This window comes from Mya arenaria, chromosome 17, assembly GCF_026914265.1.
Source record: "Mya arenaria isolate MELC-2E11 chromosome 17, ASM2691426v1".
Taxonomy (NCBI): domain Eukaryota; kingdom Metazoa; phylum Mollusca; class Bivalvia; order Myida; family Myidae; genus Mya; species Mya arenaria.
In genome coordinates, this window is record NC_069138.1 from 41279507 (window position 1) to 41567864 (window position 288358).

Below are 288358 nucleotides of genomic sequence, written 5' to 3' on the forward strand. Positions count from 1 at the left end.
TATTTGCATGAGTTTGTAGAGTATTTAAAACAATTGAAGATAATAAGTACTAATAACTGTATTTAGCACTCGTTCACATTTCGACCCTGAAATGACCTTGGCCTCTGGTGACGTTAAATGGACGTACGTTAGAAAGCTTGACTTCTGTACATCACTTACTAAAACATTAAAGTAAATCAATGTTTCTGTTTTCCAAAAAACGCCCTGGACAAAAAAAGATGCACACAAATATCTGTAGGAATATTCACTACGTCTGCTGTGTACGCTATGCTACGCCGTAATTTGGTAGCGAGTATGTACTACGTCTGCTGTATACGCGTTGTAATGCCGTAATTTGGTGGCGAGTGCTCAATACGTCTGCTTTATACGCGTTGTTACGACGTAAGTTCGAAGCGAGTACGTACTACGTCTGCTGTATACGCCTTTTTAACGCCGTAATTTGGTAGCGAGTACTGACTTTGTCTGCTGTACACGAGCTGTTAGACCGTTATTTGGTAGCGAGTACGTACGCACTACGTCTGCTGTATACGCATTGTTACGCCATAATTTGGTAGCGAAAAACGTAAAATCTATCACATTTCAAGCCCATATATAAATTGTTTATTGCCTTCCGATAGTGGGTTTTGTTGCACACACAATAACATTTGTTTCTGGAAAAAAATAACCTTAATAAGTTTCTTTAAGCAAATAACATATTTATTTTGTAAAAATACGGTTTGTTGATCTGAATTTGACCCAATTTGGAGAAGTCTGCCCTGAATCAAATGTATTACAAAACAACCGAGTCTGACTTTAATGATTACGAAATATTAATATATTTAGCAGATGAGGCAACATTTCTTGACTACTTGTTTTTTTTGTTTGTTGTTTTTTTCTGCATGCACTAAACTTTTACAAAGCGAATCTAATTTCAAGACTGTTGCTTCATGAATTAAGTGTTGAAGTGTTTTGGAGGACCTAAGCGATTTAACTTACCCAGTTCTGGTTCAAACAAACAAGAGCGATGTAAAGAGATAACTTGTCTTTTTATAAATATAATACTGATGTCATTTGGTTTAGTTTAATATAAATTAAATATTTTCAGCGGACAGTATCTAAAATGATAAAAAAAATCTTAAGGTAGACCTGAATGTAAATCCAACTATTTTCCAAACTTATGCTCTACCGTGAAAAAAAACGTTGTTTTTTTCATCTATATTAAGAAAGTTACATCTTACACTAAAATTCAAATCATTTGTACACATGCTCATAGATCAAATTAACGCATTTTATTTCGAGATCTACAATGTCAACAAAGATATTTCAAATAAATTGACATTGAAAAACACTAATTCCAGAACCAGGGAAAAAGCTTTTACTTCAAAATCAAGTTAAAATCCAATGAAAGAAAACTCTAGCTAATTCTCAAGAATATTTTCACTCCTGTCATGGGTACGTGTGAGAGTGGGTAGACGGCCGGTAGAAGGCGGTAACGGGATCGGAAGGGTGGGAGCCGCACTGCTGCCAGTAGTATCGGGCCTGTTGGAGACACGCGCTCTCGTTCTCGTCTGAAATACAGACACCTGCCATGTAAGAGACCACATTATAAGTCGGTCAAGGGCGGTAACGGAATCGGCGGGATGGGAGCCGCTCTTCTGCCAATAGTAACGGGCCTGGTGGTGACACGCGCTCTCGTTCTCGTCTTGAACAATACATGTTTTGAAGACAATTTCCATTTTTATACGTGACACTTTGTTAGTCAATAAGTCAACTTTTGTGTCAACAAGCCCGAATTCTTACAGAACTTAACTGGCTGAAGAAATCCCAACATTCCTACAAATGTACCTGTGCTCGTCTATGTGAGAAACTGTTGATGTGTTTGTACATATTGTATACAACGTATACGTGACGATTATGTATTAAAGAAAAAAAAAATTATATATGATCTTAATTAAACACAAATCAGATTAAAGTTATTCTTGTTATACGGGGCTCTAAATAACTTTCAAAGCTTACCAACGTTAGTACTCTTTACAACATGAATAGATTTAAGTAAGTAATTTTAATCGAATGAACACACCTGTGTTGAGGTTTGCGGCTCCCCAGGCGTCGTAGAACATGGTGTGGTTTCCGGTCACGTGACTGCAGTTCTGCACGTGGATCCAGCAACCTGCGCCCGCTGTGCTTACCGCGCCTGAGGGGCAGATACATGGTATCGATATAGATCACGCCTCAAACATTAGTTCTGGACTGGTCAAGCGATCGCTCTATCTCTCTCTCTTCGCTCAGTATCTCCCATATCAAGTCACCAACTTACTTTCCAGCATAAATGTTCAGTCTTCTACGCATACATATTACTAATTCATATGTTTGTATATCCTTCCACGTGTACCAATACTTTACCGTGTACATCTGATCACGTATACGAACTACGTTACTGTGAACGGATTTACGATCATACATCCTTTTACACAAACAAACTACTTTACCGTATGTCTTTATATTCTATTTCGCTTACGAACTAATTGACCTTATTCATGATAAATCCTTCTATTCATACAAACTACTTTACCGTATGTCTCTATATTTTACTACGCTTACGCACTGCTTTACCTTATTCATGATACATCCTTCTATGCATACAAACTACTTTACCGCCTGTCTCTTTATTCTACTTCGCTTACGAACTACTTTACCTTATTCATGATACATCCTTCTATGCATACAAACTACTTCACCGTATGTCTTTATATTCTACTACGCTTACGAACTACTTTACCTTATTCATGATACATCCTTCTACGCAAACAAACTACTTAACCGTATGACTGTATATTCTACTACGCTTACGAACTACTTTACCTTATTAATGATATATCCGTATACGCAAACAAACTACTTAACCGTGTGTCTGTATATTAACAGGGACCTTTACTGGGCGATGTTATTTCCCGGTCTCTCATTGTATTATCCTGTCTCATCCGGTCTCCTAATTCCTCCACACCTCATAAACAAACACACACCCACAAAACTTTTTCATGTAAAACCTTACATTATTATTTGTTTTATTGATATTTCATATGTCGTTTTGTTTTCTTAACAACTTTAATCAATTGTAATCCTACTATACCCCTGTCATTCACACCTTCTCATTAAGGCCGATAGCTACTTTATGATTTTAAAAACGGAGATCGGATGAGACGGGGACCGGGGAATAGTATCGCCGACGTTTTCTTCTCCTTTACCGTACCTGTTAGCCTGAATATGGATGTCTCAAGGGTGGTTGGCGAACGCCACCGTAATGTATACATGTATAACCGTACTATATACCCGTACCTGTTGGCCTGAAAATGGATGTGACAGGGCGGTTGGCGTACGCCACAGAAGTGCATACCTAGGCTATATATCTGAACAACTTTACCGTACATGTTGGCCTGAATATGGATGTGTCAGAGTGGATAGCGACACCACAGTAATGTATACATGTATATCTGAACTACTTTACCGTACATGTTAGCCTGAATATGGATGTTATAGGGTGGATAGCGACACCACAGTAATGTATACATGTATATCTGAACTACTTTACCGTACATGTTAGCCTTAATATGGAATCTGTCAGGGTGGATAGCGACACCACAGTAATGTATACATGTATATCTGAACTACATTACCGTACATGTTAGCCTGAATATGGATGTGTCAGGGTGGATAGCGACACCACAGTAATGTATACATGTATAGCTGAACTACTTTACCGTACATGTTAGCCTTAATATGGATGTGTCAGGGTGGATAGCGACACCACAGTAATGTATACATGTATATCTGAACTACTTTACCGTACATGTTAGCCTTAATATGGAATCTGTCAGGGTGGATAGCGACACCACAGTAATGTATACATGTATAGCTGAACTACATTACCGTACATGTTAGCCTTAATATGGAATCTGTCAGGGTGGATAGCGACACCACAGTAATGTATACATGTATATCTGAACTACTTTACCGTACATGTTAGCCTTAATATGGAATCTGTCAGGGTGAATAGCGACACCACAGTAATGTATACATGTATATCTGAACTACTTTACCGTACATGTTAGCCTGAATATGGATGTGTCAGGGTGGATAGCGACACCACAGTAATGTATACATGTATATCTGAACTACTTTACCGTACATGTTAGCCTGAATATGGATGTGTCAGGGTGGATAGCGACACCACAGTAATGTATACATGTATATCTAAACCACTTTACCGTACATGTTAGCCTGAATATGGATGTGTCAGGGTGGATAGCGACACCACAGTAATGTATACATGTATATCTAAACCACTTTTCTGTACATGTTAGCCTGAATATGGATGTGTCAGGGTGGATAGCGACACCACAGTAATGTATAAATGTATATCTAAACCACTTTACCGTACATGTTAGCCTGAATATGGATGTGTCAGGGTGGATAGCGACACCACAGTAATGTATACATGTATATCTAAACTACTTTACCGTACATGTTAGCCTGAATATGGATGTGTCAGGGTGGATAGCGACACCACAGTAATGTATACATGTATATCTAAACCACTTTACCGTACATGTTAGCCTAAATATGGATGTGTCAGGGTGGATAGCAACACCACAGTTATGTATACATGTATATCTGAACTACTTTACAGTACATGTTAGCCTGAATATGGATGTGTCAGGGTGGAAAGCGACACCACAGTAATGTATACATGTATATCTAAACTACTGTACCGTACATGTTAGCCTTAAGCTGGATGTGTCAGGGTGGATAGCGACACCACAGTAATGTATACATGTATAACCGTACTACATAACCGTACCTGTCGGCCTGAAGATGGATGTGATATAGAAGTTTACGTACGCGCCACAGTTATATATACATGTACATGTATACGAAATATTTTCCGCAATTGTTTGCCTTAAGCTGGATGTTATAGGGTGGTTGGCGTTCGAGCCTCAGTTATATAGAAGATATTAATGAACTGTTTCACCGTACCTGTTGGCCTGAAGATAGATGTGACAGGGTGGTTGGCGGATGATCCAAAGTAGCGCCACTCGGCGATTGAGCGGCGTAGACACGCCTCTTCGTCCGTCGCCGCCCCTAGGTGCTGCTCCGCATACACATCACGGAAAACTCTTCCTGTAGCGATCGCGTGTCCGTCCGCCGGCCCGCCGTACTTCGGACAGTCGTACAGGGCCATGAAGCAACCGTCACCCGCAAAAGTGGTAGCTCCTGGAATGATAGAACTTGCCTTCTTTTAATCAATATTTGAATTACAAGTGTCTATTATTGTTACATTCATACAGTAATTGTATTATCTTACACATTCATTTTATAATGGTAAATATAATTTGCCAAAAATATAGTGCTAAAAGTATAATTAAAAACAAAAGTACTATACAGAACGATTTTATTTTCATTGTTTACCCATTAGGATTCTTTTTCAACGTTTAAAGTATGTTGAGTAATTTGGAGCAAAATCAAATAAAAAACAATAAAAAATTTTTTAAACAAGAGCTGTCACAGTATGTCTCCGAATGTGATATTGTCCTTGAACAATGTCAATACATAATCAAAGCACTGAAAGTGCTGATGGACGGTGACATTGTTTGGTCAGCAAGTATAGAACAAAGTCCTTTCTCTTATAAACACAGAAAATCATCGGGACCCAATCTTGAATATAGGAGCATAATTTGAACACTCTTAGGTGAGGACAATTAGACAATGCTTCAAACCAAATATCTAAGCTTGATATTTATTTTCCAAACATATTCATTTTAGACATTTTATTGCTGTAGCTTCGAAAAGTTAATGAAAAAGTCACCTGGCAATATCATTTTTAATATTTGTTTGCAGAACTACATCATTGTCCAAATTTCATTCCAGTTGCATAACAAATACGCCAAAAGGACACAATCAAGATCACCGAAGCATAACATTAACAAATGTTTTAAAAACTACATTATTTTAAATCGCCTCTCAACATAAAGAAATGCCACCCATATTTTACAACCTACAAAATTATATCCTTATATGCATCATTCCATATAAAACAAACACTTAGTGTGACCTTGACCTTAGAGGTAGACACACGGGTCTTGCACGCGACACGTCGTCTTGACATGTCGAACACATTTGGCAAGTTATTTTAAAATATGTTCGTGCATGAGAAAGTTATAAGCCGGACACGACCGCCTATATACTCTGTGTCCGTATATGCAGCATTCCATTAAAACACTACGCGCGGCGTTGACCTTCGGGGTATGGACAAGGGTCTTGCACGCGACACGTTGTCTTGGTATGTGCAACACATGTGGCTAGTTATTCTAAAATCTGCCCGTGCATGAGAAAGTTACAGCCCGCAGGGGGTCAAACGTATTTTCATGGTTTTCGTGATAAAATAGTATCAGACCGATAATGTTTGTATTCCATTTTCCGTATTGCTAGACGTTCGTGTTACATTAAGAGTTCCTACAATAATACAAAGAGTAATAATCTAATGAGCACATATATAGAATGGTAGAACAATATACAAGTATCTGGTAGGCAATTTTACTTAACAAATACGCAGGACGTGTTTATTGAGTAACATATTGCCTTCGGTAATTATTAAAATGTCTTACAGCTCGTGTCTTAAATTCACTAATTAATTTTTTTATTAATAACTTTTAATTATTGCACGCTTATTCTGATTCTGCATCGAACAAAAACTGCATGAAATGTCCACACCAGACATAAAAATGTGTTTAAACTTACAAAAATGCCAATATAGTGCCCTTGTTAAGTGCACAAGCCGTCGAAAATAAAAAAAGCAACTCCACTAAAATCGTTAAAATATAGAAACATAGGTTAAAACCCGAGAGAAGTTTGCACGTCTGGCCCCCTGACAGGCGTGTTTATATTGCGATAAATGTGATATAAACTTACTAACCAGGTCAAAATATCCTCCAAAAACACCAAAATATTTCCACAAACCGCCATTTTGTTCCGCATCTAACATTTCCGCAAAACAAATTACACTGGATACCCCCCTCCCCCCGCTCCTTATCTATATGGTCCCCAACTTAATAACTTGAGGCCACAAGTTAAGTCAACTTAGCCACAAGTTAGTAAATTGAGACCACAACCTAGTAACTTGTGACCACAACTTAGTAACTTGAGGTCACATCTTAAAAGCTTGTGGCCACAACTTATTAACTTGAGGCCACGATTTGGTTTAGCCAATCAAAACAGCCGTTTCATCATTGCCGCTTTATGATTATAACAGAGTTAGCTCCCCTGATGCTAAAACGCTATTTGTACCCAGCAAAAGTCAATAACATCTTTCAACAATGTATCAGACTAACGATTAACATTTATTGACCTTACACATAGTTAGCGTTTCAGTATGAATTTCTAAAGATATCTTTAAGGTCACAAAAGACAATTTGTAAGAAAGTGTTACCATTCTATGAGTGATTGACTTAGTGAATACCTGTACCATTTAACAAAATATTATGTTTGTTAAGTCTTACCGGAAGGGCCGTATATGGCGGCAACTTGTTCATCGTTGTGCCCTCCACATGACTTCCACGTGTCGACAGCACGCAGCAGGCACTCGGTCTCGTTCTGATCCGCGCGTACCTGCCGCTCTCCGAAAGTGTCCCTGTACAAACCGACGGCCACCGGGTGATCGCTGCATTTGGACACGCTCAGCCAGCAACCTTATATGTAAGATATCCAAAGGTAAGATATCCATTGAAAGAACCCAGAAGTTGTCTTATTTTTTAAAGTGTGTAATTCACGATGTTCATCAGGTATATATGCATATTACGCGACCTATATGTACGTTGTAACAAGAGAGTGCGAAGGAAAACGTGTACTTGCATTGGTACGGGCATCTACACGTCCATAATCTTGCAATTAGGTTTAATAGTCGTATGCCAAATTATTCTTTAAGCCCAAACATGTAGGTCTGCTGATACTCGCAAATAATCATGAATGTCATTCTAAACGCGTACAATGTAACCTACCTACCTCTATGACGTAGTTCACAAAAGGAAGTTCACAGATGCTCATACGAGCACCAGTAGTTTTTCGCTTCTCTTATGTTTGCCCCACGACAAAGATTTGGGTGGTGTAGCATGGACCACACTTGAAATTTAGACAAACTGCATCCATCCGGGGTCCGGGATTTCGCAAGACCCCAAAATACTCATGATCAAATATATACCAAATATCGAATGGTTGACTCGCCTGTCCGAAAATACTTACTGTCTGTAGTGCCGCCCGATATTGTTGAAACTGGCAGATAAATGAATATTGACTAACATATAATCAAATCTCTCACCCTGTGAAGTCACGTTATACAAGTTGATGGAGCCGGAGCCGTCCGGTAGGTAGGCGACAGCTGGCGATGCGGTTACAGGCGCTTGTGTGGTACATGGACCAGTCTTAGGCTGTGGTGTCAGATGATCTGCGCCTTGAACCAAACGTATATAAGCAGTGTATCATATACGTATATTCTATTAGGATTGTTATTAGGATTGGTTTATGAGATCGCACTGGAGACGGAAATGATTTGTTTTAGCCTTTGATTGTAAGTGAATGCACAGAAAAGTGTTGTGGAAAATTAAGAATTAGAGAATTATACTATTTTGACTACTGTTGGAGTGATTTCGATTTATCTTTTGTGAAAATGCTTTTTTTTTACCTAATTGGCAAAAGATGTAAAGAAATAGTGTAATTTGTCGATTTCGAGGCGTATAAACAAAGGCCCGGAGGTCAAAAACTCCTTTCAATTTTTGAGCATGCGCAAAGAATGGTTGGGTATAAAAGACTGTCTGTGCGCCTGTAAAAATGCATGTTTGTCTATATGTTTGTCTGTCTGTATGTATGTATGTCTGTCTTTATTAAAATTTCCATGTATCAGTACTGCGACTGCCCATTCGCCCCTTCACAAAACACTAACTGTACATTTCTATGGATCGATTGTGAGCGAGCCTTTTTGCTGTCTCCTACAGCAATTTTGTACTTGTATCATATTTTCCTGAAATAAGTTAACCAATCCTACTAACGCAAATGTAAACAAAAAGTACTTTCTCAGCGTTAAAAAAATAATTTTTCGTGGGTTTGACCCTATCATTGGCACCAATACCGTTCCCGATAGCTATTTACATCGCAAATTACCTGTTTATATTCTATTAATCTAAACCTCAATTACATTCAACATAAATTTGATGTACGTGAAGTTAGCGGCCTAGCGGTGTGAAGCTAGCAGCCTAGCAGCGTGAAGTTAGCGGCCTAGCGGCCTGGTGGCCTAGTGGCGTGAAGTTGTCGGCCTAGTGGCCTAGCGGCCTAAATTTTCCCTATTTCAAAGCAAGTGTTCATGCATTTATTTTTGGAAAACAATAATAAATCAACGTTTTTTATTCATATATAAACAGAGCGGCCATAAATTATTTTCTTTTCAGAGCATATCTACCATTATGACGTCACTTCCGTGTAAACAAGTTTTTCTCGACGTCTGAACAAATTTTATGAAATTAATTAATTATTAAGTCAAAGAAGTTCGATTTTATAGAAAAAGCATACCATTTTGAAGGAAATTTTATAACAATTGCATGCGTGTGCTTTTTATAAATCTACGATGGAAATTGCGGAAGTTACAGCGAAAAATAAACTTTCGCACAACGTAGACTCTAACCGTCATGTTTCAAAAACGGAAACAATGAGTTATGATTTAAATAAGAAGAAGGCGATCAGGAAGAAAATGGAGGCGACCGAAGTGAATGATGTGGAAATAATAAATACGGGCGGTGGAATAAAGATCATGCTGAATACTGGTGCGTACGAACTTTTAAAAGTGTCGGCGGAACATTTTTACGCATCTGAAAACGACACGTTCCAGTTTCAAAAGATTCCAGTGACAGATAAAAAAGGAAACATTGTGGAAACGAAGTTTAAAGTTAGCAGTGGTAAGTCTCATATCTATACCTTAAATATGTACCACACGAAGTCAAGTTGCCTTGTGAACGGTAAGCAGGTGGCTCAGTTCATAGATGCCGACTTCCCAAACCTGATTCAAGGAATAGAAAGCTGCTTAGAAGTTAGCAACTCGTCTATAGAAGATGTTAACTCACAATTGAAATCCCTCCTTCATCAGTATAAAGCGATCAGTGTCCCCGAAACCCCTACAGAAGACCTGTCTATACAAGTGCGTGATTCACTCCCATCGGCAACTGCAGCCAGTAATGTTATATTACTGTCCGATCACTCCAGTTTAGATTCACAAAATAATGAAGGCAGCTCTAATGAAAATGGCCCCGATCACTGTGACGCCAATTATGACAAGTACATCGGCCTACTCCAATCAATTGCCGAGTCCGTCAAAAATCTGCACCATAGCCTTGAAAGCCATATACAAATGACGGATATAAATTTTGGCCAGATCCGGGATGAGATCCAAAGTGTGAAAAAGCAGATTATTTGTGAAAACAAGCACAACGTGTTACAAATTGATGATGTAAATACCACAGCAAATGACATTAGACAAAATGTAGTCAAAAACTTCGACAGCCTAACTAAAAGACTGCAACAAATAACAGACTTGATTAAAACTATGCCGGTCAAAAATCTCTCTACTGCCGGAAAACCAACTTCACCTAACACAGTTCCAACAGAGCGACCAGCTCAGAGTTCAATTACTAAAATACCGGAAAGGACAAAGACTCTATTAATAGGTAGCTCAATTGTGAAAGGGATACAGCCCCCTGGTTTATCTACAAACGTAGAACTCGTCAAGATCAGCGGCGCGAAAATTAGGGACGTGGCTCAGAGGCTGAATGAAATTGACACACGTCACTATAACGACGTCATCATACACGTTGGCGGAAATGACGTCAGTGACGGAAAACAGCCCGACGCGTCTTACCGCGAAATTTTGAACGTCACACAGAAACTACAGGAGCAGCGTTGTAAAGTCCACCTCTGTACCGTCTGTCCACGCAGAGACGCCGACGTTTCGGAGTTTAACAGCAGGGTGCGACAAGTAAGCCGGGAAACAGGAGCCGATCTCATCGACTGCTACCAGGCGTTCGTCTACGGAAACGGAGATACAGTGATACCATACTTTACCCGCGACGGAATTCATCTCACTGAGCAGGGATCGAGAACACTAGTTGCGACTGTAAACAGTCGAGTTCATATTATTCGTGATAGAGACGGTAACCAGAAGACACACAGAACACAGAGACACTTTAACACACCTCCAACGCAGACGTGGGGCACGTTTCCCAGACAATCTAGGAATAACTTTCATTTCAGAATGGTAAAAAATGGAAGATATTCCCAATAGGATAAGCATGACAGACACTCTATTGATTTAACTCGTTCTTGCAATAGATATCATCTTTTAGCTAATATATGCCAGGAATGTAATGAGGTAATATGTTCATGCAGTTTTTTTAGGCAAGTTATGTGTGTTGACCAAATTGAAACGTGTAAAAACATCGAAAGTATACATTCTGAGTTAACATACGACGTCTGGCAAAATGAGAATAGATCTAGCACAAATTGTATCGAAAATAATGTTGCGTTATACGGTCACGTCAACTCGCTAGGAACCGATATTAAATCTGATAAAATTATTACCGATACCGATAACAACGTAAGCACCATAATAAGCCAAAAATGCTGTCAACTAAATTGCACGAGTGTGTTGGGCGGTAGTCATAATTCGCAGTGTATTAATACAAATATGGAAACAAATGGAAACACATATACTCCAGCAGCCTCTTCTCAAGGTGACACTGTGTTCATGTTTGATAAGAAGGGTGTTCGGTGTGCACACTTAAACGTATGTCATTTGCTTCCGAAACTTGAGGAAATTAAATACCACCTTTGTCAATCGTATTCGCCAAATATATTAGGTTTATGTGAAACTTTTTTACACGCAGATATCAATGACAATATGCTGCAAGTTAAGAATTACACGTTTGAAAGGAAAGACCGAGAACATAAAAAGGGAGGGGGTATTCTTGTTTACGTGAACAATAATATACAGTACCGTAGACGTCTAGATCTCGAGGTAAATGACATTGAATCGATTTGGCTTGAAATTAATGGTCTATATTGCAAATCGTTCTTAATCAATTTCATTTATCGACCTCCGAACTCCCAACAAAAATGGATTGACTTATATGATAAGCAGTTAGAAATAGCTGATAGTTCTAATATTGGGTTTCATTTAATTGGAGATTTTAATATCAATTATTCGCCGGAAAGTGGCAAATATAACAACACTAAATGGGCAGATCTTACCACGAAGTATGGCTTGGAACAATTAATCAAATCACCAACAAGAATTTCAAAAAATAACTCTACTATAATAGATCATTTATATACGAATATGAGTAATCATGTAACTGAATGGTGTGTGTCTCACTTATCACTAAGTGACCACTTTCCCGTTTGTTTCACACATTCTATTACAGACAAATTACCAAAATTGGCCCCTAATAGCCATACAGTTATACAATATAGATCTTTTAAGAAATTTGAAAAAGAAGCTTTTCAGGCAGAATTGATGTTTTCAGGACTGGATGAAATAGACTCATTGTCAAATTCCAATGATGCACTGAAAAGATTTTATGAAATTCTAAATGGCATTTTATCTAAACATGCCCCAGTCAAAGATAAACGTGTGAAACGCGAGAATCAGCCTGATTGGTTTACTGAGGAAATTATATCTATAATAAATCAAAGGGATAAATGCCGAAAAACTGGCAACATAGACCAGTATAAAATACTTAGAAATAAAGTAACTTCTATGATAAAGAAAAGTAAAAAGAACTTTTTCAACAATGCAATAAAAGACAATAAAAATCCGACATATTTATGGAAAAATCTAAAAGATATTTCACATTTGAATCAATCAACTGTGACAGCATTACCTCATAAAATGACATTTAATGAATTTCCGGTTGAAGATCCGTCAAATATTGTAAACGAATTAAACAGTCATTTTGTAAGCATTTCAAACATTATAAATAAAACAAAGTTTTTGAATACAAATTTTAGAAACTTAAAACATATTCTAGATACAAAACTAGGTACAAATAGGTTTGAGATTAAACATATTACCCCTTATGAAGTCCATACTATTATTGATAAATTAAATGTTGGAAAGGCCACAGGCATAGATGGAGTAGGCCCCAAAATTTTGAAGCAATGTGGTGATACTATTACACCTTGTATAGCATCAATTATCAACAGTAGTATAGCGCATGGAGTTTTCCCTGATAAACTGAAAGAAGCACGAGTAATACCAATTTTCAAGTCGGGCAACAAAGAGGACCCCAATAATTACCGCCCCATTTCAATACTCCCAACTATATCAAAAATCTTTGAAAGGCATATAGCGACACAGGTACAGTTGTACTTTGAGAAAACCGATGTCATACACAAAACACAATCTGGATTTAGAAAACACCATTCATGTAACACTGCTCTAATAAGACTTATAGATACTTGGCTTAAAGATGTTGACAGTGGTAAACTAGTTGGTGCGATATTTTTGGATTTGAGAAAAGCTTTCGATTTAGTTGATCATGAAATTCTTCTTTATAAATTGAAACTGTATCATTTTTCTGAAATAGCATTGAATTTGTTTAAATCATATCTTGAAAATAGAAACCAAATTGTAAAGATTGGCAAAATTAAATCGCAAAAACTCACTGTTACATCTGGGGTACCCCAGGGTTCCATACTGGGACCCTTGCTTTTTATTTTATACATAAATGATATTGCAGTTATGCATCCAACATTAAATATAGATCTATATGCAGATGACTCAACACTTTATGAATCTGGATATCAGTTGACGGATATTCAAAATAAATTACAACATCATTTAAATTATGTTAATAAGTGGTGTCAACTAAATAATATGTCATTGCATCCTTCCAAGACTAAATGCATGTTAATAGGGTCTGCAAATAAATTAAAAAACACTGGGAATCTTGAACTTTGTATTAATGATGTTCAAATAGTTAATGTTGTTGTGCAAAAGTTATTAGGGTTGTATATAGATAATACACTAAACTGACATGTGCAAATCGATTATGTTTGTAAAAATCTGAATAAGAAAATTGCACTTCTAAAAAATATAATATATTTCCTCACACCTGATACAAAACGAATGTTTTACAATGCATATATTCTGCCAAATTTTGATTACGGCTGCTTGGTCTGGGGCAAGGGAACCAATTCATATGTGAATAAAATAAATAACTTACAAAAACGAATTGCAAAAATCATACTTGGTAAATCTAAACGAGATTCATCAACAAATCTATTTAAAGAACTAAAATGGCTAAACTTCTCGGATAGATGTAAATACCACGCAGCAGTATTAGTTTACAAGACGTTGAATAGCATGGCTCCATCATATATGTCAGAATTAGTAACAGTTTCAGACAATAATGTATATATGCTAAGATCAATGGCACACAAAGATATTGTTTTACAAACTAGACCTCGTACTAATTATATGAAAGCATCGTTTACATATTACAGCAGAATTGTTTGGAATAATATACCTTTGGAAATACGAGAATCAAAAAACTTTAATACGTATAAAATAAAGGTCAAACAGTACCTCATAGTAAACTTGTGATTATACAAATTGTGATGTTTTATTCATAATTATATTTAACTGAGAGTATCTGTCTAATATTGATTCAACATCATCATCATGTCATCATATGCATCATTATCGTCAGCATCAACAGCATACTTATAATCATCATCATCATCGTCATCGTTGTTAGCATCGTCTTCATGTTTGTCTTATGATTATTTGCCATATTTTCATTCTGTTTCAGAGGGCCATATCGAAAATAAGATTCTGTAGTTTTGTACATGATCTTAATATGTCACCTTCTTAAACTAAAGATATTATTATTATTATTATTATTATTATATGCGTTTTCATCTAAAACAAGATGATAAATTAACTGTTTTAATGCACAAGTTATCAATCTCAAGCGATTATCAACATTTTTTTGAAAAAAATCGTTCAAGCAGTTCAGCGGCCTAGTGGTCTAAAATGGTTTCCTATTTCAAAGCATGAATACATGCCTTTTCTTCTTAAACAATGACATATTAACTGTTTTTATGCACAAAATATCATTTTGAAGCGATTTTCAACATTTTTAAAAAAAGTCAATAAAACATTTATCTATTTTAAAGCATGCAAACACCTGCTTTTCTAAAACAAAGATATATTCGCTGTTTTTATTCATAAAATATCAATCTAAAACGATTTTCAACATTTTTTTTTACAAAAAGTCGATCAAGCGATTCAGCAGCCTAGCGGCGTGAAGTAAGCGGCCTAATATGGCATCGAATTTCAAAGCATGAATACGTGCCTTTACTTCTTAAAAAATGATTTCTTTCATGCTTTACGATGAAATATGGGGTTTTAACAGTGAAATAACAACAGTGAAAATATCAATTTGATATTTTCACTGCAAAATAAGGAGTGAAAATATCATTTTTCAGAACTACTTTTAAAATCCTTTGTTATTACATGTACTTGCCTTGGTCAAAACAGAACACTGGACTTCAGTAAATTATGTCAAAAAATGTTAAAAAAATAAAGAAATATTTTATAAATTTAAATAAATATATAATTGGAAACTAACAACTTACCGTTTATTACCGGTTATCCCGTTTATCAAACATTTTACTGATCTTTGAAGCTGAATGTTCGAACATTTGCTTTCATTCCAAACAAATTACAGACAACAACAACTGTTCAAACATAAATAAAATTTTATAGCATCGTTCAAATGTATTTTGAACTGTTAACCGTTGTAGTACGTAAAATGAGCTTCCTGGAGAATTCACACAACAATTTACAGATAGATCCGATATTTTTTACCCCACCCACATCTCAAAATGTGTCAACAAACTAGTGTGGCATTTACTCTTCTGGAAAACAAACATTTTAAAGCGAAACAGACTGGTCTGTAAGATGACTGAATATTAACTTACTATAATAACACGCGTATATGCAGTCTTAAACTAAGAAGAATGGTTAAAATCCAATGAGTATCCACATTTGTTTTGCTAACACATTTGACCTTCCAAATTTTCATTCCATAAATAGCGGCGTAGTAATTTGGTTAAAATAAAGTGTTTTCATTATTTTTTGGAACATTTGTGCACTAATAATACTTCATTTTTTACTGTTCATAAAACTTTGCAATAAAAAAACGAGCGAATATTAAGCTATAAGAATGAATAGCAGAGAACTATTTCAAACCGATATTTGTTTATTTCAGTGTAAGATCGTATTTAATTTCACTCGTGATCATAAAAAAACTACATTTTCACTCGTGGCTTCGCCACTCGTGAAAATATGTTTTTCTATGACACTCGTGAAATAAAATACGATCTTACACTGAAATAAACAAATATCCTCTATATATTTACAGTTTTCATGCACAAAATATCAATTTGAAGCTATTTTCAACATTTTTATCAAAAAGTCGATCAAACATATATCTATTTAAAGCACGTAAACATGCCTGCTCTTTTAAAACAATGATATATTTGCTGCTTTTATTAATAAATTATCATTCAGAAACGATTTCAATATATTTTTTTCCAAAAAAGTCGATCCAACGATTCAGCGGCGTGAAGTTAGCGGCCTAGCGGCTAAGCGGCGTGAAGTAAGCGGCATAGCGGCCTAGCGGCTAAATATGGCATCCTATTTCAAAGCATGAATACATGCATTTTCTACTTCAACAATGATATATTAACTGTTTTTATGCACAAAATATCATTTTGAAGCGATTTTCAACATTTTTTACAAAAAAGTCGATCAGGCATTTATCTATTTTAAAGCATGCAAACATGCCTGCTCTCCTTAAACAAAGATATATTGCTGTTTTTATTCACAAATTATCAATCTGAAACGATTTTCATTTTTTTTCTTCAAAAAGTCGATCCAGCGATTCAGCGGCCTATCGGCGTGAAGTTAGCGGCATAGCGGCATAGCGGCCTAGCGGCCTAATATGGCATCCTATTTCAAAGCATGAATACATACCTTTTCTTCTTAAGCAATGATATATTAACTGTTTGTATGCACAAAATATCAATTTGAAGCTATTTTCAACATTTTTATCAAAAAGTCGATCAAACATTTATCTATTTTAAAGCACGCAAACATGCCTGCTCTTCTAAAACAATGATATATTTGCTATTTTTATTCATTAATTATCAATCTGAAACGATTACAATATTATTTCAAGTCGATCCAGCGATTCAGCGGCCTAGCGGCCTAGCGGCGTGAAGCTAGCGGCCTTGCGGCGTGAAGTTAGCGGCCTAGCCTAGCGGTTTAATATGGCATCCTATTTCAAAGCATGAATACATGCCTTTTCTTCTTAAACAATGATATATTTACTGTTTTCATGCACAAAATATCAATTTGAAGCGATTTTCAACATTTTTTCCTATTACAAAGCATGTATACATGCCGTCGGAAGGCAACATTTTTCTTAAAATGAAATCTTAAATCAAAGACAACTTTTCTTTTACAAAACCATTTTAAATGAAACAAAGGGCAGTCTATGCCGTTTGAATAGCCCCGCATTTGTTTTATTACCGAACTGTGATAAAGTCATTAGTTTTATCAAACACTTAGCCAAACCTGTTTCCTAAATAATGTTTTGACAGTGCTCCGTCAGACGGCCATATTGCGAAAAAGTTTGTCGAAGTGTGTAAAGAAACTTAACTCTCAATCAAAATCAGGTAAAAGACCGAAGGCAGGGCTCCGTAAGCTGCATAGACTGCGCTATGTTTCATTTAAAATTGTAAAGATATAGTGAAGATATCTTTGTTTAAAGGTTTTTTTTCAAAGCAAAATATTGCCTCTGACGTAGCATTTATGACGCAATTTATCACGTGGTATACACAGACTGAATAAGTTCGGCATATAGCAATTATAAGGCCACGGCAGCATTTTTACGGTCACCTCCTGTACACACATGTTAGGGTAGCCGCACGGCGTATTTTGTTTTTGTAAAGGATTTTGACAAACATATCATATGTATATACCTGCTTCAAGCACGGCACGGAGTGCCACGGGGCCGGACGGATGGCATGCGACCAGCGTAGGAGAGCCGTGCGTTGGCCTTGCGTTACCCGCAGGGTGTACCACACACCGCAAGGGTAAGGCCGCCTTAAGGCTGTCCTACAGTGTCCGTGGAATTTTTTGGGGGGTGGGTCTCAAAAGTCAAGTGTTATTCACAAGACTTTAGGAAAACTTACTCTCGACGTATGGTCGCCGTGGATCCGCCCTACGACATGGCTACGGCATCGGAAATTGTTCGCATTTACCGAAATGCAACGGAAGTTTACGTGTAAATATGAACTTAAAATTGTTTGCTCTTATATATCTCGATAATTTGACGAACATTGGCTATGATAACAAGTTTGAGTTACTGCTTGTGTGAGTATGGGAATATTGTCTAATGTATTTGAACTAAACACTAATAACAACGTTACTTCGGTTAAGGTGACTTGGACCGACCGTCTGCTGCGCACCGTACTGGTCTGGTGGAAGTGGCTGCCGGAAGTTCACCCGGTTCGCCCAGCCGATCAAGTGGCATCTAACTAGCAGGTCACCGTGAGCAGCATCGGAAAAGTCATCGTCGTTGAGCGCCTTCACAGAAATAAAGACTTTAGATCATCGTAGGCTTTAAAAATGAAGAATTATCGACTTTAAAGTATCCGTTTTCTTTAATTTTCCCTTCCATTGGATGAGATTTTCAACTTTTTATTTGATCCTGAGAATGAAATATAAACAAGTGTACTTGTCATCAAGATTTTGGATATTTGTAAAGTTTATTTTTTTAGATGGGTTGTCCGGTTCTTGCCTAGGCGACTCGGTTCGATTCCCGGCCTGGGCGCATGTGAGCTTGATGTGAGCTTGGTTGGTGGTCATCAAGCCGGACAAGTGGGTTACCTCCGACCACACTCACGCATAACACATTGCCAACGAGAATGATTAATATAATGTTATTTTAATCACTTGTTAAAACGTTGTAAAATAAATAAGTAAATTCTTTGGAAATTTCTGATCGCATTTCCAATTCTCAAATCAAGCAAGCCTACAAATCCCGTGTCTGTGACGTTGAAGAACCTCTCATTATCAAGCCATCCATGGAGTGTCGGTATAAATCGCACATGGCCGTTGTTGTACACGACATTCTTACTTATTTCATTTCCTGAAAACAATATTACAGTATATGATGCATGATGCATGAATTAAAGCGAAAATATACGATAGCCGATTCCTGACATGATTTACTGGTTGGTTGGCGCCCAACGGAAGGACAAAATGTCAGGAATTAGAAACCAAAGTATGAATATTAATGTAGTTGGTTTCATGATGTTCCATTTCATGTATATGAAAATGACTCAAGATCTTGATACAACTTTGTTAACATCATCTACTTGTTCGGAAAAAGAAACACTGACCTTCCGGGAGGCTGGCGTTATGAGCGTCTATGGCCGCCAGTTTCGGGTACCGCATGCTCCAAAGCGCTCCTGTGTACGGCATATTCTGAAGGCGTAAAGTACAGAGGCTTTTTCTTTTTTTCTAGTTTTGCGAAAATAGAGATCATGCTATTGTTTTATACGCATTGCGTCGTCATTAGTGGCGGTATATATTTCACCCCGTGATGCCCGGGGATCTGAAGAATCTCTGTAACAAGAGCTGTATCAGGATCGTGACAAATGCCCCCGGGGTTTGCCTTGTCAAAATGTAGCTTTTGATTTCTTAGTGTGACCTTGACCTATGTGATGTCACACCTCTTTCATGCAGCTGTGTATACATGTGAATTTAATTTAGCAAATAACAGCTGGTATATGATAGTAACGGACGGACGCACGGCTAACAGTGTGTCCATTCTGGGACATAAACCACGCATACGTATGTGTGTATGGACATGTGTGCATATAGTTTGCAATTTGTATATATGGTTAGCATTGTAAATTAAATCAGGATTTTCAGGCCTCTAACGCGTGTTTGACTTTGAAAACTGGCTAAGGGGTTAACAATGTTATTCACACGTACATGCAGTCTTTTGGCGATAACATCTTTGTAGTCATCTCTGCCAAGTCCCCTGCCGTCAACTTGCATGGAAGAACGTACTGCCCCGTACATGACGTTACCGGAGACAACGTTGTCACGTCCGCCACCGATGTTCACGTGCACGTCATTCTAGAGAAAGAGGAGAACAATGAAGAGGTAAAGGATTGTTTCCTGCACGACATTATGGCATCATTACACGAGCTTTAGCGGTTCTGGTATATGCAAACCTGCCCTCCTGCATAAATGCCAAGCTGCGATTGATTCATTATTTTATTCTTTTATGTACGATACTTTTAAGAACCTGTACGTACGTTGAAGAAAACGTTGTTGGTAATGTTTGTGCTGGAAGACTTGTCATCCAACATGATGCCCCGCACATCCGCGCCGGGCACCAGTCGAAAGTTGTCATGAATCAGGTTGTTCCGTATTACGTTCCCGCGCTGTAGGTTAAAAAAAGAGATATGTATGATTATTCAACTAATCACCAGTCGTAGATAGATAGATAGATAGATATCTTTCGGTAAAGGAATATTTTATTATTACGTAGCATGGATCATAGACGAACAATTAAAAAAGTTAAAACTTGACTCCGATTTTGTATTAAACGAACTAACGCCTTGTAATGTTTCCGTACGATCAATTTAAAAATCAATATCGACTGGGTTGAAAACAGCAGAGAGGACTCTACACTTCATAAATGTTGTCAGAAAGCATTTACTGCGGCTTTTTTAAGAAAACAACTTTTAGGCATCGTTGCGCGTTCTCAGAGAACAAGTTTACCGTTGTCCAATCAAGGCCCGTGTAGAACGCCCCACAGTCGGACGCGTTCATGCACGTGTGGTGCACGTGGTTGTTCTCCATCACGATGTCGTTTCCCTGAATAAGTTTTGATTCAAAATCAATAAAACGGCGACATTCTTGAAAATACCAGTCATTTTACCGTATGCTCGGATATATATTCTACATGCGGTAAGACTAACAACTCAGAGTTTCTTGTATTGTTTTTTTCTGCTTAAATACCAAACCATTCAATCGGTATGTACATGACACATCCCGGTTGCCTTTTAAATGATTTGAAGAAAACAAAATTAATAAAAATAACAAAAGCTTAGCGCTTTTTTGCGAACAGCAAGGGCGCATGCGCAAACCGTTGATTAATAGCCCACTATTACGGCTAAATGGAACAACAGCGCCTGTTTTTGATTGGTTAATTCAGAAATGCGTCAAGCGATCCAAATTCGAAGGCAAACACATTGACGCTTAGATTGGATAATCTCCCAACTCAGGTAAGTAGATCCAATAATTTAACCATACTAGAAATTCTCATCTTGCCCACGGGCGAAGATAAAATAGCTCCTTTTAAATGGTCGCCACATTATAATTACCTCCCTTGTTGAAGTCTGTTGAAGTTTTGTAGCATCATGGAAACCCTGTCTTGTGGCAATATTTAGAACGCTAATTAATTATTTCTCGTTTCAAATGTCACCATAAAACAGTTTTCATGCATCTTTCAGAAATAATGCTTCACTCTCCTCAGAACTATTTAAAGACCGATTTGACTATCAACATAATCTGAATCACTGCGCGAATATCCATGACAACCACGAATTATCGCATATCCATACCGCAATTATTTTCACTAAACACAAAAGAGTTCGAGCAAAAAAATCCATTGTTACTTATTTTGTTTAACTGAGGTTGGAGAAAAAGCATCTACCATAGCCGCTCGTGTAAGATAGGTTCATCGCGACCCTCGCGCAGGGTAAACCTCGTTTCCGCAAAACACACTTCCGCTCGGGTCGGAATGAACCTATCTTACAATCTCGGCCAGGGAAGATACTTATAATATAATTTTAGTTTCCAACAATAAACCTGTACGGCTTACGTAAAAGTTGATGCCAGTGTACTGGCCGTTATAGATGGAGTTATATCTAATAATATGGCCAACACCGTAGGCGTAAATGGCGTCAGAACCGATGGCCGCCACGCGTGAGTAGTCGTATATTTCATTGTGCTCCAGAACTACGCCGGACGACTCCAAGAGCTTCCGGTCTCCACCTTAAACAGAGAGCAATGCATAACTGCAGTCCAAGACAGTGTCAAGGACTTAATTGATATATATATATATATATAAATATATATATATATATATATATATATATATATATATATATATATATATATATATATATATATATATATATATATATATATATATTGATTTTCTTCAATAACACATTCAACGGTATAGATAAATAGCGCATATTCAAATATTTACAGTTTATGTATTGATTGATATGATGAGTCTTTGCTCCAGCTCACGGAAAGCCCACTTCCTCAGCCTCAGCTTTACACCATTTGTAATTCATCAAATGTGTTAAAGTTGCAAAGCAAATGCTGATTTAATTCGTTCGTTTTGCCGCAATATCTGACAACTTGAAGTCAGCTACATATCATGAAATTTAATCTATTGGTAAGTCTATACCGCAACATTATTCCCAAACAAGAGTTAAGCGTATAAATGTGAACAGCTGTCCCTGTATCCTCCTGTACCACAACGCAAAGCGCAACGCAGGAGTAAAGCGCATGGATGTGAAAAACCTTGATGTCCGTGTATCCTTTATCACAACCCGTTCATGCAGTATGAAAACTCGACCGCTGTTTTGCAAAATTTCCAGCGCGGTTCATGGATTTGGACAACGTAACGCAGTGGTACAGTGCACGGATGTGAACAGTACTGAAAATATTATATTTATGTTTTCTGTTTTATCTTACCGCTGATGGAGATTCCGCCGTCCACGTCGTGTATAAGACAATCATTCACTTCAACGTCTCGGCAGTCCCCAGAACAAGCTATAGCGTAAGACCCTGTTATCAGGAGAAACGGAACACAGTTAGATGCCGCCCAAGAGTATAAGCTTCATATAGGCAAACATGTCACCTTTTTAAGCTTTTATTTGACTTATTTCTAAATGAACTATTGGAAATCCAGGCACCTGATTTGACAATAACCAAGGACAAATCTAAGTGCAGATTAACTAGATTAGTAGCTTGATCTCCTCTTCGTTACCTTAATTATCATTGAGATAAGTCCTTTGGACGCCACACACTTTCCTGTGACATGACACTAGAGCCTGTTTGACCAGGCTCAGTCAATTTTGATAACATTTGAAGACATATAGGCAACACACGATATCATTCTACATTGTGTATTACAAAGATAGTAAATTAATTAATCAATACCCACCCGTGTTCCTGATTTCCATATTGTTAACATAAAAGGAGGACAAGTCTGTTCCTTTAATCCCATGTTCTCTACAAGCCTCCAGCGTTATGCCTGAGATGACGAATAGGCCGATGTGGCTACGCAACCTAAATGTGGCATTTATTATCATTTGCTGATATTAAATCTTACTAATTACTCATTTATCTAAATAATAATAATAATAATAATAATAATAATAATAATAATAATAATAATAATAATAATAATAATAATAATAAATATAACAATAATAATAATAATAATAATAATAATAATAATAATAATAATAATAATAATAATAATAATAGAAAACTATAAACACAAGATTCCATACTCTATACAATTGTTCAACAGTGAAACGTAAATGGTGTCCGACGTGTGTACGTTTCCATCCGCGTTTGGCATCCAAACGTACAAGTTCCCAGACTTCGCATCCATATAATATTCGCCCTGAAATGGACATACGTTCAATACCTCACTGAAAAATATTTGCCTAAGGATGAGTATAAATACATATCGGAATCATACTGAATCCAGAATGCAACACTTAAACTTAATGCTCTTATATTAAAACGGCGTTAGCCTACATTTAAGTCAGCCAGATTCATTATTTGTATTGTCTTATGACCACATTATTGGCTCACACGATTTCAACCAGCAGAAAGTGATGCTATGCTCGACAAACTCCATAATATATCACTAGGAAGAGAACGAACCGGAGAATCAAGCTCTTCTAGAACGTTAATGAAACGGAAGTAGCCGCCTTGTTTTTCAAAGCCTGTATCTGCTTCCCCAAAATGACCTGAAATATTGCAAATAAGGGTTGAGTGATAACAAGCCACGACTGTGTGATACAGTATGAGGGTTATCCGATACTGACATGATATTGGGCAAATACAAGAAAGGGTTGGATATTAGCAGCTAGGGTTGGTCGATAACAAACTATGGTTGGTCGATAACATACCAGGGTTGGTTAATAACAAACTAGGGTTGGTTGATAACAAGCTAAGGTTGGTTGGTCGTTAACAAGCTAGAGGTGGTTGATAACAAGCTAGGGTTGGTCGATTACAAGCTAGAGTTGGTCGATAACAAGCCAAGGTTGGTTGATAATAAGCTAGGGTTGGTTGATAACAAGCTAGGGTTGGTTGATAACAAGCTATGGTTGGTCGATAACAAGCTAGGGTTGGTTGATAACAAGCTAAGGTTGGTCGATAACAAGCCAAGGGTGGTCGACAACAAGCCAGGGTTGGTCGATAACAAGCCAAGGTTGGTCGATAACAAGCTAATGTTTGTTGATAACAAGCTAGGGAAGTTTGATAACCAGCTATGTGTGGTCGATAACAAGTCAAGGTTAGTCGATAGCAAGCCAAGATTGGTTGATAACAAGCCAAAGTTTGTTGATAACAAGCTAGGGTTGGTCGATAAAAAGCCAGGGTTGGTCGATAACAAGACAGGGTTGGTTGATAACAAACTAATGTTTATCGATAACAAGCTAGGGTTTGTTGACAACAAGCCAGGGTTGGTCGATAACAAGCTAGGGTTGGTTGATAACAAGCCAAGGGTGATCGATAACAAGCCTAGGGTTGGTCGATAACAAGCTGGGGTTGATTGATAACAAGCAGGATTGGTCGATAACAAGCTAGGGTTGGTTGATAACAAGCTAGGGTTGCTCGATAACAAGCTAGGGTTGGTTGATAACAAGCCAGAGTTGGTTGATAGCAAGCCAGGGTTGGTTGATAACAACCTAGGGTTGGTTGATTGCAAGCTAGGGTTGGTTGATAACAACCTAGGGTTGATGGATAACAAGCCAGGGTTGGTCGATAACAAGCTATGGTTGGTCGATAAAAAGCTAGGGTTGGTTGATAACAAACTTTGGTTGGTTGATAACAAGCCAAAGTTAGTTGGTTACAAGACAGGGTTGGTTGATAACAAGCCAGCGTTGGTTGATAACAAGTCAGCGTTGGTTGATAACAAGCCAGGGTTGGTTGATAACAAGCCAGCATTGGTCGATAACAAGCTAGGGTTGGTCGATAACAAGCTAAGAATAGTTGATAACAAGTAAGGGTTGGTTGATAACAAGCCAAAGGTGGTTGGTTACAAGCCAAGGGTGGTTGGTAACAAGACAGGGTTGGTTGATAACAAGCCAGCGTTGGTTGATAACAAGCCAGGCTTGGTTGATAACAAGCTAGTGTTGGTTGATAAAAAGCTAGGGTTGGTTGGTAACAAGCAAGGGTTGGTCGATGACAAGTCAGGGTTGGTCGATAACAAGCTAGGGTTGGTTGATAACAAGCTAGGGTTGGTCGATAACAAGCTAAGGTTGGTAAAATTCAGTTTGTGTACCTGTTCTCATTCCGTAGATTGGTGGTCGGGCCAGGGTGACTGTCCCCGTGGTGGTGTTAAGCTTGGCCACTTTCTGTGCCCCGTCATGCCAACTCCAGTACCTCGAAAATGTAACAATATCATTTATTGATCCTTGGTGATTACATAGAAATACGGCAAAAAGCTGCGTTTTGTTCGAAATATGTTTTGGACCGATTTGCACTATGTCTTTATTGACATTTTGTTCAGTTCAAATACTGTTTTTGTTGCAAATTACACGTTCTGGTCAGGAAACAAACCAATGTTAATTATAGCTCAATATCGTTCCCGTGCAAACAACCGAATGCACAGGCTTACATAAACAACATAATGATAATGGTGGCTGACGTCTGCCAATTTAGTCTTTTTGCTCGGTCACGGACACCACCACGAATTGACGGAGTTTTGAATGGCACACCATAAAATTTCATGGCGATAGAGAAAAAAGCGACATTTGAAAACCACCGTTAATAGTGATTCAAATCATTAAAGTCATCGTTTGTTTGTCAATCGTTACGTCGCAAAAAACATACAAAACAACGACACTACGCAAAATGGAGTCTTAATTTGCTGTTGCCCATGCAACAAGGTCAAATCGAAATGAGGTGAAAACACCCAATGTCGTATTTTCTAACAGTTGATTGTACCACAAGGTAAAAAAAGTGAAGAGAGGCCAAAATACCAAATGTGCGTGTTCAAAATAAGACTGGCAGAAACTAGCCACCACACAAACATGTCCATTCTTACCAGAATCCGTACACCCAGATGTCGTCCTGGGAGGACCAGGTCCGGGGAACAGATGAGTTGTACCGAAACCGGGAACCGTTTATTCCGTCTGGTACGTCCACAATGTTTAGGTAACCCTAGAAAGGGTTCACAAATGACTCTAAAACAAGGACATGGCTGAACTCAAAGCTCCAGTTATCATGTCATGATTGTAATAAGTTAAGATAATGATGTGCAAGATCCAATCTAATCGACTAAGGTTTCGGTTGAGGTGCCATGCTGGGAGAAAGAAAGAATGCAGCGAGGGTTCTTGTTGTGACTGATAAAACTCGGCCTCTCGTAAAGTCGAATTGAAGAGGTTTGCAGCATTATAATTGATACCAAATAAGGAGCTAAAGGAGGCTTATCATTGTATACTTTTAACGATTCCAAACACAAACATAATTGAAATTCTAACTTTGAAATTACTTGACGTGCATTTCAAAAATTCCATTTGCTTTTAAACCGGCTTCGGCTTTCAATATGAACGGAGTGTTTATAAGCAAGATTATAAACAATGTCAAAACCGACCTCGTTTGGCCACTGCGCTAGCCTGAGGGGTTTGGAGTTGTAGAATACTTCAAGAGGCGCCACGCGGTGACTGTGTCCACCGTAGTTCCCAAGCGTCCCGTAGTCCGTCACTCCGACGTCCGGCAGGTGCACCACCCGTACCTGCGGTTGGAGGCTCACATTTTATTAAAAAACATATTTTATATCGGTGTTTAAAGTATTCACGGGCATCAAACCGTTTTTGTACAACATATTTGAAGAAAATTTGAAAAAAAAATGAGTTAATGATAAGTATATACTTTTCTTACTATATAAAATGTATCCTTTGATACTCGCCTTTTGAAAGTTGTCAACATGTATACCTTCGGGCGGCATTTAATGATAAGCCCTTTCTTTCCAACCTCAAGGAAATGTGATGCCAAAACGTGTTCTCTGCAGGATTATGTTAAGAAACTACAATGTACATTGCCAGCAGTTGTCAATTGCAATTTGTTCATAATCAAATAATTATTCACGTACATGTTGTCTGGCTTGTGCCGATAGTTTGGAGATGACGGAATGGTTGATCACGGGTTTGAAGAGGCCACTCGGAACCTGTCGACCGCCTGTCTGTCAAAATCCAAACTTGAGAATTATATGACGGAAAATCCGGCTTTTAGCACCGTTTTTTTCCCGTGATATGTGTAACAAAACCATGCCACCGTGAATTTAGTGAAAAAACATTGGCCCTGTTTATTTGAGATTTTATACACTGCGCTGTTCAGTGTAAAAAGTCTGAAATAAACAGGGCCAATGTTTTTCCCTAATATGGATAACCTATAACATATGTTGGTATGTTTTGGTAAAATTATAATTTTTAGACAACATTTAAAGGCATTTCGAGCGAATGCAGGCTATGATAACCACATATATTCTTAAGTGTACAAGCTTTAAATTACCTTTTAAGCCAATAAAAAAGGGGGGTCAAGTTATTCCTAAAAAAAAATCACTCCACTTGAAAAACAAACTCTAAAAATTGCACCGTCCGCCATGACAGTTCTTCCAAAATGACCTTTCAACTATAGGGCAGCGGTTTATGCTTTAATCTCTACTCTAAATGATAAATCAAGCAAGAATAGATACTTAAGGTATAAAAGTTTCAGGAATAATGATATTTTTGATTTACAGTGTATTGAGCATGTGAAAACATGTCTATCAATCATAAGAAAACAAATTTTATTGAGAATTTTCCAACAACGGAAGTACATATGACGTAATGGTGACGTCATTCCTTTTGGTGTGTGAAAACATATCACAAACAAAACAATGAAATTCAAATTGTTTTAATGTTTAGTTTTTTCTCTTGAGCTGTAGAAAAACGGGTCGGTTTGACTCTGACACATACCACATAGACCGGCCCGTCCGAGTATCCACCTAGAACCACGTTGCCCACGCGTACTTGCAAGGTGGCGTTCAAATCATAGCGACCTGCCATCAGATAGATGTGAGCCGCTGAAAAGAATCAGACTCTTGTTGATTCCAAATGCCTCAGAGTTTTTTTTAAAACTTTTCTTTAAAACTATTATGAAATTATCGAATATCCTTATATGACCTCCTAGATGTTGCAGAAAGTACCATTTCAAGTAATTATATTTTCATTTTAAGAGCAACTATATTTCTTAATGACTTCAATGTTAAGATGGGTTTGATTTTTGTTTATAGTAAAGAATGTTCTTGTGGTTGACTCACGGGTCTGATAGCTCATAGTCTGCAGCATGTCAAAGACGTGTTGAATACTGCGAAGAGGGTAATCTGGTTTGGTGCTGTGGAGAGACTCAACAAATGCAAGTGTTTTAATATAAGGCTGCCTGCGCCCATTGGCCTACTTGAGTACACCAACGATGTGTAGGCACGACTTTAAGTCAACTATAATGACATGAGTGACATGAGTTAGAATTAATTTTAATTTCAAGTCACATCTAGATATCAGTAGAATTGAAAAGATAGAGTGAGTTACAGGGACATTCGTGGGAGATACTCTAGCTCTACAGCGTGCCGGAGGTAAATCCTGGATACACCGGCTACAGGTTTCGCGGGATATCTAACAGCAATTTGAACATCGCACTTCCCATCACGACCATTTTAAGCTAGAGCATTGGAGCTAGAGTTTACTAGTTCCACATATTAAGGTATGTCGGTGTGACATAATTGGTTAATCTGTTATTGTTGTACAGCTAAGAAAGAGCAATAAATGGCAGTTCTTACCAAAAAATTATCGTAAAATATCGCGAAAATAAGATGGTTAACACGGATCAGTTCGCGAGCGTTATCAAGTTATCTTACGGTAGTAATTTGACATCATATTAGTGTAATTAATTATTATATTAATAGTGTGTGTATTTGAAGCATTTTATTAAATAATTGTCCTAAGATTCTTTACAGAAAAAAAACTTGTTTGGTGCCAATCTGGTGTACAGTCCCTATAAGAGTATCGATACCTTCAGCTGAAAATCCGTTTCCGATTACCATATGAATCAAATTGCTGAAAGCACTGATGGACTAGGGCTTCATTCAGGGGAATGTTGACAACCATATTCTAAGCATTGAAAAAATCGGCTCACATCACAAGGGGTCACTGTTTAATTGGCTAGCTTAAACTTTAGACTAAAACTGCTTGCAAGCTGCAAAGGAAATTTGAAAAATCTAGTTAAGTGTGTGTAGAGTGAGGGGGGGGGGGGTAGGTGGGGGGGGGGGGGGGCACACATAATTCTTTAATTTGATCAAATCCTTTTATATCAAAGGTCTGTTATGTGCAGTTTCAGAGAAGTTTTTCAATGATGTAATTATATACTATATAGAAGACCTGTCACCTCTTTTTCAGGGGAGCTTTAAACCACAGGGCCATACTTTGAACAATCTTTGTAAAAGACATCTACATTGTACACCTATGTCAGACTGCATACACAATGCTATTAGGAAGTAGTTTTTATTTAAAAAGAGAAGAATTATTTTCTCCCTCTTAATTTGTGCTTGGTATTCAATTCATATAACATGTTACCATGATAACTTAGTACTGTTGATAAATATTAGGCACTGCCTTCTGTCTATTGCTATTCATATTACTGCTGCAGACTTTTGTACATAGCAAAGCAAGTTGAGTAGACTAAGATGAGATGAATATCGTTTTTAAAGTATGAAATATTGAAATGTCTTTTAAATACTTTGACCATCAAATTTCATAACATGGTGTCAGCTGTTCATCACACTGCTCTTGTGACGTCACGTCATAACAAGTATGTTGCGCAATATTAAATTGACGTCATTAAACCAATGAATGCATCCTTAAAATGCAATTTATTATGCAAAGATGTGGCTTCTAAGTAATCTTATCAGTAATGTATGTAATAAAAGGATTATTAGTACTGCGTTTTGATCCGAATCTTCAAAAATCTACTTGAGTCGAATACAACCTCCTGGATCAAAACGCAGTACTTATAACCCTATTATGTACAAAACCTGTTACCCCATGGACAGAGCATCTTTAACCCACAGGGCCATTGTAACTTTGAACAATCATTGTATGCAGTACTTATAACCCTATGATGTACAAAACCTGTTACCCCATGGACAGAGCATCTTTAACCCACAGGGCCATTGTAACTTTGAACAATCATTGTAAAAGACAACTACATGTCAGACTACATACAAGATGCCAAGGAAGTAGTTTGGAAAAATGAGAATTATTTTCTCCGTCTTAATTTGTATGCATTAGCTAACTCAATAAATGCAGCAGTTGACCATTCTTGTATTGTCCTCTGTCACTGTCCTGATAGCTCCCTATCTCAATAGTTGCAAAAGGTTGTAGGTTCATGATTCCCTGGTCCAATATGTCATACAGAAAGAAGATGTTGAATGTAGAATCAAGAAGCGTTCTTTTCAGACACTTCGAATTGAATAGTACTGTAACATTTGGAGGGCCTAGAATTTGTTGGATTCGTAGGCAACATGTATCAGGTGTTGCAGTACTTTTGGCAAATCCTTTTCACCCGTCCTTGTAAATCTAAAAGAGCTTTCATTTTGCAAAAGTAGTTAATATAACTATATTAAGGTTGCTAAATCAGAGTTTGAATAATTCTGAAAACTATATGTGCCTTTAATTGCAGCAATTTGAACTCCAACTCATAATGTCAATTAAGCTGGTTAAGCAATACTGCAGTTCCTTGGTATGGGGATTGCTTTATTTACTTGAATAAACAAACATTTCCTGCGTTGGATAGTACAATGTATCTTTGATTTGGATTGTAAAGTATAACTTAAATAAATATATATTCTTATCTTTTAATATGTAATTAGACAATTAGTTAATTTTTCAACTGCGCACCAAATCCCTGAATCTGAATACACAAGCTAATGCATCAGTCAATTGTAACCATGACCCCCCCCCCCCCCCGGTCCCGGAATAGTGGGGACTTTTATTTTCGGTCCAGCCAACCCCAGCTAAATTCCCCGCCCTGCGGAGATAATCTGGTGGTTAAGTCCCCACCAAATGCACCCGCACCTAAGGGACATTAGGTTAAGCCCCATCCACACTGTATTTTCCGGGCAGACCCGGCACTGCGGGGCCTACTGAAAGGTAAAAACATGGCCCATTTCGACGGCTATCCCCGGTATACCCCTGGATGTGGGAGCCGTGGTTTCAATTGACTGGTGCATAATGATCCTTGTGATCCAATCTCATGCCAAGACGATTTCTGTTCTAACATTGCCGGGTTAGTTATTCTTAAGCATAAAAAAGCCTGGACAGTATTTGAGAAAGATTGTTGTGAGGTTAAATCTTCATTACTTCACTGTTCCACAACATTGGGTGATAATGGAACTTTATCGAATATTTTGATTTTAATTTTGTTCCCTAAACACCAAAAGTCAACTGATAAATACAAATTAATTCAATTCTATCTCCACAATATTCGGCACTGCATTGTTAAATAAAACTCAAAAGTTACACTTGTAAATTATATAACCAAATACCTTTCCCTCAAATATTTCACAAATTCATATTGATATATCAACAACAATGCATCACCATACTGTATCTCTGACTGATTATTGATTTTCATTCTTGGCTAGAAAACAAAAAGTGAGCACAAAGCGTCTTCAGAAAAAGAACTTGTAAAGTATGCACCAGTCAATTGTAACCACGCCCCCCCCCCCGGGAATAGCAGGTACTTCTTTGACTTTCGGTCCAGCCAGTCCCCGGTAAAATCCCTGCCCTGCGGGAACGAACTGGTGGTAAAATCCCGTGAATAACCCCGCACCCCGGGGATCTAAGATAAGAGCAATCCCCTGATATAATTTGTGGGAAGACAAAACCACCGCAATCTTCCGGCATTGCGAGGACACTAGTTCTGGCTTCCATAACTTTAATGTTGATATTTATTTTTTTATGTTTATAACACATTGAACAAGTCCAAAAACGTCCAAACGAACTTGTATTGCTTGAAAATTTACGTGTCAAATTAAAAATTCTACCCACGGTATGATGAAAATAAATCCGTTTGATGGTGGTAAGCATTCAATGGCGGCTTTATTGATAAATTTCTTCAATAAAACACGTATGAAATTCACATCATCAGCATCCGGAAGTAGTGATAACATACATGTCTGAATCATTCGGCCGCTCTGATCGGAGTAAATGAGGTCAATACAGTAGACTGGTACCCTGATTTACTTTTCCTAAAAAATATAACGTTATACAGGTACGCGGCATATGGGTTTTAGTTAACATTAATAGTATTTGAACAATAAATACCAAAAATCATGTTGTGTTTGAAAAAGTGCTAAGTGCCATGCAATGATTAGTTAAAAAATAAACTTTGTATCGAAAAGAAAATATCACGGAAATATGCAAATTATGTCGAAAAAGAACAGGGACCGACTTCGGATTTTTTTATTAACAATGGATTTCGTTTTTATAAATAAATACCAACATTCTATACAAAGGATATTAACAATACTTTTTTTAAACAAACTTTCCTGGTTGTTTTCTACTTAGACCGCACACTTTAGTCGCTTTACGTATGAATTCACAAGACATTTCGAATGCGCGATGGGCACGGCAGTTATCTGATACTGGTTTCTTTTCGGATAAAAGAGAAAGAGGGTACCAGTCTATCAATACAGAGCATTGAACGGGAAAATTTCGATGCGTACTTTTCCAATATGTTCATATTCTTATTGCATGTAATCTGACCGTATGCAAGAACATTCATGTAGTTAACCCGATTTACTCACTCGCTACGTATGAATTTCTTTTGCTTCATTAAAAGAACATACAGTTAGCTTGAATTGTTAGGAGAACTATTTTTATTAGATTTTTTCATTGTAATCAGTTCTGGTACTACTTTGATTATTCAAATTCGCTAATGGCAATCCAATCAAAATACAGCGTATGAATACATAACGTCAGTGAACCCCCAGATGCGGCTTGAGAATGCAGATATCGTGAGTATCGCTATGAACTAGGCCACAAGTGCCCTAGTCCAAAAAGGCAATGAGTTACGTAAACATCACACTGTACTAATTTAAAGTTTAATATTAATAAGTTGACAGATTGTTTTGGACGTTTGTTTGCTTATTAGTAAACGCTGTCAATCTCTGGATGAATACTAGCCAGTAAATAAACTTACCTTTGTCGACTTAAGTGACCATAAGCAATGATTTAATACAAGTAACACGATTGTCATTTTGTACAAACAAATTCCGAAACGGTAACATATGGCGTCGCAGCTGGAATGTCAGTAGGCGTATGAGTATTCAAAGACGAGACGGGATAAGAGGAGAAAAGCATTTTATAGCACTCATATCAATATTAGACCACTTTGTTTAGTATGGCGCACTTGAGTTTACTCCGTTCCATAAGTCGACATACATAGAAATACATACCCATTATTGGCATCGCTGCCATTAGGGCTGACGTAAAGATCGGGTCCGTACACAGGTCCGTACCCGTAGGTCTTCATCATAGCTCCTGAAGGCTGGATACCCCACACTATACATACTACGAACAAGACACTAAACACCATCTTGCTTCTAGAGATACTAGTATATCATTGACAATTTCTAGATGATCAATTAATGACCTTCGTGTAGATATACGTGGAAAGATAAGGGACTCTTATCTATAGTGCATGGCTATATGAAATGCATCAGATGTGCATGCATATCTTAATTTCTCACAGGGCGTAATTTTTTTTCAGGTAACCCGACCCTCCCTAAAACGTGCCGACCCTTACGAGTTGTTTCCCATTTCCATAACATTGCTTTATTCGTCCGCGAATTATTTAATTCCTCCGCGAAAAAAATAGAGCTTCAAAGGGAAATGCGGACGATTGATTTGTTTGTAACGCCGTATTTGATTGGTTCTGGATACCCCGCTATATAAATCGACAATGCGCTTTCGAACTCATCCTTTTTTTACAAGTTATTTTTCTTTTCTATATACTTACAACAAATCGAAATTATAAACCATATTAACATATTAACTGATTATTTATTACTTGTGTTTTATAAAAGAAAGTGTTGTTATTGAAAAAGCAACAAACGGGTCTTGAAAGATTTTTTTATATCTTCATGTTTAGAATAATAAGTGGGTCAGTGTTTAAGTTTAAAAGCTTGTGGTTTGTAAACAAAACATATGTATTAAACACGATTTGGTAAACAGCTGTATACCATTGCCAGAAGTGAACTCAAGACCTTATGCAAGTACTTCTATACAGATGGTCGGGAGTTCGTACCCCTGCTTGGTTACATAAATTTTCTATAAATCTAACCCTCTCCAAAATGAGCTATCAACATATATGTCAATATAAGATATTTGTGTTAAAATAAAGTCGACAGTTCAGAGGCAAAACATTTTTTGTATTATACTACATTGGTTAAATATGTCGATATTAAATTCATGAAACTTCTCAAAAAGTTTATTTCAGGTTTGTTTCCCCAATAAACATGAACTTGTTTAGAATATCTGACTGTCTATCATCAATACTTGACAGAAGGAAGCTCCATATCTAAACAACAGCAGTTAATTTATGGAAGTGATTTTACAAGACAGTCTCATTTGCACGAAAACAACTTTTATGACTTACTTTCTGTTGGAAAAAAATCAATAGAAATATCAAAATAATCCCTACCTAGAAGACTGGGAATGTTACTCTACGCAAAAAAATGTTTTCAGGACAAGGTAATCAGTTTATAGATAAGGCTGAACGTTAAAAAACCCTGTTTGTACTACTGGTTAAGTACACCTACCACCAAGTTTCATAATCATGTAAAGGTCCGCTGTAGGCGGATGTGCGTTCATAGTGTAACATTCCGTAATAGACGGAAGTACGCTGATGTACTTGTTTGGTAATATGCAAATTACCAAAGCCCGGGCTCCGTGTGGATTGAGTATTTACTGAATATAAAGACCAGTGGACCCCTTCAGGAGCGAGCATGCTTTTCGACGGCGGGATCTGTTGGCCTTGTAGGTGTTACACGTTACAGTCCTACGTCAGTGTTTTGGGGGCATTAGGACAATATTTTCTAAACAAAACATCGGTCGTGACCTTGACCTCAAATATTTTTTTCGCGCAAATAATACAATAACGATTTGCCATACAGAACACTCTTGATTTCCTGATCGCGAAACGATTTGGGTCATTTTCTGGCAAGATTCAGTCTTCTTCTCAATTCATTAAAAATCGTATATTAAACACTGTCTGCCGTGGTATTGACCTTTGGTCTATGTTACACCCACAACTGAATTGTAGGGGTAATCTGCTGTTCAATGTTTACAGCCTTACCGTCACAGTCTTTGATTCAACCATTCATGACTGTGTGTTTTAAGCACTGATGCTCATTAGCCAGAAAATGACATACTCACCTAATTTAAAAGGTTTCTCTACGGCCATGGGCAAATAAAACTCGATGTCGTTGCTATTGTTGTTGTTCTTGTTGTTGTTGTTGTTGGTGGTGGTGGTGGTTTCTTATGGTATTTTTCTCCGTTCTATACTGAGTACTTCTCTTTTCACAGAGTCCAAGTTCCTTTGAACTATCTGGAATTTACACTTGGACAGGTGCCTCTTGTAAATGCACAATATACAAGTAATTGAGAATTATATAAGATGTCACACTGTACATATTTAATCCTTTGTCTGAACGGTAAAAGGAAACTGTTTATTTAAACTTCGGTATCTAAAACATAAATCGAACACATAAAATACGCGTTTTGGCACCATTTTACTAAGGTGTAACGATTTGATACATGCATTTAACATTTGTTTCACAGTGGCAGGTGCTGATTTCGCATGGACGTTGGCCTGGCAGATATTGGGATCGTTGCCTGCAGGTAGGGATTTACCCAATCATAGGAGCAACCATGTCTTTGTTCATTACTGTTTCTGATAACGTCAGCAAAAATAAAGTAGTACTTTTAATAACATAATAGATTAGGTATCTTCTCTAAGCAATACTTTCCGAAGACTTTTCTAGCAAGCCATAGTAAACAATAAAATAATTACATGTTTTATTTTTCAATGCATTTACTATTTTACAGTGGTATATCAACTGGCGGAACCGTATGTGTGTAGACTTGTATAACCGTGAAACTAGTTGATGTTAACAATGATTTCAATGCTCTTATCCAGCTTTTGTAAATATTCTTTCTCATGTCTATCGTATTAAAAACTGCTTTATTTTCAGGTCACCAAGTGGTTTGTATTGTTATGTTAGGTAGGTTTAGTAACTTATGTAGGAAAAACAATTGTTAACTGTTAACTGTTATCTGATACAGTTGTAGGTCTACAAAAACAACTAAATGCGTTAAACTTATTTTGTGCTGATACTAATTAAGTTGCAAGTTAATATTAGTAAAACAAAAATTGTTGTCTTTAGAAGAGGTGGGCAGCTGGCAAGTAGAGAAAAATGGAAATATAATAATGAAAACATAGATGTTGTATCAGGGTTTACTTATGTTGGTTTATATTTTAGCTGTATATTGTCATTGTATAAGATGGCAGAGAATTCTTTAGAAAGCTTTACATTGTCATTTTAAAGGCATTGCATCATTACCTTTTGTGAAGTATTTTGTGTTTTTTAACATGTTTGATACAAAAATATCACCTACAATGTTATATGGTGCTGAACTTTGGGGAATGACGTCAATGAATGTTATAGAAAATGTCCAAATATATGCATGTAAAAAGTATTTAAATGTATCTTTTAAAGCTTGTAATGATACTGTTTTGGGTGACCTTACATATATATGCTTCAAACGTTGTTTTATATATTGGTTAAAAATTTGAAACTTCCTGATGATAGATATGTAAAGTTGTGTTACAATATGTTAACATTGTATGATAGTCTAGGTAATGTAAACTGGGTTAGTGTATTGCGTATGAATCTGTTCAGAAAAGGTTTTGATATATTTGGGAGACACAGCATGTAGTTAATGAAAGTGCTTTTCTTACAGAATATAACGAGATTAAAATATCAACATCTACAATTATGGAGTCAAACTTGTTCTTAGAATATGAAACTTAATAAATTTTACATATAAATAAAGTCGTGTTTAAAAGCAGAATTATATGTGAACTGTGTTACAGTTGATAAATTTCGTAAACGTTTAGCAAATTTTAGATGTTCATCGCATCGCCTTGCTATTGAAATAGACAGGCATACCGGAATTGATAGGGACCATATATTTTGTTTATATTGTAAAAATGTTGTTGAGGAAGAATATCATTTTGTTATCAAATGTCCATTGTATAAAGATATAAGGGAAGTGAATATACCATCTAAGTATTATGTCTACCATAGTCGTCACAAGTTCTTTCTTTTAATATCTACAAAAAATGAAGAAGTTTTGCAAAAATTAGCTATGTATTTGTAAGATGCACAAACTTAAAGACAATTTATCAATAGTTGATTAACATGTATGATGCCATATTGGCAGATAATATTTTGTGAATCCTATGCTTAGTCAACTCCACGTTGTTTAAATGTATTTATGTATGTATATCTGTAAATGGGCCGGAGGCCTTCATACAACATATATTTGAACTTGAACTTGTTATCATATTCCCGACTTTAAATGCGAGTATGGTATCTTGAAAGTCTTGTATCTTGTAACTAAGTACATGTGTACTAGTTGTTAATTTTATGTTAGGCCAAACAGCCCTAAATTATTAAATAAATGTTCAAGTCAATCCAGTGTTTTACCGATACAGTCTGTAAATATTTAAGTACCAAGACTGATATGTTGCTTGCAAAACGTTGTTCAAATAACCCCCCAAAAAACCTTGACGTTGGGCTATGAAACTTCAGTGGTAAGATGTACGTAACCAGTAGTACAACTTATGCTATTGTTTGGTAATGATACTTCCAGCGAACGTCGGCTGGATGGTAGGCTTTGTCAAACAAGTTTTAGGACAGCTATTTATTCATTTATTTATTTATTTATTTATTTGTTTATTTATTTGTTTACTTTCATTTAGTTGTATATTATTCAAGCTTCCAACTTCAAATGGTAGTCGATTATTTCTTGTTTCAAACTTTCCAAAAAAATGCAGGTGTTTTTACTAAATATTCTTCAAATTGGAAGCTTTTTTAAACAGTCTATAGCTATAGCTACAGCAATTTTTCTTGATGTATTTAAATTAGAATACCATTAATTTATGAATAAATCATAAAGTTTCATTTGACCGGACCTTTTAATATTTATGTTAAAAACTACAGAAACAAGCTCAGTAGCCAAACGTTTAAACATAAACCCTGTTTAATAGCGTAATGTGTTTTGGAATTCATGATTATCCCAAATATAAATCATACAACAGTTTACAGATGTATTTTATATATGTTTTACCATTGTCTTTTTATCAGCATATATCTACTAAGCATACCAAAACATATAGACAGGGGATTATCATGCCAAACATTCCTCAAACTGTGCCTTTAAGCTTTACAAAAAGAGCCAGTTCTGGCAAACAACACTTCTAGGTACTTATAATCAGACACTATCAATGTTAAAAATAGCATTACAAGAGTAAGTTCGTGTCGAGGAAATCTCCCTCTGGTAAACACAACAATCGTGGTTTTAGAGGTAATAACAGTGATTCTATTGTTGATATCGTTGCGGGGGCCTTTCATATAAGTCTCTTCAAGGGTTTGAATATATCTGAAAAGCGGTTTGTTTCTCACTGGGACGTCACTTACATTTGCAGTGTTGCATATTTGTTGGGCGTCGTGAAATCATGGTCCCTCCGTGTGTTATGTGGGAGGGGTCGAAACTATCCTTCGTTACGACAGTGCTATAATCGGTTGCAAATGGTCGTTGTTGTTGTTGGTGGTGATGTTGTTGTTGTATTCTATTATGCAACACGAGTCATTCCGTTTATTCCCAACATATAGATTATAGCGGACTATTTTGCATTTTTCTTTCCGATTTGGATTCAATTAGAAGCATTTCATGACGGAGAATAAATATCTTCGACGTTCCTCTATTTCTGGAAGATACTTCTCGTTAATGTACATTCCTATTTGACGTTGATTGAGTCTTACTCCTGCTTTAGCCACCACCTCACGATCACTACTGTATCGCTTTAACTTTTCAATAATGTGTCTCGGATTTCCCTGTCCAAAACAAGACTGAGGAATGTAAAAAATAATTTGTTTAAAAGTACAATGTGTTAGTTATAATAATGAGTGACCGATGAGATTAAAGATTATTGTACGTTAATAAACATGGTGGTTTGTATGTAATGTGTCGGTCACAGGGGAGTTGATTGAAGGTTGTGAGTTTGCTAGTGTGTAAGCTAGAAATCAGTAGATTCACAAATCAATCACATGGCATAGTAGCAAGTCAGAAAGGGATTCACATGGCAGTAGTCGCTTAATACAAGTGAATTTTAAATGGATCAAATGGTCTTTGACAAACATATTGAAAACTACTAATTCGTGTGCATTCTTAGTAATGAGGATAATAATAAAGAAAATGCCACAAAGAGACTTATATCAGTTATTTAAATGATCATTTATTTGGGTATGAAACAGTCTTATGGGGGATGGGGTCTCGGACAAGGACACTGATAATAAAAAATGGAAAAATTGTGTCCGCCTGCGTGAAAAGCTAGCTTGGAACTGCTTTTGAGGGGCTTAATGTCAAGGTCACTGGTACTGACATTAGTTTCCGTCCAATAGTTTAAGTGTGTATTGATGGATAGTGGTTTAAGTTGGTGTGCATGTAGCTTATGTGTTAAGCTAGCTTGGGATTGCTATTGAGGAGCGGGGGTGAGGTCAAACTGAAGGACATTGTAAAAAAATATAAAAAGGTTTCCGCCTGGATCTTAAGTGAGAATTGTTGGATAGTCTTAAAAGTTTGTGTGTAGGTAGATAATGTAAATAGCTAGCTTAAAAATGTTTTGAGGGGATACAGATCAAGGTCACTGTTACTGAAATAAGTTTCCATCTAATTACTTTAATAAGAATTGATGGATAGTTACGAAAGTTGTAGTGTAAGTAGATATGTTAAGAGCTAGTTTGGGATTGTTGAGTGGTGGAAGTGTACAGGTCACTGTTACTAAAATAGAAAATAAATCCGCCCAAATAACTTAAGTAAGAGGATGATAGATAATAATGAAAATGATGTGTAGATAGTTTATGGGTTGAGCTAGTTTTGGGTCTTTCAAGAGGGCGAGGTTAAGGTGAAGGTATTTGTAACTAAAAATGGTTTCCGCTTCAAAACATAATTAAGAAATTATGGATAGTTATTAAAAAGTTATTTATGTGACGAAGGTTGATGTGTCGGTACAGAATGTGACAAGCTAGCTTAGGATTGCTTTTGACGGGGTGGGGTCAGGGTCAGGTTCAAAGACAGTGTAACTTAAGTTAGTAAATGGTTTTCGCCCGATTGCTTTAGGCTACTACGTTTTGTTAATTCACACAAGAATTTAAATGGCTATAAATTCTGATCGCCGATATTAAAATCCTGGTTTTGCAATGCGGCGTTTTAAGTTCAATATTAACATTTGAATTTAAAAAACATTCTGGTTGGCGAACTTAACAAAAATATTTGTATTAAATTATTTTTGTTTGTGAAATATTTTCGAACTGTTGTTTCTTATCAATGGATGTGCAATAAGAAACATGATGACAGACATACGCTATGAACGGTTAGGAAATGACGTTTAGCGTTCATTGATGTCATATCCCGGATTTCAACACTGATTTGTGATATAAACACATATCTATATATATCCATGTATAACGAAAGACGTAATGTATGTATGCATATAAGTGTCAGAGGCTTTGAAATATCTGGGACTACAGTGTTGATCTTTAGCGATCCATAATGTCATATCCCTGATTACAATGCTGATTTGTGATACATACATATGAATATACTTGATGTAAGCTTATTAATGAGAGAGGCTTTGATAATTACCGCTTCAAATGGCAACTTTCGGGAAATGATACTTACACATTCATATCTTTGCAAAATATTAATCTAGTTCTTAAATATAATTTAATAAAAAAAATCACATATCTGTAACACTAGTTTATAAACATGAACATAAAGGCTATGTTAGCTCATTCAAACTAAAAGTAAATATATTCGATATTCAACAATACTACTTAACGAAAACCCTTCTGTTCCCCTCAAAGTTACCACTTTTTACTATACGGTACCTCTTATCCTACCCTAAATGTTACCCCTGTGTAGCCTCCATTGATACGGACGTCTGCTAGCAGTCAATAATTTGGTCCTAGTTAGATGCTAATTGGGGATCATTAGATGCGATTTGGGGATCCCAAATTTCTGTCTTAAAAGCATTTGCGATAAATTTAGGGATTTTCTGTTTCTGAAAAATATATTATGCGACTTTTTCTGCTAAACTCTTTTACTACTATTTTGGGCAATTTTTATTCAAAACTGGTGGACACACCTTTAAATTCAAATCTGCGCCTAGGCTTCAAACCTGTTGTCTGTTACTCACGTTTTCGTGCGTAAACAATTATTCACTTATCAAAATTGTTCCTGACACCAAATTAAGACAACAAGACAAAGCTAGGAATAAGGTTTGTTTTTGGTAGCAAATTTCACATTGTAAGATAAATAGATTGAGTCTGCCTCGTTTGTTCGTCTTTGCCATATAGGTATCTGTAACGTATTGGAACGTCAGAACGGAAGGATGACGAATACGCTCCGCACAAGCATTATATACTGAACCTAATATTCTCGTGCTCGGAAAATCGTACGCGCGAACAATATTCCCGCTAACAAGAACCGGTTTCTAGCGCAAACAACTGTAATGTAATAGGCAACAATTTAGAACCGCGAATAATTCAATCTAGCCGGTGGTATTCGAACTCCTACGCAGTATTCCCACTTAACAAGCAGATTGGATATTTGCATATAGCTGTAATACAGCGATATACACTCTTTAAATGCTTTTTCTTCCTTCCTCCTTTGGAAGTTTTGACCAAATTGCAATAAACCAAAGGAATTAGTTAAACTACAAATAAAAGAACAGTATTCATAAATAATTTACATTTCATTTACTGAAATAATAATCTATTTCTTGTCCTTGATCACTGGATTTGCATGGTGTATGCTCAAACACTATAGCATTGCATAAAGGAATGAGAATATTATGTTTATTGTGGTCAAACCAAACTTTTCCCAGCACAATGGCCAATGTGTGATTGAAGAGATTTCAAATGCCTACCAACCTCGCAAAGTGGCATTGCCAATCATTGTTTAACGTGTACGTGTCAATGGTTCGGCTACTCAAAAATAAGCTCCAGCGATCACATTGCCTCCTTCTGGTCGTAACAGCCGCCAAAAGTAGGCCAATGTGCTTGTTTTACCCAAATAGAGGGTCCTGGACGCTGGGGGTCGATTTTGGTCAAGCTCACCCAAAGATGGAAGTTATTGGGCGGCGCTAGGGGATAGCCCCGGAATGCCCCTACATGCCAGTACCTGGTCTTGGGGCGTCACATCGCCTCCTTCTGGTCGTAAAAGCCGCCCTAGTTCCTTGATGTTTGGTGTGAATTGGTTAGGCTGTGGTGGCCTGTACGTCAAAGCAGAGTTTGATCATATTTATTTATCTATTTTTTCATTAATATTCATTTAATATTACATTAATTGCATAATACAGAACGACCAGTCCTTCTTTCAGCGGTTACAAATACATTTGTTACAGCGATCGATGTTCCTGATATCAAACTAGACTTATTGTCTTATTATTTATTTAATCGATATTCTTTCATCATTATATTGATTGCATTAAACTGAATTACGTCCAATTTTTATTCAGTGTTCACCAATAAATGTGTTTTATGTTTCCTTGTACTTCCACAATCTGGTGCATTTCAAGAATTTTCAGCGCAAAATTTATTACGAATATGATTAAATTCCTTATTGGCTGCTGAGTTAATGTATTTGGTTGTTTTCTCTATTTCGTCGTATCTATTTCCGTAAGTCAACGCAAACACTTGTTGACTGCTAGCTATTGGCTGCTGACTTGGCGTTATTCCCATGACATTTCCAGACTACACAACGATTCGGCAATTTCCGGATTGGTCCGTAAATTTTGGCCCTATTGACTTGTTGGACGAACAAAATTTATGGACGGACAGGAATGTAAGTAAACAGAGAAGATTTTCATGACAGATTTGAAGTGTTATCATTGAAATTTTTTATAAGCTGCACTCTCCCAGATTGAACGTTTTGACAACTTTTTTTATTTTTTGTCTTGGAACGAGCCATTTTTGTGAAAATCCAAGGAAACCGGTTATATAAGACTGCTGACAAAAATAAGATCGCAGATTTTTATATTTAAGTTCAAAAATAGATGTTTGATGCACTTCAAAACTGTGAATTAACAGGACAGTAGTTGAAATTGGATCTGATAAAAGATTTAAAGATAACAAGCTCAAGTAGTAAATTTTCTTAGTCTTTTCAGTTAATTAACTATTTCTATTATTTTATAAATCTGGACATCAAAATTTAATAAATTATTTACCTCAACGCCTAAAGTTTTAAATTGCTCTTCTCAAAAAAGTGTGCTAAAGTATATTGAATTGCTGTACTGATAAGTTTTAGAATGGTATAAGACGGATGAACCATAATTATAACATAAACTGTGATTTTGATAATGTTAAGACGTTTGTTGTTGTTGTTTTTTCAAATGAAATCCAATCCAACACAAAGAAGTTATATTTGCATTTCGAAATGCAAGTGATCATTTTGACCTTGATATTGAAAAGCTTAGTTTTGTAAACCACTAAGAAATACATTGTTAAACTTTCAACCCATACTGAAGTATTCATTGGGTACATATTTTAATGTGAAACATAGTTACAATCAACAATTGAAGATAATAAGTACTAATAACTCTATTTAGCAGTCGTTCACATTTCGACCCTGAAATGACCTTGGCCTCTGGTGACTTTAAATGGAGGTACGTTAGAAAGCTTGACTTCTGTACATCACTTACTAAAACATTAAAGTAAATCAATGTTTGTGTTTTCCAAGAAACGCCCTGGATAAAAAAGATGCACTCAAATATCTGTAGCGAATATTCACTACGGTCTGCTGTGTACGCTATGCTACGCCGTAATTTGGTAGCGAGTACGTACTACGTCTGCTTTATACGCGTTGTTAAGACGTAAGTTCGTAGCGAGTACGTACTACGTCTGCTGTATACGCCTTTTTAACGCCGTAATTTGGTAGCGAGTACTGACTACGTCTGCTGTACACGCGCTGTTACGCCGTAATTTGGTAGCGAGTACGTACTACGTCTGCTGTATATGCGCTGTTAGGCCGTAATTTGGTAGCGAGTACTGACTACGTCTGCTGTACACGCATTGTTACGCCGTAATTTGTTAGCGAGTACTCACTACGTCTGCTGTACACGCGCTGTTTTCCGTAATTGGTAAGCGAGTACGTACTACGTCTGCTGTACTCGCATTGTTACGCCAAAATTTGGTAGCGAGTACTCGCTACGTCTACTGTACACGCGCTGTTTCCGCGGCCGTAATTTGGTAGCGAGTACGTACTACGTCTGCTGTATACGCATTGTTACGCCATAATTTGGTAGCAAGTACTCTCTACGTCTGCTGTACACGCGCTGTTACGCCGTAATTTGGTAGCGAGTACGTAAAATCTATCACATTTCAAGCCCAGATACAAATTGTTTATTGCCTTCCGATAGTGGGTTTGGTTGCACACACAACAACATTTGTTTCTGGAAAAAAATAACCTTAATAAGTTTCTTTAAGCAAATAACATATTTATTTTGTAAAAATACGGTTCGTAGATCTGAATTTGACCCAATTTGGAGAAGTCTGCTCTGAATCAAATGTATTACAAAACAACCGAGTCTGACTTTAATGATTACAAAATTTTAATATATTCAGCACATGAGGCAAAATTTCTTGACAACTTGTTTTTGTTTTTGTTTTTTTTTTCTGCATTCACTAAACATTTAAAAGGCGAATCTAATTTCAAGACTGTTGCTTCATGAATTAAGTGTTGAAGTGTTTTGGAAGACCTAAGCGATTTAACTTACCCAGTTCTGGTTCAAACGAATAAGAGATAACTTGTCTTTTTATAAATATAATCCTGATGTCCTTTGGTTTAGTTTAATTTAGATTAAATATTTTCAGCGGACAGTATCTAAAATAATCATTTTTTTTTAAGGTAGACCTGAATCTTAATCAAACTTTTTTTCAAAACTTATGCTCTACCGTGAAAAAAATAACGTTTTTTTCACTATCTTAAGAAAGTTACATCTTACACTAAAATTCAAATCATTTGTACACAGACTCATAGATCAAATTAACGCATTTTATTTCGAGATCTATAATGTCAACAAAGAGATTCCAAATAAATTTACATTGAAAAACACTAATTCCAGAACCAGGGAAAAAGCTTTTACTTCAATATTAAGTTAAAATCCAATGAAAGAAAACTCTAGCGAATTCTCAAGAATATTTTCACTCCTGTCATGGGTACGTGTGAGAGTGGGCAGACGGCCGGTAGAAGGCGGTAACGGGATGTGCGGGGTGGGAGCCGCACTGTTGCCAGTAGTAACGGGCCTGGTGGAGACACGCGCTCACATTCTCATCTGAAATGAAGACAGCTGCCATGTTAGGGACCACTTAATTAGACGGTCAAGGGCGGTAACGGGATTGGTGGGGTGGGAGCCGCACTGCTGCCAGTAGTAACGGGCCTTGCGGTGACACGCGCTCTCGTTCTCGTCTGAAATACAGACATGTGACATGTTGGAGACCACGTAATTGTTCGGTCAAAGGAGATAAAAGAATGGGTTGGTCGGGAACCGCACTGTTGTCATCAGTAACGCCCAAACGTTCTAAGTGAACTTTTGTGTCAACAAGCCCGAATTCTTACAGAACTACTGGTTGAAGAATTCCAACATTCCTACCTGTGTCGTATATGTGAGAAACTGTAGATGTGTATGTATACTGTATACAACGTGTACGTGACGATTATATATTAAAGGAACACAAAAATATTATAATTATATATCTTAAGTAAAGTCAGATTAAAGTTATTCTTGTTATACGGGGCTCTAAATAACTTTCAACGCTTATCAACGTTATACTTTTACAACATGAATCGATTTAAGTACATGTAAGTAATTTTAATCGAATGAACACACCTGTGTGGAGGTTTGCGGCTCCCCAGGCGTCATAGAACATGGTGTGGTTTCCGGTCACGTGATTGCAGTTTTGCACGTGGATCCAGCAACCTGCGCCCGCCGTGCGTACCGCGCCTGAGGGGCAGATACATGGTATCGATATAGATCACGCCTCAAACATTGGTTCAGGACTGGTCAAGCGATCGCTCTCTCTCTCTCTCTTCGCTCAGTATATCCCATATCAAGTCAACTACTAACCCCGTAACTTACTTTCCATCATACATGTTCAGTCTTCTACGCATACTACTACTAATTCGTATGTCTGTATATTCTTCCACGTGTACCGTGTACATCCGATCACGTATACGAACTACGTTACTGTGAACGGTATACGATCATAAATCCTTTTACACAAACAAACAACTTAACCGCATGTCTGTATATTCTTGTACGCTTACGCACTACTTTACCGTATTCATGATACATCCTTCTATCCATACAAAAAAGCGTATGTCTCTATATTCTACTTCGCTTACGAACTACTTTAATTATCCTATTCATGATACATCTTTCTATGCATACAAACTACTTAAGCGTATGTTTGTATATTCTACTTCGCTTACGAACTACTATACCCTATTCATGATACATCTTTCTATGCGAACAAACTACTTAAGCGTATGTTTGTATATTCTACTTCGCTTACGAACTACTATACCCTATTCATGATACATCTTTCTATGCAAACAAACTACTTAAGCGTATGTTTGTATATTCTAATACGCTAACGAACTGCTTTACCTTATTCATGATAAATCCTTCTATTTATACAAATTACTTTACCGTATGTCTCTATATTCTACTACGCTTACGACCTACTTTACCTTGTCAATGATACATCCGTTTATATCCGATATTAGGGCCGATAGCTACTTTATGATTTTAAAAACGGAGATCGGATGAGACGGGGACCGGGGAATAGTATCGCCCAAGTTTACTTCTCCTTTACTGTATTCAGGACACATCCTACGCATACGAAATAGAAGACCATATATTCTACTACGTATACGACCTTGTTTGTATGTAAATCATACTAGTAAGTACATATGAACTACTCCACCACACCACCTACTGTATATATTGTTATGTTCCTACGAGTACATACATTTTACCATACACATGCATACGGGTTCATCATACTTCGTAAACGAATTACATGTACTTCACTGTATACATGTACACTTACAACTAAAAAAACAAATTATGTGTTATGAGCCACATCTATACGTCTTCTTACTTATTTGTTACCGTACCTGTTGGCCTAATGATGGATGTGACCGGGTGGTTGGCGTACGCCACCGTAATGTATACATGTATATCTGAACTACTTTACCGTACCTGTTGGCCTAATGATGGATGTGTCAGGGTGGTTGGCGTACGCCACCGTAATGTATACATGAATATCTGAACTACTTTACCGTACCTGTTGGCCTAATGATGGATGTGTCAGGGTGGTTGGCGTACGCCACCGTAATGTATACATGAATATCTGAACTACTTTACCGTACCTGTTGGCCTAATGATGGATGTGACCGGGTGGTTGGCGTACGCCACCGTAATGTATACATGAATATCTGAACTACTTTACCGTACCTGTTGGCCTAATGATGGATGTGTCAGGGTGGTTGGCGTACGCCACCGTAATGTATACATGAATATCTGAACTACTTTACCGTACCTGTTGGCCTAATGATGGATGTGACCGGGTGGTTGGCGTACGCCACCGTAATGTATACATGAATATCTGAACTACTTTACCGTACCTGTTGGCCTAATGATGGATGTGTCAGGGTGGTTGGCGTACGCCACCGTAATGTATACATGAATATCTGAACTACTTTACCGTACCTGTTGGCCTAATGATGGATGTGTCAGGGTGGTTGGCGTACGCCACCGTAATGTATACATGAATATCTGAACTACTTTACCGTACCTGTTGGCCTAATGATGGATATGACAGGGTGGTTGGCGTACGCCACCGTAATGTATACATGAATATCTGAACTACTTTACCGTACCTGTTGGCCTAATGATGGATATGACAGGGTGGTTGGCGTACGCCACCGTAATGTATACATGAATATCTGAACTACTTTACCGTACCTGTTGGCCTAATGATGGATATGACAGGGTGGTTGGCGTACGCCACCGTAATGTATACATGAATATCTGAACTACTTTACCGTACCTGTTGGCCTAATGATGGATGTGACAGGGTGGTTTGCGTACGCCACCGTAATGTATACATGCATATCTGAACTTCTTTACCGTACCTGTTGGCCTAATGATGGATATGACAGGGTGGTTAGAGTACGCCACCGTAATGTATACATGTATATCTGAACTACTTTACCGCACCTGTTGGCCTGATGATGGATGTGACAGGGTGGTTGGCGTACACCACAGTAATGTATACATGTATATCTGAACTACTTTACCGTGCCTGTTGGCCTGACGATGGCTGTGATAGAGTGGTTGGCGTACGCCACCATAATGTATACATGTATATCTGAACTACTTTACCTACCTGTTGGCCTGACGATGGCTGTGACAGGGCGGTTGGCGTACGCCACCATAATGTATATCTGAACTACTTTACCGCACCTGTTGACCTGATTATGGATGTGACAGGGTGGTTGGCGTACACTACCGTAATGAATACATGTATATCTGAACTACTTTACCTACCTGTTGGCCTGACGATGGCTGTGATAGAGTGGTTGGCGTACGCCACCATAATGTATACATGTATATCTGAACCACTTTACCTACCTGTTGACCTGATGATGGATGTGACAGGGCGGTTGGCGTACGCCACCATAATGTGTACATGTATATCTGAACTACTTTACCGTACCTGTTGGCCTGACGATGGCTGTGATAGGGTGGTTGGCGCCACCGTAATGTATACATATATATCTGAACTACTTTACCGTAACTGTTGGCCTGACGATGGCTGCGATAGGGTGGTTGGCGTACGCCACCGTAATGTGTACATGTATATCTGAACTGCTTTACCGTACCTGTTGGCCCGAAGATAGCTGTGATAGTATGGTTGGCGTACGCCACCGTAATGTAAACATGTATATCTGAACTACTTTACCGTACCTGTTGGCCCGAAGATGGCTGTGATAGGCTGGTTGGCGTACGCCATCGTAATGTATATATGTACATGTATATCTAAACTACTTTACCGTACCTGTTAGCCTGAATATGGATGTCTCAAGGTGGATAACGACACTACCGTAACGTATACATGTATAGCCGTACTACATAACCGTACCTGTTGGCCTTAAGATGGATGTGACAGGGCGGTTGGCGTACGCCACAGAAGTGTATACCTATATATCTGAACTACTTTACCGTACCTGTTGGCCTGATGATGGATGTTATAGGCTGGTTAGAGTACGCCACCGTAATGTTTACATGTATATCTGAACTACTTTACCGTACATGTTGGCCTGAATATGGATGTGATATAGAAGTTCACGTACGCGCCACAGTTATATATACATGTACATGTATACGAACTATCTTCCGCAATTGTTTGCCTTAAGCTAGATGTTACTCAGTATATGGTTGTTGGCGTTCGAGCCGCAGTTATATAGAACTTTATTAAAGCACTGCTTCACCGTACCTGTTGGCCTAAAGATAGATGTGACAGGGTGGTTGGCGGATGATCCAAAGAAACGCCACTCGGCAATTGAGCGGCTGAGGCATGCCTCCTCGTCCGTCGCCGCCCGTTGGTGCTGCTCCGCATACACATCACGGAAAACTCTTCCGGTAGCGATCGCTTGTCCGTCCGCCGGCCCGCCGTACTTCGGATTGTCGTAAACGGCCATGAAGCATCCGTCACCCGCTAAAGTGGTAGCTCCTGGAATGACAGGACTTGCCTTCTTTAAATCAATATTATGTCGATATTTGTTACATTCATACAGTAATTGTATTATCTTACACATTCATTTTATAATGGTAAATATAATTTGCCAAAAGTATAGTGTTAAAAGTATAATTATAAAACATACTATACATACTAACGATTTTATTTTCATTGCTTACTCATTAGGATTCTTTTTAGATGTATGCTGAGTAATTTGGAGCAAAATTAAATAAAACAAAAACAAACAAAATCTTTAAACAAGAACTGTCACAGTATGTCTCCGAAATGTGATATTGTCCATTGAACAATTTCAATACATAAAAAGTGAAGAACGTCTCAATTAAAAGTCAACTACATTATTTTAAATCGCCTCTCAACATAAAGAAATGCCACCCATATTTGACAACCTACAAAATTATGTCCTTATATGCAGCATTCCATATTAAACAAACACTTAGTGTGACTTTGACCTTAGAGGTAGACACACGGGTCTTGCACGCGACACGTCGTCTTGACATGTCGAAAACATGTGAAAAGTTATTTAATATCTGTCCATACAATAGCAAGTTACAGCCAATACATGACAAACTATACTCTGTGTCCTTATATTGTAACGGTCCGCTGTAGGCGGCGGATGTGCGTTCATCGTGTAACGTGGGATAATGACAACTGCCGGAACAGAGTTGCTTTACCCTTAAGATTCCCAGATCAAGACTCGGACGAGTCTTCTCGGAGGGGAAAGTAATATAAAGGTCCGCTGTAGGCGGCGGATGTGCGTTCATAATGTAACGGTCCGCTTCAGGCGGCGGATGTGCGTTCATAATAATATTCCGTTATAAACGGAAGTACGTTTGTAGTACGTATGTTAACTTTGTAAAATGCAAATTAGCAAAGCCCGGGGTCTGTGTGAATAGAGAAGTTAGTGTATATAAAGACCAGCAGACCCCTTCAGGGTCGAGCATGTTTTTCTCTGAAGGGATATGTTGGTGTTTGCTGGTCTCGCACGTTACAATATGCCGCAATCCATAGTAAACAAACACTAAGTGAGAGTTTGAACCTAGAGGTAGGAACACGTCGTCTTGCTATGAAGAAGTTATTGGCAAGTTATTTTAAAATATGTCCGTGCATGAGAAAGTTATAAGCCGGACACGACCGCCTATACTCGGTGTCCGTATATGCAGCATTCCATTAAAACACTAAGCGCGGCGTTGACCTTAGGGGTATGGACACGGGTCTTGCACGCGGCATGTTGTCTTGGTATGTGAAACACATGTCGCTAGCTATGTCCATACATTAGAAAGTTACAGCCCGCAGGGGGTCAAACGTGTTTTCATGGTTTTCGTGGTAAAATAGTATCCGACTGATAATGTTTGTATTTCATTTGCCGTATTGCGAGACGTCAGTGTTACATTAAGAGTTCTTACAATAATATAAAGAGTAATAATCTAATGAGCACATATATGTAATGGTTGAATAATATACAAGCGTATCTGGTAGGCAATTTTACCTAACAAATACGCAGGATGTGTTTATTTAGTAACATATTGCCATTGGTAATTATTAACATGTCTTACAGCTCGTGTCTTAAATTCACTTATAATTATGAACTTTTCATTATTGCACGCTTATTCTGATTCTGCATCGAACAAAAACTGCATGAAATGTCCACACCAGACATAATAATGTGTTTAAACTTACAAAAATGTTCATATAGTGCCCTTGTTAGGAACAAGCCATCGAAAAAAGCAACTCCACTAAAATCGCTAAAATATGTACAAATTATGATACACTTCGACTAAAAACACACCTTTAAGTCACGCAATTTTCGATTTCCACTTTGTAAACAAGCAATCGTCCAGCTTAAACTTTCAATAACTTTTTGTAAAGGCCTCTAGAAACATAGGTTAAAAACCGAGAGAAGTTTGGACGTCTTGCCCCCGGACAGGCGTATTTATATTGCTATAAATGTGATAAACTTTTTAACCAGGTCAAAATATTCTCCAAAAACACCAAAATACTTCCACAAACCGCCATTTTGTTCCGCATCTAACATTTCCGCAAAACAAATTATGTTGACCCCCCCCCCTCCGCTCCTTATTTATATGGTCAAAAATTGGACAGTAGTATCTCTTTATTTCGATATCGTCAGCTAATTGGTCATCACTTAAGCACGACCCGAAATGATGATTTGTTAATTAGGTCTCAACGCAAAAAGGACCGTATAACACGAATTATAATCAAGTCCGAAAACAATGTGTATACTATTTTTAGCGTTTTACTAGTTCTTTTTACCCTTTATAAATGATCATCGCGGGGAATTAAAAATCTTCAATTATAAAACAATCAGAGCGGGCCGGCAAGTATTGTTTTTAGGGGGCACATCTTTATTGATTTAACTGTACAAATAAGTTGTTTGGTTACAATTTAAATTTTATATAAGCATTTGAGCAAATAATCAACCTGATTATCGAGTATAATATAGGATACGAAACGAAAAAGTCTTGAAAAATGACATCGGGGCCCGAACATTGGAATTAAAAAAATGCGGCGCTGCATTTTACACAGACAGCTGATCAAAAGTAGACAAATATATGGCTGCAGTTATACGCGTAAGTTTACTGTTTTCAGAATAAATCATATACCAGATATATAAGTTGTTTTAAACTGTTAAAATGTGCACATTATATGTTCGTCATTACTTTTAATAATGTCATTGTGTGCCAACAAGATGTTTGTGCATGACGTGCATTTAACAAAAGTTTAAATTCAAAACGTTGCCGCCTTGAAACTTTCCATTTCGGCCTTTATTATCCTCTAGTTCTCGGAATTATACTAGAGCCTTTGTAAAATAATACATATTAATTTATTTGAAACCCTTTTTAGAGATCCGAAGTACCTACAGTGTCGTAAAGTGCAATCAATATACTGTAGGTTTATATAGCATTTATTCTACGGCTGTATGTGTGTGTCTCAGGATCATCTGTTTATTTGCTCAAATGCTTATAAAAAAATAAATTGTGACAAAACAACTTACTTGTACAGTTAAATCAATAAAGATGTGCCCCAAAAAACATTATGTGCCGGTCCGCTGGGGGGGGGGGGGCGTGGGCCCTCTGTGCCCCCGGTAGATCCGCCATTGCTTCTATGAGTAATTGAAAAGTGAATACCTGTACCATTTAACAATAATATTCTGTTTGTTAAGTCTTACCGGAAGGGCCGTATATGGCGGCAACTTGTTCATCGTTGTGCCCTCCACATGACTTCCACGTGTCGACAGCACGCAACAGGCACTCGGTCTCGTTCTGATCCGCGCGTACCTGCCGCTCTCCGAAAATGTCCCTGTACAAACCGACGGCCGCCGGCTGGTCGCTGCATTTGGACACGCTCAGCCAGCAACCTAAGGTAAGAGATCCATATTGAAAGAACCCAGAAATTATCTAATTTTCTTAGTGTGTAATTTACGATGTGCATCAGGTATATATGCATATTACGCGACCTATATGTACGTAACAAGAGAGTGCGAAGGAAAACGTGTATCGTAACGTTGCAATTAGGTTTAATAGCCGTATGCGAAATTATTCTTTAAACCCCAACATGTAGACCTGCAGATACTCGCAAATAATCGTGCATGTCATTCTAAACGCGTACAATGTAGACCTACCTACCTGGATGACATAGTTCACAAAAAGAAGTTCACAGATGCACATACTCACTGTCTAAAGTGCCTGCCGCCCAGGATTGTTGAAACTGGCTGATAAATGAATATTGACTGACATATACTAAAATCCCTCACCCTGTGAAGTCACGTTATACAAGTGAATGGAGCCGGAGCCGTCCGGGAGGTAAGCGACAGCTGGTGACGAGGTTAAAGGCGCTTGTGTGGTACATGGACCAGTCTTAGGCTGTGGTGTCAGGTGATCTGTCCCTTGAACAGAACGTAGAGCAGTGGTGTATCATTTACTTATATTTAATATTATATATTGCTGAAATAAATTAACGAATTCTACGAACGCAAATGTAGACAAAAACTATCTTCTCAGCGTTAAAAAAAGATAATTTTTCGGGGGTTTTACCCCATTATTGTCATCAATACCGTTCCCGATAGCTATTTACATCGCAAATAACCTGTTTATATTCTATTAATTTAAACCTCAATTACGTTCAACGTAAAATTATTACTGGCGAAATAAAACAAAAACTCACCTCCAGGCCAAATATTCTGCTTGGTCAACCAACATACAATTATGACCATACTCACCCTATAAATTCCTCCCCCTTGCACCATAAATTCCCTCCATCCACTGCACTTACCTAGTATTCTCTATTTACTTAGTCATTAGGGATCGTCTTCAGCAATAGTTAACGATTCTTCACAAATAAGAAACCGTTTGAAAAAAACAGGCGCCCCTGATTGGCTGACAATGTAGGGCATACACTAAGAATAAAAGACCGATATTTAAACTAGAGTGTGCGTGGAATTCCTTCGGCCGCCGTATTATTATTATTATTTTTGTTTTTATCTTATTTTATTATTATTATTTATTATTATTATTATTATTATTATTATTATTATTATTATTATTATTATTATTATTTCTTTTTTTTTGGGGGGGGGTCTCAAAATTGTAATTCATAAGACCTTAGATGAAAACGCAAGGCCATCGTACGCTCGACGTATGGTCGCCGTGGATCCGCCATACGGCATTGCTACGGCATCGGACAGTTATCGCAATTGCCGATATGCAACGGAAGTTTACGTGTAAATATTAACTTACAAATGTAAAACTGTTTTCACTTGTATATCTTGATAATTGGATGATCATTGGCAATGGAAACAAGTATGATTTACTGTTTGTGTGAGCATGGCATAATGTCTAATGTATTTGAACTTAACTTTAATAACAACTATACTTCTGTTAAGGTGAATTGGACCGACCGTCGTCTGTGCACCGTACGCTCGAGGTGAATCTGGCTGCCGGAAGTTCACCCGGTTCGCCCAGTCGATCAAGAAGCATCTCACTCGCAGGAAACCGTGAGCCGCATCGTAAAAATCATCATCGTTGAGCGCCTTCACATAATTAAAGGCTTAAACTGTCCCACTTTTCAAACTCAATCATTTTTTTTAAAAATAATAAAAATAATAATAGTATAATAAACAGTACAATGTGCATTATTTAAAAACAATATTTTTGCAATATTTTTTCACATTTTCGGTATAATAATTTTTAGTTTGGAATTATAAGATTTTTTGATATTTTTTTTTTTAGTTTGAAAATCCGGCGCCAGTGGATATAAACACCAGAAATTGTATTTAAGATTTTGGTTATTCGGTAAGTTTATTTTTCGGATGGGCTGTACGGCTAGCGCACTCTCACCTAGGCGACGCGAGTTCGATTCCCGGCCTAGGCGCATGGTCATCAAGCTGGATTACCTCCGACCACTCTCTCGCGTAACATCGTGCCATCGAGAATGATTAATATAATGTTATTGTAATTATTGTTAAAACGTTATAAAATAAATAAGTAAATTCTTTGGAAATTTCCGATCGCACTTCCATTTCACAAATCAAGCAAGCTTACAAATCCCGTGTCTGTGACGTTGAAGAATCTCTCATTATCAATCCATCCATGGAGTGTCGGCATAAAACCCACGCCGCCGCTATTGTACACAACATTCTTACTTATTTCATTACCTGAAAACAATACAACAGTATATGTCAGTGAAATACAACCTGAATTCATTGACATCCTGCGGCTCCCTTTGCCTTTAAATGACCTATGCTTGTTGGCGCTCAAAGGAAGGACGAGATGACAGAAATCAGCCACGAAAGTATGAATATTACCATTGTATGAAGTTGGTTTTATGACGTGTCATATCATGTCTTTCAAAATGACTCAAGAATTCAGGATTTTGATACAAATGACAGCATATACTTATTCGGGAAAAAACCACACGGACCTTCCGGGAGGCTGGCGTTATAAGCGTCTATGGCCGCCAGTTTCGGGAACCGCATGCTCCAAAGCGCTCCCGTGTACGGCATGTTCTGAAAGTGTTTTCTTGTTTTTACGACAATAAATGTATGCTTTTGTCGCATACGTATTTGCGTCGTCATTAGTGGCGTGATGCTCGTGGAGCTGAAGAATCTCTGTAACAAGAGCTGCACCTGGATCGTGACAAATGCCCCCGAGGTTTGTCATGTATGAGTGAAGCACTTGATTTCTTATTGATTTCTTATTGTGACACATCCTATCATGCTGCCGTATATTAATATAATTTAGCAAGTAACAGCTGGTATATGATAGTAACGGACGAACGCACGGACGAACAGTGCGTGTACGAAATGTCTCCATCCGGGGACATAAATTACGCATACGTATGCGTGTATGTACATGTATGCATATGCTATGCAATTTGTTTTATGCAAACGTTTAATAAACTTGTGTATGGTAGCGTTGTGGTTAACGCACTTGCTTCTCACCAAGGTGACCCGGGTTCGATTACCGACCTGGGCGCATGTGCTTGGTTTGTGGTCACCAAACTGGACAAATAGATTTCCACCGGTGACTCTGATTTCCCCAAAAAACACAAAACCTTCATCGTGCCAACGAGAGTGATTTATATAGTACTTTTATAACTTGTTTTAAAATTAATCAGTTTTTTAACGCGTATTTGACTTTGAAAACTGGCTCACGTGTTTACAATGTTATTTACACGTACATGTAGTCTTTGGGCGATAACATCTTTGTAGTCATTTCTGCCGAGTCCCCTGCCGTCAACTTGCATGGAAGAACGTACTGCCCCGTACATGACGTTACCTGAAACCACATTGTCACGTCCGCCACCGATCTTCACGTGCACGTCGTTCTAGGGATAGGGTAGAATATCGTAGAGGTAAAGGATTGGTTCCTGCACGACATTATGGGATCATTGCACGAAAATGATGGAGGTTTGACGCTAGCCTATAGCGCTCCTTGTTAATGCGAGCCTGTCCTGCATAAATGCCAAAATTGCTATTGATTCTAAACTTTATACGTTTATGTCCGAATAAATTAAGAATCTGTACGTACGTTGAAGAAGACGTTATTGGAAATATCAGTGCTGGAAGACTGGTCATCCAACATGACGCCCCGCACATCTGCGCCGGGCACCAGTCGTAAGTTGTCATGAACCAGGTTGTTCCGTATTACGTTCCCGCGCTGTAGGTTAACAGAAAATCTATATAATCATATAAATTATTAAGCAAGGCATCAATCGTAGCCGTTAGGTGAACATTGTTTACTACGTAGCAATGGTCAACTCGTTTGCAAACGAAAAAGTTGAAATGTGTCTCGTTTTACTGAACGTATTAACGTCTTGTTATAATGCATTTACTGTGGGATTTTTTTATTAAGAAAACTTTGAGACATTGCGCGTTCTCAGAAGACGAGTTTACCGTTGTCCAATCCCGGCCCGTGTTGAACGCCCCGCAATCGGACGCGTTCATACAGGTATGGTGCACGTCGTTAAACTCCATCACGATGTCGTTACCCTGAAACAGTAATGGTTTAAAATGAATTAAACGACCTCCGATATGTATGCAGCTAATGCTTAACTACACACGGTAAGACCAACAAGTAAGATTTACTAGTATTTTTGTTTTGTTTTGTTAAAATACTAAACCATTCATCAGTTTTTACATGGCACATCTCGGTTGCGGTTTAAATGATTTCGTAAAGCAGAAACAAAACAAAGCTTTGTGTTTTGTACGAATGTCTCTACAACAGCAATTGAGGGCGCATGCGCGAACCATGGAACGAACCACTAAATTAATCAACTTGCGTCTTAATGGAACTACGTTGCGCACCGTGGAACGGCCCACTAAATTAATCAACTTGCGTCTTAATGGAACTACGTTGCGCACCGTGGAACGGCCCACTAAATTAATCAACTTGCGTCTTAATGGAACTACGGCGCCAGTTTTCGTCGGAAGCTTTCTAATTGGTTTATTATGAATCCGTTTTGTGACCCCATTGACGGAGACGTATGCATTAAGACTAAGATTGGGTAAGCTTATGTTTGTTTATAACAATGAGATTGAAGGGCTTACGTAATAGTTGACGCCTGTGTACTGGCCGTTGTAGATGGAGTTATATTGAACAATATGGCCAACACCGTAAGCGTAAATGGCGTCAGAACCGACGGCCGCCACGCGTGAGTAGTCGTATATCTCATTGTGTTCTAGAATCGCGCCGGACGACTCCAAGAGCTTCCGGTCTCCACCTTAAAAGAGAGAGTATTGCATAGCACCATTCACAGACTGTGTCAATGACGTTTTTAAACATTGTCCTACATGGTGGTGTAAAGGGACTTCCACAGTTCAAACGTTAGTGGGGAAGGCTAGAAGTCAAAACATTTCAAGTCTTACAATCTATTAATTTTTTAAGAAACATTATTTTTCAGTTAAACAGTTAAACATACATCCTATGCAACATGTTTTGGTGTAAAGGGGAGTTGAGTCAATTTGATCAAGGAATACTTTCAATACCAAAGATTTGTTGAAATTCCCGTTTTACAATTTTACGGAAATGCATATATTTTTGTTTCAAAAGGGTTCAGTCTATCAAATCAGCAGTGTATTGTGCCACATACAGCTAAAATGCAAAAAATAAGTCAACATCTGTATCCCATTCCGTTAAAGAATGCATGTGTTAAGATAGCCAATGGTGATTTGATTAGTTAGTTTTGCCGCATTTTCTGACAACTAAAACAACTACATATCATGAACCTTAATCAATTGGGATATTTCTCGAGTGAGTTTTGCGACTAGTAGAGGAAATGATAGGAAATACTAAAAAGGTTTTGTGGGAGTCTTTTGCAATTCTCCTATACCGCAACATAAATCGCAAAGCAGGAGTTCAACGCATGGCTGTTCACAGAACTGCTGCCGTGTATCCTCATATACCATAACGCAAAGTGCATCGCAGGAGTGTGCATGGACGTGAATATCACTGCTGTTCGTGTATCCTCCTATACCATAACGCAAAGCGCATCGCAGGAGTAAAGCGCATGGACGTGAATAGCACTGCTGTTCGTGTATCCTCCTGTACCATAACGCAAAGCGCATCGCAGGAGTAAAGCGCATGGATGTGAATAGCACTGCTGTCCGTGTATCCTCCTATACCACAACGCAAAGCGCATCGCAGGAGTAAAGCGCATGGATGTGAATAGCACTGCTGTCATTGTATCCTCCTATACCATAACGCAAAGCGCATCGCAGGAGTAAAGGCCATGGGTGCGAATATCACTGCTGTCCATGTATCCTCCTATACCATAACGCAATGCGCATCGCAGGAGTAAAGCGCATCGATGTGAACAGCACTGCTGTCCGTGTATCCTCCTATACCATAACGCAAAGCGCATCGCAGGAGTAAAGCGCATTTATGTGAACAGCATTGTTGTTCGTGTATCCTCTTATACCACAACCCAAAGCGCAACGCAGGAGTTAAGTGCATCGATAGGAATAACACTGCTATCCGTGTTTCCTCCTGTACCATAACGCGAAGAGAAAAGCAGGGGTTAAGCGAATGGGTGAGAATAGCACTGATGTCTGTGTATCCATCTTTACCATAACGCAAAGCGCAACGAATGAGTAAAGCGCGTTGATGCGAATAGCTCTCCTGTCCATAAATCCTCCTATAACACAACGCGAAGGGCAAAGTTGGAGTGAAGCGCATGGATGTGAATAGCACTGCTGTCCGTGCGTCCTCTTATATCACAACGCAACGGGCAACGCAGGAGTAAAGCACATGTATATGAATAGCACTGCTGTCCGTGTATCCTACTTTACCAAAACGTAAAGCAGGAGTAAAAGAACATGGATATATCATTACTGTCCGTGCATCCTCTTATACCACAACGCAAAGGGCAACGCAGGAGTAAAGTACATGGATATGAATAGCACTGCTGTCCGTGTATCCTACTTTACCAAAACGTAAAGCAGGAGTAAAGCACATGGATATGAATAGCAGTGCTGTCCGTGTATCCTCTTATACCACAACGCAAAGGGCAACGCAGGAGTAAAGTGCATTGGTGTGAATAGCAGTGCTGTCCGTGTATCCTCCTATACCACCACGCAAAGCAGGAGTAAAGCGCATGGATATGAATAACACTGCTGTTCGTGTATCCTCCTATACCACAACGCAAAGCTGGAGAAAAGCGCATGTATATGCATAGCACTGCTGTTCGTGTATGCTCCTAAACCACAACGCGATGGGCAACGCTGTTCGTGTATCCTCCTATTCTACCACGCCAAGCGCAACGCAGGAGTAAAGCACATTGATGTGAATAGCTTTGCTGTCCGTGTATCCTCCTATATCACAACGCAAAAGGCCAAGCAGGAGTACAGCGCATTGTCGAGAACAGCTTTGCTGTCCGTATATCCTCCTATACCATAACGCAAAGGGCCAAGAAGGAGTACAGCGCATTGTTGGGAACAGCTTTGCTGTCCGTGTGTTCTTTTATATCACAACGCAAAGGGCCAAGCAGGAGTACAGCGCATTATTGTAAAAAAGCACTGCTGTCTGTGTATCCTCCTATACCACAACGCAAAAGGCAACGCAGGAGTTAAGCTAATGGTTGTTCACATCACTGCTGTCCGTGTATCCTCATATACCATAACGCAAAGGGCAACACAGGAGTAAAGCGCTTTGATGTGAATAGCACTGCTGTCCGTGTATTCTCCTTTACCACAACACAGAGTGCATCCGAGAGTACTGTACGACTGCTGTCCGTGTATCAGCTGGATGTGAACAGCTTTGCTGTGCGTGTATCCTCCTATAACACAACTGAAAGGGCAACGCAGGAGTAAGGCACATGAATGTGAAAAGCTTTGCTATACGTGTATCCTCCAATGACAAATCGCAAAGGGCAACGCCAGAGTAACGCAAAGCGCAACGCAGGAGTAAAGCGCAATGATTTGAACAGCACTTCAGTCCATTTATCCCCACACAACCACAATGCAACGCAGAGGTACAGTGCACGGATGTAAACAGCACTGACAGTATTATATTGACGTTTTCTGTTTTATCTTACCGCTGATGGAGAGTCCGCCGTCCACGTCGTGTATAAGACATTGCGTCACTTGGACGTTTCGGCAGTCGCCAGAACAAACCAAAGCGTGAGACCCTGTACTCAGGAGAAACTGAACACAATTAGATGTCGCCCAAGAGTATTATTTTCATATAGGCAAAAATGTCACCTTTTTAGCTTTCATTTGACTAATTTTTAAATTAACTACATTTTATTTCTTTAAATGTAGTAGAAACGGCGAAGAACGCGTGTTATTTTTTCGAAATACTCGAATATTTCATCCTTTAAGTACATCCAAATTATTATATGGGATAGAATATAACACAGTCGATGAAAACAGTGTGCTTTTTCTTGAAGTTCTCAAGTACATAAAATTAACGAAACGTTTCTTTTGATATCACCCTCACTCACGATATAAACGGTCTGGGATGTTATAACATTGTATTTTCTTTTGGGGGCAACCAATTCTTTTTTTTCAAAAGTAATTAACGTTTTCCCATTTTTCTAGTTACGTTTAATCATAGATTTAAACGACATTGACGCTATATTGACGCCAGGGAAGGGCTGAAACTAATGTTGTAATAACCCATTTGTTCTTTTCGATATATTTGATTGTAAGTGTACGTGTAAATTGTATGCAAATTAATTCTGTTTACAAAAGAGCAATAAAATATGATTAAACTAATCTGTTTGACACGGCTCAGCCAATTTTGATAACATTTGAAAACATATAGGCAACAAAAGATATAATTCTATTACAAAGATAGCAAATTAATTAAACCCACCCGTGTTCCTGATTTCCATATTTTGAACGTAGAAGTTGTGCACGTTTGATCCTTTAATCCCGTACTCTCTACACACCTCCAGTGTTATGTCTGAGACGACAAAATCGTGGACGTTGTCATGCACCCTAAATGTGGTGAATATAATCATTTGTTGCCATAAAAGGTTTCTGAAAACGCCTCGTTTTCGTTAAAAAAATATGCGTTTAAAAGTATCGACATGCGAGTATAAAAATAAACGAGGATATGGTTTGTTTATATTTGCTTTCTTGGTGTAATTAGATATTTAGTCTAACTGATTACTTATTCAAATAATAATAATAATAATAATAATAATAATAATAATAATAATAATAATAATAATAATAATAATAATAATAATAATATCATAATAGCAAATTAGTAACACAAAATTCCATACTCTATACAATTGTTCACCACTGAAACGTAAACGGAATCCGACGTGTGTACGTTTCCATCCGCGTTTGGCATCCAAACGTACAAGTTCCCAGACTTCGCATCCATATAATACTCGCCCTGAAACGGACAATACCTTACTGGAAAATAGTTGTCTAAGGATGATATAATAAACATCGCAATTATACTGAATACTGCATGCAAAACCTCATCTTCCTCTATTAAAGGGGTCTAAACGTACATGTTAGTCAGCCATGTCCAATACTATTTTATATTGTCTATTGACCACGTTATTGGCTCCAAAGAAGCGTTCACATGACCTTAAACAGCAGATAGAGATGGTATGTCCGATGGACTCCATTATATATTCCAAAAAAAAGTACAAACCGGAGAATCAAGCTCTTCAAGAACGTTAATGAAGCGGAAGTACCCGCCTTGTTTTTGAAAGCCTGTATCTGCTTCCCCAAAATGACCTGAAATATCGCAAATTAGGGTTTAATAATAACAAGCTACGGTTGATAAGATCAGGATTATCCAATACTAACATGATATTGAGTAGGGTTGGTTGATACACGCAAAAAACGCGTTGCCACCGCAGGCGAGATTGCGTCAAAACAAGCGTGGGCTGGTCGATAAAAGGCGAAGTTTTGTCCATAAAAACGAGGTTTGGGAAATAACAAGCGAGGGTTGGTCGATAATAAATAATGGTTACAAGCAGTGGATGGACGATAGCAGTCACAGTTGAGTGACAACATGCAATGGTTATAATGGGGGAATACAAGCGGGTGTTTGGCCAACACATTCAAGTGTTGGTTGGAAATAAGCTATAACAACCAAATTTTGAGCGATATCAAGCAGTTACTATGTAATAACAAAGGAGGGTTGGGCGATATCATGATGGCGTTTATTGATAACAAGCGAAGGTTCAGTAATAAATAGGTAATGCTTGGTGATAACAAGCGAGGGTGAGTTGTAACAAGCGTGGTTTGGGTGACAACAATATAGATTTAGGTGATAACAGGCGGGATTTGGGTGATAACAAGCTTGTGTTTGTTGATGACAACAAGCAAAGGTATGGTCATAATAAGCCATTGTTTGGGAACAACAAGCGAGGGCGGGTTATTACAAGCGAGGATTATGTGATTAAAAGATAGTGCTGGATGGTAGCAAGCGAGGGTTAAGTTATAACAAGCCAGTATGTTGTGATAACACGCGTGGGAATTTAAGGACAAGCCAGTGTTAGACGTACAAAGCAATGGTTGTCTTATAACACAACGAGGGTCGGGCGATAGCAAGCTGGTGTTTGGTGATAGCAAGCGATGATGGGTTGTACCAAGCGAGGTTTAGGTGATAACAAGCCTGTGTTCGGTGATTAAAAGCGACATGTTAGTGTTCTAACAAACAATGGTTGGGTAATAACAAACTACTATTGGAACTTGGGCGATAACATGCGATAACAAGCAATGTTTGTGTTCTAACAAACAACGGTTGGGCAAGAGCAAACTACTATTGGAACTTGGGCGATAACATGCGATTGTTGGGCGATAACAAGCAATGTTTGTGTTCTAACTGCGATTGTTGGACGATAACAAGTAGTGTTTGTGTTCTAACAAACAGCGGTTGGACAATAGCACACTACTATTCGAACTTGGGCGATAACAAGCGATTGTTGGGCGATAACAAGCAATGTTTGTGTTCTAACAAACAGCGGTTGGGCAATAGCAAACTACTATTGGAACTTGGGCGTTAACAAGCGATTGTTGGGCGATAACAAGCAATGTTTGTGTTCTAACAAACAACGGTTGGGCAATAGCAAACTACTATTTAATCTTGGGCGATAACATGCGATTGTTGGGCGATAACAAGCAATGTTTGTGTTCTAACAAACAACGGTTGAGCAATAGCAAACTACTATTGTACTTGGGCGATAACAAGCGATTGTTGGGCGATAACAAGCAATGTTTGTGTTCTAACAAACAACGGTTGGGCAATAACAAACTACTAATGGAACTTGGGCGTTAACAAGCGATTGTTGGGCGATAACAAGCAATGTTTGTGTTCTAACAAACAACGGTTGGGCAATAGCAAACTACTATTGGAACTTGGGCGATAACATGCGATTGTTGGGCGATAACAAGCAATGTTTGTGTTCTAACAAACAACGGTTGGTCAATAGCAAACTACTATTGGAACTTGGGCGATAACAAGCGATTTTTGGGTGATAACAAGCAATGCTTGTGTTCTAGCAAACAACGGTTGGGCAATAGCAAACTACTATTGAAACTTGGGCGTTAACAAGCGATTGTTGGGCGATAACAAGCAATGTTTGTGTTCTAACAAACAACGGTTGGGCAATAGCAAACTTCTTTTGAAACTTGGGCAATAACATGCGATTGTTGGGCGATAACAAGCAATGTTTGTGTTCTAACAAACAACGGTTGGGCAATAGCAAACTACTATTGGAACTTGGGCGTTAACAAGCGATTGTTGGGCCATAACAAGCAATGTTTGTGTTCTAACAAACAACGGTTGGGCAATAGCAAACTACTTTTAGAACTTGGGCGATAACAAGCGATATTTGGGCGATAACAATCCACTGTTTAAACTTACACGATCACAAGCAATGGTTGCACGATACCATTTTAAAGGATAGTTTGCAGGCAATCAATCGTAATTCGAGTGGAAATTCCATCTACAAGTTCTTTATGGAGTTAACTTAAATTCAAATTGAATACTGATCTTTTAAGAAAGAACAACACTATAAAATGCTGAACTACAATCTTCAACATCACACATCATTCTTAAAATATATTCTTATGCGTTAAATGCAGTGTGTATACCTGTTCTCATTCCGTAAGTTGGTGGTCGGGCCAGGGTGACTGTCCCCGTGGTGGTGTTAAGCTTGGCCACCTTCTGTGCCCCATCATGCCAGCTCCAGTACCTCGAAAATGTAATAATATCATTGATTGATCCTTAATGATTACCTGGAAATACGGCAAAAAGCTGCGTTTTGTTCAAAATGTCGTTTATTTTGACCGATTTGCACTATGTCTTTATTGACATTATGTTCAGTTCATATTATTCTGGTTTTGATGCAAACTGCACGTTTTGGGCAGGAAACAAACCAGTGTTAATTATAGCGCAATATCGTTCTTGTGCAAACAGCCGAATGAACAGGGTCACATAAACAACATAATGGTAACAGTGGCTGATGTCTGCCATTTTCGTCTTTTTGCTCTGTCACGGATATACCACCACGAATTGACGGCATTTTGAATGACACTATAATAAACACGGCGACAGAGAAAAACGGCGATATATGAAAATCACCGTTAATAGTGATTCAAATCATTAAAGTCAAAGTCTATTTGTTATTCAGTCTGTCGCAAAAACGATACAAAACAAAGACAAAACGCAAAATGGAGTTTTATCTTGCTGTTGACAGTACCACAAGGTCAGAATCAAAAGAGGCACAAAAATACAAAATGTGAGTGGTAAAAGATACGACTGACAGAAACCAGTCACCATACAAATATGTTCAGTCCTACCAGAATCCGTACACCCAGATGTCGTCCTGGGAGGACCAAGTCCCGGGAACCGATGAGTTGTACCGAAACCGGGAACCGTTTATTCCGTCCGGTACGTCCACAATGTTTAGGTAACCCTAAAAAGAGTTAACAAATTACTCTAAACTATAAAAAAAAACGACATGGCTGAAATCAAAGCTCCAGTTATCATGTTATGATTGTAATATGTTAAGATAACGATTTGCAAGATCCAATCTTATCGACTAAGTTCTTCGGGTTGGTTGGGGTGCCAAGCTGGGAGGAAGGAATAATTCAGCGGGAGCTCTTGTTGTAACTGATGTTATTCGGCCACTCGTTAAGTCGAGTTGAAGAGGTTTGCAGCTTTATAATTGATACCGAACAAAAAGATAAAGGAAGCTTATCATTGTATAATTCTTACGATTCCAAACACAAATAAAACAATTGATATTCTACATGTGGAAACACTTGACGTGCATTTCAAAGATTCCATTTGCATTTAAACCGTCATCGACGGCTTTCAGTATAAACGGGGTGTTTATAAGCAAGATTATATAAAATGTCAACAACCGACCTCGTTTGGCCACTGCGCTAGTCTTAGAGGTTTGGAGTTGTAGAAGACTTCGAGAGGCGCCACGCGGTGACTGTGTCCGCCGTAGTTCCCAAGCGTCCCGTAGTCCGTCACTCCGGCGTCCGGCAGGTGCACCACCCGTACCTACGGTTGGACGGTTAGCCTACTTAACCTCGATAATAACGAATACTAGCTGCTTTTCAAGTTTCACATTCGAGTCCGTATAAATAGTCAAATCTTATGAGAATGTGCGCTGGGGTGGCTCGAAACCACTACTACCTACAGAGTGATAAAAATAAGCGGCAGTTTAGGAGATACGTGGAAAATATTCCATACACATGATGTTGATATCAGGTGCGTACTTGCCCACAGTGGCTTGATGATATGAGCTTTTGAAGATAAAATGAAATTTGACAAAATTCAAAAGTACCATATACTGTAATCAGAAGCAATTGCCAGGTTCATTGCTAGTTGCTTACAAGGATTTTATAACTTTCAACGAGGATTGGTATTTGTTTACAATTTCATCACTTGATTCTGATAGAGTACTTTTGAAAATTGTCAAATCTCAACTTAAGTTTATGACAATGCATTATAATGATGATATACAGTATGTGTAAAATATTTTTTTGGCTAGTTGAACTGATTAATTATGAATAGATAGACGAATATAAGCTTCTGTCATCAAGCCACTGTGTACCCGCCTAATGGCTGCCTATTTCAGGAATCTGAGCATTACGTACGCTAAGCGCTATACGTGTGCACCCTGTGACACGTATCGTTAAAACTACGACAGCAGGGGGTCGAACGTGTTTTTTGTTTGCCGAATTTTAAGTGAGGGATATGTGTGATACGGAATAAAAAGGCGGTGCTCGAAGGGATTTTGGTGTTTTGGGAGGATATTTTCACCTGGTAAGTATGCTATATCACTTTTCTCGCAATATGAATACGCCTACCCGAAGGTCACAAGTGTAACCTTCTCTCATTTTTTTACCTATGTTTCTACAGGCTTTAACAAAAAAGTAATTGAATGTTTTAGCTGAACGATTGCTTGTTTACAAAGTGAAAATAGAAAATTGCGTGACTTAAAACTATGTTTTAGGCAACGTGTACCATTCATTTTTTTACATATTTTTCATCGAATTTTCTTTTCGTATGTTTGTGCACTTGCATTGGCACTATACGGCCGATGTTTTATGTTTAAACACCTTTTTTGTTGGGAGAGGAAGTTTTATGCAGTTTTTGTGTGATGCAGAATCAGAATAAGCCTGCGTAAATAAAAGTGTTATTAAGCCACGACCTGTAAGATATGTTAATATTTATAACAAAAGGCAATTTGTTACCCAATAAGAACGTACCGCGTATTTTTTATGCAAAATTACCTACCAGATACACTTGTATACTTTTCTAGCAATTCATATATGTGTTCATTAAATTTTTACTCTTCATATATCAATGTAAGAACTCTTGATGTAGCACGAACGTAATGCAATGCAGCAAAAATGAATGCAAACATTATCAGTCTGATTCTATTCTACCATGAACATCACGAAAATACGTTTTAAAACAGTGGTAGTTTACACATCACACATTTCCCTCACTTAAAAATTCGGCAAACACAAAACACGTTGGACCCCCTGGATAGGTATGCCCGTGACTATGAAGCGATTTTCAATCACAGAGACTTCCCTTGACAAAGGTAAATCACTCCTGCGTTTGACTGCCGACCAGTCACAATCAAAAGGAAGCGAATAAGTTTGTTATTTTTCGCTATAGCCGTCTCGCTCACATTGGTTTAAAAACATTTTTTATCGGTGTTTAGAGTATTCACGGACACCAAAAAGGTTTTTCAAAACATATTTGCAGAAAAGTTGAAAGAAAAGTGTTATTGATAAGTATTTACTTTTCTTTCAATGTAAAAGGTATCCATTGACACTTGCCTATTGGAAGTTATTAACATGTATACCTTCGGGCTGCGTCTAATGATAAGCCCCGTCTTTCCAACCTCAAGAAAATGTGATGCCAAAACGTGTTCTCTGCAGGATTATGTTAAGAAACTACATTGCCAGCAGTTGTCAATTGCAATATGTTCATAATCAAATAATTATTCACGTACATGTTGCCTGGCTTGTGCCGATAGTCTGGTGATGACGGAGTGATCGGTCACGTGTTTGAAGAGGCCACTCGGAACCCGTCGACCGCCTGTCTGTCAAAACCAAACAAGAGTATTATACGACGGAAAATCCGGCTTTTAGCATCGTTTTTCCCCGTAATATGTGTAACAAAACCATGTCTGATTGCCACTTTCTTCGCTATCACCGCTGTTCAGTGTATAAAGTCTCAAATAAACAGGGCCAATGTTTTTTTTCACTAAATATGGGTAACCTATAACATCTTTTGGTAGAAATACGTAGAACACATATCACAATCAAAACAATAGAATTAAAATTGTTTAGTTTTTTTTGAGCTGTTAAAAAAGGGTCGGTTTGACTCTGACACGTACCAAAAAGACGGGCTGGTTCTGGTATGAATGTAGTTGCACACTGTTAACGTTTACGTGCAGGGTAGCGTTCATATCATAGTGACCGGCCATAAGCTGGATGTGGGCGACTGAAAATAATCAGACGCTAGTTTATACCAAATGTTTAAAACATCTTGAAAACTATTATGAAATGATAAAATACTCTTATATGATCCACTAGCGATTTCAGAAAGTGCCATTTCAAGTAATTACATGTAATATTTTATTTTAAGAGCAACTAGATTTCTTAATGGCTTAAATGTTACAATATTACGATGGGTTTGTTTAAACTTAATAATGTTGTATGTGGTAAAGAATGTTCGTTTGGTTGACTCACAGTCGTGGTGCAGACTCTGCAGCATGTAAAGGGCGTATTGAATACTGCGAACAGGGTAATCTGGGCTGGTGCTGTAGAGAGACTCAACGAATGCGAGTGTTTTTATATAAGGCTGCCTGCGCCCATTGGCCTACTTGTACACCATCAACATCACATATAGTAATATAATTTATTATAAATATATATACATTACGATCCAGTGGCGGGTGGCTCACCCCCCCCCCCCCACCTCCGATTGTCAAAGTGAACTTTTCATATCAATATGGTCTGGAACCACTCCCGGATAATGAGATATGGTCGAATTATGGACCTTCAGGGTCAATGTCGTGGTAACCTTTAGAGTACCTTTAGCTGAAAATCGGTTTCCGAACAATATATAAAAATCGCTTAGGACTAGAAACCTGGAACTTGGAAGACATCACTCAAACATGACTAGTACCCTATACTAACTATGGTTATGTCAGTTGGTCAAAGGTCAAGGTCGTGGTGACCTTAAGCTGAAAATCCGATTTCGTACCATAACTGAAGAAAGCTTATATCCGTGCACCTCAAACTTGGTATCCTGATTTCTTTTAGTCATGTTTCAAAAACATTTGTGACGTCTTTGATGCTTTGCATCAAAATTATTCTTGTTAAGCCTATTACATGCCACATTAACCATATGGTGGCATATACGTAATGCTATATCCAACGCCTTGCCAATCAATCGGGTTGTGTTCTCAGTAATAATGTCAGTTTTTACTTTTTACAAAGGCTAGCAGGCAAAGTTTATGATGAAACTGTACAACGTCAATGCGTTACGTAAACATTATATTATACTAAAGTTAAATTATGATGAGTTGACAGGATGTTTTGGAACTTTGGTTAATTATTATTAAACGCTGACACGCTCCGGGTGCATTTTATCCTGTAACTGTAATCTAACCTTAAGTGACCATAAGCAATGATTTATTACTACATGTAGTAACACGATTGTCACTTTGTACAAACAAATTCAGAAACGTCGCAGCTTGGATGTCAGTAGGCGTATGTGAAATCGTATATAAACTGAGTGTTCCTAGACGAGGCGGGAAGAGAGGAGTTGAAAATCATTTTATAGCACATTAAAATGTCGAAGAACTATTTCTATTACAAATATTAATCTTAGACTTCTTAGTTTGGTATGGCGCATTTAGTTCACCCCGTTACATAAAGCGACATACATAGAAATACATACCCATTATTGGCATCGCTGCCATTGGGGCTGACGTAAAAATAGCGGAATACAGGTCCGTACGGCCCGGAGCTCCACATAGCTCCTGAGGGTTGGATACTCCACACTATACATACTAGGAACAAGACGCCAAACACCATCTTGCTTCTAGAGATACTAGTATATCATTGACAATTTCTACACGCTCAATTAATGAACTTCATGTAGGTATACGTGAAATGATAAGAGACTCTTATCTATAGTACATGGCTATTAAATGAAATGCATCAGATATGAATACATAACTTATTTTCTCACTGGGCGTCAAACATTGTTTCAGGTAACCTGACATTACCTAGAAAAAGTGCCGACCCCAACGATTTGTTTCCCATTCCCATAAAAAAATATTCATCCGCGAATTATTTTATTCCTCCACGAAAAAATTGAGCTTCAAAGGGTATTAACGCGGATGATTGATTTGTTTGTAACGCCGTATTTGATTCATTCTTGACATACCGCTATACCAATCGACAATGCGCTTTCGAACTCAGACTTTTTTGCAAGGTCATTTTCTTTTCTATATATAACCAACAAATCAAAATTATTAACCATATTAACATAAATGATTATACATTATTAGGCTCGCTCCACAGAGCGAGCCTTTTTTAGTGATTGGATCATGAGATCGCAATGGAGATGGAAATTAATGATTTTAGCCTTTCGATTGTAAGTGTATGCACAGAAGAGTGTTGTTGAAAATTTAGAATTAGAGAATGATATTATTTTGACTGTTCGAGTTATTTCTATTGATCTTTTTTTTTCTTTTACCTAATTGGCAAAAAGTGTAACGAAATAATGTAATTTGTCTATTTTGAGTTGTATAAACAAGGACCCTGAGGTCAATAACTTCTTTCAATTCTTGAGCATGCGCAAAGTAATTCTACGCATGCGGAGCGGGGTGATACAGAAATCCAGTGGATTTCGTGAAATCACTCAAAACGTGAAATCCATTAATAACTCATTTAATCCAATTAATAAATTATTTTTGTTGTATTTATTTTGGATAGTGCCCCATGAAGGGTATATGTTTCAAATTGTATTGAAATCTGTCAAAATATGAAGAAGTTAGAGCAATTTTTCGATTTTGTTCGAAAATAGCATGGATCTATAAACCATGGATTTGCAACTCTCATCTGTGTTAATGCGATAATCTCAAACTCACGCGTGCAGCGGGATTTCATTTTCACTGGTTTATAGGTCCGTGGAAAATAGATAGGAAATCGAGGTGAAATCCAGAGATATTCTAATTAATAATTTTACTTTTTTTGTAAATATTTTGGAAAGTGCCTCATAAAGGGTTTATATTTTAAATTCTATTGAAATTGTTAAAAAAATAAAGAAGTTAGAGCCATTTTTCATAAAAAGATCGGAAATCGAGGTGAAATCCAGATTTCGAGAAGTGAAATCCACTTATAAAATTAACTCATTTATTTTAATTAATAGTTTTTATTTTTTGTATATATATTGGAAAGTGCCTCATAAAGGGTTTATATTTCAAATTTTATCGAAATTGGTCAAAATATGAAGAAGTTAGAGCAATTTTCACAGGTGCAAATCACTTCTTACGGCTATATATTGACATTGCAGCTTTTGCAAACCGTATTATTTGAACTTTCGCTTTTTGTTTACAAATACTTCCCACAGGTGCAAATCACCAAATTTTGCACACCTAAGTATTTGAACGTTCGTTTTTTGCTAAGAATTACTCTGCATAAGTGCAAATCCCTCATAATGGCTATTGACTCAACCACTTTTGCACAACTTTGTATTTGAAGTTTCGATTTTTGCTAACAAATAATTTGCACAGGAGCTAATCACTCTTTAAATAATGACTATTGACACATCAACTTTTGCTCATTTTAGTATTTTAACTTTCGAACATGTTAAACAAACTTTGAACATGTGCATTTTAATCTACTTTGTCAACCATTGACACAACAACTTTTGCACTCCTCATATTTAAACTTTCTGCATGTTCACACACATATTAACACGATGTGCACATTAATACACAGATTGCTTTTAAATACATGTTATTTAATGGACATTATCTTAACTTTGTAATTGTGAATTTAAACACAATCAGTAAATATGTAGCTAACTATGTACAATTATGTTTCATTTCCTTTTGTAAAAATGCAGTATCATTAGAAAGATCATTTGAAATGTTCAATTGATATACATGCTATTGTTGCTGATTTCTTAATATTGATCACCAGTAAAATTTTGCCAAATTGTTGTCCAGTCTTGACAGTTAAAGGCAGCAGTTCAATTTACATGATATTGTTAACTGATAATTTGGCCACACTTATACTTGTATAATGTATGACGGTTGAAGGCCGCAGTTTGATTTACATGCTGTTGTTAACTACTTTTCGGTATTGATATTTTACAGTAATTTGGCCACACTGTTGTATTATCACTGACGGGTGAAGGCCGCAGTTTGATTTACATGCTATTGTTAACTACTCTTCAGTATTGATCTCCCGCAGTTATTTGGCCACACTGTTGTATAATGTTTGACGGTTGAAGGCCGCAGTTTGATTTACATGCTGTTGTCAACTACGTTTCAGTATTGATCTCTTACAGTAATTTGGCCAAACTGTTGTATTATGTCTGACGGTTGAAGGCCGCAGTTTAAATATCATGCTGTTGTTAACTACTCTTCAGTATTGATCTCTTACAGTAATTTGGCCAAACTGTTGTATAATCACTGACGATTGAAGGCCGAAGTTTATTTACATGCTGTTGTTAACTACTTTTCAGAATTGATCTCTTACAGTTATTTGGCCAAACTGTTGTATAATGTCTGACGGTTGAAGGCCGCAGTTTGATTTACATGCTGTTGTTACCTGCTTTTCTGAATTGATCTCTTACAGTTATTTGGCCAAACTGTTGTATAATGTCTGACGGTTGAAGGACGCAATTTGATTTACATGCTGTTGTTACCTGCTTTTCAGTATTGATCCATGTTATTGTAAATTACTCTTCAGTATTGATCTCCCACAGTAATTTGGCCACATTTATACTTGTATGATGTCAGATGGTTATAGGCCGCAGTTTAATTTACATGCTTTTGTTAACTACTTTTCAGTATTGATATTTTACAGTAATTTGACCAAACTGTTGTATTATCACTGACTGTTGAAGGCCGTAGTTTGATTTACCTGCTATTGTTAACTACTCTTCAGTATTGATCTCCCACAGTTATTTGGCCACACTATTGTATAATGTCTGACGATTGAAGGCCGAAGTTTGATTTACATGCTTTTGTTAATTACTCTTCAGTATTGATCTCCCACAGTAATTTGGCCACACTTATACTTGTATGATGTCAGACGGTTGAAGGCCGCAGTTTGATTTACATGCTTTTGTTAACTACTTTTCAGTATTGATATTTTACAGTAATTTGACCAAACTGTTGTATTATCACTGACTGTTGAAGGCCGCAGTTTGATTTACCTGCTATTGTTAACTGCTCTTCAGTATTGATCTCCCACAGTTATTTGGCCACACTGTTGTATAATGTCCGACGGTTGAAGGCCGCAGTTTGATTTACCTGCTATTGTTAACTACTCTTCAGTATTGATCTCCCACAGTTATTTGGCCAAACTGTTGTATAATATCTGACGGTTGAAGGCCGTATTTTGATTTACATGCTGTTTTTAACTACGTTTCAGTATTGATCTCTTACAGTAATTTGGCCAAACTGTTGAATAATGTCTGACGGTTGAAGGCCAAAGTTTATTTAAATGCTGTTGTTAACTACTTTTCAGTATTGATCTCTTACAGTTATTTGGCCAAACTGTTGAATAATGTCTGACGGTTGAAGGCCGTAGTTTGATTAACATGCTGTTGTTAACTGCTTTTCAGTATTGATCTCTTACAGTAATTTGGCCAAACTGTTGTATAATGTCTGACGATTGAATGCCGCAGTTTGATTTACATGTTGTTGTCAAATACTTTTTAGTATTGATCTCTTACAGTTATTTGGCCAAACTGTCGTAAAATGTCTGACGGTTGAAGGCCGCATATTGATTTACACGCTGTTGTTAACTGCTTTTCAGTATTGATCTCCAACAGCACTTTGGCCAAACTGTTGTATAATCTCTGACAGTTTAAGGCCGCAGTTTGATTTACATGCTTTTGTTAATTACTCTTCAGTTTTGATCTCCCACAGTAATTTGGCCACACTTATACTTGTATAATGTCTGACGGTTGAAGGCCGCAGTTTGATTTAAATGATGCTGTTAACTACTTTTCAGTATTGATCTTTTACAGTATTTTGGCCAAACTGTTGTATTATCACTGACGGTTGAAGGCCGCAGTTTGATTTACATGCTGTTGTTAACTACTCTTCAGTATTTATCTCCCACAGTTATTTGGCCACACTCTTGTATAATGTCTGAGGGTTAAAGGCCGCAGTTTGAATTACATGCTATTGTTAACTACGTTTCAGTATTGATCTCTTACAGTAATTTGGCCAAACTGTTGTATAATGTCTGACCCTTGAAGGCCGCAGTTTAAATTACATGATGTTGTTAACTACTCTTCAGTATTGATCTCTTACAGTAATTTGGCCAAACTGTTGAATAATGTCTGACGGTTGAAGGCCGTAGTTTGATTAACATGCTGTTGTTAACTGCTTTTCAGTATTGATCTCTTACAGTAATTTGGCCAAACTGTTGTATAATGTCTGACGATTGAATGCCGCAGTTTGATTTACATGTTGTTGTCAAATACTTTTTAGTATTGATCTCTTACAGTTATTTGGCCAAACTGTCGTAAAATGTCTGACGGTTGAAGGCCGCATATTGATTTACACGCTGTTGTTAACTGCTTTTCAGTATTGATCTCCAACAGCACTTTGGCCAAACTGTTGTATAATCTCTGACAGTTTAAGGCCGCAGTTTGATTTACATGCTTTTGTTAATTACTCTTCAGTTTTGATCTCCCACAGTAATTTGGCCACACTTATACTTGTATAATGTCTGACGGTTGAAGGCCGCAGTTTGATTTAAATGATGCTGTTAACTACTTTTCAGTATTGATCTTTTACAGTATTTTGGCCAAACTGTTGTATTATCACTGACGGTTGAAGGCCGCAGTTTGATTTACATGCTGTTGTTAACTACTCTTCAGTATTTATCTCCCACAGTTATTTGGCCACACTCTTGTATAATGTCTGAGGGTTAAAGGCCGCAGTTTGAATTACATGCTATTGTTAACTACGTTTCAGTATTGATCTCTTACAGTAATTTGGCCAAACTGTTGTATAATGTCTGACCCTTGAAGGCCGCAGTTTAAATTACATGATGTTGTTAACTACTCTTCAGTATTGATCTCTTACAGTAATTTGGCCAAACTGTTGTATAATCACTGACGATTGAAGGCCAAAGATTATTTACATGCTATTGTTAACTACTTTTCAGTATTGATCTCTTACAGTTATTTGGCCAAACTGTTGTATAATGTCTGACGGTTAAAGGTCGCAGTTTGATTTACATGCTGTTGTTAACCGATTTTCAATATTGATCTTCAACAGCACTTTGGACAAACTGTTGTATAATCACTGACGATTGAATGCCGCAGTTTGCTTAACATGCTTTTGTTAACTAATTTTCAGTATTGATCTCTTACAGTTATTTGGCCAAACTGTTGTATAATGTTTGGCGGTTGAAGGCTGCAGTTTGATTTACATGCTGTTTTTACTGCTTTTCAGTATGGATCTCCAACAGCACTTTGGCCAAACTGTTGTATAATATCTGACGATTGAAGGCCGCAGTTTGATTTACATGCTATTAATTCCTGTTTCTGTATACAGCAGAAGCAATTTTACCCTTTTAAGGTCAAATTACCGAACAAACACACACATTCATGAACTATTATAATAATTGTTTTTTTCCCCTGTGAGATATATGTTTTACTGTAATAGCTGTTGCATGTTTCTTCGTGTTCTTCGAATATGATCATTTCACACATTCATTTTCTTACATGACCTTTTTTAAACATTTCCTTTAATTTTCAAAAACTATTTGCCAATGTATTAAACTGTGTATAAAGTTGCTTTTTTGTTCTCTTAATGAATGCTCATAATGTCACTCTATTGTATACCAACCTTTCCGTTGAACTTTTGTTACACAATGATAACATTCATTTATGGAAACAACTAAATTTATTCCATTTATAAGACTTTTCAATAATCCTTTCCTATTGCTTTAAAAATTCTGACATGATCATTCCCATTCGTTATCATCGAACAGCTAGAATGAAATGTAAATACCTTGCACATTTGCAACAAATGTTCATTTCATAAAACTGTTCCTACGAACTGTTCTGCTTCTTTACCCTTTGAAAGCTTTCATTTGTATGTTAATGTTATTCACATTAAAAAAAATACCAACATTTGTTTTGCATTTCTTTTTAAATTTTTAAATCATCCATTTGTATGTTGTTGTTAAAATTCTTCATCTTAAAAACAAATGTACTTTAATCTTTATTTCTCAAAACCAATCCTGCCTTTTGTATTGGACTTTTCTAAAGACTGCTTCACTGTGTTGTGCTTTGTTTTATATAAGTATGTATATATGTTAACATCCATTTATCCTATTTCAAACTATTCATTTGAAGGGACTGTACACAAGATTGGCACCAAAAAGGGTGTTTTATTTTGTAGCAAATCGCAGGACAATTATTAAACAGAAGGTGTTACGCTTTGATATCATAATTGTAAAAAAGTACCAAAATGATAAAAAAAAATGTGTCGGAGATCGGGTCCGAACCTGCGTCGCCAAAATTGCAGTCGAGCGTCTTACCCACTGAGCTTAGTCCAAATAATTGTACGTTGACAGATTTTTTTACGATTTTTGATATGGCAAATCCTTCATGTACAAATTGTTTGGTACCAGAAGTGGGTAGATGTTCCAATCGGGATTCCGGGTTAAAGCATATTGCGTCCATAAAATATCATAAAAACTTAAGAAATATTACTAGATAATGTTATTTTATATTAGTTCCGTACACAAACAATGAATATCCAACGAATAATTATGAGTTTGATGTGGTTTTCTTCATTTCATTCTGTCAAAACATAACGCAAAGCTGCAGTTCACAGTTTTACAACAATCTGTCTTAAAGTAAAATAAAGCTTGAAAGATGTCCTGCATTACTTGAATACGATTTGTAAACTCATCCATGTTTGCATTGTATATATGTTATAAGACGAACCTAGGCTGATTAAAATTTCCATGTGCCAGTACTGAAACCGCCCATTTCACAAAACACTATCTGTACATTGCTAGGAATCGTTTTAGAGCGAGCCTTTTTTGCTGTCTCCTACAGCAATTTTTTACTTGTTTTATAAAAGTAATTGTTGTAAAAGCAACAAACGGGTCTTGAAAGATTCCTTAATGTCTTAATTTTTAGGATTATAAGTAGGTCAGTTTTTAAGTTTAAAAGCCCGTTTTTTATAAACAAAATATATGTATTAAACACGATTGGGTAAAAAAATGGTTACCCTTGCCAGAATTGAACTCAAGACCTTCTGTAAGTACTTCTACACAGAAGGTCGTGAGTTCAAACCCCTGCTTGGCTACATACATTTTCTATACCTCTAACCCTCTCCAAAATGAGCTATTTACTTTATATAAATACTATGTATTTGTGTTAAAATTAAGTTGACAGTTCAGAAGCAAAACTTTTTGCATTATACTGCATTTGTTTTAATATGTCGTTATTAAACTCATTCAACTACTGAACACGTTTATTTCATGTTTGTATTCCCCAATGCACATGAACTTGTTAAAACATCTTTCTGCCTGACATCAATATTTGACAAGTTCAAGTTCAAGTTTTATTTATCAAGGCATATAATATGCATGTGACATAACAAAACAATGAAACACATATCAATTAACATCCAATAAAACAGTGAACAAACATGTCAAACACAAAAAAGAAGAAACTGTACTAAACAACATCAGTGAAAATATGAAGTAATAAGGCACAATGGAATAGTATTGTAATTATCAATAGATCTTTGGTTAATCGGAGTATGGAGAGTGAGTCATCTGAATTTCAGTAAGATGATTTTACAGAACAATGTCAACTTAATTAACTTAGGTCTATTGTTACAGTTCACAAGTTCATCTAATTTAAAAGAGTTTGGGTGACGAATGTAATAAGGAACAATACGTTTTTTACGTATGATTGAAAAATGGTTACATTCAAGTAAGTAGTGAAATTCATCACCAATAACATTCTTAGTACATAACTGACATAATCTTTGATTTCTCTCCATGTTCAAATGCCTGCCTTTTTCAATTGGCAAAGAATGGTTTGTGGTCCTAAACTTACAAAGTATTTTACAAAGGTTACTAGGTAACAAGTCAAGATAATCTTCAAAACAATGATTACTTTTAAACATTCTATATACAAGACATTTGGAAGAGCTATCAACAGTACTAGTCCAGTTTTGTAAGAATTGGTCATACAGTCTACTTTTAACAATTGACTTAAAATTAACAGGACTAATGACTGTATGACTTCTAAAATAATCAAACAAACCAAGTTCGTTTAAGGTATTGTTAACGAAAGATAACCATGGAGAAACAATAACATTACTATTATGTAGTTTTAGAACCGTATTATATAATAACTTAGATATTTTGCAATCTTTTTCGTTCACTATCTTACTCCAATAACATAAAACTCTCGATTTAATTTGTAAAGCTATGGGTTTTACACCAAGTTCACTATACACCATGCAGTTAGGGGTGAAAGCCTTGAGATTGTGTATCAATTTGCAATATTTCAGCTGAAACTGTTCAATTATTCTGATATTTTCAAAACCGCATACTTCGCTAGAGTATAACAAATTTGGAGCAATTATAGAATCAAACAAATGTAACTGAACTGAAATGGGAAGATTGAGTTTTCGGGACTTTTGAATAAGTGAGAACATAGCTCTTCTAGCTTGTTCCACTAATCTTTTCTTAGCTTTACAAAAACAACCATTATAATTAAAAAGTATTCCCAGATAAGAGAATTCTTCAACACACTGTAGTATTTTATTGTTATAGAAAAATACTACATTATTTTTAACTTTTGATTTACTAAACAGAACAACTTTTGTTTTATCCTCATTGACTTGCAAATCCCATAACGTACAGTAATCAAACATAGCATTTAAAGCATTTTGTAAGTCATGATTACTTTCAGCAAATAATACCGTGTCATCTGCATATACCAATATAGAAATTCTAAGATAAACTTAAACATCATCATCACTAAGGCATTCAAAAGTAACCTTAGACATATTGGCCAATCCTTCAAACTTTGTAGACATAAATTGGGATAAATCATTCAAAAATATAGAGAACAAAATTGGAGACAAATTCTCACCCTGACGTACTCCAGTATGACTACTAAAAAAGTTAGACAATGTATTATTCACCTTAACACATGATATTGCCTTAGCATACATATTACGAATGATTCTAATACATTTCCCATCAATATTATGTGCAAGGAGTTTTTGCCACAAATAAATGCGATTCACAGAATCGAATGCCTTTCTATAGTCAACAAAAGCACAGTATAACTTTTTCCCTGTACCTAGGTAAAAGTCAATGAGTAATATTAATGAAAAGATGATCTACTGTGCTATACTTTTTACGAAACCCAGCTTGTTCCTCACAAAGAAAATTATGACTTCTAAATAAGAATTTAATATTTCATTATTTTTCCTAAAACAACTTAAAATAGTAATACCTCTATAGTTATTTGGATCTTTAACATCTCCCTTATTCTTATATATAGGTAATATAACTCCGCGGCTTTAGACATCGGGAAAAATACCAGAATCCAAAATAACATTAAAAAGTTGATAAATAATAGATAAAATGTCATCTCTGTCTGCATGTTTTATAAACTCATTCAGAACATTATCAAATAAAGAAGGGCATTTGTTATTTTTCAACAGTCTAACAACTTTTTTTACAGCATTTAAAAACTCATTGCTATATTCAACTGAAGTATCATCAAAGTCTTGGGATGCAACATCATTACCATCAACAACAGACTGGTTTAATTTGATAAAATGTTCTTAAAATACCTGGCTAGAAATCCTTGAAACGGTATCTTTCCTATCACCAGAATACTTGTTTAGCAAATTCCAGAATGCTTGAGGATCATTAGAGCGTAAATTAATAAGTTTATTTACATCATTATTTAATAATCTTACTTTCTTGTTAATTGTCTTTTTATAACATTTACTACTATTAACCATTATATTATAACTATCCACAGTTTTAACCCTTCTATAATAATTCTTATCATGTAAATATCTTTTCCTAGCAGTATCACAGTCAGCATCAAACCAAGGTTTCATCTTAGAAGTATGTGTATTGAACATAGAGGTTTTCTTAGCAACAATTAGATTACTGTTATCAGCAGCATTAACAAAGAGTTCAGATATTTTATTTGTTAAACTATTAATACTATCTTCAGAATACTTTTTATTGTTAAAAATAGGATCAACTTCTGACTGTAAATTTAATAAGGTATCTTCATCAAAGCTAGACAAAAATCTCTCAGTGTTATCCCAGATCGTTTTTTTAACTTCATCTTCTATACAGTCAACATCAAAGTCATTATCTTGACTATCAGTAATATCTGATACATTATGACAACAAAACTTTAAAGAAATAGACGAGTGTACATCCGATAAGATAGGATCAAAGTCATTTACAACAAAGTTATTAACATTTGGGAAATTACAATGTGACAATAACAAAAAGTCAACTAAACTCGTGTTTTTACATGTACATTTACCCAAGTACATATCGTTTCCACATCTACCATTACCAATACAGAGACCAGTAGATTTGCACAGATCCAACAGGCGATAACCATAGTTATATATTACTCTGATCCAATGAAAATCTTTCTAATGGAATACCCAGATCCAAAAGATTCTTAATTGACATTTGTCTAGTAGCAACATCATCTAAATTATTATCTGCTACATAAGGGTCAAATTCAACATAATCTAACAGCTTGCCGCAGTGTGCATTAAAATCACCAAAAATAGTAAATGATGCATTGTTATATTGTGTAAGTAAATCAACAATGTCACTTTCAATGCTATCAAAAATCTCTAATGAGCTATAGGGTGAACCCTCGGAAGGGAGGAATATAGACAACTGCAAAAATATTGTCAGCATTATTAAACTTATACCATAAAGTATTCTCATTACTAACATTGAGTACAGATAAATGCTTAAGTAAATTATTTTTTATCAAAATACCAACACCTCCAGATTTCCTTTTAAATACTTCACGATTTTTGCCAAAAAATGTATATCCATCAACTGAAGGACTGTCAAAACAGTCTAACTTAGTTTCAGCAAAATGAACAATGTCAAACTGCTTAACAAATGCAATAAAATCTGGATTGTTCAATTTTGAGCATAAACCACAAACATTTACATATGCAAGACTAATAACATTATTATTTGACAAATGACAATAGTTATTTTCTAAAACAATATTAGAATAATGACTAGAAGCAACATCAATATCATTATTTAAATTAAAATTTTGACTAGTAAGATTATTAGATTCAACAAGTTGAACATTAACACTATTATTGTGAACATTAAAGTCAGTACAAAAAGTAGTGATGCAGCACTCTGTTGGCTGAAAATGTCCGACAACCTCTTTCACAACCGTGGCACTATCACTCTCCGACCCATCCTAGACATACTTATCAAGGTCAAGGTCACGCAGCATACCGTCCGTCATCTCCACACCTAACTTTTTGAAAATGTCATCGGGCGAACTAAGCTTAAAATGTTTCTTTTTTGGAAATACAATGCACGTTTCCATCTCTAAAGAAAGTTTTGTACACACCTGGAATCTGGGTGACCACGTTCTTCATCCTGTGCCGCAGAGGGGTGATATCATCAGTAATAAATACTGATTTATACGCCGGGATGGGAGAATCACGCAGCTTCCTCTTGTGCCGATACACAGTTCTAACACACAAAACGAACGATCACCTGTTTCTTCTTACCACTTTTGGGATTCGTGAAATGGCAATCACTAATGTCCACTCTTGAAAAAGGACTATCTACCGAAGGAGACCCAGTGTCCAAACTCTTATCAAGCGATAAATCGGCCTGGCTATTAAACAAAGACTGAGAGCTTTGGACAGCTTCATTGTTCTTACCAGGTTGGGAGCCAGCAGTCTTTTCCTACAAGCCAACCATATCATTGAGTAAATTAACAACCTCATCAACGAGATCACCACTTGGCATGAAATTGCCAATTCTGATATTTTCCCTCTTCTTATACTGATCATTATTGTCAATTTTGTACACATTTACTAAAATGTTTGATTTAGCTTTTGTCAAATCGGACGACTTCGCACACTCATCAATCATAGACTCCAATGTATCAAATCTTGAATCCAAAAGCAACCTCGTGGCTTGGGCAACCTGGTCAAGATCTTCCTTTGAGAATTTAGAACCTTTCGGGAGCTCATGATAGTTTAAATTTGCTTATACAATGAAGAAAAGTTTATACTTCATACTGCATATAATCACTGATAGTTATTTCAAACAGAAAGTTAATAATATTCAAGTTTTTGACGACCAAGTTTTTTGATGTTACAAGATCTCCACCGGACAGAAGGAAGCTCCATATCTAAATCAAATTATCAATCAAATCAAATTATGTAAGTGATTTTATAAGAAAGTCACATCTTTTATGACATACTTGTATTTAAAAAAAACAATAAAATAATAAAAAAAATCCCTACCTACCCTACCCAGAAGATTTTTTAGGAGTAAGTTAACCAGTTTGTAGATAAGGCTCAACGTTAAATCAAGCCCTGGTTGTACTATTGGTTAAGTACACCTACCACTGAAGTTTCATAGTCTTACGTCAGTGTTTTGGGGGCAATAGGACAACGTTTTGTAAACAAAACATCGGTCGTGACCTTGACCTCAAGTTATTTTTTCGGGCAAATAATTCAATAACAATTTGCCATACACCCTTGATTTCCTGATCGCGAAACCATTCGGGTCATTTTCTGACAAAATCCAGTCTTCTTCTGAATTCGTCCAAGAAAACGTATGTTTAACACTGTCGGCCGTGGAATTGGTTGGTCTATGTTACACCTACAACTGAACATGTAATTTTAATGCCAGATATGTTGACTGTGTAGATGTGCCATCAGAAAGAACAAATATGGGAATATTTTTCCGCTTTGAAGTCACTCAGGTGTGAAAAAGCTTTCCAGCGGAAATAAGGTGCCTTTAAACTATCTGGAATTTAGAAGGCTGATCCGCACCTGGACAGGTCCCTCATGTAAATGGTCAATGTACAAGTAATTGAGATGTGTCGCCGTACATATTTAATCCTTTCACTTAACGGAAAAGGAAACCTGGTTTCAGTGGGATGGCTTACACCCACTGGACCAGATGTGATCTTCAAAAAGACAGAGAATATTTTGAATATTAATTATGTAACCTTATCTTAAGGGCTACTATTTATTAAAAAATCAGTATCTTAAACATCTATCGAACACATAAAACTACGCGTTTTTGGCAACATTTTATGTGTTATGACTTGATATATTCATTTAACACTGTTACACAGTGGTAGGTGCTGATTTGGCAAGGACGGTGGCCTGGCAGATATTTGGATTGTTGCCTCTAGGTAGGGCTTGACCCAATCATAGGAGCATCCATGTCTTTGTACATAAGTGTTTCTGATAGCGTTAGCAGAAATAAAGTAGTACTTTAAAGAACATAATAGATTAAGTATCTTCTCTTAGCAATACTTTCCGAAGACTTTCTAGTAAACAATAACATAATTACATGTCTTATATGCCTGAAAGCACTAACTATTTTACAGTGGTATATCAACTGGCGGAACCGTACGTGTGTAGCCCTGTACAACCGGGAAACTAGTTGATGTTATCACTGATTTCAGCGCTCTAATCCAGCTTTTGTAAATATTCTTTCTCATGTGTATCGTATTTAAAACTGCTTTATTTCCAGGTCACCAAGTCATTGGTTTGTATTGTTATGTTAGGTATGTTTTGTTATTTATGTAGAAAAAAACAATTGTTAACTTTTAACTGTTATCTGATACAGTTGTAGGTCTACAAAAACAACTAAATGCGTTAAACTTATTTTGTGCTGATACTAATTAAGTTGCAAGTTAATATTAGTAAAACAAAAATTGTTGTCTTTAGAAGGGGTGGGCAGCTGGCAAGTAGAGAAAAATGGAAATATAATAATGAAAACATAGATGTTGTATCAGGGTTTACTTATGTTGGTTTATATTTTAGCTGTACATTGTCATGGTATACGATGGCAGAGAATTCTGGCCTAAAAGCTAAGAAAGCTTTACATTGTCTTTTTAAAGGCATTGCATCATTACCTTTTGTTAAGTCTTCAGTGTTTTTTAAAATGTTTGATACAAAAATATCACCTATAATGTTATATGGTGCTGAAATAAATTTGGGGAATGACTTCACTGAATGCTATAGAAAATGTCCAATTATATGCATGTAAAAGGTATTTAAATGTATCTTTTTAAGCTTGGAATGATGCTGTTTTAGGTGATCTAGGTCGTTTACCTTTACATATATATGCTTCGAAACGTTGTGTTAAATATTGGTTAAAATTTTTGAAACTTCCCGATGATAGATATGTAAAATTGTGTTACAATATGTTAAAATTGTATGATAGTCTAGGTCATGAAAATTGTGTTAGTGTATTGCGTATGAATTTGTTTAGGAATGGTTTTGATATATTTGGAATTCACAGCATGTAGTAAATGAAAGTGCCTTTCTTAAAGAATATGTAACGAGATTAAAATATCAACATCTACAATAATGGAGTCAAACTTGTTCTGAGAATATAAAACTTAATAAATTTTACATATATATAAAATAGTGTTTAAAAGCAGAATTATATGTGAATTGTGTTACAGTTGATAAATTTCGTAATGGTTTAGCAAATTTTTGATGTTCATCGCATCGCCTTGCTATTGAAACAGGCAGGCATACCGGAATTGATGGGGACCATAAATTTTGTTTATATTGTAAAAATGTTGTTGAGGAAGAATATCATTTTGTTATCAAATGTCCATTGTATAGAGATATAAGAGAAGTGTATATACCATCTAAGTATTATGTCTACCCTAGTCTTCACAAGTTCTTTCTATTAATAGCTACAAAAAATAAAGAAGTTTTGCCAAAAATAGCTTTGTATTTGCATTATGCAGACAAACTTAAAGACAATTTATCAATAGTTGATTAACTTGTATGATGTCATATTAACAATTAATATTTTGTCAACTCCACGTTGTTTGTATGTATTTAAATATGTTTATCTGTATATGGACCGGAGGCCTTCATACAATATATATTTGAACTTGAATTTGTTATCTCGTTCTCTACTTTAAATAAAGAGTATTGTATCTTGAAAGTTGTGTATCTTGTAACTTAGTACATGTGTACTAGTTGTGTTAATTCTATGTTAGCCTAATCAGCCCTAAATTAATAAATGTCCAAGTCAATCCAGTGTTTTTCGACCCAGTCTGTAAATGTTTAAGTACCAAGACTGATATGTTGCTTGCAAAACGTTGTCCCAACAACCCCCAAAATTCTTTGACGTAGGGCTATGAAACTTCAGTGGTAAGATGTACATAACCAGTAGTACAACATTGTTTGGTAATGATACTTCCGGCGAACGTCGGCTGGATGGTGGGCTTTATCAAACAAACTTTAGGACTGCTAAGCTAATTCTTATGCTCATTTATTCATTCATTCATTCATTCATTCATTCATTCATTCATTCATTCATTCATTCATTCATTCATTCATTCATTCATTCATTCATTCATTCATTCATTCATTTATTCATTCATTCATTTATTCATTCATTTATTTTTTTATTTATTTATTTATTTATTTATTTATTTATTTATTTCATGGTGTCTTTCTAAGTCCAATCATATTACCGATTAATTTGGTCCCCATATTTGAAAATTTAGATTGCATTCACTTCTGACACATCTTATTTAAATACCAAATACTATAGTAGTTCCTTATCATATCCCTTTTATCTACATTAAGGTCAATTAACCACGTCTAGTACATTGCCAATTATAAACCAGTGTCTCTACAAGTACAACATGGTGGTGTTTCGCTTCACCTTCCTTGTAGGTATGATGTGGAGTTTCCAACCCACAGGAGCTGCGGATGTCCATATTTACGTCAGCCCTGCTGGAAACGATGCCAATAATGGGTATGCATTTGTACTATTAGCAGAGCGTCCGCTTCGGTTGTATCCCGAGTATCGGTGAATATAGACCATGGTTAAGAGCTCGGGAATCGCCCGCGGATATGCTTGTATCAAACTGTTTCTTCATCTCTACTGATAATATTTAGATGCGACTGGAAATTGCAGTTATTCCTGACTCAGGTCACTCATGGCATTTTAATCGTGATTGCACATCGATAGGTCAAGCTATAATGCAACCAATGGATTCGGGCAGACCTTCATGAAAAAGAGCCTCTAACATTATTTGAGTCTCTCCACAGCACCAGCCCTGACCACCCCGTCCACAGTATTCAACACGCCCTTGACACACTGAAGAGTGTACACTATGACAGTGAGTCAAATAGAAGAAACATTCTGTACACAATTTCATACATTTAGAAATCTAATTGATTTTAGTATTTTTAAATGAAAATAAAAAAATGCATTGGCCTTAACTGTCATAACTAGAGCTCTCTGAAAACACTATATCTAGTGCATTTTGAATCGTTTTTTTATCAATATGTAAACTGATGATGTCGTATAGCTACACATGGGTATTCGATCATTTGATAATATTTTTCAATTAATCATTTTGAATCAACCAGATCCTGATTCTTTTCAGATGCGTACGTGGAGCTTATGGCCGGTCACTATGATATAAACGCCACCCTGCACGTTTACGTGAACAACGTGCATCTACGGTCATACCAGCACCAGCCCGTCTATGTGGTACGTTTCAGAACTGAGAAGGCCCATTTTTTTCTAACATTTAATGATGGAAAATAAACAAACTTAATCTTATTGTTAAATTCGTCGTTGGTGAACAGTTCTCTATGCATTTACACCAAACACATGTTTTTGGTATTTTAATGCCCACATTTAGTGTAGAAAGTTTAACATGACCCGACTTTTTCACATTTTAAAACAGTTGTTAAAGATGAGTCCTGTATACTGTATGCAGACCTTATTCACTCAAATTGCAGCTAGACGAACGCTGGTGGGGAATGCGATTATACATATTATTGTAACACATATTAGTATCAGGCGCTATAGGCCCGTTTCTCCATCACATTATGCTCACGTTTGGCTTTGACAGACGGGCGGCCGGCGTGTTCCGAGTGGCCTCTTTAAACACGTGACCGACCACTCCGCCATCAGCAAACTTCCGGCTCAAGCCAGACAACACGTACGTACGTGAATAATTCTTAACCAAACTCAAACCCTGCTACCCTCCTCCCACTCCCCTTCTTATATTGCAACCGTATTGAAATAATTATAGCTGGTATGTAAGTAGTTTGGTTCAGTATATTTCCGATCGACGTATTACTGTATACCATTTGTTGCCAGAAAATTTCAAAATAAGAATATGAATGGTTGGGTATAGTCAATGTTATTTTACGAATACTTGTTTATACATTCAATATTCACTGAAAATACTATTTTGTTCATATGTGCACGTTTTCATATAACACAAATGATTTGAGCGAAAAACCTTAGTTTAAACTCGTTCAATGTACTATTAGATAACGAAACATGAGCTCCCATACACAACAAACCAAGTGAGGTGAGCGTGGTTGAGTGATATAGGCCACCTCTCGCCGAACAAGTCGTGGGTCGGTTGGTACTTATTTATTTTAGCTCGAAATAACGCTGATATTTATCAGTCTCGAGTACGTTTCCTAGGAAACCAGTGTTGTGTCCTTTACGAGAGGCAATGAAAAGTACCAAGTGGGTATCGAACCCACAACCTCTTGGGTGAGGGTTGGACACCGATAAAACTAAACCACTCTCACTTTGTGGTTAGTAGTTGTTTCGAGCCACGCTAGTGCATACTTTTATTAATTTGTACCAGTTATACGGACTCGCGTGTGAATCTGCCAGTTTTCGTCATAATTGTGGTAAAGAAGGCTAACCGTCACACCGCAGGTACGGGTGGTGCACCTGCCGGACGCCGGAGTGACGGACTACGGGACGTTTGGGAACTACGGCGGACACAGTCACCGCGTGGCGCCTCTTGAAGTATTCTTCAACTCCAAACCCCTCAGACTAGCGCAGTGGCCAAACGAGGTCGGTTTCTGACATTGTATATATTCTTCCTTATAAACACCCCGTTAATACTGAAAGCCGTCGATGACGGTTTAAATGCAAATGGAATCTTCAAAAATGAACGTGTTTCCAAATGAAGAAATTCAATATTTTTTGTGTGTGTTTGGAATCGTAAGGAGTATACAATGACAAACCTCCTTAAGCGTCTTGTTTTGTATTAATAATAATCAGCTGCAAACCTCTTCAACTCAACAAGAACCCCTCGCTGCATTATTCCTTCTTCCCAGCATGGCACCCAACGACATCGAAGACCCTAATCTCAAGAAGCATCAAGTCGACTGAATCGGACTTTGCTTATCTTTTGTCATTTCCCATTATCTTAACATATTACAATTGACGTCCATTTGACCTGAAAGCTCGAGTTAACCGATGTTTCGAGTAACTCAGAATATTTTGAGTTCCGCCCCATCCTTGCTTTTTTATCGTTTTAGAGTCAAACACTCTATATATAAATATAATAATAATTATAACGAGTACAATGTGTTTGACGTTCTTATGAACATTGTTTAGGGCTACCTAAACATTGTGGAAGTACCGGACGGCTCAAACGGTTCCCGGTTCCGGTATAACTCCTCGGTTCCCCGGACCTGGTCAACCCAGGACGACGTCTTGGTGCACGGATACTGGTAGGAATGGACATGTTTGTATTGTGACTCTTTCTGCCAGTTTGGTCTTTTTTGACGATTCATATTTGATGTGTTGGCCTCTTTTCGTTCTGAAAATGTTGCACGTGCAACAGCAAGAACAGACGAAAATTGACGTTTTGGCCTCTTTTCGTTCTGAAAATGTTGCACGTGCAACAGCAAGAACAGACGAAAATTGACGTTTTGGCCTCTTTTCGTTCTGAAAATGTTGCACGTGCAACAGCAAGAACAGACGAAAATTGACGTTTTGGCCTCTTTTCGTTCTGAAAATGTTGCACGTGCAACAGCAAGAACAGACGAAAATTGACGTTTTGGCCTCTTTTCGTTCTGAAAATGTTGCACGTGCAACAGCAAGAACAGACGACAATTGGCGTTTTGGGTTCTTTTCATTCTGACCTTGTTGCGCGGGCAACACCAAGAACAGAAGACATTTGGCGTTATGCACTCTTTTCGTTCTGATCATGTTGAGCGAGCAACTACAAGAACAAACGAAATTGGATGCTTTGGCCGATTTTCGTGATATCCTTGGTGCGCGGGCAACTCCAAGAAAAGACGACGTTTGACGTTCGTCCGAATTTCCGTATTTTTTTTGCGAGAACGAATAGCAAACTTTGATTCACCATTAAAGGCTAAATTCAAATGTTGTCTTTTTACTCTGATGCCGAGTTATGCCGTGTTTTTTTATGGTATGTCATTCAAAATGTCATGTCGTGCTGGTATCCATGACAATGCAAAAAGACGAAATTTGCATATATCAGCCACCATAATTATTTTGGATTTTATTGGAGCTTGATTATTCGGTTGTTTTCATAGGAACGATATTGGGCTTTAATGACACTGGTTCGTTTCCAGCCCTGAATGTAATGTCAATAAAGAAATTGTACAATTCGGTCCAAACAACATATTTCCGACATAAGACTGTTTGCGGCCACATTTCCATGTATAAATTAAGGATCAATTCATGGTATTATTATATTTTCGAGGTACTGGAGCTGGCATGACGGGGTACAGGAGGTGGCCAAGCTTAACACAACCACGGGGACAGTCACCCTGGCCCGACCCCCAACCTACGGGCTAAGAATAGGTATATACACTGCAGTTTACATATAAGGATATATTTGATTAAGCAGGTGAGCTGTTGAAGATTACATTTCATTTAAGCGTTTTATTCTTTCTTCCAACTATTCCTTGTTATCGCGATTATCGCGTGTTAATGTTTGTTAACTTGCAACCACTTCTTGTTATCGCCCAAGTTCTAACAGTGGATTGCTATCGCCCGACCATCGCTTGTTAGAACATAAACTTGTTATCACTCAACCAACTATAACTTGTTACCACCCAACTATAACTTGTTACCACCCAACTATAACTTGCTACTACCAACTATAACTTGCTACCACCAACTATAACTTGTAACCACCAACTATAACTTGTTACCACCAACTATAACTTGTAACCACCAACTATAACTTGTTACCACCAACTATAACTTGTTACCACCCAACTATAACTTGCTACCACCCAACTATAACTTGTAACCACCAACTATAACTTGTAACCACCAACTATAACTTGCTACCACCAACTATAACTTGTAACCACCAACTATAACTTGTTACCACCAACTATAACTTGTAACCACCAACTATAACTTGTTACCACCCAACTATAACTTGCTACCACCAACTATAACTTGTAACCACCAACTATAACTTGTAACCACCAACTATAACTTGTTACCACCAACTATAACTTGTAACCACCAACTATTACTTGTTACCACCAACTATAACTTGCTACCACCAACTATAACTTGTTACCACCCAACAATAACTTGTTACCACCAACTATAAATTGTTATCACCCAACTCTAACTTGTTACCACCCAACTATAACTTGTAACCACCAACTATAACTTGTTACCACCAACTCTAACTTGTTACCACCAACTATAACTTGATACCACCAACTATAACTTGTTATCACCCAACTATAACTTGTAACCACCCAACTATAACTTGTTACCACCAACTCTAACTTGTTACCACCAACTATAACTTGTCACCACCCAACTCTAACTTGTTACCACCAAACTATAACTTGTTACCACCAAACTATAACTTGTAACCACCCAACTATAACTTGTTACCTCCAACTATAACTTGTTACCACCAACTATAACTTGTCACCACCCAACTCTAACTTGTTACCACCAACTATAACTTGTTACCACCAACTATAACTTGTTACCACCAACTATAACTTGTAACCACCCAACTCTAACTTGTTACCACCAACTCTAACTTGTTACCACCAACTATAACTTGTTACCACCAACTATAACTTGTTACCACCAACTATAACTTGTTACCACCAACTATAACTTGCTACCACCAACAATAACTTGTTACCACCAACTATAACTTGTAACCACCCAACTATAACTTGTAACCACCAACTATAACTTGTTACCACCACCAACTATAACTTGTAACAACCAATTCTAACTTGTTACCACCAACTATAACTTGTTACCACCAACTATAACTTGTTACCACCAACTATAACTTGTAATCACCCAACTATAACTTGTAACCACCCAACTATAACTTGTTACCACCCAACTCTAACTTGTTACCACCAACTCTTACTTGTTACCACCAACTCTAACTTGTTACCACCAACTATAACTTGTTACCACCCAACTCTAACTTGTAACCACCCAACTATAACTTGTTACCACCCAACTCTAACTTGTTACCACCAACTCTTACTTGTTACAACCAACTCTAACTTGTTACCACCAACTATAACTTGTTACCACCCAACTCTAACTTGTTACCACCAACTCTAACTTGTTACCACCAACTATAACTTGTTACCACCCAACTCTAACTTGTAACCACCCAACTATAACTTGTTACCACCCAACTCTAACTTGTTACCACCAACTCTTACTTGTTACAACCAACTCTAACTTGTTACCACCAACTATAACTTGTTACCACCAACTCTTACTTGTTACAACCAACTCTAACTTGTTACCACCAACTATAACTTGTAACCATTCAACTATAACTTGTAACCACCCAACTATAACTTGTTACCACCAACTATAGCTTGTTACCACCAACTAAAACTTGTCACCACCCAACTCTAACTTGCTACCAGCAACTATAATTTGTTACCACCCAACTCTAACTTGTTAACACCAACTCTTACTTGTTACCACCCAACTCTAACTTGTTTCCACCAAACTCTAACGTGTTACCACCAACTATAACTTGTTACCAACCAACTCTATCTTTGTTACCAACCAACTCTAACTTGTTACCAACCAACTCTATCTTTGTTACCAACCAACTCTAACTTGTTACCACCAACTCTATCTTTGTTACCAACCAACTCTAACTTGTTACCACCCAACTCTAACTTGTTACCACCAACTATAACTTGTTACCATCAACTCTTACTTGTTACCACCTAACTATAACGTGTTATCACCCAACTCTAACTTGTTACCACAAACTATAACTTGTTACCACTAACTATAACTTGTTACCGACCAACTCTTACTTGTTACCCCCAACTATAACTTGTTACAACCAAACTCTAACTTGTTACCACCAACTATAACTTGTTACCACCCAACACTTACTTGTTACCACAAACTATAACAACTATAACTTGTTACCACCCAACTTTAACTTGTTACCCCCAACTCTAACTTGTTACCAACCAACTCTAACTTGTTACCACCAACTCTAACTTGTTACCACCAACTCTAACTTGTTACCACCAACTATAACCTGTTACCACAAACTCTCACTTTACCACCAACTCTAACTTGTTACCACCAACTATAACTTGTTTCCACCAACTCTAACTTGTTACCACAAACTCTAACTTGTAACCACCAACTTTAACTTGTCACCACCCAACTCTAACTTGTTACCACCAACTCTTACTTGTTACCACCAACTCTTACTTGTTACCACCAACTATAACTTGTGACCAACCAACTCTAACTTGTTACCACCAACTCTTACTTGTTACCACCAACTCTAACTTGTTCCACCCAACTTTAACCTGTTACCGCCCAATTCTAACTTGTTACCACCCAATTATAACTTGTAACCACCCAACTCTAACTTGTCACCACCAACTATAACTTGTAACCACCCAACTCTAACTTGTAACCACCCAACTCTAACTTGTAACCACCAAACTCTAACTTGTTACCACCCAACTCTAACTTGCTACCACCCAACTCTAACTTGTTACCACCAACTATAACTTGTTACCCCCAACTCTAACTTGTTACCACCAACTATAACTTGTTACCCCCAACTCTAACTTGTAACCACCAACTATAACTTGCTACCACCAACTATAACTTGTTACCACCAAACTATAACTTGTAACCACCCAACTATAACTTGTTACCACCAACTATAACTTGTTACCTCCAACTATAACTTGTAACCACCAACTATAACTTGCTACCACCAACTATAACTTGTTACCCCCAACTCTAACTTGTAACCACCAACTATAACTTGTAACCACCAACTATAACTTGTTACCACCAACTATAACTTGTTACCACCAACTCTAACTTGTTACCACCAACTATAACTTGTTACCACCAACTATAACTTGTTACCCCAAACTATACCTTGTTACCGCCAACTATACCTTGTTACCCCAAACTATACCTTGTTACCGCCAACTATACCTTGTTACCACCAATCTATATCTTGTAACCACCCAACTATAACTTGTTACCACCCAACTATAACTTGTTACCACCAACTCTAACTTGTTACCACCCAACTATAACTTGTCACCACCAACTCTAACTTGTTACCACCACCAACTATAATTTGTTACCACCAACTCTAACTTGTTACCACCTAACTCTAACTTGTTACCAACCAACTTTTACAACGATAACTTGTTACGAACCAACTATTACTTGTTACCACCAAACTATAACTTGTTACCACCCAACTGTAACTTGTTACCACCCAACTCTAACTTGTTTCCATCCAACTCTAACTTGTAACCACCAACGCTAACTTGTGACCACCCAATTCTAACTTGTAACCACCCAACTCTAACTTGTAACCACCAACTCTAACTTGTAACCACCAACTCTAACTTCTTACCACCAACTATAACTTGTTACCACGCAGCTATAACTTGTTACCACCTAACTCTAACTTGTAACCACCCAATTCTAAATTGTAACCACCAACTATAACTTGTTACCACCTAACTCTTACTTGTTACCACCCAATTCTAACTTGTAACCACCAACTATAACTTGTAACCACCAACTATAACTTGTTACCACGCAACTATAACTTGCTACCACCAACTATAACTTGTTACCACCAACTATAACTTGTAGCCACCAACTATAACTTGTTACCACGCAACTATAACTTGTTACCACCCAACTATAACTTATTACCACCAACTATAACTTGTTACCACGCAGCTATAACTTGTTACCACCTAACTCTAACTTGTAACCACCAACTCTAACTTGTTACCACCTAACTCTAAGTTGTAATCACCCAATTCTAACTTGTAACCACCAACTATAACTTGTTATCACCTAACTCTAACTTGTAACCACCCAATTCTAACTTGTTACCACCAACTATAACTTGCTACCACCTAACTCTTACTTGTTGCCACCCAATTCTAACTTGTAACCACCAACTCTAACTTGTTACCACGCAACTATAACTTGTTACCACCTAACTGTTACTTGTAACCACCAACTCTTACTTGTTACCACCCAATTCTAACTTGTTACCACCCAACTCTAACTTGTTACCACTTAACTATAACTTATTACCAACCAACTTTAACAACTATTACTTGTTACGAACCAACAATTACTTATTACCACCACTAGTTCGTTACCTATTTACCATAGCTTGATTCGCCTAACCTCTTGTGTTATCAACTAACACTCACTTATGAACACCCAACACTCGCTTGTTTTCATTCAGCATTACCTTTGTATCTTTCTACCGTCGCACTTATCACGCCATAACACTTCCTTGTTATCAACTACATTGTTAAAGCCTGTTTGTTCACCTAACCCTCGCTTGTTATCATCCAACATTACCTTGTTAACAAACAACCTTACATTGTTACTATCACACTTTAAATTGTTATCGACTTAACCTGGCTTGCTATCAAGCAGCCCTCCTATTTCGACCGACCCTCAATTATAACCACCAACCCTTGCTTATTACCGTCCGTCCTAGCTAGTTATCGACCAACACTCGGTTGTTATCGGTCAACACTCGGTTGTTATCGGTCAACACTAGCTTGCTATAGACTAACCCTCGCTTGTATTCGCCTAACATCATGTTCATATCCACATAACCCTAAAATTTTGTCACACAACCGTAGCTTGTTATCATTCAGCGGTATTTTGCGATACTTCAGGCCATTTCGGGGAGGCAGATGCGAGCTATCAAAAGCAAGGCGGCTACTTCCGTTTTATCAACGTTCTGGAAGAGCTTGATTCTCCGGTACGTACTAGACTTAAGAATATATCATGGAATCCGGTGGACATACCAACTGTTAGCAACTCTGCTGTTATGGTTAATCGTCTTGAGTAAACGTTTCTTTTGAGGGTGAAAGTTGTTCATGCATTCTACGTGTATCACAGTAGCTACTGACCATTGGACAAGCAAAGTATTGGACCTGGCTGACTTAATATAAGTTTGGCCCTTTTAATATAAGAAGTAATAGTTAGATGACATGATGTAACATTTTAATGAATGGTTGGAGTGAGCGTAGAGATTACTTTAGATCACCTAACTGCCGTGTACTACCTTACTGACGCAGGGAGTGTGTATCGGATGAGTGGGAGCAGGCGGACGTTTAAATACCCGAGAAAGATGAAATTCTTAATGATTAAGACTAGTACTTAATGATTGCCTATCTTCAATTTTATTGGCTGAAAATGTACGTTGTATTTTAACACTAAGTTAAAGGTTTGCATGCAAGATTCAGTATTATTCCGATATTAAAACCATCCTTAGACAACTACTTTTCAGTGAGGTATTGTACGTGTGTCCGTTTCAGGGCGAGTATTATATGGATGCGAAATCTGGGAACTTGTACGTTTGGATGCCAAACGCGGATGGAAACCTCCACACATCGGATTCCATTTACGTTTCAGTGGTGAACAACTGTATAGAGTATGGAATATTGTGCTATTAGATTGCTTATCACTTATGTCGAATATTGCAAATGCACCAAAAGAGCAAATATAAACAAATCATTGATTTTAAATCGTGTTTCGACACTGACAAATCATGTATTTTTGTTTTCAAAATGAAAACAAGGCGTTTTTACAAACTTATTTTTGCATCAAACGATTCTTTTCGACTAATTTAGGGTGCGGGCCAACGGCAATGACATTTCCTTCTCAGACTTTACACTGGAGGTTTGCAGAGAGTATGGGATTAAAGGACCAAAGTTGAACAACTTCCAGCTTCTAAATATGGAAATCAGGAACACTGGTGAGTTATGATAAATGCGCTTGCCATATTTGCATATATTGGCTTTATGTTTACACCTTCTTAAAAAACCAAGATTGTTGGTTATCTTTTTTTCCGTTAAAAAGTTATCAAAATTGCTGATTTCGCTTCATATGATAGGTTTAAGAAATAAATTAGATTATCCCTATTGTAAATATAGCCCTTCTTCAAAATGGATTGACCAAATGTCTTAGGACTTATAGAGTGTCTTAGGACTTTTGACAATCAGTTGTTTCATTTTTATTGAAACTGCATATTTCTTCCAAATGTCACTGTACAAGTTACAATAGTAAAGGAGAAATTCAGAAAAAAACCTTGGAGCATTTATCAACTCCCGTTCCTCGCGGTCATTTTGTACACATGCGCAGTGTCACATCCCGAACTTATCTGGGCCGGTATTCATAAAATTGTAACTTATTTCACGTGTTTTCATTAAAGGCAGTGCAAAGTATTGCAGGTAATATTCAATTATTATATGCTATGATACCAACTATAAGAAAATGACTAAGATAGAAAACACTGCTAAAGGACAGCACGTTGATGTAATACTGCTAGCCTTCGCCAAGGCCTTCGACAAGGTTCCTCATTTACGCCTTCTGCATAAACTGGACCATTACATGTTGAAGGAAATTTCAACACCTGGATACACTCATTCCTCTCCAACCGAACATAATAAGTCGTTCTTGACGGTGAAAAATCTGAGACAGCCAGCGTTCTCTCCCGCGTACCACAGGGTACAGTTATTGGCCCATTGCCATTTTAGCCTACATCGATGACCTCCCTGAGGTGTTACAATCCTCAATGGCGAAGCTATTCGCTGACGACAGTATGCTCTTTAAAGTCATCACCAGTGAACAAGACAGATGGAGACTTCAAGAAGACCTGTCTGCATTAGAGAATCGGGAAGAAACTTGGCAGATGAGTTTCAACCCCTTAAAATGAGGATAGCACCTCGACGCACAAGATCCTTTACACTCAGTACCTCCTCCATGGACACATTCTTGAAGTAGTTGGCGCCAGCTAGTACATATGAGTAACACTGACAAGGAACCTCGCCTGGGACAAACACATAGGTGATATAACAGGCAAGGCAAATTGGACACTCGGATTTCTACGTAGGGATATCAAGTAATGCACGCCACCAGTTAAGGAAGCTTCCTATAAAGCCATGGTCCGACCAATCCTAGAAAATGCCTCAACTGTCTGGGAATCTTACAAAGTGGCCCTCATTTAAACTATTGAGCAGATACAGCGCAGATCAGCACGCTTCGTTCTGTTCACAGCGACGTTAACTCAGGATGCGTCTCCAAGATGATCAAAGACCTCAAATGGATGACTCTTGAGCAGCGACGTAGACACAGCAGGCTGCATATGATATACAAGATCAACGAAAACTGTGTATACATCAACGCCGACATTTACCTCCGCAAGGGCGACGCACGCACCACAGGCTATCACAGACTGTACCAAGAGCGTATCACAGACCAGACATTGGCCAACACCTTCTTTTCAAGAACTGTGAATGACTGAAACCTCCTGCCAACTACAGTGGTATCAGCTCCTACGCCGGATGCCTTCAACGCTCTCTTAAGTGAGCAGCCTGCCACCTAAACACCAGTGATCACACATTTGTATATCATTTTATAAGCTTTAAACATTTTTTGAGACATCAAGTTCGCTACCGCCACGCAGCCTTGTTGAGCGCTAAGTATGCCCTATTAAGAGCCTAGCTCAGTATATGGAAGAAGAAGTAGAGGAATAAGAAGAAAGGAAATCACGTAAGATGTTTTATGAATACCGACCCAGGTATCAGGTTTGTATTGAGTACGTCAGTTTCATCTTTTGGAAAGTCCTTTTAAATAATCACTTTCTCAACCTATAAAACAAAAACAGAGTACACTTTAATTGGTCATAGAATTAACAACAAATTGAAGTTTCACCTCGTAAGTTTTAACTTGGTATGAACTGCTGTACATACTATAGATGCAAAAATGGCAAAAAATGACTGAACCTGTGTGAACTTAATACATACTCTTGGACAACATCCTAATGGGTTCATTTTCTCCTGTGTACAGGGTCTTACGCCGCGCTTTGTTCTGATTGCCGAAACGTCCAAGTGTCACAATGTCTTATACACGACGTGGACGGGGGACTCTTCATCAGCGGTAAGATTACAGGGCAAATTACACCAATTCAGAAGTGATTACCCAGTGTTATTTTTTGTTACAGTGATTGCCCCTTTTCTTCAACTAACACAATTCATGTCAATGATTTGAAGCCTCCTTATATCATCTCAGACCATTGGCTTCATTACATCTTTATAGGTTTTGAAGCTAAATGGTTTGTGATTTCAAAATAGGCCGTACATGCTGGATCTACTTGATATTCTTTTTGTTTATTTTAGGGATGCAAACGAATGGCAAAATTGATATTTGAATATTCGGTAATTCTTTCGATTGAAGTTTCGAATATTCGATTACCGAAATACATATTTTGGAAGATGTAGTAAACTACTACTATTATTCGCTTAAGTAATAGCCGGGGCAATTTGAAATTCGCAATTTTCATGAAGAAAAAAAACAATTCATTATAAACAGACAAACAACAAATTCGAATAATTTCAATTCCGCTGTGTAAACAATGTGAAATTAGATGGATTCCTAGTCAAATAGCGTTTTGCGCCAACGGAGGGTATTTCCGTAGGACAAGCAGCCTCGTTCTGAGATTGACCTCTAAATTGACTAAATATAACTATGGAAAACCCAAAACAACTCGGGAACTAGTAAAATAATAAAACGAAAACATATCTGGATTTGAATCATCCAGTGTTCAACACTAGAAATATATCCTAAAACGCTATACTATACATTTACATTTCAAAGCACCAACATTGTATCGAAACATGGAAAACAATTTAAAGCACATATATGTAACAACATTATTGTAGCACATGGCGTTCATATCATCACGGCGATTTGAGCTCCTTACATAACTTAATTTGTAGCCAAGACAAAACATTGGTGTTAAGGCCGATTCCTAGTCAGTTATTGTAAAACTAAGGGGACTTTTTACAGTACCCGACGATATGTCCCTAAATGACATATGACACGTGTTTAGTTTTCATCACATTCACACCTCTGGCATTAGGGGCCAGTCGTTGTAAAACAAAACAAACGAACTTTATAAACAACAACAGTGTTGTAGGCAAAATGTGTTTTTTTCTCTTTATTGAGGATTAGTATCATTACTCTTTTTTGCGAATATTCGAATACCGATATTGACATTCGAATACCAAACGTTTGATCGAATATTCGAATATTCGTTTGCACCCCTAGTTTATTTACATTTAATCGCATTGTTTGTACTCGTACAGCTAATATGGTCAATTTTAGAATACACAATGGTTACGTTCAACCAATTTTTTTTTCATTAGAAACGTTACTTTTTTCTAACGTTGTTTAATGTTTAGTATACAAGCGGAACTTTCTTCCCATAAATGGTATTGGGGTCGAGAAGCACTAGAAATCAGTATAATCTCGCGTGCAGATTGGTCAGTAACTTTAGAACATATAGGAAATTCATTTAATGTGGCGTCTGACCTTAAACAGAAAAGGTACAGATAACATGGCCATCAGTTCTTTTTACATATATGCGCTGTATCCCTGCGTTGCGCTTTGCATTGCGGTTTGGCGGGGGGGGGGGGGGTGCAGTCGAAACTCCTCTGTCCTCTACCATCGAAAACAACCTCGGATGTATATGAACGCTTACAATGTCAGAAATCTTTACATTTAACCACGCTGCAAGTAGATCGCGTGGTAATTTTAATTTAGCTGAGTTAAACTTAATGATTTTACTCGTTGAATTTTCCCCTTAAATTGAAAACCGGGAATTTTAACAAATCTATGGTCAAATTCCCTGATAACGTTTGCTCAACTCCCTTTTACACCAAAACATGGCTTGTAAAATACCACTCATTGATACAATATACGTCATTAAGACTGTCTTGGACTGTCGTGCATTGCTGTCTATTTAAGGTGGCGACCGGAAGCTCTTGGAGTCGTCCGGCGCAGTTCTGGAGCACAATGAGATATACAACTTTTCACGCGTGGTGGCCGTCGGTTCTGACGCCATTTACGCCAACGGTGTTGGCCATATTGTTCGACATAACTCCATCTATAACGGCCAGTACAGGGGCGTCAACTATTTTGTAAGCGATGGTTGTGTGTAAGCTTATTTATACTCGTACTCGGGCATTGCCCATTCGGCGAGTGTTCCGATAAAATTGTTAGTCATTTTGTGTTTTTGGAGCATAGTGCGCAGACATAATGTAACCCGGGTTAGAGCTACGCTGGTTCCTTAACGTGCACCAGTGTCAGTGGCGGCACCAGGACTATCTTAATTGGGGGGGGGGGCACAACTAATTATAAACATAATAAAGATAAACAGATTAACAAATTGTTTTATATCATGCCGATTAGAAGAATCGATCTCGGGTCGCCGGAATTGAAACCAAAGTCGTTAACCACTCGGCAACCTAAGAAACATATACTGTATTGTATATTAAGTAGAATAAATACTATATAAACCTACAGTAACTGAAGTATAAATTGGTTGCACTCAACGATACCGTACTTCGAATGTGATTTAAGTTAACTGAAGTAAAAACAACTTGACAACAAAGAAAGGGTTTCAAATGAATTATTCTGTTTTAATTTACAAGGGCTCTAGCATGAATCCGAGAACTGGACGTTAATAAAGGCCGAAATGGAAAGTTTCAAGGCGGCAACGTTTTGAATTTTAAACTTTTGTTAAATCATGTACGTCATGCACACACATACCTTGTTGACACACAATGACATCATTAAAAGCAATGACGAACATAAACTGTGCACATGTTAACTGTTTAAAACAACTTATATTTCTGGTATAGGATATATTCTGAAAACAGTAGACTTACCCGTATAACTTCAGCCATATTTGTTTACTTTTGATCAGCTGACTGTGTAAAATACGGCGCCGATTTATCATTATCGAATGTTCGTGCCCCGATGTCATTTTCAAGAGTCTTTTTCGTGTTGCATACTATACAATATTATACTTTGAAATTGGCATACCATTTTAATGGAACACGCGATTCAGGTTCAATTGTTTACTTGCTCAAATAATGAGATAAACTTTAAATTGTGTCAAAACAACCTATTTGTACAGTTAAATCAATAAAGATTTGACATAAAAAAACATAACTTGTCGCCCCCCCCCCCTGGTAGAACCGCCACTGAGTGTATAGCACTGTGTATAGACCCCTGGGTTGACAGTCAATTGGTTACCACTAGACCACGGATCCGCCACATATTGTGTAAGCCTTACAAGCTGATTGTTATATACATGTAAAAACATAAGCTTATCCAATCTTAGTGTTAATGCATATGTCTCCGCAAATGGGATCGCACGACGGATTCTGAGTGAACCAATCAGAAAGCTTCAGACGAAAACGGGCGCCGTAGTTCCATTTAGTCGTAGATTGATGTATCTAGAGGGCTATACAATGTACATGGTTCGCGCTAACGCTCTAACTAGTATAGAGACATTCGTATAAAACACTAAGGTAGTTATTTTTGTTTATTCGTTCTTTACTAACGCACTGAAACGTCAGCCGCAACTGTGAACGGTTAATACTGATTGCATGGTTTTGTATTTTAGCAAAACAACAAAAACTCTTACTTGGGAGTCTCAACTCCTATTCAGCTGAGCTAGGTTTAACTACAAATCCACGCATATGGTTTGGAAAAACAATATGATTGTTCATGTCGATTAATTGAATTACTGTAAAATATACAATAGACATTGACTTGAAGCATTGCTATTCTAGGGTAACGACATCGTGATGGAGTTCAACCACGTGCACCATACGTGCATGAACGCGTCTGACTGTGGGGCGTTCCACACAGGCCGAGATTGGACAACGGTAAACTCGTCTACGGAATAAGTAGTCTACTTAACTTAAAAAAAACGCAACAATCACAATTTGTGACCTTTCACGTTATGTTTAGTCCAATTTGATGCTTGCAGTCAATTTGATATTGATTTTCAAATCGGATCGTACGGAAACATTACAATACGTTAATACGTTATGTACACACTCAAAGGTAAATCATATTTATCGTCTGCATACAACAGTATCAATGATACATTCTACATGATAAATTCTACACGATACATTCTACATGATCCATCCTCATGATCCATTCTACATGATCCATTTTCCTGATCCATTCTACATGATACATTCTACATGATCAATTATTCATGATACATTTTACATGATCAATTAATATGATACATTCTACATGATCAATTATTCATGATACATTCTACATGATCAATTATTCATGATACATTCTAAAAGATCAATTATTCATGATACATTCTACATGATACATTCTACATGATCAATTATTCATGATACATTCTACATGAACAATTATTTATGATACATTCTACATGATCAATTATTTATGATCCATTCTACATGATCCATTCTTTATGATACATTCTACATGATCAATTCTTTATGATCCATTCTACATGAATAATCGTCCTGATCCATGCTACACAACCCACAATGTCGTATGTTTTGCCAGCTTCACACTTCCGTTATATATCTAGATTTTTGTTTACCTCCAGCGCGGGAACGTAATACGGAACAACCTGGTTCATGACAACTTACGACTGGTGCCCGGTGCAGATGTGCGGGGCGTCATGTTGGATGATCAGTCCTCCAGCACACACATTACCAACAACGTCTTCTTCAACGTACGTACAGATTCTTAATGATTTCATACATAAGCGAATGCCAAGAGTCAATCGGAATGTTAGCATAAGTGCAGAAGGGCTTTCTTGCAAAACCATGCAGCGCTACTGTTTAGCTCCGACACTCGTGTCACTATCAACATTTAGCAATTAGCAGTAACACATAATGGCTTGCAGGAACCAATCATTTACCTCTACATTATTCTGCCATATCCCTAGAATGACGTGCACGTGAACATCGGTGGCGGTCGTGACAACGTTGTTTCCGGTAACGTCATGTACGGGGCAGAACGTTTCTCCATGCAAGTTGACGGCAGGGGACTTGGCAGAGATGACTACAAGGATTTTATCAACCACAGACTACATGTAAGTGTAACTACACTTGTTAAAACACACGAGCACAGGAATGTTGAGCTACTGTCGATGTTAAATTTCGTGCGCCAATTTTCGAAGTCAGAGTAGAGACATATGTATTTTACAACAAGATATAATATCATTATATTAATCACACTCGTTGCCACGCTCTGGGACCAATCCTACTCTCAGCCACGATGTAAACCCGAGAGTGTGGTATTTTGCTGTTGGAGTACCAGGAGGGAATCTACTTGCACGGTGACCACAAACCAAACTCACATACACCCGAGCCGAGAATCGAACCCGGGACGCCCTAGTCAGAAGCGATGCGCTTACCACGAGTTAAAACTTTGCTTCAAACAAAACATCACATTGTATGTATGCATACATGTACATGCATACGTATTCGTATTGTTATGTACATGTCCGAAGGAAAGCATTGAAAAGACGCCCTGTCCGCCCGTCCGTTACTATCATGTATCAGCTTTAACTTACTCATTTAATTTCCAAACATTTGAAGGTGTTTCGCATACCGTTCGAGCTATCTCTCCGACAGGCAGTTGAAACGTTCCTGTTACAGCTCTTGTAACAGAGATACTGCATTATCCCGGGGTGAAATATATTACACCACCAATGACAACGCAAATGCGTACTATGCTTTGCCCCGTGACTTGCGCCCCTCCCTCAGAACAGAAATTTGATATGGTTAAAAGTGTTGGAAGGGGGGGTATTCCCCAAAAGAAAGTTCAACAATTGCGTATACTATTCCTTTTTTTGTCCCATACCAAAAAGAAAAGGAATAAAAGAACTTTGTTGAACTCTGTCGATTTCAGGGGGTGCCGGGTGCCCTCCCCTCTCTCTAGGTCCGCTAGTGCGCTTGACCAGAATCATGATATAGTTATATTTGTTTTAAAAAAACAACAACAACAAAGCTTAATTAACTGTTTCCGGCTTCAGAATATGCCGTACACGGGAGCGCTTTGGAGCATGCGGTACCCAAAATTGGCGGCCATAGACGCTCATAACGCCAGCCTCCCGGAAGGTCCGTGTTTTTTTTCCGAACAAGTTGATGTCATTTTTATTAAGAACTGAACTCTTTGGTCTTTTTGAAAGACATAATATGAAACGTTATAAACCAATTACATGCAATGGTAATCAACGAACTCGATCTGGTGGATAATTCCTGTCATTTCGTCTTGGCGTTTGGCGCCAACGTGCATAAAGGACATGACAGAAATCACCTATCATATTCCCGTTTTATTTCACGTGTATTATGTTCGAAGAATAAAATATTCACATTGTAACGCATAGTAAGGTTGTATATTTCACTGACAAATACAGAAGATTATTTCAAGTATTATTTTCAGGGAATGAGATAAGTAAGAATGTCGTGTACAATAGCGGCCACGTGGGTTTTATACCGACACTCCATGGATGGATTGACAATAAAAGGTTCTTCAACGTCACAGACACGGGCTTTGTAAGTTTGCTTGATTGGTGAAATGGAATCGCGATCCGAAAATTCCGAAGAATCTACTTAGTTTTAGTTAAAACTCCTTTTTACAACGATTTAAAAAAGTTATAAGGACATATTATACTTTCCCGGAGGAACCCACTGGTCCGGCTTGGTGACCACAAACAAAAATCACAAATGCAGGCTAGGAATCGAACTCGAAGGTGAAAGTCAGTGCACTAACCTGACAACCCATCCAAATAACATACTAAACGAATTACAAAAAAAAACTTGACAACAATATCAAGTGTTTATATCCAATTCCCAAGATAAAGTTACAATGTTTGAATCAGTGTACTTAAGGTCAAATGTATTTTGTGACCCCATATCATTCTGGTATCTTTAGGAAGGTTTTAATGCGTAGTGGAAGAAAATGTAGATATAATGTTTGTAAAAATATTTCACGTTGTTTTGACAAGGAATTAAAGATTCGGTCATTTGATTTTCGATTTCAGTTAAAATGAAAAATAAAAATACGAACTGCCATGCCTTTATGTATTTTCCGTTATTTCAGTAATTTAGTGTGTGTATACCACGTGACAAATTACGTCATATAATTATGCTACGTCGGAAGGCAACATTTTGCCTAAAATGAATACTTAAAACAAAGATCACTTTTCATTTCCTACACTTAGTATTTTAAATAAAATAAAGGTCAGTCTATGGCGCTTAAAGAGCTCCGCCTTCGTTTTATTACCGGAGTTTAATTAGATGATAAGTTTCCTCAAACACTTCGACAAACCTGTCTCCAAAATAATGTTTTGTCAGTGCTCCGTCAGACGGCCATTTTGTGAAAAGGTATCTCGAAGTGTTTAAAGGAACTAAACTCTCGATCAAACTCTGGTAAAAAAGGCGGGGCTCCGTAAGCGGCGTAGACTGCGCTATGTTTCATTTAAAATAGTAAAGAAATAGTGAAGTTATCTTTGTCTAAAGTCTTCATTCAATGCAAAATATTGCCTTCCGACGTAGCATCTATGATCAATTTATCAAGTGGTATAAACACACTGTAATTAGTAAACAATGCCCTTTCAAATGAAACCAACAATAAGTGAGGTTACTTGGCGACAAAAAAATAATATGTTCAATGAAAGGAAAAAACGAATTTCTTCTTATCTTGCCCACGGGCGAATATAAAATGCCCGTATGGAATTTCTTTTAATGGTCACCACATTGTAATCACCTCTCTTGTTGAAGACTGTCGTCTGTAGCGCATCATGGAAACCTTGTCTGGTGGCAATATTTAGAACGCGAGTTAATTATTTCTCGCTTCAAATATCACCAGAAAACAGTTTTCACGCACCTTTCACGAAATAATGCTTCACTCTTCTTAGAACTATTTAAAGACCGATCAGATCATTTACATACTCTGAATCACTGCGCGAATATCCATGACAACCACGAATTGCATATCCGTACGCACTTATTTTCACTAAGCACAAAAGAGTTCCGGCAAAAAAACATTTTTACTTAATTTTGTTTAACTGAGGTTGGAGAAAAAGCATCTATCATAGCCGCTCGTGCAAGATAAGTTCATCCCGACCCTCGCGCACGGTGTTTTGCGGAAACTCGGTAAACCTCGTTTCCGCAAAACACCCTACGCGAGGGTCGGAATGAACCTATTACACTCTCGGCCATGGAAGATACTTATAATCTGAGCATCGCATACTCTAAAGTCGATAATTGTTCATTTGAAAGCCTACGATGATATAAAGTCTAAAAATCTGCTAAGGCGATCAACGAAGGTGATTTTTACGATGCGGCCCACGGCGACTTTCGAGTGAGATGCTACATGGCCGACTGGGCGAACCGGGTGAACTTCCTTCAGCCACTTTCACCAGACCAGTACGGCGCGCAGAAGACGGTCGGTCCAATTCACCTCCACAGAAGTAAAGTTGATATTAGAGTTGATTTCAAATACATTAGTTAATATGCCCATGCATACCCAAGCAGTAAATAATTTTCATAATCTATGGTCATCAAAATATCAAGTTATGTATTGTCAAAATCTAACAATTGTAAATTAATAAAACAATACAAAACATCAAAGAGCGTGAAGAGAGTGTAAAGGCAGTAAACTTATTTATCCGTAATAATTTTAATATATTTTCTTAAATATATAGCCTTAAATGCAGACATCGTTAGTTTTCTATTTACAATGACGTTTTCAGAAGTGAATAACTTACAAATTGTATCAGATTTAGTCGTACTATAGTAAATCTTATTTATGCATATTTTTCTAAGAACAATCTGAAACTCATCTTCGAGCGCATTACACGTATAACAGTCTCTCTGTACACGTATGAAAGTCTCTCTGTACACATATGACAGTCTCTCTCTGTACACATATGACAGTTTCTCTGTACACATATGACAGTTTCTCTGTACACATATTACAGTCTCTCTGTACAAACATGAAAGTCTCTCTGTACACATATGAAAGTCTCTCTGTGTACATATGACAGTCTCTCTGTACACATATGACAGTCTCTCTGTACAAATATGACAGTTTCTCTGTACACATATGACAGTCTCTCTGTACATATATGGAAGTCTCTCTGTACACATATTACAGTCTCTCTGTACACATATGAACGTATCTCTGTACACACATGACAGTCTCTCTGTACACAAATGACAGTTTCTCTGTACACATATGACCGTCTCTCTGTACAAAGATGACAGTCTCTCTGTACACATATGAGAGTCTCTCTGTACATATATGGAAGTCTCTCTGTACACATATGACAGTCTTTCTATACACATATGAAAGTCTCTCTGTGTACATATGACAGTCTCCCTGTACACATACGACAATCTCTCTGTACACATAAGAGAGTCTCTCTGTACACATACGTCATTCCTTATGCCATATACATACCCCTACCATTAATCACTGTTACCTGGTATTTGAACTGCATTTTTGGCCAGTCGAGCTATCTGATTCGAGAAATTCGCTCCCTGGGGTGATCTCTTGGTTTGAGAATTATAGCAAAATGAGTTATTGTACTCTATGCTACACATAATAAACAAATAATCCACTTTTGGTCCTATATTTATAGATATTTAATCGAATCGCTCGAATCAGATAGCACGACTGGCTAAAACTGCAGTCACAATACCAGGTAACTGTGCAATTAATCTGTATGCAGACAATCTTATTCTGATCTACTTTTCTATAATTATTTAGAAATTTTAACATTAAAACTTATGATTTTATTTAGCCTCATTGAAATAGCTACCGGGAACTGATGCCACTGATCGGATCGAACCCAGGCAAATATATTCTGTTCTTTAGCGTTGAAAAAGAAGTTTTTATTCACATTTGCGTCAGTTGAATTGGTAGTTATTTCAGCAGTACATGCATTTGATATCTATCTATACGTATCTGATAATTTGCACTACGTTTTGTTCCAGTGCCGGCTCACCTGACGTCACAGCCTCATTCTGGTCCATGTACCACACAGGCGCCCGTAACGTCCTCACCAGCGGTCGCCTACCTCCCGGACGGCTCCGGATCCAACCACTTGTATAACGTGACGTCACAAGGTAATGTATCATCATGTACACTCATCTACATGTTGCTCCATGTCCACTTATCTGCCAGTTTCCACAATCACGGAGTAATGCACCTATCAATGGGGAAGCGAGGGGGTGGTGGCGCTCTATACAACGAGTGTGTTCCAACATGCGGGGAATGGCGGCAGGTCAGGTGATACCGCCACATAGGATTTAGGCTTGAGAAGGCTTTTGGAACATTCCTTATCCACGAGATTTTGACAAATTAACCTGCTTCATAGACATATGCAGTCTGTCTAAATTTCCAGTGTGTACTATACTCCGCCATTTCTATTGTTGGTTGTGGGGCAAACATAAGAGAAGTTGCGAATCACTAATTGTGCGGGAATGTGTATCTGTGGACTTCTTTTTGTGCTCTACGTCATCCAGTTATGTATACATTGAATGCGTATAGAATGTCGTGCACGATAATATCAGCAGACCTACATGTACAAGTTTACTCTTACATTAGGTTGCTGGCTGATTGTGTCAAAATGCAGCGCCCACCCGGCGGCCGTCGGTATGTACAGGGACACTGTCGGAGAGCGGCAGGTACGCGCGGACCAGAACGAGACCGCGTGCATGGAACGAGCTGTCCACACATGGAAGTCATGTGGAGGGCACAAAGATGAACAAGTCGCCGCCATATACGGCCCTTCCGGTAAACTTCTGTAAATTAGAATAATATGTTTAATCATACAGGCAATAAGGGCAATAATTTCTCACAATTTGTTTTCTTCGACCTTAAGGATGGAACTTTTACGATATGTGTAAGGTCAAGTTCAAGAAAAGTCAATCTTTAGTTTTTTCTTGTACAGAGGAATGTAATCAAATTATTCTCATTATTTTATTTTTGATTTTGTTTCATGTTACTCAACATACTTTTTATTTCCAAACTGTATTTTAATTAATGGGTAAACAACAATTTCATGCTGGAACGCATTTCCAATCGCTACATTTATCATATTTATTGCAGAACATCAAAATCGTCACATATAAGTTTTAATGTGTGTTTTGGCAAATAATAGTTTGCATTTAAAAAAAGGAATGCAGCAGGCATAAGAAGCTCAACAATATGTTTAAAATTTAATGTCATATAGTAACTGAAACAAAAACAAAATGATAATATTCAGAAGGCAAATACTAATGTTGTAGGAGCCACAACTTTGGCAGGTGATGGTTGCTACATGGCTATGTACGGCTGTCCGCAGCACGGCGGGCCCGCGGACGGACACGCAGTCGCTACCGGAAAGATTTACCGGGATGGGTATGCGGAGCAGCACCAAGGGGCGGCGACGGACGAAGGGGCGTGCCTCAGCCGCTCAATCGCCCAGTGGCGCTACTGTGGATCATACGCCAACCACCCCATAACATCCATATTCAGGCCAACAGGTACGGTCAGGTATTTCAGATATACATGTATACATTACTGTGGGGTACGCCAACCACCCCATAACATCCATATTCAGGCCAACAGGTACGGTCAGGTATTTCAGATATACATATATACATTACTGTGGGGTACGCCAACCACCCTATAACATCCATATTCAGGCCAACAGGTACGGTCAGGTATTTCAGATATACATGTATACATTACTGTGGGGTATCCAAACCAGCCTATAACATCCATCTTCAGGCCAACAGGTACGGTCAGGTATTTCAGATATACATGTATACATTACTGTGGCGTACGCCAACCACCCTATAACATCCATCTTCAGGCCAACAGGTACGGTCAGGTATTTCAGATATACATGTATACATTACTGTGGCGTACGCCAACCTGCCTATAACATCCATCTTCAGGCCAACAGGTACGGTCAGGTATTTCAGATATACATGTATACATTACTGTGGCGTACGCCAACCACCCTATAACATCCATATTCAGGCCAACAGGTACGGTCAGGTATTTCAGATATACATGTATACATTACTGTGGGGTACGCCAACCACCCTATAACATCCATATTCAGGCCAACAGGTACGGTCAGGTATTTCAGATATACATGTATACATTACTGTGGGGTACGCCAACCACCCTATAACATCCATCTTCAGGCCAACAGGTACGGTCAGGTATTTCAGATATACATGTATACATTACTGTGGCGTACGCCAACCACCCTATAACATCCATCTTCAGGCCAACAGGTACGGTCAGGTATTTCAGATATACATGTATACATTACTGTGGCGTACGCCAACCTGCCTATAACATCCATCTTCAGGCCAACAGGTACGGTCAGGTATTTCAGATATACATGTATACATTACTGTGGGGTACGCCAACCTGCCTATAACATCCATCTTCAGGCCAACAGGTACGGTCAGGTATTTCAGATATACATGTATACATTACTGTGGGGTACGCCAACCTGCCTATAACATCCATCTTCAGGCCAACAGGTACGGTCAGGTATTTCAGATATACATGTATACATTACTGTGGGGTACGCCAACCACCCTATAACATCCATCTTCAGGCCAACAGGTACGGTCAGGTATTTCAGATATACATGTATACATTACTGTGGCGTACGCCAACCTGCCTATAACATCCATCTTCAGGCCAACAGGTACGGTCAGGTATCTCAGATATACATGTATACATTACTGTGGGGTACGCCAACCACCCTATAACATCCATCTTCAGGCACACAGGTACGGTCAGGTATTTCAGATATACATGTATACATTACTGTGGGGTACGCCAACCAGCCTATAACATCCATCTTCAGGCCAACAGGTACGGTCAGGTTTTTCAGATATACATGTATACATTACTGTGGGGTACGCCAACCTGCCTATAACATCCATCTTCAGGCCAACAGGTACGGTCAGGTATTTCAGATATACATGTATACATTAGTGTGGCGTACGCCAACCACCCTATAACATCCATCTTCAGGCCAACAGGTACGGTCAGGTATTTCAGATATACATGTATACATTACTGTGGCGTACGCCAACCTGCCTATCACAGCCATCTTCAGGCCAACAGGTACGGTCAGGTATTTCAGATATACATGTATACATTACTGTGGCGTACGCCAACCTGCCTATCACAGCCATCTTCAGGCCAACAGGTACGGTCAGGTATTTCAGATATACATGTATACATTAGTGTGGCGTACGCCAACCTGCCTATAACATCCATCTTCAGGCCAACAGGTACGGTCAGGTATTTCAGATATACATGTATTCATTAGTGTGGCGTACGCCAACCACCCTATAACATCCATCTTCAGGCCAACAGGTACGGTCAGGTATTTCAGATATACATGTATACATTACTGTGGCGTACGCCAACCACCCTATAACATCCATATTCAGGCCAACAGGTACGGTCAGGTATTTCAGATATACATGTATTCATTACTGTGGCGTACGCCAACCACCCTATAACATCCATATTCAGGCCAACAGGTACGGTCAGGTATTTCAGATATACATGTATACATTACTGTGGGGTACGCCAACCACCCTATAACATCCATATTCAGGCCAACAGGTACGGTCAGGTATTTCAGATATACAGGTATACATTACTGTGGCGTACGCCAACCACCCTATAACATCCATATTCAGGCCAACAGGTACGGTCAGGTATTTCAGATATACAGGTATACATTACTGTGGCGTACGCCAACCACCCTATAACATCCATATTCAGGCCAACAGGTACGGTCAGGTATTTCAGATATACAGGTATACATTACTGTGGGGTACGCCAACCACCCTATAACATCCATATTCAGGCCAACAGGTACGGTCAAGTATTTCAGATATAACTGTATACATTAGTGTGGCGTACGCCAACCACCCTATAACATCCATCTTCAGGCCAACAGGTACAGTCAGGTATTTCAGATATACATGTATACATTACTGTGGCGTACGCCAACCACCCTATAACATCCATCTTCAGGCCAACAGGTACGGTCAGGTATTTCAGATATACATGTATACATTACTGTGGCGTACGCCAACCACCCTATAACATCCATCTTCAGGCCAACAGGTACGGTCAGGTATTTCAGATATACATGTATACATTACTGTGGCATACGCCAACCACCCTATAACATCCATCTTCAGGCCAACAGGTACGGTCAGGTATTTCAGATATACATGTATACATTACGGTGGCGTACGCCAACCAGCCTATCACATCCATATTCAGGTCAACAGGTACGGTCAGGTATTTCAGATATACATGTATACATTACTGTGGCGTACGCCAACCACCCTATAACATCCATCTTCAGGCCAACAGGTACGGTCAGGTATTTCAGATATACATGTATACATTACTGTGGGGTACGCCAACCACCCTATAACATCCATCTTCAGGCACACAGGTACGGTCAGGTATTTCAGATATACAGGTATACATTACTGTGGGGTACGCCAACCACCCTATAACATCCATATTCAGGCCAACAGGTACGGTCAAGTATTTCAGATATAACTGTATACATTACTGTGGGGTACGCCAACCACCCTATAACATCCATCTTCAGGCCAACAGGTACGGTCAGGTATTTCAGATATACATGTATACATTACTGTGGCGTACGCCAACCACCCTATAACATCCATCTTCAGGCCAACAGGTACGGTCAGGTATTTCAGATATACATGTATACATTACTGTGGCGTACGCCAACCACCCTATAACATCCATCTTCAGGCCAACAGGTACGGTCAGGTATTTCAGATATACATGTATACATTACGGTGGCGTACGCCAACCAGCCTATCACATCCATATTCAGGCCAACAGGTACGGTCAGGTATTTCAGATATACATGTATACATTACTGTGGCATACGCCAACCACCCTATAACATCCATATTCAGGCCAATAGGTACGGTCAGGTATTTCAGATATACATGTATACATTACGGTGGCGTACGCCAACCAGCCTATCACATCCATATTCAGGCCAACAGGTACGGTCAGGTATTTCAGATATACATGTATACATTACGGTGGCGTACGCCAACCAGCCTATCACATCCATATTCAGGCCAACAGGTACGGTCAGGTATTTCAGATATACATGTATACATTACTGTGGCGTACGCCAACCAGCCTATAACATCCATCTTCAGGCCAACAGGTACGGTCAGGTATTTCAGATATACATGTATACATTACGGTGGCGTACGCCAACCAGCCTATCACATCCATCTTCAGGCCAACAGGTACGGTCAAGTATTTCAGATATACATGTATACATTACTGTGGCGTACGCCAACCAGCCTATCACATCCATCTTCAGGCCAACAGGTACGGTCAGGTATTTCAGATATACATGTATACATTACTGTGGCGTACGCCAACCACCCTATAACATCCATCTTCAGGCCAACAGGTACGGTCAGGTATTTCAGATATACATGTATACATTACTGTGGCGTACGCCAACCAGCCTATCACATCCATATTCAGGCCAACAGGTACGGTCAGGTATTTCAGATATACATGTATACATTACTGTGGCGTACGCCAACCACCCTATAACATCCATCTTCAGGCCAACAGGTACGGTCAGGTATTTCAGATATACATGTATACATTACTGTGGCATACGCCAACCACCCTATAACATCCATATTCAGGCCAACAGGTACGGTCAGGTATTTCAGATATACATGTATACATTACTGTGGCATACGCCAACCACCCTATAACATCCATATTCAGGCCAACAGGTACGGTCAGGTATTTCAGATATACATGTATACATTACTGTGGCGTACGCCAACCACCCTATCACAGCCATCTTCAGGCCAACAGGTACGGTCAGGTATTTCAGATATACATGTATACATTACGGTGGCGTACGCCAACCAGCCTATCACATCCATATTCAGGCCAACAGGTACGGTCAGGTATTTCAGATATACATGTATACATTACTGTGGCATACGCCAACCACCCTATAACATCCATATTCAGGCCAACAGGTACGGTCAGGTATTTCAGATATACATGTATACATTACTGTGGGGTACGCCAACCACCCTATAACATCCATCTTCAGGCCAACAGGTACGGTCAGGTATTTCAGATATACATGTATACATTACTGTGGCGTACGCCAACCACCCTATAACAGCCATCTTCAGGCCAACAGGTACGGTCAAGTATTTCAGATATACATGTATACATTACTGTGGCGTACGCCAACCACCCTATAACATCCATATTCAGGTCAACAGGTACGGTCAGGTATTTCAGATATACATGTATACATTACTGTGGGGTACGCCAACCACCCTATAACATCCATATTCAGGCCAACAGGTACGGTCAGGTATTTCAGATATACATGTATACATTACTGTGGCGTACGCCAACCACCCTATAACATCCATATTCAGGTCAACAGGTACGGTCAGGTATTTCAGATATACATGTATACATTACTGTGGCGTACGCCAACCACCCTATAACATCCATATTCAGGCCAACAGGTACGGTCAGGTATTTCAGATATACATGTATACATTACTGTGGCATACGCCAACCACCCTATAACATCCATATTCAGGCCAACAGGTACGGTCAGGTATTTCAGATATACATGTATACATTACTGTGGGGTACGCCAACCACCCTATAACATCCATCTTCAGGCCAATAGGTACGGTCAGGTATTTCAGATATACATGTATACATTACTGTGGGGTACGCCAACCACCCTATAACATCCATCTTCAGGCCAACAGGTACGGTCAGGTATTTCAGATATACATGTATACATTAGTGTGGCATACGCCAACCACCCTATAACATCCATCTTCAGGCCAATAGGTACGGTCATGTATTTCAGATATACATGTATACATTACTGTGGCATACGCCAACCACCCTATAACATCCATATTCAGGCCAACAGGTACGGTCAGGTATTTCAGATATACATGTATACATTACTGTGGCGTACGCCAACCACCCTATAACATCCATCTTCAGGCCAACAGGTACGGTCAGGTATTTCAGATATACATGTATATATTACTGTGGGGTACGCCAACCACCCTATAACATCCATCTTCAGGCCAACAGGTACGGTCAGGTATTTCAGATATACATGTATACATTACTGTGGCGTACGCCAACCACCCTATAACATCCATATTCAGGCCAACAGGTACGGTCAGGTATTTCAGATATACATGTATACATTACTGTGGCGTACGCCAACCACCCCATAACATCCATCTTCAGGCCAACAGGTACGGTCAGGTATCTCAGATATACATGTATACATTAGTGTGGCGTACGCCAACCACCCTATAACATCCATCTTCAGGCACACAGGTACGGTCAGGTATCTCAGATATACATGTATACATTACTGTGGGGTACGCCAACCTGCCTATCACAGCCATCTTCAGGCCAACAGGTACGGTCAGGTATTTCAGATATACATGTATACATTACTGTGGGGTACGCCAACCTGCCTATCACAGCCATCTTCAGGCCAACAGGTACGGTCAGGTATCTCAGATATACATGTATACATTACTGTGGGGTACGCCAACCTGCCTATCACATCCATATTCAGGTCAACAGGTACGGTCAGGTATTTCAGATATACATGTATACATTACTGTGGCGTACGCCAACCTGCCTATAACATCCATATTCAGGCCAACAGGTACGGTCAGGTATTTCAGATATACATGTATACATTACTGTGGGGTACGCCAACCACCCCATAACATCCATCTTCAGGCCAACAGGTACGGTCAGGTATTTCAGATATACATGTATACATTACTGTGGCGTACGCCAACCACCCCATAACATCCATCTTCAGGCCAACAGGTACGGTCAAGTATTTCAGATATAACTGTATACATTAGTGTGGCGTACGCCAACCACCCTATAACATCCATCTTCAGGCCAACAGGTACGGTCAGGTATTTCAGATATACATGTATACATTACTGTGGCGTACGCCAACCAGCCTATCACATCCATCTTCAGGCCAACAGGTACGGTCAAGTATTTCAGATATAACTGTATACATTAGTGTGGGGTACGCCAACCACCCTATAACATCCATATTCAGGCCAACAGGTACGGTCAGGTATTTCAGATATACATGTATACATTACTGTGGGGTACGCCAACCACCCCATAACATCCATCTTCAGGCATACAGGTAAGGTCAGGTATTTCAGATATACATGTATACATTACTGTGGGGTACGCCAACCACCCCATAACATCCATCTTCAGGCATACAGGTACGGTCAGGTATTTCAGATATACATGTATACATTACTGTGGCGTACGCCAACCACCCCATAACATCCATCTTCAGGCATACAGGTACGGTCAGGTATTTCAGATATACATGTATACATTACTGTGGGGTACGCCAACCACCCCATAACATCCATATTCAGGCCAACAGGTACGGTCAGGTATTTCAGATATACATGTATACATTACTGTGGCGTACGCCAACCTGCCTATCACAGCCATCTTCAGGCATACAGGTACGGTCAGGTATTTCAGATATACATGTATACATTACTGTGGCGTACGCCAACCTGCCTATAACATCCATCTTCAGGCCAACAGGTACGGTCAGGTATTTCAGATATACATGTATACATTACTGTGGCGTACGCCAACCACCCTATAACATCCATCTTCAGGCCAACAGGTACGGTCAGGTATTTCAGATATACATGTATACATTACTGTGGCGTACGCCAACCTGCCTATCACAGCCATCTTCAGGCATACAGGTACGGTCAGGTATTTCAGATATACATGTATACATTACTGTGGCGTACGCCAACCTGCCTATAACATCCATCTTCAGGCCAACAGGTACGGTCAGGTATTTCAGATATACATGTATACATTACTGTGGCGTACGCCAACCACCCTATAACATCCATCTTCAGGCCAACAGGTACGGTCAGGTATTTCAGATATACATGTATACATTACTGTGGCGTACGCCAACCTGCCTATCACAGCCATCTTCAGGCATACAGGTACGGTTTAAGAATTTTGGCCGCAAATCAAATGCCTGTTATTAAGTGGTCACCAAACCGGACAAATGTGATCCCTCCGTGACCTCGGGTTCCCTCAACATGATACGACCCCCCTCTCACATTGTGCCAAAGAAGGCAGTTAATATAATGTTTAATAATACCGTGTTGTACTATAATTTAAAATGAATAGGTTTTTACAATGAATGAAAAAACATGTTTAAAAATGTATTTTTGGATCACCCCCAAGAATTGTATACATGTACTTTACCGTTCATATGTACATCATGCAAGCATAAAACACTTACACGTGTACATGTGGATCCTTCTACGTATACGAACTACTTTAACGTGTACATGTGTATTCGTCTATGTATACGAACTTCTTGAACGTGTACATGTGGATCCTTCTACGTATACGAACTGACCGTTTACTCGTGTTTGCTTCTACGTAAACGAACTACTTGACCGTGTACTTGTCTATCCTTCTACGTTTACGAGCTACTTGACCGTGTTTATGTGCATCCTTCTGCGTAAACGAACTACTCCAGATTGGCGTGGTTGTTTTAAAAACACATTTTTAAGAATGGCGTTGGTTTACATACAACAACGCCAAGTTTTGACTGCGGATTTAACTCATATTAAGGACAATGATGCAGCGGTTTTTGCCAAAGTTGATGCCGTACTTTACGTGCATATATATAACAATACCATGTACCTGTCCCCCAGGCGCGGTACGCACGGCGGGCGCAGGTTGCTGGATACATGTACAGAGCTGCAATCACGTGACCGGAAACCACACCATGTTCTACGACGCCTGGGGAGCGGCTAATCTCCACACAGGTACTTTCATCTTATTTAAATAAGTATACTTGAATCCGTTCATATTGTGACCAATACAACGTTGATTAGATTTAAGAGTAATTAAAAGCCCCGTATAACTATAACAAGAATTGTTTACCTTCAGGCTTCAATCTGATTTTGTTTTCCCATTAGATATATTTGAATATTGTGTACTACTTTTAATACATTAGCTTACACCATAAGCTATTTTTTCTGAGATGGCAAGGGAATGCTTGTTTATTTAGATGATTGACTGTAAAATACCTTTTCTTGCAAATTTTGAGCTACGGAGTGATTTTTTTTCTCGAATGAAAAATAAGAAACCATACTCACTGTTTACATCCATATTCCACTCATTGGCACTATAACGGAAGACGCGTTGGAGCATTTTCAACACATAACAAAATGTTATGGCTCCAATGATTACCCGGCGTGGTTACGTCGTCTCTAGCATCTCTCGCGTCTGAATTTCAGACGAGAACGAGAGCGCTTGTCACCACCAGGCCCTCCAGGCCCGTTTCTACTGACAGCAGTGCGGCTCCCACTCCGCCAATATTGTTACCGCCTTTGACCGACTTGTATCACGTGGTTTCTAACTTATCACGTGTCTGCATTTCAGACGAGAACGAAAGCGCATGTCACCGCCAGGCCCGTTACTACTTGCAGCAGTGCGGCTCCCACCCCGCCGATCCCATTACCGCCCTTGACCGACTACTTAAGTGGTATCTAATATGTCAGGTGTCTGCATTTTCAGACGAGAACGAGAGCGCGTGTCTCCACCAGGCCCGGTACTACTGGCAGCAGTGCGGCTCCCACCCCGCACATCCCGTTACCGCCTTCTATCGGCCGTCTACCCACTCTCGCACGTACCCATGACAGGAGAAAAAAAATTCTTCAGACTTCCAAAAAAAAAATCAAAAAAAAAATCATTGGATATTTTCAAGTGCAAGCTATTTTCCTGGTTCTGAAAATAATGTTTTTACATGTCAATTTATTTTGAAACTCCAAATTAATTTGAAAGTCTTCGTTGACATCGCTGATCTCGAAATGAAATGTTTAAATTTGATCTATGATTCTGATGATGACAAATTGTTTTAAACAAACAAACCGTTCATTGCAATGACAATAGACTCCGTATTTAAGTGTAAGATGTAATTTTCTTAATAAAGTTGAAAAAAAAATGTTTTTTTCCAGAAGAGCATAAGTTTAGAAACTAGTTGGAATTTCATTCAGGTCTACGGTTAAGAATTTTTGATTAGCTTAGATACTGCCCCCTGAAACTTATTAATCATAATTAAACTGAACTAAAGGACATCCGGATTATGTTAATGAAAGGACCACTCATACAATTTATCTCTTTCCGCCTTTCATATATGTTTGAACAAGAGCTGAGTAATTCAAATCGCCAAAGTCCTCCCATGTATACCAAAGCTTAGTTTTTAAAGGAACATTTTTGAAATTGTCTTCGCCTTTTAAACCTTTGGTACTTAAAGAAAAATTAAAAACAAGTTGTCACGAATTTTGGTCCGACTGTTATTAATTAAGGTGCTAAATATATTAATATTTCGCCCTGTCAGAATCGGTTATTTTCATTTAACAGATCCACAATAGGTTTGACCAAGGGCAGACTACTCAAAAATAAATATGTTATCAGTAAAGATGCTATTTGACTTAAATTATTTTACGAGGAAATGATATTTTGGCTGCAACAAAGCCAACGTGACAATGAGGCGGTTATTTAACATCTGGGCTTGAAACGCCAAATAAAACTTGATATTTTTTTAATATACGAGTAGAGGAGAGTTGTTTGTTTCAGTGAAAGATCGCAATTCATTTCACTAAGTGAGCTCCAAAGTCATATTTCAACCAGGGAGCGCAGTATATCAATATTTACGACAATGAAAACAGAACTTCTTTTAATAAATATGCACTTCCTTTTGCCGAAATAAACAGCACCAAAATGGCATTTTATAAAGAAGAAGGTATTTTTTATTAAACTTATAAAATGTCCAAACTCGTGAAGAGACGACTTACGCGATGTGTTTCGAAATATCGGCAATATTTGTTAAACATGTTACGAAATTAATTTGGTAAGTTTTGAAAACGTCATTATGTTTAGCTCCATCAATATGATCATCGTCAGCTTGATTTGACGTTATAATCATTATTTATTTTTTTATTTGTGTGAATGCTTGCTCTATATATATATACAAGGGATGCAAACGATTGGGAACATTGATATTCGAATATTCGTTTTTGTTTCGATCGAATAGTGTATGTTATTTTAATACACACACAATTGCTATGACCAACATATTTTGGTCAGTTTGTGTTTTGGTAATAAAAACCAACATTCGTAGGGTATTACAAGTTTTAGTAGTGGGTATGTGTTACCAAAGTACGACGTATGCATTAGACATGGCGCATCTGGTCATCAGTTTTATCAATTTCTCGCTATGACATGTAATTATTAATGTCAAATTCCTCTGTACCCGTAATTTGTTTGTTTGTTCAACAAATGAAATATGATGATGATATTTTAATGACAATGAGACACAAGCTATGAAAGGGGCCTTAAGATGAGTCTTTTGTGGTTGTATAATATTATTTGTCGTATGTTTTATCGATAATATATAATAAACCACAACCCATGGAATACACTGAACACCACCATCATTTTAATTAAAATATGCAACAATACAACTGTTGTACAAACAAATTGAATAAGTTAATATGGTATTACAAGAAGCCATTGGGCGATCGTTAACGCTCGTCTGTTTTCAATATCAATCGAATAAGAGACATAACTTGAATATGTTTTGTTTATGTCTGCCCACGCCTATTGGCTGCATTATGGATTGTTCCCGCCGTGACGCCATCACGACTTAGATACAATTTAATTGTCATAAGTGACCGGAGATTGGAATAACTGGTATTCACAGTTAATCTAGGTATGAGGAGATTTGAAGAAACACATTGAGATGCAATGGGGTTTGATACCATAGCTCTTTGGTACCATATAACTCTTGGTATTTTAACGTGCTCTGTGTTAAACATGGGATACAACTTTCATGGGTTAAAAAACAAGTGCTGAGCACCCTGTTTGAAAGTATTTCAGTATAACGCGGCCGAGGTTTGGCCCGCGAGCTTTCCGCACTCAAAGTGTATGCTAGGCTATCGAGGCGGTATAAACTGACAATGAGTATATCTAGAGTTATTTACCCTTTACACATGTGCGCATTGTCACTGTTAATACAGCTAAATTAAATAGAACAGTTAAAATGTCATGGTTATGTAAAAGGTTTCATTCGAAATTCCAACTAACAATGGACATAAAATTGCAATTATTAAACACATTGCTACACATTTCTCGTTGTCACCAGTAACATGCTGTATACAGTACAACCGTCCATGGACATATCTTGGTGGATAATTTAGTTATGGCCTTGTTAAAGACTATCCAGAAACATGACTTTGAACTTATAAAAAAAATGATTGCACAACTTGCTTAGTGTACACACTTTTCTTCCCAGTTAAGGTATTTAAAACATACAAAAAGTATCTGATGAACATTTTGAAAGGCGTGTACTCAAAAAATCAGCGTGTACAGAACTGGGTCACGAATGTGTGGAGTTTCAAAGAGCATCACTCTTACAGTATAAGCTACAATGAGCGAAGGAGAGGCTGAAAAACTCGGACTAGGGTTTTATTTGGTTTGTTGTAAATATCTACTAATGTAGTGCTTGTTCTCGGACTTGTTTAAATACATAATTAGCTTAAGTTTAAACTTCTCCTATTATATAAATGGGAAAAACGTTCTGCAAAAGCATCATACTAATCACTCTTGTTGGTACAATACTAGACACACGAGAGCGTTGTCTGATGTAATGGGTGAAACCGGTGTACCCAGAGAAAATCAGCTGACTCGACCTGGTGACCACCAACCGGACACGCACCTTGCTGCTTTAAGGGAGTTTTTTTTTTAAATATAAAAATCTATATACGTACTACGAAGCTAAATATATACTTCGCTGAAGCGCTCGCCAAATATGCCTAAAATAAACAAAAGTGGACGTTTAGTCACGTCGCAGCTCGGCTGTCCCTCCCACATAAGGGTGTTTTCTCGCTGCCCAAACGACCACTATCAGAGGCTGACTCCAGGGTTTATCTGGTGTACAATCATCCTCAGTTTCAGTTCTGCCACGCAAGGGGGTGGAGACGATACATGGAGTTGTGATATACAGATATTTGTAAACAATTAATATTGCCCGGATACGTTACCGTCAGTTCCTCCTCTACGACATCAGGATGTTACTGGCAACAGTAGCATCCGTGCTGGTGATTTTCGCGTTAGGTTTGTTACATTAGATTTGTATGCCAATGTCATAATTATAATTGCATATTTTTTACTACTTAATAATTGTTAATTGTAACTGATTTCAAAGGTATTATCAAGCGTGTTAGAAATATATAAGTTCGGATATTTTTCTTCTTTTGTAACCGTTTTCGAATTTTGTGGTCAGTACGTTTCGCTATTGCTTATTTCAAAATACTTGTATACCTAGAAATACATTTTATACAACAATCAGCTATTTTGTTTATTGGCATACTTGTAACAAAAAAGTCACGTGATGTTTGCAGGCTCACGTGGCAGCCCGACCCCGCTCGGAGATAGTCAGACCTGCCTCACCTGCCACAACCTGCCCCTCGGGGAGAGATGTAACCATACCCAAACATGTGGGCCCAGACAGGTATGTCGTTTATCTTATATCGTATATTAATATTATGATTATCCCAACTCATTCAACGTTCTTGTTCCTCTATGCCGCCTTTGATTTTAAAGCTGCATTCTAACAGATTGACCTTTTTGACAACTTTTTCATTTATTTTTGTCTTGGAATGAGCCATTTTTTTGCGTAAATGTCTGAACAAAAACAGTGACATAAGACTGCTATTTAGATAGCAGTTTTTCATGTAAACGTTCGAAAATTTATGTTCTATGGCTAAAAGCGTTACTAACGCTTTCAGATAAAAAGGTTTTTGGCAGTTTACCGAACAATTAAGGTCTGTTCTATTGTGAGTGATCTTATATGACTTAATTAAAGGGATTGATGCCAAAATCAGCTGAATCTGTGAGAGTGCAAGTTTAAGTAAAAGAGTTGTTGTGTTTGTTTTTGCTTTACTAAACCATCAAATCAGTATAAGCTCGGCGCAGCGCGGGCGCCGATCGGTGTGTAAAGCAACAAAATAATATATAGCATCTTAATTTTGGTGCAGACCGTTGAATAGTACAATGTTTATTATTGTGTAACCTCTGTCAATTAAATACCAGTCATATGTACCCTAATTTCTATCCCATATGCCAGTCGCCGGACAGGAAGCTATTTAACTAGCTGCTGGGTCGGTTACCGGCCATATCAGAACAACCCCCGCCTGAGTCTCGAACCATCGACCTCCCGCTCCGAAGGAGAGCGCCTTAACCTTTCGTCTAAATAAGACCGTGAATAACACAAGTCAGTTAATGACTTGATGTCAGTTAGGCGGTATTTCGTTAGAAGCATTCTGAATGATACAACCAGAATCCGGACAGATACCATTGGCGAAGACAACAGCGAAAACACTTAAATCTCATTTAAGCTGTTATTGACCTGTATTTTCCTTAAAATTCGGTGTTTTTTTCATGTTTTTATAACTACCAAATTTCACATTCAGTCACGTTTCCATCTCTTTCACATCTTTGCTCGCTATTCGTCCTTACGCTCATTTCACCATTCCCACATGTCCTCTACATTTGAGCCTAGCCATTCTCGCCGCGCGGCCATTTCCTTCACAACCATCTTTTCATTCATCTTTTTCGCGCGTGTTTTTTTCTAAACTCATTAACACATGTAATGTAAGTGCAGATTCCTCTGTAACCTACCACTTGTCCTCCTTCCTAATGCATTTCATTTCTTAAACTTATTATATATAAGTTTATTATATATGAGTTTACTTCTCAATACATAAGACAATATGTCCATGAATAACACATTATATAACGTACAGTGTTATACAAATAAGTCATAGGTCGTAAGACATGATGTATTAACAGCGAAAAGAGGATATGTTTTCTACTCATAATACATATGAAAAGTTTTTTCTATTAACAACAGCTTTCATATCTTTTGATATAAATTTCTCTTAGTTCAGCATATAATTGACATATTATATGAATCAATCTTTATCTCCCATCTACATCGAACCGCCCGGTTAGCTCAATCGGTAGAGCGTTGGACTCTGAATCGGACAACCCGGGTTCGATTCCCGGGCGGACCAGGTCACTTCTGTTGTGATTGGTTATGAAATCCTTTCTACGGCCATTCGCACTGTACCACTGCCCCTGGCATGTACAGAAGTTGTCAGTTCCTTGCAGAGGTGAAGGCACCCAGTACTGGTTCTGCCCAGGATAGGTGTGCGATGGTTGAACTGTCACTCTGGGACCCTTCAATGTGCTCACGCCGGGACCCGGAGTATAAACTACTAACACCTCCACCACCATCTACATCGTTGCTCCTCAGTTTTTTGTTTGTTTCATTAGCTCGCCATGTAAATCGGGTGGACGACACGGGTATATAATGCTATAATTTATGCATATTTTTCAGAAGCGTTCGGTCACTTAAACCATTTAATATTTTTTAACGGTTTGTATTTGTTTTTTCCCTGTTAAAGAATCAATGTATTATATATGTCCCCATATATTTTCAGGGGTCATGCATTACACAGATCTCATACACAGAGGACGATGTCTGGGTGACCCGCGCATGCGCAAGGCTTACAGTAAGTTCCTCTGTTTTGCTTTTATATATTTCCATCGTATTTATATACAAATACAAACACGGACGATAAACATCCTACGACTCTGTCATATCATGCATTGTCGCTGCCACCAGTGACGTCGCCGTGACTGTACGTTTTGTGTATATACGTTTGATTTTAACCCACTAAGGCATTGTTCTTTAAATTTGACGAGTTTTGGCCTTTGTCAACACTATTTCTTGGACGTAGTGATTCACTTGTTTATTTTAATATTTATGGAATCTGTTAGTTAATCAGCTACGGATGCCCCCGATACACTACTGTGATGGCGGGATTTAGGAGGATGTCGTCAAGACAGGAAATGTGAAATAATTGCTCGGTTGTCTGGGTCAAATGGTCAAACACATTCCACGTTGACCAGCACTTTGGGTGGCTACGAACAATTAAAATTCAGTTAGATGTGAGAGGTCACTATATAATGATGTGTCTTAGCTTAAATTCATGTTTGTCTTTAATGATTGTATCTTGTATAAAAGCAACATTGTGAACGTACTAGAAAGCAATTTTGATTTCATGTATTTTGAATGAGTTTCCTAACCATACAACGGACACTTCAAGGCCACGCCCAGTAGCCTAACATTGAACTATGACCATGTCGTAAAACATATCAAGCACATTGTGTTCGACCATATCCTACTATCATATAACGCACACATGATTTTTTTTTACTTCGAAAAGGCATTTCATTCTTGGGCGATTGATAAAACTGCGTAGCTCCACGTTCTCCTATTCCGGTCCATATTCTCCTGTTTATGTCCACAGCTTTGTGCCAACTCAGAAGAGAACAACGCGGACGAGTGTTACTGGGACCTCCCGGCCTCCTACGGGTTTGAGGGCAAGTGCTCCTTCTGTTGCAGTGGAAATGACTGCAACAACCGCCTGCCGCCCAACTTCCTCGCCGCCTATGACGAAGCCAGTGAAATTGAAGGTAAGTTAATAGTTCATGATTTGACTAACTATTAGCATACCAACAGGTGTAAGTATATTGGATCATGAGAGATTGTGTGTCTCTTAAATTCAACCATATTGCTATGTTCTTGCAGGCGAACAAGATGACGATTGTAACATTTGCAACAATCCACCAAGGCCCGGCGGAACTACACAACCTAAGCCGGGAAGGCCGGGCGGAACTACAAAGCCTAAACCGGGACGGCCCGGCGGAACAACAAAGCCTAAACCGGGACGGCCTGGCGGAACAACAAAACCTACTCCGGGACGGCCAGGCGGAACTACTAAGCCTAAACCGGGAAGGCCAGGCGGAACTACAAAGCCTACACCGGGACGGCCAGGCGGAACTACAAAGCCTAAGCCGGGAAGGCCAGGCGGAACTACAAAACCTACACCGGGACGGCCAGGCGGAACTACAAAGCCTAAGCCGGGACGGCCAGGCGGAACTACAAAGCCTACACCGGGACGGCCAGGCGGAACTACGAAGCCAAAGCCAAGTAGGCCTGGCGGAACGACAAAACCTAGGCCAGGTGGTACTACTAAACCTAGACCAGGTGGAAGTACAAAACCAACAACCAGACAACCAAGACCTCCAGTGACTACTCCAGCCAAGGTTCCCGCCACGCGACCCCCAAACCCACCAGCAACTAACCCGCCTGCAACCAACCCGCCAAACCCGCCTGCAACCAACCCGCCAAACCCGCCCGCAACCAACCCGCCGAACCCACCTGCATCAAACCCACCAAATAAACCGACCAACCCGCCTTCAACGAGCAAGCCAGGCGGCGGAAATGGAGGCGATAGCTCCAGCGAGGAACTTGGCGGGAACGGAGGGACTGGCGGGAACAATGGCGGATCCTGCCATGTTCACGGTGGAAGCCCTTGCTGCATGAATCATGTCGGTATGTCCTATGATATCGACGTTAAAATCCACATCGGGAGAAACCAGCAGAAGTCGGGTGGCGGCGACAGTTCTAGCGAGTCGAAGGAAAGGGTGACTGGAGCTCAAGCGAAAACGACAAGCAAGTGATTTATATTCTAGTTTATATATACTAACAGCTAATTTTTCAAGATGTGGCTCATAATTTTATAAAATACCAAATAATTGATCTGCAATTAAAAGCAGTAGTATCATAACGGGCAACGAATTGGACGTCCTAAAAATGTTTCAACATATTCACGTAACACATAGCTGTCAATTTTTCACAACAACCGCTGGATGACGGTTTTATGAATAACTGAAAATGGCAACACGGTTGTTGTTTATAATTATTATAGTTATTTTACAGGCAAACCAATAGCAGCAGCTACCACATTAGCGCCGACGGCCGGGATGAAGACAAATCCGCCCACCACCCAGGCGCCCATAACCGCCAAAAAGTCGACCACCAAACAACAGCCAACCGCTACCACCGCCAGTACAGCCGCACCCACTACGCCTAGTACCACGCAGACCACAGCCACAACAGCAACAGCCACAACAACAGCAAGCACTAGCACTGCTACAACTACAACAACAACAACCGTCCCTAAAACTACCACCACGGTCATGAAGACAACAGCCCCATGTAAGTTGACATTAATAGTGTCTTCATGAGCATCCAAACATGCACGCGACGTAAATGACCATGATCCACACTAATGTACCAGTCGATTGTAACCACGCCCCTCCCCCTCCCATGTCCGGAGGTATACCGGGGATTTCGGGGGAAATGGTCCGTGTTTTTACCTTTCAGTTGGCCCGCAGTGCCGGTTGAATGCGGTGATTTGGTCTGCGCACCAAAATATCCTTATGGTCCTTACTTAGGGTTCCTGGGATGAGGGGGTATTTGGCGGGGGGTTTACCACAACAGTTCGTCTCCGCAATGTGGAGAATTTACCTGGGCTTGGCTGGACCGAAAGTCAAAGACCCCGATATTCTTCGGACCTGGGTGGGGGCGTGGTTACAATTGACAGGTGCATAACGGCTTCGAAGAAAGTAAACACATTCTGCGGAATCCTCTATATGCGCGATGATTTGCCCTAGATATATTTGGTCTACGCGATCTGTTAAGTGCGCAGAGTACATTCTGTTTCACATTTCCCGCCATTTTCCCTCAGCGTTCCAGTGTTACACGTGTATAGACAGCACGTGTCAGAACCAGACGGCTGTCACGTGTGATCAGGACGCGCAGTTTTGCCTTACCACCGTGCAACAGAAGTCAGACGGTTCTCGGATATTTACCAAGGGGTAGGCACCACGTTTCAGTTCCGGCATGTGCATTTCTGTGCAGCGTTTTCCTTATCCAAACTGAGTAACGGTGATTAATTATAAGCAAGAAGTACAACGCATGCATCAGTCTGTCTATAATATTTCAGGAGACAAATAGAAATTCATAATTTGCTTTAATAGTGACGTACATTTATTCCTGCCTGCAGGTGTGTGAAGGAACCGATGTGCAACAATCAGTGGTGGCTAAAGACGGCTGGGCGGACCGAGTGTCTGTCGGGGATGAACGACGTCGCTTCCGGTCCCGCTAACACGCCGATGACGTGCAGCTTCTGCTGTGTCCACCCACTGTGTAACGAGCACACCAAGCCACGTGACCCGGGATCCTACTATATCGGCCATCAGTTGCCACCAATGTCCACCGTGCCGTAAGTTGTGTGCAGTTTCCATATACAACCGAACCCCGTGGGCTCGAACTCCCAAGGACTGGCGAAAATACATGGAGCCTTGGGAAATTCGAGCCAAGCGGGAGTGCTTACCTTCAGTAAATAGAAATCGGTCCTTTACATCCAGATCGAGCTAACGAGTTCGAGCCAACGGGGTTTGACTGTATCTTACTGTTATTTTTATGTAGAATAATCAAAAGGAATAATAATTATAAGATTAAACTGAAATATTTCACTCTATGCGTAATATCAATAAGTCAAATAATGCCCCTTTATGATAACGTTTAGACATTATGGCAGCTATGATTTCCTTCAAATAATTTATACTGCCTCTTTTACAAACTGGAGTGTAAGTCAACAGCTTTCACTTGGCCATTTATTTAATGCTCGCCTTCTTATAGGACCCAGAAAGCAGCAACCACCACCATCGCTCCGAAGCCTACGTCCACACAGGCTCCAGTGACAGCAAAGCCCGCCACACAGTCCCCTACACTTCCACCAGTCACCGCATCCTCTACGCCCAGACCTACCACAAGCTCAATGAAACCATCTACCACACGGGCTATTACTACAAAGCCGACAACAATGCCAACAACGACAAAAGTGCCGACGATAACAACAACGACAACCCCAAAACCGACGACAACAACAACGACAACCCCAAAACCGACGACAACAACGACAACCCCAAAACCGACGACTACAACAACGACAACAGCGAAACCGACAACTACAACAACGACAACAGCGAAACCAACGACTACAACAACGACAACAGCGAAACCGACGACAACAACGACAAAAGCTTCGACAACAACAACGAAGCCGACGACGACTACAACTACAAAAGCGCCAACAACAACTGTGACGAAGACAACCACAACTTCAACACAGGGCACCACAGTACCACGTAAGTGTGAACACTTTGAATTTTGTTTAAAAAACGGAGATAGTAGTCGTCTTTATACCTACACACAGCTATGGGAATAAAGACCTATACACAGGGAAACATAGACCTACACACATGGGAATAAATCCCTACACACAGCTAGGGGAATAAAGACCTATGTACAGGAGAACATAGACCTACACATAATGGACCATAGACCTGCACACAGGAAAACACAATAATACACACAGGGGAACAAAAATCTAGATACAATGGACCAAAGACCTATTAAGGAATGAATTGCGGGGTTGATGTCATTATCGGACTCCACACACATTGACCAACCCAATTGCGTTCATACCCCGATAATGACATCAACCCCGCAATTCATTCCTTATATTTACAGCAATAGTCCATTATTTTATTCAAGAAACGTTAAAAAAACACTTCATTTCATTTAAGAAAACCTTTCAGTAATCAGTTTTACCCATTCTGTAAATAGAACGACCCGACTATAACCGGAAACTTTTTTTCAAATGACGTCACAATAACGCGGGAAAAGATCAACCACTTGAAATCACTTTAAAACGTAAAATTGAAACACTTCTAGTACAAATATATCTAAAATATAATAAACTAACACTTTTAAAAATGTTGATCTATGTTTTACGGTAATTTGCATTCAAAACTCAAGCATGATTGTCTGAAATAATATTGACGTGTACAAAAACGAATGGGGGCAAATTCAATCAAACGCGCTACTTTTAACCGGTGCACAAGATGTTTATCGGGTAAGCTTTTTCTACATTTTCAATTAAATTTAAATGCAGGATGAATTATTTATGAAAGCTTATTGATAATTTGATTTGTTCTTATTCAAACAGCTTTCATATTTCTAATTTACAAGTAAGATTGAACACTGTTTTGCGTTTCAATTGAACTAGTCCCCATTCAGCGCTGACGCACATTCCCCTGTAACCACTTCCGTTTCCTCTCCCAGTTCGAGCGACGTTTGGCTCTCCATGTGACGGCGATGGCGGACGGCCGGCCTCCAACCGCGGTGCAATCAACTGCACGGACTGGCCGCGTCTCAAGTGTCAGCTGGTCCCTGGAACCGGAAAGCGAATCAAACAGTGTCTATGTAACGAGCCGTTCGGCTATTATGACGTTGCCGGCGTCTGTCAGTGTGACCTCACCAAGAATAGAAACTGCAAGAACTAGAAACGAGATGAAAACAAAGATTTATGTTTTATTATGACATTTTGCTCAATACAAACTCGTCAAATATCCCCGAATGCGTTCTTGTCGTTCATAAGCATTGCTCTTACAATTTTATTGACAATATGCACAGTAGTAGGACCTTAATCTTGAACCTTTCTTCTTGTTATTTATATTTTCATGTCTAACAAGTATCAGTATTTGATTATACAATATTTGCCTCCTACTGCCACAGAACTACCTCAACGGAACCAGTCAGACTAGCTTTAATTGTTTTGTGACGTGTGTTACTCCTGCTATTAAGTGTTGTTTAAGTGTTGTTTAAATTTGAATGCATAAATAATCAGTTTGTTTAACCTCGATCTGTGGATGTTATATGTATAATGATTTGAAATATATTGGATATTTTTTATATGTGTTCGTTTTGCATATTTTGCTTTTTTTAACCTATTAGAAAACTGTATGCCAACCAAAACCAACGAATTTCATTCATAAGAATCATTTTCGTACATCAAATAAAGTTTCTGCTTAAGAAATTGGGAACAAACAAGTGTTTGTTTTGCAGGATTCTTATGGATATCTTTTTTTGAATATATAGTCAAAAAGTCGTCGATTTTTCAGACTTAAATGTATACAAATCTAATGCAGCATTTATAATAGCTACTTCATATGCTATAACCAAATGGTTTAACACTTTTACAGCTAAAAGAGTTTTATCGTCACGTGTCATTTCAGCATTCCAGTGTTACACGTGCAGTGACGTCACCTGCACGACACAATCGCTGACGTCATGCAGTACTGACCAGCAGCAGTGCTTAACCACCGTCGAACAGAAGGCAGATGGGTCCAAGATCTTCACAAAAGGGTAAACAAGTAAACTTACAACACAAACAACACACTTATCTTGGTATTGAAATTAAAGCCGCTCTCTCACAGATATATCATTTTTACAACTTTTTTTTATTTTTTTTTGTCTTGGAAAGAGCAAATTTTTGCATAAATATCTGCCAACCAATGATATAAGATTGCTGACAAAAAATCAGATCGTAGATTTTCATATTTCCATTCGAAAATTAATGTTTTACGGCTTACTGACGGTTTAAGAAAAATGCATGATAAAACATCAGATTTGGAACTTAAATATAAAACCATTTTTGTCAGCAGTCTTATATAAATGGTTTCCATGGATTTTCGCAAAAATTGGCGCGATTCAAGACAAAAAATAAAAAAAAGGTTTTCAAAACATTCAGTCTGTGAGAGTGCAGCTTAAAAAACAGACAAAACAAACTCAAACGAAAATACTTGTATTTAAAACGTATATGCATTAAAATAGTATATGAACACTTTTTGTTTTATTTCTTTTGGTGAAATGTGATAAGACTGTACCTTAAACTTTTCAGTTTCTAAGATGGTGACTCACATGGCATATTAGTGTTGGGTTTATAAGTGAGATTATAAAACCGCAGGTATCATCGACCTTGTAAGATGAATTTATAATCTCCCTTTTCGTCGTTTTTCAATCCCATCCTCTCCATGGTAGGTGCGCGCCGAAGGCGACGTGCGAGGACTTATGGTGGACGAAGACGGCCGGACGGTCAGAGTGTCTCGCCAACATGGATGACTCCCCTTCCGGCGCTCCCAACATGGCAATGACGTGTAGTTTCTGTTGCACGGAGGCCGGATGTAACGAGCACGTGAAACCGGACAACCCCGCCGCCTACTATATCGGCAAAAGTCTACCGGCCATGCCGGGGAGATAAACTGTGGGATAAAGTGTAGAAAGTGAATGAGATACGTGTAACTGATAGTTTTCGTGTACTCAAACTGTGTTCATAGTTTCATAACTATAGTAGCCCCGCTTCAAGACATTTCGATATTATTTCAGATCTTTTTTGTGTCGTGTAAGATGAATTTTCCTGATCATGCTTCGATTTCATACTTTTCCATTGTATTTTTTATAAAAAAAGAAAGCGTGTCTGTTAAAAAAATCCGATTGGACCGATGCGTCACATTTCAAGCTCGTGCTCTCATTTTCGATGTCATGGTCACACTTAAAGGTCAGTGCAGCCAATTAAGATTTCATAGCAATAGTTTGATTATCAGCCGTGACATGTCACTATTAATGGAATTTTGATAAAACAAATCATATGATTGAAGATCACCCTGGCATAACTTTCGTTCTGTCAACTCAAATGTCAAGGTCACATTACCTTCATACTGTCAGCTTAATGCATCAAGGTCACACAGAGAGGTCAATGCAATTAAATCATTGTGGGATTAATATTTTCTTTGCTAACCAGATAAGAGAGGCTGATGTGAATTGATTTAGAAATCGCATTATTTGTATTGAACAATGCAGAAGACAATTGTTACACTCATGCAGATTTTTGATTCATTTTTTTTACACACGCATACTTACTATAATAGGATGTTATAACATTCCAACCATAAGCTCCAGAAAGTAAGTCTAATAATAAACAATTATAATTTATAATAATAATAAAATGTTTACTTTTTCCATTCATTGATTTATTTGTTTACATGCTATGAACATTGTATAATGTTTTATAAAATAAACATATCGTATCGTATAATATACCAACACTTGTTAGTATGTGTGGGATTTCAATAAAACTGTTGACCTCACAGGAGCGTAGCTAGGCCTAAAACACTTGTACGCCCGATGGTTCTATGTGAGTTTGGGGACTTCTATATGTCAGTGACACACACTTAATTATATTTGCAATGATTATCAATAAAACAATAAAATCAAGCAATACACACTGTACGTAGTTTCAATAAACAACAACTTTTAGTTAAAAACACTAAAAAGTTGTAGGCCTAGGCCTACAAGGCCTATATGTAGCTACGCCACTGCCTCACATATATGTATTCTATACATGTTAGGTCACTGGATGGCATGTATGTACATTGGCGTATTCACTTTATAGAATAAGAGAGCTGTAATGTTCAGAAAAAAGCCGATTTCGGATCAATTAAGACCAATATCAAATACCTGATCAATCAACGATACGCTGACATGATTATGAGTTATGACTGATTAGATATGATTAATCTATCCGATTTGTAAATTTAGGTGAAAAAGAAATAGAAAGAGTTACATTGATGTACCGATTTTAGATAAAATAAATCATTCCACCTTTGTTATTTTTTTATGAAACCCCAGTCAAAGTGTATCATGATTTAAATGAAATGATTTTGTAATCATCGATTCATGGATAACCGAAACAATCTTATTGCTGGCATAGGAAGATCCAATCAGGCCGTTAATGAAAAAACAATATTTGTATTCAATCGCTATACGGACTGTATTACAAGAACTACATGTATACTACTAGTACAGTCACAGAAAGTTATTAAAATATGTGTGAAACGTCGACTCCAACTATCTTCAGTACTTACGTGACTTCAGCTAATTATGCTACCGTATTACCGAAATACTTATTTTTCTGTTTTATGTTAATGAAAAAGTTGTGTTCTTTTAACAACTATAACATGCTACTTAAAAACGTTCATTTAAATACGCTGTAAGCCAGATTATCTCGATTTAAAGCTTAAAAACAAAATAAAACCAGCTCTCTAGCCTTAAATCTCTTCAATGATCAATACAAATAAATATTTTGTTTCGCTAGTAATTATTAGAAAAGTGTGATTGAGTATTTATGGATATGTTAACTTAAGGTAAGTTTGATTATTTACGTTTTAATGTCAATTTAATTTTGAAGCGACATGAATGGTTTGAGAACTAATAACTTAATTAAAGATTATTTTTGATCGGAATATGAATAAATTTAGTTATATAAGCCTCTTTGTTTTAAACAAATATATATTTCAATGTACAGATTCAAGTTATATTTGTCTTAGAGACTAGCGAACCAATGAGTTTCGAAATACATAATTAATTAATTATAAATGATCAGAAATTGCTGGTACCATACGTTAGTAAATATGACGGAAGTTATAGAAATGCATTTTACCCATCTTTATGGCATTTGAAACAAAACAACCTTTATTTCTAAATCCCTTTATTTATTTATGTAAACATTAGTTTTCAGAATTTACTAAATGTGACTCAGTTGGTTTCTTTGTAGCAAGCTAAAAATGTTCGACTGATTTACAAACCTTGATATAATTAAAATATACATAAATATAAATGGTGACAATGCCACTTTCCATGTCCATGGACATTTCCTTGTCCTCATCAGCAAGAACATAGTACACGTGTATTTCATTCTTCGTTTCTTTTCTGACTTAATATGACCATGCACTCACTTAAATACCCTTTATACGTGAAGGGATTTAAGACAAAGTTAAGCTATGTCCAGTGAGCGGGATGACCGCTGGTCAAGCTTCAAGACGGCCCTGGTGCAGCAGAAGCTGCTACAGGAAATGCGGGACAAGAACGCCCAGGATGTCACCACCTTGGACGACTGTCTGAGGCGAATACTTATGATGAAGGCACAGCGTAAACAACAGGAAAACGCATGCAAGGTAGCTAAATGAGTGAGTGAGTGGGCAAGTGAGTGAGCGAGTGAGTCGGTGAGTGAGCGAATGCGTCAGTGAGTTAGTGTGTGGGTAAACAAATGAGTGAGTGAGTCGATGGGGAATTTAGTTAGTGGATGGGCCGGTAGGGGATTAAATAGGTCGGTGCGTGAGTTGGTGGGTGAGTTTGAGTGAACGGGGTTTGGATGATTGAGCGAATGAGCGAATCATTGATTGATTGCTTGATTGATCGCTTGATTAATTGATTGATTTATTGATTGAGTTATTGAATGAGTGATCGATTAATTGACCGACCGACCGACCGACCGAACGAACGACCAACGAATGGATGAACGATAGAAATAACGAATGAACGATGTAACATGGCGTATAAATATAAACGAAGCTAGAAATAAACCAAATACAGATAATATTGTGTTATTGCTGTTGATTTTTTTTTACAGGCAGCCAATAGCTTAGTAAAACAGATAACAGGCTTTGCGCATGCGCTGAACCCGGAGTGGAAGACATACATTCCGGCAGGAAGTGACGGTGGAGTGAACACGGTGCCGCTAAGGTCACTTGCCAAGGACGCGTATGAGTGTATGGTGCCGCTCGTACGACCCATGAGGCTTGATGGATTTCAGGTGAGTTCATGGCCGCTCGTACGACCAATAAGGCTTCATAGTTTTCGTGTGAGTTTATAGTCACTCGTACGACTCGCATGAGACAAGATGGGTTTCATGAGTGATCATGACCGCTCGTACGACCGATGAGGCTGGATGAGTTTTTAAATAATTTTGTTTCATTATTTCATTATTATTGTCTCCCTTGACGAGATGGCTTATCCAGCTAAAAGTTAACATTCAATGACTTATCAAAAACATATGCACCTTTAAAAATGGTGTTTAAGGAACTTTTCTTAACCAGGTTGTCCAGCGGCCCCTTGACGAGATGGCCCAGCATCGGTGCCTCATTCAGCTAAACGATAATCTATCACGCCAGGAGCGGAATCTGGTAGCCAGCCAATGGGAGGACTTCATTGACGTAAGCGGCTGTCTGGGGCCAAGGGCCATTCTCAAGTGGTTCAACAAAGGTAAAACGGCTTTAACTTTACTGAGACCATGAATGTGAAATTCGTATTTCTAATTCAAATTTTGGAAACTGATGACAAGAAAATGACTTCAAAGTCTGAGACAGATGAAATTACGAAAAGTGGATCAGAGTTGTGAAAAAGATGGCAGCCAGCTTGAAATAAGATAAGTTAAGCAACTAGTTGTGAAAAAGGGGCCATTTCAAAGTATGAGCCAGCTGGAAATAAAATATATTGAGCAAGGAATTGTGAAACAGGGGGCATTTCATAGTATGAGCCAGCTGGAAATAAGATATATTGAGCAAGGAGTTGTGAAACAGGGCGCATTTCAAAGTATGAGCCAGCTGGAACCACGATAAGTGAAGCAGAGTTTTGAATCAGGGGGCACTTCTAAGAGCCAGATGGATTTATGATAAGTGGAGCAAAGAGTTATGAGCTGTGTGGGTCAGCTGTATATAGCATAAGTTGAACAATGAGTTATAAAACAGGGGGCATTGCAAAATCTGTACGAGCTGTAAATAAGATAACTCGAATAAAAAGTTGTAAAACAGGGAGCAATTTATCAAGAATCCTATAGAACTTTGTACATAGGAAGGATTTGAAACAGTGCAATAATACTGTTGAAAATGTGTCCAGGGCCCGAAATCGTTCCTAGGATAATGTTTGTCAATAATGCAATGCTCAATGTATGTACTTGTAAGAGGGAAATATTACTTTCGTAAAACCAGTCATCTGGAATCAGTTTCACGTAAAACTTGGGAAAAATTTAATCCGATTAGACAGTATTAAGTTTAATCAGGCGACCGAAGTCTTTGCTTTGTTGTGTGACTTAGGTTTTCTTCGTGAAATCAGACCCTGATCTCTCTCTCTATAAATAAATATTCTCTTGTTTCTCATAACTCCGCATGCGTGTTGCAGGCTTGGCGGACACGGTTCCGGTTGTGTTGTCGGAGAACCATAACGTTGACAAACTGGCGTGCGCGGTGGGGGATGACGGCACGGCGACGTTAAACGCTACCGTCACCGAGTTCAACGGTGAACAGCTGCACGTGTGGTGGGTAGTCGTATGGCATACCAGCTACATTAACATTTCAGTTACATGTATATCTACGCGTAGGTTCACCGCCACTAATAATCAGTGGCTGCAGGTCTTTGAAAATGGCTTATTGATAATTGAATACGTTTCAGTTCTAACATTGAACCCTTAACATGCATGGCTAAACAGTTTTTAAGTACACTGCGTAAAATACCAGTTTCAATGTAAAAGAAAATATAAATATGAATTTATTCACTGACATGAGTAACTGTTGACAATACCGTCCTTTTAATGTTTTTGATGTGTAATTGTAATTGTTTTAATAACACATGTATAATTCTCTATGCCTGCCGATATCACAACACTGAGCCCTGTTGTTTCCAGCGTGTTATCAATCAACATCTACCCAGTATACGTGATGGACAGGCTGCCCACGTCCCTCAAGTTGGCGGCCCCTATCCCGTGTTTCGGGGGCTACATCCAGGGCCAGAAGCGCTTCCGGCAACTAGTGCACGAGGACATGGAAAACGGAAAGCACGTCGCTTTCCTCGACCCAAAGGTCAGATGGGATTTTGGTCTTGCATGTAAAGCAAAACACTGTTTAAAGTTCAGAAAACTAAAAGAACTATTGCAGTCAATTTGTCACCGTTGTTTTTCGGATAAAATGAGCCTTTTTGTTACAGATTGAACAGAACAACAGCCCCATCACTCGCTGTATGCCCAAGGACGGCCTATCATGGAAAATGAATCTGAGCTTCACCGAGTATCACGTGTACGCCATTATCGACAAGTACTGCCGGGGCCTCGATTTCCGTCACGTGCTCGTGCTCGTCAGCCTGCTGCGCGAGGAGAACCCGGAGCTGAGCGTCCTTAACAACGACATCCTCGTGAGCACGCTCTTCTCTGTCTCCCAGAAACACATTGATGTCATGCGCACCAAAGACCAATGGATGTTCACCACTATGCAGACTCTCTGTGAGGGGCTCAAACACAATTTCTTGCCTTGCTTTTACCTGCCACGTCAAAATCTGCTGGATACCTACCATATTTCTAAGACAAAGCAAGGAAGGGCGCTTGAGAAACTTGGGCATATTTTGACGTCAATTAAATGCAACCCGAAAGCGGTTTATAAATTCACTGGATATACCTCGCTGGAAAGCAGAAATGGCAGTGGTAAACCCAGGATTTTCCGAGCGAAGAAAAATGGGTCAGCGCATGCTAAAAATGATAATGAAAACCCATCAAGTGACGTCGCAGATGGCCAGTTAGGTGTCAATGATATCGTCAGAGATTCTGCAAAGATATGGCGTTCTCATAACAAGAGCGCAGCTAAAGATGACGTCACTGAGATAAGTAGAGTAACAAGGGGAGAACGAAGCGACATTTATTAATTTTTAGTGTTTTTGACTCTACGTATTGCCAATGTTTTGAATTGATAACGTTTAATAAAATTTGGAAGAAAAACACACCATTATAACGTGTTTAGTACGATCACTTTATACATATATAATAATGTCAATGACAGACAGTCGCCTTAATTCCGAAAATTAAGCCAAGAATGAAGATGGATAATAAAATATGTAAATAAAATAAATTTTGAATACAGGTTTGACCGAAATCCCTGCTATAAGGCTGTAGCTGTGACAAAAAATATTGCTATGAACTCATTATTGGGCAACACTGTATTTCAAGTTTTACCTTGACCTTTGAAATGGGAGCTATAATTTTACTCAGACCATATCCTCCAATGGTACTCTACACTTATGTTCTTCAGTTTGACTGAAATATTATATAAGCTACCAAGATCTGGCGAGAAATGAAACACTGCTGATTGTGCGCAATTTTGACTTTGAAGTTGACCTTGAGCTTTGCCATCGAGACTTAGATATTATGCGGTAATATTATACAAGTTTGTGAATTTTTAATGAAATCTAATAAACAGCAACATAGTTATGACCGGAACATAGAGCTTCTATAAAATGCAAATTAAGCGACACTAGCCTCCCCAGTATGACATTGACCTTTGAGCTGAGTGAATAGATTGTACACACCTTTCCATGATAAGAAATTCATTCGGAGTCGGTAAGGCTGGGCCTATAACCAGCTATGCATCGCACGCTGCGATTCCTTGAATTGTTATCGACATTCCGGTAATAGTTACAGGCAATATTGACCCCTAACTGTGACCTTGACCTTCGAGATGACAGCACAATTTACATGCACAACACATTCACATCAAGCCCTACAATGCTGTCAAGTATTAAGTAAGGACTGACTAAGAGACCGACAGTGCAATTTCTACACGAATATAATAATTATTCCATCAAGCATAACATTCCTGGGTTCCAGTTAGTAAAACACAATATACAGACTACAAGAGTTCATTTATTTTCAAAATATTGCACACTTATAAAATGTTATGTGGCTTATGGAAAAAAGAACTGTAATAAATATAATCATTTAAACAAATTTGGAATGAAAATACAGTAATAATGGATAAGTTGAACTTCAAAATAATGCCATACGCATTTTCCAAGATGGTCAGCATTTAGCCATATTGACAGACACAAACTAGTTCTTGGTCAACAAATGTTTACGATTGGTCTAATTACATGTGTTCCAAGTGTCATGCTTTTCCCAATGTCTGATGCATTCTTGTGACGATCTGACTGGACTATTACTGTTCATACAAGATAAAATATTTCTAATACACTAAATATCATTCACAAGTAATTAAAAAAATCACCAACAACATAGAAAATAATAAAGTTTGATCAAAAGTGCACAACAGCATCATTTTTTTAAACACATAAACGATTCTATAAAGATAATATGTCTATGTATTATAACGCATAAAGTAAGGCAATCTGTCACATATCAGGTGTTTTTTTCATAACAATTAGCTACCGGTAGAAATAAAGAAACAAAATGGTTCTCAACTATGACATATCATTGTCCAACGCATGAATCAATTTTAATTCTCAGTATCTGTTATCAAGACAGAAGAGATTCCCTTGGTTTTAGGTGCAAAATCATTATTAAAATCATTAACATACTAAAGCACCTTACTCCGGGCCATAAATTCTGTGAAGCGTCACAACAAATGGGAAATTACATGCACTGACAATGATCCTCAATAATGTATTTTGATTTTACTATAAGAATTTGTGACAAAGCCAGAGACCAAACATACGATTTTGAGCACATGGTTTACCATAATCCGACCATATAAATAATAAATCTTAACTCTCAATCTGGAGCCAATTATAAAAAAATGAATAAGTTGTTCACATGTTATCTTTAGGCTTGTTTGCAATATTATTTTCAGATAATTTAATAATTGACCAATCAGTAAATACTTTGGCCAACTTTAACCAAACCAAAGACTTAAGCAGTTTTATACAAAAAGCTGTTGTCCTCTACCAGGTAACATAATGCGGACATTGTGAAGTATAACTCCGGTCCATCTGTTCATGTATAGTATTTTAAGAACATTTAATTTTAAGCACATGAGAGAACGCACAGTTTGAGCTTGTCATTGGATTACACCATCTGATTAAAATCTAAAGTAAAGTGGTCCTGTGGACATCAGGTGGGCATCGGGAACTGTTCCGCGTACTTGAGGGGTCGGCTGGACTCTTGATTGGCTTGGGATCCACAGCTTTCTTTGCTAGATGGGTGAAAACAGAAATATATACATGAACATGGGGAACTTACGGAGAACACAAACATTGATAAGAAATGCACTTAGATCAAGTTTTGAAGTAAAAAGCGATGTTGTGATGGAAAAAAATCTTCCTGAATCCAAATAATACCGTCTTACAGTCAATCACATCATAAAATTTTACTTAATGCAGAAAACTTAAACTTGAATGAGCTGAAATAAGCAACATATCCACAGATAATTCAGGACAATTGTACAGAAACATGAAAAACTTAAGATTACCAGTCAGTATTACCTGGTAAAGGAAAGACATCTCTAAACAAATAAATATACATAATGATAATCTAAAATCCCAACAATTTCCCTACCTGCAAGTCTGTGGCATTGTGACATTGCTGAAGTCCATGGTTTCTGTAAGTAGTTCCACATTTCTCACACTTCCAAAGAAGTCTGTAAGAAGGACTTTCGACGGGTCACGGCGGAATAGATCGGTACGATATGACACGGTTGATACACACTGGCTCTTGGGGCACACTTGTAGCTAGAATGAAACACACAAGTTAGTAAAATATCTAAATTTAAATACATACTCATTCTTGTTTTATTGGGACAGACATCGAAATTAATAATTTTGTCTGTAATGTGTACAAAAGGCTCATTTTAATGACATTGACATACCACAAACAGACAATAAATACTGAAAAAATCACAAATCAAGCTCTACAAAGCATTAGTTACATTATTGAAAATTGAATAATTAAAGGCTGGGGTTTACAAAACTCTGTTGTACTGTGTATCTATTGTTAATAAGAGAAAGCAAAAGAATATTTTTTAATTTTATTATTGCCAACAAATTCTTGAATCCCCTTAGGGCTATTCCAGTAAAACATACAACCCACGGGGGAAGGCAATTATCTTCATATAATATGGGTGGGTGTCTTTTTAGGTAATATGAACTCCAAAATTGTAAATTTTCTTAAATGCATTCCCCCGTAGGTTATATGTTTAACTGGAATAGCCCTTAACTAATCCATGATTGTCCTTAACCTACTTACAAATTGTCCCATGGTTTTCTTACTGTTTGGTTCAACCCTCTCCAGGAACTCAAGGGCGTAGTATGTGTACCTGTCTATCACGTACACTCCGATTGAAGGGTCAACATGGTGCTGAAAACACAAAAATACAATATAATGAGTGATTAGAAAATGACTTGATCAGAGCATGGCGGTGGTTGAAATAACCACAAGCCTGAAAATTCCCCGTTTTCTAAAGGTGGAGTAAATTTACTGAAATAAGGCTCCATAAGAATTCAGTTCTGCAAACAGCTCATAATAGGATCTAACTGACTCCACATGACTACCTTAATGCATGTTTCAGAAGATGAAATATACAGCCCTCTTCCACTCTGCTGCTAGACATGGCCTGGATGTTGGGAAAGCATGTTAACCTTTCACCTCCCCTCTTTCAACTGTTTATACTAGTGCATTAATCACTTACCGATTAAGTCCCCTCAAACACTGCCACAGAACACAGTAGGAGAGTTTAGCTAACAAAAGCCCAGTGTATCCCTAGCAATACAATAATCCCCTACCAGTTTTGTTGTTGCCAGACTAACAACGATTTATATGTGCATAATTGTCTTATGGCCTTCTTTCTTCATACCAAGTTTCACCGATAGGGAAACCTCCCTGACCCTACTACATTGACCACATACCGAAAGGGATATTCCCCTCACCTACTACATTCACCACACACAGACAGGGAATCCTCCCATACCCTGCTACATTGACCACATACTGATAGGGAATCCTCCCCGACCCTGCTTCATTGACCACATACTGATAGGGAATGCTCCCCGACCCTATTACATTGACCACATACTGATAGGGAATCCTCCCCGACCCTGCTACATTGACCACATACCGATAGGGAATCCTCCTCAACCCTGCTACATTGACCACATACTGATAGGCAATCCTCCCCGACCCTGCTACATTGACCACATACAGATAGGGAATCCTCCCCAACCCTACTACATTGACCACATACTGATAGGGAATCCTCCCGACCCTGCTCTAGTGACCACATACTGAAAGGGAATCCTCCCCGACCCTGCTATAGTGACCATATACTGATAGGGAATCCTCCCCGACCCTGCTACATTGACCACATACTGATAGGGAATCCTCCCCGACCCTACTACATTAACAACATACTGATAGGGAATCCTCCCCGACCCTGCTACATTGACCACATACTGATAGGGAATCCTCCCTGACCCTACTACATTGACCACAAACTGATAGGGAATCCTCCCCGACCCTACTACATCGACCACATACAGATAGGGAATCTTCCCCAACCCTGCTACATTGACCACATACTGATAGGGAATCCTCCCTGACCCTACTACATCGACCACATACAGATAGGGAATCTTCCCCAACCCTGCTACATTGACCACATACTGATAGGGAATCCTCCCCAACCCTACTACATTGAACACGTACCAATAGGGAATCCTCCCCGACCCTACTACATTGACCACATACTGATAGGGAATCCTCCCTGACCCTGCTACATTGACCACATACTGATAGGGAATCCTCCCTGACCCTACTACATTGACCTCAAACTGATAGGGAATCCTCCCGAACTCTACTACATTGACCACATACTGATAGGGAATCCTCCCATACCCTGCTACATTGACCACATACTGATAGGGAATCCTCCCCGACCCTACTACATTGACCACATACTGATAGGGAATCCTCCCATACCCTGCTACATTGACCACATACTGATAGGGAATCCTCCCCGACCCTGCTACATTGACCACATACTGATAGGGAATCCTCCCCGACCCTGCTACATTGACCACATACTGATAGGGAATCCTCCCCAACCCTGCTACATTGACCACATACTGATAGGGAATCCTCCCCAACCCTGCTACATTGACCACATACTGATAGGGAATCCTCCCCAACCCTGCTACATTGAACACATACCAATAGGGAATCCTCCCATACCCTGCTACATTGACCACATACTGATAGGGAATCCTCCCGGACCCTGCTACATTGACCACATACTGATAGGGAATCCTCCCCAACCCTGCTACATTGACCACATACTGATAGGGAATCCTCCCCAACCCTGCTACATTGACCACATACTGATAGGGAATCCTCCCCAACCCTGCTACATTGACCACATACTGATAGGGAATCCTCCCATACCCTGCTACATTGAACACATACCAATAGGGAATCCTCCCCGACCCTACTACATTGACCACATACAGATAGGGAATCCTCCCCGACCCTGCTACATTGACCACATACTGATAGGGAATCCTCCCTGACCCTACTACATTGACCACATACTGATAGGGAATCCTCCCTGACCCTACTACATCGACCACATACAGATAGGGAATCTTCCCCAACCCTGCTACATTGACCACATACTGATAGGGAATCCTCCCTGACCCTACTACATTGACCACATACAGATAGGGAATCCTCCCCAACCCTACTACAGTGACCACATACAGATAGGAAATCCTCCCCGACCCTGCTACATTGAACACATACAGATACGGAATCCTCCCTGACCCTACTACATCGACCACATACAGATAGGGAATCTTCCCCAACCATGCTACATTGACCACATACTGATAGGGAATCCTCCCTGACCCTACTACATTGACCACATACAGATAGGGAATCCTCCCCAACCCTACTACATTGACCACATACAGAGAGGGAATCTTCCCCAACCCTGCTACATTGACCACATACTGATAGGTAATCCTCCCCGACCCTACTACATCGACCACATATAGAAAGGGAATCTTCCCCAACCCTGCTACATTGACCACATACAGATAGGGAATCCTCCCTGACCCTACTACATTGACCACATACTGACAGGGAATCCTCCCCGACCCTGCTACATTGACCACATACTGATAGGGAATCCTCCCCGACCCTAATACATTAACCACATACTGATAGGGAATCCTCCCCAACCCTGCTACATTGACCACATACTGATAGGGAATCCTCCCTGACCATACTACATTGACCACAAACTGATAGGGAATCCTCCCCGACCCTACTACATCGACCACATACAGATAGGGAATCTTCCCCAACCCTGCTACATTGACCACATACTGATAGGGAATCCTCCCTGACCCTACTACATTGACCACATACAGATAGGGAATCCTCCCCAACCCTACTACATTGACCACATACAGAAAGGGAATCTTCCCCAACCCTGCTACATTGACCACATACTGATAGGTAATCCTCCCCGACCCTACTACATCGACCACATACAGAAAGGGAATCTTCCCCAACCCTGCTACATTGACCACATACAGATAGGGAATCCTCCCTGACCCTACTACATTGACCACATACTGATAGGGAATCCTCCCCAACCCTGCTACATTGACCACATACTGATAGGGAATCCTCCCTGACCCTACTACATCGACCACATACTGATAGGGAATCCTCCCCAACCCTGCTACATTGACCACATACTGATAGGGAATCCTCAGCTCACCTACTACATTGACCACATACTGATAGGGAATCCTCCCCGACCCTACTACATTGACCACATACCAATAGGGAATCCTCCCCGACCCTGCTACATTGACCACATACCAATAGGGAATCCTCCCCAACCCTACTACATTGACCACATACTGATAGGGAATCCTCCCCGACCCTGCTACATTGACCACATACCGATAGGGAATCCTCCCCAACCCTGCTACATTGACCACATACTGATAGGCAATCCTCCCCGACCCTGCTACATTGACCACATACAGATAGGGAATCCTCCCCAACCCTACTACATTGACCACATACTGATAGGGAATCCTCCCGACCCTGCTCTAGTGACCACATACTGAAAGGGAATCCTCCCCGACCCTGCTATAGTGACCATATACTGATAGGGAATCCTCCCCGACCCTGCTACATTGACCACATACTGATAGGGAATCCTCCCCGACCCTACTACATTAACAACATACTGATAGGGAATCCTCCCCGACCCTGCTACATTGACCACATACTGATAGGGAATCCTCCCCTACCCTACTACATTGACCACAAACTGATAGGGAATCCTCCCCGACCCTACTACATCGACCACATACAGATAGGGAATCTTCCCCAACCCTGCTACATTGACCACATACTGATAGGGAATCCTCCCTGACCCTACTACATCGACCACATACAGATAGGGAATCTTCCCCAACCCTGCTACATTGACCACATACTGATAGGGAATCCTCCCCAACCCTACTACATTGAACACGTACCAATAGGGAATCCTCCCCGACCCTACTACATTGACCACATACTGATAGGGAATCCTCCCTGACCCTGCTACATTGACCACATACTGATAGGGAATCCTCCCTGACCCTACTACATTGACCTCAAACTGATAGGGAATCCTCCCGAACTCTACTACATTGACCACATACTGATAGGGAATCCTCCCATACCCTGCTACATTGACCACATACTGATAGGGAATCCTCCCCGACCCTACTACATTGACCACATACTGATAGGGAATCCTCCCATACCCTGCTACATTGACCACATACTGATAGGGAATCCTCCCCGACCCTGCTACATTGACCACATACTGATAGGGAATCCTCCTCAACCCTGCTACATTGACCACATACTGATAGGGAATCCTCCCCAACCCTGCTACATTGACCACATACTGATAGGGAATCCTCCCCAACCCTGCTACATTGACCACATACTGATAGGGAATCCTCCCCAACCCTGCTACATTGAACACATACCAATAGGAAATCCTCCCATACCCTGCTACATTGACCACATACTGATAGGGAATCCTCCCGGACCCTGCTACATTGACCACATACTGATAGGGAATCCTCCCCAACCCTGCTACATTGACCACATACTGATAGGGAATCCTCCCCAACCCTGCTACATTGACCACATACTGATAGGGAATCCTCCCCAACCCTGCTACATTGACCACATACTGATAGGGAATCCTCCCATACCCTGCTACATTGAACACATACCAATAGGGAATCCTCCCCGACCCTACTACATTGACCACATACAGATAGGGAATCCTCCCCGACCCTGCTACATTGACCACATACTGATAGGGAATCCTCCCTGACCCTACTACATCGACCACATACTGATAGGGAATCCTCCCTGACCCTACTACATCGACCACATACAGATAGGGAATCTTCCCCAACCCTGCTACATTGACCACATACTGATAGGGAATCCTCCCTGACCCTACTACATTGACCACATACAGATAGGGAATCCTCCCCAACCCTACTACAGTGACCACATACAGATAGGAAATCCTCCCCGACCCTGCTACATTGACCACATACAGATACGGAATCCTCCCTGACCCTACTACATCGACCACATACAGATAGGGAATCTTCCCCAACCATGCTACATTGACCACATACTGATAGGGAATCCTCCCTGACCGTACTACATTGACCACATACAGATAGGGAATCCTCCCCAACCCTACTACATTGACCACATACAGAGAGGGAATCTTCCCCAACCCTGCTACATTGACCACATACTGATAGGTAATCCTCCCCGACCCTACTACATCGACCACATATAGAAAGGGAATCTTCCCCAACCCTGCTACATTGACCACATACAGATAGGGAATCCTCCCTGACCCTACTACATTGACCACATACTGACAGGGAATCCTCCCCGACCCTGCTACATTGACCACATACTGATAGGGAATCCTCCACGACCCTAATACATTAACCACATACTGATAGGGAATCCTCCCCAACCCTGCTACATTGACCACATACTGATAGGGAATCCTCCCTGACCATACTACATTGACCACAAACTGATAGGGAATCCTCCCCGACCCTACTACATCGACCACATACAGATAGGGAATCTTCCCCAACCCTGCTACATTGACCACATACTGATAGGGAATCCTCCCTGACCCTACTACATTGACCACATACAGATAGGGAATCCTCCCCAACCCTACTACATTGACCACATACAGAAAGGGAATCTTCCCCAACCCTGCTACATTGACCACATACTGATAGGTAATCCTCCCCGACCCTACTACATCGACCACATACAGAAAGGGAATCTTCCCTAACCCTGCTACATTGACCACATACAGATAGGGAATCCTCCCTGACCCTACTACATTGACCACATACTGATAGGGAATCCTCCCCAACCCTGCTACATTGACCACATACTGATAGGGAATCCTCCCTGACCCTACTACATCGACCACATACTGATAGGGAATCCTCCCCAACCCTGCTACATTGACCACATACTGATAGGGAATCCTCCGCTCACCTACTACATTGACCACATACTGATAGGGAATCCTCCCCGACCCTACTACATTGACCACATACCAATAGGGAATCCTCCCCGACCCTGCTACATTGACCACATACCAATAGGGAATCCTCCCCAACCCTACTACATTGACCACATACCAATAGGGAATCCTCCCCGACCCTGCTACATTGACCACATACTGATAGGGAATCCTCCCTGACCCTACTACATTGACCACATACCAATAGGGAATCCTCCCTGACCCTACTACATTGACCACATACCAATAAGGAATCCTCCCCGACCCTGCTACATTGACCACATACCAATAGGGAATCCTCCCCGACCCTGCTACATTGACCACATACAAATAGGGAATCCTCCCCGACCCTGCTACATTGACCACATACTGATAGGGAATCCTCCCTGACCCTACTACATTGACCACATACCAATAGGGAATCCTCCCCAACCCTGCTACATTGACCACATACTGATAGGGAATCCTCCCTGACCCTACTACATTGACCACATACCAATAGGGAATCCTCCCCAACCCTGCTACATTGACCACATACTGATAGGGAATCCTCCCCGACCCTACTACATTGACCACATACCAATAGGGAATCCTCCCTGACCCTGCTACATTGACCACATACCAATAGGGAATCCTCCCCGACCCTGCTACATTGACCACATACTGATAGGGAATCCTCCCTGACTCTTCTACATTGACCACATACCAATAGGGAATCCTCCCCGACCCTGCTACATTGACCACATACTGATAGGGAATCCTCCCCGACCCTACTACATTGACCACATACCAATAGGGAATCCTCCCTGACCCTGCTACATTGACCACATACCAATAGGGAATCCTCCCCGACCCTGCTACATTGACCACATACCAATAGGGAATCCTCCCCAACCCTACTACATTGACCACATACTGATAGGGAATCCTCCCCAACCCTGCTACATTGACCACATACCAATAGGGAATCCTCCCCAACCCTACTACATTGACCACATACAGATAGGGAATCCTCCCCGACCCTGCTACATTGACCACATACCAATAGGGAATCTTCCCCGACCCTACTACATTGACCACATACCAATAGGGAATCCTCCCCAACCCTACTACATTGACCACATACCAATAGGGAATCCTCCCCGACCCTACTACATTGACCACATACCAATAGGGAATCCTCCCCGACCCTGCTACATTGACCACATACCAATCGGGAATCCTCCCCAACCCTACTACATTTACCACATACCAATAGGGAATCCTCCCCGACCCTGCTACATTGACCACATACCAATAGGGAATCCTCCCTGACCCTGCTACATTGACCACATACCAATAGGGAATCCTCCCATACCCTGCTACATTGAACACATACCAATAGGGAATCCTCCCCAACCCTACTACATGGACCATATACTGATAGGGAATCCTCCCCAACCCTGCTACATTGACCACATACCAATAGGGAATCCTCCCCAACCCTACTACATTGACCACATACAGATAGGGAATCCTCCCCGACCCTGCTACATTGACCACATACCAATAGGGAATCTTCCCCGACCCTACTACATTGACCACATACCAATAGGGAATCCTCCCCGACCCTACTACATTGACCACATACCAATAAGGAATCCTCCCCAACCCTACTACATTGACCACATACCAATAGGGAATCCTCCCCGACCCTACTACATTGACCACATACCAATAGGGAATCCTCCCCGACCCTGCTACATTGACCACATACCAATCGGGAATCCTCCCCAACCCTACTACATTTACCACATACCAATAGGGAATCCTCCCCGACCCTGCTACATTGACCACATACCAATAGGGAATCCTCCCTGACCCTGCTACATTGACCACATACCAATAGGGAATCCTCCCATACCCTGCTACATTGAACACATACCAATAGGGAATCCTCCCCGACCCTACTACATGGACCATATACTGATAGGGAATCCTCCCCGACCCTACTACATTGACCATATACTGATAGGGAATCCTCCCCCACCCTACTACATTGACCATATACTGATAGGGAATCCTCCCCGACCCTGCTACATTGACCACATACTAATAGGGAATCCTCCCTGACCCTACTACATTGACCTCATACCGATAGGGAAACCTCCCCGACCCTACTACATTGACCACATACTGATAGGGAATCCTCCCTGACCCTACTACATTGACCTCATACCGATAGGGAAACCTCCCCAACCCTGCTACATTGACCACATTCTGATAGGGAATCCTCCCCGACCCTGCTATAGTGACCAAATCCCCATAGGGAATCCTCCCCAATCCTACTACAGTGACCACATACTGATAGGGAATCCTCCCCGACCCTACTACATTGACCACATACTGATAGGGAATCCTCCCCGACCCTGCTACATTGACCACATACTGATAGGGAATCTTCCCCGACCCTGCTACATTGACCACATACCAACAGGGAATCCTCCCTGACCCTGCTACATTGACCACATACTGATAGGGAATCCTCCCCGACCCTGCTACATTGACCACATACCAATAGGGAACTCTCCCTGACCCTGCTATAGTGACCACATACTGATAGGGAATCTTCCCCAACCCTGCTACATTGAACACATACTGATAGGGAATCCTCCCCGACCCTACTACATTGAACACATACAGATAGGGAATCCTCCCCAACCCTACTTCATTGACCACATACTGATAGGGAATCCTCCCTGACCCTACTACATTGACCACATACCAATAGGGAATCCTCCCTGACCCTGCTACATTGACCACATACCAATAGGGAATCCTCCCCGACCCTGCTACATTGACCACATACCAATAGGGAATCCTCCCCAACCCTACTACATTGACCACATACTGATAGGGAATCCTCCCCAACCCTGCTACATTGACCACATACAGATAGGGAATCCTCCCCAACCCTACTACATTGACCACATATACAGATAGGGAATCCTCCCCGACCCTGCTACATTGACCACATACCAATAGGGAATCCTCCCCGACCCTACTACATTGACCACATACCAATAGGGAATCCTCCCCGACCCTACTACATTGACCACATACCAATAGGGAATCCTCCCCGACCCTACTACATTGACCACATACCAATAGGGAATCCTCCCCGACCCTGCTACATTGACCACATACCAATAGGGAATCCTCCCCAACCCTACTACATTGACCACATACCAATAGGGAATCCTCCCCGACCCTACTACATTGACCACATACCAATAGGGAATCCTCCCCGACCCTGCTACATTGACCACATACCAATAGGGAATCCTCCCCAACCCTACTACATTGACCACATACCAATAGGGAATCCTCCCCGACCCTGCTACATTGACCACATACCAATAGGGAATCCTCCCTGACCCTGCTACATTGACCACATACCAATAGGGAATCCTCCCATACCCTGCTACATTGAACACATACCAATAGGGAATCCTCCCCGACCCTACTACATGGACCATATACTGATAGGGAATCCTCCCCGACCCTACTACATTGACCATATACTGATAGGGAATCCTCCCTGACCCTACTACATTGACCATATACTGATAGGGAATCCTCCCCGACCCTGCTACATTGACCACATACTGATAGGGAATCCTCCCTGACCCTACTACATTGACCTCATACCGATAGGGAAACCTCCCCGACCCTACTACATTGACCACATACTGATAGGGAATCCTCCCTGACCCTACTACATTGACCTCATACCGATAGGGAAACCTCCCCGACCCTGCTACATTGACCACATTCTGATAGGGAATCCTCCCCGACCCTGCTATAGTGACCAAATCCCCATAGGGAATCCTCCCCAATCCTACTACAGTGACCACATACTGATAGGGAATCCTCCCCGACCCTACTACATTGACCACATACTGATAGGGAATCCTCCCCGACCCTGCTACATTGACCACATACTGATAGGGAATCTTCCCCGACCCTGCTACATTGACCACATACCAACAGGGAATCCTCCCTGACCCTGCTACATTGACCACATACTGATAGGGAATCCTCCCCGACCCTGCTACATTGACCACATACCAATAGGGAACTCTCCCTGACCCTGCTATAGTGACCACATACTGATAGGGAATCTTCCCCAACCCTGCTACATTGAACACATACTGATAGGGAATCCTCCCCGACCCTACTACATTGAACACATACAGATAGGGAATCCTCCCCAACCCTACTTCATTGACCACATACTGATAGGGAATCCTCCCGGACCCTACTACATTGAACACATACCGTAAATGACTGGGTATTAGACGCACTTTTTTCCCTCAGATTTTGATGCAAAAAAATGCCTGCGTATAATACCCAGTAACAATTTTTTGAACTTTTTTTCTAGCCGAGAGTTTGTTTAGATTCATGTAGAAAGGGATGTTACTCGCGTCATATTGATCGAGTATATACGGGTTAAAACGGCACTTGAAGATCGGGATACGGTATATCGTAAGACGTTTATAATTTCAACAAAAACATTTTTCGATTAAAGTTACGATAATTCACCTAAGAGTTCGTACACTCTAAATATTTGGACACCCATAATTATTTCCCAAATACATCAATCATAACTTTCATAGTTACCAAGTTTCACAGACGAAGATTATTGATTTTTATCTTTACAATGCCTGGCTAGATTACCTAACCGTATACACCACTGTGACAATTTAATTAGTTACTACCCATCCTAAACGATTTATTGCCTGTTGAAAAGGAAGTGTGATATATTTATTTGAGGATTAAACAAACAACAAGGGCAATCAAGGGATTAAGAAAACATCGACATGGCATGTTTGTAAAATGATCTGCCAATAAGCTTTCAGACTTGTACCACACTTGCATAGCAATGTCCATGCTACCCATGAGATCCTCGTGGGTATAACTGTAAGTTATGTGACGTCACACAGTGTGACTCTTTAATCTGAAGCCAATAGAATGTGTTTATTCAGTTCAGTGCATGTATAAAATGGTGTTTTAATTAACTTCATGAAGGATTTACACTTATAGGCGTAATAAATAAGTTTATGACCATTGATTACTACGGATAAATTAATAAGTGGTAAAAACCAAACATGAAGAAAAAAGGCAGGTTAAACAAACATGTAAATAAAATGTAAAAATGATAATTTTCTATGTATTCGGAGAGCGAAAAAAATAATTAATTTATGGTGTCCAAACTCTTGTGAATTACGGTATTCAATATTATTTTGAATAATAAATTGAATTAAACAATAATCAAACTTACATATAAAAAAACAAAGTTGGGCACTGTCAAAATATTTTTTGCATCACATAACTTTTCATTCTCGACAGTATGGTTGTATGGTTTTAAAGATAACCATCGCCATTTTCACGAATTTTTTTTTTTTGTCACTGTCAACAAACATGGTGGCTGAAAATGCCGGACGATTTTGACATTTTTTCTATGCGTCTTTTAACCAAAAACATAGATTAAAAGTTTTTTTCTCGGATTTTTCACAGATTTTTTTCCCTGCGTCTAATACCCCATATCGTCTTATACCCAGTCATTTACGGTACTGATAGGGAATCATCCCCGACCCTACTACATTGACCACATACTGATAGGGAATCCTCCCCGACCCTACTACATTGACCACATATTGATAGGGAATCCTCCCCAACCCTGCTACATTGACCACATACTGATAGGGAATCCTCCCCAACCCTGCTACATTGACCACATACTGATAGGGAATCCTCCGCTCACCTACTACATTGACCACATACTGATAGGGAATCCTCCCCGACCCTACTACATCGACCACATACTGATAGGGAATCATCCCCGACCCTACTACATTGACCACATACCGATAGGGAAACCTCCCCAACCCTGCTACATTGACCACATTCTGATAGGGAATCCTCCCCGACCCTGCTATAGTGACCACATCCCCATAGGGAATCCTCCCCAATCCTACTACATTGACCACATACCGATAGGGAATCCTCCCCGACCCTGCTACATTGACCACATACAGATAGGGTATCCTCCCTGACCCTACTACATTGACCACATACAGATAGGGAATCCTCCCTGACCCTACTACATTGACCACATACAGATAGGGAATCCTCCCCTACCCTACTACATTGAACACATACCGATAGGGAATCCTCCCCGACCCTGCTGCTAGCCACGGCAAGGATATTAGGAGAGTAGAACTTCTGGAACATTGACTCGGCCTGGCATGTGTCAATCATGAAGAATGCCTCATGGTACCTACAGTAAAAAAACAAACATGTAGTCATAGTTATAATGTTGGCCTTGTTACCACATTCCATGTGTAATGAAGTTGGCCTGTTACCATATTCTACATATGTCATAATGTTGGCCTCATTATCATATTCTACATGATGTTTGCCTCATTACCATATTCTACATGCAATAATATTGGTAGCTACCATATTCTACATAAAATAATGGTGTTATGATATTGCTGTTATTCTACATGAAATAATATTAGCCTTGTTGCAATATCAAGTCTGGATACTTTTTTTTAAGAATACATCTTTTATCTTCAAAAACTTTGTCTCATATAATACATTCTGCAGTGCATGATAGTCACCATGCAGAAATGTAGAAAGTTATCCAGTAAGTTCAACAATAAAAAGAATATAGTACCTTCTTTTCTGCCACATCTGCTCGAAGGCGTCGGCCAGTTCCACACTGGAAATCTCTTCTGCGTCTTGGAACTTGAGAAACCCGTCCCCACCATGACCTGCAACAGCAAATAGTGTTAAGAATGCCCTTGAACCATCAACTGTTATCATATTATTCATATAATATTAATGTTTCTTCAGTAGAGGGGTGTATCCGTGGTCTAAAGGTAAGATACCGTAGTGTCAACCAAGGGTCATAGGTTCAATCCCTCCCCTCATCACTAAGGTACTAACTGTAGTCCAAGAAGAGACTTTAAGCTGGGCTCGTATGTGACAATGCTTTACACTGGCACATGTTAATGATTCAAGGTAGCTCTTACCAGGGTTACATTCTGTCTGTATACTACTGTGAAATCATTAATGTTCGTGGGCATGAAATTTCGTGGATTGCCGAAAAAAAATAAATTCGTGGGTACTTGAATTCGTGGATTTTCATTTTTTTAAAAAAAAAATCGAAGATGCGATCGTCCTAGATCGTCTGCATAATATCCACGCGCTGGCCCGTGATTTCCGTCTTCTACGTCACTCGGTTTATGACACTCGCTAATGTGGTACAACATGCCAATTAGTGCATATACCCATGTCACTTATCGATTTAATTGGGAATAAAGGTAATAAAAGAAGATGTACTCTGATCATAAATACAGATAGGGAAAGCCATTGAATGCCAATCAAGAATCTTGCAAACTGTGAAAACACCGAAAAGGTGCATATATTGTCACCTTCGGTGCTTAGTAACCTTCAATGTACTAGTAATCGATTAATTATTTGATTAAATAAAAAAAATCGAGTATGGACACTCATCACGCACATCTTGTAAACTTGGAGATTTTCATTAACAGCACACGTTTAAACACGTGCTTATAACTGTCATTTGCTGCATAAAACACATTTAATTGATTTGGTTCATTATTTGTTAAAGGCAGTTATAATATATTAACAGAATAATGATCGTAAGTTATACAGTGAGACAGGTTTTAACACTGTATACTGCGACCTCTGTAAATAATATACTAGAGTATGTACGTAACAAGGCAATTGAAAAAGTGAATAAAGGGTTTATATTTCGTGGGATCTTGAATTCGTGGATCACCCAACCCACGAAAACCACGAACATTAATGCCCCACGAACATTAATGATTTCACAGTAATTCCTGTAAAATAACCTTGACCCTTCACCTTTTATAATATAACCCTAATGCCTCTTCTGTAGACTACCAGTTCTGTTGTATCAAGTTATTTCTGATATTGCATAAATAGTTTTGATGGATGTACAGTGTAGAGAGATATTGTTGCCATTATTATTTTTGTCCATTTGTAAGTGCTAAGAAACCACCCGAGCATCCAATTGTATAAAACCTTGATTAGTAGTTCACAGTTTATAATTCTGTTACAAATGTAGTTTGCCAATTTAAGTACTTCAATTGGTTAATAGTCAAGATTTGAATAAATATTGACCAATTATTAAATATTTCAGCTAAGTTTGACCAAACCAAAGAATTAACCAGTTTTATACATGTTGTGTACAAATAGCTTCTGAAACACAACAATTACCGGTATGTTTATAAAATTGACACTTTAGTTAACAGAGTTCAGTAAAAACCTTACCAGTCATGTACACCAAGATGTTGCTATTTTCATCAGACAGGAGTCGTTTAGACCGTGGGGTGCTGGGAGGAAGTCGCCCAGTTAGAACACGGATAATGTTCTCGACAGTGACCTCGTAACCACGGTAATCCACTTCCACATCGTCTCCATACACATTGATCTGCTCGTTGGCATTGTTGAAAACAGTGGCTGAAAAGTTTCGTTGATTGAATGTTGATAAGAAGTCCATCAATCCATGTGTATAAGAAAAGTTTTGTAAATTTCATTATGCCATGGATCAGTTCTAAGAATTAAAGTTTCTAGATAAAATTATCAAAAATATTTATATATAATAATGATATTTAAAGAATATTTTTATTGTTGTTACCAGGTCTTGGATTTCTTGGATTGCAGGCCATATCGTCAGCTACCATCAATATAATGTGACTGTAAAACAAACACTATTATTACTAAAACATATGTCGTTTGATGCATCAAATTCAATAGTTATAAACATCATATAACAAAGAACTTACTGTTTTACTTCCATGCATCTAAATTTTTATGTATATTAAGTTAAAAATAGTTGGAATTAAAATAATTTCAGCAACTTAACTTATCGTACTGACAAAAAATGTTTTTTTAAGATGAATTTAGCCAATGTCAATGAGTTAAACATTCTGCTTATACACATGTACCCTACCTGTCAGGAATACCGAGTCTCTTCACACTTCTGTAGATGGAGAGGACATTTGCCACATGTCGGTAGTTGAACCAGAACCTCGACGTGTCAACAAGCACAGCCCAGTTGTTAGTATGCTCACTAGTGAAAAAATCTTCCATGTCCACTGCCTGGAAATAGGGTATTGAAAGATATTGAGATTCTGGCATCATGTATCAAAACATATGTAAGTTTTCTTAGCTCATTTTTTAAATTCTGATTGCTATAAATAAGGCATATTATTTGGAGGATCAGGCCTTGATCCATCTGTTTGTGGCTACGGAGATCCCGTAGGGCTGTAACTTGTATAGAAGTCGTCATGGTGTCGAAGGCCTTACTAAAGTCAAGTATCAGGAGGTCAGTTGTCTGTGTTTAGAGGGTGTTAAAATCTATCAACGTTGTCAGTGATAAAATCAAATGACAACAGCATATTCTGGCTGATATATGATATTTATTGCTTTGTATTTACCTTTATAATACTTTAAATTCCCAAGTTGGTCAACTTGATTTCCTGCCAAAGAATGCACACAGGCTTTAATGTAATGTTTCATTGAATATTACAATATTTCTAGCGTAAAAATAACACTTGAGTATTACGGAAACAACAAATTCAAACCAAAGGAAAACTCCAAACTACCAAGACAAATAAGGAATGTTGATTCAGAAATAATACCCCACCCACCTAATTCACAAAGCAACAGGTGCCCGCCGGAAAAGAATATTTGGATTTTTTGTCTTTTTTGTGAAATAAGTGATGTTATCTTATCTCAATGATATATGTCATAAAGAATTACCTTGGAAAATGAGGTTGCCATAAGAATAGACAACCATCCTATCGCAATAATTTTAAAAGCATTCATATTTTTCTTGACGGCCATGGGCGCAGCCATTTTAAAAAGTAGGACGTGCTGCTGGCGCAATAATTCACATTTTCCCATGTAAAAGCTCTTTTGATTAAGTCCAGTCTAATAATATTATTAAAAATGAAATTTCATAGAAAGTATCTCTGATGTTTTAGTTTATAAAACTCATCTAATAAAAATCGTATAAGTTTGAAATGGTTCATTTTGGAACTATTTGTTCGACCTGATATTGGGAAGTTCATGCGCTTGTTTGTTGTCCTTAACTACAAAAGTTGTCAGACTGCAGGGTCAACTATTTTGTGGCACGTTTTTTAGCAATCAAGCAAAATTCCAGCCCAGGAACAGGTATTCGTTAGGTGCCGTAGTGGCAAGATGACGACGGAAGACGCTAAAACGTATCTTTCAAGGCGAGAGATCCCTCGCCTTTTTGAGGTGAGATTTCCGGTGTTGTTTTTTTCCCTGAAGTTGATAAGTAGTTCAACTCATGCATGTTTAATATAGTGGGAAATCAATTTATGACAACAACATTACTGTAGGTCGTTACCACAAATGTGACTTAGGATTGAAAGTTTTCTTAGAAAAATAGATAATATTAAATAAGGGAAGCCAGTTCGATTTAGATGCTCTATTATGTAATGGAATCTTATAGCAATGTTTCAAATTAAGTGCTATCTCATGTTTAATTCATTAAAGAAATTGAATTATTTATGAATGTTCAGTTTACCGGTAAATGCCATATAAAAAATCTTTATATGTCCAAATAAGTAAAGTGCAATATTGTATATAATGAAACAGCTACATGTACTTCGCAATATTTGATTCTTTGATTAAAAAGTTGATCATTGGCGATTTGTAAAATCAGTTTTTCTTGTTGTGTTATTCCTAGTGGACACATTTTTCAGAACAGTTAAAAAATCAATTAAAAAATAATGACTTGATGAGTGTTTCAGAATTGTCAGGTACATGCAGTTAAGTTTAATTATTTACAGCTTTTGTTTAATTATTTCCATGTGAAATAATGAATGAGAGAGTTAACAAAGTGTTTCATGGTTTACATGGTACTTTCAGAGTCTTATGACTGGCTTGATGTACCACAGACCCACAGATCACATCAAGTACCTGATTGACTGCCTGCAGAAAGTACATGACAAAGGCCAGGAAAACATTACATGGAGTTCTTTTGTGGACATCCGACGTACCAAAACTCCCCTGCCCCCAATCTCAAATGGCCAAGTTAGGCCTGGCTCAAAGGGTGGATCCAGACCATCATCCAAAACCAGGGCAAAAGGTAATTGTCTAAAACTGACCTCTGCTACGTCTAAGATATAGAGTTCAGTGCAACCATATTTATATTACCTCTTTGTACATGTATGAATTGATTATGTTGATAATTAATGTATATTTAACTTTTAAATGTAATTAATTCCTTATGTGTACCTATATATCGAAAACTTGTATTGTTTTTTCATAATGTATTTTTCGGACTTGAATTATTAGGGGAAGGAAAGCATGTTAGAATTACCTCGTTTGTTCGGTCACTTGAAGGTAGAAGTTGTGCCAAATTAACATATTCACATAGGTTTCCGCATGATCAAATGTGTGTCTGTCTCAACTTAACTTTATCATAATTAATTAATGATTTCAAATTGATGTAAATGTTTATTAATTTTAAATCTTGATTTCTGAAAACAAATGTTTTTCCCATATTTGAATTTAAAACAAAATTAAAAGCTTCGGGTCCATCTTATGAAAGCGCATATTGTATGGTCACTTTTTTGAATTAATATGTCTGAGTAGTTTTACCCTCTAGGCAAAGTGTATATGTTTTTGCAAGTAAATCTTCCCAGTTGTATTGTGTCACTGATTAAAAATGAAACAGAAATTCTTGATATAACAATATTTTGGCAGACAATTGTTTTTAATATGACCCAAATATTTATGTGTTATTAAATAAACTGTTACTATATATGAAAAAGTATTTAATATTTGAGGGAAGAGCAAAGTACTATGATAACTCATTTGATTTCATCTCTTGCATGTTATAACTCACATTTTCTATTTAACTGTAACATAATCCCTCTAACATTGAATCAATTGAATGCAATTCATTGATACACATAATTTCACCTTTCAAACGTAAAAAGTTCAGATATTGAACTGCTTTTGATTTTGAAATATGGCACTTGTGGATGACCTAAAAATTACCTACTTGTTATAATGACCTTGTTTTGAGTTTGGAATAATAATAAACATTATAATTAATGCATATTGATTTTTTTATAGAAAGGTTCAATAAAAGCTTGAAAGTATTGTTATTAATAAAACAGTAGGCATTTCGTTTGATGCTGGTTACACTTAACTGAACATAATGTTAAAAATATGGGCAAGTGTTTGGGTAAAATTTTGCCTTGGAAACATGATGCCAAATAGTAATACTTTGTAATACTTTTTAATGTTCATTTAGTTTTGGTTTTAAACTTCTGACCTTAGATGATGATTTCATTGATACTAAATTGTTTAAAATTGCTAAGTTGCAATATTAAATAATTTCATTAGTCTTGCTTAGAACTTCTTTCTATGATAAAGTGTTTTTAACCATCACAACCTACATGACTTTTCATATAAAAACCATAATAACAGTGTGTCTAACACCTTCTACTATACTTTATGAAGCTTTAATGCCCATACACTAATTAAGGATGATCAGCATGATAATCAAGAGAAAATAATACAGGTATTGATTTCCTCGGAACTCTCCTGATGCCTGGAACTGTTAACAAATGATGGAATTGTTGATTGCATAAAGCCACATTAGAAACCATTCAATGATGTATCACCACAGATGATTGAAAGATTTAGTGATAGAACATGTCTGTAATGAAGTCCAAATTGGTATTATACGATGTGAATTCATAACACAATGGCACATGCATTTAATTTTATTTTTTCTCTCATTTTAAAAGCATTGACTGTATTTTTTAATCGCGAGACCAAATAAATAATCTGAACAAAATCAACAAGTACCCGATCCTCCTCTATACAACATTACACATTTTCTTTACAACAAAACTAATAAGCCCCTTTAACAGTGTTACAAAATGACTTTTACAAAAACAAATTACAATTTATAACTAGAAATTAAAAAACAAATAACAATTTATAACTACAACAATTTATAACTAGAAATTACCGCCCCCCCCCCCCACACACCCCTTTATGACATAACATAATTAATTATCTTTATAATTACAATTTTACCCCCTTTACATCATGAAAAAATGACTTAACCTTTATAACTACAAATATTAAAAATGTCTTATCTTTTCAACTACAAATTATCCCCCTTTACAACATTACAAAATGTCTTATCTTTACAACTACAAATTATCCCCCTTTTACAACATTACAAATTGATTTATCTTTACAACTACAAATTATCCCCCTTTTACAACATTACAAAATAATGACTTCTCTTTATAACTTCAAATTACCCCCTTCACAACATTACAAAATGACTTCTCTTTATAACTACAAATTACCCCCCCCTTCACAACGTTACCAGATGACTTCTCTTATAACTAGAAATTACCCCCAAAATGACTCATTGTTTCATTGAAACAGTTCACCAGGTAGAGTATGTTTTGCTGGAAACATGATTATTATGTTTTGGCTCATTTCTTTACAATTCCACAAGAAACTCCTTTAACAACATTCAAGCTTACATATCTTGACAATGCAGAGAAAAATATCTTATCATACTATTAGAATTGATGTTTCTTGACAATGTATCAGGCAAAACAAACATAATTTGGTTATATCCATTTTATAGCATATTTATTATTGCAAATCATTAGAGAGAGGAGAAAGCCCCACTGATGTTTCTTCAGGTGATTTAACAAATGGTCGAACAAGTCCCAAGAGAAAAACCCCCTCCCCTGTCGACAAGGGGAAGGATAAAAAACGAGCCCAGCATGGGCATGTGAAAGGTTTGCCACAATGTTGTATAAGTACTCAGTAGTCCCTTTAGAGCCAGTCATCGAAATTAGACTTTTGGATGAACAAGCTGAAATCCATATGCTTTCGCTTGGCATCAAATTTTAAACAAGCCCTGCTTTATAAAACCCTTATTTGAACAAGACTGGAAAGTATTTAACCAGTGCAGGGCTTGCGGGCTTGTGCTAATTTCGACCACTGCTTAGAGTGCTTGACTGCATATCACTATGAGCACCCTGCGTTTTTATTTTTTAGTTTATTTACCGTAAATAAAGTTTTTCTTTTTCTTTTCTGAAGCAATGTTGTAACCAGCTCCTCACTTGGCAACTTTGGTTTATTGACAAAACCTTATCCTCATTATCAGCATGCATTTGACTTTGTGTGCACATTTTGTCAATCTCTATGCTCTCTACATTTTTGGAAGCTTAAAATCTATTTCTTTAGCTTTGCTTTTGTATAAGGTAGCATGACTCGTCAGAAGCACATAAGTACACAGAATTTGGGTTTCATTTATTTGATTAAGTGTTTATTTTGTGTGTTATGTCAACAGCTTATGCACTTTTCCCCACATTTATGCTTTGTTTGAATTTACTTTATTTTTTTGTTTCCCATTGAAATATTTTGTTAATGTTTCTTATTTATTATACTATAAATGGTCATAAATTGAATAGTAAACATAGTTATATATCTGTTCAAAGACAGTGTGACTTTGATACTGTCAGATAAAACTATAATCATTAAGTATTCTGTTTAAATATCACAAAATTGAGGAGGAGATATTCATAATTCAACCTAACCTCTCTATGCTTTGCTTTTGCGTATAGTTTGTTTATGGGTAAATATCAATAATATAATGCTTCGAATAATGTCTTTGTCCGTGCCTGTCTGATTTTTGTGGATTTTATATTGTGCCTTTTTTGTTCATATTTGTATGCTTGATTACAGAAGACAAACCAGCAGGTACAACGACGTCTCCACTTCCGGACATTCCCCGCTCCAGCGAGAAAATCTCCCTGCCCGACATTCCAATCGTCCTTGTGTTGGGTAGGTGAATTTACCAGTATCTTGTTTAACATTTAAATGTTTCAAAGAATAATTATGAGCACTTGTAGGCTGTAGCACCGTTAAAGTAAACAATGGTTTTAACGTAATTGTTGTTAATTTTCAAATTGCTACTGCTCTGGAAGTTTAATGGATACACTTGTGATCTGCTGGGTTTCTAAAAAAGTGTGAGACAATAGTTTCAACTCTACTTGTTTATATTCAAATTTCTGAGCACATCATCAAGTATCATTTCAAATATTTCACATTTACAAGCAGTGATTTTTTTTTTTTGACATTTCGAAAAATACAGAATCAGGCCAAAATAGCTTATATAATGGATCTGCATTTATCAAATTGGGAAAAAATTATTAATTTTTTGAGAAAATGGACATTTTCTCGCAAGGGGAAACAGCCTTTATAAGGCAGTAAATTGCACCCTCCCAAAAAATCACTGATAAGTGAACAACAATGAGGTTAACACCATTGTTAACTTCAACAAATTTCTGAACAGTCAACCCATGTTGTTCAAGAATGTAATGTTGGCCATTGCACTAGTACCTATCAACTTTGTATGAAACTTGGTCGAAATGTTCACAATGGTCATATGAAATAATGGGTACATTTGTTATAATGCCTTTACTACGTTCACATGTAGTGTTAATGCTTTAGATGCTTTCAGAAAAAAAAAGACTTTTGCTCCCACCTGCTTTGCTGTTGTCTTAAACATCACATCATACCCTTGTGTAACTTATAGGTGCCCCGGGGTCAGAAAAAGACAAGCATGTGGATGAGCTGCTCAAGCGTTACTCCGGCTGGAAGCACCTGAACATGGGTTCAATGATACGGGAGGAGATTGCCCGGCGTGGGGATGCTCACGCCAAGTGGAAACTGACCCGCGACCTCATGAGTCGCGGGGAGGCTGCACCCGAGGTATGCAGTAGATTGCTTGAATTTTGCAAGGTTTCATTTTTGCTAATATTTGAGATTTGATCCGTTCCAAATTCAAAACTTTGGGAAATGGTTATCATATGGAAAACCTACAGAGTATAAGAGCAGAATTTAAGTAATAGAACATTGTCTAAAAATATATATTTATATCAGGAAGCGGCTCATAGCATCATTGTTTTCAAATACTAGACATTCCTGAAAGGAAAAAAGTTATGGCAAAGGAAAGATCTTTGAATTTAAAATCATCAATTCAATTCTATAGTATGCATGGCTGTTTTTATTATGCAACATAAATGATGATCTACCTGGCAACCTGTTAGTCTAAAGATATTGTTATATTAACAATACAGTGTCACTGCGGCTCTATTTATAAAGACACAAGGGATTAATGTAATGAATAAAGAACAGAAGAGACAAAAATGTCAAGTTTTTACCATAAACATTTATCACCAATAAACAAACTAATGGTCTCTGCCATGTTTTCAACAGAAATCCTGCAATCTTAACAAAGACATTAAGGTAAAAAAGCTGTTTTTTGTTATGGAGATATTTCATTCTATCATTAATGAGTATCATCATTATGATAATTGTTATCCATTTTACAGGACATCACAATAGAGACCCTGCTGTCCACGTTGAAGTCGTGCAGCTCGGCGAAGGGTGTGGTCATCACAGGGTTTCCCCGCTCCATGAAACAGTCCGAGGAGTACAGCAGGGCGGTAAGTGGTGAACTTTTACATGAACACTATAATAAAAACATTCCTCATTTTTGTTATTCATTTTTTTCAAGCATAAGATGACCCATAAATTGTTGTTGTTTTTTAATTTGAGACTGCAATATACTGTGAACCAAAGGTACAAAAGTATCCTTTTTTCTTTCTTTTTTTACTCATAAAAGTTTTGTTCAGTTAGTAAATATTTGTCTATTTTTGAAATGTTGTTAATTTTTCTTATGATTAGCACTGTAGGAAACTGTAAATATTTGTTGCTATGGTTTCTTCTCTGTTTTGACTTGTTAAAAAGGCTGGTTTGAAGATTGCGATTTAATCAAGCAATACTGAGCATTTTTAAGGATGCTTACAGACAGCTTACACAAGGGTTAAATAACTATTGATCTGACTGTCTTGTGAAGTGCCCATTTACTGCATTATGGCTTGCCATGCCACAACTTAAATTATGTTCAAATGCCATATTAGTGACATGAGATTAAAATGACTGCAATACTCAATCAAGTCCAGATATTAGAAGAATTAACGAAACAGAGAGAGATACAAAAAGTCCTGGTGTGATACACTAGCTCTTGGTCAAGAGACCTCTTGGTTCTTTAACATGCTTGGTTTAAAGCACCAATACATGAGTTTCAACTTTCCTGGGTTTAACCAGTACTGAGTACAGAATTTTCCCAGAGCTACCCTTTTAAATCCAAGCGCTAGGCAGGATAGCTACTGGTACCACATTTGAATGTCTTTCGGTGTAACATGACCAGGGTTTTAACCCACGATCTTTCTCACCTAAAATGTAGCTCTACCACTGAGCAATCGGGGCACTGCTACAGTTATATCATCTTTGCTTTAAGTATAAAAAGGGAGAACACTCTGGTACTGTCTTCAATATTTAGGAAGACTGCTGTCCCTTTATGATTCTCAAGGAATTTATCTGAATAATCAGGCAGCTTATCTTCAACATATCACATTTAAGAAAAGTCATCCATCCTTATTGTTGACTTTTAACACTTTGGTATTCCCTAAATCTTCTACAAACTTTAACAATCCTGTGTTGAATGTCTCACTTCTAGATGAACAAGCCATTAAATTCTTTGTGTTAAGAAATTAAAGCAAGCTGTTTTATTTAAAATTTTGAACAACCAGTGTCAGGCTTTAAGGCGTTATGCTAATTTTGACCACTTATTTCACCTTTCTATCGGACAGGTGTCCCGTGTGGATTGTGTGTTCATGATTGACTGTGATGAGAAAGCAGCGCTGGATCGACTGTTACTCCGTGGACGAAACTCCAACAAACCAGAGGACTCGATGTCTGCAGTCACAGCAAGACTCAACTACTTCAAAGGTTGGGACAATGCCTCATAAGATTTAAATGACTTATGCGTGTTATGTTATATAAAAAAGTACAAAACTATACTTCACTAGTTTTGATATAGTACCATATATTTGTAATTCTATTATTCATGATATTTGTTTAATTACTTGCAGACCTTTTTCATTTAAGTCAACTACTCAGTGCATTTGCTTTTTTATTAACCATTTAAACCCTATGACATAACCTCCTATAACTCCAGTGATATTTCAACTATTTGATTTACCCATAATTTATAGTGATTTTAATGAGATCTTATATCCCCTTCCCAGCACACACTTTGCCTGCGGCCAAGGTCTATGATGACCAGGGCAAGCTGGTTGTGATCGACGGTGATGGCGGAAGTGACATGGTCAAATATGAGTTTGGGAAGGCATTTGACAACCTCTTCTTCACAAAATACGGTACCACAGAGTTAGGTAGGTTTGTGTGATGCGTTTGGTGTATAAAAGGCAATATGTCTCTTAATGAAAACAAATGTTGATGATAAATGATTTATAATTTTTTGTTAACAAGAAGTTATCAAAAATAAGCTCGGTGCATCCTGTGCTTCAGTTTAAGAGGAAAACCAAAAAGGTTCTTAGTGACATGAGAAAATTTCTTCCTCTCGATTACTGTTACAAAAAAATGTATTACAACAATAAAGAGTGTAATTGCACTTTTTTTCTAAAAAAATTGACGCCTTATTTTATGTTAATTTATTTCATTTATCTGTCATATTGTCAATTAAATTATGCTTAAAAAAGTGTGAAACTGCTATCCATTGACCAGATGATTTCTTGTTATTTTTCAGGACTCCGTCCTGTGGCCTCTCGGGAATCTAATCTACCAGATGCAGCCTCATACAAGAAAGCATTTGAGGAGGACAAGACTGACTCGCTGGCCAGGGAGGACAGCAGCATGGGTGAGGGGACAGCTTTTATTCTGATGGTCATTCAAGTAAAATGACTAACTGTTCTGTAATTTAAATGACTCTGTAGTGCATACATAAAGCAGGTACCGTAAATGTTCTTTACATATGCATGCCCTAATAGATGGGTTCTTTTGGTGGGTCTATATTTCAATTCTTGGACTTATCAACACTAACCTTTACTGTGTGAGGCGATGGGTAATTGTGATGAGCATAGTTGGTTTTAAAAACTTCTGATTCTGTACATGATTCTCAAATTAAATGGAATTAAGGAAGTTTGCTTTTAAATGAAATTGTTTTTATTTAGTGTTTATTGTTCTTAAAAAGACACACATCCTTTGCATCTGAAAGGGCATAAAGGGTAAATGTTTTTCCCATCCAGGAAGCATGTTTGTTCGTGTTGTATTTAAATGAGACTTAGTACACATGTATCCAGAAACAACACAAACTTATATATAATGGCTTATAGCTGTATAACTTTAATAATTAGAATTTAATAAATGATTTGACAAAAATTATAAGCGAATGGACATGAAAGCATCAGCACTACACTCCATGCCACTATCTTTAACCACTGATGCAGTTGTTTTATGATTTACCAATTGCATTCTGTTTTTGTTTGTTTGTTTTTCTTAACAGAAAGCCACATTGTAAATATGATGTTGTTATGGTTGAACCCAACTATGTCATAATTTGTATATACCTTTTCTAAATAAAGATATCATTACTATTATACTGGTGCTCCTTCACCTGTTCATGAATTTTAGTTTAAAACAACCACTGCTTTAATAAGAAAATTCTTCCCTTATTTTTTTTTCAGAAATACCAAGTCAAGTTTGGTATGAATTTTGTTTATATGTCTTATTTTTGAATTACCAGATGCTGACAAGCCCTTGTTCGTGGGACAAGTGCCAGAGCCACCCACAGACGTCGTACCTGACACCGGCAGGAAACCCGGGCTTCCAGACAGTCCCATCATTTTTGTGGCAGGTAGGGGCCTTCTTATAGTCCATAGATAATCATATAACCAGTATCCATGGGCACTGTACCTCTTCCCAATAGACATCACATTTGACATGTGGAAAAATGTCTGGTGCAAATACAGTCTCATCATCTTTGTGGCAGCTAATTCAATCTAATGCTCTTTGCTCTGTCTGCACAATTTTGTATGTATCTGTTGACTGTCTATGAGAGATTCTTAATATGTTCCTTGGCGTAATATATTTTAGACAAGTCCCACAGTCATTATGTAGATAGCAAAAGATATGTTACTTTATCTTGCATATGCCTCTTTCAATGACATGGAACATAATGGTATAATACATGTTGATTATATACCACCAAGCAAGTATCAAGTATAACCCTTCTGTCGAAACATTTGTTATGCCCCTTACTTGGATAAACTGAGTAAATGGGTTTAATGGTGTACATGTAGCTACTCACACCAGAAGTCATGGGTTCTATTCCCACCAGGGGAACATTCTCATGGCACAGCACTGGGTCTGTGCCCACTTACATCTTGAGCCTGAGTTGAGTTTCAGCCTAAGTCAGAAAACTGAATTCTTAAATTCTTATTGTAGAAGTCAGATTATTTGTAAACACATGCATTATTCTTTTATCTTTGGTCCTATAAATGCATTTTTGCAACATAATTTAAATTTAGCTTCTCTTAGTTTGAGCCAGACTCTTGACGCTAATGAATACAGGCCCTGCATGGTTTCTACCTAAGAAACAGACTTGAGGCGGATTCATATCAGGGATCAGCTCCCTCCACAATCAAGCTAAAATAAGTTAGTCTAAACCAAATTGAGTAAAGCAGTTAAGCAAACTTTGCATGTTGTGAATTGTCAGCGCTTTTCAAAAACAAATAATTTTCATGTGTTTATTCTTTGATTAGGGAAAAGATCATGCATATTTAAACTCTTCAAGCTTGCAATTTATTCATGCTAAGAGAAGATGAACAAACAGTTAAAAGCAAAGCCACCTATAACATTAGCATAAACAATGATGCCATGAATTATTTTCAATTTTAAAAATATTTTTTTGGAAATATATACTTTTTTCAATTGAGAAGTAGGGGAATTTTGACCCCTGCTCAAAAGGTGAGAAAAGCCCTGATTGTAGTGCTTTACACATTGAAGGTACGATAAACTTTCTCCATTCAGGTGGTCCCGGCAGTGGTAAGGGCACCCAGTGTGCAAGAATCATCAAACGTTACCCAGGCTTCGTACACATCTCCATTGGCGACCTTCTACGGCAGGAAATCTCAAATAAGGGCACAGCCGATGAGAAATGGACCATGATCTCCAGTCTTGTGTCCAAGGGAGAAATGGCACCTGAGGTAAATGCAGCTCCCTGGGATTTGTTACACTAAAAAGTCTCAGATGGCGCAAATGGCGCAAAAGAATCTTAATCAAATATCTTAAATCTGTATTAACGTCACTATTAGCAACACATGGTTTTGTCAGCTTAATGTTTATTTTTAACACTGGCTTAATTTCTTATAATGTGGAAAAACAATGAATATATGACACTAGGAGGAGAGCAATTTATGACTAAGCATGTGAGTTTGGTGTGTGGTCACCAAGCCGGACAAGTGGGTTTAGTTTAAACACTATATATTTTACAATGATTGTGAAGAAAGCTATGATAGCTTATACTAAGTCACTCTCGTTGGCACAATGTTACGCGAGAGTGTGGTATCGTGTTGTGGGGTAAAATGGAGTACTCGGAGACTTGTCCAGCTGGGTGACAACTAACCAAACTCACATATGGGTTTCCTGTGGATACTTAGGTTTCCCGCACAACCAGGACCTCACACTCGTGTGACATTGTGCCAATAAGAGCGATTAATATAATGTTGTAATATCTTGTTTCACAATCGTTTAAAATAAACTAGTTTAATTGAGATATTTATTCCAACAGACCCAGAGAGTTACAATACTTATTGAATAATTAGATACAATAACAGAAATTGACTTAACAAACTAACAGAACAATCAATTGTGTTTAAAAAGAATTTAAACAAAATGAGATGGCATACTATAAGACGACTTGATTTGTATGCATGTCCCATCCGGGTAAATCTCATTCTGTGTATACTTCATAAACCTAAGGAAAACTACAAATATGAGTTAAAGAGTTTCATAAATTTTCATATAAATGCCTTAAAATGGTCCTATTTTACATTACAGGAGGAAACAGTGGAACTATTGAAGGCTCAACTCATCAAACACAAGGACGCAAAAGCATTTGTGGTCGAGGGTTTTCCCAGGGACAAAGGTCAGGTGGACGCTTTCAACAAACAGGTAATGAAGCTCATTAAATGCCAAATACTGTTTTAAGGTCATATATTTCATATCTAAATTGATTTTGTGTGTTTGGGTATTGGAAAACAGTTGCTCATATTCTGAACTTCAGTAATTCTGAATATATCTAAAAGTGTAATAAGAACCTACAGCATTGCGGATAATTGTTTGTTTTGTGCTCCAGTTATTCATTTAGTGAGCACAAATACCGGTAATGATATTTTAACAGTGGCTTAGGCATGAGTGAAATGTTAACTTTTGGTAATGAGGTGAAAAATTTTCCAATGGTAAAAAGCATTTTTTCTTTTTATTTCAAGCATATAATTCATTAAAGGGATGTTAAATTGAGAAACTGTGCCTCAAGTTTGGTATAATGAGGGCATATTGGAAGCAAAGTTTTTTTTCTTCGTAGAACTCAAACAGTTAGGTTCATTTCATTGTTCATTTCTTAAATTGATTCCTGCTCAAATGTCCAAAATAGTGAAATATTTTATTTTGAAAACTTCCAGTAAGGTTATCGTCTTTTTTATAGTCCACCATTGTTTTAATAAACAGTCAAAAACAACATGATCACAGGAAAAATAAAATCATTTATTGCAAATAAAAATTGTTAAATTTTCTTCAGCTGAGTATTATTAAGAAAAGGTTATCAATTACACACATTGGTAAAATAGAAGGGCAGAGAATGTTATGTTGTGTATGATTGATTAAATGATTTAGTGCTTCTCCAATCAGAGCACACTATTAAAACACAATATAACGACACCATAACCATCGTTCTGACTTATATAACAGTTACGTAAATATACTTTTCTCTGTGCTAGGCAAATGTAAATATTCATGAATGCTCTTTTGTCTTTCCAGATTGGTGGTCTAAACTTTGCCATTCTATTTGACTGTGAAGAATTTTACATGCAGAACAGGTTATTAAACCGTGGGCGGGCCAGCGGCAGAATTGACGACAACGCCACAGCCGTAGCAAACAGACTTAACTTCTATAAATATAACACACTACCCATCCTCAAATATTTTGATGATGCTGGAAAACTTGTTGTGGTGAGTTGAACATACATTTTCATTTCCAAAAATGTTTATGGTAAATGTTTTTCAATATCACCGTTTTATTACTACAGTATTTTCCATAGTAAAATGTGTCTTTACTTTTCATGAATTCTATATTCTTTTGATATAATATGCACAGGGTTATATGCATAGGTAGATATCAATTTATTGTATTGTCATTAATAGCAAAGAATTCATTGCTTCTTACGAATGTCTCATATGATTTGGCACAAGTAAAATATTCAGACTATTTTTCCAGAAAAACATTACGGATGTACGTATCTTGAAATTGTTCATTAAAGCTGTTATGTTTGTTTTGTTTTGTTATAAGGCTTCATGCAAAATAAAACGTTTTAACTCCAATTTTAACTAATTACAAAGCAGAAGTTTCTTTTATTCACTGGATATGTTATGAACAAAATTTGCTATTTTCCTGCTAAAGTACATGTACAGTCAAACCCTGTTGGCTTGAACTGTCAGGGACTGGCCAAACTACTTCGAGCCTGGGAAAATTTGACCCAAGCAGGAATGCAAGCATTCAATAAAAAAAAAATCGGTCCTTACATCTGATTCGAGTCGACGAGGAAATCGAGCCAAGCAAGTTTGAGCCAATAGGTTTAGACTGTATAATACAATACTAAGTTACAAGCTATTTTCAAATTTGTTGTTGTTTTGTATGAGGCCTGAATGTCCTGTAATTGTGTTGGTGTTCGTATGAACGCAGCCTTGGCTTAGCAAGTTTATGTGCAATTTGTTGACATATAGTGAAGCTTCATTAACCTGCAAGTATAGCGGCCATCTTATCAACATTAAAATATAGTAAAATAAAGAATTTCAGTTAAAATCAAGTGCCTGTCACACATTTAAACGGAAATTATAATGGCAAAATTAAAATAACTTTGCCAAAATTAACCAATAAAGTTATTAATTTTTTATAAATCAATATTTATCTGCTCAGAAATATCTCTTCCAAAAAACGAGCGTGTATTTGATATGATGGCGCCATTGAATAAATGTATTTGTTGCATTTGCTTAGCTAATCAACAAACAAATGACTGATATGTAGTATTGCTTTTGGTTTTCTTTCGAAATATAATATATACACATGCAATTAAATGCAGGTGTGGTAAAAATTAAATGCAGGTGTGGTAAAAATTAAATGCAGGTGTGGTAAAAATTGTTTGTTGTCAACAGATTGAGTTCCGATTTAGTGCTGAAGTCATTATTCATCCTGATTACTTTCTGTAAAAGTACATAATAAATGGTGTCGACAGAAAAGAAAACTATCATGCTTTCACAGTCATTTCTTAGAATATTCTTTTCATAAATGCTAGGCTTAGATTAAAAGGATTCAATTAAATTTTATTTTTATTATTTTGAAATATGACAGAAAGTTCTCCCTTTGTCTGAAAAGCGTTAGTAACACTATTGAAAAATGAACTGTGTAAGGCTTAGATTAACCACTTTCTGTTCAAATAAGTATTTGCCGGCTGCTTTTTGGTGTCAGTAAAATAACTCCATACCAACTAAGTTTAGAAGGAAATGAACGCTGCTAACATAAGACCTTTGAGTGAGGCTCTTTTAAAGAAATTTATTTAGTGCTTATCCTTTGTATGCTTTCTTTCAATGTGCTTGTTACCAAGATAGACATGGTCAATGAACATTTCATTATGATATTCTTATTAATCAATTGATTTTCTTGTATCTCTTTAGTATGATAGTAAGATAGAGCTGTATGGTATTTTTAATTGGAGCAAGTTATTCAGATATAGAGAAAAGATACGTACATGCCTGCATGTTTTAAAGCGTAGTTTGCATGTTGTTTTGTTTGGTAAATAAAAATGTTATATATTTACCATATTAGCTGAATTAGTTATGGTTGAGTAAAAGGTAGAACTTTTCTGTTCAACTATACCCCAGAAATGTATATATTGCAAAAATATGTTGTGATATCATTTCAAACATCATCAGTTGAATGTTTGGTGTGATATCGATATATTGTTTTATGCTTTATTTTCAAAAAAGAAGATCAAATATACCATATTAAAGTTTAGAAACATTGCTGTAAGAAATTAAATTTTTCCTATTACTTTTTAATCAATAAAACCAAATTATCATTCAATCATTTTGTTAAAAAATGCATGAGTTATTATGATTACATATCTATATTTTTTTCATTCGTTAAATAAACAATTTAATGGTTATTTAGGTTATGAACTCACAGTAAAGACACACATACTGGTTTCTACCAGGGAAACCATACTTTTTACAACTTTCCATTCTGAACTGCCTGATGTCAATTTGCATAGACACCCATGATATGTAAGGAATTCCTAAAAATGTCCCCTGTTATTTTTTTCAGCTGGATGGGGATAGAGACAGCGATGAGATGTTCTATGATATCAGTCAGATGTTTGACTTCGCCTTCTTTGGCAAACAAGCAGAAGCGGTAAGAATTTATTTTATGTTTTAAAAATCTGTCTTGGTTTGTGAGTTAGAGTGGTAACTGTGTGTGTTATTTACATTATTACCCAAAGGAGTGTCTCATTAATTGGTTTACTTTGATCTCTTTTGTGTTACAGAAAGAAGAAATATAGATAATAAGTTGACTTAGGCCAATATTCATACTGGTTTAAGTTGAAATTTGAGATTCAGACTCAGAAAGCGAATTATAAAATGTTACATATTATCTTAAAATTTTGTGCAAGTTATTGTAAAATATATTATTTTAAACATATGCAGCAATATATGCAACATCCCTATAGATCTTCATATAGCAATGTTACAATGGAATCAGAGTTTGCTTTTCTGATTCTCAAACTCAGACACAAGACATTTATTGAATATGCTGGTATGGTTGAGATGATAATTTACATGTATCATATGTAGAAATCTTCTTATTCCAATTATTTACTTTTTTTCAAATGAATTGATTGTACTATTAAATGTCAGTTTTCCAATTTATTGCTTGCACAATTAGTAGCATGAAGTTTCTGCTCTCATTGGCAATATTCACTGCTCCAATATTTGTAGATATGATACAGCCATCATATTAGCGCTTTAGAGTATTTAACAAGTGCTTTATAATGATATAAATACAAGTTACTATTGGCAGAAAATAATTTAGTTTTGAAATTAAGAAACAGTACTCAAAATGTTTTATACTAGGTTTTGTAAACGTTTTATTAATGTTGATATTTCCTATAGTTGTAGGTAGCAAGAAATGCGTATTTATAAACACATTTTATGTAAGTTAGAATGCATGAAACATCTTTATATGTTGTATGTAGCATGGTATATATCATAAGTGTATGCCTGCTTTTAGTCAAGCAATTCCTCAAGTTTTATGACTGAAACACCAAGACAAAAATCACAAGCCATTAAGAGTGAAGATGACGCCAATGCCATGGCAGTCATTGCAGCCGGTATACAAGCCAGCTTTGTACGCCACAAGCATGTCCTAAAGCGGCCTGCCAGCTACATAAGCAAATCAGGACAATCTTCAGGCCCCATTACCAATGCATCTAAATCTGAACGTGGCTCATCAAAATCCAGAAAGCAGGTACCACTTCCAAACACTGGGTGTGCGATAGCAAGGATAGACAATGCACTTTATATATCATGGCTGGTTTCTGTACATGTTCATTGGTCGTGCCCAAGACTCTGGTTAATAAAATAAAAGGCATAAGTGTGTCTTTGAACCTGGTTTGGTGAAGATAAAACTGATTTGTACAATCTAAACCACAATACCAACATGAGTTTTGTTATGGAAATTGGTCAGTATCTTAGGAAAGTATTAAACTAAAATTCAATACCAAGAAAGCAGTTAAAACTGGTAATTTAACTGGTGGCACACAGAAGATGTCTGCGAAAACACCAAGTCATTAGTGTGAGGGTGCACTGGGACAGGTACACACAACCACAAAGGGTGTTTAATAGATTGCACAGATGAAGAACAGCAGTCAAATGATGATTGACAGCATGCAAGGAGTGTTGAGAATGGACTTAATACTGGTCCACTCTTAGGGTGTTTGGTCAGCACATAAAACTGTAATGTTGAGAGCGCACCAACACTTGTCCACTGAGGGTTTTTGACAGCACACAAGAAGAACAGCAGTGCACTATCGCTTGTCCTCTGAGGGGTTTGACAGCTCACAAGAAGAACAGCAGTGCACTATCGCTTGTCCACTGAGGGGTTTGACAGCTCACAAGAAGAACAGCAGTGCACTATCGCTTGTCCACTGAGGGGTTTGACAGCTCACAAGAAGAACAGCAGTGCACTATAGCTTGTCCACTGAGGGGTTTGACAGCTCACAAGAAGAACAGCAGTGCACTATCGCTTGTCCACTGAGGGGTTTGACAGCTCACAAGAAGAACAGCAGTGCACTATCGCTTGTCCACTGAGGGGTTTGACAGCTCACAAGAAGAACAGCAGTGCACTATCGCTTGTCCACTGAGGGGTTTGACAGCTCACAAGAAGAACAGCAGTGCTCTATCACTTGTCCACTGAGAGTGTTAGATAACACACAAGAACAGAACAGATTGGTGGTTTGACTCTTGGCAGCAAATGACAAGCTTTTTATCGAAAGGTTTTAATGATGCAAGTTTGTCAAGCGATGTTTGAAAACCAGTTAAGGGTGATGGCTTGGTTTTAAATTTGAGGCAAGATAAATTAATTGAAGTTGATTGGTGATGGGTTTGATCATGTGAGGTAATAGAACAATGTTGTTACTTGATGGTGAAACTAGAAGTTATATTGCAGAGGAACATTGATAGCAATTCATCTGATGCAGTACTATAGTTTCAGATATGTACAAATACTGCTAAGCTTATGCTGTCTAATGCTGATTTTACTTGTAGCTGCAGGTTTAAAAGCAATTTGAGTTTCGTGACACAATTAACAATTTGATGTTTTTATTTACTAGAACTGCACTCATACATGCACATATTGACACACCATATGTATATATATATATATATATATATATATATATATATATATATATATATATATATATATATATATATATATACACAGCCAAACCTCGTTGGCTGGAACGCCCAGGGACCGGCGAAAATATCCCGAGCTTTGGAAAATTTGAACGAGCGTTCTTACCTTCAGTATAAAGAAATGGGTCCTTTACATCCATTTCAAGACAAAGAGTAATTCAAGCAAATTCGAGCCAACGGTGTTTGACTGCATCTACATATTGACACTGCACATATAACTACATTTTAAGACCACATATATAATACATCATGTGGAGAATTCACATATAAGTCTACAAATTATGACTACAAATATACATCTGCATATTAAGACTGAGACATATACATTTCCATATTGTGAATATAAATTTACATATTCAGGTTTGCTTTTAGCTCATTGCTTAGGTCTAAAATTAGAAGCACCCGTTTGTTAAGCATGCATGTTTATGCCTACAAAATAATGGTCTCTGTCATGACCATACGTTGTGTTAATATAACAGTCTAACAGCGATAGGGTAGTTTTGAAATATCGTAATTCAATCATAAATTTACAACCTTATTTGATGTTTATTTGGTTTGGATTTTTTTATTCATGTTAGGCCACATAAAACTTTATTGTTTTAAAAAAAGATTGTTCCGTTTTTGCACCAATTACCTACGATACATGTTCGTCTGTTCAATACTAACATAACTGTATTAGTTTCGTAAGCTTTTGTTAGAAGTAGTTAATATACTGCTTTGTTTTATTAAATGAATATATTTGCTTTTTCCTAGGTCTGCTTGCAGCTTGCACATAACCTGAGTAATCTTTTTAATCTCATTACTGAACTTTTTTGTTTTACAAATATGTAGCAAAGTTCCAGCGAGGAGAGGGAACTAACTGATGAAGAGCTGAAAGCAGCGCTCTGTATACAGGCTGGTTACCGTGGTTACGTTGCTAGGCAACAATATTCGTCCATGAGGGAAAAGGTGGGCTGAGCCAGAAAACACAACATATTTTGAATATTTTATCAATGTTGTCAGTCACTCAGTCATCATTTGGCTTTTAATGTCTTAGAAATTGTTTAATGCATGTTATGTATGTTGTTACGAGTCTTGTACATGTGTACCTAACACTCGGTAACTCTCCTGGTGATATGCTGTGTTATTGTTGATACACAAGAACACCTTTACTGTATGTAGTACTGCAAATTTATAGAAATCCCGAGACATAGACCACCAACAAATGTTGCGTGTGGGATTATAGTTTAATTTGTTGACATTGTTGTTATGTAGACGAGTTTGATCTCTTTAACATGTTCGGAAATCAATAAAAACGAACGAATATTATTTATGTTAGGAAGTAAAACAGGACTCTGAATCCACGGAGAAGAAGGGTATGTCGGAAGAGGAGGAAGCTGCCATCCGAATCCAGGCTGGTTTCCAGGGATACAAAGTTAGAAAAGAAATAGAAGCCAAGAAACAGGTGCTCAACGCACTCCGCACCTTGCATCCTGCATCCCCTTTGTTATATTATACCCATCTTTTATAGTCCATAGCCATGCATATATTGTAATCATTAACTGTTGTAGGTAGAAGGGTCCCCTTATATCTTGCTTCAGCGCTGCCTGATACTTTTTGGTTCTGCATGTTGTTTCAGAACTCAAATCCCTTTTAATTCTGTTGTCGAAACCTTTTCTTAAAATGCTTTCAGACCTAAAATCGTATTTTTCTATGATGAAGTGTTTACAGTTCGCTGAAATCAACCATTTGAAGAAAATGTTCTAAAATATATGTTTTAATAAGCTAAATATCTATTTTGATATGCATGTAGGATGACATAAGTGTTTATTAAACAAAACATAGTATTAACAGTCTTTTCTAGTTAGTATACGAACTCTTTTGTTCTATGGTTGGTAGCATTCAGTATGTTGTCAATTATTTCTATTTCCACTAATTGTTGTTAGAATACCTATGTAAGATGGCATGCTAATTGTTGGTAAAAAAAATCATATAAGACGCCAAGCTAATTATTATTAGGAAAATGTAAGATGTCCAGCTAATTATTATTTGAAAAATGTAAGATGATGAGCTAATTACAGTGGTAGACATGTAACATGTCCAGCAAATTGATGTTAGAAAACAAAAGCAAGACTTCCAACAGTATTGGATACTGATTAATCCCGCTATTTATATAAATTATGACAATGATAACTTTTTATATCAATAATACAATGAAAACGACGACGACAAGCCCAATAGTTAAGTAAAACCCTCGTTTCGAGACACTAGTCTAGGGCCCAAAAGACACTACAAAATGTCAGATTATTTTGCAAACCAATGTTAAGGGTTTTATCTCTTAATCAGTTGAATAGCAGGAGGATATACATGTACTTGGTTAGTCCAGCTGAGTTGCAAAGGGTCCAACATAGCTATTATTAAATGCATACATATCAGACCCCCTTAGTAAGTAATTGATTGATATGATTCGTTTCTCTGCCTCCTCTCGGCACCAGCCATGTTTTCTCCAGGCTCTTCATCATCCACGACTGCTGGACAATACTAGGCGACATTATTGGCTTTATTAAGAGGCTAAATCGCTCTGCTTTATACACTTAAACACTTACATTAAACAAGTTCTGCTCTGCCCACTTGATGCTAAATTAAAGTCAAATACAATTAAGCTTATTACCTTCTGTAAGAAGTAATGACACCATTTAAATTAAGAGAATAACAATTAGGAAAGTCGGTATAACTTTAAGGTTGTCCTACTGTTTGGTCTTAGATAATTCTTGCAGTATAATACTTGAAAATAACCTACACATGTTCAAATCCATTATCATGATTATGTGCAAATCTCCGGAAATCACAGTCGGAAACAAGCGATTCTTTTGCCGCAAAGCATTGTTATAATTCCATCTGACATCTAAATGCTTCAGCTTATTCGTTATGTATAGCTGGCAGATTCATTCTGATTATTGTACCTGGAAAAACACACTTCTAGGATTCAAACTGTATTACTTACTGCTGCAGTATATTATCAACATGAGTCCTGACATAGGACATACATACACAACTATGCTACTAATGTAATAATGTCTTCTATATGACGATCTCTAACCACAAATGGAGCTTAGATAAAGTACAATTAACGTTCTGCTAATTTTTGCTCATTTTTTCATCATCATATATCTCTCCTACCTGAACACTATAATCGACTGATAGTATGCCCTTTGCTGTCAATGTAAGGGCAGATTATTGGGGTTAGCGCCAGTAGGCACTAACACATTTGAGATGTGAATGTTACTTAGTACGTTATGGCAGCAATCCAACAGATTGTGTGTGGGTGATCACGGGCAATATCTGTACAAGCTCGCTAACCAGTCTCAACCTCTCGTCCTTCTCGGAAGGTGGCCTTGTACTAACAAGCCTTGTATACATTTAGTTAGAACTATATTTTTTTATATTTTTCTTTATTATCGGACGTTATAGTGCAAGTGTTAGTGTGTATAATTTCAAGGATTACAATATAATTGAATTATATATATTAGGATATTTTTATTATTTTAACTATCAATAGTATGGTAAGATTTTTACTTACAGTTATTGGATGCGATATACAAATATGTTTTAGTTAATTGTTATGTTTAATTGGTAAAATTACGACATGTATACATGTGTTATGTATAAATATATTCGAAACCGACATTGATGGTTGTGCTGATACTAGTAAATGGTTTTAATTTTGTGTTTGGACATATTCTTGGCACTCTTTTGAAACCTTTTATTTGTTTGTTTCAGGCGAAACAGGAGTCGACTGGTGAGTAATAAAAATATATTAATTATTTTAATCCAAATAACCATTTCTGAAAGTTAGGCAATTTCATGTATAACATGCTACGAGATCAATCCATTCGTCTATGTAGGAGGATGTGGATATTTAAATGAATCATGGAGTACTATCATTAAACGCCCAATTTTAAACGGATTAGATAAACTGAGTTTCATATTAAGGCAAACAATAGGAATAGCTTAAAGTGCTAGGCGGTACTCTGGCAGAAACTGGCGATGGTCATCTTGTACTAGCCGCTTGTACAATACATCTTGTACTGGTTACTAGTACTTGCCGTTGAAATGCTTACCAGTAATTACAAATTATCTTTTGTGTACTAGGTACTAGATATGTAGTCGGATAGTAATCATCTGTTCTCATTGTCTGTATTTCATATAAAGTATTAAGCATAATTGACCTTGGTCTTGGAGGTTTTGCTTTCGCAAAGAGTTACTTTAGTAAAAACTTTTGAAGCAAAGTCAATAAATTAAAAAAAAAATATGTTTGGCATGGATTCAATAAGCTAGTTAATAATCTAATAGCAACGTCGAACATTATTTTATGAGTTCAAAGCCAACTTAATGAATTGTCGAAAATTGATGCACGTTAATATTAACTCAGGATATGATTTGAAATTAACATTTAAACAACGGAAATCGCATATTAAGCTTAAGTATAGATATTAGCTCTAGTGTGCATGGTGTGTAAAAGTCACCTCCCTTCACATAACATCACAGTGATCATATGCTCAACATAACCAAATCTGTACCGGCGCTGTAGCAGGAAGCATGCAAAGAACCATGTCCGTCGATCATCAAACTCTGTGGCTTTTCATTCAAACGTCGGAGAAATTGCTCATGCATATATATGTTCCTTATTATCATAACCTGACTTTAAATGAAGATTCGTGTATCTTGTATCGTGTATCTTGTATATTCGGTAATACTTACTCAATTGTAGAAGACATCTTTACCTGAAAGATTAATTTTATATGAAATATCATATTTAATGTACACTTGTATCAGCGTAAAACTATACCATAACTCTTGTATTTTCTTTTCAATATTTTATCTTCTCTATTCCTTTTAGCCAGTTAAATACGGAAGTGAGTAGACTTGCTAGTTCTTGTAGATGGATCAATCTTGGTGTTGCTAACTATCTCATGCCATCGGAGTGTGTTGTTGTGCAGTTTCACAAACTTCTGATTTAGATATCACAATTCTATAACACACTTAATAATGAATTTCACAGTTTTATCAGGATGAATTACTAATTTATTTTCTAATGGGGTGTTTGTATATAATGTAATAGTGTAATTAAAATGCTAATTTCAAGATAACAACTCATTTGGATTGTAGCTTAATGAATGACGACGGAATATAATTTTTTTTTGTAATTAAAATAAAAATCTTTAATTTACATCAATTAGTTGGTTTTCATAACAAATTTGAGTCCAACGTATAATGTAAACATGAATGTGGTTTTGTCATGTTAATGAAATGAGCTTCTTTTTATATTATAAAATATTATATATTAAAATAAATCAATAAATTTGGTTGGATTGGGATAATTTTCATTGCTTCAAGTTTGCAAATTTCTCACTTCATTAGTGCACAATTGGGACATAAGTCAAGTCAGATGCCAATATAAAGTGACTTCCTTAAATATGGTTTTAAGTTTAAATAACTAGGCAATCAAAACTCTTCTATGGTCTTTTTCAATGACGACAAATGGGTCAAAAACCAACCAAAATACGCACATGTCAACAATTACATGTAACATTAAAATTCCAGTCAGTGAAAACAGAATTTACTGGGTTGCCAAACAAGTTTTCGAGTGTTTCATCTTTCATTCGTCTCAACATTTATCAAAACACACTAGCCTTGTCACAGCGACCATCAACACATGCGTCTTTCATATCTAAATATTCAAGCTTGGTGACTTCGTTTTAACCTTGCACGTATCTATTCTTTTTCTCGTAAATCGAGTGGAATTGAAGCACTCACATGATCTTAATGTTCATATTATTACATTGACTCCGTAATGTTTGAAACAAAGCACATAATGAGAAATATTGATTCGTCTATAAATCGATAACGAACAAGATGGCCTGGATATTATCATGTTAATTGTGCGTTATTCTTTGTTTTCCTTTATTTACTTTTCATATATTAATTTGAATCATGAGATTTATTTCAAAATTTAAAAAAAATATTAAAACCGTATTAAAATAAAATTAAAGAAATTGACGCCCTTTTTATCTATTAATGTGAAACACTTACAAAACTACCTTCCATGCCATGGTAACGGAATGTGTTCTAATCCTGCATGCTTCAGTGCCGGTACAAGAGGAGGTGGTTGAAGATACGATCACAGCACAGGGGGCAACATCAACGGGGGAAAATACCGCCAACCCCGCGCACTCAAAGACTCTTGATGAATCAGCCCAGTGAACATATTCCATATCTGTTATTTAATGACATCTGTAAATGTAAATGTTATGCTTTTGAAGTTTGGGGCTCTTGTAGAGCTGAACATATTTAAAGCGTTCATATAAGATTATTCAAAAGGTTTAAGTGCTTGTACAGAGTTTGGGAAGTTTGAGCACAGCATGTTTTGCGTGAGTTGTACCTGATGTTTTATTATTTAATGATATTTCTAGAGAATGTGCCAAACGTATTACGAGAAGGTACATTTTGAATTCCTGCATGTAAACACCAGGGATTATGGCCAAAATTTGAATCATGTGCGACCAAATACTATTTGATTAAAAGATCCCAATCTGTGTTACAGTGCAAATAACCTTACGCATTTAAATAATATATTTATTTTATTTTAAAAGTTTATTTCATACTTAATGATTTAATATATGAACTTCCTTTAAAATGATGATATAATTGACGGTATGGACTGCATAATGGCAATACAATAAAGTTTATTTTTAGATACTATTTTTAAACAAATTATACAAATCCAACTTTCCTGATGAAATACTATTGGTGTTGTTTTATCTGTGATATATGCTCTATTTCAGTCTTATTTTGTTAAGTTTTAAAACTGTGTCTGTGATATAATTTGAACGATATTTTTGTGAACAGTTTAAATTCCCTCACGGTTAAATGATACATTTTGACAATTTCTGACTATAAAGAACTTTTAGGGGGATACTTTTTTTTAGGTTTTGTGTTTATTGTCAACAATGTCAAACATTCCATTGGCAAATAGTATTTGTAAATTTCTCGTTTTGTTTAATTTAGTATAATTTATCTCACAAAATGGAAGTTTCCATCGAATTTTTGTGTAATATGACGTTTCTGATTTACATCAAGCTAACCATGACGCTTCGGCATTACAAATTACTACATTTTACACGACGAATCACCGTTTATTTTTGTTAACTTTCTTTAATTGTGAAATATTCATTCCATTTTGCTTGATTAATACACGCAGTCTTGTTCATGTTCATGGATGTAATTATCATGTCAGTAGCATTTTTTAGATTTGTTCTTTGCATCTTAAGATAATAATAAACTGAAAATGGATATACTTACCTGTAAGGCTTTTATAGTGGTTTCTTTTATCGAAGTATTCCAGAGTGAGGATACTTACCTGTAAGGCTTTTATAGTGGTTTCTTTTATCGAAGTATTCCAGAGTGAGGATACTTACCCGTGAGGCTTTTATAGTGGTTTCTTTTATCGAAGTATTCCAGTGTGAGGATACTTACCTGTAAGGCTTTTATAGTGGTTTCTTTTATCGAAGTATTACAGAGTGAGGACACTTACCTGTAAGGCTTTTATAGTGGTTTCTTTTATCGAAGTATTCCAGAGTGAGGATACTTACCTGTAAGGCTTTTATAGTGGTTTCTTTTATCGAAGTATTCCAGTGTGAGGATACTTACCTGTAAGGCTTTTATAGTGGTTTCTTTTATCGAAGTATTCCAGTGTGAGGATACTTACCCGTGAGGCTTTTATAGTGGTTTCTTTTATCGAAGTATTCCAGAGTGAGGATACTTACCTGTAAGGCTTTTATAGTGGTTTCTTTTATCGAAGTATTCCAGAGTGAGGATACTTACCTGTAAGGCTTTTATAGTGGTTTCTTTTATCGAAGTATTCCAGTGTGAGGATACTTACCCGTGAGGCTTTTATAGTGGTTTCTTTTATCAAGTATTCCAGTGTGAGGAATCTCGTGATTTTAAAGGGGTTCTGACATTGGTCACCACGGGTCACAACCGGTGTAAACGAGCGAGTAAATGACGTAGATTTCTATAAAACTTTTTTGACAGAAAAGATATGAACAATAATAATTTTTAATAATATAAAACACTAATCTTTTTTCTGTTTCTACAATTGCGAAATATTTTAGATTTGCTTGTATTTTGATAATGCAATCCTTGGCTAAAAATTCAACTAGACGGAAATTTGAAGAATGATTCATTGGTAAAATTTTGTCCATGAATTGTGTCATTCAAATACAAACAAACCTATAAATGTTTCATTTATCTTTTATAGGCTAAGAACTACTCTTATATCTTTCTGTCAAAAAGATAATTTAGAAAATAATACTGACTGGTTTGTTTACATAGGTTGTGACCCGTTGTGACCCAGGTGAGAATCTCTTGAAGTCACGTGATTCCTAACCCTGTATGCGTAGGCAATTTTATTATTTACTCCTCATATATCCACACACAACTCAATTCTGAAAATACGGTTGTCCGTATTCAACGTGAATGCGATACGGCCGCATTTCGATCTGTTAAGGACACATCATAACAAGTATCATTGCGCGATGTTAGAACTACGTCTTAAAACAAAAAAATGCGTAAATAAAATGACTTTTATTATAAATCATGTTTCTTTTTAAGTACTTTGAACCAGTAATATTAATATGTAATAAAAAGGGGTATTATACTGTGTTTTGATCCGGAATGTCGTATTCTACTCCCGTAGATTTTTGCAGTTTTTGATTTTACTCGGCTTGCGCCTCATGAGATTCGAATCTGAAAACAAAGACTCCAGTCGAATGTAACCTTCCGGATATAAACACCATATTTTATTACATGATAAATCAATGGCAAAATCAGGGACTAGCTAGCCATTGACGACGACCGTATTTAGAGACAAAACCTCAACAGGGACTAGTTAACATTTGACGACGACCCTATTCAGAGACAAAACATCAACAGGGACTAGCTAACCTTTGACGACGACCCTATTCAGAGAAAAAAACATCAACAGGGACTAGCTAACCTTTGACGACGACCCTATTCAGAGACAAAACATCAACAGGGACTAGCTAACCTTTGACGACGACCCTATTCAGAGACAAAACATCAACAGGGACTAGCTAACTTTTGACGACGACCCTATTCAGAGACAAAACATCAACAGGGACTAGCTAACCTTTGACGACGACCCTATTCAGAGACAAAACATCAACAGGGACTAGCTAACCTTTGACGACGACCCTATTTAGAGACAAAACATCAACAGGGACTAGCTAACCTTTGACGACGACCCTATTCAGAGACAAAACATCAACAGGGACTAGCTAACCTTTGACGACGACCCTATTCAGAGAAAAAAACCTCAACAGGGACTAGCTAACCTTTGACGACGACCCTATTCAGAGACAAAACCTCAACAGGGACTAGCTAACTTTTGACGACGACCCTATTCAGAGACAAAACCTCAACAGGGACTAGCTAACCTTTGACGAGGACCCTATTTTGAGACAAAACATCAACAGGGACTAGCTAACCTTTGACGAGGACCCTATTTAGAGACAAAACATCAACAGGGACTAGCTAACCTTTGACGACGACCCTATTCAGAGACAAAACATCAACAGGGACTAGCTAACCTTTGACGACGACCCTATTCAGAGACAAAACATCAACAGGGACTAGCTAACCTTTGACGACGACCCTATTCAGAGACAAAACATCAACAGGGACTAGCTAACCTTTGACGACGACCCTATTTAGAGACAAAACATCAACAGGGACTAGCTAACCTTTGACGACGACCCTATTCAGAGACAAAACATCAAAAGGGACTAGCTAACCTTTGACGACGACCCTATTCAGAGACAAAACATCATCAGGGACTAGCTAACCTTTGACGACGACCCTATTTAGAGACAAAACATCAACAGGGACTAGCTAACCTTTGACGACGACCCTATTCGGAGACAGAACCTCAACAGGGACTAGTTAACATTTGACGACGACCCTATTCGGAGACAAAACATCAACAGGGACTAGCTAACCTTTGACGACGACCCTATTCGGAGACAAAACCTCAACAGGGACTAGTTAACCTTTGACGACGACCCTATTTAGAGACAAAACATCATCAGGGACTAGCTAACCTTTGACGACGACCCTATTCAGAGACCAAACATCATCAGGGACTAGCTAACCTTTGACGACGACCCTATTCAGAGACCAAACATCATCAGGGACTAGCTAACCTTTGACGACGACCCTATTCAGAGACAAAACATCAACAGGGACTAGCTAACCTTTGACGACGACCCTATTCAGAGAAAAAACCTCAACAGGGACTAGCTAACCTTTGAAGACGACCCTAGAGACAAAACCTCAACAGGGACTAGTTAACATTTGACGACGACCCTATTCAGAGACAAAACATCAACAGGGACTAGCTAACCTTTGACGACGACCCTATTCAGAGAAAAAAACATCAACAGGGACTAGCTAACCTTTGACGACGACCCTATTCAGAGACAAAACATCAACAGGGACTAGCTAACCTTTGACGACGACCCTATTCAGAGACAAAACATCAACAGGGACTAGCTAACTTTTGACGACGACCCTATTCAGAGACAAAACATCAACAGGGACTAGCTAACCTTTGACGACGACCCTATTCAGAGACAAAACATCAACAGGGACTAGCTAACCTTTGACGACGACCCTATTTAGAGACAAAACATCAACAGGGACTAGCTAACCTTTGACGACGACCCTATTCAGAGACAAAACATCAACAGGGACTAGCTAACCTTTGACGACGACCCTATTCAGAGAAAAAAACCTCAACAGGGACTAGCTAACCTTTGACGACGACCCTATTCAGAGACAAAACCTCAACAGGGACTAGCTAACTTTTGACGACGACCCTATTCAGAGACAAAACATCAACAGGGACTAGCTAACCTTTGACGAGGACCCTATTTTGAGACAAAACATCAACAGGGACTAGCTAACCTTTGACGAGGACCCTATTTAGAGACAAAACATCAACAGGGACTAGCTAACCTTTGACGACGACCCTATTCAGAGACAAAACATCAACAGGGACTAGCTAACCTTTGACGACGACCCTATTCAGAGACAAAACATCAACAGGGACTAGCTAACCTTTGACGACGACCCTATTCAGAGACAAAACATCAACAGGGACTAGCTAACCTTTGACGACGACCCTATTTAGAGACAAAACATCAAAAGGGACTAGCTAACCTTTGACGACGACCCTATTCAGAGACAAAACATCAAAAGGGACTAGCTAACCTTTGACGACGACCCTATTCAGAGACAAAACATCATCAGGGACTAGCTAACCTTTGACGACGACCCTATTTAGAGACAAAACATCAACAGGGACTAGCTAACCTTTGACGACGACCCTATTCGGAGACAGAACCTCAACAGGGACTAGTTAACATTTGACGACGACCCTATTCGGAGACAAAACATCAACAGGGACTAGCTAACCTTTGACGACGACCCTATTCGGAGACAAAACATCAACAGGGACTAGTTAACCTTTGACGACGACCCTATTCAGAGACAAAACATCATCAGGGACTAGCTAACCTTTGACGACGACCCTATTCAGAGACCAAACATCATCAGGGACTAGCTAACCTTTGACGACGACCCTATTCAGAGACCAAACATCATCAGGGACTAGCTAACCTTTGACGACGACCCTATTCAGAGACAAAACATCAACAGGGACTAGCTAACCTTTGACGACGACCCTATTCAGAGACAAAACCTCAACAGGGACTAGCTAACCTTTGACGACGACCCTATTCGGAGACAAAACATCAACAGGGACTAGCTAACCTTTGACGACGACCCTATTCGGAGACAAAACATCAACAGGGACTAGCTAACCTTTGACGACGACCCTATTCGGAGACAAAACATCAACAGGGACTAGCTAACCTTTGACGACGACCCTATTCGGAGACAAAACATCAACAGGGACTAGCTAACCTTTGACGACGACCCTATTCGGAGACAAAACATCAACAGGGACTAGCTAACCTTTGACGACGACCCTATTCAGAGACAAAACATCAACAGGGACTAGCTAACCTTTGACGACGACCCTATTCAGAGACAAAACATCAACAGGGACTAGCTAACCTTTGACGACGACCCTAGAGACAAAATCTCAACAGGGACTAGCTAACCTTTGAAGACGACCCTAGAGACAAAACCTCAACAGGGACTAGCTAACCTTTGAAGACGACCCTAGAGACAAAACCTCAACAGGGACTAGCTAACCTTTGACGACGACCCTAGAGACAAAACCTCAACAGGGACTAGCTAACCTTTGACGACAACCCTATTTAGAGACAAAACCTCAACAGGGACTAGCTAACCTTTGACGTCGACCCTATTTATAGGCATACCATCAAGAGAGACTAGCTTGCCTTTTACGACTGCCATATATAAAGGCATAACATTCAGCACAACGTTACAAAAAACCACGGACGGGCTACTCGTGCAACAGAATATTGTTATTAATAACCTTTTTAAAGTGGCACTCTTATTCAAAATCACTACATACACATGTATAACAAGCATCAATTTTGACTGATAAACCTTTTACTACTTACTAAATCATGAAATAATGGAAAAAATAATTACTGATAAGAAGATTGTAACCGTGTATTTAGTAGCAGGCAGCGCAAAAATATTAATTGATTGGTGAATGCTAAAATATTTATTGTGATCTACTTTAGTCTCAAAAGGTAGAAATACCGTGTTTTATGCTCATTTCCTTCAAATTAAACTCGGTATCCTTCATATGGACCATTATTTTCGACATTTCGTTATTCATCATTTTTGGAATATTAACACAATGTAATTAAATGTGGTCAATCCTATTAGGGAATAAGAATGCATCTTTAAATTAAATGGAGATACTGTCATAGAGAATCAAAAAGTAGACAATCAATTAATCGAGTACGGTATCAAATACGGTATTGATATTAATAAAACACATTATGCATGTTCTTGGATCGTATTCAAAGACTATGAGATCGAGACTACATGAGCAGAGATTCTGATAATTGTGTGGTGTGTGTATGTGTTAGAGGGAGCGTAACTTAGGGGCGTAACCTTGATTTGCGCCCCTCCCACAGGACCGAAATTTATTTGGTTTAAAGTGTTGGCAAAGGGGGGTTGGGGAACTCATATTTGATTTCACAATTTATAGTCCGAAATAGTGCATAACGTGCGACGAATAATATTACTTTTTCTCCTGAATTGAAATAAAAAGACAATGGACGCTTTTTTAGGGTGGGTGGGGTGGGACATGGGCGTCGCATGCGCCCCGTCCATAAAACCGCATAGTCATAGAGGCATCAACTTTGAGTTTCATGTTGTGTAGACTTGTGCTTAATTGAAGTAAAGCGAAATGTATGCTATATCATCTAAATCAAAACCTTCTGTAGTGTGTTAATTGTGATGTCGAGCAGGAAAATAATGATTACACGGTATACTGAACATTTATACGCAGTGAAAAGGTGCGTGTTTATCTCGTATACCACAATGATTTATGCTAGGACTGAAATGTAAGCCTCATTGTTACTCACCCATTAAATGAATAAAATGAAACTTGCGGTCGTACTTAATTCGTATACAGCGATAAAGTTCGTGTAATTTGTGTTATATGGTGCATTGTATCTATAGGGATATTTGTTGCATCGAATTGGTTGAAAGGTGAATACAGGTAGTTTGAGTTATATCGCTTAATAAGGTATATTTTTAAGGATGAATGTATATAGGTTCTACGTGACATTTAATAGGGAAGAAAATAGTAGCTTTTCGCTTTAACCCATCGATTCAGAAATGCAGTCGTTTTGTAGGTAGCATGTGATACACCGTAGAAAGCTATAGTGACATACTTAGTTGCGACTGTTTTCAATATTTTGCGTTCTTCCTGTACAATTAAGCGTTACACCACCGTATTAAGCGTATGTATAACCAATATCTAACATATAAATTATCGATTTGGTGGCGAGAACATGCTGCGAGAACATGCTGAATTATCGATTGGGTGGTGAGAACATGCTAAATTATCGATTCGGTGGCGAGAACATGCTAAATTATCGATTTGGTGGCGAGAACATGCTGCGAGAACATGCTGAATTATCGATTTGGTGGCTAGAACATGCTAAATTATCGATTTGGTGGCGAGAACATGCTGAATTATCGATTTGGTGGCGAGAACATGCTGAATTAGCGATTCGATGGTGAAAACATGCTAAATTATCGAATCGGTGGCGAGAACATGCTAAATTATCGAATCGATGGCGAGAACATCCTAAATTATCGATTCGGTGACGAGAACATGCTAAATTATCGAATCAGTGGTGAGAACATGCTGATAGATTCAAAACGGTGAACTATATGAATTGTATGAACAGTGAAAGAGCATCGTTGTCACCCGACTCAATCAAATGTTCAGTGAATTCATCAGATGCATGCCGACTGCTTTACAATTTCTGGGGATTTTGGTCAATATAGCTTGAATGAGTCACAATGTAGCACGCTAGATTGATATCAATATGTTTTGGTCGTTTCTTTGGAACATGCGTTCTTTGTAGAGTGTTTTGCAAGATGTAGTGCATGAGAGAAATATGGACAAGACTCATGAACAGGTCACAATGTAGCACGTTAAATCAAGATCAATAGTTTTGCAGACCTATTAATGATGTTGGAATAATGCAGAAATGGGTGATATGAAAAAGGCGTACATTGAAGATGTTTTTGTTAGATAGGGCCATATTCACGTTATAGCAGCAAACTATTCAGGTTCTCAATTATGCAAACTATACATCTTCAGCGTCAGGTGAATCGTCTATTAGTCTCAATTCGCGGCCAAAAAATAGGCAACGATTAGTCATGATAACTCGATAAATAAATTTGAATCAATGAATATGTTCCTAATAGTTGTATTTGAAATTGCTTGTTTTTAATTTATTATAATTCGATCGAATGAAACTAAACTTATTGCAAACGGTTAAAATCGATACTGAACATTTGTTGGATTTTGACGCGTGTTATTGCCTTGAGGTCTTCAATTTTACAATGAAATATTACCAAGCAGACCAGTATCGTGGAATTTACGGTGTGTGGATGAAACGATATATTTGCTGCATGGTTTTATTCAATACACGTATGTGCAAGGGATGAACAATTCCAGGATTAAGAATATATAACCTGTATACTGCAGCTTACACGTAGCTGTGGTAAAGAAATTGAAATAGACGTTGTCTCGTCATATGATTGAACTTCAATACATCTTGCAATATCCGGGATTTATGCAATATCCGGGATTTATGTTACAAGTGTTTTAGTGTTTTAAGAAATTCGATCAAATGAGAAGTTTATATTAGGCCATCACGGTAACAAAGATTTTGTGCATAATTTTGGCATGCATATAGTTGTTTACAATTGGAGACACAATATAATGTAAACTGAAACTCGTTCAGATAATCAAAATCGTTTGTCATCGACATAAAGTCTAACGGAACAGAATATTTGATTATGGCCGGTTTTTTAATTGAACTGCGAATTATTCGCAAATTAACTCCGAGTTAATTCGCATTTGTGTTTTTCTCAAGGCAAATAATCATGCCATGAGGAAACTTACCCGTCAGCGAATTATTCGAGTGTAGACTTTTTGGCCATTTTTCTTAATAACTCGAGGATTATTCGAGGGAAGTTTTTTTATTGTTTAAATCATCCTGGGGTATAGCTGTATTATTTGAATGGTGTGCATGTAAAAACATGGCTGCTTACTTGGTCGCAAGACTGGATGACGATCGACGTGGACGTGCAGGTAGACGTCGTCTGAGAGGAAAGGGACCGGATAAATAATACAATCATACCGCTGACCCCCTATTCGCGCTAATCTGCTTAATTAGTTCGGGTGACGTCTAGAATGTAATTAATGTAAGGAGATAAATTAAACTATAACTAAACACGGTTTTAATTGACTGAATTTTAACTTTGTTATTCAAGTTATCTGTCAAATAACATACTATATCGAATGACCAAGCTCATATAAAAATAAAACAAAATATGATATTTAATTAATTCATCTTTCAATACTTGAAGTAATGATGTAAAAAAAAATATATATATTTCATATCTGTCTTGACAATATAAAAGAAAACAATTTATATGTGATGTTCCTGCTAATGGCAAATCAATTGATATAATTATGAACATTCAATCATGTTATCTTAGGTTTGTTTGAATTTAACTGTTTCAAATCTCTCTCACTTTATTTTCTTGAGTACGAGCTCTTCAGTTTTAAGTTTTACATTATATTTCCTACTCCTTAAGGGCCAGGCTTTATGAATTATTATTAACGCCCTTAAATGATATTTTCATAGGGTGCATGCATACTTTTTTGAACCTACATACATACTATATATGTGAATTACATATTTTTTATTCACGAGACAGGTACACTTACGTATAAAAATCCTTATGGTTGGTTTAGCTAACATTCATTAGATTTGTAAGCACGGCCTGATACACCTCGAACATTGGTACCAAATGGTTTGAGGAGCTCACCCATCCATTTATGTTTACAGCATATATACTTACAAGCATTGCATTGCCAACATCATCGACCTAAGTCAGTATTAGAGTGTCACAAGAGCATGAAGTGGTATTGAAAGGTATATATAAGTGAATTTTCTGGTTTATGATTTTATTGGATATTATAAAATCCAAAATTATACTTTACCATGTTTTAAACTCTTTCGTTACCTGTGTCCAACCCTCTTCTTTTTTCGAAACGGTTACGGCATCTGTTTTTGATTCGTTATACAATTTTAATATTCATCAACGATTTATATTTTTTTCTTCTCAAATTGAGAGAAATATTTTACCTTTCTGCTCCATATTAATATTAAACCCGTCATGTATCTAGATGTAGCGCAAATGATACCGCTTACTCGTGCAATGTAACACTTGTTAAGGTTTAATGCTCTGATGAACCTAACCCAGTGTAAATCTCGGTTTTGTGAATATTTCATGAACAAACGCACTGCAAATCATTCCGGATTACGAATTACCCTCGAATAATTCGCGAGTTTACAAACCTCGTATTTACTTTGAGTTAATTCGCCGCCATAAGAGTTGTAACTGTTGAAATGATTAATGATTCGAGTATGATTTAATTCGATCGATTGTTCAGTTGAAACTGTTGTTATGATACGATTCAAGTATAATTTAATTCGATCGATGGTTTAGCTGTAACTATTATGATAAATGATTCGGGGATCACTTAATTCAATCGATTGTTCCGTGGAATAATCAAACAGTTGAAAAATGTCTGAAAATCAATTCACGCGGAATCTGATTTGCTTTTAGCTTGAACAAGTCACAATGTAGCACGCTAGATCGATATCAATATTTTCGGCCGTTTCTATGCATGACACGAGCCTGCTTTGAAGAGTGTTTTGCCAGATGTTGTGCATGAGAGGAATATGTGCTAGACTCATGGTAACCGAAACATGTGAATTGTACTCGAGTGATGTTCTGAATAATTCATACTTATAATCATTGCGTTGATGTGCGAATAAAGCCGACCACGGTCAACTGCTTGCGGCGGATACAAACTAATCGCTATTTGTAGACAGCTTTTCTTTGTATTCATTGCATTTATGGGAATGGACAGATTATTTTAATTGGGCTAGAGCTAAGTTACCTATCCATTTAATTACCGGTTAATGAAAATAAAAGGATATAAATGTACATGTGTTCAAAGTCATTATTTTACCATGCAACGTTAAATAGTAACATCTTATTCTTGATTGGAGCTCTGCAGCTTTAGAGACATTACGGTATATCTGTGACTTGCGGTTTTTGTGAAGACGAGCATTCCTTACAACAGACTGTATCTGCTATTATAGTTTTCAAAGTCTCGAATATCGTTCGTGTTTCCCGACATTTCCCGGAAAACTTACCTGTGTGATTAGCCTCCAGTGTTAACCGGTTGTGCACTCTGTTGTAATTGGATTGTTTAATTCTGAGCAAACATGGGGAATTTGTGTACTAAAAAGCAGAAAGTGGCCAAGACTACGACTTCGGAAGAAGGTTTGTAGAATTGTTACTTTTTATTCGTGAGAAAAGTTTTCATTTACACTTTCATAGCAGACATTTAATAGTACCATGCCGTTTCGGTCCGCTTCGTACATTTCCGTTTACACTCGCTTATTAAAACCGTAAAGACTGCGTCAAAGCCACGGAAGATATTCGTGAGGTCCCGTTGATATCACGGAAACTCACGAAGGCAATATTTTCCAAGGAATTTGTGAAGACGCCTCAGTTTGTTAATATTGCGATGCTTTTGACTGGATGCCAGACAGAACGCCAGAGTACGGATACACTGCACGTCTCACGGGAAAATATGCTTTATGTGATTGACGGTTGAAGTTCCTGCCTTTATGTATAAAGATAATATGATGAAAGAAAAATCATTTTGAAGAGTATATTTATGCTGTAACAAAGTAAATCTTATTGTTTGACAAACATGTAGTGTAGTGAAACTATTATCAGGTTCAGACTGGTTTTACTGCTAATTTTTTAATATGTATATTTATCACCTCGAATGATACTCACATAAAAATAGTTTGAATTCCAGATAAGCTGTGTTACTGTTAACTACTTCTTGAATTATTCATAATGCGTAAATTACGTGTAATTTGAATGTCAGCCTTCCTGATCTGTACGCCTGGAATGTGTTTTAGTTAATAAAATTAATGTGTATGCAAACCGTCCAAATCAAATAGATGTGAATGAAAATACAGCTGCAAATTTATGTCATCAATGCTTCGTTATGAATACATATTTATTGGCAAACTTGTTTTTACATGTAAATACTACAAAACCGTGTACTGATCAAAATGTTCGTATCCCGATGGTCCACACTACTACAATTTATCCTTACATGTATACCAATCTCTCCCTTCACTTTCCCTTACAGATTTAAAGAACATCAAGGTGGTGTTCGTGGTTGGTGGGCCAGGCAGCGGCAAGGGGACGCAGTGTGAGCGGATCGTAAGCAAATATGGCTTCACCCATCTCTCTACCGGCGACCTGCTCCGGGCGGAAGTGGCGTCAGGCTCTGCCAGGGGAAAGGAACTCACTGCCATCATGGAGAAAGGGGACCTCGTACCCCTGGTAAGGGAAACATTATTTAGACGTTCATTTGACTGTAGCTTTTTCGTTCACGTTAATCTGCCAATGTTTGAAGAAGCGAATGTTTTTCAACATTTAAGTCTTTACGAAGACCAATTGGTATGTCTACTGTGATGTAACGGAAGCCATGTTCTTAGTTTGCCTGCCAAAGTAACGTTTGTTCTTGAAATGATTCAGCCGAAAAAAATAACTGAAATAAAATTGCAAAACAAACAACCGTGTATGAAGTGTAGAGTGTTAGACGAAGTGCATATTACTAATGTTAATAAACCTTTCGCAAACGCAAGGTATTTTAAAGACATGGTTCTGCACTGGTAAAAGAAGCCATGCGTCCACCATGTCTTTGATATAAGAGCACCACTATGTAAAATACTATTGGTCATTTCATCAGGAATCCTATAGAGCGATATTTTTTTCTTAGGAGATATTTTCAATTGTGTACAGACATAATGACAGAATGGAAACTAGATTTAACCCCAGTAGCCCTCAAATTAACATAGTATAAATAAAACAAGATTGTATTAAAATCATCTTAAACTTTTACCTTTTTAAATGAATATGGTAATAGTATTTATACCTGATTGTCCCTCTCCTTTAGGACACGGTTCTGCTACTGTTAAAAGAGGCAATGATGGCGAAGGCAGCTGACAGCAAGGGTTTCCTGATTGACGGATATCCGCGGGAGATGGAGCAGGGAACTCGCTTTGAGAAGGAGGTATTGATCACTTGGCTGTACATTTTACATAATTTGGTACAATATGAAACTTGCATATAGCAATATGAAACTTAGGAACACGTCATATAGCAATATGAAACTAGGGTACACGTCATATAACAATATGAAACTTGCGTACACGTCAAATAGCAATATGAAACTTGGGTTCACGTCAAATAGCAATATGAAACTTGGGTACACGTCATATAGCATTATGCAACTTGGGTACACGTCATATATCAAAATGAAACTTGGGTACACGTCATATAGCAATATGAAACTTTGATAGACGTCCTAAAGCAATATGAAACTTGGGTACACGTCATATAGCATTATGAAACTTGGGTACACGTCATATAGCATTATGAAACTTAGGTACACGTCATATAGCATTATGAAACTTGGATACACGTCATAAAGTAATATGAAACTTAGGTACACGTCATATAGCAATATGAAACTTGGGTACACGTCATATAGCAATGTGCATCTTGGGTACACGTCATATAGCATTATGAAACTTGAGTACACGTCATAAAGCAATATGAAACTTTCGTTTACGTCATATAGCAATTTAAAACTTGGGTACACGTCATATAGCAATATGAATATTGGGTACAAGTCATATAAAAATATGAAACTTGAGTACACGTCATATAGCATTATGAAACTTGGGTTCACGTCATATATCATTATGAAACTTGGGTAGACATCATATATCAATATGAAACTTGGGCACACGTCATATAGCGGTATGAAACTGGGGTTCACGTCATATAGCAATATGAAACTTGGATACACATCATATAGCATTATGAAACTCGGGTACACGTCATATAGCAATATGAAACTTGGGGTCGTTTCATATAGCAATATGAAACTTGGGTACACGTCATGAAGCAATATGAAACTTGGGTAAGCCAATTAACCAAGGTGGATACTTGACTCGTCACTATAGGTTTAGGTTTTCCTAGATATAAGGTTTTTAACCAGAATGGTTATTAGAATGAGTTATGTCGTTGTTTGGGCAAAAAGTCGTGCGGGTGGGCGTTTCGGTGTCAAACTAACCTATGAACGTTATTACTTTTAGTAAGGGTTGGCACATTGTGACCAAACTTGGTATATAGGAAGTGTTTATGGATACTTATCATGGGATTTCTTTTGGGGTTCCTAGGGTCAAGGTCATAGTCACTTTTCCTAAGAATACAAAAACGGTTGGTACTGAATAACTGTAGTTAAGGTTGACATATCATGACACAACTTGGTATATAGGAAAAGTTTATGGGTACCTTTCATGGGATTGCGTTTTGGGTCCTTATGGTCAAGGTCAAGGCCACTGTTACTAATACAGAAAATAAAACTGTTGATACTAAATAACTTTAGTAAGGGTTGGCATATTGCGACCAAATTTGGTATATTGCAAACATGGTCTTGGCGCAAAGCGGCGTTTCTTGTTTTATTTTCCCAACGATCAAACTACACGGGTTTATGAACATAAAACAATAAAAAAGTCAACAAATTACTAAGACCAAAGTGATTTTCAATGAGGACTTTTTAGTTTTTGTGGTATTGATCTAATCTAATTATACTGAAGGCCTACCTCGTATCTATATTATGTTCCAGGTGACTCCATGCAAGTTCGCGCTTTATTTCCACGTATCAGACGAGACTATGACCAAGCGTCTTCTGGGTCGTGCGGAGACTAGCGGGCGCGTGGATGACAATGAAGAAACGATCAAGAAGCGCCTGAAAACCTTCCATGATATCACAACACCGGTCATAGATTACTACGAGAAACAAGGAAAACTGAAAAAGGTATACTTTAATGTAATAATTTACAACAGTATCTACAGTCGGCGGTCTATCTGTCTGTTTTGTTTAAAAACTGTGTGGAAAGCTTTCGGTTTCTTTTATGTATGTACTTATGAATCAAGTACCTCTTATTCGATATATCCATTTCGTTAAAAAAGAACATAGTTTTGCGTTACTGATGCTACTTTTAGGTAGTTTTTTTTCGCTTACTTCTTTTACGTTTTGTTTTTTCTTAATTGAAGTCCATATTATAAAATCAACCTGTTAAGAAATGTGCGAGATGTTATGATTAGGTACAATGTGGGTATATATGTTTCAAACTTGAGTATGTAATCTCAATATGATGCCAGTGATGAGCAATGGAATACCTGGGAATACCTGGATAGAGTCGGATAAATCTCATGGTAATTAGCAAGGTCGAAGATAGACTTGTGCTGAAAATGCAACTTCGTGAATTCGTCTAGATTGCCTATTATTACTTATATGCTGTCACAGTTTATAACAAGAAAAAATGTATAGCATGAAGTCGGCACGATGAAAATATCAGACAAAACATGCATGTAGATCACCATTTTTTATTTACTTCAATGATTACATGTTAAGTATACATATTTTCGGAAGACATTATTGTTGATAATACAGTAACAATTGTATTTATTTTTGTGAACACACTTTACTGTTATGTGTTTATTGAACGGGGATAAAAAAGATTATGCTTTTTAAGAAAATCTGGAAATAATTTTTTGGAAATACATTTGTTAAACAAACAATTAAGCTTAATGCTAGTTTTTTTTTCAAAACTCCCTTTGTTGCTGCTTTACAAGGGAGCCTACTGCGTAGGAGATTGAGAAACATATAGGAAATTGTTATAGTACCATGTAACCTTCATATATTCGTAGAAACGTTGGTATTTTAAATCAATATTTTCAAAAAACCATTTTCATTTTTAGCTCACCTGAGCACGAAGTGCTCAATGTGATCTATTGTGATCGCCCTGTGTCCGTCGTCCGTCGTCAACAATTTGACTGTTAACACTCTAGAGGTCACAATTTGGGCACTATCTTAATGAAACTTGGTCAGAATGTTACCCTCAATAAAATCTTGGATGAGTTCGATATTGGGTCATCTTGGGTTAAAAACTAGGTCGCCAGGTCAAATTAAAGGAAAAGCTTGTTAACACTATAGAGGAACGTTTATGACTGTATCTTCAGAGAACTTGGTAAGAATGTTAATATTAATACTCTCTAGGGCAAGTTCGATTCTGGGTCATGTGCGGTCAAAACCTAGGTCACCAGGTCAAATTGAAGGAAAATCTTGTTAACACTCTAGAGGTCTCATTTATGACTGTATCTTCATGAAAGTTGGTCAGAATGTTTATATTAATATTCTTGAAGTCAAGTTTAAATCTGGGTCATGTGCGGTTAAAAACTAGGTCACCAGGTCAAATCATAGGAAAAGCTTGTTAGCACTCTAGAGGTCACATTTATGACTGTATGTTCATGAAACTTAGTAAGAATGTTTATATTAATTAGTTCTAGGCCAAGTTCGAATCTGGGTCATGTGCGGTCAAAAACTAGGTCACCGAATTAAGTTAAAGGAAAAGCTTGTTAACACTCTAGAAATTATATTTATAAAGGTTTCTTCATGAAAGTTAGTCAGAATGTTCACATTAATTATCGCTAAGTCATGTTCAAAACTGGGTCATGTGCGGTCAAAAACTAGGTCAATAAGTCAAATCATAGGAAAAGCTTGTTAGCTCTCTAGAGATCACATTTATGACTGTATCATCAGGAATCTTGGTCAGAATGTTTATATTGATTACCTCTAGGCCAAGTTCGAATCTGGGTCATGTGCAGTCAAAAACTAGGTCACCAGGTTAAATTTAAGAAAAAGCTTGTTAACACTCTAGAGGTCACATTTATAACTGTATCTTAATGACAGTTGGTCAGAATGTTTATATTAGTAATCTCTAAGTCAAGTTTAAATCTAGGTCAATTGTGGTCGAACAATTAGATCATTAGGTCAAATCATAGGAAAAGCTTGTTAGCACTCTAGAGGTGACATTTATGACCATATGTTCATGGAACTTGATCAGAATGTTATTGTTGATGATCTTTATTGGATCAGGTGAGCGATTCAGGGCCTTCAGGGCCCTCTTGTTATAATTTAAGACTTTGTTATCGATTAAAGAGTACATTTTTCATAACACACAAAGTTTTTTTCCGAACGTTGTATGATAGAAACTTATAGAACTTTATTAATTTATGTTGTTGCTATTTAGGACTATGTTGTCTTACCTTTCTCTTACCTAGTTCAATTGCTAACTAGATCCTCTTCACGGAGTGGTTGAATCGTCATTTCGTCAATAGTAATGCATACATGTGTATTTTTAGGTGTATATTTATTAAATGAACTGGAATGAAATGGAACTTTGCAGGTATCAGCAGAGGCAGGGCCGGATGAAGTGTTTACGGAAGTGGAAACCATCTTTGATGAAATGCTCAAAACAGGTTTGTGTACTTCCTCGTTAGGACGCAATCTTCCTAATCTTATTTGTTTTGGGTGGACCGTATGGCTATCACATATGTATGTCTGAATCAATTGTATGTCTGAATGAATTTCTATGTCTGAATCAATTAGTATGTCTGAATCAATGAGAAATTGATGTTGTATTATGCACATCGCAAACAACGTTGCATCTACAGGTGCTTTTGCACAAAATTGCAACTCATACTTATTCCACTTCATCTTTAACTGTTACTGAGTATATCAGTCGAAGTTATGTGTTGGCAATGGTATGGTAAATATGTATAGGAAAAACAATAACCTGTTTTGATGTACGTTGTGTATTCTGTTAGATCTTCTCGAACATAAACTGACACATTAAGAGCAAATGGATCTGCACTTACGTATCTTTATTTTCTAAGTATGCATAAACCTTAAACCACTGTAACGCCCACCTCTCACCACAATCATACCCAACTATAACCACTGTCAAACCCACCTAAAGCCTAAGTCACACCCAACTATAACCACTGTCAAAACGACCTTTTGCCACTGTCTTACTCAACTTTAACCACAGCCAAACCCACTTTAAACCACAGTCAAACCCATCTTAAACCACAGTTAAACCCACCTTAAACAACAGTTAAACCCACCTTAAACAACAGTTAAACCCACCTTAAACCACAGTCATACCCATCTTAAACCACAGTTAAACCCACCTTCAACCACAGTCAAACCCAACTTCAACCACAGTCAAAGCCACCTTAAACCACAGTCAAACCCACCTTTAACCACAGTTAAACTCAACTTAAACCACAGTTAAACCCACCTTCAACCACAGTTAAACCCACCTTCAACCACAGTCAAACCCAACTTCAACCACAGTCAAACCCACCTTAAACCACAGTCAAACCCACCTCTAACCACAGTTAAACTCAACTTAAACCACAGTTAAACCCACCTTCAACCACAGTTAAACCCACCTTCAACCACAGTCAAACCCAACTTCAACCACAGACAAACCCACCTTAAACCACAGTCAAACCCACCTTTAACCACAGTTAAACCCACCTTCAACCACAGTAAAACCCACCTTCAACCACAGTTAAACCCACCTTCAACCACAGTCAAACCCAACTTCAACCACAGACAAACCCACCTTAAACCACAGTCAAACCCACCTTTAACCACAGTTAAACCCACCTTCAACCACAGTAAAACCCACCTTAAACCACAGTTAAACCCACCTTCAACCACAGTTAGTCAAACCCACCTTAAACCACAGTCAAGCCCTCCTTAAACCACAGTAAAACCCTCCTTAAACCACAGTTAAACCCACCTTCAACCACAGTCAAACCCTCCTTAAACCACAGTTAAACCCTCCTTAAACCACAGTTAAACCCACCTTAAACCACAGTCAAACCCACCTTTAACCACAGTTAAACCCACCTTAAACCACAGTTAAACCCACCTTTAACCACAGTTAAACCCTCCTTAAACCACAGTTAAACCCACCTTCAACCACAGTCAAACCCTCCTTAAACCACAGTTAAACCCTCCTCAAACCACAGTCAAAGCCTCCTTAAACCACAGTTAAACCCATCTTAAACCACAGTTAAACCCACTTTTAACCACAGTCATTTAGTAGCATTATCTCAATAGGATTTTTTTCTTTTTCATTTTTTTTTTCTCAGAAGTTATTGTAAGAAAGGTGACATCAATTGGATTTCTTCTCTTACAGAAACCTCACCGTTGAAGGACGCCAAAATAGTTTTCGTTGTTGGTAAGTCTTAAAAACATTATCCGCTTCTTCTTTTTCAAGGTTTCGTATTGTCTTTTTTAAGTCCTCCCTTCCATTTAGGAAGACATACCGTTTTGTAAACATTCTTCGTCTTCTTCGACCGATATACGTCCGAAGCAGATATATTGGAGAGATTGATTGACACCTGCATCCTGCAAGAATAATATAGAAATCCAGGGCAGTGTGTTGCATAAGTAGTTCCCATTCTTAATTTATTACAAATTGAATTTAAAGTTTGTCCAGGCCCTTTCTCGATAAAGGAATTACAGTGTAATTGATACTTTGAATGGTTATAGATCGCAGTGTCAGCTTGTGTCCAGCGCAAGCATGAAACTCTTTGTCACATACTTACAGGGTTATCTCCCTCTACAGGACAACTTAGGGGAACATCCATATACATATACTCATGTACTTTGATTTTGTTTGAAACAAAGTAACACAAAGTCATTACTCCAAAACTGGATCTTTTCACATTGATGGATGACAATGTGAAGTTGTGCACAGCACAAACATTAGAAGTTTATGATTATGTCTATTAGTGCTGGTTTTGAATTTGATCGTATATTTGAACACAATATGATCAAAGGGCCATTCAGAACTATGGACATGTGTCTGTGTAGATGATGAGTTGCTCAAGAATTCATTATTAAAATTGCGTTGTACTTATACAGGCGGACCTGGGTCAGGCAAAGGAACACAGTGTGAGAAGATTGTCGAGAAATACGGCTTCTGTCATCTTTCATCCGGGGATTTGCTCAGAGCGGAAGTAGAGTCCGGGTCAGAACGAGGCGAGAAATTAAAAGACATCATGGCAAAGGGAGAACTTGTTTCCTTGGTAAGGCTCAGTTTTGGCGATTCAAGTCCCTCATTAACTGTCTGTTGGGATTTGACCTTTTGACTTTAAACAGGGTCATCGTAAATTGGTTTGCTACTAGACAGGTCCCTGTAGTTTTCATTGAATTATATACTAGGGTTGTCTTAAAGCTGAACTCTCACAGATTCACCGTTTTTCCAACTTTTTAATTTTTGTCTTTGAATAAGCATTTTCTTGCGTAAATATCTGCAAACCAGTGATAAAATACTGCTGACAAAAGATCAGATCGCAGATGTTTATATTTCCATTTCAAATTTAATGTTTTATGGCTTAAACCTAAACCGTTACTAACTGTTACTGACGGTTTAAGAAAAATGCATAAAACATCAATTTTGTAGCGGATTTATGAAAATCTGCGAACTGATCTTTTGTCATCAGTCTTTTATCACTGGTTTGCGGATATTAACACAAACATTTGCTCGTTCCAAGACAAAAAGTAAAAAAGTTGTCAAAATGTTCAATCTGTGAGAGTGCAGCTTTAAATGAATGCTGCTGGAATTTTGTAATTAACCTATTGCTTCTAGGGTCCCTTTATGATCGGCGTTATTTGTAGATCAGCGAATGTACCCTGCATATATGTGTATACTCATGGACTCCTATTTGTGTATTCTCTGTACTTGGTTGAATTTTGCGATTGGTGGATTCTAGTACTTTCCTTCTTATATAGAGTTTATCACAACATTTGGATTGATCATGTTTACGATTCACAGGATGTGGTGCTGGAGCTGATCAGAGAGGCCATGGTGAATAAACTGTCCGAGACGAAGTGTTTCCTGATTGACGGATATCCGAGGGAGATGGAACAGGGATCGCGCTTTGAAAACGAGGTACTCTCACTCTAATAAAACATTCAGGCCCGAGTACATATGCTCGTCAAAAACAGTATTTTTTTCATTTTGTTTTAAATAAAAAAACATTTTTTTTTGCTTTAAGGTAAAAAAATAGTTGGACACTGAATGACTTACCCTGAAGAAAACAATTTGTTTCTAACTTAACAGACTTGATATTTTTCTTCGCCTCGGTCCATATAACATCCTCGGCCCGACTTGCGTACGGTCCTTAATGTCGAGTTATATTTACGAAATATAACACACCACTGAGGGCCATATGACATTATAAGGACAGGCAAGTCAGCCAACGAAGGTATAACGCCTCGGTCCATTTACCTTCGGGGGCTGACTAGCCGGTCCTTATAATGTCATATGGCCCGAAGTCGTGTGTATATATTCCTTATATTGTATCGAACATTTTATATTACCATTTGATATTTTGAAAGCGCTTTTGATCCGTTTTATTGAACAAAGCAATTCATGTTTACTTGCGACAATTGTTCGAGCAATTCATATTTACTTGCGACAATTGTTCGCCATTGCGAAAATTGCAAGTTGTACTCACGATTTTTATTACGTCAGCGATCCATATTATTTTTGGCGAGGTCCGGAACGGCCAAAAGTATGATACGGACCGCTTACGTCATAAAACTGGATTTTTGATTAAGATACACTTATATACGGACCGATCAACTTTATATGTACATATATGGGACACATTTATGTAAGGTATAATATTTGTAAATAATCTTTTGTCGCTAAAGGTGGCGGAATGCTGTAACGTGCTATATTTTGATGTGTCGGACGACACCATGACGGCGCGTCTGTTGGACCGGGGGAAGACGAGCGGACGGGTGGACGATAACGAGGAGACCATTAAGAAGCGTCTTGTCACCTTCCACAACCAGACCCAGCCCGTTATCGACCACTACACCAAACAGAACAAAGTCATTAAGGTGGGTACATGTTCCGGGTATTTTGTTTTATTATTATGTAAACACATGCAGCTGAGATTTTGTTTGTTATCGGTGAAATTAAGCTACTCATCATTTTGATATTCAAGAAGGGTTTTGATATAACTATGTGTCCAAAAAGGATATGGGATTGCCGTTTAAGAACAAAATATCGCATAGACTGGTACCTGACAGTGTTATGTGATTGATGTCAGACAAAAGCCCTATTCATATTGTTATGTTTCGCATGATCAAAGAGGTTACATTGTATGTTATGTTTTATATAACAGGTTGCTGCTGAGGGAGGTGTCGACGATATATTCGCTGAAGTACAGAAGTTTATGAACAGCAAGTCCTGGTGATAGGCGACAGCCACAGGCTGTAGAGACATTATACATTGTGTATTATGTAGGAATTATAACTAGCGATATTACAGAGTTCTACACAATACAATACCGTTTAAAAGTACCTCCTCTCTGTCAAATCAATCTCTACTCTGTTTGTACTGCTTGAGTCCTTGACCTTTTCATTTCTAAGGCTTGAATGTCACGTAACATTGTTTTTTGTGGTTTATCATATTGCTTGTGCATAGCTTAAGTGCCTTTTGACTGATTGCACACATGCTGAGATTTCCTTTAATACATTTTGATTAAAGATTGCTAGCGGACCTAGTTACTGTGCATGCATAGAAACAAGTTTAAGGTATTTTTATGTATTATTTTTTCTCAATATTAATATTGCTAGTAAGTGTATGTAAGTACCGGATTAAAATCATAGTTGCATTTATTTAGTACATAATTGATATAAATAACATGTAATCACTGAACGTCTTCTATCATACAAGATTAGATAATATCCCTAGTATGCACAGCTAATTTTCCTGCTAGTATACCGCGCTAGTATTGTTCTTGATTGAACAGATTATCCCGTCATGTCCATGAAGGATTCAGTTCTACATTTGGTATACGTTTTGCAAAAGGATTAACGATTATATGTATTTTCACTTAATTTTAAATTATTTCAGAACATTTCCTTGTATTTATGATCTGTTACTCTAAACAGTATAAAATGCTGTTCTTTCGTTTCTTCAAATGTGTTAGAATTGCTGCCTAAATGCACATGTTAGACTTGTAAGAATTAACAAGGCACTACACTGTCAATCAAGCGTTGTATATTGTTGTACAGTCTGTAAAGTTCCAAAGGAAAGTTGTTCATTTTGTGTTTGTTAGATATTTATTTTGATTATTGTTTTCTGTGATATGTACAGCTTCTGTTCTTAGTTGCATTTAAGTTTAATGCTCATAGCTATTGATGTTTAGTTTCAACTGCTGGATGTATACGCCCGGATTACTCCTTAGTAACTGATGGCATTTTTTGTTATCATTTATCTGCTTCATATTGGCTTTATCACTGTCTTTTTGAATGCGAAATTTTGAAACTGAAAAATAAATTAGAAAATATTTTTAATTTGTTTTCATGTGTTTAAGGTTATGTACAGCTTTTATCCAGTAGCTCTTCACTACTCTATTCATTCATGACGTCACGTCAAGAGTGTACACAAGTTATCTATAAAATAATATATTATGACCTAATTTTGAAATATTAATAACTTTTCTGACCTTTAAAAATCCCACTCACTGGGTTATGTTTCGCTTGATTTTTTTGAGTGTTGTCTACCATTGTAAAGGTTATGGATTGAGCTTATCAAGAATGCACAGTAGTTCAAGATTTTTTCTGTTAAAGGAGCACTTTGATCAAATTTGACTTACCGGAGTTTGAGCATACCCGTAGCGACGCTCCATTCTTTGAGAAAAGTATTAGTGACCAGGATTATGTACGAAATCGTTATTTTGGTCAGTATAAGGTTATACCAATCAATAGTGAATTAAATTTCTATGGTTAAGTCTTTATTACAGTATGGGTATTGCAACCTATTCAACATTAAGCATAAGGCCAAAACACAATAAAATGACATTGTGATTATAATATTTCTTACACATATTATGCTCGAAATCATCCACTTTTCTAAAAAATCCGAAGCTGTTCCATTACGGCAGCCATTTTATAATAATTTCTTTAGTAATGACGTCATAAAATGACGTCTTTAAAACAATATCGCACGTTCAAATTTTCGGAGGCTGATATGACTTTGAGGGAATATATGAAAGGGCGTTATATAACGCGGAAAAAAACTGTTCATATCAGTTCGGGCAAACACGCTCATGGCTTTAGTATGTATGGGTATGTTGACTATTACATTGGAGATATTTAAAACAAAAGGCGAGCATCAGGTACGTACATGCTCGAACCCATTGTACTATTCAACCATAGAAGTTTTGCAGAAGAAAAATATTGTATTTTTTCGATCTTAATATTAGCGCGGATACGCACACAGAAAGCTGTATGTGTGGTCAGTTTTACTCGAAATCGGATCAGTTATTGACTTCTTTAACAATGGTGAAAATATGCAGCCAGAGGTCCTTGGTTCGTCAGAATGGTACTCTATAGACAGTTGGAATGGAAAATAAATAATTGATACAAATAGATACATTTATTTATTTATTTCAGTCTCATCAATGCATTGTACATTCATGAATAAAATTACATTCAACAAACAGTACATACAAGTGGATTGCCACTCTAGTAAGAGTTATAAGAGACTATCAATTTTATAATACAATTAAGACACATATCAATACATCTTTTTACAGATATGAGCAAAATACCTGTGCTAATCCCCTTTTAAAAACTGCTTTAGGACAATGAAAACAAAATTCTGATAGTGTAAATTAGTACTAATGCACAAATAAGAAATGGAAGTAAGATACGAAATCCACATATGATCAGATCATTTATGGTCGGATTAGCAAAGCCATTTTACGTATAACTAAAAAAGTTACATATGCTATTTTTTTTAAAAAGGTGAGATATTATCTACATAGATTCTAAAATTATCTATGAATTGAAATAGCTAAATACCACATTCAAAATGTTTTGATATTTGCTGTCAGCTAAATTAAACTTTTAATTTAAAATACCAACAGCAGATAGCAAATCATGTTGTCATGTGGTAGTTTGTATTCATATATATATATACACACACTACCTGTACAAAAGATCAGTTTTGGCTTTTAGAATCAAGTAATAATTTTTGGCACTTGTTTTTAATATATTTTCGTTGGAGAGAACAAAGTTCAATTTGTCATGATCACACATATTACTAAATGATGCAACAAGCTTAATGGCTTTTCTAACAATATCATTTCTGAAACTCTGGTTAGAAGGACAGTGAAAAGGTACATGAATTTCATTTTCTATGGCAAGTTTACATATAGGACATAAACGTAGATTTTCAGGGATGTTTTCGTATCTTCCCGTTTCCCGTGGAGCAACTCCACACCTGAACTTTGCCATTGCTGACTAGTGCTTTCTAGCTAAACTGGAGCATTTAACATAGTTTTCAGTTTTATATTCAACCTTAAATAACCTATATATATATATAGATATGTTCTAAGTTTATTTTTTCCTTGACCGGATGGGCCTATTACAATATTTATACTGGCTCTCCATTCCTCATTGAACATATTCATAGTAAAATGTACAATTTTTCCACAAAGAAGTTTTGAGGACATATTTTCATATTTATCCAACAGAAGTGAAGTAATATATGACAGATGGTTCTTATATTGAAACTGCCAATTTTTACATCTATCACTACTCGTATTACAACAGAATTTAAATTTTTTATAATTAACTCTATTTGTTACCATTTGATTAAGCTTATGCTATTGTTGTGACACAGATCTCCACTGTTTCACCTGTGGGGGCTGCCAAGCATTTTTGGGCGTTTATTTACCCGTACCCACGAAAAACCTCATGGCTCGACTCTGAACAGCGTTAATACAAGAATATGATCTACTCCCCCATATAGCTGCGCCATATGCTATTACAGGCCACACTGTGCTGTCATAACGTTTAGTGAATACACTGTAAGACATACTCCTATATGCTCTAAACTTTGCTATCAGAAGACCGAGAGACCTGCCAGCACTCTGTGCAACATTCATTCAGCAGTAAGACCAGGTAAGTATAGTTGGCATCCACTTTCAAACTGTTGTCCCCACATGTGAAATTATATGAAACTCTGGAAACAGAATGGGGTCTAAAATGAATGATGTTGCTTTTTAAGGGATTTACCACTATACTATTATAATTACACCAATTACTTAATATATCTAGCAAATATTGAAGATCATACTCATTTTCTGCTATGAGCACTATGTCATCTGCATACAGCAATATACATATTTGTTTCATTACCAATGCAAATACCTTTATCTGCAGCTTTAATTTTAACAGCCAAACCATTTATAAACAAATTAGATTAGATAGGAATGTTTATTAATACTACATAATACGATCTAAGAAACAATTATATTTCAGTAAATGTAACGCTAACCCTTTGGTAAGTAAACATAGTATATATTAACAAACATTCAGAAATTGATTCGGCTATAAGTAACATTCACTTATCTGACAACAGATAGAGAAAAAAAACACCGACTACAGATGATTATTATAATGCTCAATGTCACAATAATTTATGGACATAAACAATTAGTGCAATTGACAAGTTACGTTTGTCATTATTAGAACAGCCAACAAATAATTATTCCGTAATATGAAATAAAATAAATCATTACAGTATGTTAACAATAGACAAGAAAAAGAATCGTTAATAAATGAATTTGATTTATTGATTAAGATTTAAAGTAAGAAAATACACACTTTGAAGGGCGAATCTTCTTGACAAGAAAAAAGGATAAAACAGGATTATGTAAACGGATCAATGACCATGGAAAACACATGCATACACAATTGTAAGGCTACACATCAGTTATCCAAGTTCTGTGGAGCTTATATAAGTATTCATTCAGCACACATTTTAATATAGCTGTATAATATATAATGCGATTTTGATCATTGTGGCGGTAACGAGAAAAAGTGAGATAAGCATTGCGTAACAATTTTTCGCATGTGTCCACTATATGTGTTTTATATTATTTCGAAGAACACAACAACAAAAGAAGTTGTCAAACTACCTCCTCTCCCATACAAACTTTGACCTTCAAAACTACCTATTCTCCCATACAAATTTCGACCTTTAGTTGATGATAACCTTTTTTCTTCTTGGGATTAATTTGCCGAAAGAATTGTTTACTAGGACACCTAATAAATGCAACGGTGAAAAATATCGTGAGATGTTGTGTGATTAAATCAAATATTCGTCGTTTTTGTACGTCTACAAATGAATTTAAGCAATCGTGATGATGATTTGGATTAAAATAAATGAAAAGGTATGCTTTTTATTGCCGTTTGTATTTTCATCCGTTAAGTTTATGAAAACATTTGACCTTTCAAACCTGGAAGTGTTTTGCAAGAAAATGTTTCGGAATCGGATATGACATTTAAAGATAAATTGTCTGCAGTAGCATCTGAACAAGCAGAAATTATCACGAACAATTGTGAATTTATATTTTCTTGTTTAATTCCATTGATGTCTTCTGATTGAATATCAGTTTGCCAATACAATTCCATGTTAAAACTTTTCATGAGTGAAGAGCAGAAAATAAATGTATGCACTTTTACACATATTTGATTAATTTTATAGTAACGGCTGACACTCCATCTGCCACACAAACTGCAGAACCGAAGTGTACTCGGAGAGAAGGACGGATGGCTCCAAAGTAAAGATGACCATCAAACTTACGAATTAAGTAGAGATGCAGAAGATCACTACAATCAAGCCAAGCAGGCTAACAGGTCTGGATACGTCACATCTATTTTGCAGTACGAGTCAAACGTGCTGCTGAACTGCGATATCTCGCACAAGATCCTACGAAGCGACACTGGCATAGACAGTATGTACGACATGAACGCCCACATGGGAGAAAACTTCTAATACGCATACACGAGAAAAATGGTCTGCATCATCAGCATGACCAAGTACAACAATACCGAGTAGATGACATGTGTTGGGACATCTAATACGTATGCACGAGACAAATGGTCTGAACCATCATCCATGACCAGGTGCAACAATAAGACATAACGAGTGGATGACATGTGTTGCTTCATATGTTACACGTTTCTTTGTTAAGACACATATAATAATCAAAGTGTTATAATTGATATTATGTTATTACTGATTTACCTTCAATTGTGTTTGTGTTTAATAAAAGAAGGTTTCTGGTTAATCTTACAGTCTTATCATCCGGCCAACAATTATTTATTGTTTTACAATCCCTGAAGCTCTTTAACGACAAATACCAACCCTAACCTCGTGGTGGAGAACGTCAAAAAAGGGCCGAAGAATGGAATGGAGAAATAAGTCAACTGCAGTAAAGACAAGGAATCGTTCAATCAACCACTCCGGAAATCTACCGTCGAAAAATATCATCAACGGTCATTTTAACATTAAAAGTAAAAAAAACATTCAACATTTTTGAATGTCCAGTGTCGTATGTTAAGCTAACTTCACACCGCTAATTCAAAACCCGTTTTCGTCCATTTAAGACTTCAGGATATTCTTCATACCATGTAGAACACAATCCAGATATTTATTTCAAGAAACTGCGTATCTCTACAATCATGAAGAGCTGTAGGGCAAGAGTAAGGCTTTTGATGGCATGACACTCCATCTGCCACACAGACTGCAGAACCTAGTGACCGAAGTGTACTCGTAGAGAAGGACGGACGGTTCCAAAGTAAAGATCAACATCAAACTTACGAATGAGCTGCTTCCAAACAAACCACAGTGAATAAAGGTCTTCAAGAATACCTTAAGGAGAGCCTTAGCGGCCATTGAGATGCAACACATCGGAAGGAACTTCTACAATCCAGCCCAGCTGGTGACCATGCCAGGATTCGTTACATCCATTTTGCAGTACGAGTCGAACGTGCTTATGAACTGCGATATCTCGCACAAGATCCTACGAAGCGACACTGGCATAGACAGTATGTACGACATACACGCCCACATGGGAGAAAACTTCTAATACGCATGCACGAGAGAAATGGTCTGAACCATCATCATAACCAGGTGCAACAATAAGACATACTGAGTGGATGACATATGATGCTTCATATTTTACACGTTTCTTTGTAAAGACACATATAATAATCAAAGTGTTATAATTGATAATATGTAATTATTGATTTACCATCAATTGCGTTTGTGTTTGTGTTTAATAAAATAAGTGTTCTGGTTAACCGTGCAGTCTTATCTTCCGGATAAAAATTATGTATTGTTTTACAATCCCGTAACTCGTCTTTAACGACGAAAACCAACCCTAATATCTGGGAAAAATAATTATTACCCGTGGTGGAGGATGTCAAAACAGGGCCGAAAAATGGAATGGAGAAATAAGTCAACTGCAGTAAAGACAAGGAATCTTTCAATCAACCACTCCGGAAAGCTACCGTCGAAAACATCATCACAACAACAACGGTCATTTTAACATTAAAAGTCAAACAACATACAACATTTTTAAATGTATAATGTCGTATGTTTAGCTAACTTCATACCGCTAATTAACGACACATCTTCGTCCATTTAAGACTTCAGGATATTCTTCATACCATACGGACTACAATCCAGATATTTATTTCAAGAAACTGCGTATTGTACTTCTTGACCATCATGAAGAGCTGTAGGGCAAAAGTAAGGCTTTTGATGGCACACAAACTGCAGAACCCAGTGACCGAAGTGTACTCGAAGAGAAGAACGGACGGTTCCAAGGTAAAGATCACCATCAAACTTACGAATGAGATGCCTCCAAACACACAGCAGTGTATAAAGGTCTTCAAAATTATCTTAAGGAGAGCCTTAGCGGCCATTGAGATGCAACGCATCGGAAGGAACTTCTACAATCCAGCCCAGTTGGTGACCATGCCAGGATTCGTTACATCCATTTTGCAGTACGAGTCCAACGTGCTGCTGAACTGCGATATCTCGCACAAGATCCTACGAAGCGACACTAGCATAGACAGTATGTACGACATGAACGCCCGCATGGGAGAAAACTTCTAATACGCATACACGAGAAAAATGGTCTGCATCATCATCATGACCAAGTACAGCAATACCGAGTAGATGACATGTGTTGGGACATCTAATACGTATGCACGAGACAAATGGTCTGAACAATCATCATGACCAGGTGCAACAATAAGACATACCGAGTGGATGACATGTGTTGCTTCATATGTTACACGTTTCTTTGTTAAGACACATATTATAATCAAAGTGTTATAGTTGATAATATGTAATTATTGATTTACCATCAATTGTGTTTGTGTTTAATAAAAGAAGGTTTCTGGTTAAGTTTGCAGTCTTATCTTCCGGCCAACAATTATTTATTGTTTTACAATCCCGGAAACTCTTTAACGACAAATACCAATCCTAACCTCGTGGTGGAGTATGTAAAAAAAGGGCCGAAAAATGGAATGGAGAAATAAGTCAACTGCAGTAAAGACAAGGAATTTTTCAATCAACCACTCCGGAAAGCTACCGTCGAAAAAAATCACCACAACAACAACGGTCATTTTAACATTAAAAGTCAAACAACATTCAACATTTTTGAATGTCCAGTGTTGTATGTTTAGCTAACTTCACACCGCTAATTCAAGACCCGTCTTCGTCCATTTAAGACTTCAGGATATTCTTCATACCATGTGGAATACAATCCAGATATGTTTTTCACAAAACTGTGTTTTGTACTTTTCTACAATCATGAAGAGCTATAGGGCAAGAGTAAGGCTTTTGATGGCATGACACTCCATCTGCCACACAGACTGCAGAACCTAGTGACCGAAGTGTACTCGTAGAGAAGGACGGATGGTTCCAAAGTAAAGATCAACATCAAACTTACGAATGAGCTGCTTCCAAACAAACCACAGTGAATAAAGGTCTTCAAGAATACCTTAAGGAGAGCCTTAGCGGCCATTGAGATGCAACACATCGGAAGGAACTGCTACAATCCAGCCCAGCTGGTGACCATGCCAGGATTCGTTACATCCATTTTGCAGTACGAGTCCAACGTGCTTATGAACTGCGATATCTCGCACAAGATCCTACGAAGCGACACTGGCATAGACAGTATGTACGACATGAACGCCCACATGGGAGAAAACTTCTAATACGCATCCACGAGAAAATTGGTTTGCATCATCATCATTACCAGGTACAACAATAAGACATACTGAGTGAATGACATATGTTGCTTCATATGTTACACGTTTCTTTGTCAAGACACATATAATAATCAAAGTGTTATAATTGATGATATGTAATTATTGATTTACCATCAATTGCGTTTGTGTTTGTGTTTAATAAAATAAGTGTTCTGGTTAACCGTGCAGTCTTGTCTTCCGGATAAAAATCATGTATTGTTTTACAATCCCGTAACTCGTCTTTAACGACAAAAACCAACCCTTATATCTGGGAAAAATAATTGTTACCCGTGGTGGAGGATGTCAAAAAAAGACCGAAAAATGGAATGGAGAATTAAGTCAACTGCAGTAAAGACAAGGAATCGTTCAATCAACCACTCCGGAAAGCTACCGTCGAAAAAAACCATCAACGGTCATTTTAACATTAAAAGTAAAAAAAAAAATTCAACATTTTTGAATGTCCAGTGTCGTATGTTAAGCTAACTTCACACCGCTAATTTAAAACCCGTCTTCGTCCATTTAAGACTTCAGGATATTCTTCATACCATGTGGAATACAATCCAGATATTTATTTCACGAAACTGCGTATTGTACTTCTCTACAATCATGAAGAGCTATAGGGCAAGAGTAAGGCATTTGATGGCATGACACTCCATCTGCCACACAAACTGCAGAACTCAGTGACCGAAGTGTACTCGTAGAGAAGGGCGGACGGTTCCAAAGTAAAGATCATCATCAAACTTACGAATGAGCTGCTTCCTAACACACCACAGTGTATAAAGGTCTTCAAGAATACATTAAGGAGAGCCTTAGCGGCCATTGAGATGCAACGCATCGGAAGGAACTTCTACAATCCAGCCCAGCTGGTGACCATGCCAGGATTCGTTACATCCATTTTGCAGTACGAGTCCAACGTGCTACTGTACAAGATCCTACGAAGCAACACTGGCATAGACAGTATGTACGACATGAACACCCATATGGAATAAAACTTCTAATACGCATACACGAGAAAAATGGTCTGCATCAACATCATGACCAAGTACAACAATACCGAGTAGATGACATGTGTTGGGTCATATGTTACACATTTCTTTGTTATGAATCATACGTGTTACTGTTAATAATATGTAATTATTGATTTACCATCAATTGTGTTTGTGTTTAATAAAAGATGGTTTCTGATTAATCTTGCAGTCTTTTCTTCCGGGCAACAATTAAGTATTGTTTTACAATCCGGAAACCTCTTTAACGACGAATACCAAACCAAGCTTCGTGGTGGAGTATGTCAAAAAAGGGCCGAAAATGGAATGGAGAAATAAGTCAGCTGCAGTAAAGACAAGGAATACTTTAATCAACCACTTCGGAATACTACCGTCGAAAAAATCATAACAACAACAAAGGACATTTTAACATAAAAAGTCAAACAACATTCAACATTTTTGAATGTCTAATGTCGTATGTTTAGCTAACTTCACACCGCTAATTCAAGACACATCTTAGTCATTTTAATTCTTCATAATGTTCTTTATACCATGTGGAGTACAATCCAGATATTTATTTCACGAAACTGCTTATTGTCCTTCTTTAGCATTATGAAGAGCTGTGGGCAAGAGTTAGGCTTTTGATGGCCTGGCACTCCATCTGCCACACACACTGCAGAACCCAGTGATCGAAGTGAATTCGAAGAGAAGGACGGACGGTACCAAGGTAAAGATCACCATCAAAATTACGAATGAGCTGCTTCCAAACACACCACAGTGTATATAGGTCTTCAAAAGTATCTTAAGAAAAGTCTTAGTGGCCATTGAGATGCAACACATCGAAAGGAACTTCTACAATTCAGCCCAGCTGGTGACCATGCCAGGATTCGTTACATCCATTTTGCAGTACGAGTCGAACGTGTTAATGAACTACGATATCTCGCACAAGATCCTACGAAGCGACACTGGCATAGACAGTATGAACGACATGAACGCCCACATGGGAGAAAACTTCTAATACGCATGCACGAGAAAAATGGACTGCATCATCATCATGACCAAGTACAACAATACCGAGTAGATGACATGTGTTGTGACATATGTTACACATCTTTGTTAAGAATCATACGTGTTACTGTTAATAATATTGTATTATTGATTTACCATCAATTGTGTTTGTGTTAAATGAAATAAGTGTTCTGGTGAATCTTGCAGTCTTACCTTCCGGCCAACAATTAAGTATTGTTTTACAATCCCGGAACCTCTTTAACGACGAATACCAACCCTAACCTCCTGGTGGAGTATTTCAAAAAAGGGCCGAAAAATGGAATGGAGAAATAATTCAGCTGCAGTAAAGACAAGGAACCTTTCAATCAACCACTCCGGAAAGCTACCGTCGAAAAAGATCATCACAACAACAAAGGACATTTTAACATAAAAAGTCAAACAGCTGGACTCACAAAAGTAAGACATTTTTGCATTTTGTCATATTATTTGCGCAGTAACAACACAAGCGATGATAAAACCTCATCTGCAAATGTAATTCAAGACACATTATCGTCCATTTCAAGACTTCAGGATATTCTTCATACTAGCAATGATTTCTACAAAAACCTAAATACTGATCAGGTTTGCTGTGATGATCAAATATTTACGCCTCCGCGAAGCACAGAGAATCAAATAAAGAAAACTAGTCGGCACCATCATCATGACCAGGTAAAACAATTAGACAAACCGAGTGGATGACATGTGTTGGGACATGCATCCTACGGACTAATTTGAATTGAGGGACAAGTCAAAAACAATATACAAGGAGTATTATCAGGAGAACTTTGAGCTGGCAATAGCAGTTGACCAGCAGCAACTGCTTGTATCCAAGGCCAAGCCCAGGGACATCCGTCGAGGCATGAAGGAGAATCTCTTCTTTATCGCAGAACTCATCATGCATCTTATAAGAAAATTATCTACCAAATTGATAAGGATGTGAAATCTGTCAATGAAAGCTGGTAATGATGTATACACCGGATACATTAGGGAACACTGGATGGAATTATATGTATGTTTGGTGTTCTGTTTTTCTAACATAAATAATGTTTTGCCATAAAGTTTTATTTTACTTAATCATAAGGCTGAGTCCTAATTGAAGTCTAACCATTCCAAATGGGGTAAATATAACATAAATTCTAGATAAACTAAAATAGTGAGTTTAGCTTAATCCTGCTATAAGAGACTTAAGAAGTTGCGAGAAATTGGGGCTAGGATTTCAAGGTTTTTCCTGAATCAAAATAATGATGTAATATAATATTTAGTATATAAGTATTAAATATATAATGTTTTACTTGTTCACATTTATTATGATATAAATATTTTTCATCTTCACACCAAGTAAAGATCTGTAAGAAAATTTAATTTAATTCAGTGTAAGTGTGAACCTACGGAGCTTGTTTCTGTACTTTTTTACATTAGTAACGATTGTAAAAGATAGTTTTCATGTTTCCATTGTTCAGGTGCAATCCACCTTGACAGGTAGTATAAGGGAAAGGCCTGCTTTGTTCTTTATCAGCAAAACCATACCAGGTCTAAACTTGTGATACAAGTGCTACACAAAACAACAGATACGTTATGTATATTTCTGTCATGTTTTTCGGTGAAATAGTGAGTTTTATCATCTAAATAACAGCTTCTTCACTCATGTTTTTCTATGGCACTCATGAAATCAGAAATCAATAAATATCCTAAATGTATTTTATTTCAAGTACATTCCCATATCTTATCAGCATTTGACAGATGTTTACTAATCAGGTATCGCAATACTGCATAAACATTTATAACAATACAATAATTTCCTTTTAATATACACGACAGGGGCGTTACTGAATGTTACGCACGAAAGGGGGAGCGTGTGGGAGGGGGAATATCCCTGTAGCCGTAGAGGTGTTCGGGGGGGGGGGGGCTCCCCCAGAAAAAAATGGAAAAGGAACTAACATGTTGAGCACTGATGTGGATTTGAGAGAATTTATAGGTTCGAGGCCGCCGACTTTGTAGTAACCAACTGATTAATTTAGGCTCAGTAAGCTATCTAGCACAGAGAAACAATGCTTACTATAGCTGATCTTCCCATTATTCTGATATCATTATTTAGCTTAGCCCTCGACTTTGATGCCATTTTTTGTCATATTTTTTTTTCATTTTTCAAATTGATGATACGATGCGTAATTACGTAACGCTGGCTACGCCCCTGCATGAATTCAATATGAAATCTTTATTGGAAACTCTATGACCTTGTTCTATGTCTATGTACAATATCTGATTTGAGGATATGTATCAAAGTTGGTTTAAGCATTGTAAATGAAAGTATTATATTTTTATAAATCAAAGTTGATTTTTTTTATCCAGTACATGAGTCGATAAAGGGATCAAAAATTCATTATTTTAATTTATACAAATAGAGGAATTCAATTCATTAATACACATTACTTTCAGAGGTTAGTTTATTTTAATGGCAAATAAATTGTTTTGACTGGGCACCATGGTAAATGTAAATGTTTTGAAAGGCAGTTTGACTATTTGAGATTTTTAGATTAATCAAAGCGGAAAATAATGTTTATATTCGATAGATTCCTTGTAACGATTGTATAATATTGTCATTGGGTATCTTAGTAAACAAATAAAGAACACATAAAATATATTTGACTGACATTAAGTTTTAAACTTCACATGTAACCAGGGAAGAATTTTCTTAAGGAATGGAAAACTACATGTTTTATATCATTTTCATTTAGAACATATTTCTTATTAATAAAGTGTATTTGTATATTTCAGTTTATCATGTACATACAATTTCCTTAATTCTTTGTAATAAAAATTATATATTTAATAGTAAAATATATAAAGTGATTTCATACTCACAATTCAGGGTATAGCTTATGCTTAATCATTTTTAGCAGACGATAACTAAAATGAATGATAATTTCTTTTGTTGCCTAGCAAAAGTTATTAATGTTTTTAATGTTCAGAAAAGTGGTTCATAGATGTGGTTTGTTACTAAGTCAGACAACAAGACTGCTTGCAAATTGACTTTCTAAAGTTCATCAAAATCAAATGATATCTGTCATCAGTGATCAGCACATTCATTTAAAAAGTAACATTCTCGGTTTTCAAATTTGACTCAATATGAGTAACATCACTTTTTTCTACATTATATAAATGAGTTTAATTAGAATTTATAACACTTTTTAACATAGTGAATAAGTATACAGTGCTATCCTTTTTTATAATTAAGAATAAGGAAACTTTTACATATTATACATTATTCGTTTAAACTCTGTATGACTCAAAGTATTGTAAGGAATTGTTAAAATTCATTCATCATTTAATCAAATGTCACTAATAAAAACAGGATTCTTCTTCTAAATTTGGTTAATAAGCCAATCCTACAAATCATTGTTTTCTCTACTGTTGCACTGTAGTTTCCAAATATTTAAACATTTTTACTACTGAACCCTGTTAATATATATTTAAATGATGGTAAACAACTTCATTTTGTGTTTTTCTTGAGATTGGATGTGGAATATTGCTTGGTTTTAAGAAAAAGTGTTGAAATACAGCAAATTCATTGGTTGCCTAGCAACAATATTCTCCATTAAATATTTTCTGTATCAAAATCAAATCAAATTAAAATAATTTAATTCTAAATAAAACATTTGTATACTCAATATATCTTTTTTGTTGATGTGCAAATCAAGTTGTATTTTAAAACACCAGTAGTTAGCCATTAGCAAAATTAGCAAAATATTATATTTATGCCAAACTGAGAAAATTATAGCCACTCTATTTGAAATAGCGCTACTTTTTCATTTTCACAACTTACTCTTCATATATGTATCAATCAGAAAATGTAATATTCACAAACTCAAAACATTGAAACAGAATGATCAAAATCGCATTCCCCATCCTAAAAGAGGCATTGTATTACAATTGTAGAGGAGAAACTGTCGAAAGGGTGGGATAAGTATACACGTATATCGTAACCTAAGTTTATGTTCTTGTTTGCATACAGGTAAATGACACGCATGGCGTTGACATGTACATGAACATAAGTGGTGATATCACAATATAGTTATCTGTTAATATTTTGCGAATCTCGATACACACCTAAGGCTCGTTATTCCGAAATCGAGGACGAGCGTCATCGAAAGTCAAACCTATTATTACAGGTGGCTCTGTTCGCACATGGGCTGCTTGCAGAATCGTCCATATCTAAAATTATCAGACGTTCAGTTTAATACCAAACTATTTTTTACACTTACAATAACGTATTTCAATATCAATGGAAAGGCAATGCAAATAGAAAACCGCTGGCTGGTTCGGCATGATTATTTGTTGAATAATTACAAAAGTCGCCGGCACAATCGTCGGTATCTGCGTAAATAACCAACGTTGATCAGTCAATTATACTCTGTTAAATGACAATAACATCGTTATGAATTTTGGGACAAATAATGTTACACGAAAATCTTGGGACACCTACAAAGTTCATCGGTTGGTCTTCAAATCCGTTTAAACATTCACAAGTAAAGCTGTTAATGCCGTCAGTACATAGGGCTCCGTTCTCACATGGGTCACCAACACAATCGTCCATATCTGTGTAAATAGCCATCTTTGAGTGAAATTACGATATGTTGTTATAACAATAACACATTTTTATACATTTAAGACAAACAAAATGTTAAAAGAAATCTTAGGACAATAGCTAAGTTCACAAGTTGGTCCTTCATATCCGTTTACACATGCACAAGCAAAGCCGTTAATGCCGTCAGTACACGTGGATCCTTTGTCAAATGGGTAGCGAACACAAATCGTCCGTTTATGCGAAAATAGTCAACTATGATTACACAAGCATACTTTATTTAATGTCAATCACATATCGTTATGGATTTAAGACAAACTAGAATGCTCAACAAAAAGCTGAGGACAGTTAATCATTTTAAAACTTTTCTTATAATATGAAACTTTTATTTTTATTTTCTATAACATATTTATAAAGAAATATAGGGCACTTACTAATTTCACAGGTTGTAACCTCCCAGCCGTTAACACATGAACAGTTGTAGCTGTTAATGCCGTCAGTACATGTAGCCCCGTTCTTACATGGGTCGCTATAACAAACGTCCAAATATGCGTAAATATTCAATTTAGATTGTAATATGAAACCATTTAAGGACGTACATATAATAATTTCCGTGTTTCGAAATTGACGAATTTTCGTCTTCTTGAGTGGATTGTCGTTTTGCGGAAGAATATTTGCTTCAATACACACAGCGATAACATGCATTTCTTAAGTCAATATGTCGCACCCGACAAGCCTCGGTTTACGAAGATTTATAGCTTAAAATGTATTTGAACAATGTACATAATGTTCTAAATTAGTTTAGGTGCCCAATTGTGCACCAAAAGTACACAGGAAGACAATTGGAAGAACATTACATGTCGGTAATGTTTAAACGAATCGTATATAGTATGTGTCTCAATGGTTGAAATTGGCTTTGTTGCAGTTGAAACAAGCATGTCAATTTTGAAACTGTCGTGTCGGTACTCTTGACAATGGTGGGGTGTAACCTATATGGTTTGAGCGGATGACGTGTACGCCGTCAGAAACAACCCATACATGACAGACATCTCAAACCCCAAGACTTTTAAAATTGGAGACATATATATGTCCCTGTATTTTTCATTGTATTATCACACTGGCAGGAATTAGGGCTTCCTATTTGGTGTGCTGAACATTTACAGTTCATAAATATACCTTGACATTAATTTGGAACGTGAATTTATTTCGATGTTGCTATATATGTCAATATTGAACATTGATAGCATGACTGCATTACTTTTTCATACTCGTTGATGGGTGTTGTGGGTACACTTTAAAGCTTTTTGAATTTCATAACTGGGCTGAAGTTTTATCTCTGGTTTTTACTCCGGCCTAGCAAATCTTTATGAGCGGGTGTGAAGTTGTATTGTCATTAAGCGTAATGTTGTGTTTGTGGACGATTTGATTTAATATTGGTCTTATATATATATATATACACGTTTGAAATGAAATTGCTGAGTAAACAATCATTCTTTATTTAATGACAATAACAAATCGTTATAAATGTAGGACACATTACCATGCTAAATGAAGATTTGAGGACACTTACTAATTTCACAGGTTTGTCCTTCCCAGCTGTTTTTACATGCACAGGTGAAAATGTTAATGCCGTCAATATAAGTGGCTCCGTTCTTACATGGGTCACCAGCACAAACGATGGTATCTGCTAAAATAGCCAACTATTATTATGATATCAAACTTGATTGAAAGACAATCACATATTTGTACGCATTTAGGATAAAACAGAGTGCTTAAAAGCTAGTCTTAGGACACATTCTTAGTTGACATGAGCACTATCGTCCGTATCTGCATAATTAGCCAACTTTGATTATAACATCAGACCTCATGCAAATAAGATATTCATGCATTTAGGTTAAAATATAATGTTGAGAGAAAACCTTCGGACATATACAAATTTCAAAGGTTGGTCCCACTAAGCTGTTGCCACATGCTCAGGTGAAGCTGTTAATGCCGTCAGTACATGTGACTCGGTTTTTAAATGTTTCGCCTTCACAATCGTACGTATCTGCAAAATTATGATTATAGTATCGACGGAAAGGCAATGATAATAGAACATCTCTAGAAAATTACTGATTGCACACGTTGTTCTCGCCCAGCCTTCAACACACGAACAGCTGTAGCTGTTAGTGCCGTCAGTACAGATTGCTCCGTTCACACATGGGCTGCTGGAACAATCGTCTTTATCTACATGTATCAAACGTTCGTTTTGATACCAAACTATTTAACTTTAGCTGTTAATGCCGTGAGTACAGGTAGCTCCGTTTGCACATGAGCTGTCTGCACAATCGTCCGTATCTGCCATTATCAGACGTTTATTTTGATACAAAACTATATTTTACACTTACAATAACGTATTCCTATATCAAAGAAAAGGCAATGTAAATAGAATATTGTTAGCTCGTTCGGCAGGATTTAAAATCTATATATTTTTAAAATATTTTCAAAACTTCTCAAATATATTAATAGACATTTCAATTTTCATCTGAAACCCTTTCACTATGCTGGAATTATATTTTTTGCGCTATGAAATACATGAAGTTCGAAATCTGCCCATACAGTTAAATGCAAGACAGCAATTACCAACTTCCTTATGTTGTGCTTTTGTTGGAATCTCGCAAATGCCAGATCTGATTTTTCGACTTTATCTATATATGTTGATGATGTCACGCGTTTATTCGCGGTCACGTAACTTACATTTTTGCCATTGATATCTACTGAAGTTAATTTCCGATGGGTTTGTTTTTTTATTAGTGGGTAAGATTTTAGATTTGTTTTGTTCATTTCAGTTTTCAACTGTTTGCAAAAGAAGAGGCGTCAATAGAGAAGATGATGTCTGTACACAAGGTTTCTAGGGTGTATGGGATCTTCGAGTGTACCCTGAGAGACTTTATGACATCCAATAGAGGCCAGAAGGAAACAACAATAGGATGTGGAAGTGCCGCAAGCATGCATGTTCCACGTACTACATTTTTCCTGGCAAGAGATGGAACGACAACTTGATGGATGGGGCAAGCCAAGAATCAGCTGGGCCAATGTCTGAAGTACCTTGAGACCCACTTCCTGCACCATTTCAACACCAGTGGACATCCAATGCTTGTTTTATTTGATTGCCACAAGTCACATCAAATTGAATGTTGTATTGTTTTGTACTGCCTCCTCACACTTCACATGTCACACTACCCCTGGATGCTGCTTTGCCCCGCTGAAAAGTCTCTGTTATTCAGATTACCCTACGTTTATGAGGAAGAATCCTGGGATGCAGCTGAACCGTTACAATGTTGCAGCAATATCGGGGAAGGACTAAAGCAAGGGGGTTATGGCACAGAATCTGATCTCCTCGTTTAGAAAGCTGGAATTTATCCAACGAGCCGGTCACACATACCAGGAGCAACAACAGCACCATCAGAAATATATAAAGAAAATACACCGGCAAAATCTGCAATTTGTCATGGATCAAAGAAAAATCACATCGTTATTCAAGCTTCTGCTAAAAAAAGAAAATGGCCACCAACACTCGAAGGAAACCTGTCATCCCCTACCAAACAACCACTATTGTCTGAGACCCAACATATGGTAACTGATATCCAATCACCAAATAAAGGCCAAGGGGACTGTTATTGAACCCATACCGTTTACGTCTGGTGAAAAGTGTTTCCTCCCATCAACCTGAAGATTCTGCGGAAATGCCAGCAGATGACCTTTGCTTCAAGTGCATAATGTTCCTCATTATTGAGGTATAGCGAGAGTCTGCCCTCACTGCTCCCTATAAAGATATGACTAGATGATAACAACAGTTAATGTAACATTAAAATAAAGTTACATGTTTTTAGAAATGATAACAGTATGTAAGCAAATATACCACAAATCTTTTTTTTAAACATCTTGATCGGATTTGAATATTATATGTTTATTTAACTAAATAACTATTAGGAACGGAATATACATAAGTTTTTAAGTAGCTTGTTTTCCAATCCTTATTATTTCTATTGTTGTAAATATATGTCAAAATAAGCAAGAAAACATCCAAATAATAAAGCCATGCGAATACATTTGACAATAATTTGAGGGTATTTAAAAATATTGTTGGGAAAAAAATCGAAATCTTTAACTATGTAGAAGTCCTGTTTCCGCGTTATCGAGATGCTCAGTGGGTGGGGGGAGGTTGGGCTCTGATTCTATTTTTAGACGAGCTTGGTCAGTGAAGTCAAGAGGCTTTATTAACAACCTTAAACACTTTCTCATTTAGGAACGGCATAGCATTTATTATGTTCAATGCTCTGCCTCAACGTGGCTTGCATTAACAGAAGAGGTGGTCTTACACTATATTAAACATTTATTATTTCACACTTTGCTTCCTTGCTTATTTTACTCTTATCTACCTTAGTTTGCAAACATCTTTTAAATTACTAAATAATACAGGCACATGCAATTGAGCAGAAATTGCTACAAAGTATGTTATCAAACATCATAATACTTAAATTTAACGAAAACCTGAGTGCACACGTGTTTTTGAAACTGAGTATATAAAGCGCAAAACCGCCAAATATAACATGACACACATAAATAATTGGTTCTTCGAAAATAGGAGAATACAAAATAAATCAATAGTTCTTTTGTAATATTGTCATCCTATGCAAAATTTAATGATTTAAAATTATTTAATAAGTTTTAAAAAATGTGTTTATTTTCTTTCTATTTAATTACGTATCGTATATAGTGTTCGAAGTTATATTTTTTCCAATAGGAAAGCGTTATTTTTCAAATCTGCCGTACATTACTTTTGGTAAATCAGCAATTAGTGACCACTAGCTCACCATAGCTTGATACCTCTCTTAATAATATAATGCAAAATACATTATATCCATAAACTATAATATAATAAAACAATCATATCAATATGATTTCAAACTCACAGCCAGAGTCTCTCGTTAAGTGTTTTTGTCCCTAACCTTATGCCTTTTAACAGGGTTTTTCCCTGTAGTCTTCATTGTTTTATAAAAGGTTATTAATATGAGTCTTCTCAGACCATTTATTTAAAAAGATGCATTCTGAAAACCTTTATTATTACTTACATAATATATTACTTTTAAAATATAATTTTGTCGAATATGATGTAGCCATTTTAATCAGGGTTCAGCCGTTTTTGAAGATAATCCGGCCCGTCCGTTTATTTAAACAGATCCTGGGCCAATAGACAAGACGCAGTTTGTTAATATCTATTAGTCAAGTAAAGGTGGTCAATGTTCAAATGAATAGATTCATATTCAATAACATACATCAATATTAAAAGTCTGATGGAGATTTAAAATCCCCAATAAAAACAACAAATAATCGAACCATTTGACTGAACAAATCCATACAAATTCCAAAGAAAAAAACGCAAACAGAACTGCCTGATTCATCTTGTCAGATTGAATCTATCCTCATCTGCGTTTGGCACAAGGCGGAAAATGTTTGCATTTGGTATCTGATGGGTTGTATGACGAAGAAACAAAAATAGTTGAGTAAGTCAATACTGAACGCGTGCAATCTTACATTATTTTGATAGTTGATATGGTTAAAAAATGCTTACATTCATGGGCTATCTATTTCATAACAATATCAAGTGGAAATGTCCTCTCAGATTTCCCTATAATTCGTATCTTTTGAAGCCTTGGTTTCGAAATGTTATCTCGAAACCCGGTTCAAACCTGGGTCAAACAAACAGCTTTTACGTTTGTCCATTCGACAAATTTAATAAAAAATCATAGTTTTGCATTGAATTAATTGAATGTAATTTTTCTTTTAACCCCATTTGTTATAGGTGTTCACTAATTTGGTGATAAGAATAGTAAAATGCTCTGTTATAAAACAGTTAAGTTTGCTGTTTTACTAAAAACCTATATTAAAACATGTACGTCAAACATGACACTTTGATAGCAAATTAATTTTGCAACGAATTGTTTTTAAGAAGTATATTGTAGACAAAGTCTGACCCTGATTTTAGTATCGCTTATGAGGTAAGGAAAAAAGAGTAAATTCGGAAGTTTATTACCTGATGTTCTTATGCATGGTATATGGTATGGTATATAGAGATCCCGGTTTTCGGTCCGCATTTACGAGCAATATTACAGTTGTGTTCTTTGTATTTTCAATGCAATTTACATACGCAATATATTTAATGAGCTTTGTTTTCTATATAAATTATGTAATTCATGCATATAATTTGTCATCATATGACAAGCGTTTTGTGAATAAGAGCTTCATTTTGAATCGTGTATAAATGGGCGAATTAGAAAATGCAAACATTCGATGTGCTTTTTTCTTGTAAGTAAGTATCGACGAAAACTTAAACCTCTCTGTTCTGGCCAGTATTATATTATATTTTATAAACATGTTTTCAACATCTGGGCAACTTGATTTATTTTGCACATTTTTATTAAACCCTGCACATAATGTAATGTGAACCGAAATATAGATACATTATTAACATTGTGTACTACCCTGTGAATCATGATCTTATCTTTAGGCTGACATTGGATCTTGACTATTGGTTAAAATATTAAAACTACGTATTATTCATCGATGGGAGATTTCCACAGGGATCCCAAAAGGACTATAAAAAGACTGTACGTCACCTATGATTAAAAAACAGACATTTATTTGAAGTTCAAGGTATCATCTTCTTTCATAAAGTTAAATATACTAGGCACGTTTTAGTCAAGAACGCTGACTGGTTCAGAGGAAATGTAAGTGCAAACTTTATTGATTATTATTTATCTTTATATGAGAATTTTATTTGTAAAGAAATATGTTTTGCAAGATTAGGTGACATATTGAAGTTAAGACTTTTACATAATGCTTATATAGAAGTGTCGGTAAGTGTGAGTTGTACAAATTTTAAATGTTAAAAACAATTTTATGATGCCCCCTCCCCTCCTACGAAGAAGGGGATATATTGAATTGCACATGTCGGTCAGTCGGTTGGTAGGTCGTTCGTTCGAGCTTGTCCAAGTAATTACGCAATAATGCCTGGTCCTATGGTCCTCAAACTTAACTTGAAGGTTAGGCGTGACCACTAGATGACCCCTTTCGATTTTGAGATCATCGGCCCAAAGGTCACTGTCACCCTGAATGCAAAACGCTTGTCCGAGAGATAACTTAACAATGCCTCAGCGTATTGTACTCAAATTGACTTGGAGATTGGAAGTGACCAGAAATGACCCCTATTGATTTTAGGACATCAGGTCAAAGGTCATGGCTACATTGACCATAAATGCGAAAAGCTAGTCCGAGTGATACCTCGACAATGCCTTGTCCTATACTCCTTAAACTTGACTTGGAGGTTGGTTGTGACCAGTAGATGGCCCCTATTGATTTTGAAATTCCGTTGCGCATATAGTGTCTGACTTAGAATACAATATTCCTTTTTTTTTGGTCCTAAACTACAGGCCCGAATTAGAGAATTAAATAAATAGATATATTGACAGGATCAACATGCTGATACAATTGAGTATATAATTAATATTCAATAAAAGCGTTTTCATGATGATATTGGATGTATGTTTCATATAAAACGTCATACTTAAATAGGATGTGTTTATTGTTTTTTAAGATATACATGTACTCTTACAATTAGAGCACGACTTCTTTTTCCCATTGTTATAATACTTGTATCTTAGTATGTTTATTTTTGAAAATGAAATGTTATTATTTTATCATATCATAAGTATCATAATATTATATTTAACTGTATCAGGCTGTGTGTCTGTATTCATAAACACAAGTTCATGTTAATAATGTTCTGAAACATTTTTAATATGTAGGTCCAAAGAAGTACTTGAAAAGCTCTTTACAGTTAAATGTGACGGACAGATGGATAAAATGGTGAAAGGACGGGATAATCGGACGGGAAACTTGGTTTCAAGTCTATATCAATCATTAAAAATTTCATACAGTAAAGTAAGTATTTTGATTTCATATATAGCACAATCAATGCGCTATTAGTAACAATTGCAACCACCATCATGATAATAGTAAAATAACTTACTTGAAATAAAATTATAGTTGTCTGTAATCTTAAGGAATATACTAATTGTGCAAAAAAGTTGTGCAGTTTAACCCCTAAATCAGTTTTAGGTCATATGGTGATACTTGCTTTTGTCTTGACAAAACATTTCCCATTTAGTTTAAACCCCACATTTCAAACCTCGTAACTCACTCAATTGAACTTTAGATTTGATTTACTTAAAATATGCAAAACAATGACATAATGCGTTATGGCGATAAGATGACGAACTGTCTATCAGCTCCAACTTCTCGAAATATCTTAAGTCTTTTATTACAGATTCAATTCATGCAATTACAATCCGGTCTCAATTTCTTTTATAGCTAATGCTAATCAAAAATCGATATAAAATACGTTCTATAAAGTGGGTATACAAAGACACATTACCAACTTGCTGTTTGAGTTTAAGAGCTGCGCTTAGTGAGAAGAGGCAATGCACATATACCTAGTTTGCATGGGATCGCTCAAATTAATATCGATATATATGTATATATATGTGTTTATATCATTTCTTTATCATTGCAAATACAAGGATACATGTAATTTTAAATACAATTTTATTTGCAGATATTACGCGTCTATTTAATTGCAATGGCGTTCCTGTGCTTATTTTCGGATACAGATGCAAGTGAAGGTAAGCAGTAAGGATTTACAAAGACTTGACAACCGTGTCAATAAGAGCTTACTAATACTAATACGAAGAAGGGTGACTTTTTCGGCGGACAATAAATGTTGTGTCTTTTTAAAATCGTATATGTATGAAATATGTATCTTACCCTGGAAAAGGAGGAGTATTTTTATATACTTTTACTCAATAAAAGAACTATACATTGGATTGCCAGATTAAAAACACTGAGCCTTGTTCAAACATTACATATCAATAAATTACAAACGGCATGAGGAAAATCGGTATAATTGCTGTAATTAAAAAAACAAGAGGCCCATAAAGGTCTATAAACTACTGGCATGGTTCTTGTGGATCAAAAGGTCACAATCAAGGTCATCCGAAGACAACATAAATATTTGTTTTCAAAACTGTACACATGGTCCAAATTTCATTGCTGTAGCTTCCAAATTCAAAAAGTCAATAGGTCACAGTCAATGTCATCCAAGCACATCATTGATATTTGTTTTCAAAACTGTAAACATGGTCCAAATTCCATTGCTGTAGCTTCAAAAATGAGAGAGTCGGTCAAAAGGTCACAGTCAAGGTCATCCGAAGACAACATAAATACTTGTTTGCAAAACTGCAGACATGGTCGAAATTTTATTGCTGTAATTTCTAAATTAAGAAAGTAGGTCAGGAGGTCATATTTAAGGTCATTCAAGTACAACATTGATAATTGTTTCCCAAACTGTACACATGGTCCAAATTTCCTTGCTGGAGCTTCAAAAATAAGAAAGTAGGTCAAAAGGTCACAGTCAAGGTCATCCGAGGACATTATTGATACTTGTTTGCAAAACTGTACACATAGTCCAAATTTTATTGATGAAGCTTCAAAAATAAAAAAAATAAGTCAGGAGGTCACATTCAAGGTCATTCACGGACAACTTTGATAATTGTTTTCAAAAATGTGCACATGGTCCAAATTACATTGCTGTAACTTCAAAAATAAGAAAGTAGGTCAAAAGGTCACAAACAAAGTAATCAAATTACAAAAAATATATTTGTTTTTCAAAACTGTACACATGGTACAAATTTCATTGTTGTTGCTTCATAAAGTAGAAAGAAGGTCAAAAGGTCGAATTTAAGTTCATCCAAAGACAACATTGATAATTGTTTTCAAAACTGTACACCGTCTTTGTAGAGGGCCATCATATGATGCTCCACAACAAATATCAAAGGTATGAGCTTTGCGGTTTGAAACAATAATAATTTTACAGTTTTTCTTATATTAATCTCTAGGAAACTTGTGACCCCTGGGGCAGGACCAGTTTTGACCCAAGGTGCATAATTTGAACAATCTTGGTAGAGGACCACTAAATATCAAGGGTCTGTGCCTAGCGGTTTCAGACAAAAATAGTTTTAAACATTTCCCTTAATAAGTATACCAAACTTATGAACCCCTGGGCGTGGCCAGAAATGACCACAGGGGCATAATTTGAACACACATTCACAAGCAATGATCCTCAGACAAGCGCAAGAACGACATTCCCTACACCATCGCATAAACTCTTCTGGCCTTTGGCCAATAGAGCTAAAAATCAACCAACCCATTTAAACTGTAATGTTGATCTCTTTTTGAAAAGGGCAAGGGAGAATAAAACATAAAACCAAAGCACATGCTAAAACAAGTTTTTTCTCATTTATTTCTCTCAATGTTCATTTTTTATTTAAAATGTTCTTTATAGATATAAAAATATAGTTCTAAGTACAATGTAACGTTCTAATCTAATTCCCAACATGACAATTTATGCACTACTGTGCATTTGAATCAAGTCGCCTGTCAATCATTTCCGCATTCATTAATGACCAAATATGACCTACAATAATTACTAAATATTCAGTATGAAGACAAATATCCATTTAAATAAAAGCTAATTATATCATAAAAATAACCTTAATCAGATCATTATGTTACATTCGTCTCTTTCTTTTTTGATCAAGATTTTTATGAAAAATCTTTGCTTCAACCCCAACAATGGTTATCATTTTGTTACAAGAGCCATAATCCACCCAGGCTTGGGCGGATCTGGCTGGTTTTCAACAGGAACCGAGCTCTCATGGATATCTAAGACTGAAGACTTTATCGTGTTCACAACCAATTATTTACCGACGCACGGACGCACTGACGCACGGACGCACGGACGCACATACGACGTACATACAACACGCCATCGCATAAGCTCCTCTGGCCTTTGATCAGTAGAGCGAATGGGTGAAACTTACATGGTTGACTGACGTTACATTTTAAATGTTTCACAAATAATGCTACTTTTGTCATTAGTTAAACCTTTATGCAACTTAACAGTTCCCTGTATTTAATTAACAGTATTTGGCTTACTGTCATAATAAATTAGAGGTATTCTTTTCCGGGATTGTCATCTTCATGAACGTAAAGTAATGTAACTAAGTAGGATACTGAGTGATGCATTAGTGTACCTGTGCGGTTACAATCAAAATGTTTCATCATAGTTTTTTTGTTCATCAATTAAAGTTTCCCTGAAGTTTTTTCTATCATGATCAAGGTTTATATTTGATTTCCTGACTACTGGGCCTATCCCTGTAGTTTCCAATATTTTATCGATAATTTGACAATATCTCCTCTTTTCGCCTCTTTTCATTTAAACTATACAAACAGATGATTCAGTAATTAAATATAGAACTAAAAAATATTTATAGTGCAGAAAATGAGAACCAAATGCTAGACTAAATGCTAGAGACGATTGCACCATTTGATATTCTATATGGAGGTATCAAGCAATCGTATATACCTTTTGAAAAGGCGTATATACAATATCATGATAAAGGAGCGGAATCAATTACAATATTTTTAAGGCTTGTCTCATTTGATATACCTAGTTTAAAACATAAAACCATATCAATATATCTAGTTTAAAACATAGAATCATAAAAAGATGTGTTTGGAGCATAACAAATTCATACAATATATATGTTCGCTATGGGGACGAGCAAATGGTTTTACTCTGATATTAAATGCTTATTTAAGACTTGTTAATGTGTGCTCTTTTTCCATTGCAGATTTCAATAATTGCAAATTTGAACTGAAATCAGACTCCTGCTCCTGTTCCTGGGACACCAACGACAAGGAGAATACTCATTTTTATATCAACGGAGATTATGTAGCTTTTTGCACCCAGAAATTCCTGAAGAATGGAGGTTCTTCTTTGATTAAAAAATATCAGCACCTGTACACAAGTACGTATACACCAGAGGGGTGGTGCCTCGTACAGATAAAGAAGATGGTCAGCGATACAATACGTATTAACATCACCTCAGACACGAACGGGTTGAAAAGTATCGCCATCAGTGACAACGTACTAACTACATGTACAAATTCAACAAACACCTATATCCTCTTGGACGGTAAGTGTGTTTCATTAAATTAATTTTCGTATTTAAAAACAAGTGCCGACTCAATGTGCATTAGGAATACATAGGTCAAGGGGCACCATAATAGTTTTATCGTGTTCTTGCAATGGGTAAATTTAGCCGTGCTGAATATTACGCCTGGCACCCCAACATGCCGGATGAGTTACGCGCAGTTTCACGCCATTTCTGATAATTGTTTTTTACATGTGTTTTGTGAATAATATTATGTCATTTAAATAAAGCGCAATTAAATATACAAAAACAAAATACTTTATATTAAAATGAAAGTGAAGAACAGCCCAAGAACTATTTGACGTCAACGTTCTTCTTTACTACGAATATTACTGATTATTGATTACTACGCGTCAATGTTTAAAAACACGGATAATTTTAAGGTACTCAAGATAATTGATCAATCATGTGTTGCCGATCCGGATTGAAACATCCTACCCTAGATCACACTGCGTGAATGTTAACTCGGCAAACCTCGTTTCCGGCTTTCAAACGTGAACTTTGGTCGAAGATTTTTATCCGTGCCGGAAACATATGGTACATATTAGAAATCAATGATTGAGACACAAACCGAATAGGCTCATAAAAGGCAAACACATCCACAGGAACATGTTCATTATTCAAAATCTAATGCCGACCCTATACTGTATTACAACGAACAAAATACCAATGAAAAACAGGCGCACAAACAAAAAACTCACAAGACAACATGCACAGTTTGCATATATATGAACGTGATCCAGCGCTAACGAAAGGAAACGCGGGGCCGTTTAAATAAATATCTTAGTCGATTGTAGACGTACATTGAAATCATCTTAGTGCCCTAGTTTTAATAATTTGCTACATATTTGTGTGAATTGGATTTGAACCACATTGAAAATGAACATGACGTTGGGGAAATCAAAATTATTGATGTATTGCCATTTGTGGTGCTAATACAGATTTAAGATATTTAGAGTTACTACCTTTATGGAGACGCCCCTCCCCCGGAGGTATTAGCGCGTTATCATATCTAAACTTTAATAATGTGCCGTATTATTTATATAAGTAAACCACATATAGCTAGTGCAGTGACCATGAACATACTTTGAAAAGCTTTACCATTTACGTGTTTTCTTTATTAGGGATTGTTGGGATAAGTGTGACGTTGTGCATAAGAACGAGTTTAAAACCCTAGTAAATTTGCATTTTACAGACTGCTCCAAGGCGGTGTCTAACAGGACTTGATAAACACCCGTAGTGTTATATATTATGTGTGTAGAGTGTCGTTTATGGACATTTTTGTTGTTGTTCCGTGATTCTGGGTTATGAATAATTGTTTTTCTGTTCTGTGTCATTGGCTTTGGCCCTGTGTCATTTAATGGGGTTTATGTTTAAACATTCGACTAATTGACTTGTTTCTGTAGTTTTTCATATAGATATTGATCCGGAATTACGTGGACACTTTTCCTAAATATAGATCAAACGAATTGGTTGATTCAATGTACGTTTGCAATTTATTTAAGTAAATATTTTAGTCATGACTTCAACTATCGTGCGATAAAGCCTTTGGTGCTCGCTTGGTAAAATATATTACGATCTTACTTTTATAACAAACCATCTGTATTTCTACTATATGCTTTAAACAGATATAACATGAAAGTTAATGTTCCAGTAATATATATATATATATATATATATATATATATATATATATATATATATATATATATATATATATATAACACCATATCATAGTTATTAATTCACTTAGTGCTCTATTTCATATTGTAGCTGGTGCGACAACATGTAATGCCGGCGCTATGTCAGCTATGAGTTCGGAGGGCTTCCACGCAGCTCTGGTTATAACGGGATACTTGTTTGTAAAATTATTTGTATCCTGTAAAATAAAATAAACTGAAACCAATTACGTTTTACGTTTTATTATTGTCCCGGATCTTTAATATTGTATACCGGATCTAGCACTGCTGGTTCCGACTTGTTTGAAACATATACCAGAGCTACGAGCTCCAATAGTAAACAAGACACGTTCTGATTACTACAAATGGCAACCCAACCATGACACATTGTAAACTGTCGGAAATACACTTCCTGACGGCCATGCAAGACTGGAAAACCACTCAAACCCGACGCCTTCCTGCCATTACTAAACGTATTTACTATAATTAAATCAAAATTAGTGGACTGTAACCTTTAACCAAATGTAGAGTACATATGGCCGGAGCTGCATAAACACTGGGAAAGGCCACAGATCCAATGCGTATTGTAAATTAATGCATTGCGTATTAAATTAATGAGCCTCATAGTTATTTATGTGCCAACAATCAAATCCGCCGATAGAATTTTACGCCACAATAAACTTAATGCTATAAAATATATCCTCGTACAATTCTGACGGTGATATTTAACGCCTTATTGTTCGACTATAGTTCCTATTTACTGAATATGCTTGAGTATCATATCTTTTAACGCGTCAAGGTTAATTTCAAGCCCGACTGCAGAGATGTTTAACCCGTCGGGTGGATAGAATCCTTGGACACTGGTCTCCATGTCAATATTGAGTACATCGCTTTTGGTATGAGCACTGGTCTAGCTCCTACTCTGTCTGTTCAGACGCCGTCTTATGGATTGTATTGCATTTCCTGGGAAATCAGTGGGTCGCCATTTAAACCGGTCTAAGATATTATCCCACATAATGGTACAATCTGCGAAAGCCGACTGTAGGTAACGGATCTCCTTAGCGATTTGGTTGGCGATTGCCTCACAAGGGATTTGCCTTATGTCGTGAATGATTATGATTTTAGGCGGGGAACATAACAGACCTGTGTTTCTAACGACTCACCCTTGCTCTTGCGCCGGCCTGACGTGGGAAAGAGTCATCCAGAACACAGGTGTCTGTAAAATAAACAATTGAGGCATATTCACGTTAAAATATTTCCCAATTTTAATCATATTTCACGCGCTAATATAACCCGACACCGCTTGAATTGCCGAATTTAACATTTGAATGTGTTTTACCTATTTACCTAATTATATCATCGGGAACCCCCTTGTTGGCCAGGTCTGTAGCCCTGCCTTTGCGAAACATGTGATATTTATACAAACTAGTGTCCAGGCCTCTACGCTTTTATGCATTAAGATAAGACGGTCGTGACTTGTTGTCTAGTAACCGGCGCCGCGTCACTGTGGTAAAAGTCGGTACCTGACTTAAGAGTTTTAGCTAGATATTCGGTGACCGCTTTCATCAGGCACGGGCCATTACTTTTGTTTGGGGTCACAAGTTTTACCTAATTAACCTACCCGGACATGTTTCGCATCGTTTGCTATTGACAGGTCGCCGTCCCGTACCTGGTTTCAGGCGCATGCTCTATCAGGGGCGGTCAGCTGGCTTATTCGGAATAACCCGAAATATACCAATAAAAAATTGCTTTGAATAGTTAAATCTCATACATGTTATAGCAAACGTGGGTAAGGGCCTGTTATGGAGAGAAGAATATGCAGCGCAATATGGCGCATTGTGTCTGCCTTGTGCGCTGATGACCTTGACCTACTACATCCTTCAGGTTACTTGTTTAGAATAATACTGTTGAAAGGTCCTAATAATCATATAACTTTCGAAAAAGTTAATTCCCGACATGTAAGTTTTTATGGTAGATGCCATGCAGTTCTTTTGAAAGAAAATTTTTAATAAGCCACAAGTGTTATAAGTTTTGTTCGGGTATGGGCTATATGTCATCTAACTGAAAGTGCAAGCGAAAATTCCTAAATGCGTTCAAACCAGTATTGCAGGTGTTGAACGTGTTTGGTGTTTAGCGTGTTTGGTGCAGTCGCGGGTTCCGCGTGGAAGAAGCTCCAGAGAAGTACCAGAAATGGTTGCGGTTTCCGGTCAGCTTCCAGAACCATTCGCCTGAATTTGTTCACCTAAAAACGGGACAAAGCGACATCTATTTCGTTGCTGGCGCTTGGGAATGTTGCGCTCAATGTTTTACATTGTTTTGTAATGACTTTAACGTGAGGATTCTGCCGATTGCCATAACCCTATCTGACTTTGATGTAAGCGTATTAAGAATTTGGACCACTGCTGCGTTATCGCAGTTGAATTTAGTACGTTTATTCCTCAAGCATACTCCCTAAATGAAGATTGTAATCAAAATAGGGAAGATTTCTAGGACTGTTATGTCTTTAGTAAACTATCTATCCGAATGATATTGTCCATCATCGTAAGACGACCAGAAGTGGTCGGAAAAAACAGACACCCCATTATGCCTCTCGAAAATAGAAAGCGACATGGCCAAATTCAATAAATTTGATGTTATCTGGGATAATTGTACATAACATGAAAAGACGAACCGGATGAAATTCAAAATGAATGTGCACGTATAGTAAATGGTTGTACTCGACTGGTTTCTCTGCGCTTGCTACAAATTGAATCTGGTTTGACGCGAAAATCAAAAACTTCATCAAATTAAGAATGGCTATGTCCCAGATTATTTGTCGGTATTGGTTCCCCTGACAGTAGGACATGCTTCAACAAGGTCACTTAGAAATTCATCCGATATATCCAGTTTCCGAACCCGCAAATCTTTGTATATAAATTCATTCCTTTCTTCTACAATAACTGCAAGCAATTATCTCCCAGTTGAGGCAAATAATGTTAACAATATTGCTGGTTTTAAATCATGCCTCTATTTTGATAAGCCAAAAACACATAGACTATTATCTTATGGGAAACGTCGGGTACATGTCCTGCACACTCGCCTACGCAGAGATTGTAGTTCCCTGAATCATAATCTCTATATGTCAAAATTATTGTTCCCTCACCACTTATTATATGATGATGACAACCTGACTAAAGAAAAACACATCACTCTGTTTGATGCAGTTCATCATTTTATTTATATGTCAAAAAGATTTATAAGCCAGTGATCGACTACACAAACCCACACTCACACATCTTTTACATTGCCTCTCTTCCTATTTTGTCTTTTTTTCTCAAAGTTTAATTTATTCTACTTAAATAAGTTTAAACAATTCATTCAATTATTAAAAAAACCCACAAAAAAACAAATATATCAATTATTCTTTAATACAGGTAATTGCATTTGAAGTCTCCCATTCAATTATCTGTGTTTAAAGGATAATTTGATATGAGCTTGTATAATATATAATATTTTCATTACTAGTAACTGCCTGAAATGCTAATTGTTATTTATCATTACAGGGAAGGGAACTCTATTAGTACCTTTCTACTGTTCCAATCCTAAAATTGGAATATGTATTTATATTGAAATATTGTTTATTCTTGCTCAATAAAATTTGTTTAAACCAAATCCAACCTGACAGACGACTTCGTAATTCAAACATAATGAAAGGGCTTTGTGAGCCCGCATATCGAATCTATCAGTCGCCTACAAGAGAGGCGACCAACTACAATGACCCTACAGCAAAAATTAAGAAAACCAATAAATCAAAGAACTTGGCCTTATTTTTTAAAGATGTGAATGTATTTTCGCTACCACCTCCTTGATCTTGTTGCTAGGAATTCGTACCACCATCTCAATTGTGTCCTATCCTTAACAGAGAAAAACTAGTACCTCCATCATGCGCCATGGGCACGTTTAACTGCTCCATAATGCTATTGAATGTACTCATAAGACGGAGGCCTATAAAGTCGTCCAGTTAGTGTATTAGCATCACGATTTGACACAATGCTCAAAATGTAGCGAAGCGCTCAAAGGGCGAGCAAGAAATTGAGCTCCTGAGCGGAAGCGACATGTCGAAATAAAACGAATCTTTAAAGTGAAAACGTATTAACGAGAAGTCACAATGTTGGTTTGAAATGAGTTTAAATGCATTCTAGATGTCCATCTTAAACAATTTACAGTTTAGACCTTAATCTTGTATCATTTCGACCGCTCTGTCACATTTATTATAATAAACTGACGTAAGGTTAAGGTATATATGGTCATTTATGGAATAGCCCCAAGGGTAAGACTGATGGTGTATCATTCGAAACTGCGTGGGTGTTTAAGGTACGCGACCGATTGGGGACACTATAAAACTTGGGCGGGGTTGCGAAACAAATGGACATGCGACCCTTCCAGCTGCAATTTCTTTGTTATTTTTTTCTTGAATTATGTTTGGATTATATGTTGCTGATTTTGGATTGTTTGACATTCGTTCCTGCCTGGGCCCTTGGTAATGGTTACACAAGCTCAAACCGCGAGTGAAGACATTTAGCAGAAATTCGGCCTTCGCCTTAATGTACTGTAATAGGAATATGGACAAAGAGTCTAATACCGAATGGCGATGGGGCCAGGGATGAAATAGTTACAAGTTAATGCCTTACGGGCCGGGTGGGTTGCGCTGATACAGTGGACTAACTTGCACCGCCATTGTTGATGTTTACCCACGACACCGCCGCGATGGCCTGACGGAGGCGGAATTGCTCATCGTACTCGCGCCATGCGACACCCGCCCGGGCGGGGCATTCGCGAATGTTCCATATGTATTGCAGCAGCTCGTGGATAATGTTTCTATGCGCATACACGTATATGGACACAATAATAATAAAAGCATCCGTCCATTTTTCTACTGACGTTATTTTGTACTTTTTGGCTAGTTTCAAGACGGCCTTCGGCAATGACGTGAACTGTCGATCCACTACAAAAAATGACAGTTCGACGGAGCCTTTAAGCAACAAGGCGATAATAATATAATCGCCCTTCATTACTTGTAACGTAATAGGTTCCGGGACGTGGGCTGCTACGTCATCGGCGAAGAGCCTCATTAACTGCATGCTTGAAATATTTGTTAGATTTGTGGGCAACTGCACAACGGCTGCAGACGTTGCAGTTAATCGAAGTATGAGATCCGCGCTCACACCACATCCTGCTGTGACTGGCAGTATGCTAGATTGATGTATCGGGACCAAAAAGTGTGATATTCAGCGTGCGCAAACCCTGTGCATTTTAAATTTAATGAATTGATGAATTTACCCCTGATATGTCCCTTACCTCTTCTATTGTAAGACTGGCATCGCGTTGCCACCATTAGTAAAACAAGAGCTTTTATTGAATGCGATAAGTTATAAGGTTTGAAAATCAATAACCTGAAGAGGGGGAGGAGATGATATCCCTTTGCCAAGGCTCGGGCTTGACACTGGTCGATCAGTCGTTTTGTTTTCATTGGCAACTTTTGTTCTCCTTCTTTTTCCTCCAGTATTATTAAACAATGGTAATATTTCCTTAATGTTTTATAATTGGGACGAACTAGAAGGACAAATATTCATTTTCAATAACAGTCCCGATGCAGTGAGTTTAAATTTGATATATTCTGTGTATTTATGATGTCTTGCCGATTCAATCAATAAATTGTGGGAGGAAAGCCGAAATTTTATAAGTGCTATTCTAAATATATTTGCTTTTATTGCATCTAGTTTATTTTCTTGCTCTTGTTCGTTTCCATGCCAACAGTATGCTTCTTATCTGCTTGAATCATTTATATCTGTATTCCAAGATTGTTTAAATAAATCAATACTTCTTTGCCAAATTAATTGGATGAGGATTAATTGTACACCTTGAGCATATCAGATATTTCAGTTTCATCTAATAGATTTTTAACATGGAAAGCCTTACTTATTTTGTTATACGTATTATTGTTATCGATATCCGTCTTTAACATAGTTAACCTGACCAACTGTTGACGATGTCTAATGGGTTTTTAAAAGGCTCAGTGTGTTTTCTTTTGATGAACTTGCTTTTCATTTGTTTTACCTTTTTTCGTCTTTTAAGTTCCTTTAAGATTCAAGACTGTTATCCGACATGTATACGTTTTACAAATAATCACTTGATTTCCCGTTATAAGTCTAATAGACCTGAAAACCAACTATGTCCTTGAGAGAAACTTTCCATGACTTGACCCTTTACGAACCATAACTCTTATTACAATTTAGTCTATACTTAGGTAGTTCATTTAAAAAAAAATTCCGAGTTCCACATTGTCATAGTGCTAACTTCTAGTTTTAATGTTTCGACCTTCTTTCTTGAAAATAATCACTTAGGTTTTGTTAGTGTCAACTTGCATGCCGCACATTTTCACAGTATGTACACATTGATCGAGACTCCTGTGCAGGTGTGTAGGAGTTTCAGCAAGAAGCGCCATATTACTATCGCATAGTAGTAACATTAAAATATAGTCGTAGGTGTTAAGAGCACTGCCATAAAGGCTAAATATGGTTTTAAAATATCTACGGATATAGAGCAAAAACAATTGACATCACTTCTCTTTTCTTTTTCTCTTCTAGAGTTGAAACATTTTCTTCCGTTTTCATGACTCGCTTTGCGACGACTGTTCACATCTTTGAAAGTTTGCCGTTTACCTCATTTTTACTTTTTTAATGGCGTTGAATTTTTTTTACATGCATCTTCTAAAAATTACTTTTTTATGTACTGCATGACACATTTATGGCTTGGGTTTTGGTCTTGTTTTGAGGTTGGGCCAACAATAGTTTACGTCGAAGTCGAACCCGTGAAGCCTCCACCGTTCTGTATGGACCGGTGACAATTTAAATAAATCAGACAATAATAAATACGTGGGAAACACAAAGTTTATGCATACTTTGATAAGATTTACCATTTACGTGTTTAGTTTATTCTGGATTGTTGGGATAAGACTGAGATTGAGCACACATACTAGTTTAAACCTCTAAGAAATTTGCATTTTATTAACCGTTCCACGGCGGAACCTAACGTTTTTTGATTGATACCCTAAGTGTAATATATTGAATAATTATGTAGTATGTTGTTTGTGGAGCTTCGTCTTGTCGTTCCGTGTTCTGTTTTATGAACGCTTGTTTTTTTCTGTTCTGTGTCCTTGGCGTGGACCTTGTATATATATATATATATATATATATATATCTACTTAGGGCATTAAGGAGACCGTATATATTTTACGGCATTAAGGAGACAACTTGTACATTTTTCGTTTTATACTTTATTTTGCTTTTTTGTTAATAATTTAGTATTGAAATGATTATTTATTATGTGTACAGGATTTAGGCTTCTTAAATTAATTAACAAAAAATATACGTAATTTGCGGTCTCCTTAATAATTTGTAAGTATGTTGCAGGTTTGAAGGGGACAGGTATATATGTCGAAGGGTTTATGGAGACCAGTGTATATATTATATTATTTTTGAGGCATTAAGGGGACCATACATATGTTATGGCATTAGGGGGACACATTAAATATATTTTACTTTTGAAAGTGAAGGCTCCCGTAACCTTAAGAGACAACTTGGTAATAGTATTTTTTTATAATTGTGTGTAATAAATCCACAAACAATGACCAGTCGAAATGGAAGGACTGCAAATTTCAGGATATTCATCGGAAATCTTTTACAGACCATCTCATTCATTAAATGCAAGTCAACTTCAGTCCCTTGGTCTGTGTACCGTTTGATAAAGAAAATATATAATGGCCAGGGGCGGATCCAGGAATTGTCATTAGAAGGGGGCGTTACTTAGGGGCGTTTGCAGGAGGATTGAGGGTTACTCAATCAAGAAATTTTGAACAATTTGTAGTCGGAAATAATGCATTATGTGCGTTTTTTATTATTTTCTTCTCATATATTGACCCAAAAAGTAAACTTGGACGAGTTTAAAGGGAGCGCAAGCCGACTGCGCCTCCTTCTCAATCCGCTAGTGAATGGTGACGTAATATTTGATATATTATGGTTAAATAGAACTTTCAGTTAAATTATATAGAAACTGTAAATGCTAAATACAAGTTCTGTGCTTGTAAAAACAATAAAAGTTTCGTCTGCACACGAATGTGTCTGTTAACGCTTGAACAGTTAGCTCATGATTAAAGAACATTGTTCATTGGGTTCATTGTGACCCATGGATATAAATTATTTCAAAATTGGGGTCAAATTTCGGCATAGTGATAAACATTAAATAGTGAAAAAAAATCCTAAAGTAATATATTATCATTAAAAACGATAGGGGTCATCTACTTGTCAATGTCAACAAACTACCAAGTTTGAGGACACTATGCCTGACCATTCATCAGCAATTGATTGGAAATGCTTTTGTATACAGGCAGAAATGGGTTTTGAAAGTAACAAAGGGCCATAACTCTACTATACATAACTATATAGATTTTGACGGCATTTGACATGCATCTTTCCCATTCCTGTATATTACCTAATGGAAAGTGATATATGACCCACCAGTATTAAGATATGGCTCCTGGTGGAAATTTTTCTTAAAAAATAGCTAGTGTTAAGTTCCAAACGGCCATAAATGTGCTTTACATTAGTGGAATGTAAAAGCTCTTAACACATCATTGCCCTTATCAAGTATACATTCATTCAATGTTTCAACAAATATTTACTATTAACTACCAAAATATGGCTAAAAAAAAAATTGTTACACACGGACGAACAGGTGAAAGGAGCGGCGGACAGACAACACTGAAAGAATATCCATCTGCCTTTGGTGGGGATTAAAGAACTGATATAAACATACATTGTATTGTTAAAATAAATTAAAACTTTCCAGGCAGTAACTTTTTATTCTCATAGTGAAATTGTATTTGTACAGTTCACTCTTGTATTAAGTTCTAATGCTGTTTCATGTTAAATGTTACATTGTATCATATTATGTTTATAAACATTAAGTAAAACTGAGGGTTATGGGAGAAACTGGTGTCTCTGTTAATACTATGCTATCCTATGCCTGTCCATGCCAGTCGAAAACCTATTTTGGTTTTTGAAAATAATGAACACCGGAATTTATTTAGAAATATTTACTGAACATCTAACAAACAAACATTCAAAACTTTGTCACAATGTTATAATTAAGCACTCGTGTTACCAAATCTCTTGAAATAATTATGTTGAATGATGTGTACATATGACAAGGTTTTTGTATTAGTATGGCGTAAGGCTCGAAATTTTCTAGATCTTGGTGCAACAATATCTCATCAATGCAAAACAATCACCATTTAATGAATTGTTGACTGATTTATGTATTGTCTCTTTGAAACTCAATCTCATTTTTTATGGAATATTCACTGTAGCAACAATGCAGCATGCAGTTGACAGAACGGTGGAAAATTGTACACAGTTTTTAAAGCTACATTAGCTTTTGATGAATATTCGTATGAAATAATGTTGTGGTTACTGTGCAAATATCCAAAATTTCCTGTCAGTTTTATACTTGCATGTGTATTTACCTACAAAGTGACACACTTATCCTGGAAAGACCTAAGTTGTGTTATCATTATATGATTATATAGATTCTGAGACAAAACAAGAGCCGTCGTAAGACAGCGCGCTCGACTACGCCGCTTTGACTTAGAAGTGAATACAATAATGATGTACTATTACCAAGTTTGGTCTTTTTATGTCAAACCTAACTAAAATTATTCGATACATGATGCTGCCCTCGAACCAGCCCGCCAGAACAATGACGCAAGTCATTCAAATTACTTGATTTCCCATTATGAAAATGTAGTTAAGAATATACAAATATGCCTTTCAAAAGAAATTAAAAAAAAATAATCAAGGACCATAATTTGTATTTAGGGTTAAAATGGAGATCTGTTTCTTGTTGTAAGATGGTCCATTATAATTTTAAATTTTATTAAGTGCATTGCATGAACGGTATTTTATTATTATGTTTTATTAAAATCCCAACTTCCACTTAACTTTTACTTGCCTAAAACTTTAAACTAAGTCAATCAGGGGCCATAACTTGTATTAAGGATATGGAGTTATGTAACCTCATTGGCTGATGGTCCTGAACACTTGTGTGAAGTATTAAGTCAATAGAATGAAGGGTATAGAACGCCTTAACCAAAAGGCTACGAAGACGGTTTTAATGCATGTACTCAATTGCAGATTCAGGGGGGGGGGGGGTGGATCGGTCCCAGCGCGCGCCGTCCCCCACCCCTTTGAATCGTCCGTTTATAATACGTTCTCAGTCAATATCGGGAAAAAATACAATATTAAGATAAAAATGCACTATTTCGGACTATAAATTAGGGGAGACTAACCCCAACCCCGGTCCAACATTTTAAGCCATTCAATTTCTGTTCTGAGGGAGGGGCGGATGTGGAAAGATTAAGCCCATGAGTTTCACGTACCCCTTCTTAAGTAAATTCCTGGATCTGCCACTGATATCTGTAATCAGATTGTTGTTTCATAATTTTATAGTTCCTTTAAACAGTTTAAACCTTTTATGACATCGAAATAAACAGTCGCATGTTCAGTAAAAACATACTCTGTATACAACGTTCTCGTACCTCAGAGCGATGATGCTATGCATTATTTTTATCATCCTACCTCTGATGAACAGGAATGACAACGTTTAAAAGCTATCATTTATAGAATTATGATCATTTGACTGACTGAGTAACTGCCAAAACTTTTCCGTTTAAAGAGACTCTCTCATGTTTTGACATCAATAGCTTAGCTTTAACACTTCGTTTGATTCGCCATACTTTATTTCGTAATAACAATCTACAAAATCCAAGTAAAAGATGCATTTTTAAAACCCTTAACGCTTCGCTTATATTCACTCAAAAACTCATGTTCGAAAGATTTTTAAAAAAGTATGTCATAATCATACCATCTGTAGCGGCTGAGGAAGCCGGTCCAAACCATTCACATACTTTCCGAGTTTCTCGTATATAAATCTCTTATAAATTTTCCAATTAAAATTCAACATGGGTAAACAATTATAAAACATAACGTATTTTATGTATTGCAACTAGGGATGGCAACGAGTACCCGAGTACTCGATCGAACGTCCGAGTACTCGAGTACCAAATCGCTACTCGAGTACTCGGAAAAAAATTAAAAATCACTAAATACACGATTTACAGACAAAATATCAGATCTGGTTAGTTGCCAAGAGGACAATTTAAGGTCCCTCTAATCCCCGCTGTGTACACAATTGACCTCAATGAATTAGTGGACAGTTGTTGTGATAGTTGCAAACTGTCAACAAAGGACCCCTATTTCAAATTAGCACTGATGTCAATTAGCGAAGTTTTGATAGCGGTACTTTCACCTACACAATTCTATTGTATATTTAAAACGACAAATGCAGAAGCAGAAACTTTTTGCGAAACCCACGACTTTAAGGTTCTCGAATCAAATGAGTTCCTTGACAGTAAGATAACATTTGACGAGATTGTCCAGGCTGTTAAAAAACTTAAACGGAACAAGTCATGTGGTGCAGACTATCTATTGAATGAATATTTCATTGAATGTATTGATATTTTGGGACCCTTTGTTGTTGATATTTTTAACGGAGTGTTGGATTCGGGACAGTTCCCTGATCAATGGCGAGACGGCATAATTGTTCCTTTGTTTAAATCTGGAAATCAATCTTCAGTCCAGAATTACAGGGGCATCTCGTTGCTTTCCTGTCTTTCAAAATTATTCACAACAGTTATAAACCAACGTATTGTCGCTTTTTGTGATGAAAATAATACCATATCGGATGCTCAGTTTGGGTTTCGCAAAGGGAGTTCAACGGTTGACGCTGTATTTGCATTACACATGCTTGTTCAGAACTTTTTAAATGATAATAAACGATTGTATGTTGCCTTTGTTGACTTAAAGAAGTGTTTTGATAGTATATATAGAAACGGTTTATTTTTTAAATTATATCAACGTGGAATAGATGGTAAAGTTCTTAGGTTAGTAAGAAGTATGTATGATAAGGTAAAGTCCTGTGTTAAAAGCTGTGATAAATTTTCAGACTTTTTCTACTATTCAGTTGGGTTAAGGCAAGGTGAAGTATTATCGCCAATTTTAGTGTCGCTATTTCTAGAGGATCTTGAATTGTACTTGCAGAAAGGAATTGAATCTGGTCTATCAGTAAAAGATATAACACTGATGCTATTCCTCTTCGCTGATGATATGTGTTTGTATGGTGAATCTCCGCAAGAATTGCAAAATAATCTTAATTTATTACATTCCTATTGTTTAGATTGGGGTTTAACGGTAAATAGCATGAAAACAAAGGCGATGGTATTTAGAAAAAGGGGTGGCTTACTTAACAATGAGTCATGGACGTATAATGGAAATGAAATAGAGGTTGTTGACAATTTTAATTATTTAGGAACCGTCCTAAAGTATACAGGAAGTTTTGATTTAAATATTGAACATTTAGCGGGAAAATCTCTAAAGGCATTAAATGTACTATTGTGCAATTGTAAGAAAATTCCCCTAAAGCCTAAAACGTTATGTCAATTGTTTGATTCATTCGTTGGGTCTATTTTAGGCTATGCCTGTGAAGTATGGGGGGTCACCAGGTCAAAAGAAATAGAGCGAGTACATTTAAAGTTTTGCAAACGCGTTTTAAATGTTAGGCAAAATTCTTGCACAGCTGGTGTGTATGGTGAATTGGCTAGGTACCCGTTGTATATTTCTAGATTTTATCGAGTTATTAAATATTGGTGTAAAGTTAATGATTCAAATAATATTATATTAAATAGATTATATGAGCTTGGTTTGAGTGATACCGATAGAGGTAAAAGAAATTGGGTGTCAAGTGTAAAGGACTTACTTGACAGATTTGGCTTTTCGGAAGCATTTTATAATTTAGACAGCCGACAGGCAAAGCATTTTCCACTAATATTTAAACAACGGGTGGTTGATTGTTTTGTGCAAGACTGGAACGGTTCAGTTGAACGAAGCTCAGTGTTGGACGAATACAAACATTTCAAGAAAAGCTTTGAATATGAAACGTATTTAGATGTATTACCGTTTAATTTAAGGTTCTTTGTAACACGGACAAGAATATCAGCTCACTCATTACGAATTCACACTGGAAGGTATGGAAGAAACGCAAGCCTTAGACATGAGAGATTGTGTTTAGTCTGTGGTTCTGGTGACATTGAAGATACTTTTCATTTTATATGTGTATGTCCGTGTTATAACGAACTTAGAATTAAGCATATACCTATAACATTTTATCGTCGTCCTTCCATGTATAAATTCATGAATTTGCTAAGTTCAAGAAATGATAACGTTCTTTTTAGATTATCTTTGTTCATCAAGAATGCTTTAAAAATCAGAATAACAACTATAAATACTGTGTTATGATGAATTTACTGAAAGACAAGCGTAGCTACCAATCTATTAGAGTGGGAGCTATAATGTTTTTTTCAGCAAATTATTATATATTTTTGATATAATTTTATATTCAGAAATTTAAACATTACTTAACTCTCCGTGACAAATGACTATATGACTTAATGATATTTGGTATATAGGAATTTGAATGTATGACGATGTATGTATGTACAAGTCATTAATAAAATATTGTTCTGTTCTGTTCTGTTCTGTATACCTATTAGAGACCTTTCACCAAACAATGGACGCTAACGTGCGAAAGTGTTTCGACCGTTTCGAGAATTGATTTCTTAATTGGCGTATTTTAACTATTTTTGCAATGATTATCACAATTGATTGGTTGATATTTTAAAATTAAAAAAGTATTATGAATATTAATGAGGTAAACAACAATTACACAGTACAAAAAGCTATGATTTAAAAAAAATAATAATTGCAGAGTAAACAACTGAACAACTGAACTTCGTATTGAATTTCGTTCACTATTTTTATGTATGCTATTTATTTTCGTTCATTGTAATTCTGATTCTTGTTCATTTCTGCAGTGCATACTTGTATAAAATGAAACGAATAAGACAAATTAAAAGCCTGAAACAACATTTTTTTTTCTTTTTATATCCTTTTTTGTTAAAATACGTAATGAAAGTTTACTTTAAAGGTGAAAGTGACCAATAATACGACCAACGCACAATATACGTCAATAACGATACATGTATACACAATCTTGTCTTCGCGAACACAATTTTTCCGAGTAATCGAGTACCCGAGTACTCGATCGAACGATCGTCCGAGTACTCGAGTATTAACTTTACTACTCGTTGCCATCCCTAATTGCAACATATTAATAAAAAGATAAAGTCACTTAAATCAAATGAACATTTTCAATGTACTTTCTTTATCGCGGAAAGTGGACATTTCATCTTACTCCAACAAGTGTGGGGTATGGTTGATTGCAGTGTTTTAGTGAGAAGAGCATTCAACGATTAAACGATTATCATACATCAAATCAATCGCATAGTATCTGGAGTCTAATTACATAAAAGTGTTTGATTTTCCCCTTTTGACAGGGTTAACGTAAACGTTGCTCTTCTGCTTCAGAAACGTGTTCAGTACAGTTTGTTTTACCAACACTACTCGTCAATTTCTTTCGTTGGAATGGTACCAGTTACTCCGAGAGTGTGTATTTGGGGTATCAATGTGTACAATTTGCATTCATGTAAAGTTCTGATATATGAGGTATTTTCCATGAATACTTTTGATTGTCGTAACGAAATCCAATACATTACCTACAAGTAAATACGTTATAGTATAATGAATGCTCCGCAAGTAAACTGAACTCGATTGAAGGACAAATCTCAGCTTTCATGTTTACTTTAACCAGCCGTTTGTCTGCATCTCCAATTAATGACACATCTGCCTATAAAGAGACAAAGTCGTAGAAGGAAATCGATACTCGGAGATCTTGTATTTGCGTTATCAATATGTTCAACAATATTTACATTAAAATAAAGGCAATTGATAAATTTTTTGTCGCAAGCCCATACCCGGTCTGGGGATCGCTGACCCCTGGGGTAACAAACAGCGGACAGGCAACGCCCAATTCACCAGGGTCAGTGAACAACGTCCTAGTTACTATGCTAATTAAGCGATTAGATAGTATGGATAGTAAACTTGCTCGCCTAGATTCCATACAGTCTAGTGTTAACACTATAAATACCAGAATACAAAGCATGGATACAAAGATCAATGATCTTGAGAGCAAGGTGCGTGACATCGAGCGGAGACGCGAATTTGACAGCCAAACCTTATCCGAAATAAGTAAACAACATAAAGACTTAGACAGCTTTACCCAAAAAATGAAAAAGTTTGAAGAGGAGCATAGGGTAACAGAGAATACCCTGAAATCTGAGATATTAGATCTCAAATGCCGCAGTATGCGTGACAATTTATTGTTCCACAAAATTCCTGAGGAAAAAGATGAAATCTGCGAGCAAAAGATACTACAGTTTATTCAAGAAAAGCTTAAAATAGACAATGCTACAGAAGTAATACGTCTGCAGAGAGCGCATCGGATCGGTCTCTACCAAGGCGATAAGACCCGGCCGATTGTGGCCAAGTTCTCCGACTTCCCTGATCGTGAGAAAGTTCGTCGGGCGGCGAAGGAACTAAAGGGAACACAGTACGGGATCTCGGAACAGTTTCCTAAGCAGGTTGTGGAGCAGCGCCGGAAACTGGTTCCCATCATGCTCCAGGCCCGGAAGGACGGCAAAGAGGCTTTTATTAAGGTCGATAAGCTGTTTATCAACAACCATCTCTACCGCGGACACTGTTAGGAGGTGTGTGAGAATGTTTTTAAGTGCCTCTCCTGGAACATAGAAGGACTCACACCTCAGAAAAAGTCGTCGAAAGATTTTGTTGATCTCATCTGTGAGTATGACATAATATGCCTGAGTGAGTCGTGGACAAATAAGAACTCAATTATTGACATAAAAGGATATTCAAACCCTATTTATTCTTACCGTAAATACCATTATCGAAGAGCGAAACGGTCAAGTGGAGGCCTTATTGTATATATTAAAGATAATATTAGAAATGGAGTTAAACTTGTACAAAATTCAACAGACTGCATTGTTTGGGTTAAACTAGATAAGAATTTTTTCCATATTGATGATGATGTATATATTTGCTTTACTTATATTGCTCCGGAGTCATCGCCGGTCCACAATATGTATAGTGTTGATGTTTTCACACAGCTAGAACAAGATATTATATTGTTTAGTCAGCGTGGGAAAATATTTTTGTCAGGTGACTTTAATAGCCGTACTGGTAGTAAAGGCGATTTCATTCAATTTGATCGTAGTATTGATGTCAATGACGTAATTACTATAGATACTCCCACGCCTCGCACCTCGCGAGATATGACTTCTAATCGTTTTGGCGATTTTTTACTTGACCTTTGTAAGGCAACCAATCTGCGAATAGTTAACGGTCGATGGCCGGGAGACCGTGGGAATTTTACCTGTATGACCCATAACGGGGCTAGTGTCGTTGATTATTTATTGACACATCATGATAATTTCAATCTGTTTGACAATTTCTCAGTGGGTGATTTTAATACGTTTTCGAATCATGCACCATTGGCGTTTTCATTCAAGGTAAATACAGTACACAGGGATCCGAGTAGCAGCAATACTAAAAATAAATATTATAAATTTGATATAAAGTATAAAGACGCTTTTGTGAGTGATATTTCAAATAATATAGACAATTTGATATTTGATTTAAATTCTGAAATTAGCGGGGAGGGGGATGTAGATAGATTGACTTCGATTTTTACTAAATATATAAGTGATAAAGGAAATAAGTATTTTCAAAATTTTTCTCAAACGCCAGTCTTTTATTTCCAAGACGGAAAAGTTAAACAGGATTGGTTTGATGCTGACTGTAAACGCAAATATGACGTGTATAAAAACGCTGTATGCCAATTTAACCTTACATTTTCGGATACTGATCGAATTTCGCTGTATGTGGCAAAAAAAGATTATAAGTATCAGTGTCGGAGGTCAAAAAATTCATTCAACTTTACACGTAGTCGTAAAATGAACGATTTAAGAAGGAAGTCTCCGAGGGAGTTTTGGAAAATATTTAAAAACGGGAAAAAAGCAATTAATGGTGATACTATTGTGGCGAAGAATAATTAAACAACTACTCTACGACACATTGATAACAGAACAACTTTTAATTTTAACATTTTTATTTTACCACTTTTTCTTTTTCCACAAGCAGTTTACACTTTTAACAATTACTCCGTTTTAATACTCCGTTATAACTTTCAATAACACATTTCATGTTAATACACCTTTCACTTTTTAGCTCCTCCAATAATATAACATTCAGCCTATTTATACTAAGCTAAGTTCCCGCCAATAAGGCTTAGAACAAAGAAAGCATAAAAAGCATGAAACACGCGGCATACCTTATGTAAGTATTTTCCCGCCAATATCTGAACGGAGCATGCTTACATAAAGTTATTTGCCGCCAAAAGTAACGGAGAATGAAACAGTTTACTGACAAAGGAGTTTAAAGACTTATGTATCAATATCAACCAATCAAATGTTGACACATATGTAATCCAAGGCTAATCGTGCTTGCACGTGTTAGACTTAGAGCACTTGTGCAATAACTTTGAGGCCCTGGAAGGGATATTAACAAATGAATAATGTTATTTGTATAATGCAAGATGTCAGCTATTACAAATAAGATTTCAATATAATGATAATATTTGTAGTAAATATAACTACTACAACAGTCTTTAAAACTCGTACATATATTTCAACAATTATCATATTCCAAAATCGTGAAGTTTCACGACACTCCCCACTTATTGCTGCTACTGCTACTACTGCTTACGGAATCACTGTTGCTACTGCTTTCAACGTCATTCATAGTCAGCAAGTCTAAAATCGAGTCGTCCTCACTCACATCATCATAATAACTTGCTGTAGCTTTATCATCATTGCCCCTTTTCGCCAACAAAGCCCGGCGTCTTGCAACGTTGCTGCCAAAACCATGGACTCGTTGTAGATGGGAATATAAATAACTCCTTCTTTTAAATGTCACTTTACATTTGTCAACTACACAGTTCCATAGTTCTATGTCTGAGTGTTTTTCTTCAATGTGTCTTTTTAAGTTTCTTTTATATTTGTAACTCCTGTTACAAATGTCACAAATGCAGTTCACCATTTTTACAACTCAAAAACACACGTCTTCTCTCAGTAAACTCTGGTTACGAAATGACACTACACACTAGGATTTGCTAATCCTTGCTGCACGAGAAAAGCGAAATAAAAGATAGGATAATCCTTTGCTCCGTCGGTGATAAACCGTGTAGTGTGTAGCACGTGGTCACAACACAGCTATTTAACTCTTTTAACCTTTTGCGGCGCTAAATTGTTATTTAATTACAGAAGTTAATACGTTTGGAGAATACAGTACTGATATTTAACATTTTATTTCAGACAGCATTCACAGCATACTTCCACACATTACACTAAAGTTTTTATCTTCCGCTTTGCAGCCTCCGCAGCTAGCCTAACAGGTCGTTTTGTACACTGTTTGGTTATCTTGTCTCTTTTCTCCGGTGGCCTATCTGTACCCGGTGTCTGCTTGAATATGTCGTTGCACTCAACTGGATACAGCAAATTCAAAGGTCTACCTATAACTTTCTTTGACGATAACTGAACTTTTGCTGATCTGATTTCATTGTCTCTACTATGAACAAGTTCTTGTACTCTTCTAATTTTCCAACTACCTCTTGGTGTGTTGTCTTTTATTAACACTGTATCTCCTATTCTGGGTACATTGTGTGATACAACCCTCCCCGCCTTGAGAAACGTCTGGGTCCTCTTACGAAGACTACATAGATACTCATCTCTCCAAATTCTCCAAAAGTCATCTAGTAGCTTCTGACCTTTTTTCCATATATTCAACAATCTTTGACAAGAACTGTCATAAGGACTATAGTCTGTATCATCACTTTCAACACTTATTTCTGGTATTCCTGTTTTAGGATTAGGTGTTAAAAAATGACTGGGGGTAAGAGTGATATTTGAGCTCAGGTCATCTGTGATGTACACAAGTGGTCGGGAATTCACGACTGATTCTATTTCTTTTAACAAAGTTTGCAATTGAATTGTAGTGAGCAACTTTCGTCCAAGAGACTTTCTTAATGATCTTTTCACTAATCCGACAAGTCGCTCATAAAAACCACCCATCCAAGGTGCTAGTTCTACAATGAAGTGCCAATTTATTCCTGAAGATGATGTATACGATTGAACTTCACTGCTGTTTGTCACATTCTTCCATATTTCATCGAGTGTTTTATTTGCAAGTTTGAATTGATTAGCGTTATCACTAAGAATTTCACTTGGAACACCACGTTGAGACACAAATCGTTTGAGAGCAAGAAGAAATTCTTCTGTTGTCATATCTTGCACTAATTCCAAGTGAATAGCTCTTGTCACCATGCACGAAAAAAGACACACCCACACTTTCTTTGATCCTTCAGGAGCTTTCACGTACAGTGGTCCAAGATAGTCTACACCTGTTCTGGCAAAAGCATTTGACTCTTGAACTCTGGATGCAGGTAAAGGTGCCATTTTTGGCATTCTGTACGGTCCACCTTCATGTCGTCGACATACTTGACACAAACGTAAAACTAACTTTACTGTAGCACGACCATGTGGTATCCAATACTTGTACCTAAGTTTTGCAAGTGTCTGTGACACACCAGAATGTAATATATTTCTGTGTGTTTTTTCAATGATAAGTTGTGTGAACCATTCGTTTGACCTTGCCAATCCAGCAACGGCACGTTTTGCTTCACCTCCAAGTTTGGTTTGAAGATAGCTGAATTTCTCCACGTTGGATAAATTAGAATTCTTATGCACGGTGCATTCAAAGACATCCCAAAACTCACGCCACTGTAACTTGTTTCCATAAAACATGTATAATTCTATTTTTGGAAGTTTCACTGAGTTTGGGTTCACTTTCCCTTTACGGTCTAAATTCTTTAAAAGTTCCAGTTGTTGGTCTATTTGTGTACGCATCAGATCTTTCATTGATTCTTGAATATCTACAAGCCTTGTTGCATTTGAAGGTTCATCTTGAGAGGCAGCTCGAACATCACTAGGATACAGGCTTTCATTAAACTGGTCCAGCTCTATTAAACAATCTTCAACTAAGAAATTTAATTGGCAATCTTCATCTAAAGCCTTTTCTAGAAAATCTGCTTCATCTTCATCTAATATCTGAGACAGCTTGTCAACTTGGAGCATTAACTTTTCGGAATATGTTTTCAACAAACATTTTGATTTTTGAATCTGTTTAAGCATGTCAGATAATTCAAATCTACTCACGTCTTGTTTCAGTAAATCCTTTGCGACTCTAAGTTCCTTGTCCAAAGTATTCCTATACCTTGTCCTCACTCCTTTGGTGGATGCAACTGTCGCCATTTTGAAATTACACTGTGTCACAACAAGGCACTACACAAAAACACAACACACTTTTAAAACACTTCTTCTAAACATCCGGTTCGCGGGACCATTTCAATGTGGCGAAGAATAATTAAACAACTACTCTACGACACATTGATAACAGATCAACTTTTAATTTTAACATTTTTATTTTACCACTTTTTCTTTTTCCACAAGCAGTTTACACTTTTAACAATTACTCCGTTTTAATACTCCGTTATAACTTTCAATAACACATTTCATGTTAATACACCTTTCACTTTTTAGCTCCTCCAATAATATAACATTCAGCCTATTTATACTAAGCTAAGTTCCCGCCAATAAGGCTTAGAACAAAGAAAGCATAAAAAGCATGAAACACGTGGCATACCTTATGTAAGTATTTTCCCGCCAATATCTGAACGGAGCATGCTTACATAAAGTTATTTGCCGCCAAAAGTAACGGAGAATGAAACAGTTTACTGACAAAGGAGTTTAAAGACTTATGTATCAATATCAACCAATCAAATGTTGACACATATGTAATCCAAGGCTAATCGTGCTTGCACGTGTTAGACTTAGAGCACTTATGCAATAACTTTGAGGCCCTGGAAGGGATATTAACAAATGAATAATGCTATTTGTATAATGCAAGATGTCAGCTATTACAAATAAGATTTCAATATAATGATAATATTTGTAGTAAATATAACTACTACAACAGTCTTTAAAACTCGTACATATATTTCAACAATTATCATATTCCAAAATCGTGAAGTTTCACGACAACTATTTCTAATGAGGAATTTCAAACTTTCTTCAGTAATCTTATGTCAGGTGGTGATTTCAAAGGCGAGGAAGAATATAATGATCTTATTTGGGAATTTGATTCTGGTTTAGACCATAACTCTACTTTCGAGTCATTAGATGTGCCTATTTCAGATGATGAAATTTTGAAAGCTATCAAGAAGTTAGGTCCGAATAAGGCTATTGACAACGATTTATATGAGTATTTTAAGGTATCAGTACCACACATTATTAGACCATTGAATTCCTTTTTTAATCATATATTGAACACGAAATCGTTCCCTCGATCATGGGCAACTGGTGTTGTTATTCCAATCTACAAAAAGGGAAAACAATCAGACCCTAACAATTACAGGGGGATAACTCTTACTAGCTGTTTTTCAAAATTATTTACTATCGTACTAAATGAAAGGCTGAAAATGTGGGCTAAAGAAAATAGTATTTTCACAGATGCTCAGTTTGGTTTTAAAAATAAGTATAGTACTGTTGATCCTGTCTTTATTTTGCACTCGTTGATTCAAAAACAGTTTGAAAGAAAAGAGAAGCTGTTTTGCTGTTTTATTGATTATAAAAAAGCTTATGATTGCATTGATAGAAGTAGGTTTGGTATAAGTTTATAAAATTGGGAATCGACGGTAAAATTTTGTCCATTGTTCGATCTATGTATAGCGAGGTGAAACTTTGTGTAAAACACCTGGGAACATTGTCAGATTTTTTCAACAGTAACCTTGGCTTATTTCAAGGGGAGATAACCTCTCCGATATTTTTCTCACTTTTCTTGAACGATATTGAAATGCATTTGCAAGAAAATATAAATGACGGCATTACTGTCGACCAAATTTCAATATATCTATTGTTATTTGCAGACGATGCTGTTATTGTTTCAGAAACAAAGGATGGTTTGCAGAACTCTTTAAATAGTTTATATTCATATTGTCGCAAATGGAACCTCACGGTTAACATTGATAAAACTAAGGTTATGGTGTTTAGGAAAGGTGGTAGGTTGGGCAATAATGATAAATGGTTGCATAATAATCAGGAAGTTGAAATTGTTGGTTCTTTTAATTATCTAGGTGTTGTTTTTACCAGTGGCGGTTCTTTTATTCAAGCTGCAAAAACACTTGCAGGAAAGGGGTTGCGATCACCGCACGCACTTATGGGGCTGGTTCGTAATATTAAAGTTTCAATTAATATCATGTTTAATCTCTTCGAACAGTGTTATCTGTTTTAAACTACGGCTCTGAAGTGTGGGGTTATATGAATGCGGAAGTCTCAGAGAGAGTACATAAGAAATTTTGTAAATGGGTATTAAATGTTAAACAATCCACTAACACTTTGGCCTTGTATGGAGAGTTGGGTAGGTTCCCATTGTACATAGAACGTCATATTAGAATGGTGAAATACTTTTTAAAGCTCCACTCAGTAAAGGAAGAAAACTGTATTTTAAATGCTATATTACTTGATCAAATTTATAATGTAGATAACAACGTGTCCACCAAGAGCTGGGTGTCAAGAGTTCGTGACATCCTTCAATCATCTGGTCTTAATGAAGTATGGCTTTATCCTGGTTCTGTGAAAATTGAATGTTTTGTGCCTGTGCTTCGGAGTAGACTTCGAGATATTTATATTAGTAATTGGAGATCTGGGTTAGATTTATCCTCTGCTCTAGATGTATTCCGTGAAATTAAAACTAGTTTTGAACAATCAGCGTATCTCAGTCTGGTAGAAAATACAAAATATAGAAATGTTTTGGCTAAATTACGTCTTTCTTCGCATAAATTAAATATAGAGATAGGTCAACATAATAAAATTCCTAGACATGAAAGAAAATGTACATTGTGTATTTTAAATGATATTGAGGACGAATTCCATTTTGTTCTTAAATGCCCTGTGTATGCAGACCTTAGACGCCAGTATATTCCTAAGTACTTTTATACTCATATTAGTTTGATGAAATATATTTTATTGATGCAAAGTAGTAATAAAATACTCATTAGAAAATTAGCAATGTATTGTGATAAGGCGTTCAAACTTTGTGATTCGTTGATATAAGGTATGTGTCATGGATGTTTTCTATCTTATTTTTGATAGGGTAAAAACTCTTATTGGGTTGGTGTACTTTCCCTATGTTTTGTTATTTCGGTACATGTTTGCATCATTTTCCTGGTCCTTACGATGTAATCAAATAAACTTTTATTACCCATTAAACGCAGTCATATGCGGCTATATACATAACTAATGCATGATTACTGTTTGATCAATCTTAAATAATGTCCGACAGTATGTAATATTCAATTAAAAATTATATCATATAATATTAATTCATTCACACATGTATATCCCAGAAACAATCAAATCAAATATATATATATATATATATATATATATATATATATATATATATATATATATATATATATATATATATATATATATATATATGTATTTTTTGTTTGTATATGCTATTATGACGATAAGCTTGTTATGCTTAAGTCTAATAAATATTCTGTTCTGTTCTGTTCTGTTCTGTTATCAATATGTTCAACAATATTTACAGTAAAATAAAGGCAATTGATAAATTTTTCATAAGGGTTCACTGTAATGAAATCCAATACATTACGAAAAGACAATAACATGTAATGATTTCTTCACAACCTAATTTCAATTCATTTAAATACATTTTTAACCTAAAAACAGACGTTTCGAATTAATTTCACATCTTCCTATCAACAGCGTAGACGTCGAAAGACATCGATAATTTTTTTTTTCAGCAATGTCTACGAGAAGTGTCGTCCAATTGATAAAGCAAAGATGTCATGAAAACACTAAATATATAGTTTCAAAACTTGTCGTGCAGGGTTGGGGTCTTAATTATCTTATTAACACCATTCGTGATAAATAGACAAATCCACTAGACATATAACAATAGGGACATTCCTATCCCATGATCATATTAACACAATTCACAATAATTGGACGAATCCACTAGACATGTCACAATAAGGACATTCCTAGCAAATGGTCGTATTAACACCATTCATAATAATTGGACGAATCCACTAGACATGTCACAATAGGGACATTCATAGCCAATGGTCGTATTAACACCATTCATAATAAATGGACAAATCCAATGGACATATAACAATAGAGACATTCCTATGCCATGATCTTACAAACAGCATTCATAATAAATGGACAAACCCACTAGACATGTGACGAGAGGGACATTCCTAGCCCTTGATCGTATTAACACCATTCATAGTAAATGGACAAATCCTTTAGACATATGACAATATGGACATTCCTTGCCCATAATCATATTAACAACATGCATAATAAATGGACACATCCTATAGGTATATGACAATAGAGACATTCCTTGCCTTTAATCGTATTAACACCATTCATAGTACATGGACACATTCACTAGACAAATGGCAATATGGACATTCCTAGCCCTTGATCGTATTAACACCATTCATAATAAATAGACAAAACCACTATACATGTGAAAACAGGTACATGCCTTGCCGATGATCTTATTAACACAATTCATAATAAATGGACAAATCCTAGAGATTTGTGACAATAGGGACATCCCTAACCCATGATTTTATTAACGCCACTGATAATAAATGGACAAATAAACTAGACATTAAAAATATGGCACTCCTAGCACATGATCATATTAACACCATGCATAATAAATTAAAAAAATCCACTAGACATGTGACAATAGGGACATTTTCATAGCCCATGATCTTATTAACACCATTCATAATAAACTGACAAATCCACTAGACATATGACAATAGGGACATTCCAAGCCCATGATATTATTAACACCATTCATAGGGCTCAATGACCCAGACGTGTGCATCATCACGACCGGAATCAGTGACCAGGCGGACGAGGACATACTCCTGAAGGCCAGAGATCTAGTAGCCGCGCTCGGACAGGAAGTTGCGTCTGCGGTGCAAATAACAGGGGCGTCAGGTCTTAGGTCAAAACTGCCGGGGCGCTCAGGCCCTGTTAAAATCAGCTTCCGGTCTCTGCAAGAAAAGGTGCTTATTCTCCGAAACAAAAGCACACTTTAGGACTCAGAAATGTACAAAGATGTGTATATTAAAAGTAGCAAGTCACATGCCGAGCGTCTCATAGAGCTGAATGCCAGAACACTCCTTAGTCAACTACCGCATGGTAAAAACTTCCGTGTAGACGCCAATGGACGGATCCGGCCGCGCCAAGGAGATGGGCCGCAACAACCGACGACCCCACAGGAAACGCAATAGAAAGAGTCCCGTCCCAGTGGGTCACTCACAATTGCGCATATTAATGTGTGTGGTTGGACGAAAGACAATCGTACTTTACGTGAAGAGTTGATAAGCAGTATTAATGCTGATGTTTTTTCTATTTGTGAAACTCATCTTACAGGAAATGATGTCATTAACGTTAACGCTTATACGTGGTTTGGCTTTAACAGGCCGGACATTCACAGAAATGCTCCTAAAGGTTCCGGAGGCGTTGGACTTTTAGTTCATTGTTCTCTACTTGAAAACTACAACGCTGAAGTTGTTGATAGAATTTATGAAGGGATATTAGCTGTGAAACTCGTACATAAAGAAACTGAAACTGAGTTTGTGATATTTAGCTGTTATTTGCCGCCAGAAAACTCTGTGCGGGGAAGAGATGCACAGTCTTTCTTTACTCATTTATTGTCACTTATTTATTTATATGGTGAATGTGATAATATGTACATTGTAGGGGACTTTAATTCTAGAATTGAGACATTGTCTGATACTCTTGATCAATGTAATAGCATTCCTGTGCGAACTTCAATAGACAAAAGTATCAATCAACATGGTCATGATTTTATAGAGTTTCTTAATGATGCAAAATTGTGTTGTTTAAATGGCCGTCTAAGGATTGAAAATGATAATTTTACGTCTATATCACGAAAAGGCAGAGCTGTTGTTAATTACATATGTATTCCCTATGACATGTTTAGTAAGTGCAAAACCTTTTAAGTATTATCATCTCAATCCATTGTTGACAAACATTCGCTTCATGGATTACTAGGTGAAAGATCACGCATACCTGACCACTCTGTTTTGATAGCGACGTTTGAATTGGACTATAACCGCTATTGTGAAGATCACGAGGATTCCACCAGCAGCGTGCGATACAATTTAAAGAGACTCCCTCATGATTTTATGACTAGTGAAATTTCGCGCTTAGCCATTGCAAATTTGATTTCAAGAATAGAGATTGCACGAGAAACGCATGCAGAAATGGATGACATTTATGGAAATCTCTGTGACATCATTAAAACAGAGTTACGAAACACAGTACCGGTACTAGGTACCACAAAGTCAACAAACAGACGCCTGAAATTGCTCAAACCTTTCTGGGACGATGATTTACAAAGTCTTTGGGATATTATGAGAAATAAAGAAGTAGTTTTCCTTCAATGTAAAGATAGTAGACAGAGACGCTTTAAGCTTCGACACGAGTATGTTCTGTCTAGAAATGAATTTGATAAACTGCTACACAGGACGGAACGATACTATAAACGAATCACTGCAATTGACATTGAGGAAATGACAACCAAAAATCCGAACGAATTCTGGAAAAAGATACAAAATTTTGGACCCAGAAAAGACAATTCCATCCCAATCGAAATCGTTGACGAAAGGGGAAATATCTCGCACGAAGAGAACATTGTTTTCGAGAAATGGAAGAATGACTTTTACAACTTGTATAATTGCAATGAGCACAATGATTTTGACGATGTGCATTTTGACAGAGTGAAATTACATAAGGTGTTATTAGAAAACAATATGTCAGTCCCATTGTACGAACCTAACGCTGAGCTAAATTCAAATGTGACTATCGAGGAAGTGGCTTTAATAGTGCAGAGATCGAAAAGTGGGTCAGCTTGCGGCATTGATGAATTACCGTATGACGTGGTGAAGAATCCGGCTGTTATAGGTACCCTGCAGCAATTATTTCAGCGGATTTTTGACACCAGTACAATACCATCAATATGGCGTAGATCTATTATCTGTCCAATCTTAAAGGATCCTAAGTCGGACAAAAGAGTGCCCATGAACTATAGAGGGATTAGTCTCTTAGCTTGCATTAGTAAACTGTACACCTCATTTCTGAATAAGCGGTTGACTGGATACCTTGAAAATAATGACATTTTAGCCGACGAGCAAAATGGGTTTCGAACCGATAGGTCGTGCGAGGACCATGTGTTTACTTTAAACAGCATTATTAAAAACAACACTCAAGTATATACTGCATTCATCGATTTGAAACGCTGTTTTGACTATATTAACAGGGACATGCTCTTATACAAGTTACTTATTAACGGAATAGATGACAAACTGTATAATTCAATAAAGAACATTTATACAAGTTTGGTTTCAACGGTCCGTATAAATAACAAACTGACAGAGTGGTTCAGCTGTTTTACTGGCGTCAAACAGGGCTGCAATTTGTCCCCGACATTATTTGCAATATTCGCAAACGACCTTGTCCGCGAGGTCAATGACCTTGAACTTGGGTTCCAGATAGGCGACCGGAAACTCTCCATGCTTCTATACGCTGATGATATAGTCCTAATGGCGAAATCGGAGGAGGATCTTCAAACCATGCTGAATCAAGTGCATGACTGGTGTAAGCGATGGCGCATGCTAATCAATGCCAGCAAATCAAAGTGCATGCACTTCCGGAAGGGCAGAAGTCAGCGCAGTAACTTTGTGTTCAGGATCGGAAATGATGTTCTAGAAACTATGGATCGTTATAGGTACCTTGGTGTGATTTTTCATGAAAAATGTGACTATGCATTTAATAGTGAAGCATTGGGGAAAGGGGCCGGCCGCGCACTAGGGTCCATTTTTAGCAAAATACACAATCTTAAAGACTTTGGTTTCAAATATTTTGAAAAGTTGTTTAACTCGTGTGTCACGCCAGTCATGGCTACTGTTCTTCAGTATGGGGCTTTAGAAAGTACCAACATTTACACAACGTACAGCACAGGGCAATGCGGTACTTCCTGGGCTTCCATAGGTTCACCCCCATCCTTGCTATGGCAGGAGATACGGGCTGGCTACCGAGCACCTATCGGCGATGGCGGTCTATGATTCGAACGTGGAACAGACTTAACCTGATGAGCGACGACAGAATTACTAAAAAAGTGTTTAACGTTGAATATGCTACACACAATACTAACAATAACTGGTCAAATGAAGTTAAACAAGTGATGGACGTCTTAGGCCTTAATGACTACTTCGAATCTAATTCTACGGTTCATTTATCTAAGGTTGATGATCTTCTGAATGACTTTTACTGTAGAAAATGGCAAACGGATATCCAACAGGTTCCCAAACTAAGAACATACAGAGTATTTATGGACACATTTAATGTTGAAAAGTATATCAGCTTAAACCTGTGCAAAAATGAACGATCTGTATTGTGTCAGTCCAGGTGTGGAATTTCACCACTTAGGATAGAAACAGGTCGGTTTGTCGGTGAACCTGTGGAACAAAGACTTTGTAGGCACTGTGAACTTTCGTCCATTGAAGACGAAAAGCATTATCTGTTTGACTGCATTCTTTATAGTGACTTGAGAAATACGCATTACAGCGATATTTTTAACCAGGACATCAACCTAAATGTAAATGAAAAACTAGTTCATGTGATGTCAAATTATCCACGTAGGCTTGCCAAATTCCTGGTACATGCCTTTTTGATAAGAAGAAATACTTTGTATAGATAGATTTATACAATGCATGATGTAGAATGTTGCTATATATTTTATAATACATCTCCATGATAAGTACTAGCGTTATCGCATTGATGTCTTATTTATTACTATCTCTAACATCATAATTATTTTATCTTCAATTAGCTAATTTCCACGACTAAACTATACTGAAATTCCAATATTTGCTATTGTTATAATAGTGCACATCATATACTCATGATATCTGAATGTTTAATATTCATATATGTCTGTTTTGTATTATTATGCATTCTCTGAATTATTGTAACTTTTTTCTAATTGGTGACCTATAGGCCCATTGGGCCGGGTGTTATCTGTTTGATACTTAACTATTGAATTTGTATTATGTTTATACACATGTCACGGTAATAAACAATTTACTTACTTACTTACATAGTAAATTAACAAATCATCTAGACATGTGACAATAGGGACATTCCTATCACATGATCATATTAACACCATTCATAATAAATTGACAAATCCACTAGACATTCTTATCTATGTAAATGACATGTCTGCTGTTGTTGAAAATAAGTTACTCCTTTATGCAGATGACTCAGCAATTCTTGTGTCAGGTAAAAGTAAAATCGAAATAGAAAACCTGTTAAGTAATGACCTGAATATTGTTAGTCAGTGGCTCATCTGCAATAAACTTTCCCTGCATCTTGGAAAGACAGAGTCTATTCTATTTGGGTCCCAACAACGGCTGAAATCCCAGTCCAAACTTGATATTCAATGTAATGGCCAACCTATTGAATCAACGACTTCAGTTAAATATCTTGGAGTAACCATTGATCAACACTTGTCCTTTGAGTCTATGGCAAGGTCTATTATTAGAAAATCAAATGCAAGGCTAAAATTTCTGTACCGTAAAAGTAAATTCCTCACCCTACATACAAAGAAACTTCTGGTTACCTCTCTTATACAATGTCACTTTGACTATGCATCATCTGCTTGGTATAACAGTTTGACACAAGATTTAAAGAATAAATTGCAAGTCACACAAAATAAGTTAATGAGATTTGTGTTGAACTTACAACCTAGGTCACATATTGGTAAAGAGCATTTTTCACGTTTACAGTGGTTGCCAGTTGTAGGTAGAATGAATCAAATAACATTATGTCATGTATATAAAATCAACTCCAAACTTTCCCCTTTCTATTTAAGGGAACAGTTTACCGCCATCAATGAAGTTCATAAATATCCTGCCAGGTTCAGAGTTAAGGTCGATGGTACAAATAATTTAATGTCGGGATGCAAGAGGTTTGCAATTCCTAAGGTCAAAGGCTTTGGTGGCAAATCTTTTGCTTTTAATGGTTGTAACCTTTGGAACAGTCTACCACAGGATGTGAGGGATGCCCAATCTATTTCTTCCTTTAAAAGCAATGTCAAGGAACACCTTCGGTTTAATACTGTATTTGCTCTCCTTTTAATGCAATTTTACTATAAGTTCATTTATTTCTTATCATTTTTTAAACTGTCATGCATAAAGATAGATATTTCAATTACATAGTTAGTTTTACAGGTCAATTTTTTCATGGCAATATTCATCTGTGATATCCATATATTTTTATCTGATAAAGCTTTAGTTAATATTGTTACTTAGTCACTCTATTTACAATGTTTTGTCAAAGCCGCATATTGTTCCATCATTTTAGCTATTTAATTTATTTATTTATGCAATTCAATGTCTTTCCTTGATAACCACACTGTGATAATTAAGTATATTTTGTTTTAAGTCTTCCTATGTCACACAATACTATATTTTAAGGACCACAATGGAAATAAGAGTTTTATTTAAACTCTTTTTTGTGATATCCTTAACATGTAATGTTGATTGACATGGCTGTATTAACTCATACAGTTTGTTTAACACCTGTATGTCATAATTTTAATTTTCTAAAATTGCCATGTAAATTGAACATTTTATGTTGAAATAAATCTATCTATCTATCTATGATCTTATTAACACCATTCATAATAAATTGCCAAATCCACTATACATGTGACAATATGGCATTCCTGTCCTAATACATATAAAACGACCTCCAATTTGTGTTTGCAAATCCTATATTTCGCAAACTCAAGTACCCTTTAAATACGGTGTAATCGAATACTGGCCTATACTTTAGTTAGAAGGCTTCATTAAGGTATGATTTTGGTGTTTTTTGTTTGCGAAATGTTTTTGGAAGTTTGTCTAATTGACCCGCCAACTTCGGGCCCCAGCGGGGTTTTCGCAGAAAAACACGGGGTTTTTCACTATCCCGCGGAATTTTTCTCCCGTTTTTCAAAAGCTGGGGAAAAATCCCGCGGGGTTTCAATAATACAAGATTCAAGTTATTTTAGCTCAAAACATCATCTTATGTCAAAAGGAGCATTATGCTTCGACACCGGAAGTGAAATAACGCGAAACAAAAAAACCCGCTTTTCAGTACGGGGTTTTTCTCCTGCGGGATAAAACTCCAAGATTTTACCGATAATTCAAAATCCGTAAAAATCCCACTTCTAAGCTATTATATTATTGTTATGATGTTAATTATCACTTGTTTAAGGATTTTGAAATACTTGCTTTTTATTTAAAGAACAACAGAAATTTTATGAATGTTTTTTACGGGAGAAAAACCCAGCAAAACCTGTTTTGACTATTTATGATTTAAAACGCGATTATTGCACTTCATTTCAAGCAAAAACAAATGTTACTACATATGTATCTTATATAAACATATAACAACCATGTTAGTTATGTAATTGATATTATTAAAGGTAATTTAACTAATTTCGAAACTTATGAAATAGTGTAATGTAACCTTTTTAAAAAAAAAATCTTCCTTTTTTAACCGTCTTTAAAAATACTGCAGGAATGAAAATTATACGTGACGTTAAAGAGTTGTAACGTTAAAAAGATGATATTGCTTAAAATTGTTTAATTATTGGTACTTAAAATTGTTTAATTATTGGTACTTGATCTGACTTTAAACCGGTTTAACACAAACATACAATTACAATAATCAATACCAGGGTACATGTATCATGCTGGAAAATTACGAATGTGTCAGACGAATTATTTTGTTTTTCATAGAAGATAAACAAAATCATCGAGCTTTGCAGAACGATTACTCAGAATGACTGAATGACACTAAGTTTTGCATATATATATGTATCAGTTAAGAACACAGGTAGATCTACTTGACACAAACAATTTTAATAAGAATATCTTAATACACTTATCCCATATATAAGGCGATTATTGATTATGTGACTTGCACCTGTTGCTAAGAAGTAGGACAACTCTTGGTTATGCACCAGTCAGTTATAACCGCCCCCCCCCAGGGAATGGCAGGGACTTTGACTTTCCGTCCAGCTGAGCCCGGGCAAAGGCCCATTTTCCCCAGCTATCCCCGGTATACACCCAGTCTCGGGTAATCACGGCCTTCCCAGTTCCGGAGAATAGAAGGGACTTTGACTTTCTGTCCAGCCAAGCCCGGGTAAAATCCTTGTCCTGCAGGGAGGAACTGCCGGTAAAATCCCTGCCAAATGATCCCGTACCCCAAGGACCCTAGGTAAGGCCTCCGGTAATCACAGCCTTCCCAGGTCTGGAGAAAAGCGGGGACTTTGGCTTTCTGTCAAGCCAAGCCCGGGTAAAATCCTTGTCCTGCGGGGACAAACTGCCGGTAAAATCCCTGCCAAATGATCCCGTACCCCAAGTAGTCCAAATAATTGTACGTTGACAGATTTTTTTATAATTTTTGATATGGCAAATCCTTAATGTACAAATTGTTTTGTACCAAAAGTGGGTAGTTGTTCCGGGTTAAAGCATATTGCGTCCATTAAATATCATAAAAACAAGTAATATTACCAGATTATGTTATTTTATATTAGTTCCATACACAAAAAATAAGTATCCAACGAATAATTATGAGTTTGACAGTCTATCTCGAAGCTTGTTGGAGGTGGCCGACTTATTACGATTGGGTCGAGTTGTTCCGTTTGGCATAATTGTTGTCTGTGTCAGTCAACTTTCATTTTATTGGAAAGGTAAATGTGTTTTAATGCATTAAATGCTTGTTTTGTGCAAAATAACTTCTTTTACATGTATGGTAAATTATGAATATAAACCTTAATGATCAATTTCAACCATAAAATACTGCACTTAATACAATTTCAATATTTTTCAAACACCTCCGGTTTTTACACAAACCCGTTTAGACATTAGGGATTGGAAGAAACCCGTATAACACGTCACGGTCACGTCTATTATTTTAGACTTGTACCCCAAGGACCCTAGGTAAGGCCTCCGGTATTCATGGCCTCCCCGCCCTCCTAAAAAAACGTCGAGAAAAAACAACATTATTATTAAAAGTATTTATTCTTTTCATGAAAGTCTTTTGCCTGTAATTGCGCATTCAACATCCTAATGCAATATAAACTGTCCCCAGGTTTCAGATTTAGTAAGCTTCTTATGACACAGACAGCAGTTTTGCCTATATATGATCTGCAGGTTGGCGCATGATTATTATATATTAATGGCATATTTAGCTGACTGCAGTGGTCAAAATTGACACCAGCCCAAATTTTATTTAGCAGGGCTTGATAAAAAAATTAATGCCAAGCATTAGTGTTAGAAGTCGGGCTTGTACCTTCAAAAGTCTAATTGGATGACTGACTCAGTATGTGCATGTTTTGACATATTTTTGTTACTGTTTGGACTTTCTGGTAGCATAGTTGTGCTTGTTAGATGTAAAATTCTTCCCTCAGAAAAAATGTATCCATGGTGTGTGTTTTTCCATGTAAATGTCATTATAACTATAACTATAGTATATGTCACTGTTATATTGGTCTAAATAACTGTTTCAAAGATGTGATTACTTTCAATGTACCTGTCCTCAGAATTATTAATTTGTAAGTTGTATACATGAATGTAATGTCTGTTCGTGAATAACTGTTCCCATGGGGTGTATCTCTTCATTGTACTAAATGTCCTTATAACTCTTACTATAGTATATGTCAGTGTAATGTTCGTCCTTGAATAACTGACCCCATGGCACATGTCTTTGTAATGTACCATACATCTTAGAATGACTATTATGATTATTACTATATATTGAAAGTCAAATGTAATGTCCGTCCCTGAATAAATGTCACTATAGTGTCATTTTTTGTTATAAAGTACATTTTAGAATAACTATTTATACTATATTGTATGTAATTGTAATGCTTGTCCCTGAATAACTGTCCCCATGGTGAGATTCTGTGTAGGTACATTTGAGAATACCAATTTCTGGAGTGTGTGTCAATGTTATGTCCGTCCCTGAATAACTGTCACCATTGGGTGTGTCATCACAATGTACATGTCAGAATTACTATTACTATAGTATAATGTCATTTAGTCAATGTATGTTTGTCCCTGAATAAGTGTCCCAATGGTTCAATTCTATGTAAAGTAAATGTCAGGATAATTATTAGTATATGGTTATTGTCAAGTGTGATGTCTGTCCATAAATAAGTCTCCTCATGGTGTGTGTCTTTGCAATGTTCATGTAAGAATAACTATAACTATAGTGTATGTCAATTAAGTCTAGTCAATGTAACATCCGTCCCTGAATAACTCAGTCCTCATGGCGCTTGTCTTAAAATGTTAATATGTCAAAATAACTAGTACTTATAAAAGTGTATACATCAATGTAATGTCCGTCCCTGAATAACTGTCCCCATGGCATTTGTTGTTACAATGATAATGGCAGAATAACTATTCCTATTATAATGTATGTCAATGAAATGTCTATCCCTGAAATCCCTGTCCCCATGGTGTGTTTCTTTACAATTTTCATATCAAAATAACTATTTTTATAGTGTATGTCAATGTAATGTCCGTCCCTTATTAACTGTCCCCATGGGGTATGTCTTTGCAATGTTCATAAATTTCAGAATAACTATTTCTACATAGTGTATGTCAATTTAGTGTGACAGGCCCTGATAAACTTTCCCCATAGTGTGTGTCTTTGCAAAGTTCATTTCAGAATTACTATTTCTATAGTGGTGTTAATGTAATGTCCGTCCCTGATTAACTGTCCCCATGTAGGGATTCTATGTAAAGTACACATCAGGATAATTAATTACTGTATTGTATATCAGTGTTACGTCTGTCCCTAATTAAGTCACCCTAAGGGTGTCTGGTGTGTGTCTTTGCAATGTTCATGTCAGAAATACTATTAGTATAGTGTATGTAAATGTAATGTCCGTCCCAGAATAACTGTCACCATGTAGCGATTCTGTGTAAAGTACATGTCAGGATAACTAATTACTATATAATTGTATGCCAATGTTATTTCCCTAAATAAGTCTCCCCATGGATGCACCAGTCAATTGTACCCACGCTCCCCCCCACCCAGGTCCGGGGGTATACCGGGGATAGCCGGAGAAAAGGGCCGTGTTTTTACTTTCCAGGTGGTCCTGCAGGGCCGGGTGACCGCGGTGGTTTTGTCATAGGGCCAAATTAAGCCAAGATTGGGCCTTATATAGAGTCTCTGGGGTGCGGGGGCATTTGGCCGGGGTTTAACCATTAGTTTGTCCCCGCAGGGCGGGGATTTTACCCGGGGTCGGCTGGACCGAAAGTCAAAGTCCCGGCTATTCCCCGGACCTGGGGGGGGGGGGCTGTGGTTACAATTGACTGGTGAATTATAATGTCAGTCCCTAAATAAGTCTTCCCATTGGCGTGACTGTCATGGTAATGTACATGTACCGGTAATTATTACTTTAGTATATTATTTTAAAACTAACAGTAGGATGTCAAAATGACTTAATTAATTACACCATGATAAATGATAATATATCATGAGTGGATGGTACTCTGAAATTGCAGACACTAATATTATTTTTTTTAGTTGAAAGATTTTACTATTGTTAAAGTGACTGGAATAAACAGAATTTATGATGAAATGGGTTTCATTTTCCTACATGCCTTTGCGAAACAAAATAATCCGCTGAGTTCTCTCCATTCCTTGAAGCTGTCAAATAAGTTCACATTTGGATTATATATATCTTAAATATATATATGTCTAATGTCTACACTCATGCACAATATTTTGCTAAGAATTGGGCGCAAGTCCGCTAACGCGTTCACAGGGGGTACTTTGAATGACTGGGGAATAGCACTGTGTCTTAGTAGCGCCCCTAGTGTGCCTTCTTGTTTTCAGTTCCTACTGAAAGATTACTGTTGGTCAGCCTTAGAGTATTTGAGGTTGGCTGATGTAGTTTTTTCAACAGTCAGAGACTTCTGTTCAGGATTTCCACTCCTTTATTCTAAGAGTAGTGTTCTTTTTAAATCAGCGATAACAAATAACACAATTGCAATTGCAAATCCAGTATGATTTAAGTCTATTTCATGTATAGTTATATGAATTTTTCATATGTGGCAGGTCTATTTTAGAAGTCTTTTGTTTATAATTGTCTCTGTGGCTGCATTTATGCCACTCTGATCCTGTTATTGTTGAGATAATGAAGATAAAATTCTCTATTAACAAAAAGTCCACAATTAGAAAATAGTAGGAGAGAACATAATTAAACTTTTCCAATAAAAAAAATCTTAATCAAGATATGGAAAGGGCCCTTATAATAACCCAATTAAACTTAAAATTAGAAACAAAAAGTAAGACTTGTTAATTGCTGTAAAATCTAGGTGTTAGATGACATTAAAGCTGCACTCTCACAGATATACCATTTTGACAACTTTTTTTTTGTTTGTTTTGGAAAGAGCAAATTTCTGCCTAGATATCTGCAAATAAATTCATGATTGCTGACAAAATCAGATCGTAGATTTTCACATTTTTCTGTTTGAAAAATTGATGTTTTTTAAGGAAAATGCACATTATATCATTTTTGGATTTTTTGTTAGTACATGTAGTTTTATTTATATAACTGGTTCCATGGATTTTTGCAAAATTGGCTGGTTCCAAGGCAAACAATAAAAAGTTGTCAAAAAGTTCAATCAGTGAGAGTGCAGCTTTAAGTGCACTGTGCAAAGAAAGCTGGTAAAAATATTGAATAAACACTTAAAGCAGTATTATGTTTAAACTGGGACCAATAATATGTTATCTTACTCCCAGGTTTAAACAATTGCAAATAATAACAATAATTATAGTTTTGTCTGGCTTTTCTTACACAAATAGAAACTAATTTTTTAATAAAACAAAAGACATTAAAACTGCATATCCAGAATATCCTTGAAATAATATCAAAATGCCAAGATAAAATGTACAAAAAAACCAAAAAAACATCTGAAATAAATAACAATTAGCCACTTTAGCAAAATGGAGAATTATACATTTAAGATATTCACATAAAATTCACCTCAATTTTTCCTTTCCATATGATTATATATATTTCTTATTTTTTCCCTCTTTGCTATTAGCCTATAAATCAACATGACCATAAGCAATTATTTATATTTTAAGCATAATTAAGGAACATGTATTTTGATCAATTAAAGTGCATAACTGCAGATTATGTTTATTATCTTAAATAAATTATAAGCCTATTCATAATCATATTTATAGCACCATTTTCAGATTAATGATTGTCACATTAACCAGGCTTTCCCTGTATAAAACTGTCATTCATAAAGAAACATTAAAAGGCAATTTTAACTCAGCCAATCAGATGTCAAAAACAGTGAAAGGGGCAATGTCAAGTCCAGTGAAAGGGGCGGAGCTAAGATAAATACTGACATGAAATGTAGATGGATCTTACCAACTGAGGAACTATTTTGATTTTCCTCATTTGCTTGTAATAAAAATTAAACTTTTACATTGATACAAATTCATCAATATATTATTGAATATAAAAGTGAATTATAAAAGCAAAATAATGACACCAAACATGACACATCTTGCATAAAGATTAGCATTTTGATAAACTTCCTGGAATTGTTATAATCAAAATACCTTGATTTGCACCAATATATCAAATCCTACTCCCACACAATGCAATGTAATAAAGTAAAAATATATTATAGTATGCAGCAACACTGTCTTCAAATTAAATCCTTGATTAGGCGAAACAAATATTCTTAGTTTCTACTAACATCCCCCCCAAAAAGGGTAGATAGGTAGGCATTACTTTTTTTTTGGACGACCATAATTCTTTAGCAAACTGACCTGTATCAGGGTATTATTTTAGGTCTCTGAAAAAACGCATTTTGATCAAAACGCAAAAAAAAAAAAATAGGAAGAAAAAAATAAATTCAGATGGGTGTAAACAAAGATTTGTATAGGCCTTATTATGTCCATGTTATCATATCAGTGATCAAAATAATCACAAGCCCACAAGCCCTGCAAATGTAAAGTTCTTTCTTGGCTGTCAGGGGCCCAACTCTTGATTTATGGTAGGTTCTGTTGAAAGTGTTTGAAGCAAAATACTAGTTTAAAAATATTGGCTTTAAAGGTCTCCATAGTAACACTTCTAAACCTAACAAATGGAGTGAATTAGGGGGTTAATTGGGGGTAATAAAACACATCTTGATAGTGACAATTTAAGTTTTAATCTTTCAAGTGGTGGTTCAACTAAGGAGGGATATATATATATATATTCTGTGACATTCTAAACTTTAGCATAAAATGTTAACTTAAATTTAATAAGAAAGAATATAATTAAAATGTGAAACTTTTTTGTCATTTAAAAAAAACTTGTCACAGCTTCACATTCTCTTATTTTTAAGGCCTTCGACATATTTGAGTCACAGGGATCCTGAAACCACCCCTGACACAACAACTTAATTTACAAGAACAACCCTGTGTATAAGAACTACAATACTTCTGACAAAAACAAACAAAAGCAACTCCAGATTTATGAACAACTCTGATTACTAGAACATGAACACCAACCCCATCTTCAAGAACAACAACTTCAACCCCAGAACATCAACACTTCCTGCAGGGACAACTATAAAAACATCGGCTTCAAGAACAAATTCATCCTATACACAAACATCAGCAACAACAGCTACCCAAATAAAACTACCCGAACTACATGAACACCAGCAACACACTCTTTAAGAACACCAGCATCATCATCTTCTTCTAGACTTGCAAATGCAACAAACACCAAAGACAAAGTTGAATGGTATGTATATATGAATGCAAAGTTTTGACATACACATGTATAAGATATAGTTATTTGTCTTATGCCATAAACATTTTGTTAATGTCTCAAAAAAGAATGACTACCTCAAGTTGGCTGATTTCCATTAGATTTGAAACATTATTGAAGTATTCAACAATATATTTTGAATAGGCTTTTTTTATTGAAGATTATGTTCATGCAACATACCTACTTTATTTGTGTGCAATGTAGCCATAAACTTAAAGGGACTAGACACCAGGTTGGCAAGTACAGTATTTCTTCAAAATACAAGATTATGTTCATGCAACATACCTACATTATTTGTGTGCAATGTAGCCATAAACTTAAAGGGACTAGACACCAGGTTGGCAAGTACAGTATTTCTTCAAATTTAAGCCTAGAACTGTCGATGTGATCATTTAGAAGGCCGATAATACAAAAGGGTTATTAGTACTGCGTTTTGATCCGGGAGGTTGTATTTAACTTGAGTGGATTTTTGCAGATTCGGATTTCACAAGGCACAAGCCTCCCGGATCAAAACGCCATACTAATAACCCTTTTATTATATATACATTACTAATTTACTTGTAACATCACTTAAAAGCCACATGTTTTCATAATAAATGTCATTTAAAAGGGTCTGTCTCACAGACGATGAAATACCGAAAAAAACAAATTGTCGAAAAATGACATAAACTTGGCATCGATGTGTACAATGCATTGAAACGTACTAATTGAAGTAGCACATAGTTTACAATTTATTTAAGTTTAGCAGTTACTTAGTATTTTTCCATTAAAAAAGATTACTGGGTATGTGTTCAAGGTAGAATTCATTCAATCATGCGTGATTGGCTAGAAGGTGTTATCACGTGAAGTTGGACTTCAATTTTTGCGATGCGGGGTCTCCGACACAATCTTTTTTTACAATTATGACATCAAAGCGTAACACATTCTATTAGATAATTGTCCTGAGATTTGTTACAGAAAAAAACTTTTTTGGTGCAAATCTGTGACACAGTCCCTTTAAGGACACATTATTTTGTTTTATGACATCATTTTAACATCACGCAATGACACTTGTAAAGTTGTTATGACGTGACGTCACAAGAGTTGAAAACGGCTGTAGTGCACTAGAGTGGAATACAGCCTACCATATTTTGCGATATGTATTACGTGTGGATAAATGATGGGTATATACTAGTATATAATAAATAATTTTACATGATTAAAATAAACAGAGCAATCATTTGACTATCTCATTTGGGTTTCATTGTGTAAAAATAGTGAATTAAGTTTTCCAAGTTTATATTATATCCATTTATGAATACAGATAAATATACTGATGCTTTTTTAAACTTACTGGGATATTATATGTGGTAAACACACCCCAGAAAGTTTCATATCGACAATATGTGCAAAAGCTGTGAAATTATGTGTCTTAAGCAATGTTATATAGCTATTAAAGTAAGATTAAAAGTTATACACTAGTATATCAATTGAATGTAAATTTTTGACAGTTATCTATTTTTTTGCAATTGTATCATCTGGTGTCTAGTCCCTTTAATAAACACTGTTAAATTCATACATTATTGAAAAAAATGACAAGCAGCAATTGTCATCACTTGATTGTTATCCTTACCTTGGGGTTAAGTTTTGCATTCAGGTCAGTTACATGGAAACTATCAAAGTTGTCACTTTGAAACTTGGGGAACTTGTACATCTTATACCCTTCTTCACATTATACCCTAAAGATATTGAGTCTCACCTGTTTTTAGGGTAAAAAACGTGAATTTTGGTTGATTTTGAGAAATGGACACTAAGCTTCTTCATAGAAAATGAAAGGATTATGCCTTCAATATATCAAACTCATTTGGAAGGGAATGGGGAGGATGGGGGATATTTTAGTATTTGTGGACTATAGTCTAATTTTTTTAAGTTTAATAAAATAATGTGCTTAGAAGGCGGCTTACAAGCAAACTATCAGAGCTATCACTTTTAAACATTGGAATATTCACTTCCAAATGTACAATATGAAATAAATTTACAACAAAAGGATATAATCAGACGAGGGTTCAGAACCCGCAGGTGGTGCTCTTGTCATATGCCAAATATGCTGGTATAAACAAGTGCCATTTTTGTGTGAAATTTAAATTTTCCTTTCTTAAATTGCAGGCTAACTTCAATGGAGAGGACAGTAATGGCAAAAAGAGGATCATTTTAAAGAGAGGAGGAAGAGGGATATGTAAAGAGTGTTCTGAGGCCAGGATATCAGCAGTGCGTTCAGTCAGGCGAGCGTTTACAAAACGCTCGCAAATGTTTTGTTTTGTATCTCTGTTGCAACGCAGCGCATATACGTTAAGCGGGAAACCAAACAGCAAACGTTCGCCGCAAACATCTTTACTGAACGCGTTGCAGATTCACGATGGGGGAGGGAGGGGGGGGCGGTGGAACAATTTTCGAGAATTATTGACATACATGTGTATAAATATATATATATATACATATATATCATGGTAGGAACTGTTTGCCTTGTCAACTGTGACTTAAATATTTAGTTCTTGTGTCAGCCTGTGCTTATCTCAAATATTTAATGACATTTTTTTGGTTTGTTTGATAGACATGATAATTATATAACTATTAAATATAAATGGCAACAATTATAGATAAAACATTGTAACTCAGGTTAACTTTATAATAGATAATTAATTGTTTATATGCAATATATATTTAAGGATGCATATTTCTTTTATTCTTGAATCTATTTTTTTTTTTTTTCATATATCGAAAATATTTTTCATGAATGTGGGTTTTTAATTCTTTGTCAGTCTCAGAAGAATTAAACAACTTGTGTTGAATTTATTTGCTAGACTGAAACTAGGCTGTTAATATTGGTCAGACTAATTGAATCAGAGAATAATATGTACAGCTATTCGGATTACTGACCAATAGAGTGAATTTAGTCAATGATGTATGACCCTAAGATTAAGATTGACTTAAAGCTGCACTCTCACAGATTGAAGTGAACTTCTTTATTTTTTGGCTTGGAAAGAGCCAATTTATGGGGAAATGCATGAAAAATAGTGTCATAAGACTGCATACTTTCTTATTTAAGTTCAAGAAGTGATGTTGAATGCCATTACACATTAATTTTCGAACAGAAATCTATAAATCTGCGATCTGATCTTTTGTCAGCAGTCTGATTTGAAAAAAAGAATGTAGAAATTTGCTCATTTAAGACAAAAAAATAGAACAGCTGTCAAAACCGTAAATCTGTGCGTGTGCAGCTTATTTGCATATTTTGAACTTATGTTTCTTCATTCGTTTTTTTCATTTTTAAAGTTATTATCAATTTAGATCTTAGAATATTGTTTTTATATTGATTTATAAATATGTAACAGTATTATACTAATATCAAAGTAAATTTGTACTGGTCAATTTTAAATGGACAGTTAAAGCTGTACACTCACAGATATACAATTTTTACAACTCTTATATTTTTTGTTTTGGAAAGAGCACATTTTTGCTTAAATATCTGTAAACCAGTGATAAAAGATTGCTGCCAAAATATCAAATTGCGGACTTTCATATTTATGTTTGAAAATTAATGTTTTATTGCATAAGACATCAATTTTTGAACTGAAATATAAAGATCTACACTCTAATTTTTCAGCAGTCTTATTTAACTGTTTTCTATGGAATTTCGAAAACTATGGCTCCAAGACAAAAAATAAAAAAAATTGTCAAACGTTCAATCTGTGAGAGTGCAGCTTTAATAAATGGTTAAATGTTGTTGTTTTTTAATTCTGATTTTTATAATAAGTTGATGATTGCCATGTATCATTGATAAAACATGTAAAAAAAAATAATCTTGTTTATTTTCCAACACTGTTTTGCATTTAAATTTGCTGACATAATGCTCTCCAAAAACTTCTGATATGTGGTTTTAAAATGTGTGTTCATCCTTTATTCAGCTAGTGGATGGAATTCATTAAACTACTGTATTCAGTACACCATGCAGCTCTTCCAATTGTTTGAAAGCAATTATTTCACAGAATCTGATAATAGAGGGACCGGACTCAAGATTCTACATTGCAAGAAAAAGTGAAAATTGTCAAAATTGATCATCAAACTGTTATGTTTCAACAATGTACAGTGCACTGAATCTTACTTATGTAATCATATAAGTCGAAATTAACTCACTTTGTCTACCATGTAAATCGAAGTAAATTTAGAAATAGCAACATGTATTTATCTGTATATATGTTTATGTGACCTTTACATGCTTAAAGTAGATATGATAATACTTAAAAATAAACGGGAAAATCATTATGTGCTATTTTTAAAAGATTACTTGTCTCAGAGAGAGAGACAGTGATGAAATCTTTTAAACACATTAAATGATGTAATATCAGTCTCATAATAATTGGTATTGATTCAGCTAGGCTTCTTTTGAGGTAATATTGAATATCTTGTTTTTGGATCATCTGGTGTCCAAGTCCCTTTAATGTATGTCTGGGTGGGAATCAGCCACCGGGGTCAGCCACCGGGGCTGAGTAGGAGACAATGCTATCGCATTGTCTATCATGGGTTTAATCCCCATATTGAACACCCTTATTATACCCATACTGTTTTACCAACCCTTTAACATTCAGTATAAAACATTGTGGACACAGGGTATAGATTACAAAAGTATTACATTAGTATTAAATGGGTCGTGTCACTTGTGTGTGTGTCTATGGGGGAAGATTTTTGTTAAGCAAAAAAAAATTGTAGTCATTAATGGTATTTTTCCTAGACAATAATATAATTATAGATAATTATTAAAGCTGCACTCTCACACATTGAACGTTTTGACAACTTCTTTAATTTTTGTCATGGAACCTGAAAGTGCATTCAAACCATTCATATAAGACTGCTGACAAAAAAATAGTCACAGATTTTTTCTTTATAAGTTAAAATTTTATGTTTCATGCATTTTTCTTGAACCGTAAGAAACGGTTTATAGAGATAAAAGATAAGTTTTCTGACTGAAATTTAAAAATCTGCTATCATATATTTTGACAGCAGTCTTTAACCACTGGTTTCAAGATACCAATAATGGGTAATTCGAAGACAAAAAATAAAAAAATCTGTTAAAACGGCAAAACTGTGAGAGTGCAGCTTTAAAATGTTAAGTGGCAGTGAAGAGGAGTGGGGTTGGGGTTTAGTTATCCATTATTTAAACGAAATTATATATCACTTGGTAGTTCTTAAATGAAATTTTAAAGCCTTGAATGATAGTGATCATGTAGACAATAAATAAACTGGAAGATCACTGATGGCTATAACGGCTGTATATCGACGATGCCGACGGTTACAAACAACTAATTATTAAAATCTGACTTTTTTTATTAAAAACACATGTTAACTTAATATTATTGACTCAATATAAATATGTAAAACAACTTCACTTCCTTAACAACATCCAACCGCTGGAAATTGAAATGGCTTTTGTCGGTGGTTTTTTTTTCGTTAAATAGCATTCCTGATTTTTGCTGGGGTTTTCTCCCGTAAAATATGCATTAAATTAATAGATTTCTCAAATGAAAGAAATGACTCTAGAATAGTCATTCAAATTAGTATTTACATTAAAGTAATGTATAAAATCTCAAAAACATAAAGCTTGAATTGATTTTTTTTTCTTTTGTTAAAATGTAGGAATTTTATCCCGCAGGAGAAAAACCCCGTACTGAAAAGCGGGTTTTTTTGTTTCGCGTTTTTTCACTTCCGGTGTCGAAGCATAATGTTTCTTTTGATATAAGATGTTGTTTTGAGCTAAAATAATTTGAATCGTGTATTATTGAAACCCCGCGGGATTTTTCCCCAGCTCTTGAAAAACGGGAGAAAAATCCCTCGGGAGTGTGAAAAACCCCGTGTTTTTCTGCAAAAACCCCGCTGGGGCCCGAAGTTGGTGGGTCAATTAGACAAACTTCCAAAAACATTTCGCAAACAAAAAACACCAAAATCACACCTTAATGAAGCCTTCTAACTAAATTATAGGTCAGTATTCGATTACAGCGTATTTAAAGGGTACTTGAGTTTGCGAAATCTAGGATTTGCAAACACAAATTGGAGGTCGTTATAACCTTATTACTGATAATGTACAATGAAACTAAAATATCTCATTGTCAAGTATTTTACCATTACCCCAATTTACTTTACGGAGGTGGCTGGGGGAATTGCAGCCTCTCCTACTTACCTAGACTGTCTCGTTTAAAATTTGCCCCCAGTTTTGTTACTGACATGTACTATTATACACTTTTACTTTAAAGTGATATAACGAAATCATTCATTGATATGCATCCAAATAGTTGACCCCTGTTCTCGTAAAATTATATAGTTGATTTATTTTTTTCATATCAATACCAAACGCGAATAGCTAAAAGTAGTTTTGTTTACTAATAACAAGGGATCGAAGTCCTTGATGAAAGTTAATACAGTAGAAATGCGAACAGGCAAATGTTATATTAAACTAGATAAACACTTTATACAGTACTGCTTATCCAAAATAATCGAGATATAAATTACGTATCGCTTAAACTAGCATAATTATACGTCAATCTGGGATCCAAGTGTTAAATATACCTTACAGTTAATCTATAATATACTCAGTCAATTTCAGGATAATTTGTCAAACTATGTCTTTTAAAACTCACCTGTCATTTATAACGCACTATCGAAATTGGGACAAGTCTAGTCAATGATATTTTAGCATCATTCATAATCAATGACAGTCTAATTACTACCTGCATTCTGATAATAATCACCAATATAATATTGGCAGCAAAACCGGCCTGTAGTTCTCGATGCATTATTGATATATTTCTACCAAGGTGCGCAGTGCATGTAGCAGAAAAAACACGAAATGTTTGAATTAAAGCAATAAATTGATTTAGGACATCACGGCCTCCGCCGTGTTATAAGTATGCTTTCAGCTGAGTTACATCGTACGTATTCATATAAACAATTAAAGGTACTCGCTCATGATTTTGTAAAATGCACATTTTTTTGTATGACAAAACGTGTGACAAATCATTAGGAGTGTTAAAACTAAGGTACCAAAAACTGGAACCCTTCAACAAATATCGTCTTCGAATACCACAATTTTCATTAGCGTTAGCAACGCCATTAGCCAATTCATTCCGACTTTGTTGTTGCGTGATTGGTTGATTGACATTATCACGGGATGTTATCAATGTATTCTTAAGAGGTCAATCTATCCACCAAGTCCTGGTGACCTTATGGTTTAGCCGTCGGTTTTCTAGTTTTATCATGACTTTATCACCGTGAGTTTGCACCTCACTAAAAGCAAAATGTGTTTTATACTTCAAATGTTTTTGTTTCTGCAATTTCGATATCATAGAGTAAAATAATGATAAAATACGTGTTTGCAGATGCATTATACAGGGAAAACTAACTTTTGGTCCATGTATCTATATAATTCAGTAGGTTGAGAATACGTATGCTCTGTTATTATCTTCATTCATAATAATAATAATAATAATAATAATAATAATAATAATAATAATAATAATTTATAATAATAATAATAATAATAATAATAATAATAATAATAATAATAATAATAATAATAATTATGATAATAATAATAATAACAATTGATGATATAGATGATTACACAATGAAATGGTGTAATAAAACAAAAGGTGTTGATAACATAGAGTGTCATGTCATTTATAAGAGATATGTATCAAACCTTCTCTTTCAACTTATTCAAACCGATAACATAATCACTATTTATTAAAATCAGGGGCAAGTATTTCGCGATAGAGGGGTCGTAATGCACCATAACCGAAAAGCTATACTATGAAACATGCTGAAAAATCGAATAATACACTTTATGATTTATAATAAAATCGTATGAAGTGTTAGGCATATTATCATTACTCATATGTATTAATGTAGGAGTTTTAAGAGCATTTGTGCAAGGAACTGTTATTTACATTTATTTGTTTATTGTAAGTCAATATGATATCAACAAAGTACTATTGCATATTCTACAACTTATTTGCGGACTTGTAAACGTCAGAAGTTGTCATTAAAATGCTTCTCTAGCGCCGAAACCGATCTGTTAAATAGGCCAATAGAACATGACGAAATTAACAAAATGATACTGAAAAGTAAGAATGGTAAACATCGTCGCAGTTTGATAATATTATCAATGAATATTTTAAAGCCTCGCGCGTCAATATGGTCCCAACCTTCTGTACACTTTTCAATATAATTCTTGACACTGGTATTCTCCCGGATGTATGGCTAATCGGGACAATAAAGCCAATTTTTAAAAACAAGGGTTCTCCTACCGACCCCCAAAATTATAGGCAGATTACCATTCTTAGTTGTTTAGGTAAATTTTTCACGTCTATCCTTAATGAACGCATCAACACATTCCTCTATAATAATAACTTAATAAACGAGAACCAAGCAGGATTTCGCGCAAATTATTCAACCTGCGATCATATTCTTACATTGCATTTCCTTATAAGTAAACTAAGGGCCCAGAAAAAGAAACTGTTTTGCTCATTTATTGATTTTTCTGCCGCATTTGACTCTGTCTGGCGAGCTGGCTTGTGGCATAAGCTAATGCAAACTGGCTTACAAGGTAAAATTCTCACAGTCATAAAAAATATGTATAATGATATAAAATCATGCGTTTCCATCAATGGGCATCTGTCTCCTATCTTTCCAAGCTTTTGTGGAGTTCGTCAAGGAGAAAATCTTTCCCCGATTTTATTTTCTATTTACCTAAACGATTTAGAAGAATTCCTTAAAAGAACATGTTCTAGTGTTTCTATAGAAGTAGATGCTAATGAGACAATTATGTACCTTCAGTTACTTATTCTCTTGTACGCTGATGACACTGTACTTTTTGCAGACAATGAACGTGATTTTCAAAAAAGTCTTAACTGTTTCCAAGATTACTGTTTGCAATGGAAACTAAACATTGACCTCTCAAAGACTAAACTAATTGTCTTTGGTGCCAGAAATCTGAAGAAATTTAACTTTAGCATTGCTAACCAAGCGCTAGAGATAGTCAAGGAATACAAATACCTAGGTGTATATTTCTCGTCCACCGGTAGCTTTTTATACTGCCGTAAATATTTAATAAGCCAGGCTAACAAAGCAATGTATGCTCTATTTCTTAGAATTAATAACCTAGACTTGCCTTTGGACATACAACTGAAGCTTTTTGATTCTACCATTGTCCCGATTCTAACGTACGGATGTGAAGTCTGGGGTTTTGAAAACCTTGATCTGTTGGAGCAACTTCACTGTAATTTTTTGCGACGGATTACATATACTAGAAAAAGTACTCCACGGTACATGCTCTACTCGGAACTGGGTAGATACCCCCTTAACACCATAGTTAAAACCAGAATGATTAGTTACTGGAGTAAACTCGTTTCATCCCATGACTCGAAAATAAGTTTTTTGATATATAAAGGCATTTTACATAGTAATAATTCAGCCTGGACCAGTTACATCAAGTCAATACTTGATTCAACGGGTTATTCATACGTTTGGCATAACCAAACAAGAGTACCTGTTAAACATATCAGTAAACTTGAGAAATCTAACCTTGTAGACCAATTTCAGCAAAACTGTTTTGAACAATTTAATCTTTCGTCTAAAGGTCAAATGTATTCTCTGTTTAAGTCTGATATTAAATTTGAGGAGTACCTTAATATTTTACCCAAATCTCTACGTTTTACATTCTTGCATTTCCGCACTAGTAATCATAAATTCCCTATCGAAGTCGGTAGATGGAGACAGAATGCTGTACCACATGTCAATAGAAAGTGTACGTTTTGTAATCTAAACGATATCGGTGACGAACTGCGCTATTTACTTACATGTCCATATTTTAATCCTACCAGAAAACAATACATAAGTAGTCGTTTTTACTCAAGACCTAATGTCTTACACTTGAGTGAAGTTTTAAATTGTAAGAACCCGGATACCTTAAGGAAAACAGCAATTTTTGTTAAAATCTTAGTTAATCACTTTAAACGAATCTGATCATGTATTTTATAGTTTTTCATTTGATATCTTATAACTATATCGATTATATTGTATCTTAATTCAAATAAATGAATTTGTTTTGTTATAAAAAAATAAAATAATAATACTATTTAAACTAACCACATTCCCCTTACTTACTAATTAAATTTGTTTTGTACAATGACAAACTCTAAACCTGTTGTGAAGCCGCCATTAACCCACATATTTATACCTGTGTTAACATATATATATATATATTGCGTTTTCACATGCTTTTACTTAAATGTAAACTGTGATATAATAAAAGAATATTGAGTTGAGTTGAGTAAGTAATATTTCAATACAGAGCCATTTAACGCCAATTATAATAGTTGTTTTAATCTACAAAACATCAGAAAACAATCATTGCCTACAACAATATTAATATATAAGGAAGAAAACATACATTATTCAATCATTTGCTCAAAAAACACTAAATATTGACTTAATTTCACGTCAAACACCAAATACGGGGAAAATTCATATTTTAATTTTCTGAAGGTTAGAACCTTATAACACTACACCACAAATCTATTTAATTCCGACAATTCTTAAAAGGCATGTACTTTATTAAAACATTTCTACATATCATACAGCAAATTGTGAATGGCTTGTAGAAATGATTTTAGTTTATACATTAGATACATTGAATACTTATTACGCAAACATTCTCTAACTCATTGTTCCTCCGTAAAAAAACATAATTATTAAAAAACGCGTTATATCTATATATATGTTTATCAGGAATGCATTAATAGTATATATTATAACATTAAAATGTGGTAGTTTTGTGTACAGTTTTGTAAAACAATATAATCGAAATTACTCACTGTTTGTATGAATCACACTACAGATCCAATATTACAAATAATGTTAAACGTACTGAGAGTCTGTCGCTCAATGGCCGCCTTTCGAAAGAACTGTCTGTTTAAATACGAGGCTGCGTGCGTGAAGTGAAATCACGTGATTATAGATCCGTCCTCTTCCGTAGGTTAAAGTTCATTAGTTTTAAAAGGTTTAACAAAAAGCAAAGAAGTGTTTGAACTAAGTGTGTATTTTAATAAACAAATAAAAATACTCACTGTTTGTATCAGAAGTTGTCATTAAAATGAATGAAAAAGTAAGTAATATTTCAATACAGAGCCATTTTACGCGAAATATAATAGTTGTTTAAATCTTCAAAATATCAGAAAACAATCATTGCCTACTACAATATAAGTATATAAGGAAGAAAACATACATTATTCAAACATTTCCTCAAAAAACACTAAATATTGACTTAATTTCACGTCAAACACCAAATACTGGGAAAATTGATATTTTGATTTTCTGAAGATTAGAACCTTATAACACTACACCACAAATCTATTTAATGCCGACAATTCTTAAAAGGCCTGTACTTTATTAAAACATTTCCACATATCATACAGCAAATTGTGAATGGCTTGTAGAAATGAGTTTAGTTATGACATTAGATACATTGAATACTTATTACGCAAACATTCCCTAGCTCATTGTTCCTCCGTAAAACATAATTATTAAAAAACGCGTTATATCTATATATATGTTTATCAGAATGCACCAACAGTATATATTATAACATTAAAATGTGGTAGTTTTGTATACAGTTTTGTAAAATAATATGATTTACTGCGGAAAATGGTTGGATATACGGGAAAGAACGGTCCCGTACATCTTGAATATACGGGCGTGTTCGGACCCGTACACGAATACATATACGGAACACCACGTGTACGGCCTTCCGTATATCCATCCCCGTACCCGTCGATATACGGAGTTATTAATGCATATATATATATTTTTTTTTTTATTTATTTCATGTATTTTTGAAGAAATACATATTTTTAGCATAACATTTTTTGGCAAAAATATATGTACGGATGTACGGAGCCCTTACACTCACATGTTCGAGATGGATATACGGACCCCGTACATGCAACGTGTACGGGATGAATATACGGATCCCGTACATGC

The 288358-nt window shown here is 37.1% G+C and overlaps 9 protein-coding genes and 2 long non-coding RNA genes across 22 annotated transcripts; 7 read left to right on the forward strand and 4 right to left on the reverse strand.

The window, feature by feature from the left end:
• Positions 1-1253: 1253 nt before the first annotated feature.
• On the reverse strand, positions 1254-28547 carry LOC128224591 (uncharacterized). Its single transcript, XM_052934507.1, has 21 exons — positions 28447-28547; positions 27582-27671; positions 27084-27224; positions 26535-26650; positions 25770-25870; positions 24146-24231; positions 23764-23879; positions 23412-23536; positions 22940-23032; positions 22050-22222; positions 20945-21040; positions 20476-20604; positions 20147-20293; positions 19549-19633; positions 19183-19295; positions 18574-18730; positions 8348-8479; positions 7533-7721; positions 5014-5250; positions 2060-2173; positions 1254-1547 (listed from the first exon to the last, which is right to left on the reverse strand). Exons 1-21 carry the CDS (start codon positions 28534-28536, stop codon positions 1426-1428), a joined length of 2652 nt encoding a protein of 883 aa, XP_052790467.1. The 5' UTR covers positions 28537-28547; the 3' UTR covers positions 1254-1425.
• A 17369-nt stretch (positions 28548-45916) lies between these two features.
• Positions 45917-69670, reverse strand: LOC128224592 (uncharacterized). The gene is made up of 21 exons (XM_052934508.1): positions 69570-69670; positions 69183-69272; positions 67070-67210; positions 66499-66614; positions 65791-65891; positions 63338-63423; positions 62955-63070; positions 62537-62661; positions 61755-61847; positions 58771-58943; positions 58117-58212; positions 57752-57880; positions 57402-57548; positions 56643-56727; positions 56264-56376; positions 55596-55752; positions 54478-54609; positions 53893-54081; positions 50442-50678; positions 46766-46879; positions 45917-46210 (listed from the first exon to the last, which is right to left on the reverse strand). Exons 1-21 carry the CDS (start codon positions 69657-69659, stop codon positions 46089-46091), a joined length of 2652 nt encoding a protein of 883 aa, XP_052790468.1. The 5' UTR covers positions 69660-69670; the 3' UTR covers positions 45917-46088.
• Positions 69671-87373: 17703 nt separating this feature from the next.
• Positions 87374-120859, forward strand: LOC128224561 (uncharacterized). The gene is made up of 23 exons (XM_052934445.1): positions 87374-87504; positions 87801-87871; positions 88142-88248; positions 88616-88705; positions 89446-89586; positions 90136-90251; positions 91253-91353; positions 96744-96829; positions 97389-97504; positions 97704-97828; positions 99922-100011; positions 101881-102053; positions 103716-103811; positions 104531-104659; positions 104876-105022; positions 105968-106052; positions 106378-106490; positions 108253-108409; positions 109938-110069; positions 110551-110739; positions 111234-111470; positions 119847-119960; positions 120715-120859. Exons 1-23 carry the CDS (start codon positions 87392-87394, stop codon positions 120834-120836), a joined length of 2850 nt encoding a protein of 949 aa, XP_052790405.1. The 5' UTR covers positions 87374-87391; the 3' UTR covers positions 120837-120859.
• A 3409-nt stretch (positions 120860-124268) lies between these two features.
• On the forward strand, positions 124269-134285 carry LOC128223491 (mucin-2-like). The gene is made up of 11 exons (XM_052932771.1): positions 124269-124314; positions 124602-124711; positions 126705-126776; positions 127578-127731; positions 127859-128785; positions 129053-129331; positions 129864-129993; positions 130182-130400; positions 130820-131328; positions 133261-133390; positions 134066-134285. Exons 1-11 carry the CDS (start codon positions 124269-124271, stop codon positions 134283-134285), a joined length of 2796 nt encoding a protein of 931 aa, XP_052788731.1.
• A 1824-nt stretch (positions 134286-136109) lies between these two features.
• LOC128223492 (uncharacterized) lies at positions 136110-140548 on the forward strand. The gene is made up of 7 exons (XM_052932772.1): positions 136110-136227; positions 136842-137037; positions 137493-137675; positions 137959-138124; positions 139040-139175; positions 139542-139716; positions 139841-140548. Exons 2-7 carry the CDS (start codon positions 136864-136866, stop codon positions 140546-140548), a joined length of 1542 nt encoding a protein of 513 aa, XP_052788732.1. The 5' UTR covers positions 136110-136227; positions 136842-136863.
• A 974-nt stretch (positions 140549-141522) lies between these two features.
• On the reverse strand, positions 141523-160276 carry LOC128222801 (GPI-anchor transamidase-like). The gene is made up of 9 exons (XM_052931923.1): positions 160159-160276; positions 159347-159495; positions 159032-159090; positions 158665-158853; positions 157019-157115; positions 156499-156616; positions 143877-143987; positions 143190-143362; positions 141523-142827 (listed from the first exon to the last, which is right to left on the reverse strand). Exons 1-9 carry the CDS (start codon positions 160252-160254, stop codon positions 142746-142748), a joined length of 1074 nt encoding a protein of 357 aa, XP_052787883.1. The 5' UTR covers positions 160255-160276; the 3' UTR covers positions 141523-142745.
• Positions 160277-160487: 211 nt separating this feature from the next.
• LOC128222800 (adenylate kinase isoenzyme 5-like) lies at positions 160488-208832 on the forward strand. Of its 10 annotated transcripts, none has more exons than XM_052931915.1 (28): positions 160488-160659; positions 161296-161515; positions 161725-161772; positions 165166-165264; positions 166019-166194; positions 166818-166931; positions 168141-168279; positions 168579-168725; positions 169100-169210; positions 170096-170206; positions 171382-171557; positions 172411-172524; positions 173389-173580; positions 173846-173860; positions 175949-176035; positions 176912-177148; positions 179428-179544; positions 179915-180040; positions 182356-182374; positions 197666-197862; positions 198479-198595; positions 200219-200410; positions 202845-202917; positions 204654-204695; positions 205385-205548; positions 206298-206414; positions 207182-207373; positions 207661-208832. In XM_052931915.1, the coding sequence occupies exons 1-28, from the start codon at positions 160600-160602 to the stop codon at positions 207730-207732; spliced, it is 3474 nt and encodes a 1157-aa protein (XP_052787875.1). In that variant the 5' UTR covers positions 160488-160599; the 3' UTR covers positions 207733-208832. The 10 variants fall into 10 exon arrangements, with proteins under 10 accessions (XP_052787875.1, XP_052787872.1, XP_052787873.1 ...); XM_052931912.1 differs by lacking the exon at positions 161725-161772 and adding an exon at positions 164082-164213; XM_052931913.1 differs by lacking the exons at positions 161725-161772; positions 173846-173860 and adding an exon at positions 164082-164213.
• On the forward strand, positions 193802-196780 carry LOC128222802 (uncharacterized). Its single transcript, XR_008259234.1, has 2 exons — positions 193802-194066; positions 196500-196780. It is a non-coding gene; the product is annotated as an uncharacterized LOC128222802 (long non-coding RNA).
• A 1089-nt stretch (positions 208833-209921) lies between the features above and the next one.
• On the reverse strand, positions 209922-238255 carry LOC128224013 (uncharacterized). 3 transcript variants are annotated; one of them, XR_008259417.1, is made up of 7 exons: positions 238214-238255; positions 226888-227021; positions 224787-224900; positions 223651-223745; positions 223118-223230; positions 222742-222846; positions 209922-211514 (listed from the first exon to the last, which is right to left on the reverse strand). It is a non-coding gene; the product is annotated as an uncharacterized LOC128224013 (long non-coding RNA). The 3 variants fall into 3 exon arrangements; XR_008259415.1 differs by lacking the exon at positions 238214-238255 and adding an exon at positions 228596-228690; XR_008259416.1 differs by lacking the exon at positions 238214-238255 and adding an exon at positions 228596-228690 and having other exon boundaries at positions 224787-224903.
• Positions 229857-237277, forward strand: LOC128224012 (uncharacterized). The gene is made up of 5 exons (XM_052933591.1): positions 229857-229986; positions 231064-231199; positions 231873-231939; positions 235009-235353; positions 237145-237277. Coding segments are annotated over exons 1-5 (672 nt in total). The 5' UTR covers positions 229857-229984; the 3' UTR covers positions 237267-237277.
• Positions 238256-252186: 13931 nt separating the features above from the next.
• LOC128223494 (uncharacterized) lies at positions 252187-252861 on the forward strand. The gene has a single exon (XM_052932773.1). The coding sequence runs from the start codon at positions 252187-252189 to the stop codon at positions 252859-252861; it is 675 nt and encodes a 224-aa protein (XP_052788733.1).
• Positions 252862-288358: the final 35497 nt, after the last annotated feature.

Bases quoted from the DNA above. Each gene is read 5' to 3' on its own strand.
- LOC128224591 (XM_052934507.1), bottom strand. From the start codon at position 28,536: ATGGCAGGTCGCTATGATTTGAACGCCACCTTGCAAGTACGCGTGGGC. The intron at 19,296-19,548 runs GTCAGTGTTTCT...TATTGTTTTCAG, and splicing joins TAACGCCAGCCTCCCGGAAG to GAAATGAAATAAGTAAGAAT. The intron at 18,731-19,182 runs GTAGGCTTGCTT...ATTTCTGTGAAG, and splicing joins ACGTCACAGACACGGGATTT to GCGCTCAACGACGATGACTT.
- LOC128224592 (XM_052934508.1), bottom strand. From the start codon at position 69,659: ATGGCCGGTCACTATGATATGAACGCTACCCTGCACGTAAACGTTAAC. The intron at 65,892-66,498 runs GTAGGACTGAAC...TACATTTTCGAG, and splicing joins ATCTGGGTGTACGGATTCTG to GTACTGGAGCTGGCATGATG. The intron at 56,377-56,642 runs GTCCGTGTGGTT...TATTGTTTTCAG, and splicing joins TAACGCCAGCCTCCCGGAAG to GTAATGAAATAAGTAAGAAT.
- LOC128224561 (XM_052934445.1), top strand. From the start codon at position 87,392: ATGGTGGTGTTTCGCTTCACCTTCCTTGTAGGTATGATGTGGAGTTTC. The intron at 104,660-104,875 runs GTACGTACAGAT...CCATATCCCTAG, and splicing joins CCAACAACGTCTTCTTCAAC to AATGACGTGCACGTGAACAT. The intron at 108,410-109,937 runs GTAAAGTTGATA...GTTTTGTTCCAG, and splicing joins TCCAATTCACCTCCACAGAA to TGCCGGCTCACCTGACGTCA.
- LOC128223491 (XM_052932771.1), top strand. From the start codon at position 124,269: ATGTTACTGGCAACAGTAGCATCCGTGCTGGTGATTTTCGCGTTAG. The intron at 129,332-129,863 runs GTAAGTTGACAT...ATTTTCCCTCAG, and splicing joins CATGAAGACAACAGCCCCAT to CGTTCCAGTGTTACACGTGT. The intron at 129,994-130,181 runs GTAGGCACCACG...TCCTGCCTGCAG, and splicing joins TCTCGGATATTTACCAAGGG to GTGTGTGAAGGAACCGATGT.
- LOC128223492 (XM_052932772.1), top strand. From the start codon at position 136,864: ATGTCCAGTGAGCGGGATGACCGCTGGTCAAGCTTCAAGACGGCCCTG. The intron at 139,176-139,541 runs GTGGGTAGTCGT...TGTTGTTTCCAG, and splicing joins GGTGAACAGCTGCACGTGTG to CGTGTTATCAATCAACATCT. The intron at 139,717-139,840 runs GTCAGATGGGAT...TTTTTGTTACAG, and splicing joins TCGCTTTCCTCGACCCAAAG to ATTGAACAGAACAACAGCCC.
- LOC128222801 (XM_052931923.1), bottom strand. From the start codon at position 160,254: ATGGCTGCGCCCATGGCCGTCAAGAAAAATATGAATGCTTTTAAAATT. The intron at 159,091-159,346 runs GTAGGGTACATG...TTTGTTTTACAG, and splicing joins AGACTCGGTATTCCTGACAG to TCACATTATATTGATGGTAG. The intron at 143,988-156,498 runs GTATGTGTTCAA...TTGTGTTTTCAG, and splicing joins TCGGGGAGGATTCCCTATCG to CACCATGTTGACCCTTCAAT.
- LOC128222800 (XM_052931912.1), top strand. From the start codon at position 160,600: ATGACGACGGAAGACGCTAAAACGTATCTTTCAAGGCGAGAGATCCCT. The intron at 177,149-179,427 runs GTACCACTTCCA...ACAAATATGTAG, and splicing joins CATCAAAATCCAGAAAGCAG to CAAAGTTCCAGCGAGGAGAG. The intron at 200,411-202,844 runs GTATACTTTAAT...GGAACTTTGCAG, and splicing joins AACAAGGAAAACTGAAAAAG to GTATCAGCAGAGGCAGGGCC.
- LOC128224012 (XM_052933591.1), top strand. The intron at 231,940-235,008 runs GTAAGCAGTAAG...TTTCCATTGCAG, and splicing joins GGATACAGATGCAAGTGAAG to ATTTCAATAATTGCAAATTT. The intron at 235,354-237,144 runs GTAAGTGTGTTT...TTCATATTGTAG, and splicing joins CACCTATATCCTCTTGGACG to CTGGTGCGACAACATGTAAT.
- LOC128223494 (XM_052932773.1), top strand. From the start codon at position 252,187: ATGGATAGTAAACTTGCTCGCCTAGATTCCATACAGTCTAGTGTTAAC.